Genomic DNA, 249,000 nt, shown 5'->3' with positions numbered 1-249,000 from the left:
GAACCTGGACTGAGTGTCTTCTCAGCTGCCAGTCTTCCCATGTCTGGTTGTTGGTATGGTTCTCCCTAAGGAAACACCCATTAATATCTTCTAGGACAAAGATTATTAACACCCCCCCTTTTTTGTTTCATAATCCCCTTTTGCATCTGATGAAACTGATGGACCCCTCTATAAAATAATTTTTTTTTATTCACAAAGCAAAATACAATGTGAGGCTGGTATAGCAGGAGCTGGAGAGCTCTGAGCTTCAATAGGGCTAAAACCAATCAGGTCCCCAAATTAAGCCCAGTACCAATATGGTGAGTATCTGGTATCAAGCATGGCTGTTTTATGGAAGAACTCACACAGCAGAGTCAAAAGTTTCTGAATCAGTCAACAGTGATGTTGGCTAGTGAGTGGTTGATAGATGAGATAGGAAGACTCAGTATAAAAAACAGGAAATACCAAACAAAAATCTAAAATATATAAGATTTTAAATGACATTAGATACCAAAATATGTTTTTAAAGAATTTCAAACTAAGATATCCAGGCTATAGTTTTCTCTAAGAAACACAGGCAGTGTTTGGGATCTTCACAAACCTAAGTTCTTGAAACTTCAGATTTATTTATCCGCAAACCTAGGGTACTGAGAGGTCTATGGGGGGAACTTAATAGGGTTGGTAAATCTGGAGCAGGCTGTAGAGAATGAGTATTAACAAGGTTGTGGGAAAAGGTTTGCAGGAGTACCACATGCTGTTATCACATCAGGGAAGGTAAGGAAGTAAGAAGGTGGTAATTGTTGCCAGTGGGTCTAGAGATGGAATCAGCCTCTTCCCCACTTTGAGCTGGCCTGTAGGCTATACAAAAGCAGGAAAGTATGGACTCGGTTGTTTGCGAATTGAGGCTCTTGACAGGAAAGTTTTGGCAGAGCACTGTAGCTGTAGAGAAGCAATATATACCTGATTATGTTTCCCTCTATGGTGTGTATACAGAAGTCTCGTGCCTCAACCTGGGCTTTAAGCTGTGTGCAGTCTTAAACCTATTTTAGAATAAATCAAAAGGCTGGGCAATCATGATCGTCCCAAGGTCAATGGGAGCTGCATCCTTGACAACATCCTTTATCTCTAGATGCAGTGCGATATAGTAGAAAAAGCATAAAATTGGGAGTCAGGAGAATTGAGTTCAATCCTGATTGACATGTCAACCTGTATGATCTTGTGTAAACCATTTTCCTTTAAATTTCCTTATCTGTATAATGAGGGAACACAACTAAATGATCTTTAAAATATTTTTTAACTCTAAAGTCCTATGTGACCCTATGCTGGATGTTCTACTTTTCTTTCCTAGGCCAAAAGGTTGGGATCCTGATACAAGGATCAGCAACATCAGTATCTATTTGCCCAGACCAATTGGGGTTTTTTTGTTGGTGGAAATAAACCCTGCATGCAGCCATACTAATCTAATCAGTTCTATTCTGTCTTACAGTGTCTGGGTGTCCCTCCCAGCTTTTCTGATCGTGATGTAGAGAGACCATTGAATGTCCTCCCTCATTGAGGACTTTGAATGTCCTTTCAGTTTAGGACCTCATCTCTTACTTTATTGAGAAAATAGAGGCCAGCTACCATCAGGTCCCTCTTCTACTCTACACCTCAAACTCTCTCTTCTTTATTCCTTTTCCTCTCCCTCTTTTGCTCCAGTTTTTGATGAAACTTTTCCTTGCCAAGTTCTTCTATTTGACTGCATGTTGTCATGCTTGCTCTGCTTCTCCAGAAGCATATCTCTTCCATCATCATCATCCCTCTCATCTTTCTTAGTTCCTTTCCCAAGGTTGATCTGAATGTTCAGGATTTCCTCCATTTTTAAAAACCCTTTAAGTTATGATCCTTTATCTCTCTTCCCACTCATTACCATAAATCTGGAAAAAGCCATTTATGCTTCTTACTTCTATTTCTTCATCTCTTACTATTTCACAAACTCTTGCAATCCTCCTTGCACTTCCACACTTAATTGGATCTGTTTTCTTCAAAGTCACCTACAGTCAATTCACTGGTACATTTAGTGACTCTTTTTTGGTCCTTGCTGACCTTGACAGAAGGCTTTTTATGACAATAGAAAATAGTCTTTTTTAAAAATAATTTTTATTGATATATTTTGCTTTTTATATCACCAGTGTTTTTTCCTGCCCTCCCATAGGGTCATTCCATGTAACATACATCTTCTTTGAAAAAAAACCAGTAAGATTAATCAATACATTGAAAAGCCCTGAAATTATATGTAGTGCATTATACCTGTGGATCTTCTTCTTCTTCAAAGGAGTGGTCTGGAAATCTTATATCCCTACTGTGTTACCATGTTTGTTCTTCTAGATTCACTTTTGATTGTTTTGAAGTTGTTCTTTCTGTTTACATTGTTATAATCATTATGCATATTTTCTTGTCTCTACTTACTTCACTCTGCATCAATTCATATAAGTTTATATTTCTATGTATACATCATATTATTTGTTTCTTACCACAAAATAATATTCCAGTGCATTTGTATACCACAATGTATTTAGGTAGCTAGTTTGGCAAAGTGTATAGAGTTCTCAGTGTGGAGTCTGGAAGTCCTAAATTCAAATCTGGCCTCAAATAATTACTAGCTATATTATCCTGAGCAAATTACCTAACTATTTATCTCAGTTTCCTCATCTGCAAAATAAACTAGAGAAGGAAATGGCAAACTAATATCTTTGCCAAGGAAACCCCAAATGGTGTCACAGAATTGAACACAATTGAAAAATAACTGAACTGAACTGAAATCATAATTTATTTAGTCATTCTCTAATCAACGCACATCACATTGTATTTTACTATAAAAGTGCTTTCACTATAAAAAAGTTTTACTATAAAAAGTGCTACTATAGAGATTTTAATGTATATAGATTTTTTAAAAAAATAAGTGACATTCTTTGAGTTTAAGTCTAACAGCAAAATCTCCAGGTCTGACAATATAGATATTTTAGTCATTTTTTGAGGTGTAATTACAAATTTCTTTCTAAAATGGGGTTGTACTGATTTACAACTCTACCAACAATGTATTAGTAAACCTATTTTTTCCACAATCACACTAACATTTACTATTATCATCTTTTATCTTTATCAATTTATTGGATGTGAGATGAAATGTCAGGGTTGTTTCAATTTTCATTTCTTTTAGTACTGAGAATAGGTTTTTTTAAAGGAAACTTTTAACTGGCCCCCATCTCCTATATACCCTCTTCCTGGTTTCAATAACTCTTCTTTCTTGGCTTCTCAGTGTCCTGAATCTGACCAGGGCCTCTTTGTCTTATCACCTCTCATGGGTTCAATTATCAGCTCTATTTAGAGGACTCCCATATCTATATATTGAAGATTGATCTCTCCCCTCAATGCTGTGTATTGAACATCTACAATTAGTTGTCCAACAGGGAACTCAAACTCAACATTTCCAAAAGAGAACTGAGTTTATTTTCATTCAAACCCATCCTTTAAAAAAAACATCCTTAATATCTTTTTCTTTCAAAATTACTACCATCCTGATTGTCACTGAAATTCACCATCTGGAAAATCATCCATGACTCCATCCTCTCCTTCACTATCCCTCATCCACTTCCATATCCAGTCAATTGTGGATAGAGTGTTGGATCTGAAGTCAGGAAAACTTAAGTTCAAATTTTGATACTAGCTTTGCAACTATGATCAAATCTTTTAACCTCTTTGTGCCTCAGTTTTTCATCTCTAAAATGGGAATTATAATACCTATAGTACTTACATCATAGGGTTCTTGTGAAACTCATGCTATAATATACATAAAAAGCTTTTCAAACTTTTAAGTATTATATAAATATCAATTGTTAACTGATTCTTTCTCAGCCTCTCTTGAATTTGCTCCCTTTTCTTCACTCACTTCTACCTCTGTCAGTCCTTTACTACCTCTTATTGCCATAACCTCCTAATTGTTCTGCCTGCTGCCAAATGTCTCTCTTTTTCAATTTATCCTCCACCTTGCTGCCAAACTGATTCTAACAAAGATCTGACCAGATCATTTCTCTATCAGACAAAAAGACTCCCTACCATGCTTACAACAAAACACACAATCCTGAGCATGGCATTGAAAGCTTTCCACAATATTGCTCTCACTTACCTCTCTGGTCTTATTTCATATTATTGCCTTTAACATACTCCCTGTCAGTCAAATTGTCTTTCTTGCTCTTCATTGTACATAATATTCCATCTCTTGGTTCAGTGCTTTTGCTCCCAATAACTAGAATGCATTTTTCTTCATCTCTGGCTTTTGAATCCCTAGCTTCCTTGAAAACATAGCTCATGTGTCAATTATATGGGGCTTTGCTTGATCCTTCCAATGGTTAGTCTTTCTTTCCTCAAGAACCATTGATCTTTCCAATGGTTTATGAGTATTTATGTCAAATTGTAAACTGTAAACCCCTTGAGGGCCTTTTTTGTTTTTGTCTATTTCTCAACAAATAGCACAGTTCCCTGCCTCAAATAAAATAATATATGTCAAATTTTAAAGCACTAAGTAGATGTCAGTTTTTATCATTATGATAAGACATTCAATGGATAGTTCTAGAACTGAACTGAATTTGGAGCCAGAAAAGCAGGATATGAGTTCCACCTCTTTCACTTACTAAACCTATGAGGTTGGGCAAGTCACTTAACTTTAAAGGTGCTCTTTTTTTCTCACCCATTAAATGAAGTTGGATTAGATGCCTTTTCTAAATCTGAATCCTTTGGACATTGTTTTGTAAATATCGAAATTCTACGTAATTGTGAAGTGGAGATCCTTATTGTTATTGTTTTCAGTTCACCTTTTCAAATTTCATCATTCCTTCTTTTTATTAGTCCCACTCTAAGAGCAGGGAGGGGTGTAGTCAGCTTGGAAAAGCTGGAGAATTCTAGCTTTTAAAAGGACAGACAGTGTCCACCAGGGGGTGCAGTGGACCTACTTTTTTCTTTTCTTTTTTTCCCCCACTATCCCCTTTTTCCTTTTTCTCCCAAGAATGTTTTTATTTTTCTCGGTTACATGGAAAAACAATTGTTTAACGTGCATTTTTTTTCTTTTAAAAAAGTTTTTGAATTCTAAATTTCCTTTCTCCCTCCCTCCTCTCCTCTCTCTTTAAGGCATTCACTTTGATTGCACATGTATAATCTATATCAGATTGCTTGCCATCTCAGGGAGGAAAGAAAAAAAGGGAAGGAGGGATAGAATTTGGGACTTAAAACAAAAAAAAATTGTTTTTACAAGTAATTGGAGAAAAGTAAAATATTAATTTTAAAAAGGCATGTACTTTGATATAGATTATACATGGACAGTCATCTAAAACATTTCTATATTAGCCATATTGCAAAAGAGAATACAGACCATAAATAAATAAAAATAAAAACCCAAGAGAAATAAAGAAAAAAATTTTAAAGTATACTTCAATCTTCATTCAGATTCTTTCTCTGGAGTTAGATAGCATTTTTCATCATAAGTTCTTTGGAATTGTCTTGTATATTGCATTGCTGAGAATAAGGCTGTTAGGCATTGAAGTGTCTGGAATAACTGGGCTAGGAATCAGGAAGACTCATCTTCCAAAGTTCAAATCTGGTCTCAGACACTTACTGGCTATGTAACTAGGCAAGTCACTTAATCTTGTTTGTCTTCATTTTTCATCTATAAAATGAGTTGGAGAAGAAAATGGCAAACCATTTCAGGGATTCCTTGCCAAGGGTCAAATGTGACTGAAACAACTCAACAACAACAGATTGTTAAGAATAGCTAAGTTATTCACAGTTTTACATTATCGTACACAATTATATTATCATTGTACAATATTGCCTTTACTGTGGAACAATGATTTCATAGCTCTGTTCAATTTACATTAGTTCACAGAAATCTTTCCAGATTTTTTTGAAACTATTCTCCTCATCAGTTCTTATAGTGACAAGAGTATTCCATCATAATCATATTCCACATCTTGTATTGTCATCCCACCATTGATTGGCATCCTCTCAATTTCCAATTCTTTGCTACTATAAAAAGATGCTATAAATATTTTTGTACAAATATGACCTTTTCCCTTTTCTTTGGTCTCCTTGAGATATAGAAGGGTAGTGGTATTGCTAGGTCAAAGAGTATTCATATTTCTATAGCCCTTTGGACATAATTCTGAATCATTCTCTAAAATGATAAGATCAAAACCAAGCTTCCCACTTTTTCTACATTCCCTCCAACATTTGGCATTTTTCTTTTCTGTCATATTAGCCAATGTGATAGTATTTCAAAGTTGTTCTAATTTGCATTTCTCTAATCAATAGTAGCTTAAAGCCCTATATTTAAATTGTGTTTAAAACCCTATATGGGACCTCATAACTGAATGTGCGGGTCATGAAATTATGGTTTATTATCAGTAAATGTTTGATTTGCATACCTATATACAAAAGTATATATGTGGTGAAAAGGGATTGAAAGTGGAAAAAGTTTAAGAAGCCCTAATTTAGAGTACGGTTGATCTATCTCAATCAAGGAACAGATCTTTGAAAGTTTCATGACTTGATAAATGTGGAAATATGTATAAAATAATTGCACATGTTTAACATATATTGGATTAATTGTTGTCTAGGGGAGGGAGCAAGGGAAGGGAGGGGAAAAATTTGGAACACAAAGTTTTGCAAGGGTCATTGTTGAAAACTATCTTTGCATGTATTTTGAAAATTAAAAAAAAACTATTATTTAAAAAAAAAGAAAGAAGTAATTTTAAAAAAATTTCATAACTGCTCATACCTTGGGGGTTATTTGTACTTACCCTACAGACTCTATTTTAGTAGTAGTCACAGCTAAAGGCTTTATTTACTTACTTACAGTGGAACCTTCCTCTAAAATTGCCTTGAAAATTACATTATTGTTCATAAATCAGGAGAGATTAGATTGAAAACTCAGAAACCCAGCTCAATAGCTTCCTAAACTCAGCACTACAAACTGCTCTTGGAACCAAGGTTCTTGTATTTGGAGCACTTCTGTCTGGCTCTTTTCTCATTCTGTTGACATTGTCCTAATTCCCTTCCCTCTGATTCTGTTTCATGGTCCTGAATTTGAGTGTCATCCCAGATGTACATTTATTTGTTTATTTTTAATTATAGTGACTTTTCACCTGTGGGAAAGCACTAGTACCATAAGTACCTGCTTTCTAGTATGTAGGAAGGAGACGAGAGGAAAGGGAAGTTGCAGTTAGAGACATCATTCTGGGGCATGCATTTACGAGACTCATCTCCATCCTGAATGAGAAATGGAGCTATTTCTCCAGAACTTCTTCCCTAGTAATATTTTCTTTAGGAATGTCTAATTCTATAACCAGAACTTTGTAGTACAGTCTTTGAACCCATTTGGAGTTTTCTTGGCAAAGATATCGAAATGGTTTGCATTTCCTTCTCCAGTTCATTGAGGAAACTGAGACAAACAGGATTAACTAACTTAGCCAGGGTCACACAGCTAGTAAGTTGTCTGAGGCTGGATTTCAATTCATGAAAATAAATTTTCCTGATTTCAAGCTCAGATCTATCCTCTGCCCTGCTTAGCTGCCCCCAAAAATTTTAGGTCCAGTGAAACTGGATTATTTCAACACCAATCAACGTTTATTGAGCATAAGTTATATATATGGAACACAGGTACTGGGAGGGACATAGTAAGGAGAAAAAAGAAGATAAGAGTTTCCTGTACTGCAATCTAGTAAAGGAGACAGAACACACAGATAATTTTGCTTTTAGAACAGTGTATGACACTTAGTAAGCCTTTAATAAAAGTTTGTTAAATTGCTCCGAATGATTCAGGAGCAGGCTAAGTCTCCATTATCACAGCCTATTGTAGTCCTTCACCAAAGTGGCAGAGGAGTCTATGATCTGCCCTTTTCAGCTGGCTCTCCAGGAACTCTCATTTGGAAAGCCTGAAAACCTTTCCCTGGAAATGACCTAGGAGGTTACTTAATCCAACTCTCCACTCAAAGGAGGAATCGTCCTACATCATCCCCAGTCATTGCTCATTAAACCTACTTTTGAAGTCTAGTTTCAGTAATTGCTAGTGCAGTGTTGAGAGCTGGTTAAACTGAGGTGAGTAGAAAGGAGAGTTGAGAATGAAAGTCTTTAAGCCATAGGATCCCATACAATTTAGAGTTCATATATGATTGCAATATAGTTGGCCTGCTCCTACCATGAAAGGCTTTCACATAAAGGGAAAACATTAGCTTTTTTCTTCCTTATGTTTACCATCATAAAAATTACAAATAAGTAATTTTCTCTATGGAATTAGATTTAACTTAAGGTCAACTCTATAGGAAAGGGATTCTGAAGGCTGTTAATGTCACAATATATTTTTTTGGGAGGAAGAGTGAAAGAGAATGGAAGCTACTCCTATATTCTTAATTCTTTGGTATTCTTACCTCTATTGTAAGCTCAATTTCTACATTTGGAGATGGAGGAAGGATAACTTTGTGGATGAGTTTTTGGAGGCTTACAGTTAACTTTAACACTGTCAGGTTTCCTTTAATTGAATTCATAGGTTAAACACTAATCTTAAAATACTCTGTGGGATCACTCCTAAAACATGGTTCATGAACTTTCACTAGTGTTTTCAACTTTAATAGTCAATCAGAGGACACAATAAGATCAAAGTAAGATCATCCTAAGAATTGTACTTACAAAAAAAATCCCCTTTCTCTCAACCTTCTATATCTAACCACAGGGTCAATGGGCAGAGTGGATATACGTATAGCATGGGCACATGGACGCACATGTGACCAAGGCCGTTGTACTTTTTGTGGATTTCTCATGTTGCTCTTCCTGGGTACAATATTTTTCTGGTTAGATCATTTGATTATTAGTTTCTCTGTGTCTTTTTCCCTTTGCAATTTGATTCCCAATGTCTGGGGCCAACTCAGGGGGCATTCAGGTAGCATACTAGAGTCAGGTCTGCAGTCAGGAAGATCTGACCTCAGCCACTTACTAGCTGTATGACCCTAGGTAAGTCACTAAACCTCTTTGCTTTAGTTTCTTCATTTGTAAAATGAGCTAGAGAAGGAAATGGCAAACCACTCCAGTAGCTTTCCAAGAGAACCCCCAATAGGATCACAAAGAGATGGTCACAACTGAACAACAAAGGATTGGCTCTCTTCTTGACTTACAGAATTCATACCTTCTTAGAAACTTCCTGTTTCAGCTACAAAGCCTGCTCAATGCTGGGTAGTGTCATTATAAGATATTATGACTGATGGAGGAAGGAAGAGAAAGAACACCCTTCTCACCATCCCGCCCTAAGAAGATCCCGCCCTCTCAAGAAGAGTTTTTGTTCATAGTTCACAAAGCTATGTTTTGCTTTTTGTAAGAATACCAGAGGCTTGGTTCATTCATCCTTCAGCCAGACAATGAGGAGACTCTCTAACTCTGACAAGCTTTACTAAAATATTTTTCATACTCTCAGGAATAACAAATGTAGACATCTCTTTTTCCTTCCCTTCAAAACATAATATCTTGCTGTCTAGTATTCTATTTTTATATTTTGGAATTTCATTGATTTGAGTTTGGGGGAACAAATTACTTGGTTAATAACCCTCCCAACACCTGACCTCCACTATACTCAGATCTTGAAGTTGGAGATGAAATTAGACTATAGCTAATTGCAGTTTTTCTCAGTGTGTAAGGATGATGAAAAGGATTGAAGGTAGAATCTTCTTCTCCATTGTGTAGTTCAGAGATCATTGTCTCTACAACTCACAATAACTTTCTCTTGTCCCCAGGCTGATAATATTACCCTGTTCCTTTGCCCAACTACAGTCTATTAGCTATATCTTTTCTCAGTTATGTCTAGATTTTCCCTCTAAATCCACTGGGGATGAGGAGGACAGTGCCCTTTCACCGACATTCCTGAAACTTAAATTGAATTGTTCTCCCCTTTCCTCCCTCTTTCTCACTAGATTGTCCTCTACCTCTTATACCTCATACACATTGTTTTTGCCCCAGGCAAAAAAAAAAATTCCTAGTTACCATTTTGCTTGAAATGAAGGTCACAGTGTTTCCCAGGGAGAACCAGAGGGAGCACATTGGTTTTGGAGTCTTGATTGCAAGGTAATCAAAAGAAAGTACACTTTCTCTGCTTTACCTCTTCTAATTGCTAAATGAAGAGAATGAATCCCTTCTTGCCTCTCAAAGATATCGAGAAGAACAAATGTGATGATTAAGGAACTCCATTGAGGAATGGCTGTATGTTGGGACAAATGGGAGTTATCAAGCTGGAACAAGGCCTTGGGCTAAATAGCACAGGAAGGAGAAGCTATTGGCTATGCATACTCACATGTGAAGGGGGGGTATTGGGGTGAGGGAGAGCAGGAAGGCACAAACCAAGCTCAGGTAACCAATTCTTTTGGCCTCCTAGGTAGGCAGCTGCTACATGCTTTGTTTGCTGCACACCAGGTGGCTAGATACAAGTTCCTCTGTGTATTTCCAGGAGGAAGGGAGAGATAAATCAGTTACAGAACTGTTAATCCTTCCAAACAGCTGGAAGATGGAGCTCAGGGCTCATTCTCTGGAAGAGGAAGGAAATTCTCTCTGAAAGAAAGCTGAAAAGAAGGAGGTATAGCATCTGGGCTTTGTGGAAATAAAGGTGCTCAGTGGACTTTCAAGTAGCCATGTCTGTCGCAGCTAATGAATTGAGGGAGGCAGAACTGGGGACAGAGTCATTGCATGATTTCATCATCAGATGCTAGGATTTAAACTGAAAGATACCTTAAAGGGTTTTTAATCTAATTCCCTCACTTTACATATGAGAAAGCTGAGACCCAGAAATGGTTAAAGTGATATGCGTATGGCCACAAAGACTGAAAGAGCTGGCATTAAGGATGGTACAATCTCCACCAAATAAATGGGTGAAGTCCCAAGTTGCCAGCGTCTTATTGGGCAGAGATCTAGGATTGGCTCTTCCCTCCTCAATCCAGATGAAAACGTGCAAACTAGCCCTGTTGGTCCCCGTACAAAAAATATCTTTTGGGGATGTGCAGACAAACGCCTGCTGTCTTGATAAATGAGTCACTTCCTCTTTTCTGTTTTTCCCTTTCTGTAGGTCAGGACTGAGAATTATGGGGCTGAGCAAAAGACATTTGAAGATAGTTTTTCTCAGCAAGGTTCATATCCCTAATATTTCCAACAATCTTCATCCCCCTCCTTTCTTTCCCTCAGCTGTAATTGGTATTTTTTTTTTGCCTCTTCATGTGACGTAATTTGCTCCATTTTACTTCCCATTCTCTTTTTCCAGTACAATTCCTTTTCCACCCCTAGTTTCTTTTTTTATATCATCACAATAAAGTCGAATTATACCCACGCTCTCCATGTATGCCATATCCCTAATATTTTTCAGCTAAAGTTAAAGCATGGTGCTCTTTCAGGAGAATGTCTTGTGTTAGGCAAGTGGTTCTCAAATGGTAATTTATTTCGTCTGAGACAAAACCTTTGAATCTTAGGGCTGGAGTTATCGAAGGATCCATATTACAGAGGAAAAAAAGATTTTTCAGGACCCCACAGTTAACAACCAAACAGTCCAGATCCAGGAAGGGCGGCGTTTGTACCATACGAACAAGGGGTTTGGATGCATAAATCTCAGGGCTGCCATCTACTCCCCTGGTGACCTTGCTTAAGCCACAAGTTCTCTGACGGGAGCTTCCTCATCAATAAATATGGAGGAGGTAGGGCTAGGTGACCTCTAAATTCCCTTCCAACGCCTAATACTATGAATAAAAAGCCAGTGTTCCAGTTCCAGCTGAAGGCCCCGGCACACGAAATCGTGGCCTTTCCTTTAAATGCCGGGGCATGTGAACGTAACGTGCCCACCCTGGAAAATCAGTCAGAGCAGCGGTGCATCCTCTTCATCATCCCTCTCTCCCTCACATGTGCTTGGAGATTATCTTTCCCTTTAAATCGCATCTCCTCCGGATGCCCTCTCCTCTCCCAAACCGCGCATCCCAGCCAACCTTATTCTCTTTCCTCCCGCTGCCCCGCCCCTTAGCACCCCAAATTGAGCCACTCCCAGAGAGAAAGAGCCAAGTTCCGCGGGAGCGGCCCAAGAAGAACTACAATTCTCGTGGGGCTTTGCGGACCAGTCGGCTCTTTGCGCGCGCAGAGCACGTCGGGGACTGAGGTCCCGCCGTCCCTTCTTTGGCGCGTGGAGCCCAGGGCAAGCGTACTACAAGTCCCGTGACGCCGCGCGAGCGAGGAGCGGGGGTGGGGCTGGGAGCCGGGGTGAGGGTGGAGTGGGGTGGGAGGAGAGTGAGGGAGGCGGAGGCGGAGGAGGAGGAGGACCGGGAGTGGGATGGGGGAGGGGAGGAGGAGAGGGGGGCGGGGCCGAGCGGGAGCCGGAGTCTGAGGCGGCAGTGGTGGTGGTGGCGGCGGCGGCAGCGGTAGCGGCAGCGGCAGCAGCGAGAGTAGCGGGGACGGCGATGTCTGTGCAGGTCGTGTCAGCAGCTGCTGCCACCAAGGTGCCTGAGGTGGAGCTGAAGGACCTAAGTCCCCCGGATCCCGAACCGCAGCTCGGGATGAGCGCGGCGGCCGTGGCCGCCATGACCCCTCCGGCGGGCGCTGGGGACCCTGAAGCTCCGGCCCCGGCTCCGGCCCCAACCTCGGCCCCGGCTCCGGTTCTGGCTCCGGCTCCGGCTCTGGCCCCGGCCGCGGAGCGCCCTCCGGCCCCCGGCCCCGCCGCTCTCAGCCCTGCCGCCGCCCCGCCCGCCGGGAAGGTGCCGCAGGCGTCGGCCATGAAGCGGAGCGACCCGCATCACCAGCACCAGCGGCATCGCGACGGCGGCGAGGCCCTAGTCAGCCCCGACGGCACGGTCACCGAGGCGCCACGCACCGTCAAGAAGGTACTGGGGTCCGGGCCACCGGCGCGGGGGGCGGGGGTCGGTGGCGAGGGCATCCTGAGCCCCGGGGGAGCCCTGCTGGGGCACATCCCCAGATCCTCCGAGTGCGAGGAGCCTTGGCTCCCAGTGACAGGACCATGTGTTCTTGTAAGTGTCTGGGGAGGAGCGCTCTCCATTCTTCTTCCTCCTCCTCGAGGGGGCCCCGGCCCTGGGGAGCTCCCCTCTGCTCGTGGTGGAGGCTCTGCTCCCCCTCACCGCTGGTGAGCGCACACACACGCACTCTCCCTCTCTTCCTCTCCCCTTCCTCCTCTTTCTCTCCCCTTCTCCCCGCCCCCTCTCTTTCTCTCTCGCTCCTTCTCCCAGCCACCTCTCTTCTCTCTCTTTTCCCACTCACCTCCTTTTCTGTCTTCTTTCTCCTTTTCTCTCTCCTCCTCTCTCTTCTCTCCCTCTTTCTCTCCTCTCCCTCTCTCTCTCTCCTTCTCTTCCTCTGTTCTTCTCATTCCTCCTTTATCCTCTCTTTCTCCCTCCTCTTCTCTCTTCTTTCCCTTCTCTTTCTCCTTATTCCTGCCCCCTCTCTTTCTCTCTGTCCCCTGGGCACCTTTCTTTTCTTTTTCCTTTCTTTCTCCCTCTGTCTTTCCCTTTCTCTCTCTCTCTCTCTCTGTCTGTCTCTCTTTGTATCTCTCTCTCTCCTCTCTCTCTCTTCCCCTCTATGTCTCCCCCCTCTCTCCCTCCCTCCCTCTTTTCCCTTTCTCCTTTTTCTCTTTCTCCCTCTCTCCCCCCTTTCTCTGTCTCTCCCTTCTCCCTTTCCCCTTTTTCTCTTTCTCCCTCCCCCCTTTCTCTGTCTCTCCCTTCTCCCTTTCCCCTTTTTCTCTTTCTCCCTCTCTCCCCCCTTTCTCTGTCTCTCCCTTCTCCCTCTCTCTTTCTTCCTCCTCCCCATCCCCACTTGTGTATTTGAGTATTTTTCTTCCTACCTATTGGGGAATGAAAACCTTGAGAATGAGATAATTATTTACTCTAAATCAGGGGTTCTTAATCTTTTGGTATCATGAACTCCTTTGGCAAATCTGGTGAAGCCTATGTACCCTTCTCAGATTAATATTAAAATGCATAAGATAAACACATAGACTTATCAGGGAAATTGTATTGAAATAAAGAAGTCATTTCTTCTTCATCCAAATTCATAGATTTCCTGAAATTCATGAAGACTCTCCAAGGGCTCACTGGATTCCAGATTAAGAACTCTTGCCTTAGAGATTTCTTTAAATCTCTATACATTCAGGAGGGATGTATAGACTTTTGTTGCTTGGAAGAAAAGAAATCATTTTAACAGACAGCTTTTTTGCTTTATAAACACCAACTACTGGGATTACTCTTGTTATCTTTGCATTTCTAGTAGTTGTTGGTCTCTTTTTTTTATGAGAACTTCTCATTTCTTCCTTTTTGCTCACCATTTTTAGTGAGCAAGTCTAATTGATACTAAGTGCACTAAGACACTATAGTATCTTTACCTCTTCTCTTGTCCAGAAGAGAGAAAGAGATTTATTTTATTCTTGCCTTATCCAGTAAGGATCTCCTACCCATTTGCTAGACAATAAATTCTGTGATGAAAATTAGTCTTTTCTTGAGTCCCTCTTCTCATGACCTGAATGTGCAGTAGGGAAAAATGTCTACTAAGCCTGAAAGGGGTTAGTTGTGGGTTTTGCTGCCCGAAGTCAATTTCTTTATTAAATGCCCTTAATAAATATTGTTTTCCTATTCTCTTTTCCCATCTTTTATGCTAAAGTGCCAGTCATTATATTAAGAAGGAAATTTCACTTTTGCTCTATAGATAGAACTGCTACATTTCCCTCTCTTCCTCACCATGGTCACTGAATATTTCATCTTTGGCAATGTGTAGAAGAACATGATTCACTTTTTTCTTCTTTGATGGGTGATGCATTTAAATGCTATTTATCTTGTAAAAATCACATGGTGTTTTTGTTTTAAATAGACCTTGAAAGAATAATTACTTAAAACAAAGATATGCAACTTCTTCAATGTGATCTCTTGATTAATAGATGAAATTAGTGACTCATTAGGATCTTTTTTCCTTGGATCTAATTCTTTTCACTTGAGAGAGTTTTCTTTTCATTCCCTCTATCAATAGCCTTTCATTTAAAATGAATTCTTTGAAGCTTTTGGGCTTCTCTTTTTAAAAATTAATTTTTATTGAAAACCTTATTTTACAAACATTGTTATCATTTCATAATGCTGTTTTCTTCCCTTGTGATAAAATACAATGAAGCAAAACTAATCATGTCTGATAGTATTATGTATGCCTCATTCTGCACCTGTAGTGTACTGCCTCCCAGAAGTAATCTTCCGAAGTTATTAGTTATTATATTGATAAGAGTTCTAAAATTTTTCATTGTTGTTTTCCTTTAAATTGTTTTGGTTCAGTTTATATATTCTGTATCATTTTTAAGAAGCCTTTCCAGGTTATTTTAAATTAATGCTTGATAAACTGCAGTTTGTTGAACTCTTCTTTAGTTGCTTGCCACCTACTTTATTAGCTATTCTTTGCTACTCCAAAAACAGCATTTCTATAAAAAATTTTTACACTTATGGGACTTTTTCTCTGGATTTCTTAAAGCATTATTTCCTGATGAACACTCATTACATTAGAATGGAATGAGGCCTGATACCTTCATGCTCTTGGCACTTGAATAGGATATTTGAATTATATTCTACACAAGTTGATGTGTATCTGTGAACAAATTTCCTCCTCTTGTGATACCTTCTATTTACCTGTGAAATGGGAATGTAAAAAATCAATTACCATGAACTCTTGGGAGGAAAATTATGAGATAAATTGAAAATAAGGATGGTACAATTAAAATGTAAATTTGAGTTTTCATAATTTCTCATTTGTGTGGCAAGTATTTAGCATATTTTTACCCGCAGAACTGGCTTGAAACCACTAGATACTTTTAAAAAGCTTAAAAACTTGGTAGGTCCTATGTTTAAAAAGAGAACAATTTCAGTCTGAGAAAACTAGACTCCATTTTAAAAAATTCTAGAGTTTCTGACCATTCTACTTTGTCACTGAACATCAAATTGCCTTTGTCCCCACTCTTCACATTATTCATATATAGGTACTGAGATCAGAATGTATTCTATAGCTTTATATATTTATTTTTTGCTGAGGTGATTGGGGTTAAGTGACTTCTTGCCCAGGGTCACATAGCTAGAAAGTTTTAAGTGTCCGAAGCCAGTTTTGAATTCAGGTCCTCCTGACTTCAGGGCTGGTGCTCTATCCACCATGCCACCTAGCCCCGTATTCTATAGCTTTTTAGAGAATACTGATTGATTTTTTTTAACTAGATGAAAGGCCATTTTTTTTGGACTCATTTCTTACCTAGTCTTAACCACTGAATAGGTGTTACTTCAGACAAACTGAGACCTGGGAAAGAACTTTAAAAGACTAAAGTCTCCCTCTGCATCTGGGGCCATCTCGTCATCTTGACTTATATCTTGCCTCTAGACCCCAGATGGCTCTGGAGGGCAAAGTGAGGCTGGTAACTTTGCACAGCACTGCCTCACTTAAATCCAATTCACTTGCAAGTCATGATATGACTTTCCATTGTCATGGTCCTCTTTGAGAACAAGAACAAACAACTACCACAAAGAAGGAAGAACCCCTATCCTTGCAAAAAATTTTTTGCACTTGCTGATAGCATTAAAATTTTAAAGCTGGGAAGTTAAACATTTCAAACTTGCTTATAGGGGGGAACAGTCTATCATGATGAAGCATATTTTATATCTTTGTATATAATCTTGTCTTTTTCCTGGTTGATAAATTGTTTAAATAAAAATAAACACATAAAATTCCCCAGGGTTATGCATTAAATTCACTAGAGAGGGAGTGGTCTCGTTTTGATTTACTGAATTTCTTGATAATTCTCTTGTGGTCTGTTTAAATGATCATTATGACCTTCACTGCTAGTTGAACTTATTACAGTGTAGGGAGGATTAGAGACATGGAAATATCTACCTTTGATTATGTAGCTGGTGACTTATTCATTTCATTTTCTTTTACAACTGTCACAGGCTTATTTATTTTACATCATTTTTCCATTGATGGTTTTCCCCAAATCTATTCATATATCTGCTGGCTTTGTATTTAGTTTCTTTACAATATGAGGGGGCAAAAAGTCTCACCTTTTCAGGTAGAAGCCTGAATTTCTCTCTCTCTCTCTCTCTCTCTCTCTCTCTCTCTGTGTATGTGTGTGTGTGTGTTGTATCTGCTTCTGTTTCATCAATTTATGGTACACTGGAAACAGAATTTGTTATTATATAATAGTTTTTCTCCCTAGTATATATTATTATTCTAGAGATCTTCTACAAAACCAAGAATTTTTGGATGGAGAAATGATTTGCTTTCATATGAAAAGAGCAGCAGCATTGAAAGGATAGTCTTTCAGTGTGGGAGAATGAAAAATGTAAGTGTTTGGAGAACAAGGAAAATTTACTTCATGAGAGAAGTTCCAATTTATTAGGACTAAAATTCTTACACTAAGCCCATGAATCTTACCTGGTTTGTGTTTATGTAAATTTTAGTGATGAATACATCTGACCATATGGTTTACTTTGTTACTTGATAGGTGAATCAGGTGTTTGTCATACTGAAGGTGAAGCTGTTTCCACTAGTGTTTAGCCTTGTCTTAAATGGTTGCCTGGGGAGAATGAACTGGGTCATGTTGTGGCAGGTTTGCCTTCTTTGAGCTCTTGATTTGATTGTCAATGACTAAAACTTGAAGGACTTAGATTTAGGCATAAGAATTTGAGAACTTGAAAAGATTTTCTAGTAAGAGAAGTATTGCTTAACATTTTTAAAATCTTTTTTTTTAATAATAGCTTTTTATTTTCATAATATATGCAAGATAATTTTCAGCATTCATCTTGCAAAACCTTGTGTTCCAAATATTTCTCTCTTCCTTCTCCCCACTCCCTTTCCCTAGATAGCAAATAATCCAATATATGTTTAACATGTGTATTGCTTAGAATTGAGTGAGGCAAATGACAGTTTGATTTATTCCTCCTTCCTCTTAATTTCCAGAGACTGCACTGACTTTTGATCTACTTCCAAAAAATCCTTGAGTCTTAAGTAAATCCCCAAAGATTTCTGGTGTAGGACCCAAATTGGATCAAATTCTGATGTCTGTTTGAATTAAGCCATATTAGAATTGGACAAGGGAGAACTGGACAAAGACTTTAAGAGTTCCTTACTTATTTCATTATCTTATAGATGAAGCAGTTGAAATCGAGAAAGCTTAAATGACTTGATCAAGGAAATGAAACTAAATAATGCCAGTTTTGTTTATTATAGAATCATCTAAAACTAGCCTACTTCTAGGTAGTGAATGGAAGCCTTTTGGAACAGAGATGACCCTAGTTTAATATGGATAATTGCCTGCCTTGTTTCTCTTTCTTTCCCACCTAAGTTCATTGGGGCATGTTTTCAGATCTGCTTTCTTGAGTATAAATATTTGTTTCTAGGTTTTGGCATAAAATAAAGGGTAACTTACTTGAATCAGTTCTTTTCCTTGTTATTTCATAGGTGGAGAGTTTCAGGAAGATGACAATAGTCAGCTAACATTTTATTAAGTGCCTGTGCTTTGTCCTGACTTAAAAAAAAAAAAAAAAAAGGAAAAAAAAATTAGTCCCTGCTCTTAAGGAGCTCACAGTCTAATGGGGAAAACGATATGTGTACAACTATATACAAGCAAGATATATACAGGATAAATTGGAGATAGTTTCTCCCCCCCCCCCTTATTTTTTTTTCTAAGTTACATGTAAGAAATTTTTAAGCATTCAAAAAAAATTTTGAATTCCAAATTCTCTTTCACCTTCCCTCTTCTCCTTCCTTGAAAAAGCAAGCAGTTTAAGAGATTATACATGTGTAGTCATGTAAAACATTTCTACTGGCCATGTTGTAAAAGAAAACACAGACCCAAAAAAAAGCCAAGAAAAATTTTAAAAGTTTAGAAAGTATGGTTTCAATTTGCCTTGAGACTCCATCAATTCTTTTTCTGGAGGTAGATAGCATTTTTCCTCATAAATCCTTCAGAATTGTCTTAGATTATTGTATTCCTGAGAATAATCATGTCATTCATGATTGATCATTGTGCAGTATTGCTGTTACTTTGTATAATGTTCTCCTGGCACTATTCACTTTACATCAGTTCATATAAGCCTTTCCAGATTTTTCTGAAAGCATCCTGCTTGTCATTTCATATATCACAAAAATAATAGTCCATCATGATCATATGCCACAGCTTGTCCAGCAATTCTCTAATTGATGGGCAGTCCTCAGTTTCTGTTTGGGGAGAGTCTTAAAGAGAAAGCTGTAGATTGAAGTAGCCTGGAAAAGGTTTCTTGAAAAAGGTGGGACTTTGGCTGAGATTTGAAGGAAGACAGGAAACCTAGCAGGAGGGGGAGAGTGTTTGAGGCATGGAAGGCAACCAATGAAAATATTTTTAATTTGGAGATAAAGGGTCTTTTGTGAGAGAATGTTGCGGAAAGCATTAGTGCATCGTTAGAGTTCCTAAAGGGGAGTGGGGTGGGGAGAGAAATAAAGTGTAGGAAGACTAGAAAGGGAGGATTTTTGAAATCCCCAAAGATTTTATATTTGATCTTTGAGGTAATAATGACTTCAATTTTTTGATAAGGATGGTAATAATGGTCAGATCTACATCTTAAGGTCAGTTTGACAGCTGATTGAAAGATGCATTGTAGGCAAGGAGAATATCAGATAACTACAATAGTTGAGACTTTAAGGTTATGAAGGTTTGGTACCAGGCTGGGTGCAGTGTCAGGGAGTATAGGAACAATTTTAATAAGGTAGAAACAACATGACTTGACCCCCTGAATGATTATAGGGAGAGAGACAGAGCAAGAAGGAGAAATATAACATCAGGTTGTAGTTGTGAATCTGGGTGATTGTTGTATTCTCCTGCAGGAATAAAGAAGTTAGGAAATAGGAGATAAAGCTAATGAATTTCAGCTTTGGGATTGTTGCGTTTTAAGATGCCTGTGGATCATTCAGTTTGGTATGTCTAAAAGGCCTGGACAAGTAGATCTGAGGATAATCTCCATTGATCATTGAAATGGTGAAACCTGATAAAATCAACCAAGTAGATATTATAGAACAAAGGTTGAAAATTGTTATCTATTGGTCAAAATTCAAATCTCCTTTTTGGGTCAATCAACTCTGTTTTACCATCAGTCCTCTGGAATCACAGTGGTTCATTGCAGTGGTTCGAATTCTTAAGACTTTGAAAGTTTTTGTTTTTCCACATAGTGTTGTTATGTTATATTATTATTATATTTAAGAAAAGCAACTATGAAAAACTTAGAACTCTCATTATAATGACCAAATGTGACTGGATTAGTGTTGTTTGCCATGAAATCAGGAAGACCTAAGTATCAATCCTGCTTCTGACATATATCAGCTATATGGCTCTGGGCAAGTCTGTAAAATGGGGATAAAAATAACCTTCCTTCTCAGGATTATTGTGAAGATAAAAGAGTTACTATTTCTGAAGTGCTTGGCCAACCTTAAAGCCTATGTTTGTTAGTATTTTTATTGTCGTTACCAGTATCCACATCCTGATAGAGGTTTTGGTAAAAGGCTCAGAGAGCAGAATGAAATATACTTTTTTGGACATGCTTAATATAGAAGTTTTGTTTTTCATTCTTTCTGAATTGGGAATGAGTGGTAGAAAGGAGGAAAGATAGATTTCTACTTTTTGAAAAAAAAATAATTTGAAGGTTTTTTTACATCACAGAAACCAGGAGGAAGAATAGAAACACAGACATAAAGTTAGAGGGCTAAGCTTTATGAATTTTCAAAATTACATATTAAAATTGATTGTATTTATTACATATCTAAAAGGAAAAGCAAACTGTACATAACTGATTTGCAATTTCATGTATAATCCTCTTTCTTTTCCACTGATCAACTAATCTATTTCTTAGCCAATACCAAATGGTTTTGGTGACTGCTGCTTTATAATATGATTTTAGATCAGGTACAGCTAGGCCACCTTCATTTGATTTTTCTTTTCATTAATACCCTTGAGATTCTCGACTTTTTATTGTTCCATATGAATTTTGTTGTTATTTTTTCTAGATCATTAAAATATTTTCTTGGAAGTCTGATTGGTATAGCACTAAATAAATAGATTAGTTTAGGGAGTATTGTCATCTTTATTATATTCGCTCGGCCTATCCAAGAGCACTTAATATTTTTCCAATTATTTAAGTCTGACTTTATTTGTGTGGAAAGTTTTTTGTAATTTTGCTCACATAATTCCTGACTTTCCTTTGGTAGATAGATTCCCAAATATTTTATGCTATCAACAGTTATTTTGAATGGAATTTCTCTTTGTATCTCTTGCTGTTGGATTTGTATAATCCTCTTTCTAGAAGTTCTGGTTTGTATATGGAAATCTTTGTTTTATTTGGTGTTTATGTTGAGAATTAAAAAAAAAAAATTTTATGAGCAACATTGACATTAAGAAATGTTTAATTCTTGTGTTATTTCTGTTTTCTCTGCAAAGGGGAGTGACTTTTCTACTCAAAATTTAAAAAGGAAAAAGACTAACAGGGATTGATATCCAAAATGAGTAAAAGAGGGCCTAGCCCTGATGAAAACAAATCACTTGGTCTAGATGAAGTACATTCAAGGATCTTGAAACTTGGAACTATCAAATGTTACTAACTTAACTTTCCTTGATATTTGAAAGATGATAAAAAGTGGTTGAGGTTCCACAGGACTGAAAGATAATTGTCCCATTTAAAAAAAAAAAAAAAAAAAGGAAAAGAACAGTCTGTAAACTATAGGTCAGTAAGCTTAACTTGGGTCCCTGGAAAAATCCTACAATGAATTAAAGAGATTGTTGGTGAACATCTAGAGAGGAAAGTGGTGATTACAAAGAGCATGAACAGATTATGTCAGACTAATTCAGTAATTCTTTTTACAGGATTAAAGAACTAGTAGATGAGAGGAATATTGTAAATATAGCTCCTCTAGATTTTAGTTTTTTGTTTTAATAAAGAATCTTATACCTATTCCACTGGAGAAGATGGAGTTGTATGGATTAGACAGTTTATACAATCCAGATTATTCTGAAAAGTAAAACTGACAGATTCCAAGAACAATTGTTGAAGATTCAGTGTACAAATGGCAGGAAATCTTCAGTGGATTATAGAGGATCTATATGTGATCCTGTTCTGTTCATATTTTTAATCGATGACTTAGGTAAAAACATAGATCATAAAAGGTATGCTCATCAAATTTGTAGATGACACAAACGAGGAAGGAAAATCCAACAGAGTGAATGACAGATCTGGAAGGATCTTTGAAGGCTAGAATGTTGACTGAATCTAATAAAATTCAATTCTGTAGAATAAATGTAAAGTTTTGCATGTGATTCTAAAAAGCCAGTTTTATAAGTATAAAATTGGGGGAATCATAAACAGACATTATTCCAACAAAAAAATTTTCAGGATTTTTGTGGATTGTAAATTCAGTATGAGCAGCATGATAGGATACTTGGACTGTTTTAAGGGAGGCATAACTTCATGAAATAGGGAGGTGAGACATCATATAAAGTTCAGTTCTGGGCATCATGGTTTAAGAAATACATTGATACACAGGAGAGCAATATGAGAGATCTCCAGTTATGTAAGATAATGTAGGGCCTTGAGTCATAATATGAGGATATATTGAAGGAACTGGGTATTTAGTCTGGTTAAAAGAGACTTGGGATATAACCGCTGTGTTCAGATATTTGAAAATCTTTCATGTGAAGCAAGGATTGGATTTATATTGTTTGACTCCAGAAGGCAAGAAGCTATGGGTAGAAGTTATAAAGAGAAAAAGTTAGCCTTGATGTCTGGAAAAATTTAGTAACAATTCAAATTGTATAAAAGTAGAATTGTCTGCCTCAAAAGGTTTGGGGTTTTCTTTCCTTGGAGGCAATCAAGTAGAAGTTGCATAATTACTTACTGGATATATTTTAGGGGATATTCTCTTGTGTATGGATTAGACTAAGTGGCTATTGAGATGCCTTCCAATTTTTAAATTCTTTGATTTTGTGATTCTAAGTGCATCATAATTATACAACTAATAAATATAAAGAAAGCTGACAAGAAATTTGTGGGTCAGTATATAAGTTCCAGTAAACTAAATATCTTAGTTGATAAAGGGGTATGTACTGAGGACAAAGCTAAGACCATTCTAGATAGTTAAATGCAATTCTGAATGGCAAGTATCTTTGTGTGTCTTTGTGTATCTTAGCTTCTTATCAACTTTTCTAGGATAATTTCAGGGACCATGATGTCCCTGTGTTTATTCCTTCTTAGAAGCAAAAATGCAATTAAGAAATTAGAGACCTCTTTTATTCAGTCATGAGATATATACAATGTCCCTTTCCTTTTTAGGACAAATATTTGGAGGCGTTTTACTTTTTTTAAAACAAAGTTTCTATTGAACTAATACCAACCTTTCTGTGATTCTCATCAATCTCCACAGACATGCAGACAGTTGATAAAACTTTATTAGTTTTGTGGCTAATTATCACACCAGATTTTTGTAGTAACACAAACATTAGCTAAAGCCTACAATGCCTACTGGTAAATGGAGGAAAATCTTTGCAAAAAGTTTCTCATAAAAAGATTTCATTTCTTTATATACTTCAACAACAACACTATATGATGATCAATTCTGATGGATGTGGCCCTCTTCAACAATGAGATGAAGCAAATCAGTTCCAATAGAGCAGTAATGAATTGAACCAGCTACACCCAGCAAAAGAACTCTGGGAGATGACTATGAACCACTACATACAATTCCCAATCCCTCTATTTTTGTCCGCCTGCATTTTTGATTTCCTTCACAAGCTAATTGTACACTATTTCAAAGTCCGATTCTTTTTGTACAGCTGTGTGGACATGTATACATATATTATATTTAACTTATACTTTAACATATTTAACATGTATTGGTCAACCAGCCATCTGGGGGAGGGGGTGGGGAGGAGGGGAAAAGTTGGAACAAAAGGTTTTGCAACTGTCAATGGTGAAAAATTACCCATGCACATATCTTGTAAATAAAAAGCTATTTTTAAAAATTTCATTTCTAAGATATGTAGGGAACTTGATTCAAATTTAGAATAAGATCTCATCAGCTCCCATGAATTTAATTATCATCTCTATGCTGATGATTCTCAAAAGTTATCCCTTCTACTCCAAACTCTTTATTGATCTACATATAGTCTCTTATTTCTGATTGCCTTTCAGACATCTCAAATTGGATGTCCAAAAGATATCTTAAACTCAATAGACTCAAAACAGAACTCAATATTTTTCCCTTAAACCCTCTCTCAGCCACTTCCCTATTACTGTAGAGAACAACACCGGTTTCCTAGTCTCCTAGGCTTATACCTAGGAGTCATTTTAAGAGTCCTCATTAACTCTCACTCCCCATTTCTATTCTGTTGCCAAGGTTTGTCAATTTTACCCTTGTACCAACTTTCAAATATACCCCCTTCTCTGATACTGCCACCTCTCTGGTTTAGGCCCTCATCATCTTCAGCCTGGCTTATTATAATAGGTTCCTAGTAGGTTTGCCTGCCTCAGGTCTCTCCCCTTTCTAATGCATCCTCTATTCATCCACTAAAATGATTTTCTTGCATTTCAGGTTTGATCATGTTAACCCCCATCTCCCACTCAATAAACTCCTATGACTCCTGTTGTTCCAGAATGAAATACAAAATGCTCCATTTGGCATTCAAAGTGCTTCATAACCTAGTTCCCACCTATCTTTCCAGTTTTTTACATATTACTCCCTGACATATAATCTTCAATCCAGTGACATGGGCCTTCTTGCTGGTTCCATGAATATGACACTATATCTTTTTTACACAGCATGTTTTACCACCTGTCTCCTATGCCTGGCATGATCTCCCTCCATATCTCTCTCTACTAAACTTTCTAACTTCCTTTAAATTCCAATCAAGATTTCATTTCTTAACCTCCTAATTTTAGTGCCTTCTTGTAGATAATTATTTCCTATTTATCCTATATATAACTTGCTTTGTATATATTTGTTTGCATTTTTCTCCCATTAGATTGAGGGGTAGGTACAGTCTTTTGCCTCTTTTTGTATCCCCAGTATTTAACTTATCATTTCCCAGTTAATAAGTGATCAAAGGATATGAAGATAGTCCTTAAGAGAAGAATTCTAGGCTATCAGTAGCCATGTGAAATAAACACTCTAAATCACAAATAATTAGAAAATTGTAAATTAAATTAGACCCAAGTTTCTATCTCACCCTCATTAGATTTGCAAAAAATAATGACAAATACTGGAAGGGCTGTGGGAAAAATGGTATAGTAATGTGGAACTTATTAATAACTTTCCACTCACTACATCTTTTTCCCTGAGATATTTTTACATTACCCTGGGTAATAAAATAAAAAGATATACAAATCAAACATTTATTGACAATATATCATAATTTCGGGTCCCCAAATTCAGTCACAAGACCCTCTCCTTTCATGGGTTCTTGATCTATAGTTTAAGAAGCTAGGTAGTAATGTACTTTTGCTGGAGCTGTGAACTGGTCTAACCATTCTTGAAGTGAGTTTGGAACTATGTTCCAAATTTACTAACTTGTGCTTTTAAGAAATGAGTTAACTGGCAGTTTCAGAGAAAACTAGCAACTTATATGAACTGATGCAGAATGAGATGGGCAGAATCTGAAGAATCATTTATATCGTAACAACAGTATTGTCAAAATAGCCAACCTTGAAAGGCCTGGGCATTCTGTTGAACACAATGACCAACCATAGTGCCAGAAGAGTCATAATGAACTATGCCTCCTGAGAGAGAAGTAGTAGACTTGAGGTGCAGATTCTGATATAATTTCCTAGACATGGTCAGTGCTTTACTTGACTGTATTTATGAAAATAAAATAAAATTTATTTTTAAAAAGCCTAAATCATCTAAAAATAGGGAAATAATGTTCCAAATGTTTGTAATATAGCAGATACTTGCTTTGTTCTGCTTTGTTGTAATAATAAAAGTGGTGGAGAGAGCCTTAATAAAAGGGCTGAATATATAAAAAAACAACAAATTTGGTAACATTTAACTTACAGTGATCAATTATGAGGAAAAAATTCAATTAAAGAAGACTAGACAGCAATTTCTAGGATAATAGTTTTGAATTTGGTGTCAGTAAAATTTTATATATATATATATATATATATATATACATATGTAACTCTGTTTCATCATAATTGGTTTCTTTTGTAATCTTGTGTTATGTCACTTGATATATTTAAAAGCACTATCCTGAGGAGTCCAGAGATCTCACAGATTACCACAGAGATCCTAACATGATGGAATGGAGTTTTTTATAAGGGTTTGAAGGAAGAAAACTTGACTGAAGTTCATTTTTATTCATTCTCTCTTCCCCTTAATATCGCAAAATAATTTAGACTGAATGTTGTCAGTTAAACAGCTGTAGTGGACAACTATGGAAAAATGAGAACCCAGATTCCATTAATGGAAGTCACATGATAGATTGTCTCTGTGTACTACTATATAAGAAATGATAGCTTGAGCAACTTAGTTATTCTGCCTTTGTTTATAAGGTAAAAAACAACAGGCAAAGCTGGGAATAATCCGAAAGCATCAGAGTAAGTGGGATAGAGAATCAGAATCAGGAATACTCTAAGTGGCTAAATGACTTTGGGACTTTCATTTCTCTATTCAAAATTAAGATGAAACCTGAAGGAATTATAATGATAAATGGTAAGTCACTGGATTATATCCATTAAATCCTTTGAAAGTTACAAAGATAACTAACCAAAAAATTAATATTTAATATGTAATGAAACTACAGTGAACAAACTCTCCTAATAAAATTAAATTAGAAGAGAAAACAGTCACCCCAAAATGCCTAGGTATCCTGTAAGTTTCACTCAGATGTGCAGTGGTAAAACTTGAAAGATATTGAAGTTTTACTCCAATCCATAAGATAGGAACAAACTACTACTCTGATGTAGGAAGCTAGTAGTACCTATGAATAATTGCTAACATACCCCTATTAATTCTTTGACTGGGGAAAGTTAGGATATTTGGGTATTTGAAATACAACTTTATTATGACCTATACCAAATAAGGAATAGGAATGACAATAATAAACAATTTTCACCACTGAATACTATGTTTAGACTGTAGCACTCATATTTGAAACTAGGGAAATGTAATTGTGGTCCAACAAAGTTAAATAAGCAAGTCCATATATGTTTTTAAAAACTGCAACGTTTATGCTACAATCCATTCATCTCTTCAAGACCCCAAATACTAAGTACCTGATTTGCTCTGCCATATAATAAATTGGCAAACAGGCTCTGCTACTGACATTATTAGGATAATTACCTACAGAAATAGACATCTGATTTTGGGCTCTAGCTTTCATCTCTTACCTTCTTCATCAGGAAATGCAGTTGTATGAGCAGTCTTTAAGAACTTTTGATAATTGTGCTGCCAGTATTGGATCCATGATGTTCAGTAAAGGTACAAGAGCAGGCACAGAAACTAACTTCAAATTAGATCTCTGATAAGTTTTCTAGTTAGTCAAGGGCTTTTCAAAGTTGTAGTACTTTTCATGAAATGTCAGTACTAGAAATTCTTCCAGTGGATTTCTCTAGGGATATTTTTACATACTTGTATTAACTTTTTAAGATAGATGAATTCTTGTAAATTCCTTTGTGTTAACATCAGATATAATGGCACATTGAATTTATATATAATAATAATCTCTCAGATCACCAAATTTCTGTTGGCCAGTTGTATCTTATGTTGAATTTAATAAAACCTTCATTAGAATGGTATGGAAGAGGATAGATCTTGATATCCCAAAACAATTATCCATGTCTCAAATTCACCAGTCAAGAGAGGTTTTACAAATATGATTTTTCTAGTACTTCCTGTATTAACTACTAATTTAAATTGAATTTGGAGTTATCTTATGATGATGATTCTTTTAGAAGCTTCTCTGTCTTTACCTGAATTTTTACTGTTTTTTTTTTTAACTGAGTTTTTTGATCATTATTTGGCCTGGAGGGATTTTTAGTTGTTTGTTAACATAGATATATAGGAGCTACACTGTTTGTCTCCATTCAGGCGTCCATTTTGACCAGAAATACCAGTAATTTTTTAATTGCCAAATCTATTGGCATCTTCTCAATCCTTGTCCTTTCTGCAATATTTGACACAATTGTCCACTTTTTCCTGCACATTCCTTTCTGAGTTTTCCTTGAGTCAGCTCTCAGTTTTCTACCTATCTGATTCTTTCCTCTTTAGTCTCTCAGATCTCCATCTATATCAAACTCAATGACTGTAAGTGTTACTTGAAGATCTGTTCTGATGGACCATTTTCTCTTGACACTCTTTCACTTGGGGCTCTTATTACTTTGGTCCCGTTGTCATCTCTGCAGGTGATTCCTTTGTTTATCCAGCCTTTTTCTTCTCTTTGCTTCAGTTCTGTATCATTAACTACCTGCTGAACATTTTGAACTTCAGGTCCCATCAGCTTCTCAAACTCAGTATGTCTAGAACAACAGAATTCCATGGTTTTTTTTCCCAAACCCTCCAATCTCCTGAACTTCCAATCATCCACTGATCTTGACTCCCTTCTTTCACTTATCCCACATAGACACTCAATTGCCGAATCAAGTTTATTATTCCTTTATAAAATCTCTCTTTTTATGTTCTCTTTTCTCTACTAAGAGCCACAACCTTGGATTCCCATTACTTATGTGCACTATTACAATAGATTAATCTTCTTGTAGATTTTCTTCTCTCAGTTGTCAGAGTGATTTTCTTAAATCTTAGTTCTGTCCATAATCACCTCAGTCTCCCTCAATAAAGTCCAGTGATTCCCTATAACCTTCAGGACCAAATTTAGAGTCCTTTGACAATTAAAGGTTTTCACAATTTGGCCCCTACCTAGCTTTTCAAGTTTCTTATATTCTCTTCTCTCTCATCCACTTAGTGATCCAGCCATACTGGCCTACTTGTTTTTTCCTTCCTTCTTATTTCCTCCCTACTTTTCTTCCTTCTTTCTTCCTTTTGCTCCTTTAAAAATTTTTTCCCATTTTATTTCCAATTTATAAAAATGAGCCCCTGTCCCCCACACCTCCCCATTTAACTTGACTTTTCTAGTGAACTCTTCTTTTCTGTGTGCAGGAAAGAGCCTAAGCCCTTAGGGGAAGTTGATTGAGTTGTAAGATGACTGCATTTGATCTTTCCAAATTAAGATGGTCCTTTTTGGGTTTTCCAGAGTATGATTCAGGTTATGAAACCCATAGCATGGGAACTCTGGAGGCAAGGAGAAACTTCCCACAACCATTCAGACTATCCCTCTTCTCAAATATAGCTCGATGCTGATCCTAAAGACCAGTGGAGAAGGAGTTGATGTTCTTTGCTAGAGGACTCCTCTTTCAAAGAATAATACTAACTACTTTCCCTAGAGCTTGTGGACAATTACTTGCTCTTATTCCTTGGGAAAGTGTGTGTGGGGGAAAACTATCCCAGATGGGGTTATTAAAAGATGTAAAAACCATTGAAAGAAGCCCAGATCTTGATCTGAAAAAGACCTTTTCATGAGCCCCTTATGCCCTCTTTTATTCCCTGGGAGAAACAGCAGCCAGTTCTGTCCAATAACTACATTAATTTCCCAGCTATTCAGGCACCAGCTTTCTTTTCCACTCAGAATTATTACTAGCTTCTTTGTTATAGGTGTGATCACATCCAGAGTATAAGATCCAAAAGAATAATTTTCCAGTTAATTATAGTGTTGACTTAACTCTAGCTTTTTTTCCCTTACTCTTCTCCCTTCTAAATCCCAGAGGTTGATTTTTTAATGCCTTCAGGACTTTTTGCTCATGATGGCTCAAGTGGAGACTTAGAACTATCAGAGTAATAGAGATCTTGGTGTGTATGGGGGAAGTTGGAAACATAGATCTGAAGGTAAAACCTTTGGTCATGGTCAGGTATTTTGCCTCTGCTCCAGAGCTTCCAGGATGCTGAATAGAGAAAAGATGCGCCATTAGAGAGCAATAGCTTCCTGAATTGACATCAAAAGACAAGTATAGAGTGAAAATTGGGCTCAGATTCACTCCATAAATTACTGGCAAAAATGGAAAGAGAGGACAGGTACTAAATCTAAGTCTTATATTCTCACTGTGGGATGAGCAAACTCATCTAATGTTTGCTCAGAGATCTAATGGAAGAAAGGAAATACTTGTCACTAAGGATGGGCAGTTTTTATTTTGACATCAGTGATGCCCCAATATTCTTCTTCATTTGGATGGGCTCTTCTGCAAAGGAAGATAGGGTACCAAAGCCATTGGTACCTCCCCATTCCTAAATTACCTAGTTTGTGTTTTTTTTTAAATCACTGAAATTTTCCATTATAAAAAATAAAAGAACAACAAACTAAAAATGAACAAACAAAAAACAAAACTGCAACAAGGAACAAAGAAGGAAGTCACAAGGAGGTACAAGAAACCCAGTAGAGTGCTGGCAGAGGAATCAGGTAGGCAGGTTAGGGACTCTCAGGGCTGGCAGTGTTTCTTGTAGGATGGGGGCCAACAACAGACTTGGAGACACTCTCATTGGCTTTTCCCTCAAACTTCATAACTAGCTTGAGCATAGCAGAACATTTCCTAAGCAACGTGTTTACAAAGTCCCAGTGGGGATGGTATCAATGATCTCACCTGTCACCTAGGAGATAATCTTATTCATCTCCACGTAGGTTTTGGAAACCCTTGACTTCTCCATCATCTTTTTCAGGAATGTCATGTCATTTTCTCCTTTGCCATTAGATCAGATAATATTAATTGCAAGAGTGTCTGCCTGGTTAAGCTATGATCTTTCACTCCAGGAGTCAGAAAAATGCTTGCCCAATTTTGTGTTGATTATATGTGTAATTTCTTCAAATTTATGTTTAATCTCTTTAGAGAGTATAGCCAGCAGATAATACACTGAAACTAATGTCAGTCCCCCAGAAAAAAATATAGTGGGCATTAGAAGCTTCTTGGATAAAGGCCCTCAATTCGCTTTCCTCCAAGTCTCTCCTCTCCCAATTGAGAAGGCAAGTGATTGCATTATATATGTGAAGTCATGCAAAACAATTTTAAAAAATATTTTTATTTATTTTAGTAAATATTTCATAATTACATTTGAAATAATGTTTAAAAATATTAATTTTTTGTGTTCCAAATTTTCTTCTTTTTTTCACTACTCCCTGAGAAAGCAAGCAATATCAGTTCCACGTGCGAAATCATGCAATGCATTTACATATTAGTCATGTTGTAAACATGACATGGTGTAAACACACACACACACAGACATACATACATACATACACACCCTTCCTCCAAGAAAAATAAAGTAAATTTAAAAATGCTTCCATCTGTATTTAAAGTTCACCAGCTCTCTCTCTGGTGGATATATAGCATTTTTCATCATGAGTCCTTTGGAATTGTTGTAGATCATTCTATTGATTAGAGTAGCTAAGTTTTTGGTAGTCTATTATTATTATAGCATTGCTGTTATTCTATACAACATTCTCCTGATTCTGCTCACTTGAGTTTCTATCAATTCATACAAGTTTTTACAGGTTTTTCTGAAACCATCCCCCATATGATTTTTTAGAGCCCAATTACTATTCCGTCACAAGCCTATATCACAACTTTTCAGACATTCCCAAACTGATAGGGATTCCCTGATTTTCCAATTCTTTGCCATCACTGAAAGGGCTGCTATAAATATTTTTATACATATGGGTCCATTTCCTTTTCTTTTGGTCTCTGGACAACAGACATGGTTGTGGTATTTCATAGTGGGTCAAAAAATAATGTGGTTTTATAGTGCTCTGGAGAATAGTTTGAATTGTACTCTAGAATGGTTGGACCAGTTCACAATTCTTCTATCAAACAATTAATTTATGTACCTATTTTTCTATATCCCCATTCAGGCTTTTGTCATTTTTAACATACTAGTTTGGACATTGGCAAAGTAACTAAATCACCTAGTAAAAATTTTGATTATGGTTAACTTTGGATTTGTCCGTGGCAATTCTTAAAACTATTGACAATTCACAAAAACAACTTGACTTTTGCATGTGATCTGGTAACTTGAATAACTATTTCCCTATGACTTTTAAGTCATCATTTGTAATCCATTGTTGGCAGCATGCTTAAATTGTTATACTTGTTAGTATGGATTAGCATTGATTATCTTCTCTAGAGACATCTCTAGACCCTGTAGCAATTGTATTTCAGTCTTATCATAATAAAATTCTGCTGTTATGATAGCAAGTATCTTCATTATAGCTCCATTGTTATTGCATTTAGCAGCTTAAAAGTGAATTACTTGAGGAGGAGCTTTATATCATATTTTTCTTAATCTTTTAAAAATTTAATGTTTTCATTAAGCAAAAATCTGTTTTTCTCCTTTCCATCTTAATTCCTCATTGGAAAAAATAAAGAAAAACAAAACCCTTGTAATAAATATGCCTAACTCCATATACCAAGATAAGATCAAAATGGGTCCATGACCTAGTCATAAAGAACAAGATTATAAATAAATTAGAGGAACATAGGATAGTTAATCTCTCAGACTTGTGGAGGACAAAGAAATTTGTGACCAAAGATGAACTAGAGACCATTACTGATCACAAAATAGAAAATTTTGATTATATTAAATTAAAAAGCCTTTGTACAAACAAAACTAATGCAAACAAGATTAGAAGGGAAGCAACAAACTGGGAAAACATCTTCACAGTTAATGGTTCTGATAAAGGCCTCATTTCCAAAATATATAGAGAACTGACTCTAATTTATAAGAAATCAAGCCATTCTCCAATTGATAAATGGTCAAAGGATATGAACAGACAATTTTCAGATGATGAAATTGAAACTATTACCACTCATATGAAAGAGTGTTCCAAATCATTATTGATCAGAGAAATGCAAATTAAGACAACTCTGAGATACCACTACACACCTGTCAGATTGACTAAGATGACAGGAAAAAATAATGATGAATGTTGGAGGGGATGCGGGAAAACTGGGATACTGATGCATTGTTGGTGGAGTTGTGAATGAATCCAACCATTCTGGAGGGCAATCTGGAATTATGCCCAAAAAGTTATCAAACTGTGCATACCCTTTGATCCAGCAGTGTTACTACTGGGCTTATACGCCAAAGAGATACTAAAGAAGGGAAAGGGACCTGTATGTGCCAAAATGTTTGTGGCAGCCCTGTTTGTAGTGGCTAGAAATTGGAAATTGAATGGATGCCCATCAATTGGAGAATGGCTGGGTAAATTGTGGTATATGAATGTTATGGAATATTATTGTTCTGTAAGAAATGACCAGCAGGATGAATACAGAGAAGCTTGGAGAGACTTACATGAACTGATGCTAAGTGAAATGAGCAGAACCAGGAGATCATTATACACTTCGACAACGATATTGTATGAGGATGTATTCTGATGGAAGTGGATTTCTTTGACAAAGAGACCTAACTGAGTTTCAATTGATAAATGATGGACAGAAGCAGCTACACCCCAAAGAAAGAACACTGGGAAACGAATGTGAACTATTTACATTTTTGTTTTTCTTCCTGGGTTATTTTTACCTTCTGAATCCAATTCTCCCTGTGCAACAAGAGAACTATTCGGTTCTGCAAACATATATTGTATCTAGGATATACTGCAACATATCTAACATATATAGGACTGCTTGCCATCTAGGGTAGGGGGTGGAGGGAGGGAGGGGAAAAATCGGAACAGAAACGAGTGCAAGGGATAATGATGTAAAAAAATTACCCTGGCATGGATTCTGTCAATATAAAGTTATTATTAAATAAAATAAAAAAAAATAAATATGCCTAATTAAACAAAACAAATTCCCAGTCAGCAACATAGAAGACATCTTTTTTCTACTTGGATGTAATGTGATACTTTGTTTTTTAAATTTTCAATAATATTTTATTTTTCCAAATATATGTAAAGATAGTTTACACCATTCATTTTTGTAAGACTTTGTGTTGCAAATTTTTCTCCTTTCCTCCCTTAACAAAGCTCCTCCCTCCCCAAGACAGCAGGCAATATGATGTAGGTTAAATATGTTCAATTCTTTTGAACATATTTCCATATCTGGAATGTTGTATAAGAAAAATCAGACCAAAAGGGAAAACATTGCAAGAAAAAAACCCCCAACAAATAAAAGGTGAGAATACTATGCTTTGATCCACATTCAGTCTCGATAGTTCTCTCTCTGGCTTTGGATGTTCATTTTCTACCCTGGGTCTATTGGAATTGCCTTGAATCACATTATTAAGAAAAGCCAAGTCCATCACGATTGATTATCACATAATCTTTTTGATACTTTGTACAATGTTTTCCTTAATCTACTCACTTTACTAAGTGTTAGCTCATGTAAATCTTTCCAGGTTCTTCTGAAATCATCAGCCTGCTCATCATTTTTTATAGAACAATAATATTCTGTTACATTTATATACCATAATTTATTCAGCCATTCCCCAACTGATGGACATCCACTTAGTTTCCAGTTTCTTGCCACTACAAAAAGAGCTGCCACAAACATTTTTGCACAAATGGATCCTTTTTCCTCTTTTATGATCTCTTGGGATACAGAACCAGTAGTGAGACTTATGGATCAAAGCATATATGGGCATAATACCAAGATCATTTTACAATTCTACCAACAATGAATTAGTGTCCCAGTTTTCCCACATCCCTCTAATATTTATCATTATCTTTTCCTGTCATTTTAGCCAATCTGAGAGGTGTGAGGTGGTGTCTCAGAGATGGAAAACATTTTTATAAATAGACTTTATAATATCTTTAATAACAAAGTTTTCATCAAGGGAATTAAAGTCAAATTCATCATTGCTAAAACTGCTCATGGTTTGTTGATGTTCTTCTAAATTGCAACAAACTTAATAAGTGTGGGAAGAGTGGGTAGACCATGTGCTAAAGACAGATGGAATTTAAAGGTAATGACTTCTTCCCCTGACTTCTACTTCTGTTAGCTTCTTTCTGCCCAGGTGAAAAAGCTATGCCAAAATGTCACCTGAGGGTGGAACAGGAGCTGATGGCAGAGAATCTACTGGCTGAAAGGATCTGTCCCTGAGGCTTCTTGTTAATATATATATATACATATATATGTATATATATATATATATTTCAATTATTTTACTAATAGTTTATTATTTTCTTAATACTTTGGATTTTTCACAATTGCAGGATGATTCTGAACAGTTAGGTCTGATTTAACTCTTGACAATCATATGGCTCTTTAATTGCTTTCCTTGGTATTAGGCATTGTTGAATGTTCAAAGGATCTAGAGAAGATGAGATGTAGAGAGTAAGACTGTGAAGCATTTTAGCAGTTTTTTTTTTTCCTTCTCTGGAATATAGCATTAGATCCAGGCTTATCCTTTCTTTTATTAACCTACAAAGGAAAGTAAGTTTTAGGAATAGATACTTGAAATTTTTAAAGAGGTAAAATGTTTATTATATTAATAGACCTTTAAAAACTTTTTATTAATATCTCTTGGTACATCATCTATGTAGATTTCTTAGTGTATTCTATTCTCATTACCTCCCAGAAGGTTGAACACTTGACTTTAAATTAGCTTTCTGTGGTTGACTGGTATCGTAGCATGGAAGAGAAGCTATTCCCTTGGAATAATGATACCATTGCTTGGTACCGATTTATATGTATTAACTATATATGTTCTTTGGTCTTCAGAAAGTCAGTAGAACAGTTTCTTTTTTTAAAAAACACTTATTGTTTTTCTGAGTTTCCATTTTGTACTAAAGAAATAGCAAATATATGGTCTGAGTTAATAGTACAATAACACAGATGGACTTTGGGAATGTGTTCTTTTCCCAAATAATTTTTTTTCCTTGTGCTGCCACTTGGTTTATGCCACTACTATGATTTCATTTCAGCAGGAAGGAGGCTTAAATTTTACACATGAGATATGGTCTGTTCTCTGAATAAGGCAAGCGATGCTATAAAAAGATACTGTGCTTTTCATATTTACTTTTAAAATATCTCTTAAGAGTAATCTAGTATTAGTTGATTTTTTTATGATCTTTAACTTTTTTCATACCTCTTTCCTAATGGCTTCAAATTGCCTTTATCTTTGTATGAGAATTTTGTTTATTTTCTTTCTTAAATTGTCAGCTAGGTAGAGTGCTGGACCTGAACCCAGTTTGAATCCAACTTCAAATACTTAATAGCTGTGTGAGTGGGTAAGTCACATAATCTCTGTCTCCCTCTATTTTTTTGTCTATACAGTAGAGAAAGATAATAGCAATTACCTCCCAGGATTGTGTTGATCAGATGAAACAGTATTTGAAAAGTGATACGCAAACTTTAAAGCATATATATAAATGATAGCCATTATTATAATTATCTTTCCAACTTCTTTATAGGTATTGCTTATCTTATTTACCCTGCTAATTTGTACTATTTTGATATCTTAAAGATATATCAGCCATTTTTGGTGAACAATACTGTTCTTTCCCTATTGAAACCAAATGAACTGATTAGCTTGTTCTTAGTCATGCCTACTGTCTTATATATCCATTTTCACAACTCTTTTATTCAAGTCACTCTTGTTTAAAGGATCTGTCTTGCTGTTAAAGTATATCTTGGTAGTTGGAACATCCTCTGCAACAGTTGTTTTGATGATTTTCTGCAGCAGTTACCAGAGTTCCAAGATGTTTAGGGTATTAGAATAGAATGTTTTTCTTTTTTTCCTTTACTAAAAATCTAAGTAGTTGTAAATAACTCTGTCTCTTCAAATTTTATTTTTCTTTGATGGCATTCCTTTATTGTTTCTTTTTCTGATTTTCTCTTGATAGTGATTATGCATTTATCTTATGAGTTCTGACCTAGTCAGGAATCTTGGCTGTCCCCTCCCCTTTTCCCCAAAGACAAAATTGCTTCCAAAAGTACATGACAAATCCAAGAAAAAAAGACTAGTAAAAAATGAACCTGTGATAAAATGTTTTCCAGTTGTGGTTCTTCCTTGTGGCAGAAAGCTGAATGAATGAAAACAAATTTTTTTATTAAGTGCTTACTATGCAGCACTTAAGTGCTCTGTTATTGCATTTTCTCCATTTGTTCTTATGATAGCTGTCTGCAAACGTCCCACAAAGTCAGCAAAGGGTTCATTTGGCCCTTGTGATATTTTTGTGAAGGCCCCCCCCTTGTCGTCTTTATTGTGAAGAGAAGCCCACGCTTTGATAGCATTATCAGCAATTTGCTGATATGCTGCTACAGAATAACTAATTTGTGCTGCTACATCTGCATAAGGACCTGTACCTGTTAGTAGGTCACAGGTGATTGCAATATGAACTCCACTTTGAATATTTTGTTGGGCTTGTATCCTACAGAGCTCACTATATTCAGAAAGCCACAAGTAGTTCTGTCCAGGTTCTAGGCATATTTTTGCTATAGATTTGCTATAGATAGTGCAAATACAAAAAATGGGACAATTCATGTTGGATTCAAGTAATCAAGTTGGAATCAATGTAAGTGTTTTTTTCACCTTGTTAATTTCATGCCATGTATTTATAGATTAGGGCTACCAAAATCATTGAGTCTGCTGACTTATGTTTGTATGAGTTATACTCATGTTTAAAGAAACATATATAAATGTGTATAGATTTAAATTAGGAGAGGTACATTATATAAGTGTATGTAATGGAGTGAATTGGAATGAAGAAGAGGAAAAGGACTGATTTTCCTCATTATAGGCATTACAAACATTGACATCTATGGGAGAAATAAAAATGTTAGAGAAAGTTTTTCTTCTGCTTAAAGGGATTTGCATCTAGCACTTGCTGCCATAGTTGCCTATTTTCCTCTTGTACTCAAAGTGTTGCTTCCTAATATATTTTGTAGAATGGGATATCTGGATGTTACAAGTAGGACTTTTGATAATGAAGTGACAGCAATTCATTCATTTTAATTCAACAAACTTTTTTTAAGCCCTTAGTACATGCAAGACACTAAGGTAGATGCTGATGATAAACAAAAATGAACTAGTTTTCCTCAAATAGTTTACATTCTCTGGGGGGTTGCAGTGTGTGCACAAGTAAATACTTGTACAGAAGGGAGTGTTAATAATAGGGAAGGATCAGGAAAGGATTCAGTAGGAGGTAGTACCTGAGCTCTTTTTTAATAGGAAACTAAAAAACATCATAGAAGTAAGAGAAAGAATGTTGTCTATGAATTGATCTCTGAATTCAAATTCAGTTTTCCTGGTGCCCCAGTGAGGAAAACCGCTAAAATAGAATAAAGAAAGAAATCTTTCATGCTTTTGAATTTCTTATGAAACAAAACTTCCCCAAAAAAGCCATTCAGAAATCTTATGTTTAGCCATTCCAGAAGTGAAAACTTTTTTTTCTCTAGGAAATGGTTACTATCTATGCAGCCTGGTTAAATAATTTTTTCACTGAAAATTTCTGTGTTGTCAGTTACCTAGCTCCTTTTTTTAATTAACTTTAAAATCCAGTTACTGTATAAATATGTATACATATATTGGATTTAAAATATATTTTAACATATTTAACATGTACTGGACTACCTGCCATCTAAGGGAGGGGAGTTGGGAGAAGGGGGGGATGAAATTTGGAACAGAAGATTTTTCCAAGAGTCAGTGTTGAAAAATTACCCATGCATATGTTTTGTAAATAAAAAGCCATAATAAAATTTAAAATTTTTTTAAAGATCCAGTCACTTTTGATTCAATTGAATTTACATATATACACATGTATTTTCTCACTAAATCCAAATATTTCAGGAGATTGTAAGTTCCTTAAAGGCAAGTACTGTTTTACATCCCTGTATTTGTATCCCCAATGCCTAGCATGATACCTGGCATGTAGTAAGTGTCTAATAAATTCTTATTAATTGATTGAAATTTTTCCTTTTCCTTTTTATATAGTTATAGGTAAATAAATTTTAGAGATTTCCTAGCATAGTGAAATTTCTTTTTTTAAATTATCTTTTAAAAAACTTTATAAGTTTTTAATTTCAAAATACATACAAAGATAGTTTTCAACCACTCTTACAAAACCTTGTGCTCCAAGTTTTTATCCCTTTCTTCTCCCCCACTTTCCTAGACAGCAAGTAATCCAATATAGGTTCAATATGTTCAGTTCTTCCAAACATATTTCCACATCTATCATGTTGCACAAGAAAAAAATCAGATTAGAAAGAAAAAAAGAGAGAAAGAAAAGCAAGCAAATAACAAAAAAAGGTGAAAATACTATGTTGTGATCCACATTCAGTCCCCATACTCCTCTTTCTAGATGCAGGTAGCTCTCCATCACAAGTATATTAGAATTGGCTTGAATCACCTCATTGTAGTAGAGAGCCAAATCTACTACAGTTGATCAGGTGAAACTTATTAAAATTGAATTTCTTCTCTTTGTTGGTGATTAGTTTAGGATAATCTTGTTGCTGATGCTTGTTAACCTATTGTTAAACTAATGTAATTTCTTTTACTGTCTGCTAAGTTTTGCCCTGTCCCTTTTTTTTTGGTCACTTCAGTTGCCTTTTGTGCAAAGCATCATATTAGGCACTGGCCAAAAAAAAAAAACAAAAAAAAACAAAAACAAAAAAAAACATTCCTGACCTCCAGGAATTTATATTCTGCTAGTTCTAATCTGTTAGATCTTGGTCTAAATTTTCTAACCATACAATTCTGGAGAAACAGCACTGACTGCATAGTATAATATAGTTTATTGCTAACTGACACATTTCTTCCAGCTAGATTGAAAAGAATTCCATAGCTTTGGAGGGAATTCTAAATTGTTTTCAGTGGTTTTTAATTCCTTTTAGGAATATTATTATTATTATTATTATTATTGTTTTGGCGGCTATTGGGATTTAGTGATTTGACCAGGATAACACAGATAGTAAGTATTTGAAGCTGATTTTGAACTCAGGTCCCTCTGACTCCAGGGCTGGTACTTTGTCTATTGTACTATCTAGCAGCCCCTCCTTTAAAAATACTTAAGTTAATTTTTGCATCTAAAGAAAGGTTTTGCTAAAATGACTTGGGCAGTAATAGTTTTTTTAAAAGCTCAGTAAAAAACATAGGGGTGGCTTGAGATGCCTTTTGCTCCTTTTCAAGGAAACGAGTGGCTTTTTTGTCCTGTGCTGACCACCTCTTCCCAGTAGAGCAGGAAAGATTCATTTTTCCAAAGTATTTTTTTTGCCTCTTGGTGGGTGGGAAATCTGAGGAGTCTCTGTTCTAGTTCTGGCAAGTCTTAGTTTAAAAAAAAAAAAAAAAAAAAAAAAAAAGGAAAAGTATACAAAAGGAAATATCCCAGGGTCTTAGTCCCAGAGCCAACTCTTCATCCTAAGGGAAATGTTCTTCCAGACCCTTGATGAGTGTATTTATCTAAAATGCCCTTCAGAGAACTGTGATCTGGAATTTTAGAACTCCACTAATCTTCCTTCCTATTAAAAAATAGGAATATGAAACTGTCAGCACTTTAGGCCATGATTTTTATTTTTGGGAAAGTTGAGTATGTTTTATATTATGTAAGGGTGATATGAAAAACTTCTTACAAGTGTCCTGAGGGTGAAGAGCTTATTTTATCTAAATTTTGTCTCTCCTCCAGGGCCTTAGACAAGACCCTACATTTAATAAAAAGCCTTTTATTAAACATTAGTTGAATGAATGCTTATAGTTAGACAACAATAACAGCCAGAACCTTTGTTAGTTCTTCCTATATGAGGGAATGCAGAATATGCATGTTGGGAAGCAAAAATGCTATAGTTAGCTATGTCCACTAAAACTGAGTATTGTGCATATTCAGTTTACTATTTAAACACCAGAATTTAAAGTATTGGTAAAGCTGAAAGATTAAGTCATAGATGGGGAGTCACTTTCATTTTTGGTGTCTTATGAAAGTCCTTCATCATTTTATTAGCAGATTTCTAGTCAGTGGAATGGGGAAATTTGGGACATTGTTTCTAGAAAAATAAACAATTTTGGCCTTCCATACAGAAGTCCTTCCACTTTATCTTTCAGGTCATTGATTTAGAAATTGCTTTTGAATATATTAATGAAAGATAAGAAGGGAATAAAACCCAATGACCCTGTAAAGATTGGAACTGAAATGAATGGGTATGGGAGGAGTTAAATTATTTGTTAAAGTAGTTGTTGTTGTAGCATCAATAATAATAATAACAAATTATTTGCCATTATTTATGCCCATATTGTTTTTTTTTTAAATTTTATTTTATTTAATAATAACTTTGTATTGACAGAATCCATGCCAGGATAATTTTTACACGACATTATCCCTTGCAATCACTTATGTTTCGTTTTTTCCCCTCCCTCCTTCCTTCCCCCCCCCCCCAGGATGGCAAGCAGTCCTATATATGTTAAATATGTTGCAGTATATCCTAGATACAATACATATTTGCAGAACCGAACAGTTCTCTTGTTGCACAGGGAGAATTGGATTCAGAAGGTAAAAATAACTCGGGAAGAAAATCAAAAATGCAAATAGTTCACATTCATTTCCCAGTATTCCTTCTTTGGGTGTAGCTGTTTCTGTCCATCATTTCTCCAATAAAACTCAGTTAAGTCTCTTTGTCAGAGAAATCCACTTCCATCAGAATACATCCTCATACAATGTCGTTGTCGAAGTGTATAATGATCTCCTGGTTCTGCTCATCTCACTTAGCATCAGTCCATGTAGGTCTCTCCAAGCCTCTCTGTATTCATCCTGCTGGTCATTCCTTACAGAGCAATAATATTCCATAACATTCATATACCACAATTTACCCAGCCATTCTCCAATTGATGGGCATCCATTCATTTTCCAGTTTCTAGCCACTACAAACAGGGCTGCTACAAACATTTTTATGCCCATATTGTTAAAGAGGGGTACTATTTTCAGAGTGTTTTTCAGAATTTTTTTTCTGGATCTATAATTTTATAGATATAGGAGAGAACTCTTGGAAACTTCATCTACTAATACAGATTGCCAACTGTTCTGTAATTAATTGTTTTAGAGAGTTGCCTGGGGAATTCAAGAGATTAAATGATTTGTCCTGCTTTAATACAGTAACTGTGAATGTTGAGATTTGAAAACAGATCTTCCTGATTTGGAGGCTAATACTCTTAACTGTGCTTCAAATTGTTTAGTTATTTATTTTATGAGTCACAATATTTAGTAATATTGGTGTAAAATTTCTCAGAAATAATCTCAGAAGTTACATTTACTTATAAATAATCATATTTTTCTTTAATTACCAAAAACTAGTAATAGATTTTAGTTATTAAAATGTTTTGTTATTCCTAATTTCCTTTATTTTTTTTTCTGGTTATACATGTACATTAATTAATTTTAAAATACATATTTCTTTATGAATCACATTGAGAGAGAAAAGTCACAACAAAAGGGAAAAACCACTAGAGAAAAAAAAAACAGAAGAAAAAGAAGGGAAAAAAGTGAACATAGCATGTGATGAGTTACATTCATTCTCCATAGTATTCTCTCTCTGGATGCAGATAGCATTTTGTATCCAAAATTTATTGGGATTGTCTTGGATCACTGACCTGCTGAAAAGAACCAAGTCTTTGCACAATCTTGCTGTTACTATGTACATTGTATTCCTGGTTCTACTTGTTTCGCTTAGCATCAGTTCGCGTAAATCTTTCCAGGCCTTTCTAAAATCAGCTTGTTCATCATTTTATATATACATGATATATATTCCATTATTCTCATATACCATAATTTTTCATTTATTCCCCAGGTGATGGGCATTTACTCACTTTTCAGTTCTTTTACACCACAAAAAAGAGTCTAGGAGCAGTTTTTTTTTTTAATAGATTTTTACAAGTAACTGTATAGCATTGTTGTCAATTACTTTGGTTGTAGGAGATTCTTAAAATTTAGAGCTAAAAATTTTATAACACCTTCTGAATGGGAAAACTAAAGAATATACATATTTCTAAGCATTACATGCTACCATTACAAAACCTGATCTTGTATTAGGGCATAGAGAAATTGAAAATAAATGTAAAAAGGCACAAATACTAAATACATTCTTTTGCAAAAAAAAAAAAAAAAAAGTAATTCAGGGAGTACAACCTGAAAGACACTCGCCTATTGAAAGCTAAATTATTAGTGAGTCAAGAACAAATCATAGAAACAATAATAATTATGTGAAAAAACACTCTTGGGACTGGGAAGAGTTAAGATGGAATATTAGATATTTTTGTTGGTTCCCACCAACTTGCAAAAAAAATTTCCCCAAAAGAACTAATTTTATCAAAATTGAAGCAATTGCTATTCTTTTGATAGGATAGGAATGCAAAAAAATTAACTTGATAATAGACTTATGAACCAATTATGAAGAATACTGATTCTTAATTCATCATTTTGCCTCCACACTCCAAAGGGGTGTATGAGCTGCCCCACCCAATTTTGCTCTTGGACTTCCCAGAGATTTCCCTTCTAATAATAGTCTTTTTCTGGTACATGCTACCCTGTCCTAACATCAGTGTCTTGTAATGAAGAATGGATTTCAACTGAGAAGGGGTAGAAAAGTTGTCAGTGTTCCAAAAAGAATTGCTAACTATTAACAGCCATATGAAACACTGCTCCAAGACCCTAATAATAAGATAAATGCAAATTAAAGCAACCCTAAAATTTTACCTCATACTAAATGAATGGTCATATATGAAAAAAGACAAAAATGATCAGCATTGGAAGTGTTGTAGAAAAATAGGTTTAGTAATATATTTTGGGTAGAGCTATGAATTAGTACAGTTATTCTGGAAAGCAATTAGGATTATGCAAATTAAGTGGCTAAAATATCACTACCCTTTGACCCAGAGATTTCATTGGTAAGCATATACTCCAGAGTATTCATTGATTAAAAAGAAAGTCTCTATATACACTAAAAGAATTATAGCATCACTTTCTGTGGAACAAAGAAATAGCAAAATAAATGCCATCAATTGGGGAATGGCTAAGCAAATTGTGTTATATGGATATATTGGAATATTACTGTTGCCATTGGGAATAGTGAATATAATGAACAAAGAGAAGTATGGAAAGACTTAGGGATTAAAAGTGGAATAAACAGAGCCAAGAAAACAACATACAAAAATTACTACAGCAATGTAAAGAGGAAGGACAACAGCCATTAAAAAAAAAATTGCAAAAAAAAAAAAAAAAAAAAAGAAGAAGGTTGCAAAGTTACAAAGAACAAGCATAGCTCCAAAGAAAAATTTATGTGAAGATTCCCTCCCATCTCTGCAGAAGTAAGATGGGTGGAGGTAGGGTTACTTAGGTATGGTACACAATATATTTTCAGAATTTTAAAATATATTTGACCAGTTTTGCTGATTTCTTCTTAAATTTCTTTGTCCTTTTTAAAATATCTTACAAGGGACATTTTTCTTGGAGGTGGCAAAGGGTGAAATTGAAATAACATGAAACCAAAAAATAGCAATAAAAATCTATTTATAAAATGACATTCCTGTAGAGTAGTACTTGGATTCTGCTTCTGTTGGTGATACCCTTGAAGTAAAAACCAGTAAGAAAAAGATCTTCAAAAACTCTTGAAGACACATAGACATTTTCTTTAGCATGCCACTTATTCTGAAGAGTTAAAATTTTGCATTACCAAAAGGACAATGGAGAGGCACATGGTTAATATGGATATGTTGTAGCATATTACCAAAGAATTACATAGGAGAAAAGAGAATTAAAGATTTGAGAGAAATGTATGACTAGAAAAAAAGGTGGGTTAAGGATGGACAGAACATGTCAATCATGGTCATTCATGTAAAACTGAGAGATCTAAAGCAGGAGGTTATCCTATTAGTTTAAAATGTTATTGGGAAATATTTAACAAAATAAATGAAAATATAGTAAAACATAGATAACTTTACATTTTAAAACCAAGTCAACTTATGATCCTAAAAAATCTTTATGTATTGATTAATGGGCTCCTTATTTTGTTTGACATCACTGATCTAAAGAAATATCCTCAGTGTATTGAATAGAACTTTTGTGGAGAATTTGTTGAAAAACATAGACAAAAGTCACAGAATAAAAAAGCATAGATAGGATGCTATCTGCACCATAAGATGAAGAAAGAACTTTTATCAAAGAGCACAAATCTCTGATATGAAAATATCAGAGTATTTGTAAGGTGAGAAATCCATTGTCTCACCTTTGTAGAAATTTTTTTCTTTGGGATCAGGCTTGGTCATTATGGCATAACAGCATTGATATTTTATGGTTTTGTTTTTCTACCATTAAAATTCTTTTAGTCGTACATAATCTTACTGGTTCTGCTTATTTCATTTTGCATTAATTCATGCAAGCCTTTTCATGTTTCTCTATATTTTTTCATGTTTTCCATTTCTTAGGGTGTAATAATGTGTCATTCCTTTCTTCTACCATAATTTGTTTAATTATTCCCTGGTAGGTGAACATCTGCTTTGTTCCCAGTTTTTTGCTCTTACCAGAAGTGCTTCTGTAAGTATTTTTGATAATTATGGAAACTTTTTTCCATGATAAAAAGAAACATTTAAAATTTTATTGAAAATATTGAGAAAATGATGCCAATTTCCTTGGCATCTATATTTAACAATGGGGCCTCTGGGTCAAAAAATAGGAACTTTTAGCCATTCTTCCCTCTCATAGTTCTAGTTGCTTGCTAGGATGGTTGAACCAGCTCACCGCTTAACCATCATGTGCTGGTATGCCCCCAGAACCTCTAACACTATGACTATAAGCCATCCATCTTTTATCATTTTTTACCAATTTACTAGATAGGAGGTGAAACCTTAGGTTTGCTTTACTTGCATTTGTTTAATTATTAGTCATGTGGAAAGATGTTTCATATAGTTGTGAATAGTTTGCAATTCTTCTTTTTTACATGTGGGTCCCTTTCCTTTTTTTTTTTTTTTTTTTTTCTTTCTTTTTTTGCTGAGGCAATTGGGTGACTTGCCTAAGGTCACACAGCTAGGAAGTGTCTGAGGTCAGATTTGAACTCAGGTCCTCCTGACTTTAGGGATGGTGCTCTAACCACTGCACCACCTAGCTTCCTCTCAATTCTTCTTTTGAGAACTAGTTGTAGAACCCCCTTTTCTAAGTCCTAAGCTCACCTCTTTACTTTGGACAAACACATGTTGACATCATGTTTCGAGACTCCCTTGATTCTCAACAATTATGATAGCTTTTAAAAAAATTTTTATTATAGCTTTTTATTTACAAGATGTATGCACAGGTAATTTTTCAGCATTGACAATTGCAAAAACTTTTGTTCCAATTTTTTCCCTTCCCCCTCCCCCCATGGCAGGTAGACCAATACATGTTGAATATGTTAAAGTATATCTTGAATACAATATATATATACATATATCCATACAATTATTTTGCTGCACACTTATGATAGCTTTTGATAACATTGAACAATACTGTAGAAACATTTAGTTCCTAGCTGTGACATGGGTATCCAGCAGATTCCATATTAATTTTGGCTCCCACTATTTCATATAATTAGATATTTTTCATTTTCCTACTTTAGCAGTCTTATTAACACATGGCAAAAGCAGGACAGCAAATCATTGTGAATTAGGATTGCATGCTAGCAACCTCTGGGATTGGTTAAAAAGTTTTCTAAACTACAGGGAGGTGAATCAGGGCCTGAATAGGAGATCTGTATAGTTATACTTGGCCATTTAATAGTGTGTGAAAAATTGAAATTGCTATTTTTTCAAAATCAATGGCATACTTAGATGTGATTTTGTATGTGTATTCCATCTGTATTTCCATTTCATCTCTGTGTACTGTAAGTCCTTATTACATTATTATACTTAGAAGTAAAGACTTCTCCCTTCTGTTTTATACTCTCTTCTGAAAAATGGTTTATGGGAAATAGTTTCAGTGTTCTGGTTAAGAGGAAGAAATCTAAATTCTATTTTGCATTATCTGTTATTCTAAGTATACTATCAGATTTCTAAGTAAATGTTAAACATAAACATAAAATAACTTTATTTTTTAAGTCCAAGAAGAAGTTTATACAGAGTTTGGTAAAAGGCAAATTAACTAAGCTGGTTTTTTCATTCCCTCAGATATTCCCTCATGGCGTTGTCCATCAGTATTTAAATCATCAATAGACCCACTGTCCCAACCGCCATCCTTTTGTTCAGGATAGTTGCTTATATAATTTATACAGGAGACTGTTCCTTTTGGTGATACAACTGTGCCTCTAAAATAAAATCAAAAAGAAAAAATGCAGGACTGTCTTCACACTAAGAGCTTTGAGCTCTTAGGGATTTAAAATAGAACAAAGTAGATAGGTAGAATTTTAGATTTGGAAAGTCCCTGAAAGATCATCTTAATAGAGAGTTCCTTCCTCTTAGAGAAGAAGCTAAAGGGGTTATAACATGCCTGTTCAAGGTAAATTCTCTTTGTTGAACCACTTTCTTGTGCCCAAAATTATTCTCGGGGCCTGAAGTAGTTTTCTTAGCATTTTGGAAATAGAATAAGCCCTATATAAACCAAAATATTTATAGTGGCACTTTATTTGGTAGCAGAGTTCTGGCAATAAAGAAGATGTGTATCACTTGAGGAATGACAAAATTGTGGTAATGAATGTAATAGATTATTACTGTGTTGCAAGAGATGACAAATATGAATACAGAGAAGCCTGAAAAGACTTTCACGAACAGATCAAAAATCAAGTAAGTAGAACTGAGAAAGTAATAAACAAAATGACTGTAACAATGTAAATGCAAAAAGCAACTACAAAACAATTGAAATTAAACATTGCAGGATTAGAAACAAGGTTGGCCCCAAGAAGAGATATGAGAATAGCCTTACCTTATTCTTTTTCTGAGGTTAAAGGTCCGTTGGTGTGGAAGAATAAATATATTTTCAGACCTTTTCATTCTATATGATCAGTTTGTTAACTTTTCTTTTCCTCTTTTTATCTCTCTGAAAATATTATATATGATGGTTGTTTTGGAGGGAAGGGAAGGAAGGATACTGGGAGACATTTTGTCACTGTAAAAGATGGAAAATATTTCAATAAAATTTTATTTTAAAAAGAAATAGAGTAGGAAAATATCTTGCACATCTTTTGGAATGTTGTCCCAAAAGCTTTTTTTTTTTAATTTGGAGAGCACAAAGATGAATATATATGAATTTTCTACCCAAAATATTCCAATATATTCCCCTAAAATCTCTCCATAGACTCCACAGACTAGGAGTTCATGAACTTCAGGTTAATAATTCCTGCCTTAGTTAACATTATTGTAACTTAGTTAACATATAGTAACATTATTGAAGACAGTGACTTATATTTATATTGGCATATTCCTGGGACTAAGGAAGGCATGTTACTAAATTGATCCATTTTTGACTGAGTTCAGCATATTATCCTATATACCATGCTGCCTTTCCACAAGCCTTGAGTACACTACATCACTTCTGACTTGCTTTGTAAGAAGATTAATGATAAAAAACCAAATAACATATTTGAAAGTGCTTTGGAAAGTAACTTATTACTAAAATGATAAGTTAAAATTTATCAGTGTAATTATAGAATCATGGCTTATTTACAGTTTTCCTTTTAACCAGGGAGCAGTTGCTTTTGGCAGCAAACTAGGGAACTCAAATTATACAGTTAAATAGTCATTAAAAAAGTTTTATTGATGCCTATTGTTTTTTATACCCTTTCTAAATCTTATGCACATAGACATAGTCATTGACCTCCCTTTGTAATAGTCATATCCACTAGTTCATGCAACATTACAGTTCTGCCCTTCTACTAAGATGAAGGAAATATGTTTAATTATATTTTCTCTGGGTTCACGATTAATCATTGCAATTAATATGAATTTGGCATACTTTTATTTTCCTTTACATGACTATGGTATGTATGTGTTTATACATACATATATTTTATAATACAACATGTGTTTATACATATTCATATGTATACACAATTTTTGTCTTGATATTTTATTCTGTATCAGTTCATACAAATCTTTCCATTTTTCTCTGGATTCATTTTTAAAAATTTCACAATAGTAATTCTATTACCTAAAGGTACCCTATTAATTAAAGCTACAGGATTTTTTTTTTAGCTCAGTTGATGCTACTACAAAAAATGCCACTATTATTTTTTGTTCTATGTTAGACCCTTCTGTCTTTGACTTCTTCAAAGAAAGATTTTATTCCCAGTAATGCATTTTTTAGAAGAAAAAAAATTGAAAAAAAAAACTGGAGCTGTGATTTTTTTTCCTTGATCTGTTTTTCTTAAAGGGACCTGAAGTAGTTTGAGGAAGATTGGTTTTTCCCTTTTTTCTTGTAGTTAGAACTATGCTATCAGACCTGCTTTATGACCTTAAAGCTTTATTTGGTTTAATTTTTTTAATATAAATTCGTTATGTCTGAGATGAGGTGAAGGATATGTATTACAATATGATTTTTAAATGTTCATGTCAGTTGTCACAAGCTCTAAGTTGAGAACAGAATAATCTCAGCCAATTATAGCAGAAGCAGCAATGTGCTGCAGAACTTCTTTGGGGCCTTAGAGAACAGCTTAGACTGATCATAGCCTAGCAGATGGGAAAGATGCTTTTATCAACTGTTTGAATTACTCCCATGTGCACTGAGGGTTTTGAGATCCCTGCTGCACATGGTCTGGAAACAAAACCTGGAATTACTTTCCAGATTTTAGGTGGCCTCTTTTGTTAGCATTTGTAGATCTTACTGCTTGTACTTATAGACTTCAGTCATTGCTGTGTCAGTAGGTTCCCCTTGTTTCCTTTCCTTCCCTCCTAACTCTTGACTTTACTTATTTAATGAAATTCTTTCATTCTACAAATTTTTTTAGTTATCAAGTTTTTATTTCTACCATTCTATTCTATTATTTCCATTGCATATTGGAATTTAAATATTTCCAGTGTCTATCAGAATTCTCTTCAATTCTGAATTTTTTTCTTTTATTTTTTGATTAAAATTATTTATTTTCAAAACATATACATAGATACTTTTTAACATTCACCTTTGCAAAATCTTGTATTCCAATTTTTTTCCTTCCCTTCCCTCCAAATATAGACGGCAAGTAATTCAATATGTTAAATATGTACAATTCTTCTATATATATTTCCACAATTATGGTGCATAAGAAGAATCAGATCAAAAAGGAAAAAAATGAGAAAGAAAACAAAATGCAAGCAAACAACAATAAAAAAGGTAAAAATGCCATGTGATCACATTCAGTTTTCACAGGCCTCTCTCTCTGGTTGTAGATGGCTCTCTTCATCATAAGATCATTGGAACTAGTCTGAATCATCTCATTGTTGAAAAGAGAATTGATCACTGTTTCTGTGTACAGTGTTCTTTTGATTCTACTCACTTCACTCAGCATCAGTTCATATAACTCTTCAGGTCTTTCAGAAATCCTCCTGCTGATCATTTCTTATAAAACAATAATATTCCATAACATTCATATACCACAACTTATTCAGCCATTCTCCAACTGATGGGCATCCACTCAGTTTCCATTTCCTTGGTACTACAAAAAGGGCTGCCATAAAAATTTTTGCACATGTGGGTCCCTTTCCTTCCTTTAAGATCTCTTTGGGATATAAGCACAGTAGAAACACTGCTGAGTCAAAAGGTATGCACACTGTTTGATAGCCCTTTCAGCATAGTTCCAAATTGCTCTCCAGAATGATTGGATCAGTTCATTACTCCACCAACAATAAATTAGTGTCCCAGTTTTCCCACATCCCCTCCAACATTCTTCATTATCTTTTGCTGTCATCTTAGCCAATCTGAGAGGTGTATAGTGAGTACCTCAGAGTTGTCTTCATTTGCATTTCCCTGATCAACAATGATTTAGAGCATTTTTTCATGTAACTATAAATGATTTTAATTTCTTCATCTGAAAATTGTCTATTCCTTGGACTATTTATCAATTGGAGAATGGCTTGCATTCTTACAAATTTGAGTCAATTCTCTCTATGTTTTAGAAATGAGGCCCTTAGATGTAAAAATTTTTTTCCCAATTTATTGCTTCCTTTCTAATCTCATCTGCATTAGTTTTGTTTATACAAAACTTTTTAACTTAATATAATCACAATTTGTCTCTTTTGTATTCCATAATGTACTCTAGTTCTTTGGCCACAAATTTCTTCCTTCTCCACAGATCTGAGAGTAGACTATCTTTTCTTCGAATTTGCTTATCACTCTTTGTGTCTAAATCATGAACCTATTTCAACCTTATTATAGTATAGGGTGTTACATTTGGGTTGATGCCTAGTTTTTGCCATATTAATTTCCAGTTTTTCCAACAATTTTTGTCACATAGTGAATTCTTATCCAGAAGCTGGCATTCTAAAAATTTTAAACAGTAATCTACTATATGGAAGCCATCTGATTGTGTCCTTTAATTTTTTGCTTTTCTGTTATACATATTGCCATAATTAAGATTCACTCATTAAAACTCTCCATCTGTTAATGACAGGAATACTGGCTTTGGAGTTAGTTTAAATTTGGCCTCTTACTGCCATTTGCTGCTTGTTTGATCTTGGACAAGTTATTTTGGACTTTACAAATGTCTAAGAACACAAGCCATTCCCCAACTGATAAATGGTCAAAGGATATGGAAAGATAATTTTCAGAGAAAGAAATTAAAATCATTTCTAGTCATATTAAAAAATGCTCTAAATCATTATTGATTAGAGAAATTCAAATTAAGACATCTCTGAGGTACCACTACACACTTTGCAGATTGGCTTAAAATGACAGGAAAAAGTAATGATGAATGTTGGAGGGAATGTGGGAAAACCAGGACATTAACACATTGTTGGTGAAGTTGTGAACTGATTCAGCCATTCTGGAGAGCAACTTGGAACTATGCTCAAAGGGCTATCAAATTGTGCATACCCTTTGATTCAGCAGTGTCTTTACTGGATCTATATCCCAAAGAGATCTAAAAGGAGGGGAAGGGACCCACATGTGCAAAAATGGTTGTAACAGCTCTTTTTGTAGTGGCAAGAAACTGGAAACTGAGTGAATGCCCATCAGTTGGAGAATGGCAGAATAAATTATGGTATATGACTGTTATGGAATATTATTGTTCTATAAGAAATAATCAGCAGGATGATTTCAGAGAGGCCTAAAGAGACTTACATGAACTGATGCTAAGTGAAGTGAGTTGAATTTAGAGAACATTGTATAAGGCAACAAAAAGATTATACAATGATCAGTTTTGATGCATGGGTTCTTTTCAACAACGAGCTTCATATCAATTCCAATGGTCTTGTGATGGAGAGAGACATCTGTACCCAGAGAGAGAGGACTGTGGTAACTAAGTACATAGTATTCTCACTCTTTTTGTTGTTGTTTGCTTGTTTTTTTTTTCTTTTTCATTTTTTCCCTTTTTGACCTGATTTTTCTTGTGCAGCATAATAAATGTAGAAATATAGAAGAATTGCACATATATGACATATTTTAGATTACTTGCTCTCTTAGGGGAGGAGGTTCGGAGAAGGCAGGGAAAGAAATTTGGAACACAGGATTTTGCAAGAGTGAATGTTGAAAACTACTTTTTTAAAAATGACTTTAGATAATCCCTAAAGTAACTTGCAGCTCTCATATTCTTATACTCTTATATTACTACATTTACATATTATTGCTTTATGGCTTGCCAATAGTCTTATTTAATTGCTACAAAAACACTATGAAGGAGGGAGTTCAAGCACTACTAACTTCACTTGATTATTCTTGCTTCCTTTAATTCTATGCATATTTCTTTAAAAATCTTTAGGAAGGCTTTGCTTGTGAATGATCCTGCATGCATCCTAAAACTAATTTTAACATTAAAAAAAATGCTCTAGAGATCAACTCTGTGGAATTGTGACAGTTGATTAATTTTTATAACTAGTATAAGACATTTGCTGGTGAGAGAGAGTGAACTCAAATTATTACCTGCTCCAGTGTCTTTCACATTTATTTTGTAGAAAACAGATGCAATAGGGAAAGAGGGCTCAGAAGATTGAAAGAGAAAATTTTGGCCCTTAGGAGGAGAGAATACTACTTTGCAGAAACAAAAAATAATGAGAGAAGGAAAAGTAGTGAGTTTTTCCCTTCTGTTTCATGTTTTTATACTTGTTTTATTGTATATGATTAAATATGTCCTTGTCTCCCCCCCCTTTTTTTTTCTTTTTATTAATTAAACAATGCATGGATAATTTTTCAACACTGACCCTTGTATAACCATGTGTTCCTGTTTTTCCCCTTTCCCCCACCACCTCCCCTAGGTAGCAAGTAATCCAATCAGTATATGTTAAACATGGTAAAAACATATGTTAAATCCAATATATGTATACATATTTATATGATTATCTTGCTGCACAAGAAAAATTAGCTCAAAAATGAAAAAATGAGAAAGAAATAAAATGCAAGCAAACAACAACCAAAAGAGTGAAAATGCTATGTTGTGATCCATACTCAGTTCCCACAATCCTCTCTCTGGGTACAGATGGCTCTCTCCATCACAAGATGATTGGAACTGGCCTGAATCATTTCATTGTTGAAAAGAGCCATGTCCATCAAGATTAATGATCGTATAATCTCACGGTTGCCGTTTAATATGTCCCTGTTTTGTTGAATTATAGAACCTAGAAATGAAAATGACTTTATTGATCATCTTGGCCAGCTCCCTCATTTTGATGAGAAACATGAAGCTCAGACAAACTGAGTAACATAAGATCTCATGGTCTGGCAAGATTACTACTTGAAATTTATAGTTAGTTCTTCTGAACTAGTGCATTTTCTATTAGGGGGAAGGAGAGAGGAGAGAATGGAGGATCAGCCTTCTTTAATCTGCTCCATTTAGTGTACAGACAGGGAGTAAATGGATAACAATCTGCTTTTCATATATAAATCAGGCAGACAACTGGCCATATCCCACCAATCTAGGATCATAGATTTAGAACTAAAATATATCTATCTTAAAAGTAATTGAATCGGAGGGGTGGAGTCAAGATGGTGGAAAAGACACATGCGACTTTCTAAACTCCTCTCATGCCCTCATGACCAACATTAAATTCAGCCTCAAAAATAGCGCTTGACTGGTAAAACCCATGAAGATTAGAAGCACAACAACTCATCAGCCGAAGATTGCCAGGAAAGTTTTGTCCTGAGGGTCCAGGAACAGACCAGTGCAGGCAGGGAGAGACTAGCATCTGGGAGCAGACCAGGGGTGGGGGTGATATCTGTGGCTAGAGACGACTCTCTCATAGGCTAACTGCTCTGCCTTAATTATAAAGCAGTAAACCGGCAGAGAAATTAAAGCCAAAGAAAGAGGGTACTCTCTAAAAAACGCCAGAACCTAACAAGATCTGGCTATAACCACCCAAAACTGGAAGTGACTCAGGCAGACCTGTAACATAGCCCTACAGTCACATCCTGCAGTTTGGGGCTTTTGCCTGCTGCACGGCAGGGGGGCACAGCCCAGGGCAGCCTCTAATCTGCACAGTGTGGGGCTCAGCCTGGGGTAATAGAATTTCCCCAGCACGACTGTGCTTTCTGGGGCAGAGACACTTCTGGTCCCTGCAGGGCTATTCACTGCTCCGTAGCTAATACCCACAGCCCCAGAGAGGGCTTTGACTTGGGGTAGTGATGCTTTCTCTGCTCAGCATCTAGCCCCAGGGCAGTCATTAACCTTCACAGCAGGGTTCTTTGCAAGGCACTTTTCCAGCTCAGTCCTGCAGGCCTGAGTTACATCCCGGTGGGGAACTCTTTCCCAGAGCACTCCAGTACCTCTCTGCTTTTTGTAGCCGGCTGGCAGGACAGCTACCCATCCATACACCTATCACTGCTCTGCAGAGAAAGCTGGTAACCTCCTGACCCTGAAGGCAGACCCTACAGCCTTTAACAAAATGAGTTAAAAAATCAAAAGGACAATTGATAGCTTCTATACAGAAAGAGAGCTTTTCAACCCCGAGGAGACTAATAGCAGACAGTCTCCAGACAATTGTTAGTCCCCAACACAAAAGGCTCTCCTTGAAGAGACTATTAAAACCCTTAAAAGAGAACTAGAGGAAAAATGGGGAAAGGAAAGAGAAGCTATGCAAGAGAGCAACAACTTCCTGAAATGTGAACTGGAAAAGGTAAAAAAACTCCCAAGAAGTGCAGGGAAACAGAATTTGTGAATTGGAAAAGGTTAAGAATTCCCAAGAAAGTAGGATTTGTGAATTGGAAAAAGAAAATAACTCACTAAAAAAATAAAAAAATTAGTGAAATGGAAAAAATTCCATAGCGTAAAACAACTCATTTAAAAACTCAATTGGACATATAGAAAAAGAAGTAAAAAAAAAGCTAATGAAGAAAATAACTCACTAAAATCAGAACTGAACAAATAGAAATGACTGATTCATTGAGACATCAAGAATCAGTCAAGCAAAACCAAAAAAAATGAGAGATTAGGAAAAAAATGTCAAATATTTACTTGGAAAAACAACTGACCTGGAAAATAGATTTAGCAGAGAGAAGCTGAGGATCATTGGACTACCTGAAAATTATGATTGAAAAAAAGAGCCTAGATATTATTTTACAGGAAATCATCAAAGAGAACTTCCCAGAAGTAATAGAACCAGAAGGTAAAATATGCATTGAAAGAATTCATCGAACATCTTCTGAAAAAGACCCTAAAATAAAAACTCCAAGGAATATTGTGGCCAAATTTCAAAACTATCAGATTAAAGAAAAAATATTACAAGCAGCCAGGAAAAGTAATTGAATCTAGGAGCAGCTGAGTCAGTGGATAAATCACAGGCCCTGGAGTCAAGAGGACCTGAGTTCAAATTCAACTTCAGACACTCTGGATAGTCACTTAGCTCCAATTGCCTTCAAAAAATTTAAAGTAAAATAAAATAAAAATTTAATCTAATCCCTCTCCTTTTACAAGTGAAGAAACTGAAACTCAGAAGCATTAAAATACTTGCCTTGGGTCACTTAGCCTCTAAGCATCTGACGTAATATTTAAACTCGAAGTCTAATACTTTGTCCATCTCTCTCTTGTGAGTACTTCCCTCTACTGACTCGAATTATAATCCCTTCATAAATTCGGTAAATGTTCAAAAAAATTCATAAATTGGTAGCCAACATAGTAATGAATCACTCCAAATTTAGCTAACTAGATCCTTAGACAGTAGTCATAAACTTCATTACAGGATGCAAAATTACAATCCTTCCAGCTTAGCAGGTACTGCCAGAAATTTTGCTCTGCTAGCATAGTTTTTGGTATTGCTGAGACACCTATATACCTTGATGAGGGGTCAGAATAGAACTTTATTGGAGAGTGTTGGTTAATATTTTCCCTTGTGGCAGATATGTAACAGTTTGCTGCACCCCTGACTCCTTTGGCTTCCATATTAATGCATCTTAAACTGATATGCATTTTGGAACCTTTGTGTATTGCTCAGAATGGGGCAGCTTGGTATTGAAGGCTCTAGAACACTGAGCTGGGATCAGGAAGACTCATCTTCCTGAATTCAGATTTAACCTCAGATATTTAGTAGTTGTGTGATCATGGGTGAGTCACTTAACCTGTTTGCTTCAGGTTTCTCATTTATAAAACAATCCAGAGAAGGAAATGGCAAATCCCTCCAGTATTTTTGCCAAGAAAACCCTAAATAAGATCACAGAGATTTCAGAACAATGGAAAAGATTGAACAACAGCAATCTACTCAATTAGCTTAATTTCTATTAGAGAGATTCCCAATATTAAAGGTACTATTGTAAATGAATCGCTAGTACAACCTATTTCTTTTCAAGAAGGGTCCTGTTTCCATCCTCAATTCTTAGCTATATTCATTATGCCTTCTAACTTCTCACATAGACTTTACTTAACTCTGATTTTATTTATTCATAGAATTCCATTTTGCTACTGGTGGGATATTTGGGCTTCTTTATAAGTATGTAACTATTACTATCATTACTGAGTAAAAAGAAAATAAGGCTAATTATTAGCATTCAAAACACTCCAGATTCCCAATTAAAAGTTTTAAAGCCCATTCAGATATCATACTATTAGAGTATAAGCTCCTTGAAAAGAGGGATTGCTTCATTTTTTTTCGTACCCACAATGCTTATGCAGTATTTATAGTTTAAAAGTAATGTACTTTTATTTACTTACTTTATAAATATTTATATTTATTTACTTTATAAATACTTACTGAGTACGAGGAACAGGCTGTTGCACTATTAATTCATAATCCTCATCCCCAGATACATTATTCATTGTATAATTTTTGTGATCTGTGTAATAACTACCCCTTTTTCTCCTCTCCACTATGATCATCTCTACCTTCTACCCTTTAGTCAAAAAAATGCAAAAGGGAGTGAGGAAGTCCAGGATATCCAAGAAAGTTGAGCACTGATTTGTCTTGGAATTAATTTTTCATGAAAGGTAGATATCAACAAAGATTTTCAACATCAACTATACTTTTTTTTCCTTTTTGATCCAAACTTGAGATTTCATTACTTTAGGAAACTTTCTAGTGAGGAAAAGGAAGAGAACCCTGAAATCATATTTTATGTAAAGTTTATTGTGAAAACCAATTTGATTTACTTCCTTTTAGAATGAGTAGGGAATGTAATTGGGTATTAGAATGGTTTGGTCTTTTTTTTCATTTTGGGGGTCTTTTTTCTCTCTGGAAAAACTTGGGCATGGGCTAGTCTATTTCTTTTGTTGGAATAACAGTTCTTCTATAACTTTGAGGCTTAGAAAGTTGCTTGTAACTCTGAGAAATTAAATGACTTTCCTTTTTGACTTAGTCTGTCCCATAGGCAATGCATATATCTGAGAGGTGACTTGAATGAAATCTTCCTGATTCCACTTCTCTGTCTATTGTATCATATTTTTCTTACTTGAACAAGTACTATATAATGATACTTCGAAGAATATTATCATAAAGGGAAAAGAAGCTCATAGACATACTGTTATGGAAAGAAGTGGATTGTAGAAATATAAATGAATCTGTTAGTGTATAACAATAAATTTATGTGGCAATTCTTGTGCATTCCTTATTAGTAATTATAATTATTGAAGTTCTTCTTGATTGGCAAAGCAAATTGATTTTGTTATGAAATTTGATCTCTTCCCTAGACCAGGGTTGCCTAGTTGCAGTTATCATTTTCCTGATTAAAGAGATGGGGACTCCTAGGATTCCAAGATAGTGAATTGAATTGAAACTTGAATGAAGAAGGCCTTCTATTTCTGCTGGTTACCTACTGGAGAGTTTTCTGAGCAGATAAAAAAGCTGAAGTGTAGCATCGTGTAGCAGACTTAGCAACAAAATTCTCAATTCAGTAACTAGGGAGATCCCTACATTTATAGTATCTTTACAATATGTTACCTTTGATTTCAGTTAAACAATATTATCTTTGCATGTTGCTTACAACTTTGACCTGGGAGACTATTATATGCAAAATTCTATACACTCCTTAGTACTGTTAACTTAAAGCGCATATATCCTGATGTCTCAGTGACAATATGCCAGCAACTATGTACAAGAAGATATATGCAGGATAAACTGGAAATAATCAGCAGAGATAAGTCATTAGAATTAAAAGGAACAAGAAAAGCTTCCTGTGGTAGGTAGATATTAGCTACAATTTTAAGGAAGTTAAGGAATCCAGGAGGAGAGATGCAGACTGATAATATTTGAAGTATGGGGGACTGGCAGTGAAAATGTCATCTAATTAGCTATTCCCTTGTAATCTGATATTTGTGATTTATAACTTTTTAAAAATTATTACTTTTGTTTGAATGAGTTTGCAATTTTTTAGTTCAACTAATCATTTATAGTTTTAATCTTTTTATTTCTTGTTGAATGAAAGGTTTTAGCCATTGTTTAAGGAATTTGAAGCATCTGGCAACTGAATGGGGAGAAAGAAATTGAGGTAAGAAGATGACTGTGAAATCATACTTTATGGAAAGTCCATCCTGAAAGCAAACTCGATTTATCTTTTTTAGGATGATTAGGGGATGTAATAGGGCATTAGAAGGAATGGCTTGATCTTTTTCTCACAAGTGAACTTTGTCTTTCTGTCTTTCTTCCCTTTCCTTCTTTTATCCCTTCCCTGCCTCAAGAGCTTGAGCTGGAGGCTAGGATAATTTCTGTTGTTGAAAACCCTTTCCTAGAGAACTTTTCCTAGCAGAAGATTAATTATCAAGCCTGTCCCAGGATATGGAGCCTATTGGATCAAACAGAATTTTATTTATCAGATTCCCTTAGCCCTTCTCCTTCTTTGGATCTTCCACATGCTACAGAAAAACTCTTTGAAAACTGTTTTGGATCATATTTGATGTTAGTTTAATTAATAATTGATGACATAAAAATGTAATATTGCTTCCCTGTCTTACAAATATGTCCCTGTGTCTGCCTTTTTGTTCCACCTCCTATATTCCATATTCGATGAAGTTTCTTATAAATAAGTCACTGAAAACTCTGGCTTTTCTGAATAGATATTTCTGTAGCTTTATCGCCTGACTTGATACTGTGGGAGGAAACAAGTGTGGTACTAGAGGGAGAATGGTACAGGGATAAGGAGACCTATGTTCTCTCCTTGGCTTGAATTCTAACTAGTTTTGTGACCTTGAGTTGGCTCTTTAGGCATATATCCTCATTTGTAAAGTGAAAGAAAGAGGTCAAGTGATCACTGAATTCTTGTCTAATATTCTGTCACCCAGTATCTAGGGTGCTGCTAAGATTCTACTATAAAATATGAACTTGAAAACTTTCTAAAGTGGACATACCAGAAGGAATAAATGTTTATTAGTTGACTATGTATATATATTAAGTATACCTATATATAGAATGTTCAATTTGGTCCTTATATATAGCTATTTGGTAAAAAACTAGCTTTACATTTGTATATGTGTTTTTCAAAAGGATAAAATGAAGAAAAATTGAAACTGATTATTCTGTTAGAGTGAGCTGATGAAATGAAAAATCATAAAGTGGCTGGTAAAGAGTTTATGTTAATTTTAGTTTAAAATTATGGTGATAATATGCTAATATATCAAGTAGCCTATGATAATATCCTTTTTAGAGATGAAGGAACGATTGTTTTAAGATGGGAACTAGTTATTGCAAAAAATGCTCAGGAAATTGAGTTTGGAATAGAGGTAAGAAATCATAATCCCCAGATACTCATATGATAGATATCCTGTGTAAACAAAATGTTTTTGGCATTTGCCAAAAAATTGGTACTCAAAAGCTTGAGAGAAGACTTATTAAGATACAAGGTGCTAAATAGATAATTTAGTATAAAACTATGCAAAAGGTTTTAAGTCATTTGGAAACATATAGAAGAGAATCTTCTGAAGGAAATTCTTAAGAAGTAGCCAGAGAAACTGGAGGAAGTAAAATAATTCTTTTAAAACTTAGATTGGAAAGAATCTCAAGGTAGAAAGTATTTTAGTGTTGCTCATAAAGGGGGAAGTGAAGAGAATAAGAACAGAAAATAAACATTTAAATATGGCTAAGAGAAATTCAGAAAAGACCACTAATAACAATTTTAATAAAATTGATTAGAAAAAAGTGAGAATTATATCAAGGGATGAAAGTAGACAATCTGATTATGGGAATATAAGAAAATTTGTGAAATCATTAACTTAGGTTAAAGCAGAAGAGGGATAGAATTGAATGAAAATTTTAAACTATGGGATTTTGGGGGAAGGGTTTGAAAGAGAAAGGAAATACTAGTAACGAAAATATTTTTAACAGTTTTCTGTGAAGATAAGGTCATCATTTGACCTATATCCATTTAAACTGATTGAAGATCTAGAGATAAAAAAAATAAAGAGATAAGGATAAAATCTTATCCTGATTTCAGAAAAGCTAAAGAACAGTATAAGTGATTTGCCATCGATCCGAAATCTTAGTGGATAGAAGAGGCCTAAGAAGCCAAGAGAGAACTGAGAGTAATAGCAAACTTGAGTTAAGCTTGAAATGTGATATGGCAGTCAAAGAAAGGCCAGTGCTATTCTGGGCAGCCAACAAAGGAGGATTGTACCACAGCATAGGGAGGAGGGAAACATTGAGACTCCACTGGGACTACTACATTTCGCATAAGAGCAGCAGGATATAAACACTGGAGTGAGCTCTGATAGAAGCTGAAGTGAATAAGGGAATAGATGGATGGATTTATAGGGAAAGGTTAAAGATGCTAAGTATGCAGAAGTTGGCTGAATTATGGTCACCACATGAGGGGAATACACTCCCAAATATCCGAAGGGCAGAAGAACTAGGGAGGGAAGAATTCTTTAGCCTGGAAAAAGGAGCTTTGTAAAAGGGTGAAATTAAGGGCAGGAAAATTTATGTTTATCTGAAAGGAATGTCCTGATCTAGCTTGTTAAGTTATGGAATCTTCTTTATCTTTTGTGGAATTTGTCTTGCTGTATATAGCATTGGGAAGTTGGACAAATCGTAAAGAATAAGAAGTGATTAGCATAGGATTTGAAGTCAGAACAATCATCATTTGAATTTTTGCAGGGTCCCAGATACCCATCTCACCTTGTTCAAGATACATCTTCCCCTTTGCTCAATTCCTTTATCTGTAAATTTAAGGGATTAGACTAAGTAACAGTCCCTTGGTGCTGAATCCCATGTCCCTCTAATTCCAGGTAAGATTTGTAAAAGGAAAAAAAACACCCTATGTATGAAGGAACTTCATAAGTGAATTGTGGTAATTTTCTTTGTGGAGGATTTGATATTTATTGAAGACCAGTGATGGATACCACACACAATGACAATATAACAAAGATCCTGACTTTCAGTCTAAGGTCAAAGTTTAAGTTTTTGAGTAAAAACCACCTTCTACTTTGGGTTTCAGTAGAAAAAAAAGAAGGGATATTTGATCTGGAGAAAAATAAATCAAAGGGACATTGAAGAATTTATAATTGTCAAGAACAGAAATTGAATTTAGGTAGGAAATTTAGAAAGGAAAATACTTTGAGCTGAAAGAGAGGGAAGTTAAAAGAAAGAAAAGATTTTATCAAGATGTTCCAAGGGAGTTGACCATGATGTTTTATAAAGACAGAGTATTTGCTTCTAGAAAGAATAGAGAATAGGGACAATTTTTTGTTGACACATAGAATGTACAATGTTTTTCTTACTTTTTGCCAAGTAATAGTTGTTAATGCCAAAAGGACAAACCAAGCTCTCTCCTAGAAGAGAAGGGATTTAAATAAGATCTCAGCTCTTCAGTTTATTAGAAAGAATGATGCATTCCTTTTAAAAATGGGCAGATGAGAATTCTGAGTAGTGATATGAAATTATAGGGTGGAAGAATTTGAAACATAAAAGAAAGAAAATAAGAACAAACCATTGTACACCGAACTAACGAGGGAGAGAGAGAGAAGAGGAGAGGGGGAGAAGACTGACTTTTCTTGTGGAATATTGAGTTTGTTTGTCTTCCATGGAATGACAGTGAAAATCCACACAAATACTTTTGTTTGAGAGATCATCCTACCCAACCCATTAAGAGTCAGAGGAAAAAGAGCTTAGTAGTACATCCCTGCTGTGAGGGATATTGAGGCAGTTATTCCTGTATCTAATAAGAACAATAAGATAGTTTGTTATGGATTAGTTGATTTAATAACTAGAATGTTTAGTCTAGAAAGGGGAAAACTTAGTGGAGGACATAATAGCTATGATGAAATATTTGAAGGATTTTGTGTGGAAGAGGGGTTCAATAAATTTTATTTGTTCCCATAATACAGAAATAGAAACGGTGGATGGCAATTGCAAGGTAGTAGATCTTGGCTTGGCATAAGGAAAAATTTCCTAATGATGAAAGAAGCCAGCCTTGGAGTCAGGCAGATCTAGGTTCAAATACTACTGTAGAATGCCTTAAGATTGTCCACAAGTTTTCTGATCAACAAATATTGATAAAATACATGTGTGACTTTTTAAATGACCAATGTACACAACAAAAAGAAGCGCTTCTTTATACAGCAGAGTATTTATAGCAGTACTCTTTGACATAGAGAAACCTGAGAAACCAAGTATATGTTCTCTGATTGGAAAAATGGGTAAGTAATCTGTGGTATTACATATATGTAATGTAATATTATTATGCTATGAGAAATGATTAGCGTAATGACTAACGAGTTGCATAGAAGACTTAAATGAACTGATGCAAAATGAAAAAGTCAGAAAAACAGTATACACAGCAACTAAACAATGATAATGGAAAAAATATTTATTAAGCATTTGCCATGTGCCAGACATTGCACTAAGCATTGAGAATATAAATCCAAGCAAAAAGAAAGAGAATCCCTGCCTTTGTGTGGCTTACTCTAATAGGAGATGTGTAGGGAGAAGAAAACATCTACAAGAGAGCAGAAAAGTTGAAGGTGAAAGTAGGTACTTCTAGCAGGGTCAGGTGATGGGTAAAGAGTCTTGAATTAAGTTGAGAGGGGACTGACTTGGGCACTCTTGCAAATGGATGGTCCAGAGAAGAAGTTATGAATCTTAAGGATCTGAAAAGCTAAGAAGGTAGCACAATCATAAAATAATAAAAGATAAATGTTGGAAGAGAGGAGGAAAAGGCATATAGAAGAAATATAGATGGTGTAAAAACAAAATTTCAATAAAAGTTGATTAAAATACTATTATAAATAATGACAAGTAACCAACAAAAGGATCATCTTGTACAAAAATAACAGTGCATCAGATATTTAAGATTTACTTATACCTAATAATAAAAATAAAGCAAAACTTAATTGTCCATAGGGAATAAGTTTTTGCATGGAATTGTAATGCCAGTAATTTAAAATTGTATTCATCTTTTGAATGAATAAGGAATTAATTATTAAGCTCTTACTGTTTCTGGTACTGTGCTATGTGCTAAGGAAACAAATACAAAAGCAAAAACATCCTCTAAGGAAAGAGCATTCAAGGAAAGATGAGTGGGGAGCAAAGTGAAGTATGACTGGAGCTGGCCTAATTAATATTTTAGGCCTAGGGAGACACTGATCAGAACCCATGTTCTCCTGATTGCCCATCTACTGTATTTTATATTACATTTTATATATGCTGCTTCTCTGAATGAAATAAAATTCAACAAACACTTAAGAAAATGATTCAAGGTGGCTCACATTCTTCATAAGTTCTGAAACAACTAAAGGCATTGAACACCATTTTAAAAATTAAATTAACCTAATGTTGCATATATGGGTGACCCTCAGTGAAAAGATAAATCTTGTGCTAACTGAAAAGGCAAATTTTAAAAAATAATATTTTATTTTTCCAAGTATATGCAAAGATAGTTTTCAACATTCACCTTCATAAAACCTTGTTTTCCAGATATTTCTCCCTTTCCTCTCCTTTCCCTCCTCCCCCAGACAGCAAGCAATCGGATATAGGTTAAACATATGCAGTTCTTCTAAACATATTTCCATATTCATCATTCTGCACTCGTTTGCACGTGTGGGGGCACACACACACATACATACACACACACAGACATTTCAAAACCAGATCAAAAGGGAGGAGAAAACAAGAAAGAAAAAACAAACAACAACCACTTTAAAAAAAGTGAAAATTCCATGCTTTGAATTTGAATATTTAAGCAGGAAAATTTTTTACCTTTGACTTTTTACTGATGTTACTGCCCTTTTTTTTTTTTTTTTTTTTTTTTTTTTTTTTTTTGAAGTGGATTGCAACAAACTAGTATGCTGGTAGTACTGTAAATTGATCTGTATGGAAAATAAGTATTTTTCCAATCATGTGAGAAACTAACAATATAAACTCACAATTACATAGTACTTTAATGTTTACAAAATGCCTTTATCTCATTTGAGAAAAGTAACTAAAAGGTTCATACCCTTTGACCTAGTGACTTTGATACTGGTCATACCCTAAAGAAGTCAAAGATGGAAAAGCAAGCTTGCCTCAGTTTTTAACTAATATGAGGTATAGAATAGGTATATCTTTATATCTGTATATATAAATATATCCATAGCAATACTTTTTGTGGTAATAAAGAACTAGAAACAAAGTAGATAATCATTGACTGAAAATGGCTGAATGAATTGTAGTATATGAATGTCATGAATATTATTGTGTAATCAGAAAGAAAACAGAAATAAATTCAGAGAAACATGGGAAAACTTGTATGAACTAATGCAAATGGAATAAGCAAAACCAAGATAAGAATTCGTATTACATAGTACTGACTATAGCAGGGTGAAAGAAAAGAACCCTAAAAAGAAGCTAAACTCCGCATAATTAAGACCAATTTTAGTGCAAGAAAACAGATAATCAAACCCATGCCTCTATTGGCAGCAAAGAGATTGGAAGTAATGTCTGGAAGATATTGTCATTGTCCTGTTTGTTTTTATTTTACTAGTTTTTTTGTTGTTGTTGTTTAAAGGAAGGACTATTTTTTGTGATGGAAGGAAGCTATATTCAGAATGACTCTGATATACAAATAGAAGTCATCTGTAATAATTTTTTTTAAAAGAAAATAATCCCAAGGATGCCATCTATATCCAGAGAGAGAACTATGGAGATTCAATGTGGATCAAATCATAGTATTTTCACCCTTTTTTTTTGGTTCTTGTTGTTTGCTTGCTTGTGTTTTTTCTTTCGTTCTCATTTTTTTTTTCTGTTGTGATCTGTACAATATGATGAATGTGGAAATATGTTTAGAGGAATTGTACATGTTTAATTTATATCGGATGACTTGATGTTTTGGGGAGGAAGGGGGAAATGAAGAAAAATCTGGAACAAAAGGCTTTGTGAAGACGAATTTTGAAAACTATCTTTGCATGTATTTGGAAAAATAAAATACTATTAATAAAATAAAAAGAAAAGAATCCTCTTTCATCAAATTGGTAAGTGAGAGGTTTGAGGTAAAATTTGAGTAAAATAGGAGGAAATTTTTTTCCCTGCCAGTGATTTCCCCCAAATTTTATATTTCTAATGTGCAGAATACAGTCAATTGATAACAAAACAAGTTATATATAATATTTTAATATTTTTATTTATTAAGTGTTTAACTAAGTGAGATGCTTCAGTATTTCTAAAATATATGTATATTTATGTTTTCCCAACTATGTTTCCACTCTTGATACTTATCTTGTGTGTTAATTTCAGTGGAAATTTAAGCCTTTTGAATTTTTCCTGGCTTTTATAATATTTTCTTAGGATTGTAGACTAAATTGTCGGCCTATGTTTTTATGGAAAACTCTTTTTCATAGAATTGATTTAGTCCTGACTCATTACATAAAAATGGAATTTTATTACTAATTTTCAATTTCTGTGGCCTTCTCTGTACTCCTTCCAGAATCTGCTATACTATAGTATAGTCAGGTCAACAAGCTATGTACCAGGCACTGTGTTAATTGCTGCTGATACAAAGAGATAAAAATGGTCTATGCCCTCAAGGAGCTTATTATTTATTTGAGGAAAGGAGACATTAAACAGTAAGATTTATACAGGATGTATTGGAAATAAGCACAGATGGAAGGTGCTGATATTAAAGGGAGAAAGAGGAAAGCTTTTGGTGGAAGACAAGATTCTCTTCCTGAGAAGAGACTTGACAGGGAAGTCAGAAGATAGAGACAAAGAGGGAGATAATTCCAGGCATGAAGTGAAAATATAAAAATAAGGCATTTCAGTATTGTCATTTCTCTCCTGGTTGTGCTATTGACTTAAAGGATTTTGCCACCTTGATTTAATTTTCTCTTCATCCTGGTTCTTCTCTCGGTACCCAGGGCCTACTTTGATTGGAATATCCCCATGCCATGCTGACTCCCTTTTCCTATTTATGCTATCATTCTTAAGCCTCCATTTTGGAGGCAGATTTGAGGAAAGGAGATTGTAGAAAGTAAGTAAGCAGCCATGTAAAGAAGAAAGGCGGAGTGGAAGGAGCAATGTCCCATCCAAAGCTGAGTACCACTATGTTCTTATTGCACATCTTTGCTGTGTTAGGGCAAAGTATAGCTCTTATTGTTAATTGTTCAGCTTCCTGTAACTGTCTCATTTCATGCTAACACAAAACTTTATTTTTTTTAATGTGCTGATCAACTTTATTTTCACCTTTTGAAAATTGTTTTCTTGTGTTTTATTTATTTTTTATTTTTTAAATAGCTTTTTTATTTTCAAAATATATGTAGATAGTTTTTTACATTCACTGCTGTCCTCCCAACTCTCCCTCTCCCTCCTCCTGCACATACATATGCCATGTCATATCTTAGGGTTTGCTTGATCAGAATTGTAAATTAAGTCACATGGAATTCTCATTCTCAGACCATGTGACTTCCTCACTCAAACCAACTACAGTGGTTACATATTATTTCTCTTGTAAATTATAAACTCCAGTTAGCTTTTTTTTTTTTTTTTAAACCTTACACAACTTGGCCTCAATCTGTTTTTCTAGCCTTATGGAGCATCACTCAGCTACTGATCTTAGTTGTGCTCCTTACACACAATACTTAATAGCCTATCTCTGTGCCTCCGAACTAGTTGCCCTTTATGCCTGAAATTCACTCCCACTTTACTTCTGCCTCATAGGGTGCCTTTTTTCCTTTAAGATACATTGTCAAAACCCATTTTTTCATGTATCTCTTCTGAATCTTTTCAGTTGCTAGTGCAATACCTCCCAAACTACTTTATATATGATTGCATTTATTCATTTAAGATTTTTGCTGTAGATATGTTTATATATTACTTCCCCCATTAGCATGCAAGCTCATAAAAAGAGACATAGATAGGGGCAGCTAGGTGATGCCATGGATAGAGCACCAGCCCTGAAGTTAGGAGGATCTGAGTTCAAATGTGGTCTCAGATATTTAATGCTTCCTAGCTGTGTGACCCTGGGCAAGTTACTTAATCCCATTTGCCTCAATAAAGAGAGAGAGAGAGAGAGAGAGACAGAGAGACAGAGACAGACAGACACAGACATGTTATATATATTCTTATATATTGTATTTTTGATGCCTAGCACAGTACCTGGCACATAGTAAGTGCTTAATTCATATTTTTAAATTAGAAATGTCTTTGGAATGTCCTTATCATTCTGGATTTTTAAAATGATAATTCATTTCAAGAAACTGTCTCAAAGAACAGTTTTTCTGTGATCATTAACCCATTTAGCATCAGTTCATGTAAGTCTTTCTAGGCTTTTTGGAATCAGTCTGCTCATCATTTCTTTTAAATAATAGATTTTTTCTTTTTCTTTTCTTATGGTTTACATAGTTTTTATTGTTTTCTTTATTTTTCTGGTTATACATTTTTCATTAATTTTTAACAAATACACATTTTTTTATGAGTCATGTTGGGAGAGTTGTATAATCAAAACAAAAGGGAAAAACCACAAGGAAAAAAAATGAGAAAAAGGAAAAAAAATGAATATAGCATGTATTGATTTATATTTAGACTCCATAGTTTTCTCTCTGGGTATGGATGGCATTTTCCATCCAAAGTTTATTGGGATTGCCTTGTATCACTGACCCACTACTGCCTTATAGTTTATTTAGCACTTATTCATATCTTTTTTCTGTCTTCCTGATATCCTCTAACTCATAGTTTCACTCACTGCTTCTGAAACAAAACAAGATACTCATGACCTTCGTATTGAGGAATTGCTTTTTCTAGATCATGTGAACATCTGATCTCTGGTATAAACATTTTTAAAATGACTAGTTGCACAGATTTTAAGACAAACCTTTCTGTGTTATTTTCTTCTCTTTTTTCCAAACACAGTTCTTTACTCAAATTGCTACTGGTAACAAACCAACATTTTATTGGTGACCCACACTTAACTATGTAAGACTTAATGAACCACGCCAAATGTCAGATACTTTTCATTTCTGGAGGTAATACTCTCCTACTTCTTCAGAATAAGTTGTGAAGTAGTGGCCACAATCTCATTTGTATTTTCTTAAAAATTAGCATTAGAAGGATCTGTACCATGTTGGAAAGGAGTGCAACATGATACTTGATTTATGCCCATACTACAAGAAAAAGGAGATGAACCAAGAGAGTAACAAATAAGAAAAAAAAGAAGAAGAAGAAAGGTGCCTTATTCTGGCAGCAAAAATACTAACAAAGAATGAAAGAAGAAATAAAGCAGAGAAGGACACAAAATTGCAAATACTTTTCAAGTCAGATTTGAGAAGAACTTGAACCTTAGTTTCTTTATCTGTAAAATGAGGATAAGAGTACTTGTATTTGCTTATGTTATGGGGAAAAGACTTTGCAAATTGTATAATGCTCTATAAATGTGAAATATTGCATCTTGGTGCCTATCTTTTATTGGCAAGAGATTTCAAGTAGTTAGAAAACAAGTTGATACTAGTTTGTTTTTTACTTAACCTGTTTCTGAGGCAGCTGGCAACTAGCTTCAAGTTGGATTCTAATAGGTATCTTTGCTACTTAAGCCGTTACTTAATTGAGAGTAAAAGATGATAATCCTTGTGGCATAGAGTGCCACAAAGGAGAGACACCTCTCTCTCTCTCTTTCTCTCTCTCTCTCTCTCTCAAAAAAAAGGCTGAGAAGTTAAGATTAATATAGAATTGAATTAGTCTCTGCAAAGTGGCAAATACTTATTTTATATCATTCAGACAGTTCACTTGATATTATTGTTTGGTGGTTTTTCAGTAATATCCAACTCTTGGTAATCTCTTCGGAGTTTTCTTGGCAGAAATACTGGAGAATGGCTGAATAAATTTTGGTATATGAATGTTGTAGAATATTGCTGTTCTGTAAGAAACTATCAGCAGGATGATTTCAGAGAGGCCTGAAGAGACATGAACTCATGCTAAGTGAAATAAGCAGAACCAGGAGATCATTATACACAAAAAAACTATACAGTGATCAATTCTGGTGGACATGGCTCTCTTCAACAATGAGATGATTCAAACCAGTGTCACTTGTTCAGTGATGAAGAAAGCCACACACACCCAGAGAGAAGGACTGTGGGAACTTAGTGTGGATCACAACATAGCATTCTCACAATCTCTGTTGTTGTTTGCTTGCATTTTGTTTTCTTAGGTTTTTTTCTCTTCCTTCTTGATCTGATTTTTCTTGTGCAGCAAGATAACTGTATAAATATGTATACATATTTTTGAATTTAACATTTTTTAACATCTCTAACATGTATTGGACTACTTGCCAGCTAGGGAAGGTTGTAGGGGGAAGGAGGGGAAAATTTGGAACAAAAAGTTTTGCAAGAGTCAGTGTTGAAAAATTACCCATGTATGTTTTGTAAATAAAAAGCTTAATAAAAACATTTTTTAAAAAAAAGAATCACAACATTTTGAGGCCATCAGTAAATTCTAATTTAACTATTGGTCCTGATCCAGTGACCAAGTGGACATATTTCTGGAGGAGTTGAATCATATCAATCTTGACATTAGTGACATTAATACTTGATGACTTAAATGTAAAAGTTTGAAAAGGTGAAAGTAGAGAGAAATATGGGAAAGAATAGTTTAGGAAGAAACAATAAAATGACAAAAGATTTGTAGATTGCACAGAAGTCTCATGTCTTTATATTATTAAGACTTTGAGAAAAGAGGAGAGTACCCAGTAGTATTACAAAAAATAAAATAGATTATATTTCAATAGACAGGAAAATACTTGTTGGTGTAGGAATTATCCCTGAGTCAACTGTCTATGTATAATCAGACCATCAGAGCCAAATTCAGAATTACCAATTAAAAAAAAAACCAAGAAGAAAGAATTGAGAAAAGGATAGATTTTACAATTAAATTACAATTACAATTAACCCTCATCGATTTATAAACAAGTAATTGCCAGTCAAAAATGGTAGATGGACAAAAGAAAAGACATGAGCACTGGCAATAATACTTTTATCCAAAAACTTAAGTAATTCAAATTAAGCCTTCACAATAGTCAGCAATGGAACACATCTTTACTATTAACAGTTAATTGAAAGATATAGAGAATATAAAATTTTACTCTATTTATTGTTGGATTCATGAAAATGCATTTGAGTTAGTAGATCCTTTACAGTAAGGTGGTTTCCATCCATATGTCAAAAACATTTAAGATTCCTTGAAAGATTTAATAAGAAAAATAAAATTGTGCAACAATCCTCTGATCACAAACACATCTGTACTCACTAGTGGTATTTAATCAGTGCGATAGAGATCAGGTACCCAATCCAAGTTGATAAGTGATTCCTTGCAGATAAGGAGATGCTTCATATGTGCCTGTTTGAGGATGATATTATGCATCTAGCCTTAGAACATTGCACAGTATATTGGAAGAGGTATATAATTGCTCAGAAGATTTTGACTTGAGCATCCATGCACGAAAGATCAGGTAGATGAAGAATGTCTATTGCTTAGATTATAATATTCATTTGGATGGATAATCTATAGAATCTAGTCATCAATATGTATATATGGAATAAACAGAAGGATAACTACTTAGTTAAGAATTCAGTAGGAAGGAGCAGCTAGTTGTTGTAGTGGATGGAGCACCAGCCTTGAAGTCAGGAGGACCTAAGTTTAACACTTCCTAGCTGTGTGACCCTGGGCAAGTCACTTAACCCCAATAGCCTGAGGGGGAGGGGAAGAATTCAGTAGAAGGAAGAGAGTGGACTGGATTGTCTTCAGGAAATTGCATAGCTTTCTTAATGACCTCAGGTTTACCATTAAAGCAAAGGTACAATTTACCAACATCATAGCAGCATTGCAGACAGCAGTTGCAGGTAGAATACAACAGTGTCTGGGAAAACAAAATTAGTATCACATAAAGAACAATGGAGAGGACCTGTGGTGAGTGAAGGGTGCCACAGTATAGGAGGAACTTAGAAAAATAGAAATAAAAGATGATATCAAGAAATTGCATGATAGGAAAATAATTTGGACGGGTCACGTGATAAGGGTAACATGACAAGTGAACATTTAGATTATTAATCTTTTGTGATGTCGGTAGAAAGGTAGAACAATTTCTACATGTTGGATTTACATCCTTTGGAAAACTTAGGGGAAAGATGTGAACAAGAGTTATAAAATAGGTTTTAATCTGCATCTTTGGTGGGAACTTCCCAAATAATAAGGCCACAGTAAGTTGATAGTTTCAAAAGCAGTGTTACATATATTCTCATATGATTTTTGCAAGAGCGCATATGAAATGATTGAGTTATAAGTATTTTGAACTACTGTCCATATTTTTGAACTTTTTTTTTGTACAGCAAGGAAGAACCATTTGGTGAAATAGACTTAATAGAAATCTTGGGAGACCCCAACTCTGTAGCATCTAAAAGTTCATGATAGATAGGAAAAGGAACATCTAACATAGCTTTACTAGAACAGATTTCAGAATTGAGAGATGTTAGGTAATATTCCTATAACCTGAGGTTCTAAGGAGGTGATCATCATCATCTCCATCAATAACATACTGATCTGCATTGGTAGAGGGGATCCTATATCTGTGAAATAAACAGATCTAAACAAGAATAATGGCAAACACAGTTGACATTTCTAAAGTGATACAATGGATAAAGTGCTGGACCTGGACTCAAGAGGACCTGGGTTCAAATCCAGCTTCAGACACTTAGCTGTATAGCCTTGAGAAGGTTACTTAGCCTTGTTTTTCTCAGTTTCCTCATCTGTAAAATGAATTCGAGAAGGAAATGGCAAACTACTCTGGTTTTCTCTATCAAGAATACCCCAAATAGGGCCAGAAAGAATCAGACATGACTGAAATGACAGAAAAACAACAATATGGTGCTTAGGATGGCAAAGTACTTTACATAGATCCTCTTACTTGATCCTCAGCAACTCTGTGATGCAAATGATACAGCTGCTATTATGCCTGTTTTATAGATGAGGGAGCTGGGCTAACAGAGTTTTTAAATTAACCAGAATCCCTTAGGTAGTACACATATGAGGCAAAATGCAAACATAGGTCTTCCCGACCAGAACTCTATCCAACATACAGCTTAAGAAAGAAGGAACAAAATTCCTGTTACACAGTTGCAAATGATTCCTATGAAGAAAAATGAAAAAGATGGTTAAAGATGTTGGATATAATTCACTGACCAGCTTATATTTAAAAGGACATGTACAAGAATAAAAGAGAGTACAGGTTTCTGAGAGCAGATATTCGAGAATGTTAAGGTTTAAGGTATGGCCTTATAAGAATATTTTGCTGAACTTTAAAAAAAAATTTTAAACTTTATTACAAGAGAAAGTATTCTTCTGTAGATATGGGAAAAAGGAAGAGATATATTTGGATTTGAATATAATATAAAACAAAAGGAGCCTAAAAATTTAAACAATAGTGTCAGGATATACTACTAATTATACTTTTAGGACATTTTGCTTATCTGTTTTTAGAGATATACTTTGCAAAGGGAGAAAACATTATTTTGGGTGTGTTTGAAAAAATTGTCAAAAATGTATCAATAGGAAGTACTACAAGTTGAGACTTGAAGACTTTGGTGTTATTTAATGTATACAAGTTATGTAATATAAGAGAGAGAATAGATAATATGGATGTATAGGTTCTAGAAGACCCACATTATAATTTACATGTTGTGGGCCTAGAAACTGAGAAGAGAATTCTGAGGAGCACCCAAAATCTCTCACATTTACATATTAGTTTAATGAGTTTTAGCTCTCACTTTGGAAAACAAGGTAGTGTTCAGCCTTGAGGAGGGGGTAAGCTATATAGGCCCATAGGCAGAGGCCATAGGACTAGAATAGAAGCTTGGATATATTGATTACAGTGCCTTAAAATTTTATTAAAGAAAGGCAGCAACAAAAGAAACAAGATCCCTGTGGGCATTTTAAACTTTTGTCTTTATAGAAGTGGAGGAAGCATGAAGGCTCTGCCTCACTCCAAGGCTAGTGATTCACTGTTGTAGTTACATCAGTTTGATGCATGTACAGTTTCAACATGCAGGTACAGACTCATTTGTGGCAGCTGTTTGTAAGTTGCCAACCCTTGAAGATTTGTTTCTCCTCCTCCTCCTCATGTAAGTAAAAGATGTTTAAACAGTTTTTCAGCTACTTAACCCTTTTCTAAATATATGCCAGCATGTCTTTCTGAAAATGAGGCACATAGAAGTAGATGTATCATTCTAGATGTCTTCTTGCTAGGCAGAGAGCAAAAGGCCTATATCCTTTGATTTTTATGGGCATGGGTTTCAATCTTCTCTTGGGAATTTTAATTCTTTGCTTCATACTTTCAAGGTAATTTTCTAAGGATTGAGGGAAGAGTTATAACTTTAAAGCTATGATCCCATGACTTTTTTTTAATGAGGAAAATTATATTTGCTTTAAAATTAAGGATGGGGTTGAGAGTGAAAATGGTTAATGGCTAAGGGAGTATAATTTAATTTCAATTTCTTACTTGCTAGATGTTTCAATGGCATAGCTAATTGATTACATTATTAATCTTCTATTTCCTCATTGTCATTATCATTAAACATTTCTTTAAAAATAAACTGCAGGGGAATTATCAGTTATCTGGTATGAGCCAAAAAAAGAGTAACAGATCAATTAAAAAAAGAAGAATGCTAGAAATCCAACATATATGCATAAAAAATGTTTTATAAATCTATAAAAACTGGGGAAGGGATTTATTATTTCACAAACAAGTTTAAGAAATTTGTTTAGCAATTTAGTGGGAAATGTATTTAAATTCACATTTTAATTTATATAACTTAGTGACTTTTAAGTGGATGATATATACAAAAAATATTTTTAAAATGGAAGACAATAGATTAATATATTGGCCTTAATTGAAGAGAAGTGACTTGGTTTAGGTGCATGTACTTGATTACATAAAACTTACGAACTTTGCAGAACAAAAAAAATTATAGAAAGTATAAAATAAAGAAAAAATTGGGAAAATAAATTTAGTTTTAGTCTCATTGCATTTTGAGATGATAGCAAAACACCAAAGTGAACAAACCTTTGGAGACACCTTAGAACCATAAATGAAGAGTTGAGAATGATGGTTGAAAACTTGAGCAAAAGAAAACAAAAGCAGAGGGCCTTGAAGAACACCCACATTCAAAGGTGCAGAAGCCAATAAAGGAGCTAGTATAGCAGCAGACACAAAATAATAAAAAAAACAGAACAGAAAAAACATGTAAATTAAAGATAAGGGAGAGTTTCAAGAAGATAATAGTCAAATGCAGAGAAGTCAAGGATAATGAAGACCGGTATTCAGCCATTGGATTTAACAATTAGAAAGTTACTTGAAAATAGCAGGTCCATGTTGGAATGGTTAGAGCAATAGCATATAGTGAGGAATTAAGAAGAATGATTGACAAGCCATTCTCCAATTGATAAATGGTCAAAGGATATGAACAGACAATTTTCAGATGATGAAATTGAAACTATTACCACTCACATGAAAGAGTGTTCCAAATCGCTATTGATCAGAGAAATGCAAATTAAGACAACTCTGAGATATCACTACACACCTGTCAGATTGGCTAAGATGACAGGAAAAAATAATGATGAATGTTGGAGGGGATGCGGGAAAACGGGGACATTGATGCATTGTTGGTGGAGTTGTGAACGAATCCAACCATTCTGGAGAGCAATCTGGAATTATGCCCAAAAAGTTATCAAACTGTGCATACCCTTTGATCCAGCAGTGTTTCTATTGGGCTTATACCCCAAAGAGATACTAAAAAAGGGAAAGGGACCTGTATGTGCCAAAATGTTTGTAGCAGCCCTGTTTGTAGTGGCTAGAAACTGGAAAATGAATGGATGCCCATCAATTGGAGAATGGCTGGGTAAATTGTGGTATATGAATGTTATGGAATATTATTGTTCTGTAAGGAATGACCAGCAGGATGAATACAGAAAGGCTTGGAGAGACCTACATGGACTGATGCTAAGTGAGATGAGCAGAACCAGGAGATCATTATACACTTTGACAACGATATTGTATGAGGATGTATTCTGATGGAAGTGGATTTCTATGACAAAGAGACCTGAGTTTCAATGGATAAATGATGGACAGAAACAGCTACACCCGAAGAAGGAACACTGGGAAACGAATGTGAACTATTTGCATTTTTGATTTTCTTCCCAAGTTATTTTTACCTTCTGAATCCAATTCTCCCTGTACAACAGGAGAACTATTCGGTTCTGCAAATATGTATTGTATCTAGGATATACTGCAACATATTTAACATATATAGGACTGCTTGCCATCTTGGGGAGTGGGGTGAAGGGAGGGAGGGGAAAAAAACGAAACATAAGCGAGTGCAAGGGATAATGTTGTAAAAAATTACCCTGGCATGGATTCTGTCAATACAAAGTTATTATTAAATAAAATTAAATTAAAATTAAAAAAAAATAAGAATGATTGATAATAAATGAAGATAACCTATAAGTTTATCCTTCTGAGTAAACAAATGAGGAAAATAGAAGAGATTTCAGTTTAGATGATAGGATCAAAGACAGGACTTATTTTATTTTAAGCTGTTTTTATAAGGTGAAAGAAATCTAAGCATCATTTGCAATCAGCAAAGAGAGGGCCTTTGGAGGGAAAGATTGATGATATAAAAAAAGAGGGAACAGTTGATAAAGCAAGATTTTGAAGGAGATGGAGAGTTAAATCAAGAACACAGATTAAATCAAGAACAAGGTTTTGCCTTAAAAGGAAGAGGTTCATCTCTTCTTCTAAAAGGAGAGGAGGTTGTTTGAAGGGTGAGATGTTTTGAGGTAGAAAAGCAATAAGTTGAGAGGATGTAAAGAAGATTATAGAGTAAGAGTTCTCACTTGTGGTGAGAATATCCTAAAAGAGAGGTTTGTGGTTACAAGCAGTAAACATGAAGACTGAGCTGATATGAATTTGGGATTACTTGTTCGTTTTTAATAAGAGGCTTTTCTTTTCAAAATATATGTAAAGAGGTGATTCAGGCCAGTTCCAGTGGTCTTGTGATGGAGAGAGCCATCTACACCCAGAGAGCGTCTTGTGGGAACTGAGATCACAACATAGCATTTACATCTCTTTTGTTATTGTTTGCTTGGTTTTTGTTTTCTTTCTCATTTTTTTCCCCTTTTTGATCTGATTTTTCTTGTGCAGCATGATAATTGTAGAAATATGTACAGAAGAATTGCACATGTTTAACATGTATTGGATTATTTGCCATCTAGGGGAGGAATGGAGAGAAGGGAAAGAAAAACATTTGAAGCACCAGGTTTTATAAGGGTGAAACCTTATGTTTTCAACGTCAAAAATAAAACAAAATAAATTACATACAAAGATAGTTTTCAGCATTCACCCTTGCAAAACCTTGTGCTCCAACTGATGAACATCCATTCAGTTTTTAGTTCCTTGCCACTACAAAAAAGGGCTGCCACAAACATTTTTGCAATGTGAATCTCTTTCCCTCCTTTAAGCTCTCTTTGGGATATAAGTCCACTAGAAGCACTGTTAAGTCAAAGGGTATGTACAGTTTGATAACCTTTCAAGCATGGTTTCAGATTGCTCTCCAGAATGGTTGGATCGGTGCACAACTCCACCAATAATGTATTAGTGTCCCAGGTTTTCCACATCCCCTCCCAGCATTTATCATCTTTTCCTGTCAACTTAGCCAATTTGAGAAGTGTATAGTGGTACCTCAAAGTTGCATTAATTTGCATTTCTCTAATCAATAGTAATTTAGAGTATTTTGTCATGATTAGAAATAATTTTAATTTCTTTGTCTGAAAATTGTCTGTTCATGGGATATACTTCTTTAACATGATATAGTTGGAAAATGTTGCTTTAAAGAATCAGGAATTTTGTTGCTGAATCCCACTATGCCCTGAAGATTAATTATGCAAAAAAATTATTTTTCTGCATAGGGTTGAAATATTAGTACTTGTGTGGGATATTTTGGGAGGGATCTTTTTTTTTTTTTTTTTTTTTTTTTTTTTTTCTCCTTTTGTCTGAGACAGCAGGGATAGATTGATGTGTTGTTTACCCTGTGACATATAACAAATGTTAGTTAATAATAAGCAACTATTGAAACAGATTGTTCTGAACAGAATGTTTTTTCACTTGGTGCCTGTTGCTGAGATTCTCAAAACCATTTCTCCTTCCTCTGAAGAATATTTAGGTAAGCATGTAAAATTCTAAGTTATTTTCAAATTTTAACATTCTTTTTCATTTATCTCTTGTATCAGTCAAATTTCTAAATACCTTCTCTTTGGGTTTTATCATTACAATTTAGTCTGCACATTCAAAATATACGTTTATTTTCCCAAACTTATTTTCTTCCTGTTTTCTGCATAGCATGACTGATAACCTTAAGTGTGAAATAAATTACAAAATATTGTTTTGTGACTTCAGAGCTATTTTCATTGGGAAAAGTAGAGAAAAGATGAAATGTCATCTTAGAGCAAAGAAAACAGAATATATCATTTATATGTATATATAAACATATATACACATATAAATATGTAATTCTTATAATTAAAGATTATTTTTTTCATTTATTGTATTTGTATCCCCAGTGCCTAACACTTAGTAAGTACTTACTAAGTGCTTGTTGACAGATGGATTGTTTATAGATAATGTCATTCACAAAAATTATAATAAGGTAGATGAAAACAAAATTGTACATTGTATCCTATGGGTATTTTGGTCATTTTTGCTTAGCTATTTTTCTTTATTATATGAGAGATTTCAATGATAGAGATATTGACAAATGATTGGGATGTTTTAAAAAGACACTAACTAAAGAAAATAAATTCTCATCCTAATCAAACTTTTATTTATTTTCACCACTGAATTTAAAAGGCTTTCAGAATTACTAAGCTGTTTCTGTTCCTTTTACTTGCAGAACATTGGGATAGTACTATTTTTTGTCACTAGAGGGCAAGAGAGTTTTCCATCTGATAATTTATCTTTTTAGAAGAAGCACTTTCACTTCACTTTTCCATTTCCTGGATAAATTCAATTCAGTCCCACAAACATATATTATGTGCTGTTGTGTTTAAGACATTGGGGATACAAATATGAATAATGACTTTTCCTTTCTCCTGAAGGTTACTATATGTTGGGTTCAATTAAACAATTTTTACCTCTTTCTTATTAATTTTGAACTTGAAGTATGGTCCTCTTGAAAAGAGTCAGAGGATGAGGGATAAATTAATTACAACAGATTAGTATGCTCTCCCTATCCTCAGTGACCCAGACTAAGCAAAAAATAGCATTTTCATATCATACATCATTACAATGCCATGAGCCTTTTCAAAGTACTTATATGTATCATTTTACTTAAGGAAAAAGATAAGAACATAGAACATATAAAAATGAAGTGCTTTAGTCAGATTAGATATTAATATCAAAATAAATTTTTATAAAATAAGCCCTATATATATAAAATTTGTTGAAACATAAGGGTATTATCAGGAATATGTATCATAATTTACAGTTGTGTAGTATTTGAGACAACAATGGAGGGTTATACTCCTACCTCCAATTTATTTTCTTACCAATATTATTACTGGAGTCATATCTTAACTCTTGGATAATAGTTGCCATTCAGAAAACTGTTGCAAGCAGTAACCACTATGACAAATTTGGGGATTTAGGGTAGACTATTTATAAAATGGTATTTGACAAAATTATAAAAAAGAAAATAATATCATTGAATTGATAGAAGGCTTTCTTAAAAAAAAAAAAAACTAGCAATTAGAGATTGTTAGTGTAATATAGTCCTGCTTTTGATAGCTGTAGCTTCTATAATTATAGAATATTTTCTTCATTTAAAATTAAGAATTTAGGAAAGTAGGAAATAGGAACACACTGGTTTATTTCCTATCCCATGAGAAGTTTCTTGGTTGCTAGAGAACTCACTTTCTTTTTTTTTTTTTAATTTATTTATATTTATTTATTTATTTATTTATTTATTTTGGGGACTCACTTTCAAATAAAGAAGACCCAAATTCAAAGTCTCACCTTTGATCTATACTGATTGTGTGGCCTAAGCAAGTCATTTAAACCCTTTGTGCCCCAGACAGCTCTTCTAAGACTACTACAGAGTAGGTAAGAATTTTCAGGAAGTGGCCTAGGTAAAAAATCACAGGTCCAGCGTACGGAAATAATAATATAAGAACAAAATACTTTTTTTTCCTAGTGTAAACTAGATCATTCTACTTTCTTCTTTTAGTCTTAATCTCTTTTCCTGATGTGTTCTTAGGAACTTTCCCTTTTATTCTTGGGGCTGTTTTTACACTCTTTTCTCTATTGTTTTAGTTCAATTCAAAGAACCTGTACTAAAATATCTTTTATGTGCAGGGCATTGGTTAGATGCTGGGAATATCAGGGAGTTTATATATATATATATATATATTTTTTTTTTTAAATTATTAATTTATTTCTTTTTAATACACATTTCTTTATAAATCATGTTGAGAGAGAAAAATCAGAACAAAAGAGAAAAACCATGGGAGAGATTAAAAAAAAAAATCAGAAAAAAGAGGTCAACACAGCATGTGTTGATTTACATTTCAGTCTCCTTAGCTCTTAGCTCTTTTTCTGAATGGCATTTTCTGTCTAAAATCTATTGGATTGCTTTAGATCATTGAACAACTGAGAAGAACCAAGTCTTTCACAGTTGATCATCCCACATTCTTGCTGTTATTGTGTAAAATATATTCCTGGTTCTGCTAGTTTCGCTCAGTGTTAGTTTATGTCAGTCTTTCCAGGTTTTTCTACTGTTCATCATTTTTTATAGAACAATAATATTCCATTACCTTCATATACCACAACTTGTTTAGCCATTCCCAATTGATGAGCATCTATTCTTTTTTTCCAATTCTTGGCTACCACAAAAGGAGCTGCTATAAACATTTTTGCACATGTGGATCCTTTAGGGAGTTTGGCTTCTAAAGAGAGAATATTATACATATACAAAACAGGATGGTAAAAAGAAAATTGAAGAGGAAATGGGCATCCACAGTTGACTTTTCGTTTTTGTCTATGTATCTCTGTTGTCTGGGACAACAATAAATACTTAATAAATGCCAGTTGAATTGGGGGGGTGGGGTGGTAAGAGAAAGCTTTTTGGAAGAGATAGCACCTGAAACATGAAGGAAAGCCGAGATTTCTAAAAGTTAGAGAAGAACCTTAAAGAGTATTCTAGGAAGAAGAACAAAGGGGCCTTGTAAGAAAGCACAAGGCAGGACATCAAGCGTCTACTTTAATAAACAGCAAGTAGTCCAGTTTGCCTGGAACAATGAAGTTTATTAAAGAATCTAAAATAAAGTTGGAATGATAGGGATCCAGATTGGATAGAGCTTTAAATTCCAGGTGGTGATGTAGGATATTGGCCCAAGAAATATATAATAAGGGCAAGAGAGCCTCCTAATCCTTGTAATTGAGTCTGAGGGCTCCTTTCAGTTCAGTTCAAAATACATTAAGTACCTGCCACGTGTAGGGACTATGCTAAGTCCATCAGTTCTGTTCTATGCTTCTTATTCCACATTATATATGGATTAGAGAGTCCTATATAGATTAGGAAATCCATGAAATAGATAGGAGATGGATGTTTCCTCATGGTGGGGGGATTATCAGCAATGTTTCCAAGGAACCACTCTTTCATCTAGAAGGGAATGCAGACATGAGTAATGCTTTACTGGCCCTTTTTTCTCCCTGCATGTTTATACTTGCTTTTCTCAGGATATTTGTCTCAAAATCTTCAGACTTGTATTTCTAGAATGTTGAAATCTAGTAAATTTGTTCCCATGAGAAAATATAAATGCCAAAGAATTAGAACTGAACTTTAACTACCTCCCCAAGCTTTTCTGATTAGAACAAAATCTCCTGATTAAAGCCAAGCTCATTAATTTCATTATTCCAAAGCGGTTGACAACCAAGGGACATGGTCTTTAATCATTTATTAAGCAAGGCAAATTCACTGAGGTGAATGCTCAGGCAAACATTTAGTCCTCAACTCCCCTGTTTCAAACTTGTTTGCTTGTTAATGGCAGTATTATTTCAGTTATGAAAGAGACATTGAGGCACAAAGAAAAATATTATTTAGCCAAGTCACCAGGTGGTCTGGTTCACAATCTGCTATTTCAATGGTTGTAGAGATTCCAAATTTCTAATTCCAGCCTCTTGGGAATTTTTTTTGGTACATTCCCTTGTTCTCTCTCCCACTCCCTCCCCTACTTTATGATATCGTTCTCTATGAAGGCTCTCATTTATCATTTAATCCATTTTATTCCCCTACTTGATTTTTCCACCTGGCTCCTGGCAGCTCTCTACTTTGCCAAACCTTTTCATTTCTTCTCAAATTTCCTTTGATTTTCATCCGAAAGTCTTCCTAATACTTAATTGAGAAAATTGAGGCCATTTTCCTTGAGATCCCTATTTTCCTCTCCTCATGTCACTTCACTAAAGTGTTTTTGTCACTTTATCCACCTTCATCTCTGTTTCACATGAAGAAGTGAAAAAGAAAAGTCCTTTTCCTTGCCAAGGCTGACTGTTCTAAAGCACAAGTGAGCCCACATTCCATCCTATATTTTCCTGTATTTTGCTCCATTTATCATCCCTATTCTCTTATTTTCAAATTCTCCTTGACTACTGACAGATTCCCTACTGCCTACAAACAGGGATGTTCACACCTCTTCTACCTCCTGAAATTCTTACTTACCCACTAGCTATGGTCTCCTCTCTCTTTTCTTTTTCTGGCTAAACTTGTAGAGAAAGTTGTCTACAAATGAAGACTCCACTTCCTTTCCTGTCCTTCCTTTCTTAATTTCTGCATTCTGGCTTACAACCTTACCATTCAAAGTGAAACTGCCCTGTCTAAAGTTACTAATAATCACTTGCCTGCCAAATCTAATGTCATTTTCTCAATCTTCATCATACTCAACCACTTTGAGCCTTTGACACTGTTGATCTCTATGATATTTGCTTCTCCTTAGGTTTTTTTAACCATTGTTTTTTGATTTTCTTCTCTGTTTTACTGCTCCTCAATTTTTGCTGTCTCTTCACTTAGATTATGTAGGATGCTATCCCAGGGCTCTTTTCTCTCTACTATTTTGCTTGCTGATGTCATCAGCTCCTTTGGTTTCAGCTATCATCTCTATGCAGATGTCTCTGATTTATGTCTAGCCCTAAGCCTCTCTCCTAACTTCTCGTGTTTTATTTTCATCTTCCTTTTGGTCATTTCAAACTGAATGTCTCACATACATCTTAAATTCAGAATGTTCAAAACTTAATTTATTTTCTTTCCTTAGAAATGCTCCGTTCTTTCTGACTTACATTACTATTCAAGATACAATCTTTCTTTAAATCATCTGAATATCAAGTTTATAGGATAACATCCTTATCTCTAACTCTTTCTCATAACCCCATCTCAATCAATCAATAAATATTCATTAGGCACCTACTATGTACCATTCACTGTGCCAAGCACATAGTCATCCTATCCTATCCTATCTCTCATGTTTGCCCCTTTTTTCCACTGACACTGCAAGTATTTTGCACTACCTAAATAGTTGGATGGTTGGTCTCACTGCATAATGTCTGTCACTATTCTAATTCATCTGCAAATGAATTGATCTTTCTAAAACTGGGGCCTGACTGTATTGTGCCCCAATGCCCCACTCTTCAGTTAACTCTAGTGGTTCCCTATTACCTTCAGCATCAAATTAAAGTCCTCCATTTGACTTTTAAAATTCTTTATAACCTTTCCCTTTCCTATTTTCTAATCTTCTTACTCTTTATACTATCCCAATCTATTCTCCAAATCCAGTGATGCTGGCTTCCTTTCTTTTTTCTTAAACTAGATAATGTTTCCCTACTTCAGATAGGGAGATTTTTACTTGCTGAAACTCATGCCTTAAAAAGTCTCTCTCTTATCTCCATCTCTTAGCTTTCCTGATTTCTTTCAGATCTCAACTAATTTTCCATCTTCTATAAGAAGCTTACTCTAGTCCCTCCTTAATGCTAGTTTGTTCTTTCTGTTGGCCATCTTCAATTTATCCTGTATGTGTCATGTTTGTACAGTTATTTAGGATGGTTAGGTGATGCAATGGAATTCTGTGCCTTAAAGTCTGTTCAAATCAGGCCTCAGACACCAACTGTGTGACCATGGGCAAGTCACTGAATTCTGTCACAGTTTCCTCATCTATAAAAATGAGCTGGAGAAAGAAATGGCAAACCACTTCTTTGCCAAGAAAACCCCAAATGGGGTCAAAAAGAGTTGGATACAACTGAACAAATATAATTTTTTGGCATGTTATCTTTCTCAGTAGACTGCTAAGCACCATAAGAGCCCTTAACTAAACTCTTCATCAAGCTCTCTTACTTGCCAGTGTTTTTTAGTGTTTTTTCTGTCCATACTTGGTTAGAGGTGAGCTGTCTGAAATTTAACATAACACACTAACAGTTGAGCTTTTAGCTGCTCCCATGTTATTTTCCAGCATATCATAGTGAATCTCTGCATCTAGACATAATTAAGCATGTATATTTTTCACCCTCAGCATAGTGGTTTAATCTGGGTGGTGCAGTGGATAGAGCATTGAGCCTGGAGTCAGGAAGACCTGAGTCCTAATGTGACCTCAGATATTTTATTAGCTGTGTGATCCTAGGCAGATCACTTAATTTATATTTGCCTCAGTTTCCTCATTTGTAAAATGGGAATAAAAATAGTACCTATCTTCAAGAGTTATTGTGAGGATTAAATAAGATAATAATTTTAAAGTACTTAACACAATGCCAGGCAAATGTGTTATAATTATAAGCTGCTCCTGCTGCTATACTATTATTACTACTACTATTATTTATCTCTCACTCTTTGTACTTCTAGTAAAACAAGTGTAAGTTATTGTGCTGGCTTACTTGTAGTCAATAAATTAACTCATTTGTATTTTTATTTGACCTATTATGATTTCTCTTGATGCAGTTGAATTAATTGACATTGAATCAGTCCAGTTATTGACATCCTTAGTCTGCCTTCATATATATACGGCCTACCTCATTATCTTTCTCATAATGAGTAATAATTTTGCCTCAAAACTAGGTATTGCTAAGGGTGTATTAGGGTCACCTATAGATTTTTTAAATAACTGGTCCTGGTATTTTGCACACAAATTCCAGATATCATTGACAGAGGAAAAAATCAAATTGATTTTGCTCTTGGTATTACTTGGGTTCAGGAAACAAAATATATGACTTATTCTTTTTGTCACTTTACATCTCCTCCCCACTTTTGAATTTTTCAGTTTTCTCCTACAATTGAGAAATTTTTACATTTTAGTTTGTTGGAATTTAGTACTGTAAGTCCTGGTTAATCTTGCTAGCATGGAAAATTTAAGTAAAATGAAGTATTTCCATTTTGTTATTTTAAACATATCCGTCTGTTCCACTGTGCAGTTCCTTAGGATATAGCTTCTTTTCTTATCACATTTTGTTATTGGAATGTGCAACTGATAAGTCTAAAAGGGCAAAATTTTTTTTGAAGACTCTAGCTAGCCTTCCTATTAGGTTCCTAAGACAACTTTTATGGGCTCTCCTTTTTGCCTCATGCCATGAGAATGTAGTCATGGTCCTAAAACCATGATTTTTTTCTTTAAGAGCCACTTTATTCAGATCCCTAACTTTAGTTCCTAATGTTTACCTTGGGGCCTACAGTCATATTTAGAAGGATTTTTAAAAGTTTTCCTTGGGACTAATTTAAATAGCTCCTTAGCTGTTTGCTTTAGAAGGCTTGCTCTCATAGCAATGCAAATTTAATCATCTTTTCTTACTTTAATACTTCATGAATTTCATCTTTGTGATTTTTACCTCTTGCAATGCAGATCAAAATATAGTCACAATATAGTAAATGGTTTAATGAGCTACTCTCATGAAAAATAATTGATTATCTTTTGGCCTCTGATGATGAGTCCTGATGATGATAAGCTTCTGAGGACTTAAGGGTATTTAACTTGTCTGGGACTCATGTTCAAAGCTTTTATTTCTTAGTAAGCCTTGTAACATAGCTTGTGAACTACCGATATTGTCTTTGAAAACCTTTGAAAACCTAGGATCATTTCCATGATGAGATGTGACATTGGGGAAATAGTCCCTCATTACATTTAGCAGATGGAAGAAGAAGGCTCTGATGTACAGACTCATTGGTATCTTCTTGAGCATACAACATATAGAGTATGTACTGGACACTCTTCTTATATCCATCTCCTTCCTGGAGACTTAAAACAATGTAATTTTTAGATGCATAAAGGACCTAAATTCAGTCCCCTTATTTTTAGATGAAGAAACCAGTATTTGAAGATATGACATGAATTGCCCAAGGTTATCTAATGAATTAGAAACAGAGGTAGGACCTAGAACCTGGGTCTCCTGAATCTAATTTCCATACGTTCTCCACATTTGCCGTGTCCCCAAAAATGATTTTTTTCCTTCATTTTCCTTGTTTTTTTTTTTAGAAGATGAATGGCATATTGCTTTTGGACTCATGGTTTATTATTGTGTTGATCAGATTTCTAAAGTCTTTCAAGGAGGTGGAGCCAACATGGCGGAGTAAAGGCAAGAACTTGCCCAACCTCTCCCCCAATTGTTCCAAATCTCTTTAAATAATGACTCTCAACAAATTTTAGAGCATCAAAACACCCAGAAAGATGGAATAGAATGTTTTCTAGCCAAAGGCAATTTTAGAAGCTCAGCAAAAAAGGTGGGAGTCTAGAGTGCAGATCCAGACCTAGCACCAGCCTAACCCAACCTCTGAATCCGTGGCAGTCCTGGAGGCTTCCAGATCTCTCAGCCCAGAGACACCAAAGAAGAGCTGGAAGGTCAGCAGGAAAGGTCTGTGGAACCAGAGTGAAAGCCCAGCACACAATCCCAGGGCAGGTTGCACCAAGGCAGCTCTAGTTCTGGACCCAGAACTGACCTGAACCTAGTGTCAGCTAGGTGGGATTTCTGAATCAGCTGCAGTGTTGGAGGCTTCTGGACCTCTCAGCCTGGGAGGACTTGGAAAGGTCAGCAGCGAGGCTCTGTGGCAATAAGGTGGGAGTCTACTATGTAGTTGCAGCACAGGTTGCACTAATACAGCCCCGGGCTCAATGTCAGCAGCCCAGTGTCAGCAAAACAGGTCAGCACACTAGATCTCACAACTCCAGTGGCGCAGGGACACTCCTAACAGCTCTAGGGCAGAAAAGAGGATTTGTAGTCAGGTCCTAGAAGGATGCCTGAAAGCAGCTACAGAAAACCCCTGGAATTTGGGACAATGTACTCTGCACCCTGAAAGCAGAGCCCAACTTTAAGAGTTGAATAATAGGCTAGGAAAGTGAGCAGGCTACATAGAAAGCTATTATGGTGATAAGGAGGGTCAAAACACACACTCAGAAGAGGATAACAAAATCAAAGGTCCTACATCCAAAGTCTCCAAGAAAAATAAGAAATGGGTTCAGGCCATGAAAGAGGTCAGTACCTCAAAAGGGATTTTGAAAAAAAGATAGAGGAAAAATTAGGAAAAGAATTGAGAAATGGTACAGAAGGAAATACGAAAAACTAATGAGAGAATTGCCTTAAAAAGCAAAATTGGTTAGGTGGGAAAGGAGGTACAAAAACTCATTGAGGAAAATAATTCCTTTAAAAATATAATTAAGCAAATAGAAGCTAATGACTTTATGAGAAATAAAGATACAATAAAGCAAACTCCCCCCCCCCCCAAAAAAAAAGTCAAATATTTCATTGGAAAAACAACTGACCTGGAAAATAGATCCAGGAGAGATAATTTAAAAATTGTTGGTCTACTTGAAAGTCATGATCAAAAAAAGAGCCTGGACATTATCTTTCAAGAAATTATCAAGGAAAACTGTCCTGATATTCTAGAACTAGGACAGAAAATAGAAATTGAAAAAGATCCCAAAATGAAAATTTCCAGGAATATTATAGCCAAATTCTGGAACTTTGAGGTCAAGGAAAAAATATTGCAAGCATTCAGAAAAGAAACAATTCAAGTATAATGGAGACATAATAAGATAACACAAGATTTAGCAGCTTCTACATTAAAGGATTAGAAGGCTTAGAATATGATATTCTGGAGAGCAGTGGAGCTAAGATTGCAACCAAGAATTACCTGCCCAGCAAAATTGAGTATAATTCTTCAGGGGAAAAGGTGAAATAGAGGATTTTCAAGCATTTGTGATGAAAAGCCCAGAGCTGAATAGAAAATTTGATTTTCAAATACAGGACACTGGAAAAGATAATTAGGAGTGTGATATCATAAGGGACTTAATGCTTTTTCTGTTTACATTCCTATACGGAGGATGATGCTTGTAACTCATTAGAACTCTCTCATTATTATGGCAATTATAAAGAGTATATATAGATAGAGGGCACAGATGTGAATTAAATATGAAGGGATAATATTTTTTAAATGATGAAATTAAGAAGTAACAGAGGAATGTATTGGAAGAAAGGGAAAGGGACAAAGAAGTGGAATTGTGCAAATTACTTGTCATTAAAAAAGAGGCAAGAAAAAGCTTTTTTACAGTGGAGGGAAAGAGGGGGAGGAAACAGGGAGTGAATGAACCTTACTCTCGTCAGAATTGGCTCAAAATAAAAATGACATATACTCAGTACTAGTATAGAAATCTATCTTACCCTGCAGGAAAATAGGGGGGAATGAGATATGGGAAGGAGGGGAGGGTAATAGAAGAGAGGTCATATTGGAGGAGGGAGTGGTCAGTACCAAAACCCTTTTGAGGAGGGACAGGATGAAAGAAGAGAAAGAATAAATGGAGGAATGGGAGAGGGGGTGCAATATGCAATTAGCAATAGTAATTGTAAAAAAAATTTTGAAGCAACTTTTTCTGATGAGGCCTTGTTTTTCAAATATAGAGGTAACTGAGTCAAATTTATAAAAAATAAAGAGCCATGCCCCAATTGATAAATGATGAAAAGACATGATCTGTGCCCAAAGGGCTATAAATTCATGAATATCCTTTGACCTAACAACATCACTACTAGATATGAATACCAAAAGAGATAGGTTGGGGGAGAAAGGGAAACGACCTATATGTACAAAAAATATTCATAGCAGCTCTTTTCTTGGAACAAAAAAAAATGGAAATTGAAATCAATTGGGAAATGGTGCAATAAACCATGGTATATGTTTGTGATGGAATTTTATTATTCTATAGGAAATGATGAGCAAGGTGCTCTCAGAAAACAAACAAACAAAAAAAAAAACCCTCCATGGAAAGTCCTTCGTGAACTCAAGCAAAGTAAATTGTACTGTATACAAGGTAATAGTAAAGTTCTGGAATGACCAGCTGTAAATAATTTTGCAGTTCTCAGTATAATTATCCACTACTCTGAAGGACTTGTGAAAAATCCTATCCATACCTAAAGAAAGAACTGATTGTGTCTGAATATAGATTAAAGCATTCTCTTTCTCCTTCTTTTTAACTTAATTTTTCTTGGGAATTTTATTTTAATTAGGATAGGGGATCAATGTTTTCTTTCACAACTTGACTTTTATGAAAGTGTTTTGCATATCTTCACATGTGGTTGTTTTCCTAGTTCTGCTTACTTTGTTCACAAAGATCTTTCTAGCATTCCCTGATGTTATATGTTTCATCATTTCTTATAACTATTAGTGGGTTTCTAAACATTTGTTTGTTTGTTTTTGGCTGGGCTATTTGGGTTAACACTTTCCTAAGGTCACACAACTAGTAAATGTCAGGTGTTTGAGGCCAAATTTGGACCTAAGTCCTCCTGACTCCAGGGCCAGTGCTCTATTCACTGTGCCATCTAGCAGCCCCTATAGCATTTTTAATGTTAAAGAATATGGATATTAATTAGGGGGTGATTGAAAAATTGTGGTATAGAATATTGTTATGCTGTAAGAAATGACAAATGTGTAATTCATAGAGACTTGGAGATTTATATGAATTGATTCTGAGTCAAGGAAGCAGGACCAGGGGAATATTTGCATAGTAACCATGATAATGTAAGAGAAAACAATACTGAAAGATTTCAAAACTCTGATAAAGTGATCACATATGACTAAAGACAGTTTCAGACAAGCATGCCTTTCGCAAAGAGATGATGGACTATAGTTGCAGAATAGGGTATACATTTTCAACATGATCAGTAAAGTTTGTTTTATATTTGTTTGTTACTAGGTACAATCCTCTTGGAAACTCATGAGGCATGGGTTCCTAAAGGGCAATGAATCCTCGTAAAGTGACAGTGATGTGAAAAGAGCTTTTTTAACGCATTTCAAAAGGAATAACTAATAGTTTAGTATACTAGAACTGGCTTCTCACTAGTTTACTCCCAAGGCATTAGTTGTCATTGACCTTGACACAATCTGAAGATTGTTTTCCACACAGAAAATACTGTGGATTCCTGCCTCCTCTAAACTCATCTCCATCCCCATCTCATTACAGATTAACCTAGAATTTCGTTTCCAGATTCTTTTGGTGGAACCATAGCCCCATCTAGTGTCTATTCTGTTCTTTTCATTTGACTTCTGAAGTTGCTCCTTCCATCTAACTCTAAGAACATTCTGTTTGCTTCAGAGGTTTTTTGTTTGTTGGTTTTTCCCTCTTGGAAACGTCCAGAATGGCTCACATTAAAATGTCATTGTAGAGGTGAATAGTCGGTATGTTCTTTGACCCTGGGAACCTTTTAAATGTTCTTTGCGGGGAGGAGGTAGTTGGGATTAAGTGACTTGCTCAGGTTACACAGTAAGTGTCTGAGGCTGGATTTGAATTCAGGTCCTCTTGACTGGAAGGCCAGTGCCCTATCCACTGTACCATCTAGCTGTCCCTTATGTTTTTAAACAGTTGATGAAATTAAAACCTATATAATTTCTTGCCAATTGTGAACTCTTCAAGTGTTGCTTATGGTTATCTATTTTATAATTCATTAACAAATACATTCTTTTTTGAATCTACCTGTTTTTGTTCTAAATTGTTTTCTTTAAATTATTGGCTAGATATTTAGTCAGGGAAAACCAAGTGTGATTGACATCTTGTAGTGAAGAATATAGTTGGAATTAGAAAAAGTTTGAAGACAGCTCCTTCTGTTTTCTCTGTGGGTGGTATTAAAAAGACTTGTCTCTTGGAAGCAAGTCTCGACTCCTGTTAATACTTCACTGTCAACATTGCTTCAGGAAAATGAGCTCAGCTCTATTCGACCTCCCACATCACTGACATAGCTAGTAAAGAATTTCACTTTATCACCTTTACACTTTTACCTAGGAGAGGAGGGTACTCTGAAGCCTGAGTTGTGGAATTTTATAGGCAATATTTGCAGTAATAATAATGGCAAGAAACTTTGGTAGGGGAAGCATTGTCAAAGCAAATGTGTCCTGGAAACATTAAGAGCAAATGAATACAACTAACATTTTGAACAAACTTCTTCTCCATACTTTTTAAAGCACGTTATAGGCATTAAGTCATTCATTAGCACAACTTCCTGTAAATTATTAACTGCCAAAGAATGATTACATGGAGTAATAACATTAAGGAAAAGTCTACTTAGAGCCATTTAAAAAAATACAATTTTATTTTATTTTAAGCTTGGAATTTTCTCCTTTTCTCTCCCACCCTCTCCCTATAATGAATAAGCAAGAAAAATAAAACTCATCATAAACATATCAAGGAAAATCAATTCTTGAATTAGTCATGTGAGAAAGAAAAATAGCCCTCAGTCCATACTTTAAGTTTATCACCTTTATCTGGAGGTAGGTAGCATGTTTCATTATGAGTCCTATGAAATCATGAGTAGTTGTGTTGATCAATTACTATGTCTTCCAGAATTGTTTTGTCTTTTGCTATATTTTGTTATAAGTTGTTCTGATTCTGCTCATTTCATTTTTTATTAATTTATATGTCTTCCCAAGTTTTTTTTTTTTTGAAACTATCCCCTTCGTCAACTATTCAGCTCAATAGTTCTCCATCACATTCATATACTGTAACTTGTTCAGCCATTCCCCAATTGATGGATACCCCCTGAGTTTCCAGTTTTTTGCCACCACAAAAAAATCTGTTTATATATATATATTTATTTCTCTTTTTTTGTTATATATATTTTTGAACATATAGTTCTTCTTTTCCTTTGATCTCTTTGGAGAATAAACTTAGTAGTAGTATTGAGTCAAAGGGCTTATATACAGTTTAATAGTTTTTAAGGCATAGTTCCAAATTGATTTCCAGAAGGACTAGACCAGTTCACAGTTAACATCTATAATGCACTGTGCCTGTTTTCCTATGGCTCCTTTGGCATTTGTCATTTACCTTTTTCAATCAACTTTGCCATCCAAATGGGTATGAGCTTGGACCTCAGATTTATTTTAATAGAATTTATTTAATTATTAGTGATTTAAAGCATTTTTTCTTATGACTTGATTTTTTTATGACTGATTTCTTTCTCTGGAAACTGATTATTAATATCCTTTGACCATTTATCAATTGGAAAATGGCTCTTGTTTTCACAAATATGAATCTGTTTTTTATATATCTTAGAAATGATAACTATCAGAAAAACTTGATGCAAAGATTTTTTCCTAGTTTTTAAATCCTTTTAAAACAAGCAATTATTGTGATAACTATTGCTTGTTATTAGAAATCTTATTAAAGCTATAGAATGGACTGTGGAGAAACCCACGTTCTAGGCCTAACTCTTCTCTTGATTTCCTTGATGATGCTTTAAAGTAATTTGTTTTCTGAGAAATAAGAAATAAGAAAATCTCTTATTTACTTTACATGACAGCAGAGTCCCTTGGAAGAAAGATGCAAATCATAATAATTATTAATAATAAAAATAGTCAAGATAAATCCTGTTCAAGAAAACTGCACCGAATGTGATTGAATGAATACTTATATACTTGTTGAAGCACATTGCTCTCTGTTATTTTACATGTCTGGACTGATGCTAACATTCCCATTTATTTCTTTCCCTTCTTAATTTCTGCAGTCAGAACCCTGATCCCCACTTTAACCATCTCAAATCTACCATGTAGTCAGTCTTCATTCATTCAACAAGATTGCTTTATTTTAAATTCTTCCTCTAGTCATTTCCTTCTCCAGAATGATCTGTGTACAATAGCAAAAATCTGCTTTAAATCATATTTTGCTCACTTCATTTTTCAGACTTATTATTTATTTTCTTGTTTAAAATCCTGTGGCTCATTGTTATGTTTCTGTTAGCAAATCTAACCTAGTTATGGGCTCTTAAAACCCCCTGTTTAGTTGTACACTCACTACCTTTGCTGGCTTGTTCTCTCAATTCACATCTGCCTTTTAGAATCCTAGACTCCCTTTAAAGCTCATCACAGGTATCACTTCAGTCAGCAAGCATTTATTAATTGTAATTGTACCCTATTAGGTACAAGATATTGTGCAGAAAAGTTACAGTCAAGGAGCTGTAAAGTATGACATTTTGTACATATGTTTTACAAATAGTTATAAAATAGATAGAACAAAATAATTTTTGTAGGTGAGAGCAGATCAGCTGAGGATTATTGTAGTGAGAAGAGGCCTCTATAAAAGAAGGCATTTAAGGTGAGTCTTAAAAGATAGTAGAGATTCTATGAGCCAGATAGGAAGAAAGAGATCATTCTAAGCATGGAGATGAGCTATCAATACATGAAAAATGATACATATCCTTAGTAACTAGAAGAATATAAATTAAAGTGACATAAGCTTTCATGGAATACCTGAATAAGTAAAGATTATAAGAAATGATAGTTGGACAAATTTCAAGAAAATATAGGTATAAACACACTGTTGATGGAGCTGTGAATTAGTCTAGCCACCTTGGAAAATAATTTGAATCTATGACAAAAAGTCAACTAAATTGCATACTTTTAGATTCAGTGATAAACTATTGCTAGGCCTATATATATCTCAAAGAGGTCAAAGAAAAAAGAAAAAGGACATGAACATATGAAAGGAATATGAACATATTTATAATAACTTTTTGTAATGTCCCCCCAAAAAACGGCCAAAACCCCTAGAAACTCAGAGAGCGAACATTTTTGGGGAAAGGCTTGGAAGACTGAAACAATTGCTTGGAGACTTGAACATCTCTTATCAAAACAAACTGATTTCTACTCCCTTTTAATTTTTCTCTTCTACCCTTACTAGTGCAAAGATTTCTCCTTAGAAGAAATTGAATTGAATGGAATCTCATTCAATGGATTGATGGAAGAGGCTTCTTTTCATTGTCTATCTTATCCATTTTGGAGATCAGTGGATTTATTCCTTTGATCTTTCTGTTTGTTCCAACAGAGTGTGTGTGTGTGTGTGTGTGTGTGTGTGTGTGTGTGCGTGTGCGCATGCGCATGCACTCACACATGTATGTATGCAGGTATTCCTGTCCATTTCAAACTTCCATTACTATATTCTGGTTTTATGTAGGGGTGTGCTGGAGTTAGCTCATATCTACTTACTGATTGCAAAAATTAGCAAACTTTATAAATCAGATCTTGATTTATTGTTTTGTTGGTTGTCTAGACTCAAAATAGTGATGAACAAAATGTTGGCGATGCTGATTAAACTTAAAAGTATGTGGTGCCCTGGTGTTATGATTCTTGACAATTTTCATTAGGACTGTTTTATATCAATTATGATAAACTAATTTTTGTTTCTGTGTTCTAAGCTTTTGCATCCTTTTCAGTCTTTTTAAGCAACTATTCTTTTTCTTCCTTACTAGAATAACTTTGCTCATATCTTCATAATTGAAAGTATATAGTTAGATTTATGTACATTAATAATTATTGGAATAGAATTTGAAGTGATATAAATAATTGTATATTCATTGGGGGGGTTGTGTGAATTTGCCTGATTCATCATTCTAAAATGTAAAAAATGGAAACATTTATTCTAATTCTTATTAAGTGTTCCAGGACATGTTTAAACATTTTTGCAACCTTGCATTTTGATGCATCGATATATGATGCAAATGTGCAAAACACTGCTAGATACTGTAAAAGGCACAAAGAGGTGTGATAATATTAATAATAACTTATAGTTCATTTCCTTTTGAGGAAAGTTTTGCAGTTTTGTTACTCCTGTTTTATAGATAAGGAAACTAATTCTGAGAAGTTAAATTACTTGCACAGTTGTATAGAACTGAAAAAATATATGAACATATTTAATCCTTATAACATGCTGTAAGGTAGATCTTATTTATGCCCTTTTTACAGATAAGGAAACTTGAGATTGCTACTTGTTTAGTAAAATAAGGATCACTCAGCTAAGATGTCTCATTATAGAAAGAACAACTGAATTTCATTTGTATTGGTCCACCATTTTGTTTTAACATTTGGATTGTAATCCTGTCCTAAAAAGTACTGGCAATTGTTAATATTAAAAAGCCAATTGCAAAACTGTTCATTTCAGCCTTAGAACAGGATGTTTTGCATTAGTACTTTTTATTTTTTCCCATACTGGCATAAAACCAAAAATAGTATCTGATAGAATTTGAAATTTTATCAAATTACACATTAATTTAATACCAACAGCTTTATTAGAAGCTGTAAAATCTGCTTTGCTCCAAGGCCGATAATTTACTTAAAGAAGGAAATGGTTTGATACAATTTTTTTCAGATAGATTATTGTTAGGTGTTAATAAATAACTTAATATTTTCTTTATGCTTACAAAGTAATAGCCTGCTGGTAATATTCTCTTTAAAATGTAATATTCTCTGTTGGAGTTTTCTTGGGGTCTCTGGAGGCAGCCTTAGTTTCAGTTCCGTAATCACCACATGAGTACATCCAGGGGTTAAAGTCCAAATCCTTTATTGTCTCTTTCCAAGTCTTGTCTCCTTCACTTGGGGCTCAGCTAGTTTTTCTGGAGGCCTTCTGGATCTTGGTTTCAGTGGAGAAGTGAAAGAGGACAAGCCTGCCACCATTTCTCTGGTCTTCCCTAGTTCTCCTTCTGGCTGAGTTTGCCAGAGCTTATATCCTCTGTCATCATAGATGTGAATCTTGTGGAACTATAGTAACATGTATTGAACTAGAGGACTGTTAAGCACCATGCTAAATTAGATAACTATTGTTTCTATCAATTCCAGTGACTTAGCACCTTGTTTCAAATTCTGGCCTATAACAGCCTGCTTCTTGAATCCTTTTAGATTTGGAAAGTGGAATAGATATCACTTCATTTCCTTTAAGAAATAAAAAACTAAACCAAACCAGATAATAGATAATTCTATCAGCCATCTGAGATCTTATCAGCCTCTTATAAATTTTCAGAGAAAAATTAGTTCGTTGGACAAGGCCTTCTAAACTAATTACAATTTTCCTTAAAGCATTCATTTTCAATAAATCAACCCTAACTTTTTGAATTTTAGCTATAATTTCAATGTCTTTGTCTTTGTTTATGAGGTTAGTTACATTTCCCTTTCTTTCTGGCATATGATGTAAAGTATATTCTTGAATCTATGAGTTCAGTTTACTCCCCACAAGTTTGGTGTGGTTTAGTAATGTAGTCCTATGGCACAGAAGTCTCATGCCCATTCTTTGAAATAATGGTTTTTCTAAAACATTAAGATGCATACCAATCCAAAGCCAAGGGCTAAAATAAAATCTTTTGTTTATAAATAAAGGGTTGACTTTGAGGGAAATTTTTGTATCAAATATCTCAAGAGTCTGATGTCAGTTATCTAATAGCATATATATAAGATAGAAATTACTCTCTAATAGAAAAGTGGTCAAAGGATATGAATAAATGGTTCTCAAAAAAGGATTGCAAAGTAATAACAACCATATAAAAGAATGTTCAAAATTGCCTATAATAAGAGAAATGTATATCAAAACAACCCTATGATTTTACTTCATACTCAGCAAATTAGCAAGAATGACAAAAAATGGAAATAGTGTTGTCTGGGATATAAAAAGACATGCACCCTAATTCATTTGTTGGTGATGTGAATTGAGCAAGTGGTGCTGAAAATTTGGAATTAGAAAAAATAGTGACTTGATTGTTCAAATCATACCCTTTGAGGCAGAGATTCCATTGCTAGGAATATATGTCAAGAAAGTCATTGACAAAAAGAAAGGTGCCATTTATGCCAAAATATTCATAATAGAACTTTTTGTAGCATACAAAATGTTGGAAACTAAATAAATAAAATAGTTCTATTGTGATAAATGAATGGATTGAAACTGAGATACACACAGCAAGATAAAAAAATCATAATTTTAGAAGCATAAATTACCTTAGAGACTATAAAGTTCATCTTACAGATGAAGAAACTGAGGTTTAAAGAAGTTGTGGTTTTTGTAGTCACAAAAGTATTTGAAGTAGGATTTGAACTCTTCTTGACTCCAAGCTCAGCATGCTGTCCACTGAGCCATCTACTAAATAAAGATGTGAACTAATACAAAGTAAGACAAGCAGAACCAGGAATAAAGAATGACTATAGACAACCTAAGTAGAAATTACAACAAAATAATGGAGCTAAATGCTGTGAAATTGTAATGCAAAGCTCGACTTCAAAAAGAAGATACTAGAAAACACCTCTCTTTGTATCTTTACCAAAGAGGGAAAGTGGGGTTATGGGTGTGAAATTCTGTATATGTCAGGCTTTTTCTTTTCTTTTCTTTTCTTTTCTTTTCTTTTCTTTTCTTTTCTTTTCTTTTTTTTTTAAATAAAGGGGCAGCTAGATGGTGAAATGGATAGAACATTGGCCTGGATTCCAGAGGATCTGAGTTCAAATATGGCCTCAGACACTTACATTAGTTAAGTGATCTGGGGCATGTCACTTAATCCTGATTTCCTCCCTTTCCCCCCAAAAAAGAAGAGAGACAAGAAGAAAATTGTGGATTGACAATACATATGTAAACATGTAGCTACATATACATGCCTACTTATATTTGTATTCACACACATATTTCTTAGGTCTCCTGAGACATGCAATTTGGTCATTCTACGGTGCTCAAAACTCATAAATAAAAGCAGAACTCTTAAATAATAGTCACATCATAACACACTACAAGTTATAGTCAGTAAAAGAGATCTGAACAAAAAATGTAAATTTAATATTAGATACCATATTACAAATGAAGATCAAATTGTAAAACCAGCAAAAAATTAAAGAGAGTAGTGCTGAGAAATAATTCCAATATTTATGAAATGTGTCTAAAGCAACACTTAGAGAAAAATATTTATCTTTGAATACTTGTATTAACAAAAGAGAACTAATAAATTCATCATAGAATTTTTTAAATTTGAAAACTAATAAAATAATATCAAAGTAAATAATAGTTTCAAAATTCAAAGACAATCTAAACAGAATTTTAAAAATCTAAAAACTTAACAAACAAAATTGATTTAGATTGATCCAAAAGAGAAAATAAAAACAAATTAACAAAATCTAAAATAAAAGAGGGTGACTGACCTAAAAAGTGAAGAGGCGATAGACAATTATTTAAAACTGTTATATTGACTTTTATGCAATAAAACTAAAAAACCCAAGTAAAATGAGTATCTATAAAAATATGAACTATCTAAACAAAATAAATGTGATAACTTAAGTAACTTGGTCTCTGAAAAAATGAATGAGCCCAAATTTAACTCCTGATGGGAATAATCAAGTCTAGGTAGATTTACAAGTGAATTCTATATAATACTAAAAATTAACAATCCTTGTGCTATAGAAATTGCTTTTAGAAATAGCAAAAGAGACATTCTACCAGATTCTTTAGAGGAAACAAACTGAAATGAGGTAGAGACAAAACAAGAGCGATGGAAGGAGAATTTACTGAAAGGACTAATAGCTTTGCAAACATATTAAATAAAAAATTAAGAAATAGGGGCAGCTAGGTGGCACAGTAGATAGAACATTAGCCCTGAAGTTGGGAGGACCTGAGTTCAAATCTGGCCTCAGACACTTAATACTTCCTAGCTGTGTGACCCTGGACAAGTCACTTAACCCCAGTTGCTTTGGAGGGAAAAAACTAAGAAATACATCCAAAAATTATTACACCTTTATTGAATTTATACTGGGAATGCAAAATTGGCTCAGTATTAGATTGTATTATTCGGGCGGGGTTGGGAGGCACAGTTTAAATGATTATATCTGTTTAAAGAATATCAATTTGGTAACTCTGTGGAATGGGGAGTGGAAAGAAGAATCTAGAAACTGTGAAACCAGTTAGGAGGCTATTTCAGTAGTCTTCATGATAGGCTTTTTAAATGCCCGAACAAGAAAAAAAGGAACAGACATGAGTGATGATGTGTGTATGTAGGATTGATAACTGACTTAAGAGTATTGAAGGAGAAGGGAAAACATAGATGATTATGAGTTTGCAAATGCAATTGACTGCATAGATGGTGCTGTCAGTAGAAGGAAATTTGGAGGATTGCTTTAAGGAATTTAAAATTAATTCCCTTTTAGACATGCTATATTTGAGATATCTCTAGGACTTCCAGATGGAGGCACTTGTGTGGGTATAAGAACAATAACGAGAAAACAATACAGGGCATTATCAATTTGAAGGGAAAAAAACTTTATAAAATAGAGTGCTTATCATATATTTTAATGTGACCTTAACCTAACATACCAAACTGAGCTTATATGAGTCAATGTTGATCTGGTGATTTTAAAAAATTACATCTGGCTTCTTTACCTCATCAAATATTTTCCCTAAGTATAGCTTAGTTATTAACATTTCTTAGCAGTTTGTTTTATTTTGTTTCTAGTGTATTTCTTAGTTCTGCCGACTTTACTTTTCATCAGATGCAAACAAAGCATCTTTTAAGATGGTTGCCAATTTGGTGTGAATTTATTTTGATTTGCATTTCTCTTATTAGTGTTTTTGATCATTCCTTCATATATATGGTTGTTAAGAATCTGTTGTTCTTTTATAAATTATTTACTTATATCTTTGTGACCACTTCTCAAGGCTTTTGGTGTTTAGTATATTTTTTTTGTTTATATATCTAGGACAGGAGACCCTTGTTGAAGCTATTTAACACAAAGTTTTTTTCCGTTTGATTACAAGTATGATTTATGTTATACTTGTATTAATCTTGTTTATTGAAAAGCTTTTTCATTTTATGAAATAGAAATCATTTATTTTATCTTTTGTGATACCCTCTAACCAGTGTATTCCAGATTTGGCATGCTAGCTATTGTATCACTTAGCTACCTCAAATGGCTGTGTTAGTAACCATCTTTTTGCTGTTCATTTCTATTGTGCTTGTTACGTGCTAGGAAATATTCTAAATGGCTTTACAAATATCTCATTTTCATAACCTTTATGGGATAGGTGCTGCTATTATCCCAGTTTTACAGTTGAGGAAACTGAGGCAAACAGAAGTTAAGTGATTTGTTCAGGATCACATGGCTAAGAAGTATGAGGCAGGATTTGAACCAGGTTTTTCCTACTCTGGGTGTAGCACTCCATCTCTGTGCCACCAGTTGCCTCATATGAGATTTTAGGATCCTCTCTGATGATTTGGCGCCTTTCATTCTGCATTAGGGTTTTATTGAGTTTTCTTCTCCTTAAAATCTTTGATGTTTCTGTCTTTTTCCTTCTGTTAATAACTTCTTGATGATGTTTATACTCCTGGGCTGGACTACAAAGTTGCCTTAGTCTTCTCCTATCTCTGGTATTTAGCTTTCATTAGCTTTGGTCTCTGCTTTTAGTAGTAGATGGTGAGAGATGGGAGAACAGAACTGGCCTCATCTGGGTTTCAGTCTCACTTCCTTCTGGTTAGCTGTAGCATTCCCTATTCCAGTTCTTCTCCTGTTTTTCCTTAACTTACTGGGTTATATCAGCATCTGCTGCTTTTTGCAAGGTTGGGGATAGAGAAACTGTTCCAGATAGTCCCAGAAGCCTTGTGTGTACACCCGAGAGGCTGCTGTGTATCAAAGACTGGATTCTTTCACCTTCTCACAGGGCTGAGCAAAATTTATTCCTCTTATTGTGGATGTGGGGAGGGTAGCCCTGGAGTGTGGTAATTTGCTGGCACATTCTTTATTTATTGCCTATAGTAGATCCCAAAATAGGCCTCTAGATAAAAACCCACAGGTCATTCCTTGTTGGGCATATTAAAGTTGATGGAGGAAGGGTGCAGAATAACCACTTCGATAATTTTCATTCTTGACTTTAAAGATTTACATTCTTGGAATTAATGAGAATTTTGCCATATGAAGTTCTCTCATTTTTTGTCCTATGGATTCTGCTGTAATTACTGTACATATGGTATATAATTCCTTGAGGAGAAAGGAAAGAAAATGGAGATTGGGGAAATTTTGTGGTTTTCCATCCTGTTGGTCCCTTGCCTGTTAGTCCTAGAGAATATATTCTTTTGAGGAAATCTAAGAAGGGGGTAGAATGAGAGTATGATGGTAATTATTTATGTGGAAATCAAAGGAATCAATATTGTCATTGACCTGTATTACAAACTACTTGACTTGAAAAAGGAAATTGATTAGTTCAGGAAACAGATCATAAATCTAACACAGAGGCATAAGTGTATAATAGTGATAGGGAATTTAAAGTGTTTGGATATTTTGTCATAATAATAATGGTGATGATAATATAATTAATATAGTGCTTTATCTACACATAAAGTGATTTTTCCAGGATCATATAGCTAGTGGGAACTTAGGTCTTCCTGATTCTTCGTAGAACAGCATCTACTATGCCATCTTATCTACTTATATTTGTCTATGTTTTCTTTACCTCTACCTAAAGCAGAACAATTTATAGTTTCTTGGCCAGTCTTAATGATAATTTTATCTTTCAAAAGCTGAAAAAAGCAATGAAGAGAACTTCTCTCCCAGACTCAATTCTTTCCATCGTAGAATTTGTGACAGATGAAGAACACCAAAAATAATCTGATAAGCACCTTAAATTGGGGGAGAATAAATTTCTTTTTTTTTTAAGCTTTTTATTTTCAAAACATATGCAAGGGTAATTTTTCACCACTGCTTGCAAAACTTTGTGTTCAGTTTCCCCCTTCCCTCTCCTAGATGGCAAGTAATCTATGTTAAACATGGTAAAAAAAATTCATAAATTCAGTGTAGACATACATATTTATACAATTATATTGCTGCACAAGAAGAATCAGATCAGAAAGGGGAAAATGAGAAAGAAAATAAAATTCAAGCAAACAACAACAAAAGAAGTGAAAATGCTATGTTATGATCCACACTCAGTTCCCACAGTCCTCTCTCTGGATGTAGATGGCTCTCTTTATCACAAGATCTTTGGAACTGGCCTAAATCATGGGAGAGCAAATTTCAAAGGCTTCTCATATGTATGTCTCCATCCTTGGACTGTATTTCTATCTTACCTCTGCATCTTATGACCAGCTTCAAGACTCTAGTTTAGGTATTACTTTTTACAGAAAGCCTATTTTTTTTTCATTGTTATCTTTTGTTTTTTACATCATCAGAATTTTTTCATATATTCTCTCCTCCATCCTAAGAATTGTCCCATATAAAAATTAATATTTTAATAAGAAAGGGGGAAAATAAAAAAAAGTATGAAGATATGTACATTGTACAACACCCTTGGACCTACCATTTCTGCAAATGAGTAATACAGGGATACCTTTTCAGGTCTTCTTTGAGGTCATGCATCTCTGTAATTTTTTTAGTGGATCTTAGAAAGACGTTTCTAATCTTCAAAGTTGTTGGTGTTCTCTTTCCTCAAATTATTTTTCTCTTATTTTCTGTGTAAATTATGCATCTCACCAATAAAATTTAAATTCTTTGAGAGTAGGGACTATTTTGCTATAGCTCTTGTAATTACTGCATGGTATTTTAGTATGGTATTTTGCTCAGGGTAGGTACTTATTAATAAATAAATGCTTGTTGAATGAATTTATACTAATTAAATCACTTGACTTCTTTTCTCTACCTTTGCTAAAAAAAAAAAAAAGAAAAGAAAAGAAAACAAAACAAAAACCCATTTTTAAAAGTGCCCAACTTTCCTTATTATCTTGTGGTGTTTTTTGTTTGTTTGTTTGTTTGTTTGTTTTGCAAGGCAGTTGCAGTTAAGTGATTTGTCCAAGGTCACATACTAGGAGTTAAATGGCTGAGTCTAAATTTGAATTCAGGTCCTACTGACTCCAGGGCTGGCTTTTTATCCACTGTGCCATCAAGCTGCTCCTTTCCTCCCCCTTTACTCATTATCTCATTCTGATTTTTGGCATTCCTGAAATATTCTTACAAAATTGCACTACGCTTCCATATTCATCTTTTCTTACCTGCACTTGTTTCCACTGCCTGTACATGGTTTCTGTCTTGTTTTCTTCATCAGAATTGTGTATTTAGAGTTTGCTAACTTTCTCTGTGTAATTTTAGTGTGGGGAATTGATCATCTTATAATCTTGCTGTTGCTGTGTATAATGATCTGGTTCTGCTCACTTCACTCAAGATCAGTTCCTGTAAGTCTCTCCAGGCCTCTCTGAAATCATCCTGTTGGTCATTTCTTATAGAACAATAATATTCCATAACATTCATATACCATAACTTCTTCAGCCATTCTCCAACTGATAGTCATCAGTTTCCATAAGAATTATTTTTAAACCAAGATGAAAGTACTAATGGAAACAATTGGGGATGCAGAGGGAGGGAATGAGTCCTATGGAAAAATGTTTGGAGAGAGATGAATTTTTTAACTTCCTGTAGTTCAGAATTGAGACAGACAATCAGTAATTGGAACAAGCCTGTACTGGGGTGATCATACTGTTAATGAAAAGGACAAGATTTCATTGGAGAGATGTTAAGGAACAAATTTGGCAACTTTGATAGTTTGGGCAGGATAAGAATCATCAATTCATTCATTCAACAAATATTTGATGAGATACCTGCTATGTGTACATGCATGTCTTGCTATGGTTAGGGGTTGCTGGAGCTCCTACATTAAGGCCAGTTCTAAAGGCACCTAAAGATGTTTATATAATATTGTAGAAGACTCTTAACTCCTAAGTCATTCAATACTTCTCTATTACAAATTCTAAAAGAGCTAAAAATTATTTTATAATATCTTCGCATGTATTTTGAAAAATAAAAAGCTAGTTTTAAAGGTTGTCTTGCAAAACCTTGTGTTCCATGTTTTTCTCCCTTCCTCTAGACAGCAAGTAATCCAATACAGATTAAACATATGCAGTTCTTCTAAACATATTTCCATATTTGTCATGCTGCACAAGAAAAATCAGATCAGTAATAATATTAATAACTAATAACCAAACCTCTTACCCTCCTCAGTCTTATCCTGTCCTCTCTGTCTCAGGAACTTTGTTTAATTCAGCCAGTCTCTGCTTAAGGATCAACTTTCTACCTCTCCCCAAACAGTTTCCTTAGTTTATTTTCCCAGATCTAAGTAAAGAACATAGGTACTTAATAAATGTTGAATTTGTTTAGGAGCAAATAATACATACAGAAATCTGTGAGAAAAGTAGAAGTAACATGCATTGTGATATGGGGCAGGGAAAAGGAATTACAAATTGTAAAGAATTAGATTAGAATTACACAGGTATTTAAAAAAAACCCTCCAGATGGGCTTTGAAGGATTTCCACAGGTGGGAAGAGTGTGTATACTTCAGTATTACAGCTGGGATAACAAGCTGGGCCTATGCAAAGAGTTGGAGACCGGAACCTCATAGTTCTTTTGCTTTCTTAACTGCAGTGGAAATGTCTTACTCATTAGTATATATTGTATAGAGAATATAATGCATTATATGAACTTTTCTCCAGGTGTCTACTAAATTCCCTAAAATATATGTCAAATGAAAACTTGTATTGGAGAGTTAGGGAAATGACTAGTAGAGAGGAGATAGAGCCTCTGGAAATCATAGGATATGCCCTGCTATTTGGAAGTGCTATTTCTCTCTGAAACTTAGAAACATTGCTCCCAAACCCCAAACAAACCAGTGTTGAGTAACCCAATCACTTGAGAAAGCCTGTCAGTAGTCCCCACAGACCTGTGCTGCTGCCTATATTACCCTCCATCAAGTTTGAGCACTCTCTGTGGTCGAGGAGCCGGCCCCTTGCATGTGCATAGAGAAAGGAGCCAGCAGGGGGAGGTGTGGGATTAAAAGTCCCTCCAGCCTTTCTGAAGCCGGCTACCTTCTGCGTTTGACCCAAGCGGCTCTGGCTCCATCTCTAGCTCCCTTCCCTCTAAAGTTCATCTGAGAGATGCCCAAGTCTGGGGCACAGCCCTGGGGGGTGGGGGGCAGGTGAGTCTTACCTCCTGCAGGACATTTTGGATTGTGGTGTTAGCTGGAACACGCTTCCTCCTTTCCAGGAGGCTGCCTCTGCCACACCAGCCAGCTGAGCAGCTCTTGAGCAGTGAGTGTCTTGTTGACCTTGATCCTTATTGATCTTGGTATCAGCTCTCCCAGTGACGTGTCCCAAGGGGCGGGGGGAGAAGTGACACCCAGGGGAAAAAGGGAGCAGGCGCCTGACAACTTGCATTGTTCAGCGGCAGAAAGTAAGCTCCGGGGGAGGTGGGGCAGAGTGTTTGGGTTGCACTGGGCAAGCTCCTTGGGGCAAGAACAGTCTCTGGGTTTGGAATCTTTCATCTGGCCCTGGATTTAAATCTAAAGCCGAAACCTTTGGTCACTGGAGCAGCCTGTGTATTACTTGTCTAAGGAGCTTCGTTTGCATTAGAAGCCTCTGTGGGAAGGATAGGGGTGCAGTCAGAAGGGCTGTTTTGAACCTCTTGAATAACAAGGTGTTTGGCAGTTCTTGGCAGGGATTAAGCACCTACCCTAGCCATCCCTGGCATATCCAGGACCTATTTCCATTCCTCATCAGGATCCATTTAGCTGCTCAAGCCTACAGCATGGAGAAGTGGAACGGTAATACAGGCACTACTTCTGCTTTTGCTGTGCCTGATTGGATGGTGAGTCTTTTGGCTGCTTTGCTTTTCCTTCTGAAAGAAAGATGGGGGCGTTATTCTTGACAGGTGGAAATGATCACTTAGCCCCAGCAGGATGTGGAATGTTTGAGGGAACCTAAGATGGAGTCCGTTGATTGTTCTGTTTATTTCTTATGTATTGAATTAAACTTCTTTACCAACCAAGGAGAACCTTAAGAATTATATCAACAAGTCTGTATCAGCTGGTGGTGTTTGTATTGTTTTGGGGGGTGGGTTAGGAGCTTTTCTGTAGCTGTTTTTGAGTTACAGTTCTGTTACTTGCTCTGCACTGCAATTCTAGGACTGAGATTCAATTTATTCTTACTGAGTGAAAGAAGGAACAAATGAGAGAAAAATCAAAACTCCCCTTCCCCCATAAAGTATCTAAAATAATTTTAAAGTTTCTGAAAATCATTTCTGCAGAGAAAAACTCATAATTTTTCACCGATGGGTCATTGTTCTCTGTATCCTTAACAATAATTATTTCTCAAAGCCAACTTGTATCCTAGGCACTGAAATGGACCTGGAATTAACAACATATTGGATAAGTGTGCTTTCCTTTGAAGAAGTAGGAGTTTAACTCACATGTACAAATTAATCATAAGCTAGTATTGCTGAACGTAGAAGAAATGGGTTTTAATATTCTTTTTGTTGTTTTAAAATTTAATTAATTTATATTTATACAATTTTGTTTGGACAGCTCCAAAACACCCAAGTGACCCCCTCACACAGTGCATTTCTTGAAAATAGTTAAACAAAACCATCAAATAGAATGTGATTTATAATTCATTTGTTTTAAAAATTGTGAAAGCATTAGTCAGCCAATCAAGAATTTTTTGAGCCATCATGTTTTTTACCAACAAAAATGCTTGCTATCAATATAATGAAAAAATATTCATTATGTACTGTTTTTACTGTATTATGCTTAGATTTTAAAATCTAAACACTGGAGAGTGTATTTAGGTAAATAACCTCTTATACACACACACACACACACACACACACACACACACACACACACACACATACACACACACATATCCCACACTTTTTCTTTTCCTTTAATGAGCCTCTTTCCAACATTTCAATATATTCATCCAACCATTCTCAGTAATTAGCTTCAGTTTTTATTAACATATTGCCATAGAGAAGAAAGAGGGGACAAGTTTCAAATTTTAGTTGTTTCTTCTTAATTTGAGCTTAGGTTAGTATATTTTAAGGTAAAAATTAAACTACTAATTTAGGAATGTTGATTTTAGTGTCAATCTTCTAACTTGAAAGCTAGAAGAAGTCCCTCTCTTCTTTAGGAGAGTCTACTTTGAGGAATTAACCTTTGGGTGTCTTTCAAGGGACCTTTGGGAGAGATTTCACTGTAGATCAGCAGTTTTCAAAAATGGATCAATAAAAGTTTTCCAGTAACTATTATTGCTCTAGGAATAAGGTCCTACTTTCTCACCCAGTAAGAACATTCACTAAAAAATGTAAGTTCTTACTGGACTTTAACCCCATTTACTAGTCTCCCAATTCTGCTATGAGGAAGCTACATCTTGGAATAGTTATTATGACCATTGTTTATTGGCCTTTCATGAAGTTGAGTGGCATTTAAAGTACTCACTGTATTCATTATTTCATAATAAATGTTTTTAATGTCCTTTATTAAAGAATAAAATTCATCTTGATTCAGGAAATGTTTTAAACCTGTACACTGATTTAGCTAATTACATTGCCTTCACTAAAGAAAATCTGGTTCTAGGAAGGAGTTCAGTGTCATATTTTTATTAGTTATCATGAACTTTTTTAATAGGAAGGTTTTTGAGATAATAGCTAGTTGCCATTCTAGTGAAGCCTTATGGATTTTCTGCTGTGGACATTTAGAAAAACCAACTCTCTGCAGTAAAGAACAAAATAACTGAAGTGGTATTTCATAAAGAGAATAAAGAGAAAAATGTAACTAAAGTGGTATTTCAAAAAGAGAATAAGGAGAAAAATGTACTTCATGCAGAACTTCATAATAATATGGAATTTTTTCTTAGCTTAATTTTTTTTTCATAAAACTTTGGACATAAAATGGGGAATACTCTTCTCCAATTCATATCTTTGCATGAATTTTAACCATCAGAGTCAGTAATTTTACAGATCTTCAAAGTTCTCCCTGTTGGTTGATAATGTTTGATATGATATGATAAGTATGATAAGAAAGAAGAGAGTTCAAATCTTCTCTCAAACATTTATGTGATCCTAGGTGATACAACTTCTCTCAGCCTTAGTTTCCTTATCATTAATAACAACATCTACCTTTCAGGATTGTTGAAAGGAACAAATGAGTTAAAAGACATAAAGTATTTTGCAAATTGTAAGGTACTCTATAAATTCCAGCTATCATAAATACCATTATATGTAATATTTAGGTTTACTTCAATTTAGTTTTTTTCCCACAGCATTCTCTTCTTCATCTCCCCATTGTCATCCCTTCAGAAAAATTCAGTTTTACATTCTGAACTTTGTTATTAGATAGTAAAGAGGAAGGGATTTCAGATTCAGCTTTTATTATGCACTTTTTTTGTGCTAACTGATATACTAGAGATTAGCCTCTGGCTCAACTAATCAAGAGTTCTACATAGGATATTAAATTATGATTTAGTCAGGTCTACCAACCCATTCTTAAAGTTCTTTGATCTACTACCACTATTTTCCACCAAATCAGCCATCATGCCATGCTCTGCCTATCGATATTGTATTGCATAAGTATTTCTAGACTAAAGTAGCAAAGTCTTAAAAGTAGTTTCTAGAAGTAGACATCCCAGGGAGCTCCCACATTGGGTAGGATTTTGAACAAGGGAAAGTTCTGACATATTTGGTTCTTTGTTCCAAATAACATGTTAGTGTGGTAAAGTTTATCCTGAAATTATTTCTCTTTGGATAGAAAGCTGCATCTTAGAACATAGAAACATAGATTTTGGAATTATGAAAGTTCTTTCTTTGAGGAATAAAGTTTTAACAGGCTCCCAGTAGCATCATAACTCTCCCATCCATTTTGCTACGGGTTAGAACACACAGAAGCAAAGAAGTACCCTTAGCAAACAGGGACTCAGTCTATATACAACAGCAGCAATACTCACGGTCTCTTTTGCTCAGAAGTAGGCCAGGAGGAGTTGTAGGAAGGCTGAGTCACACAGTTTGGCCAGGCAGACCCGCTGGTCTTATACTAACTTTTCATCAGTCACTCAGAACTTCTGGTGGAGACCCTACACCTTAATATATTCTCATGGGATTTTCTTGGCCTTTCTAGGAAGTACTACTGGTGAAAGCTTGGAGAACATCAGATTAGGAATTTCCATTGATGTGTTTATAGTCCCCAAAGAAGCCCTAGTTCTTCTCAGTAGGTGAAATGCCTCCTCATATTCACATGGGGGATCAGCACCAATCTTTCTTGTTTCTACATTTAAATATTTCCTCCTCCCACCCCTGTTCTCATCAGTGCCTGGTACTTTTCCATAGGAAACTGGTTGACACTCTACAATTTGAGCTAACTGGAGATTCCATTTTTCTCTTAGGATAGAAATAAACCTATTCATAGGTGAAAAGTTTGTGCAGATAAATAGCTTTGTAGCAGATTGGGAAGGCAGAATATCTGATTGAAAAGTTGAATGATATTTTCTACTGGAAGCAAGTAAATCTTTAAGCAATTATCAGAAGCAGAACGCAACTTTATACATCCTAGAACAATGTTAGTATTATTGTTACACTTACAGAAAAATTTCTTTGTACCTGTAAAACTGCTTTACTACTTCTACTACACTATGAATTATCTATAGGGAGATAGCAATTAAATTCATGGGAACTGACAGATTTACCAAAAGAAAGCACATAGAGGGAGAAGATAATAGGGTCTGAGATCTACTTGAAAACACTCACAATTAGGAGATATATTGTGTATGTTGAGCAAGAAGAGGACTCAAAAAACATAAGACAGAACCACCGAGAGAGTAGTCGTTTGTCTTATTAAATAAGACAAACGTAGAAAAGACTTTTTAGGTTGGTTATTTTGTTCTGCTGGTTCAAGTGATTCTATGTTATAAGATGCAGCTACCAAACTCTACCTGTTTACTACAATCAGAAGAAATTATTCTTTAGGAACAAATGAAAGTCTTATTGCTACTGTTCTGGGATAAAAATTCTGCTAGGAAAAGCCCGGCTTCAAGCAGACCATGACACTCATTTGTTCCTTGTGCTCTGCTATCTGTATTTACAGTCATGTAAATATTTGAAAAACAGAAAAGAAAGATTAAGTCACAGAATAACGTGAGTTTGGAAAGGCAGTGTAGTATAATAGAACTGAAAGTTTTCAAGAGAGTTAGGTTGCTAGAAACTTGGATCTACTATGTCCTAACTTCAAGGGAATTAGTTCAACTGCCATTACAGGAAAAAAAATTGACATTTGAGGACTGCTATTTGTCTGTTTTAGAACCATTTTCCCTTAAATATTTTTAAAAAGGAATTTGTATTTATTATATATTTCCCTTGCTTGTCCAACTCATATCTCCAGAAACTATACAAAGAATTGCAATATTTCTGAAAATTCAAAAAATCTCAGTATTTCATTTAATCAAAATTTGTATTTGGTTCATTTTTTTCCTCTTTGGCTTTTAACTCCCAACAGTATCAGAATTTTTCTAGTGATTATCATCAATGGTTTTTGAATCTTCAGATTTTTATAGATGAGAGAACATGGGGAAGGAGGGTCTGGATCTATGATGTCATTGGCATAGGGAATTCATGGCGAGAAAATTCCTTCTGCCAAGACAAGGGTAATGGTTCTCTTAGCTACCTGAAACACTGAATTAAGTTACATAAATGACTTAGCCAGTTATTTGTCAGAGGCAGGGCTTGAACCCAGGTCTCCCTGACTGATACCAGCAATTTATCCACCATAGAATTCTGCAGTTATCTCCTTAGATAAGAAAGGCAATATTTCAAACATTTTTCAGGGTCCAACTCAAGCTTGATCTCTTCTTTGAAACCTTTTCTTGATCATTGAAATCTACAATGACTTTTACCTCTTCTGAACTCATGACTTTTATAATCTTTTTAAATTTTATAATTGTGTCACTCAATTCATATAGTTTATTGTATCATCTCTTGTATCATTATGAAAGCATTGCATTTCTTTATATTATCTATTAGTGTGGTAGACTTGTATACATAAAGATACTCAATATCAATATCAGAGTGAAAAACCTAGAAAAAATGTTTTATGTCTCAGGGTCAAATATACTGCTGCATTATTAGAAACATATACTACCTTTAATAGAAGAGTAAAAAGCAAGTTTTAAAGATGGCAAAAGTTATAATCAGCATAAGTCTACATAAATATGTATGCATCTGAATATATCTACAGAAGCTGATCTTCCGAAATCCCCATGTCACTCCTTCTTGTTCAGCATAATGTGACTGGAGAGTGAAAACCTCTTTCCATCAAAAACTTCTTTACATCTGTTTTTCCAATCAAAAAGTTCAAACTGAGTAGCAGGATATTTTCAATGACTTAAACTAAAATATAGCAGATGGAGTTGAAGCATTTTAGATTGAAAGGAAATAGTAAAGGCAAAAAAAACCCCATGATGAATCAAGGAAATTTATTTTTAGTTTTGTATAAAAATAATTTGAAATAAAAAGAAAAGTCCTTTTGCCTTTCTTGAAGGAAAATATTTGATAAATCTGATTGGTTGTGGGAGTATTATTGAGGCAACCCCTTTAGCACCTGTATTTATTTTTCCCATTGAGTTATTGTCTTTGAAGTTGTTGTCATCATTTTGTCCTTGTATTATAATAAGGAAATTATTTTGTAAGCATCAGTGGTATTGCTAATATTGATCTGGAATGTGTAAGGTGAAGCTGACTTCTGCTTTTGATATTATTTAAATAAAGATTTCTAAAGTTTCCCCCTCCAGTTTCTTATTGTATTGTTTTTTTTGTGCCATCTATGGTGACTCGTAGACTGCTTTGCCCACATAGTAGTTACTCGATATTTTAAATGGTGTGTTCTGGGGACATCTTAAACTCATGATGTTCAAAACTAAATTCATTATCTTTCTTTTCAAAATCCTTCACTCGTTCAGACTTTTCTGTCAACAGCACCACATCCTGCCCCCATGTGTAAGTTGGCATTGTCCTGGTTTCTTCATTCTATTTGTCCTTGTATCAGTTATTTTATTGCTGCACTCGCACAGCTACACCTTAGTTCAGGCCTTCCTCACCCAGCTCAGTGATGTCAAACTCAAATAGATAAGGGACCACTAACCTGTGCCTAAAGATCCCTGCAGACCATGATTGACTTCATTTTAAAGTGTAATGTTATCTATGTTTTGTTGTATTTTTAGTTATCATGTAAAATACTTCCCAACTACATATTTAACACTGAAAAGACAGTACATTTTACACCTGTCCTAAATGTTAAACCTTAACTGAACTCCTAGCCTCTCCCCATTCCAGTTCATTTTACACGTTGCTTTCTAAGAGATTTTCTTTAAGCACAGATCTGACCATGTCCCTTCCCTCCTCAGGATATTCCAGTGGCCACCTGTTGTCTCTAGAATAAAATGTAAACTCCTCTTTAACTTTTAAAGCTCTGTACATCCTAGTTTCTAGCTTCATTACACATTTCTTTCCTTTCTGTGCTCTATGATCCAGCTAAAGTGGCTTTCTCTCAGTTCCTCACACACACACTCAATCTCTTGGCTCAAAGCCTGGAATATTCCCTCTTCACCTCCATTTCATATAGAATTCCTCTCTTTTTTTAAGATGGATTTAAGCACCATTTTCTGTACATGCTTTCCTGATTCTCTTGGCTATTCATACCCTCTATCCCAAACTATCTTTTATTTAACATTTTATTTAATGTAGTTATTAACATATTTATGCTGTTTATCTTTGTACTTGTATCTCACATTAGAATGGAAACCCCTTGAAAGCAGGGATTGTCTTTTCTTTGTACTTGTATTCTTAACACCTTGCGCAATGCCTGACACAGAGGAGGCCCTTATTAGATGTTGATTTGTTGATATGATTCTAAAATCCCAGAAATGAGCAGTTGCCATAATCATAACTATATTCTCCAACATTACTACTCCAACATCAAGCTAGAATCAGTAGGTAAAAATCAGCTGTTTCTTGTGCCATTCCTAGGTACCAATCAAAAAAATAGTCCTACATATAGAAGCCCACAAATTAGAATGGAGCCTAGTGCATGTTAACTTGGGCTAGCTTTCTTGATTATAGTCATTTATGCCACAAACCTGAGAAAAATCCAAAGAAATCAGTTTATTTCCAAGCTGATTTGCCTGTAAACCTAATCAAAAATTAAGTTTACTTAGAAATTCTCTCTCTTAGCTGTGTTTAAATGAACTTGCTTCTTTTAGGAAAAATTTCTAGTCAAATTGCTGCTCCTCTCTAATGTTGCAAATCTAAGATTAATTTTCGCTATGTTCACCATGTCCCTTTCTAATCTTTTTCCTTTCCCACCAGCAATCTTAGTGACTTCAGATCTGGTTCTAGCTGATTTTTTTTTTTTATGGTGGGAGTAGGGATGTTGTGTGTGTTACCTTTGCTTCCCTCACCTCCCCCCCCCCAAGTATTTCTAATAATTGCTCTGACAGAACCCCAAGATTTAATCACATAATTTTATTAGGGTTTCATCTACCAGTATTGGTAGTTTGATTAACATCGTTATTTGTCATTTGGCAGGGTTTTTGGCCTCTGACAATTTTGGGGAGGTAAGGGAGCCATCAACTTTCCATCCAGAAACAATAAATTTTGAAATGTGGGAAATGAGAGCAGGATAACCCAAATTAGAAGTGAAGCTTCCTGAACAAAGAAGGGAAGCTTTCCTGTGGTCTCAGTTTAAAAGGAAAGATAACATAGCTTAATTATGATGCAGCAGACTTGAAGAAGCACTTTAATAACCTGGATGTACAAGTCTGCCCTGACTAAGGACAGAAGGAAATGCAGGCTAGGCAGAGACTTCCAAATTACTTGGCATTATTTTAAAACTTTTTCTTAGTAATATAATAAATCTCTTCATTGTTAAAGTGGCTTGGTAGTTAATTTTTTTCTAATGAGGCCAGGTTAACTGAAATCATCTGACATTGGGGGAGAAAAGGGAGGAGGTAGTTAAAAAGGAACCTAATTAGTAAGTTAATTATAGCAAGCAAAAAGTGCACTGGTTATATAAATAAGCTATTGTTATGTGCTTGCAAGTTGGGCCATGTTGTTAAGGTTTAGAGGTCAGAAGATCTTTGTAATTAGGTGAAGGAAAAAAAAGCAAAATAACCACCACTACTCTAAGAGCTAGGAATGGTTAGTGATCAGCTAGCAGAAATCTCATTAAATATTGGGGTTCTCCTGCCAGAGTGATTGTTGCTGCTGCTGCTGCAGACAGACCAGAAAAGACCAACAATCCCACTAAAAAAACCAGCTGGAACCAGAGCTGCCAAGTTTGCTGATGGGGAAGGTATAAAAAGACTGGACACCAGGGTCCCTGGACTGGAAAGGTGGTGAGAGGGTTATAGGTGGTAGCACAGCACTATGTTGGGCAGCAAGAAGAAGTACATTGTCAGTGGAGACTCTGGGATTAAAGCCCAGGTGAGGCTGGATTTGTTGCTGCTGCTCCGTAGTATGAAGTTAGTGGCTTGATATTTCTTCTCTGCACCCCTCTTCCCCCTTCTTCTTGTGTCTAACTGAAGCCTTCTCTCTCTGGCATAGAAATCAATATCTCTCCACTCTCTTCTTTTGTCTCACTGCCTGTTGGAAGGAGAGGATTCTCTGTGGAGATAAAGGAGATAGAGTGAATAGTTTTTTATTTTATATATCCTTGAATTTAACATTAATCCTAAGAAGGTAGGCAACTTTAGGAGCTAAGAATGATGGAGATCATCAGTGTATCATAGAAGGGTGGGGAATGGATTGCTGTATCAAAAAGTAGGCATTTGAGTTAAATATGTATCAGCTTTATGTTCCTGGAGGTGGAAAAGGACCTTAGAGAACAATAACTCCTTTCTACATGACTTCAGTTTTGCATTATCAGTCTGTTTCCATGATTCCATGGTCTCAAATAGAATCAGTTTGCTAACCTGTAGACAAGATTATAAACCCCCTTTCCTTTCTTGCCTTTCTGTTCATAAGGGTTTTTAAAGATGTACCTAAACTTGGGACTTGTTTTTACAAGTAGGGAAATATTACAAGTGGAGAGGGTTTATACAAGAAGAGACTATAACCCATAAAAACTAGTTTTAAAAAGTGGTAGTTAAGTTTCTAAACAGTGCAGTATTGCTGGTATAATTTGAGTATATAGATTAGAGAGAATGCTACAAATTCTAGGATGAATTAGCTACTCCAGATTATGGAACAGACTAAATATCTAATTAAGCAATATCTGTTGCTTCTTAAAAAAAAAAAAAAAGGAAAGGAAACATTCTAGTTAGTTGTTTAATGTGGAATTGTATTGATGGAGAGATGATTTGCTGCCTTTTCTGTATCTTGGGGGTCTAGGAATAATATGTGACTTTCTTCATAAAGAGAGTTTGGAAAGTTTGGAGTTCTTTTATATCCAGAACATCACCCATGTTTGGCTGGTATTCCACTCATGTTTTTGCCCCTCTTAACTTTAGGTTTGGTTTACCATTCTTGTAATTTGTATAAAATTTACTAAATCAAGGACAACAAAGAAATAATAGCCTAGGCTCACAATCACTCTCTTTGAAACAAATGTTTGTTGAATTAGAATTCATTTTGCACTTTTTAGGGGATGCATTTGTAATTTCATTGGTATAAAGAACTCCCAGAGAGAAACCTCTCTCTACCAGTAGAAATGATGTCTTCTACAACTTAAAACATAAAAGTTTTCTGAAGTACTAAGAGGTTAAATGACTTGAACATAGTTCTTCAGGACTCTGAATCTATGTATCCATTAAACCATGCTGCTTTAATTATGTGTCCCTCAAATTCTGAAGCAGGGAGGTCAAATACCCCTGGCTGAGCTCTTCCTCCTCCATCCCCAACCAAATTGAAAATGTCATTGAGAAATAATTTAACAAAATACATAAAAATGCAATAAAACACAGATAATATCATACTTTAAAACTAAAGCAATATATATCTCTCAAAGATCCTCATATATGGATTAGTGCCTCCATTTTTATTTGAGTTTGATACTTTTACCCTAGAACAAGGAAATGTAAAAGACAAGTGGAGAGGGAGAACACCAAAATAAATTTTTAAAAAGTAATTTCTGACTTTATAGACCACTAACTTTACATTATTGGGCCAACTGCTACACCACCATGCCCACCCAGCCTTTTCATGTACATAATTAAAATTTCAGTATCTTTCTTCCCCCTTCCCCCATTAACACTTTGGGAAGATATTGAAAAAAATAATATGGTGACATGAAAATACCAAGTTTCTTTAAATGAAAATACTAGATTAATTCAAATGGTTGTATTGATATTGAGTCATTTTCTACACTCCAATGTCTAGAGAGCCCCTACAACTATATCAGAATGGTAATAGTGGAATCTCTAAGCAGCTGTGAAAGAACTCAGTCTGAGGAGAAGAAAAAGATGAATTCTTAAGCCAAAAAGGACAAGGTGTTCTTTATACAGTACAGTCCTGATTAATGGATCCTGCACTCGTTCATCTTTTGTAAGAAGTAAAAGATGGCAAAGCCAGAAAAGCTACTTCTAAGGCATATGTTAGAGTCAGCATGGACATACAGCCCTTCTATATAAAGTATGGTATATCACACTATTCAGAATTATGGCCTTGAAGTCTTACAAGACTCTGAATAATTAAAAACTAAATTACTTCTTACTAAGGCAGGAAAGTGAATTAAAATTTTTTAGAAAGTTTAAAAATTAATATAGAAAGTGTTTTCTGAGCAATAACTTAATTAGAATACCATATTCTTCAAGCATTTCTTTTAGTTAAATTTTTATTTGGTTTTGGAGGGTTATGGTCAATATATATGATGTTGACTTTAGATTTTACAATGAAGACATTCTAGATTTTTATAGAAACATTATTTTATGATAAGAGACCTGTCCTCTAGCCTCACCAAAGAGTCTTAACATTTCAAAGTTTAGGTAGAATATCCAAATTATCTTTACCTGAAAGAAGAGAGTCTTTCATGTAAGGTTGGGGATTGCTGTGGTTGACTTCTGGCCTTTCTTATATGACATATCTTTTGGTAGATGTAACTGGGACTGTTTTTTCCTCTTAGCAGATCCAGTTTGCTGACCAAAAGCAAGAATTCAACAAACGTCCCACCAAGATTGGACGCCGTTCTCTCTCCCGGTCCATCTCTCAGTCATCTACTGATAGCTACAGTTCAGGTAGGTGATATAAAGCTGCTCAGATTATTTTTATTCCAACCTGTAAGGGCTTGTAAGCTCCTCATTGAGAGAGTAACCTCCATTTCTTCTTAGTAGAAATTCAAACCAATATTTCAAGTGGGATTATTGACTTTAACTTTGGGGCTTTGTAGGGAAAACTTTTTTTTTTTTTACTTCTTTCTAATTCATAAAATCATTTTTGTCATACAGAATCAGGACAGATTTGTAAAAGAAAGATAATTTTTGGACCTACTCAGAAAGGCAATAATACTCTTAACAAAACTGTACATTTTAAGAATTGAATTTTTCCATCCTTAGAATGCTCTCCTTTTTATTTGTGCAGAAATGAGAGCAAAGTCCTGGGTACTTGCAAATATCCAGGGAAACTTGCTTTGCTCCAAGAAGCAATGAAGACATTCTGGCTAGCTCAAACAAGTTTTGTAAGATTTTTGTCTCCAATGCCCTCTCTCCTGGACTGTTTTATTCCCCTGCCTATAATGTCCTTCTCTGCTTTGCATTAACACTAACTCAGGTGTATGAGTTTGATGAGCCTTGGAAATCTGAACAAAAACTATTAGTCCTTGTAAATCTTTATTGGAAAACATTGATTAGGTGTTCCTAAATGGATTTTAAAAAAGAAAAAAAGACTAAATTTTCTAAAAAGGTTTAAAAAAATGCAAGTAATTAATGAAAAGGAATTCAAATATTTGTTCTTTGATTCACTTAGTATAATAAATATAACAAAAAACCATTATCGTAACCTTATCATTTAGGATATTCTACTAGTGATTTTTAATCGTATCTAGAGATACAAGTATATCCCAGTATAGCTCTTGTTTTCAGTTTAGTAAAAACATTAACAACTGAAGAAGATTTAGAGAAGGGATATTGAAATGATAAAAGGAGTGAAAAGACTTTTTAGATAGGCAGAATCTTTTTTAGAGAATTCTTCAGTCCAGAAAGAAAATGGTGATCAAGAAGATGATCCATATTTATAGAATTAAGAAAGAAATTGATAAAATAAGCATATTTATTCAAATCCTGGAATTTTAGAATTAAAAGGGAAGCAATATGGTCTAAGCCTTGAGAGAAGAAATAATTTTTTAAAATTCTGCTTCATATTACAGTGAATAAACTTGATAGTACTTGATACTTTAAAGAGGTCATGTAGGCTAATATAAACAGATTTAAGAAGGGTTAAATAATTAGCTAAGGAAACTGGAGGTGTGTACTCTTAACTTTTTGAGGCTGACATCACAAAAAGCAACTTTGTCATTTGTTGGCACTGACAGTACTCCAGTGGATGAATTGTAGTCTAGCCTATCATAGCAAGTCTTTATTATGTTATTTTATTCTGTATTGACTTCATTATAATCACCTTTTTATAATAACTTCATATTTTTATTAAAAATCTCAGTTTTGGCTAATAATTTTACTTTTTGGTCTCCACTCAACTAGGGGAAAAAGGGGGGTTTTGGATTGGAGTTGGGTGTTTTTTTGGGGGGAGAGAGTGTTTTTGAGGGGTTTTTGGTTGTTATGTAGAGCTGAAACTTAATTCTTTGGCTGTACTTTTTAAGCTGATTAAGCTGTGTTCTTTAAACTTTCCCCTTCATAGCTTTGTCTAGTCCTTGAAGCTATGAACAATAGGGCACATGACATAACTCCCATGAATTTTATCTGAAGAATCCCAAATATTGTAGCTAAATTTTTCTGCTAAAACAACAAGAATAGATAAATGTAAGAAGGAAATTCATAAGTGAATAATTTAACACTAGAGACAAAAAATAATGAAAATTAATTATACAAGTGTTTAACATTTAAATGTAAATTCTAGTTTTGATGAAAGTTTGTGCCAGATTTAGAGTATGCTTTTATAGAACAATATTCTCTCCTGTTTTCCTAATGTTCAGGGAAGAAAAGTAGCCTTTCCTCTAGTATCTTAACAGAGTGGCTTGATACTACAATGAACTCATAGTTGCTTATGAAGTTCCATTGGTGAATTTGAATTGGCGTCCATACATAAATAAAAGTCTCTTGGATAGGCTGAACAAACAAATATTCTTGTTAAGCATGTTCTGTTTAGGAACACAAAATCAGAGTGTCTTGAATTAGAAAGGATCTCAATCTAATATAAAAGTCCCATCTTACAGCATCCTTCTGTTGAACTCTTCCTTACTGGAAACCTTGCTGCTTCATGAGACTATCACACTTTTGTCAACATTTCTCTTAAAAGATTGCTCCCAGAATTGAATATTACTACTTTGATTCTGGCCAATGTAGAGTACATTGGTACCTCTCTCTCCCTTGTTCTGAGCACTAGTAATACAGACTGAAATTGCATTTGCATCTGGAACATCTGAATGACACTGTTAGCTCATTTGACCTACTGGTCAGTTAACATCTCCAGGTCTTCTTTTTTTTTTTTTTTCCGCCCATTCTTTTATCAAGATCGTTCAGACAAATCTTGGTCAGAAAAAAATAGTGAAAGAAAGGAACTCTGGAACTATGAGTGCTAATCTTTTCTCTATATTTAATGTTTTGTGTGATTTCTCATCTTTAGTAGAGCTAATTTTCTATCATAAAGACACTGGAAAATAAAATGAAGTAATGGAAAGTGGATGGTGAGGGAGAATATTTCTGCTGAAAAGCCAAATTGAATTGGCTTGCTGCTTTATCCTCACATTTATGTGGAAGGATTCCTAGATTTTACTTATTGTATATATGAAAGTACTTTGAAACAGTTTCTCTGTCTATAAATCATCCAGGAAAAAGGCATAAAAATAACCACACATATGAAAAAAAAGAAGGGAAAAAAAACCTTTGTATCAGGATACTTCTTGCAGGAAAGACACATGCCTAAACTGTAGTCACAGCCCCTTCCAAGACAAGGCCTGTAGTCTGAGCTACATTCTGTTGTCATTGCCAGATGACACTATAATCATTTCAAGGAGTAGTTGAATAGGTTCTTGAAAGCATTTTGTATTTTGAATGCTTTTCTCCAAACCAAAAAAAAAAACCTCACCAAAAAACAACTGTTGAATTTGAAAGAGAACAGACATTTAAAAGTCTGATCATTCTTGTTGATATATTTTGAATAAAGCCTTTACAATGGGTTAATTAATTGCCACAGTTAATAACAGAGAGGATGTAGGAGAACTGTGCCCTTTAGTTCCTGACTAGCTGTTACAAAATCCCAAGAAGAACCTGATGAATAAATTCTGTATTGAGTACTTTTCACATTGTTCCTAAAGGATTAAAATCATTCAATAAATCCTCATATTGTTACCTAGCACACAGGTCATTTTAAACTCTTTTTGTAAAGTAAGAGAAGACACAAGAATTCTGTGACTCACAGAGTTCTATAATTCAGTAGGATTGAATCTCCTAGAATTTTTAATTAAAAACTATTCTCTTTCTCCTAGTTGTATTACAGGTATCTATAGTTCATTCATGGATATAAGTCTAGGTCATGGGCTGAGAAGGAGCAGCTAGCTGCTTGATCAGTCCATAGCCAGAAAAGTACAAATATCAGCCTGCCAACTTAGAAATCCATTCTAAAATAGAAACAGATCAGTATCTCTCATGTTTGCTTTGTCGAACAAGAAATAAGACAATTGTCAAATAAGGATGTGGCTCCTGGTAATATTGTTGCATTATTAAAAATGGACCAATCTTTTTTGTCATTTTGTCATTTGCTTGACTTTTTGTTGGTGGAAAGAGATAGGAAGGAACTGCTTTAGCCATTTTAGAGGTAGCCTGAGGATAGGTCACTTTACCAATCAGGGACCAATCTTGATCAAAACTTTAGATCCATGTATTGATTTAGATCATTGTCCCTCTCACCTGTTGCTTATTTCATTTTTAAAAATATGTTCATTGCCTCCACAGTATACTAGCAGTTAAAAAACACTTCTTAAAAAACCCAACTCATACTAAGTTCCTTCTATAAAAGACACATCCTGAATGGTCTATTCTTCCAGCCTCTTTTGTAAGGCTCTAGAACTGTAGCCATAAAAGAAAGATCCTCCACACACACTTTATTAGGCTGCAAGGGTGGGTAGCTCTGGATCATGTCACTTTCTAGGCCTTATTAAAGTTCCAAAGTTTTGCTATTTCTGAGGCTAACTAGAGGTAGAAGGCAAGCAAAGAAAACTAGAAGGAACAAGTTGTTGGTTAGCATAACATATCCAGTTACTTTTTCATTCCATAAGACTTTATGGAACCTTAGAGCTCAGCAGGACCTTAGAGATCATCTTATTCAAATCCTTCATTTTACAGATAAATTCACTGAAATCTAAATAGCTTAAAAGTCTTAGCCAGAGTCACATAGCTAATTAATAATGTTGACAGTACTAGAATCCATGTCTTCTGACATCCAGTATTCTGTCCACTATACCATGATGCCTCTAAAAGGTTCTTCAACTTGAAGTCTGTGAACTTAAAAGTAAAATTGATGATTGTATTTCAGTATAATTGGTTTCTCTTATTATCCCTATGTATTTCATTTTATGTTTTTAAAAACATTATTCTCAGGAGGGGTCCTTAGGGTTCAGCAGACTGCCAAAGGTATCCGTGACACAAAACTAAGAGCCTCTCCTCTAAAATCTTTTAATTGTTAAGGACTTCAGGTTTTATATAGTATTGAACAATATCTTGAACAAGAAATGAGTAAGAATTTGTATTATAAGACTGAAAATTCCAAATTTGTAATCAGGAAGACTTGGTTTAATTTTGACCTCTGATACTTACTGTCACATAATGTTTTTGATTCTCAGTTTGCTTAATTGTTTAAAAAAAAGAGAGAGGAAAGAAAGAGTAAGATATTTGAAGGTACTTTCCAGTTTTAAAGGGGTAACCCTAAGAAGTGATTTGGGAGTCCAGAATGTCTGTGTACATGGTGATTGCATTGGAGAATGCTATCTTGTGCTTCTGGTTCTGGGTTGCTGGGAAGGAAAGGCTATTAGCCATCTCCTCCAGGTGAGCTTTGATCTGAAGGACAGATGACTGCCCTCAAGCAGTTCTTGCTAAATTCTGTTGCCAAAGGTACTTTGAGCTCTCACTCACTCAAGAAAAGTGAAAGGAGGGGGGAGGGTTTTCAACTTTTTGTTCAGATTTGCTTCTTTCAAGAAGAAAAGTTTACTTTGGGACTTGCTAATCCTCTCACCACCCTTGGTGTCCGGGATCATTCTCATTGCCTTGTGTTGGGACTTTGTTCTAGGGCAGCATTCCAGCTCTGGAAAGGCTGCTTGGCCCCCTGTTGCCCAGATCTTTTGGACTGCCTTTACTTGATTCAGTTGGGCAGGGTCAGACATGCCTTCTTTAGCCCAACTGGAGATGAATCCTCTGAACAGAAATTCCAACATTGCTTTAATACTCTGGATATAATCGGATTAGAGCCCCATAGTCCCAAAGAATCCCCCGCATTTACAGCTTTCCCTTCCCACACATCCTGCCACATAATTCTTTGGAAGGCAGATGGGGCCGGCATAAACACTGGAGGCCTGGTTAGAAAGAAGCCATCTCCAAGACATAGGCATTGAGCAAGGAACACATGATTAGCAAGAACAGAGAACCTTAAGAAAACTAGGGAACCACTGGAGAAAGTAATATGGTAGCTGCTTAGTCAGTAATAAAGTTCCTAAGAGATTTTTATCTTTCTTTTCCTTCCAGTATCTATTACTACAAAAAAGAGGGGAGGGAACAGACTTAATCAAGAAGACTTGGGTTCAAGTCCTCCTCCTCCCCCCTGCCCCCGCAAGTCATTTTACTTATAAATGGTCCCTGGCCACTTTGTTAAACTCTCATCAGAGTTGGTGCTCTGGGTTGGTGGAGCTTCCAGACTTAATCCTCTCTATCCCTTCCCTCACTATTATCTATTATTGTATTATTACTCTAATACACACTGTTACTATATGCTTAGTTGGTCAGATCCAAAGAGAAGAAATCTACTTCAGTGAATAAATTTAGAGTATCTTTATCCACCCTAAACCGAGGTCAGTACCCAGAATCTTTCACTGTTGGTGCCTATCAACAAGCATGTGAATCTTGCTAAGTTGAATGATGCTGAATACCTAATTATATTTAATATGCAGGATTGATGCCACCTGAGCCCTTTTTGCATGACACTGAATGTTTTATCCAGGAATCATTTCTTTTCCAGTTTATGTGGGATTGGACTTTGCTTGCAACCAGATTTGCTAAGTAGTAGGAAATGTGACCCATTCTAGATACCCAAGTATTGTTGGCTGTGATAATGCTTTTGAATATTTTGAATATTCCTCTGAATATTCTTAATATTGTATTAATATTAATAATAGTTCCTTGAATAAGAGCCACTTTCCCTTCAGAATTAAGTGTTTAATAAAGTAAATGGCATAATGCATCTATCTTTCTGGTTGACAACCATTTGGCCAGTGTTGCCATAAGGAATTGCCTTTCTAGCTCCCTGAATTTCTCTGGTTTCCCCCTTTATGTATCTGATAAACATCCAAATGGCCAGGAAGCTGGATGATTACAATGTAGTTGGGAATCATTGATTTGTGGTACCAGCTGATGCCATGTATATGGGATAAACTGAGTAAGACACGCTCATGGAAATATAGCCTTAAACCTTACTTAATTGTAACTTGAGACTACAATAAGTAGAACTATAACTAAAAAAAACAGTTGCTGGTGTTCCTCCTCTCCTATTCCCCACCCTGTCTTAATTAGTATTTAAGGTAATTTGTTCTTTTATTTCTGGGATAGATTTCAGATTAGGCTGTTAGCCCATCCCCCAAACTATGGGAGAAAAGGTCAGACTGGGTGGTGGGGACCTTCTGGCTATTTCATATCCACCTTTTTGCAGTTTTTACTTAGCACTCTTTTTTTTTTTTTTGTCAAATGGGAGATGCCCTTTCTCCAGAAATCATAATAAACTCCTTTTTTTGCTTTTTTTTTTTTCTTACTCTGAGAGTCTCTGATTGTTTTTGTGGTTGATACTGTCCTACACAGATAGACCTTTGAAGTCTATCTAAGAGGGAAAGAATTTTTTTCCTGAAGTTTTCTTATTTTCTTTCTCCAGCGGCTTCATATACAGATAGCTCTGATGATGAGACTTCCCCACGGGACAAACAGCAGAAGAACTCCAAAGGTAGCAGTGACTTCTGTGTCAAGAACATCAAACAGGCAGAGTTTGGCCGGCGAGAGATTGAGATAGCAGAGCAAGGTAAAGAAGGCAAATGCTTTCTAAACTCAATGCCTTGTCTACCTTTGACCTTCATCCAAACTATTACCTCAGTTATGTCTTAAGAGAACTAGTGGAGGTCAGAATGAAGCTTAATACTAGTAGTGAAAGAGATCTGTATTCAGAGAGTGTTTCTGGAAGAAGGTGAACATTTGTACTCAAGAGGAATTTCTGTTCCTACTCCACTCCCACTCCTCCTACCCCCAGGAAGAAAAGAGGGGGAAACTGGAAGGAATTAGGACTCTAGAATATTTGTAAGCTTCATCTGAGGGACCCCACCCCCAGTTAAATAATACTTGATGCTTGTCATTCCCCTTCTCAAGAAACTTCAATGGTTCCTTATTGTCTCCAGGATTTATTACAAGCTCAGTTCTAACATTAAAAGCTCTTTCCAGTATTGTTCCAGCCTCTCCTTTCAGACTGATTATGTATTACCTGCCCTCCTGAGCTTTGTGCATAAGTTTGCTGCTCAGGACATTTCTCTTTGAGGCCTCTGTGACTTTTCAGGTGCTCTCCCTCATGCCTGGAATGTCCTTTTTCCTCATTTCTGCTTCTTGGAAACTGTTAGCTCCATTTAAAGCTCAGCTTAAATCATTTCTTTCAAAAAGACTTTGCTCATTCTCCTTCCTCCAAAATCACTTAGGATTTATTTTAATTTGTTCATGAACTTGTCATATCCACTTAGAAAGAGGTAACCTTATCAGGACTAGTTCACTGTTTTTTTAGTCACACACTGCTGAACACCACATCTGGGACATAATCAATGCTTCATAAATGTTTGTTGATTGATTAAATCTTACCAAAGGCTCAAGTTTTTATATATTTTTTTCTTCTTCCTTTCAAAAGCCTTATTCTCTTATTGTGGTATGTCTTGATCCCTTCCAGAGATGCCAGCATTGATGGCTTTGAGGAAGAGAGCTCAGGGAGAAAAACCTTTGGCTGGAGCCAAGATTGTGGGCTGCACTCACATCACTGCTCAGACCGCGGTGAGTCTCTTTTCCTTTCATAAATATGAGGTGATCTGCTGAAGGATGGAATGGAATCTTTTATGTGGGGTTAGGAGAATAAATAGGTCATGTGTGGAGCTATATCTCCATACATTTCCAATATCACCAGAATGTTGTCTAGACAAAGAGTTCTTAATCTTTCTCATGTCAGGACCTTTTTGGTAGTCTAATGAAGTCTGTGGAAGCCTGAAAAATGGCTTTCTCAGAATAATGTATTTAAATATATAAATGAAATACTTAAGATTAAAAAGGAAACCAGTTACAGTGGAATACAGTTATGAAACTATTTTTAATTTCTTTTTAGCTTTTAATTTTCAAAATACATGCATAGTTTTCTTTTTTTTATCATAGCTTTTTATATATAAAACATATGCATGGGTAATTTTTCAACACTGACCCTTGCAAAAACTTGTTTCAACTTTTCCCCTCCTTCCCTTCATCCCCTCCCCTAGATGACAAGTAGTCCCATACATGTTAAATGTGTTAAAGTATATGTTAAATACGATATAGGTATACATATTTATACAGTTACCTTGTTGTACAAGAAAGATCAGATTTAGGAAGAAGGTAAAAATAACCTGAGAAGAAAAAACAAAAATGCAAGCCAACAATAACAGAAAGAGTGGAAATGCTATGTTGTGGTCCATACTCATTTCCCAGTGTTCTTTCTCTGAGTGTAGCTGGTTCTGTTCATTACTGATCAATTAGAAGTGATTTGTATCCTCTCATTGTTGAAGAAAGCCACTTCCATCAGAATTGATCATCATGTAATATTGTTGTTGAAGTGTATAATGATCTCCTGGTTCTGCTCATTTCACTCAGCATTACTTCATGTATGTCTCTCCAAGCCTCTCTGTATTCATCCTGCTGGCCATTTCTTATGGAATAATAATATTCCATAGCATTCATATACCACAATTTATTCATCCATTGACCAAGTGAAGGGCATCCCTTCAATTTCTAGTTTCTAGCCACTACAACAAGGGCTGCCATAAACATTTTTGCACATACATTCCCTTCTTTAAGATCTCTTTGGGATATAAGCCCAGTAGTAACAATCTTTATGAAAATACCAACAAATGAATTTGGATAGAATTCCAGGGACTGTATCTAGGATTCCCCGATCTATGTGGGAATAAAAAAAGTATCCCTCTCCTTCCTGTCAGCCTCTCTCCTTCCTGCTTTCTTCTCCTTTCTCTCTCACTTTAAGCCCTCATTCTTGATACCCCTTGATTATAGCCATTCAGATAAATTGTAATTCTATTAATTTTTCCAAATTGGTTCATACTGTTTTTGTGGATATATCTCATACTCTCACACACAAAGCTGAGGGTCTTCTAGCAGCAAGAGCTAATGGAGGAATTTAGAATGCTTCATAATGAACACTTTTATTTCTGATAAACAAGCTAGCAACCTCTCTGCTTGGCTGTTTGCTTTTGGAGCCATCCTCAATGACACTCTATTTCTTTGTCCTCTTAATGTAGGTACTCATGGAGACACTGAGTGCTTTAGGGGCTCAGTGTCGGTGGGCTGCCTGCAACATCTACTCTACCCTCAATGAAGTGGCTGCTGCCCTTGCAGAAAGTGGTAGGAAAATGCCTGTTCATTATATGTATAATGTGCTTTATACAAAGTGGGACCTGGGGAAAGAGGCTGAGGGAGAGAATGGCTATCTATCTGTTTAATATAAGTGTTTCATGTGAGTCTGCCAAAACCTTACTAGCTATAGGATTCTTCTCTCCAGGTAGCATGAGTACCAGATATGGATTTTTTTTCCCGAATCTTCTGTTTTTGCTTCTCTCCTATCATTTATAATGAAGTTGACATGTTACTTACACAGTCATCTAATGTGTAACCGTTATTGAAGATTGGTTTATTCTGTATTATTAGTTACTGTAATACTGGATCAGATATTTTGACATGTTATTATTTGGACACTTATGATTTTGTCTTTAAATATATGTTTTCTCTTTAAAGGAAAATATTATGGATTCCTTCCCCAGAAAGAGAGGTAGACTGGAAAGTCAACCACCAAAATAGTACATTCCTATTTTCCTATAAATAATTTACCCTCATTTAAAACTAAGTATTTCTGCCTCACCAATTAAGAGATCAACCTGGAAAATGAATATTTTATCATAACTTCCAAATCTCTACCCCTGGAAGGCTAGGAAAATGAAGTAAATCTAGGCACTTAGATATATTTCTGATCTTTGCCCTCAATTGCTGATACCCTGGGGTTTCAGTGCCTGGGAGCATGATAGAGGTGAACTTTGGAAACCCTTCCAAAACCTGACCCTTTCTTTTGCCCTCACTAATAATTGTAGCACTTTATTCCTTCCATCACTTAGAGGCTTTTGGCAGAGTGCAAAGAGTCCTGAACTTGGGAATTGGAGCATCATTCTGATCCCAGCTTTCTGCTCATCTGGCCTGTTTGCCAGATCAGTGCTCTAGGCCTTGGCCTCTTCCTCTATAAAATGAGGGGCTTGACTTATTATCTCTAAAGCCTCTTCTAGTTTAAAGTTCTCTTGTATTAGTATAGCCCAAATGTATTTACAACACCAGATAAGGATTCTGTTGATTGTATAAAATTGAATCAGATGGAAATACCTACATTTAAGTAATTTACAGTCTAGTGTGTGAGATAATTTAATATCCAAATAACTAATATGATAAATGTTGTGATGTGTGGTAAAGATCCTTTAAAAAAAAAAAAGTATAATTAAGTTACCAATGAAGTCCAGAGAAGTTAGTACTTTAGCTTTGTGATTGGGAAGGAATTATGGGTGACCCTTTGAGCTGGGCCTTTACTGGAGAATGAATGTTTTAAGTATAGAGATGGATGGGGAGCAGTCTGGACAAAGGGAAAGGGAAACCCAGGCCTGTTTGTGGGGTAGTCAGTGCTTCGTGGAGGGAGGAGGAGGGACTTGTCCCTGATTTCTTTGCTGCCCCATTTAGCATTAGAAGAAAACCTGGTTCTATGCTTTGGATTCCCTTGCTCTCTAGGCATATGAAAGCAGAAAGTACCTCGAGAGACAAGAAGTCCCCAAGCGGAACCAAAGGAAGTGGCCAGAGAATAGAGACTAGGACCAGAGGTTCCATCTGTGAGCAGGGGGTGGCCAGGGCTATTAGGACCTTCTGCCTTTACTTCCTCCCAAGCCTTGTGGTATTTCTTTGTCCTTTTCCCACAGGATTCCCTGTCTTTGCGTGGAAAGGAGAATCAGAAGATGACTTCTGGTGGTGCATTGACCGCTGTGTGAATGTAGAGGGGTGGCAGCCCAACATGGTGGGTCAGATCCCAGGATCGGCGGGGGTGGGCTGGCCAGCAGCTGCGTGGGGCTCAAAGCATGGCCTTAGGCAGGAACCAGACACAGCGCGAAGCCTCTGCGAGGAAGGCCTTGCTCTGGGTTTTTTCAGATAGGCCAGTCGTTTGTGGTTTCCTTTCCTTAAGAGCTTTTTAGAAAAGCTGGGGGACAATTAGATGGTATTATAAATGGAGAGCTGGATCTGGAGTCCAAATCCAGTTGTGTAACCCTGGGCTAAGTTACTTAACCTCTATTTGCCTCAGTTTCTGCTTCTGTAAAATGGGATCTTATTAGCACCAGTCGCCTGGGCTTATTGAGAGAATCAGAAGAGAAGGAAATTGGAAAGTGCATAGCACAGTGTTTGGTACATAGTCAGCACTATTTCAGCATTAGCTATCATTACTATTATTGTCAGTGACAGTGTACCTAAATTTTTTTCAGGAATTTTAGGGAATTTTCTATGGTTGGACTCTTCTAATGTAGAGTTTTATAAAAACCTCAAGTGCCTTGATTAATATTGATGAAAGGATTTTTCAAATAAAAGATGACAAGAGAAATTGATTATTTGTTTGAGGGTATTTATATTAATCAATGGCATTAAAAGTCTTCCCAAATTTCAGACATTCCATATTACAAAGGTGGATAGTGAAACAGGTTCCCCAAAAGACCTGATCATTGTAAGCCCTCTCTCTATAGATCCTAGAGAAACTTCTGTGTAAAACATTCAAGATGTTTTCATTTCACTCTTCAACATTCACCAATACCACCACCACTATAAAAGTAACCTGACTGTTCTACTTAAAGAAGATTAGAGACTTAGAGATGAATGGCACATTTGGATGCTGACTAAGAGAGACAAAGGTGTATAAAGACAGTCATTGGTTATTTTTTACAGCACTCCTGCATACCACTGAGAGGAAAGATTAATGAATTAATTCAGAAACCCCTAAATTTCTGAACCTAATCATTGTTTGCAACCAAAAGGGAAGGGAAGATAAGAATTTACACAGCACCATTTTACAAATATTATCTCATTTGATCCCCACAACAGCTCTGGGAGGTAGGTGCTATTATTATTATTACCATTTTAACTGACTGTATATTAATAGGGAATTTAGCAGTGGTGGGAAAGAATATGAAAAATAAAAGTAAAGGGATTTTTCCAGAGGAAGAAAGACATAATTCTAACCATCAATCAAGGGGAAGCACAAGTTTATACCAGAATGTTTATTAACTGTATAAAATTCCTATGGTTAATTGAAAAAGAATAAGATAATGTCAGGGAAAGCTTTACTCCAAAAAAGTGTGGTCTTACATCTGATGCTTTGAGCTCTATCAAGGTCTAGTGTTTTTGTTGTTGTTGTTGTTTGGTTTCTACCATTCTGGAGATTACTAAAGAGTGATTAAAAATATTTTTATAACCAAAATAATATTCAGTTCTCATTGGTTATATTCATTAATAATTAAGGAAGGCAGCTACCTTCTGTGAACCCAAGGAAATATGAAAATTGGAGGGAAAAGGTAGGAATCTGTAATCCAGTGTTGCCAGTTGTTTCATTATTCTCAACAGTAATAGGAAAGTTTTGTTAGAATTTTGTCAAATTCAGAATAACAAAACTTTAACATTAAAAAAAAAAAACTAAGTAAACTACATCTATATAATTCTCCTCATCTACCGGTATATTAAGTTTGTCAGGAAAAAAAAAGAATTAAGATTTGCCTCGTTTTACCTATTCTTATGCTCACCAACCATCTCTTTAGCAATACATTTTATAGTTTTCTCAGAAATTGAAATCAAACTCAGCTAGCCTATCTTTTTTTCAGAAATTCAGAATATTTACTCTTGTATTCTCTATATACTTTCAATTATCACTGACATTGATACAATCACATTGCTCACTTCTAATGCCCAAGTAATGTAAACTTTTTAAATTCAGCTAAGTGCTTTCATTGTAGATCCTGACGTATCTTGCATGTCAACTCCTAATTAGTCATTTTGACCTAACCTTTTTGAGTGCAAGAAATTTATCATTTGGACTTTTGACTTGGTCTTGATGTATGGAGAATGCCATATGGGAAGGTCATTTTGCTGTGAGAAATATAACTCTAACCCATTATACCATTTAGAAATTTATTCTAGTGTAATAATTAGAGATCTTTTTTGCAAATTTTTAGCATTGACTGCAAGTCCTATTAGGATGATTTTTGTAATAAACCTGAAGAATTGAAAAGTCAGTAAATAAATCAGGTTCTAGAATGAGACCCAGAGGAGCAAGTGTAACTATAAGCCTATCAGCAAATTGAATAGTATAATTATTACAGTTCTTATTTTTGCAGATCCTGGATGATGGAGGAGACCTAACCCATTGGATTTATAAGAAGTATCCCAACATGTTTAAGAAAATCAAGGGTATAGTAGAAGAGAGTGTTACAGGAGTTCACAGGTAAGAAGCATCATGGAAACATTTGCTTTATCTAGACTAGATTCATCATTTTTTTAACCAACATAGTGTACTATAATGGAAAGAATATTGTAGGTTAGAATACCATAGTTCAAGTCCTAAGGCTCTCATATATGAGTTTGTAACTTCAGGCAAATTTTTGAATTTCAGCAAGCTAGTTTCTTCATTGAAAAAGTAAGAGTACTTACCTTACAAGATTATTGTGAAGAAAGTACTTTGTAAGTCATAAAGTATGACATAAATATAAGTTCTCCCTCCCATGCTGGAAATTGTAGCATAATTTGATTGTAATAAGTTTTTATTTTTATTTTACCCTTAGAATCACATTGGTCAAGCTAATTTTTCCTTTTAAACTGTCCCCTCTTCCTAATGTTCCTGTTATTCTTAAGAGCACTGTTATCTCCCAGTCATCCAGGTTATAAGCTGTGTCATCCTCAACTCCTCACTTGCACTCTCTCCCCTTGTATCCAAATGGATTGTTAGATTTTACCATTCCTACCTTCACAGCATTTCTCTTTCTCTCTGCTTATATAGTCACTCCCCAGGTATGGATCCTCATCCTCTCAAGTCCACCAAAATGGTTTTTATAAAGTGCAGGTCTAACCATGTCACCCTTTACTCAGTAAATGCCAGTAGTGGTTCCTCATGATCATCAAGATCAAATGAAAAGTGCTCTCTTCTGCATCAGAAGCCTTTACCACCATGGTCTCTTGGTCCTTTCTCTTCTATTCTGCTCCCTTCCATATACACTGTAATCAGCCTTTTGGCCTTTTAGCTGATCCTTACACACATCATTTTCTCTTGAACCCAATACCTTTTCACTAACTGTTCCTGAAACCTGGAATGCTGTTCCTCCTCACATTCCACTATCTACTTTCCTGATTTCCTTCAAGACTGCTCAAACCCTAGCTGTTGCAAGAGCCATTTCCAGGTCCTTTTCCTATTTTATACTCTTCCCTCTGAGAAAATTTTCTATTTAAGCTTCTTGTATCTAATAGTATAATTATATATTGCATATTGTCTTCTTAAGGGCAGGGATTGTGTTTTTGCCTTTCTTTTTGTCCTCACTACTTAGCACTGTGCCTGGCACATTGTAAGCATTGAATAAATGCTCACTGACTAATTGACTATTCAGACTCCTGTTTTTAGATTTGATGATATAAGTCAGAAAGAGAGAAAATCATTCTCACTGTTCCCACTTGATAGAACATTTTCTTCTTTGAGCTTCTTTTCACAATTATTGGTTGACTTTGTATTATTTCTAAAAAATACCATTACAGTGTATTTCAGTCATTTGGTGCTGAAGTTTAAGGAATGCAAACATTATTGGCCAAATTTTACAGATAATATTCCAAGAAGTAAAGTAACTTGCCTGTAGGTGTCTAGCTAAGGTTTGAGGCCAGAATAAAACCCCCCTCAATAAGTTAGGAGTCAGAGTTCCTGTTTCCTATTCCTCAGAAGACCACTAACTCTTGGAGTGACATTGGGGTCTCTTCTGCTCATTGTATTTCAATTGTAAAGTGCAGAATCTGAAACAAAAGCTGTAAAGCAATAACTTTAAAATGGCACCACAGCTTATCAAAAGAATCCCACTTTTTAAAGCCTGTAAAAGTCAAAGTCATTCCATGCTAGTAAAAAGGACAGTATGATCCTAGGGATGATATATTGTTTTGGCATTGGAAATCTTTATTCTTTTTGATTCATTTTGTTATCTTGAATAAGTTTCTTGTTCCCTTTGGTCTTCTGGTTATGAATTTCTCATTCATTAGACATTTGTTATAAAACTGTGTCAGATACTTGAGGCACATATACAAATAAATAAGACATCTTCCCTGTCCATGAGGAGTGGTGATGGAGTATTACAAGGAGAGAGCAATAAAATGTAGCAAAAAGGCCCAAAGTGGGACTCCCTCAGAATTGAGCCCAATGCAGTGTTTGTCTCAGTAGCTCACGTTCTTCTCTCTCCCTCTCCCTCATAGGCTCTACCAGTTATCCAAGGCTGGGAAGCTGTGTGTGCCAGCCATGAATGTCAATGATTCAGTCACCAAACAGAAGTTTGACAATCTCTACTGCTGTCGGGAGTCCATTCTTGATGGGTATGTCACAAACATCTCTAGGGAATGCTTCAGTTGGCCAGTAGTGGCTCTGAGCTCCTTTTCTGGACAAATGCTGTGGGTGGAGGTCGGATTAGGCTCTGGGATTATAAGTATTTTGTGCCTAGCATTTAATAACTAAGATTTGTGATTACAAAAGTTATGTGTTATTTAGAAAAATGTCTAGTTCATTCATTGCTCAGTGGTTGGCGTTCCCATCTTCTGTGAAGTCAGTGACTGAAACCAGTCTGAGGAAGCAATCTTTTTGCTAGAAATCTGTAATAGCAAGTGCTTCTAGCTCTTAAACTAGCTCTTCATGATCATATAACAGTTGTCTGTGGCTGACAACTTACACTGGATGCATCATAATTTTCAGTGGCAATTATAAAGTATTATGGCTTTCTAGCCTTAGTTATATCTATAGCAGCAGCAGCCAAGATGTTGGGATCAAAGAAGAATCAAATTGCCATCTACAAACTCTTTTTTAAAGAGGAAGAAATAGTCACTAGCCAAGAACGATGTCCATATGACAAAGCCCCCCTGAGTTAGCAGAGGAGAATGTGTCCAACTTCCATGTTGTGAAGACCATGTAGGCCTGGATGTTTCCTGGCTCTGAGATTTTTATCAGTCTGCATAGAGACACTTGTATTAATACCTTATCAGTAAGGAAGTGCAGTATCTTTAGAATGTTTTCACCTGACCCTTGAGATTGTGCCTGCTGTGCTTTGAAGAAATTATTTTGGCTTGCCTTGGTGAGCAACCTGCCTGATTTACATGGGATAAAGGTGACAGGGACATATACAGATGAAATGATACTCTCCCTGATGTTGGGTCAACAACAGAATTCAATTTAGAGCTTTTTTGGTTATGGATATAGTCAACATCTCTAACTAAAACTATAGATTTCTTCATATTGAGTAAAATTTGGGGGAAATAAAGTATTAGAATGACAAAGGCTGACCATCCAGAAGAACTTGTATAGACACTGTTATGACTCCTTTTTTCCTTTTTTTCTTATACCTTCTTCCTGACTCTCTCACCTAAATTTAGGAAAGAAGCTTAGTAATGCCCTCTATGAAGCTTTTAAATTGTTACTTAGTAGTGTTTGAGTTAGAAAATTGTTTTGCCAGATGGTTTCCAACATATTGTGTTGAGACGTCACACAGGTGATGGAAAAAGGAAGAATGGACAAATGGACTGCATACCCAATAAACAAGCCATTTACCAAGGTTTCTTTACCTTCCAGACTCTTAGCAGTGAGTTCTGAAATTTAGTTACATAGAACTTAAGGGTGACATGTTGCTTCAAAATGTTTCTGGCAGTGTGATTATTGAATACCAGTGCTATTATTAGTCGTCATCACTTCCTGTTTGCTTGTATTGATCATATTAATTGAGAGATTGCTGAGTGCAAGGCTAAGGCTTATAGATTGCTCAATGATCATAGCTGTACTTTAGATGCTTAGTAGGTAATTTATCTGTCACATGCTTAGTAGAGAACATTTTGCTGCCAAAAAGGGAAGTTTTTCTAAAGAAAATTCGTACAGATAATGGAAAGATAAGGCAAAGGAGTTGTGTGCTCCAGAGTACAGCCCAAGTGAGAAGGAAGAACTTTAAGATCTAGAGCTACACCTTGGCTGTAGACTCCATGAAAGGAAGCCTATGTGACTAACTTTGTATCCAAAGCATTCCAGAAATGATCCCCTTTAACATGGTCAAAGGATACCAGTGCCCAGTGACAGTTGAGGTTTTGGAACATTTGAGTTTCATTAGGGAGTATGTGTGAGGATTTGCCTTCCATAGCTGCAAAGAGGCCTGAAGTGGTTTTTCGGTTAAAAAGTAAACCATGAATTGGGTACTTATAGAGGGCCCAAGGATAAGCTAAGCTAGGGAAAAGTTCAGGAAGAAGCACTCACCCAGCAAGTGTCACCTTTCAGGGAAGCTCTTCCTGACTGTTGTCTTTGCTGTCTTTTCCTCTGACCTTGAGACATTGACTCCATAAGATCACGAGGCCTGAACTGAATAGGCAAAGTCTATTGGGAGCTGGGTGCCAGTCACACTCCCAAGATTTCAGTGGTATTATTTCTTCTACTCCACCTTTTAGTGTTTTTTGGGGGTTCTGCAGTGGGATCACCAACATCTGAATGAGAAAGCTTTGACATTTCTTGTAGTTTAAAAGATTCAGAGAGATAAGCTCATCAGTATGATTTTTAAATTTTATTTGCTGATTAATACTGAGAACCACCATGTTCTTTTACATGAATACTGTCACAGACCAACTAATTTCTCTTTATTAGGATACCAGTTCTTATCCTATACACTTAATTAACGTCCACAATATACAGGGTATTTATGTTGAATATTCTAAGATAAAGGCATGACTTCTCCCCTTTCCCATTATCAAATGAGATTATATGTATATACGGTGCTTAGCATAGTAGGTGCTATATAAAAGCTTATTTGTTTCCCTCTCTCATTAAGAAAGCAAGAAAAACAAAGCACTGTCAAATGTGCATTGATAAGCAAAACAAATTTCTGCATTGGCCATGTTTAAAAAATAAGTCTCTATTTATACCCTGAATTCATTGACTTTCTGTCAGGAAGAAGATAGAGTATGGTATCATTAGTCTTTTGAAATTGGATTTGATCATTGAATTGATCAGAATTCTCAAATCTCTCAAAGTTTGTCTTTACATTGTTATTAATTGTACAAATGATTCTCCTGGTTCTTCACTCTGCATCAGTTTATGTAAGTTTTCCCTGGTTTCTCTGATGTAATCCTCTTCATCATTTGAAACCTCAGATAAGTTTTTAAGGGGATACCTCTCTCTGAGACTTTAAATAATTTTTTTTTTCTGAAGGTGTTCAAAACTTGATTTCCTTTCTGAATTTTACAAAGAAGAACTACAGTGCAAATTGAAATGATGCCGTCTGGCATAAAGGGACAAATAAGGTAGGCAGCAAGTTGTTCTAATACCTAATTGGTATTTTTTCCCTCCCCCAGGCTTAAAAGGACAACAGACATGATGTTTGGTGGGAAGCAAGTGGTAGTCTGTGGCTATGGAGAGGTAACGTTTAGTCTTTCACAGAACTGGTGATTAAATGTTTTCATCTAAATACTTGTCTTGATCGCACACATTAGAGAAGGTCTAGATGTGGGTCAGAGAATTTCTCCATTCTTTAACTCTAGAATGTTATTTTGAAGGCCCATTTAATTAGAACAGTTTGTCATTTTTTTCTCTTTTCAATTTACCATCTTCTCTCATCTTGATTTTCTGACTTGTTCTTGTCCCACTGTTTGTGATGTTCTTTTAGCTTGTGTTTTGAATGCAGTTCGTGAGTGTGGGTGTTTTTGTATATATGAATGTGTGAGGCAAGAGGCTGCAGAGGTGTTTCTGAGGCAGCATTCATTTCTTTGTTTTCTTTTTCCTCCCCTAAGCAGGGATCTTTTCAGTGACATTCCTAGGGGTGGTCGTAGAGGGCTTCCAGAATCTTGCCAAGATTTTGAGAAATAACCTCTGTGAGTGATTTTCTTTTCACTTCTCTTTAGGTGGGGAAAGGGTGCTGTGCCGCCCTGAAGGCCATGGGTTCCATAGTGTATGTGACTGAGATTGACCCCATCTGTGCTCTGCAGGCCTGGTAAGCATTGAAAAGGAGCTGTATGTTCTTCTTGACACCTCTCATCTTTTCTCCCTTCCCCTTAAATCCCATGGCTTTGATCTAATTAGGATCAAGAAAGAAATTTTCTTTAGTAGCCATGTTTCTTAGTTCCTGACAGCTTCTGACAAAAGCTAGCAACCTTTAAGGTGACATATGCTGCTTCTCCACCAAGTTTCTCTAAGAATGTGCCTGCTTTCCACCATAAATGAATTCAATGGTATGAGAATGTGGCCCAGATTTATGGATGAATTGTATTTATTATTTTACATTTGTTTTAATTCATGAGTTTTGTGATGTTATTTTTTCTTTTCCCTTATTGCTAAATAAATGGTTATATTTAAGAGCGAAAGTTTAAAAAAAAAAATGACGTGGCATTTCCCGGGCTAATCTGTTCAACCATATGATGATTATAGCATTGAAAGTCTAAACTAAAATTTAGAATTCCTGTAGAAATAGAACAGAGAAGAGATTACTCAGACCTAGGACATAAAAAGCCATTTTCCTTCTCATGTTCAGTCCTAGCTTTTTGAGCAAATTGATTGCTTTCTTTTCCCGTTATGTGTATTTGTGTTTAAAATAATTTTATTTAATTTTTACAAAGATCCAGATTTTCTCCCTCCCAACTTTTTAGCCTCTTTCCAATTGAGGCAAAACAAAAACAAACAAAACAACCCATGCTACAAACATGTGTGTGTAATCAAGCAAAGCAAATTCTTGCATTGTCTATATCCCCCCAACCCCCGCAAAAAAAGCCTCAGTCTGCACTCAGTCCATCAGTTCTTTAACAAAGTATAGGTAGCATATTTTATCATGAAACCTCTGAAATTGTGGTTGGTCATTATATTGGTCAGAGTTTCAAAGTCTTTAAAATTTGTCTTTACAGTGTTCTTATCTAAGTGGAGGCATCTAGGGCAGATGAATAGTCAGTAAACCCTTTTGATTACTATAAGTCAAGGCTCAGCCATATGACAGGACTTACTATTTATATTACTATAATATGAATTATAGCACCACAGCACACTGAAATACAATGAAGATCAGTATCTCACTACCACCCTAATTCTTGAAATTCTTGAAACTGACTCTTAGTTCCTTGCTATTTGAAGACCTTTTTTTTTTTTTAAATGCTATGTATACTGAGAAGATATTATTCTCAGTATTAGGAATAATCCAAGTAATATCAAGAAGACCCAGTAGGGAGACTTGGTATTAACTTTTAAGTTGCTGTGCAACTCTTTTCTCTTTCCATTCCTGTCCCCTTGGATTAAGTATTTGGGTTTTATTCTCTACAGCATGGATGGATTTCGACTTGTGAAACTGAATGAGGTCATCCGGCAGGTGGACATTGTCATCACTTGTACAGGTAGGATTGTGACAATAGAAATGGATGAGGTAAAGTAGTATGTCAGGAATCAAAAACAGTGAAACTTAATAAAAATATTCTAGGCAAACTAAAAAATAAATATCAGAGGTAAGAGTTTCCCAGAATCAGTATCTTATTAATTTTCCAGCCTCCCTGGAGGGTATAATCCAAAGTGTGGCTCTGGTAAAAACTGACCCCGTGTACTTCAGTTTAGACAATCTCAGAAAGAGAAGTACATTCAGGTGCTTTTTTAGAGTTCATGAAAGTATTTCTTTGAGTGATAACCCCAATAAAGGAGGAGGATCTCTTTGGGTATACAGAATTTAAACCTGCACCTCTTGTTTTGCATACCCACTTCATTCATCTCCAACCATCGCCATAGAGTTCCTTCTCAATTAGTCCTGGTGATAGAGACAAACAGTATATTAAAGCACTTACTCTAAAGTAGGAAAAATTGTGTTCAAATCCCAACAGTTTACAACATCTATGAATTTAAGGCAAGGCATTGGATGTCCCTGTATCTCATGTTCCCCAGCTTTAAAGCGAGAGACCCTTTGAGGTCCTTTCCAATTCTACATCAACGACCCTTTCTTCAAGGCAACATTAAAGTAAAGTTGTTCATAGTGGGGAGAGAAAGGAGCTAATCCAATTGGCTCCCAAACCCCTCAAAAAAAATGAATTTTAAGTTTTGGAAGGAAGACAGGAAGAGCAGTCCTCATTTTCTTTGATTTAATCCTGTAACATCTTCCTTGTATTAAAACTACATGACATAGAAATAGTGACAGTTTCATGCATAACTCAGTAGATCTTTGAAATTCCAACTTGGAGGGAACACCTCAAATAGTTTAAAAAATAGCTGTGTCTTTGTAGCCTCAGGGAAAGCTAGAAGAGGAGAAGAGATAAGGAGAAGTTGTGTCTGCTTTATGCATCTTACTCATTGTCTAAATTTCTTTTTAAGGTAATAAGAATGTGGTGACAAGAGAGCACTTAGATCGCATGAAGAACAGCTGCATCGTTTGTAACATGGGACATTCCAATACTGAGATTGATGTGGTAAGAGACATACAAGTTCCCATCAGCTTCTTTTCTGCTCCCAGGAGCTGCTACAGAGGATACTGAAAACTTGAGAGAAGGGAGAGACAAAGGTCATTGTGCATCCTTACTGGGGATCACCTGACTGGCTCTCCCACAGTGAGTTTTTTTTTTTTTCCCAAGCTTGTGCTTTTTGATATGACAAAGTTTCTTCCCAACTTAAATATTCACATGGGAGCCTTTTCCCATCACATGCTTGAGACTTATGTTTCCACTCCTATAGATGTAAATCTTGGAAAGTACTTGATTATTTTAGCTCTTTGACCTTTTCAGTCTCCCTCTAGACATTTTCTCTTTACTATGTTAACTAGGTCTCTGGTTATTTATAATTATGATAGAGATATTTTCTGCATTGTATTATCATCAGACTTGGAAAATGCATCATCCTCATCCTTTTTCTTTGCTATTTATCCTAATTATGTTTACTCAGACATAGCACCAGATCTCACTGTATTATTCATAATAGTGAATTAGAAGATATTATATACTTATTTCCAAACTTATTAGAATCAGTGAATGTATAACTTTCACTCTAGCTTTAAATTCTCATTTCATATTCCTTCCACAGTTGTATTTCTCTGTGGGTAGCTGGCTCAAGACAAACTCTCATCACCATTGGGTACTCTGATTGTGCATCAGTATTACTTAGCAAGGAATTATTGATGTATTGAGACTCCTCCTTAACTATCTTTTTTATTCAGGCTGCTTTCTGTAACTCTCTTAGCTGGAAAAACATTTTTCTAAGCCCTACTTCTGTCTCTGGGGTGCCTAAGTGGTACAGTTCCACTGTGCTCTCCCATAATGTTCCAATTATTAATTTAGTTGGTTTGATTTTCTTGGTAGTTCCTTATGTGTGCCACATAATTTCTATGCTGAAAGATCAGATCATTAAATTTCAAAATCTCCTCTTCCCCCCCTACCACCAGTCCCATGAAACATAGAACTATATATACCAAATCAGCCCTTAATTCCTTCTTAAATCATTCTAATTGGCTCTTCCTCAGATGAGAAGATCCCAAAAGGAAGGAGTGGTATTGCCCTGAATCCTGTTAGGAAATTAGGTGAGGAAAAAGGAATTCTATGAAACCCTAACTATGTGACCACGTCTCAGCCTCAGTTTTCTATATTATAAAGTACCAATAAGTCTACCCATATTATCTACTTTATGAGATTTTTTAAAAAATCAAATTAGATAATGGACATACTATTCATACTATTTATATAACACTTATTATCACAGCTTAAGACTACCTTTGAAATATCCCGAGAGTTTCTAACTAAATCATAGGTTTCTTTCAGGATTCTTTCCAATACATCCTTTTGATACAACTTTGCTGAAAGTTTTCTTTGTGCTTAGCTTATTAAGGTTTCCACCAAACTGGGGGGGGAAACAAAGAACATCTAACCAGATATAGTTTTCTTCCCCAAAACCAAACTAGAATTTAAACAGCTTTTTAGAATAAAAAATAGGAGATACCGTATATACTCGAGTATAAGCCGCCCCGAATATAAGCTGAGACCCCCTAATTTTAACCCAAAAATCTGGGAAAACTTATTATATCAGTAGGTTTAGGTAGCGCACCGGTGCCTGCAGAGAAGGAGAGTGCTGGTATACGTATGTAGAGTGGTTGCCAGCATTAGTATACAGTCCAGTTACCGACTGTGATACTAAAGGAACAGCTGCATCACTGTAGCAATGGCCGGCCCTGTAGTATCACAGTCGGCACTCGGGCTGTATACTACACGGCAGGGGAGCATTCAAAGGGATATTTACACATGTTTTATCTAGTGACTTGAGTATAAGCCAAGGAGGGGATTTTCTGCCCAATTTTTGGGCAGAAAAACTTGGCTTATACTCGAGTATATACGGTAAGTACCTGCTGGTTTTGAAGATGCTTTGAGGCTATCAGCCTCACCAACAATAAATAAGTAGAAACATACAAGCTTCCATATTTTGTGTCTTCCCAATAATTGACTTACAAAGGAAATTCCTTAAGTTTTGAACATATTTTTAGGGACATGACTTGATATTTTTGTCAGATATATGTTTTATACAAATTCACAGAACTTTGTACCATTTAGGTATTATGGTTTAGCAGTTCCGATAGAACAGTAATGAATTGAACCAGCTACACCCAGCAAAAGAACTCTGGGAGATGATTATGAACTACTACATAGACTTCCCAATCCCTCTATTTTTGTTCGCCTGCATTTTTAATTTCCTTCACAAGCTAATTGTACACTATTTCTTTTTTTTTTTTTTTTAATAACTTTTTATTGACAGAACCCATGCCAGGGTAATTTTTTACAACATTATCCCTTGCACATACTTCTGTTCCAATTTTTCCCTCCCTCCCTCCACCCCCTCCCCCAGATGGCAAGCAGTCCTATATATGTTAAATATGTCATAGTATATCCTAGGTACAGAAGGTAGAAATAACCCAGGAAGAAAAACAAAAATGCAAACAGTTTACATTCATTTCCCAGTGTTCTTTCTTTGGGTGTAGCTGCTTCTGTCCATCCTTGATCAATTGAAACTGAGTCAGATCTCTTTGTCAAAGAAATCCACTTCCATCAGAATACATCCTCAAACAGTATCATTGTTGAAGTATATAATGATCTCCTGGTTCTGCTCATTTCACTTAGCATCAGTTCATGTAGGTCTCTCCAAGCCTCTCTGTATTCATCCTGCTGGTCATTTCTTACAGAACAATAATATTCCATAACATTCATATACCACAATTTACCCAACCATTTGCCAATTGATGGGTATCCATTCATTTTCCAGTTTCTAGCCACTACAAACAGGGCTGCCACAAACATTTTGGCACATACAGGTCCCTTTCCCTTCTTTAGTATCTCTTTGGGGTGTAAGCTCAGTAGTAACACTGCTGGATCAAAGGGTATGCACAGTTTGATAATTTTTTGGGCATAATTCCAGATTGCTCTCCAGAATGGTTGGATTCGTTCACAACTCCACCAACAATGCATCAGTGTCCCAGTTTTCCCACTCCAACATTCATCATTATTTTTTCCTGTCATCTTAGCTAATCTGACAGGTGTGTAGTGGTATCTCAGAGTTGTCTTAATTTGCATTTCTCTGATCAATAGTGATTTGGAACACTCTTTCATATGAGTGGAAATAGTTTCAATTTCATCATCTGAAAATTGTCTGTTCATATCCTTTAACCATTTATCAATTGGAGAATGGCTTGATTTCTTATAAATTAGAGTCAATTCTCTCTATATTTTGGAAATGAGACCTTTATCAGAACCTTTAACTGTGAAGATGTTTTCCCAGTTTGTTGCTTCCCTTCTAACCTTGTTTGCATTAGTTTTGTTTGTACAAAGGCTTTTTAATTTGGTGTAATCAAAATTTTCTATTTTGTGATCAATAATGGTCTCTAGTTCATCTTTGGTCACAAATTTCTTGCTCCTCTACAAATCTGAGAGATGAACTATCCTATATTCCTCTCATTTATTTATAATCTCATTCTTTATGCCTAAATCATGGACCCATTTTGATCTTATCTTGGTATACAGTGTTAAGTGTGGGTCCATGCCTAATTTCTGCCATACTAATTTCCAGTTATCCCAGCAGTTTTTGTCAAATAATGAATTCTTATCCCAAAAGTTAGGATCTTTGGGTTTGTCAAACACTAGATTGCTATAATTGACTATTTTATCTTGTGAATCTTACCTATTCCATTGTTCAACTAATCTATTTCTTAGCCAATACCAAATGGTTTTGGTGACTGCTGCTTTATAATATAGTTTTAGATCAGATACAGCTAGGCTACCTTCATTTGATTTTTTTTTTCATTAATTCCCTTGAGATTCTCGATCTTTTGTTCTTCCATATGAATTTTGTTGTTATTTTTTCTAGATCATTAAAATATTTTCTTGGAAGTCTGATTGATATAGAAGTAAATAAATAGATTAGTTTAGGGAGTATTGTCATCTTTATTATATTTGCTCGGCCTATCCAACCAAGAGCACTTAATATTTTTCCAATTATTTAAGTCTGACTTTATTTGTGTGGAAAGTTTTTTGTAATTTTGCTCATATAATTTCTGACTTTCCTTTGGTAGATAGATTCCCAAATATTTTATGCTATTGACAGTTATTTTGAATGGAATTTCTCTTTGTATCTCTTGCTGTTGGATTTTGTTGGTGATATATAAAAATGCTGAAGATAATGGGGATTTATTTTGTATCCTGCAACTTTGCTAAAGTTAGGAATTATTTCTAATAGCTTTTTAGTAGAATTTCTGGGGTTCTCTAAGTATACCATCATATCATCTGCAAATTGTACACTATTTCAAAGTCCAATTCTTTTGTACAGCAAAATAACTGTATGGACATGCATACATATATTGTATTTAACTTATACTTTAACATATTTAACATGTATCCTGCCATCTGGGGGAGGGGGTGGGGAGAAGGAGAGGAAAAGTTGGAACAAAAAGTTTTCCAACTGTCAATGCTGAAAAATTACCCATGCATATATCTTGTAAATAAAAAGCTATAATTAAAAAAAAGGAATTATGATTTAGGCAGAGGTACCATCTACCTCTTTCTAAAAGAAAGAGAAAAATATTTAGAAAGGTGGATTGATTCCACTCCAAGAAGTTTTGGTTCTCTGAGCCCTCAAGGCCAAAGAATAGGGAGCACATTTTTTTGGCTTTCATAATAGCTCTTTCACCTATGGAGAGCAAATGATACTTGTGTGATCTGTTATTGGAATCAAGAATGTAAGTTTTGAAAACTTGCAAATTTCTATAATCTCAGAAATCTGTGACAGCCTAACAATTATAATACCATAATGTTTTAGATTTATTTTGTGTGCCATGCCATTGGTTTTGAAAGTCTTTATATGCTCAAGGAGATGATTCAATTCAGAAAAAACAATGCTCACCATTCAAAACTATAAAGCTTTTATAGTTTATTCTACAGTACTAATTTATTTTTACTATACCATTAATAGCAGTACCTTTATGTAGCTGGAAAAGGTTATCTTCACGGAACATGGTGGTAGTTCCTTTCCTGGTAGGTAGTTCCACTTAAGAAAATTAAATTATTCATCACAAGATTAACAAAGAAAATGCCATTATAAAGGAATTATACATTTTCAAGGGATATTCTCGGTAAATTGTGATAGCCTATTGAAACATACTTCTTTTCATGTAGGAATATATCAGCCAAATGGAAGGGAATAATCATGTCAGTGGGTTTAAATGTTCTTTCATCTGTTTGTTTGACTTTTTTTGGAAATCTACTCTATATTTTAATATTTGTCTACTGTAAATAATTGCTATTCTTTTGTGAGAACTTGGGGCACTGGTAACTCTTGAGGTTCTCTGGATCTACTGGTTGAGCAGCCTTGTAGGAGATAATTAAACTATGCAGGAATCATTCTAGTTCTTCTATAAAATACAGAACCGGACAAAATAAAAATCTGGTGAGGCGCTTTCAGCCCCTAAAGTTGCAACATCAGAACATAAAACCAAATGAAATGCTAGAGTTTTTAAGCTATGCCAGAATTCTCAATAGGGCACTAATCAGCAAGCATTCAAAAAAGGACAGCTTATAGCTGAGCATGGTGATCTTGGAGGTTATGGCATAGACTACTTGTTTCTAACTTTCTATTGCTTTTGTTTGGGTCAAAATTGTGCTTCTACCATTGTAGGGCAGCAGCTGCCCTACAGTTTCGAGCAGTAAGGAGTTGCCTGAAGTTTTGAGAAGTTGTGTGGCTTATCCAGGATCACAAACAGTACATGCCAGGAGTAGAGCATGTGGCTCTCTATGCACTATGCTATACTATCTTTATTTCCCTTTTGTAATCCATTTATTTGAATTATTTTCAAATCATTTTACATTGTTGTTTTATACAACTCATCAGGGTAATCAGTTTCAAGTTTGTTACCTGAGCGCTCATAGGTTATCCTAAATATATTTTTACTTAAAATAGCATAACTTCCAAAAGAGCCAAAATACTGGCTTTTTTTTTTTTTTTAGATGGGCCTTTTATATTCTAACTGCAGGAACTGTGGGGAGTTTGGGACAGAAATCTCTTCCCTTTCCCTTGGTAGTTTTCATTTTTGTCTTATAGGAGGAAGATGGAAGTGCTTTTTCTAAGGGCAGCCTCACATCTACATTTTGGAACATGAAATATGTGTGTATGTGTATGTGAGCAAACATACATATACACACATATAGAAATATATATGTATATTATATAAAAGTCTAGGGGGACCTGTCATTCCTTCAACATTAGCTCCTAGGATAATGGGACATGGTTATAGAGGCATGAGCCACAGCATACTGTGTGGAGGATTCTTTGCTTTCTTTAACTAATGTCACCCCTGCTTAGTCACTTTTTTCTTGAACTTATGTATTCAGGCTGCACTATACTAATTTGCCTTTGTTTGCATATTGCAAACAAAGTAAAGTAGTTTTAAGGAGCTTTTTTCATATATGTATGCATTCTATATCTTCAACTAAATTGTAAGCTCCCTTGAGGCAGAAATGATATCTCTGGTTACTTTTGTGTATTCCATAGCACTTTAAACTGTGCTAGGAAGAAGTGGGGGCTCAGTATTGATTGGGGGTGTGATAATCTGAGTGAACTCTCACTGGGCCTAAATTTAATCTCCTGAAATAGAATAGTCCCAAGCAGTCTGGGAGAGGTCCTCCTTACGTGGTATGGTAGTTGTGTCCTTCAACTTCCCTATCTTGCACCTCCCCATTTCTGATGGTGCTAATGGTGTGTTTTCTTCATGTGTTTCAGGCAAGTCTTCGAACCCCAGAACTGACCTGGGAGCGGGTGAGATCTCAAGTTGATCATGTAATCTGGCCAGATGGAAAGAGAATAGTGTTATTGGCAGAGGTAAGCAAGCCTGGAAGATTAGGGACAGAATAGTCCTATCAGAGCTGGCACTCCACCAAAAGTTTCAAATAATTGAAAGGAAGGAGTGGTTTCCCTAGGACCACCACTTTCTTTTCAACCTTTCCATAATGCCAGTTTTTTAAGTCAAGAGATTTAATTACTTTTTCCCCATTACTTGAATTTCTAATTGTGAAAAGTCTTTTCATTTAGCAATTAAGAACCTATTTTGGTTTCCTACTTTTCACCAATTATCCTGTCTCCTCATGTCACTCTGGAGGTTGAGTCAGACAATTTCTATTGCTGTAGAAAGAATTAACGGATAGAACCAAAGCTACTTTGTGAGATTTTTTCAGAGTGATAGTGTCATTTGTGGGAAGGTTTAAATCGTTTTAGTGAACATGAAGGGGAGATATTCCTGGATGTAACCAAGGCTACACTAGGCAGGTTCTGAAAACCACCAGCTTGATCTTTTATTTCACCCCTGCCTCCTTAGCATTATTCAACATAGGGATGCTGAAAGTTTAGTTAAATATTTATTGGTTGATAGATTGATAATTTCCTAAAAATTATCTTGGACTTTGTCCAACTCATTCTCATCTCTGCCCCTTGTGTTCCCAGGCTGGTACTCTTCCTGTTATCCTCTTGATACCCTTTCTCCCTAGCATTAGATTCCTGGTTGCTTTACTGAGTCCTGTTTGTTCAGGAAACCCTAGGCAAGAAATAGAGAAATAACCAAGAGTGTTATGGTGGTTCACTGCATTTTCATTTTCCAGAGTTCCGTGGGCTTTTTGTTATTGTGGTCCTTTTAAAAATAAGTTGAAAAACACTGAAATCCATAGACTCAGGAATTTGGAAATAAGGAGTTTTGAGGGCCCTTCTCTTTCTCTTGGCTTATCCTCATCTGATACTACCTTCATAACTGAAATAAGGTGGTTGTGAAAGAGGCTTTGCCTACCTTCTTTCGTCACAAAATGAGCGGAGTACAGAATATTTAAATCTGTACCTTGGATTTTGCTTTGACGTCAGTTCCCTGCCTGGTGACTTATTTCTAGTTAGTGGAAGACCCACCTAGCAATTTTGAAGACAAAAAGCAAACATCACAATTGTTCCTGACTGTTAATGCTCAGACTTGAGGAGAGAGGTTTTGAGGCTTCCCAGAAAATAAAGTGGGATGGGGGAAGGGATGTCTTGCACATTCATTCCCTACAAGCTCCCATTCTAATAGTCAGGCTCCCTTAGATTCACCTGGACAATGGAAGATGGCAGGAAGACAGCTTTCTAAGAATAAAGTTTTCTAGAGTCTCTGGATTCCCAAGAGGCAGTTGGTCCAGGATGACTAGAATCCTAATCCTTTTACCTTCATTTCACTGACCAAATTTCTTTTAGTAGCACTCCTAAACAACAGTTAATCAAAAAGCGGGGTTTCTTCTGACATATATCCCTGCAGGTGCTAACTGTTGTGGCAGATTACAAACAAGTCTACTCTTCCTCTCAGCTCAGGTAGTTACAGAATATTTGTCTGTGGCTAAAAGATAGCAGTTTGCTCCTTCCTTTACTCTTTAAAGGTATAGTTTCAGGTAACACTCATGTGCATCTCCATTGCTCCCTAGGGCCGCCTGCTGAACCTGAGCTGCTCTACAGTGCCTACATTTGTGCTCTCCATCACTGCCACTACTCAGGTGAGATCAGCAGAGGGAAGAATGCTCTTCTTGCTGGATTATAGGTATTGGGATCTAGGGCCTGTCAGGGAGTCATGTTCTCTCTGCTTTATTTCCAGGCTCTGGCTTTGATAGAGCTTTACAATGCCCCAGAAGGACGCTATAAACAGGATGTCTACCTGCTACCCAAGAAAATGGGTAAGGATGAGCCCTGTCCACCTGTTGTGGTTTGTGGGAGGTAATTCCATGATATGGTCCAGTGGCAAGATATAGATCAGGATGACTAGAGATAGCCACATGGTTTATAGTGGCTGATATATAGTAAGTGCTTAATAAGTGTTAGATGCCATAAATAAATACAAAAAATTTAGAGGGTTGGCAATCATAGATGATGGTAAGAAAATCAGGAAAGCTTCATGTTGAAGGTAGAATATTTCATGAATATTTGTGTCAGCTAAGTTCAAATTAAGATTTAATCTTTATACATTCCTCTCCCTTCCAGCTTCAAGGGCTTTCTTTCCTTCTAATTAACCATAGTAAATTTATATTCCAGTTCTGGAATGCTTTACCTCTTTATCAGGGCCTCAACATGAAATCCCACTTTATGCAGAAAGCCTTTGGTATCTCCATTCCAATTATTCCTTCCCCTTTCTAAATGTACTTTCCATGTCTTTGGCACATGGCCTTCTATGTATCTTAGTTACTTACACAGTGACTCCCCAATTAAGACAGATTAGGTAATCAGGAAGAGGAGAATTCAAATCTAGCCTTAGATAACTCAATAACTTTGTAACTCTGAGAAAATCATTCAATCTCTGTCTCAGTTTATTCTTTATAAAAAAGAGATAATGGTACCTAACTCCCAGGGCTGTTGTGAGGATAAAATGTGGCAATATTTATAAAGTGTTTTTCAAAACTTAAAATGTTGCATAATTGCTATTATTTTTTGTTAATAATTACTTATTGATTGATATGTATCATATTTTATCTAAGAACAGGACACCACTAATGTTCAAGAACAGGGATTCTTAGCCTTAGGTCTGCAAACTAAATATAAACATAAAGATATAGATACATACAAGAATAGATAGATAGAAACAGACAGACAGACAAATAGATAATTACTGTATGGGCAGTAGGACTTCCTGAAGGTATCAAAAGTTAAGGATACATCAGTCACACAGTTACTGCTGGAGACTAATACCCTTGATTTTTTTTGAGCCCATTCTCTTCCCTTGGAGAAACTCAATTGGTCAGTTTTTTTCTAACATGATGACCCCTAACACATGTAGACACTAGGACCCAGAACACAGCAAAACTCCTGTGGCATTCACCCATCCTTCATCACTTCTTGCTTCCTTACTGCATTGTCCAACCACTGCCTCCACACTCCTATTCATTCCCTCTCCTGCCAAGTTATCACCTGCAATCACTCCTTTATTTTTTCCTGTTCCCAGACTCAGTTGCTTCTCCAAACTAACATCTTAGGCTCCTAACAATATCTTACAATAACCATAATGGCTTTTTCATGCTTCTCTTTCCTTCCCCCTTTCCCGTGGCTCCCCAAACTGAATCCTGATGAGAAAAGTATTTTCCACATAAAACTGCATCCTTCAGAATATCAGAGACTTATTTCTGATATCATCCAAGGATTTTTGACCTTTTTGCATATCAGTGAAACTTTTGACAGTCTAATAAAACCTATCAATTCCATCTCAGAATGTTCTTTTTTCATGCAAAATAAAATGTATTGATTGTTGTTCTTCATGGTCAAGAAAGGATCAAAGTGATATCACTATATTGGGGTTGATACATACAATATGTCTGATTATGATTGATCAGACCAATATGAACTCAGAAGGCTCCATCAAAGGTGTGGCACAAATAGTCCCAATTAACATTGGAATGGAAATAACTCTGAATTTGGGCATCACACCTTTCTTCTGAACTCTTGCACTTCTGTTTTATCTTAATTGGGGAGAAGAGGGCCTACCATGCTGGGCAGTCCTATGCCAGAATTACCTGTGTCTCCCATATCTTACAAATGATTCCAAAGTTCTTGGGAGTAACAGGTGTGTGAATGCTTGCTTTGTGTGAGTTCTCTGTAAAGTAGTCATTTAGGCAAATGTACATTTGGCATTCAAACAACCCAGCCAGCCCCTAAGCTGTGCTTTCTGCAATAAAGCCTAAATGATCAGCCATTCAACTTGAGGAGGACCTCAGGGTCTTGCCAGTTATCTTTGGAATCTATTCTAGTTTCTAATCTAAAACAAAATATATAGAATTGCAAAAGAAGCCAACAATATAATAAAATAATCACATATGTGCATATTATATATACATACATGTGCAAGTGTATATGTGTTTGTTTTATATAGAGAGAAGTAGATGTGCATATCTAATTTGTATTTATATATGCATGCATGTGTGTGTGTGTGTGTATGTGTGTGTGTATACACATATATGTAGAAGAGTTAGTGAGTAGAACCTGGAGTCTGGAAAACCAAGGTTCAAATCCAACCTTAGACACTTAATGTGTGACCCTGGCCATGTCACTTAATCTCATTCTGCCTCAGTTTCCTTAACTAAAAAATGATGGTTTTGAATTTTGGTTTTTCAAGTCTCTTCCAGCTCTGGCATGCTTCATGACCTATATCATTCTACATACTCTTTCTTCTGGATTGTTTCCTTCAAATTTGAATTGGAAAGAGTTCAGGAAGAGTTCAGATAACCATGTAATTCAGGAATATTCCTCGCTCTTTCCTAGCATCAACACTGAGTTGGGGGATTGAGGACTTACCACATTGTTGTTTGTTTAGACGTGTCCCAACTTTCTATGAGCCCGTGACACACTAGGCTCTTCTCTCTTCCATTTCTCAGAGTCTGTCCTCATTTACGACATAATCCACAGAAAGAGCCTCTTTCCTTCCAGGGAATGCAGAGTAAACTGCACATAGCAGATCTGTGCTCACTCCCCTACTTACTCTGAATGTTCTTAACTCTAAATTCGCCCTCCCTGAGCTCTCCCCATCAGAGTGCTCTCTGGGAGCAAAAGCTGCCATCTAATCCCGACTCTCTCTCACTGTACTAAATCTCACCCTCTCAAACCAACCCTCTCGCCTTTGGCTGTTGCTCTTCCCCTATCATTTCATCCGAGACAAACTTATCTAACCAGAAAGAGGCCAGGCCGGAGCTGGGAGTCCCGGCCCTTAAGGCTGGCTCTGTGACGTAGCATAGCTTCTGGATAGTGGCAGAAGAGATGGGAAGGCTGTTTTCCATTGCCACGGCCTTTGAGAGGAAAAGGAGGTGCCAAGTGACGCTCAGAGGGTCACCTCTGCTTTGCTCTCTTCACCCTGAGCTACTGGCAGTCCCCAAACCATTTCTGACTCAGCACTCCACCCTCCCACCCCACCCCCAACTTTCCTTGATTTGACAAAAGGGGAAACAGGCCCACAGTGCCACCAAATAACCCATAACTGCATTGAGCCCAGGGCAGGACTGACATTGGGTCTCAGGCTCTTCAAGCTTCTTGCCTCTGTCCCTGTGTTAGTTCCTCAACCTCTAGCACTTCTGTAGATGTCAGCACCTCCTTGTTGCTGGCTCCATCAGTTTGGGGAACAAAGGTGAGCCTGAAAGCATCTGAAGAATAATCAAAGAAACTGAAAAAGGGTCGGGGTAAGGAGGAATATTAGAACAGTTCTAGAAGCTATAGTATTCATACCCTAGAATTGGGTTGGAAAGTGCAGAAGCCCAAACTTACACTTTGGTTCTGGGGCTTATTCCAGATGAGTATGTGGCAAGTCTTCACCTGCCCACCTTTGATGCACACCTGACAGAGCTGACAGATGAGCAGGCCAAGTACCTGGGCCTCAACAAGAACGGACCCTTCAAACCTAACTACTACAGGTGACTTGGGCTTCAGGGGCACAGGGAGACCTTTGGGAAACCCCTGGGTAAGCAAGAAGGAGGCAGAACTTAACTCCTCTACTAGAAAAAAGTCCTGATGGGGGCACCTGTGACACGTACGGTCAGGGTTGTCCCTGGCAGGGAGAATCTGCCCCTAGCATTAAGTCTTGTCCCTTTCCCTCCATTTTTCTGTGTAGAGGAGACTGGGTTATTTCCTTTTCTGGAACAAGGATCCTGGTATCCCCTTCCCAAAATGAAATCTGGGCCCTTTGGGAGAAGCCTTTTACATCATTTCTGACAGAGTCATTTCTGTCAGAGTCTCTATTTCCCCATCTCTTCAGGTTGGTGGTTGCTACCACTGCCTGGCAGCCTCACCTTCTCTGGTTTCTTTTTCCCTCTAGATATTAAGTTCCTGTAATTGAAGCCAGACGACATTTTAAGGAACAGGACCCCAATTCTTTTCTCCTCTACTGTACAGGACAAAACCCAGCAAGCTGCTTCCCTGGTCAGAGCCGCCCGCCATGCTCATCCCATAGACCATGTGTTAGAGTATTTATTTATTAAAAACTAGAATCCTGTGCCCTCAGCCTCAGCCCATGGTGTGGTTACTGCCCTGAGGCTGTGAGAGCCATGGAGGATGGACTGGGAGGAAGGAAGAAAGGGAGTGGGGAGCCCCCCTCCACCCACCCCTTGCATCTTCTGCATCATTCTCCTTTAGTTTTGAGTTTTTGTCATGGCCGTGTCTGTTGTCCAAGGTACATTCAGGGATTCCTGAGTCTTTGTCCCCAAGGATTTTTTTTTTGAGGGGGGGTGGGAGGGGGAGGGAGAGGGGGAGGGGAGTTTTGTGACAGATCTTCAGTAACTCTTCAGTACCCTCTCATCCTTCCCTAAGGGAGGACTCTGGAAAGCCTCTCAGTCAGCATGGCCATAGGGCCTCAGCCTTGGCCAGCACTATCACTGCCTTCTCTGACAAAGCTATTGAGGGGGAAGGGTGACAGTTTCAGTGAACCCCACAAAAATTCAGCTACACCTGCCTCTACTGGGGGTCCCTTTTCTTATCCAAGAGTCCTGTTTATATGTTTATGGCCATTTGGACATTGATTCTCAGGAGACTGTGCCTCCATGACTTTCTCGGCAGCTCTGGTATTGCTTGGATTTTTTTTTTTAAGCCAGTTTTCCAACTCAACCAAAGCTCTGCTCAGGAAGTGGGAACCAAATCCAGAGGATCTGTCACTTTGTTCTCATGCCATATGACTGGATAATGTCTCAGGAATCCCCTCTAGGCAAAATTGGAATAATCTTGGAGGAGAATTTCTAAGACTCGGTTTCTCCCCACCTTCCTGTGGCTGCCCAGAATTGCCTCTGAGATTGAGCAAAGAAAGAATATGTGAATATTTCTCAGGCAGCTCAAGTATGTTTAGAGTTCAATAATGGAACAGGTTCCCCAGCCTGCAATTTAGCAAATTTGGAACACCTTCTAAATTGGCTAAGAATTCCTGTCTTCTGAGGGATTTCCAGTTTGATTAAGTGGCTGAGCCATTTTATAGTATCACTGGACTTATATGTCCAGAGGATCACAAGCTAGTTTGATTAGTCCTACTTCATCAAATATTTATCCCTGTGGTCGTTACCAGCAATGGAGCCACGATCCAGTTTCTCCACTGTCTGGCTTGTGTTCTTTCTTCTCTGCTGAAATCTCTCTGCCCAGCCTCTTCCTTCTCTTTTCCCACCCCCAGTCCTCACTTCTGTCTAAGAATCCTGTGGTGTCCATCATCTCAGGGTGATTTCTGAGGCAATGCTAATATCACGTAGAATTTGTTAAGATCAGAGTCCTGAGCTCTAGCTCATTCCCCACTGTGTATTCAGCTTTGTTTTTTCCCTTGGAAGTGCCTGGTGCTGGTACAGGACTGGACTGAGCCAATTCTTGCATGGGTCTGATTGGTCTGAAAGAACCCAAAGAGATTGAGTGGATTCCAGGGATTGATGTCAGTGTTAGGTTGGATCTAGGGCAGACCCAGCTATCTCTGACCACTTGGGAACTTCAGACCTCCCTGAAAGCTACCATAAACCATTTGGTTTTAGAATATCATCTGGATTACTTCTAGTCTTTCAGGATAGCTTTGACCTAGGCCAGGTCTTCCAGGGCTACACTTAAATTCTTTTGCCCTACTCCACCCCTTCAGGCCTTACCTAATCTTCATCTTTTACCCTCAGGGCCAGCCTGGAAGTGACCTTACCTTTGGGGATATGGAGAGGAGAGGCTTAGACAGGTGACTGTTTGCCTCAGCAAACTATATTTGCTAGATTCTAATCTACAAACCCAATCCTCTAGAGAACTATGGGCAATTGTTGAATCCCATTTAAGCTCTTGTACTTGAGGGTATCCTTTCTGAACTCTATTAAGCTTCCTTCTAAGGAAGATCATTGATGTCTAGATTCTTCAGCAGACAGTTCCTTCTGACCTGCTCCACTCTACCCTTCTCTCCTATGCAGTGTCATGTTTCATGGGCACTTATTGGTCCCCCAATCTCCCAAATAGCAGAGTCTATCAGTCAGGTACCTTGGACTCTGACTTTCCCTTGAGTCAGAGGCCCCAGCCTACTGTTCTAAAGGGCCTGGTTCTGTACAGAGCCCAGTACCTGGAAGTTACAGATTATGGACTACTCAGTTTGTTAAAGAACTCCTTGTCTTATATAAATTAAGATGAAGAAGGTGGTGCCCTAGATTCCCAGGGTAAGTGGCCAGTGCTGTCACCCAGAGTAATCTGAGTTCCAGATAACCTATCTTCACTTCTCCTGGAGTCTGTGCCCATTATCCCCAGACTGGAACCAGGAATTAGATATCCTTAGTTTGACACCTAGGCGTACCCTTCCTTGTCCATCTTGAGTTTGGGACCTATCAGATTAATGCTTCAGGTACACAGCCAATTATCTGGGAACAGAGGAAAGAGCTACTTGTTCTGTGTCTGGCTCCAGCCTGTCGGAGGTGCTGTTCTCATCATTGAATTTATTGATTCTTAGTCCTTATTTTAACTTCTATGTAGATATTTATATATTTTTTTTAAATAAGAAAAATAAAACTGAATGTCCTCCCTCCCTCTCCCACTTCTGAGCACAGCTCCCCATAGCCATGCACTCCTATAAAGCTTTTTCTGCTGCTGGCTTCTCTCTCAACAGATCCAGAATTGCTGCTATGCTCCTATGGTTGTCTCAGCATTAAACTCTGTCGTGATTTTTAAAAAGAAATCAAAATGCATTGTTGCATAATGCTTTTTAATTAAGAAATTAGGAACAGAAAATAGGCAACACCAGCAAATTATACATGGACAAGTCATTCAGTTCTGAACTCAATATATATATACATATATATATATACGTATATAGACATATATATCACATAAAATAATCATCTAATTCTTATTGTCATTCTACTAAAAGGAAATAAAATCTTTGAGGATCTACCATTCCAAAAGACTGTTGGAAATCTTCATGTCTGAGTGATTGTATTAGATCAGCAATAACTATTCTGTAATCTCAAAACACAAATAAAATGTTCACAAATTGATCCAGTCCTCTGAGTGTATTTATTGCTGTTGCCAAGTAGGAATGTGACCCAGATGAAAGATGTCTCTCTTTGGTCAAAAAATGAGGGAGAAACCCTGAATCTGAGCAAAAAACTTGAAAGGCTGAAACATCTACCAACCTGTTGAGCCAGGTTATTTCTTTTGGAGTTACAGATGTTATGGTCAGGACATTCCCCTTCCTACAGAAGAGAGCCAGTAGCGTTGGGGCATAAAATCTGAAGGGAAATCACATATCCACACCCAAAAATTCCATCTTCTTTCTCAAACTTTCTTAGAATCTTTGGTCTGAATCTGTTTATTGCTTTTATTACATGCTATTTAGCATACAAGTCATATCAAGGTAAGAACTGTGATTTTTTTCATTTTTGTTTTCATAGGACTTTTCACAGTGCCATTTGAATTGAAGTGAAGCCTTTGGGTAGGCAGAATCAGGGAGAGGAGTGGGAGAAATCTCGAGAATTTTTTTTAGTTAAACCAGTACCAGATAATACACTAAACTGCCTGTTATTTGTTTGTGGTCAAGGTAAAAATATGCTCGGCCGTCATTAGCCCATCACTTGCTCCATGCCATGCCCACAATATGGTTATCTTCATCCCTAAATTCTTTCTGCATTCATAATTCCCTGCTATCCTTATTTCCTTCCACCTTGCCTGGAGGCTTCTTATGGAATAGACTTAGCTATTCCTACTAATTCTGGGCTGCACTCAAGGATGTGACACAAATTCTGGTTTTTGACAATGTTGATCACTTTTTTCCTGAATACCCTTTTTGAAATGTGTGGCATTCAAAATGATTTGAAGTTAATTTGAAAGATATTCTCTAGTGGAATTCCCAAGAAATCTGAGCTTGATGCTATGCATTTTATTGGGTAAAGGAATAAATAATATATTCATTAGAAAAATGACAAAACTATTAGGGATAGCTAACACATCTGATAGCAGTATTCAAAAAGACTATAGCATCACAGATTTGTAGCTGGACAGTACAAGACAGCAAAATATTAATTTGGCACATAGTAGGTGCTTAGTAAGTATTGAGTATTCCCTTCTGAGTACCCTAATCTAGGAATGGCATCAGTAATCTGGAGGAAGGCAACAGGATTGCTTAAAGACTTCTGGTGCTTTGAAAATCAATTAAGGAAACTAGGGATATTTAATATAGGAAAAGAAGGCTTAGGGCAACATGATTATTGCCCTCAGTGGAAATAATTTAGGTAAACATTGGTTGGTTATTAATCAGAAGTATTGTGAGCTGAATTCTTATTCACATATGATTTATACTCAGTGGCCACTGGACCCTACTACCTCTGTGATCCCCTAAATTGAAACTCTTCCAGGCTAACTGTTTCTCCACCTAAGAAGCAGAATCTATCCCTCGTAACTTTGAAAGTCCTGTAGGCAACAGTGGGGAGGCAGGATCTCTGATTTCCAGCACCTCTCACTCTAGCACCTTCTGTGCTTTTATTCCTAAGCAGCTTTTCTAAAGTCTTAGACTTAGAATGCCGATTCAACCACCTCAGAGCCAGTTATCTCAACTAGTTAGAACAGAAGTCCCAATCAGGCTGAAGAAAGCCACATCCAACTCTGAGGCTGTACACCCAGCAGTCTTGAAAAGATCTGTGTAACTCAGAAAGCCCCTCCTTATATCAGTAGGCTAGTACTAAAGGTCATTGGAGCACTGATAACAAAGGTTGGGTGGCTGTGCTCCAGGACCTTGTCTAGTAGGAATATCCGTCTAAACTGTGATCATCAGAGTTGATGGGTCTGATGCTGGATGGAGAATGTGACCAATCCTCAAACAGACACACGGCGCCACAATGGTCAAGGATGCCTCTTGGTATCACAACCTCCTTTGTTGGCAAACTAAAAAATGTTGAATCTGAGCCAACGCCCTATAACTAGAGTTTGTGGTCTCTGTTCTGCCTGCCAGGAGATTAGTGCTTCCTAAATTAGCCCTCCATTCTCCCAGTCCCAAGTTCTGCTCCTAGGCAGCTTTCTTTCCTTCCTCTTCCTAGGCATGAGAAGTACCTTGTATCTTCAGTCTGTAATAAGTAAGAACAGATAGACATATGTTTGAGGACCAAGCCCCTGGTTTTGATCTCTTACCTATTTTATGGAAAAAACTGAAATGAGATAGTTTCTAAAAGACTTTATGAAGCAGTTTTTATAGTAATTCCCCTCTCCCCTACCCTCCACAGACCTAGGTATTCTGATCTGGACATGTCCTAATTCTGTTTCCTGAACTATAAAATGAAGAGGGTTGGGCTAATTACTGCAATTGTCCAACTTTAGCAAATGAAGACTGCCAGGCCTGGGATCAGGAGGGCTCATCATCTTGCATTCAGTTCTGGCCTGTAACTTGGGTGAGTGGGTTAACCTATTTGCCTCAGTTTTCTCATTTGCAAAATGCACCAGAGAAAGAAATGGCAAATCATGCCAGTATTATGGCCAAGAAAACCGCAAATAGGGTGACAGAGATTCAGGCACAACTGCAACAACCAAAAACAGAGACAAGTGAATGAAGAAACTAAGGTTGTAATATGGTTTGTGAAATCCAGAATGGGAAGGAACTGCAGAGATCATCTAGTCTAATTTCATTGTATAAATAAAGTGATATGTTTCCCAAATGAGACTGTGACTTGTACAAGGTTAGCAAAGGTGGGAATAGACCTAGGTCTCCTAAATCCAAACTTAGGACTCTTTCTCTAAAGGAAGGATACAAAGTGAGATGCAAAATGATTTGTCTAACTGCACACAATGATTTAGTGGAAGAACTGGGACAGGAACCCTAGTTTTCCAGTTCCCAAGTCCAGTGCTTTTTCCATCAGGAAGACTAGGTTTCCTTTCTATTTAAGAGGTAGCACATTTGGGGTGAGCAGAAAAAGAGGTCATAAAATTCACCTCCTCACTCTTCTATCTTTTTGTCCCACTATTGATTGATTCAGCAGGTAAAGAAAAAACATGGAGCTCTGGGAGTTGTCGATCCTCACTCACATTCTCACCCCGGGAAAACAGAAGAAATTGGTGGGGGGGAAGGGAGGAAGAAGGCAGAATAATTAGTTCTTTAATAAGAGACACTCGTGGGTTGTGCTGTGGCAGGTTTTTCACATTGAGTGGGGCTAGGCGTGGGTTGTGTCCTGTCCCTCAACACCCTCCCTTTTCTCCTTCACAATGAATTGTAAAACAAAGTTTGGCTCTTTTGGAATCTGACTTATTTAACAAAAAAAAAAAAAAAAAGGAAAGAGAAAATCAAAGTTTTGGCCTTAAGCCTGGTGCTTCCTTAGAAATCATGGCCTACTCTGTGAAAGGTGTGTGGAGAGAAAAAGGGAGAAAGGGAAGAAGAACAGAAGGAGGGGAACGGGAATAGGTTTTTTTCCCCAGATTTGGTAATTCTTGTCTGTTCTTTGATAGCCCTCCTGCCTCCATATCTGTTTTGGAGGAAAAAAGAAGGGAGGGAGGGAAAAATCATTATTGTTTTATGGCATGGCCCATAGAAAAACACTGGATTGAATCCTAGGCTTTTACTTTCGCATCCCATCCAATTACCACCCTGGCCACATTGCCCTCCTTTCCTCTTTCTGTCTCTCCCTGTGTGCGTGTATATATATGCATGTATGTGTATCCTCTTCTATATAACCCCCACCCCACTTTCCACACCTTTAGACCCAATAATGAATCTATATTATCCTATAGGTCAAATCTCTAGACCAAAACTTCCTCCTTGGTCCACCATCCCCCTCTATTTTAATGTTCCCTATTAGAATATAAACTCCTTTAAAGCAGGGATTATTTCTCCTTTGACATTTATATTACTATATATATGTGCATATTTTATATATATATACAGTGCTAAATATTGATAACTTTTTTTCATTCTTTTATTATTTACCACACTATCCATGGGGAAGGATTGGCAGAGAAAAGTTCTGGAGGTGGAGGAGGAGTTAAAAGTTTAAAAAAAATAGAAATGAAACTAAGATAAGTATCAAAGCAAAATGGCATGACCATCCCTCCTTCAAAAGTCACCATGCACCCTCTCTGATCTATGTGATTTATGAATTAGAAAATCTCAGAGTTGGATGATACCGTTAAATATCTCATAGCTCAACCCTCTTCTACAAGAATTCCTTTATAATTTCTGTTTAAATTTGTTCCATAGAGCTAAATCTTATAATTGGCCCATTTCTGAGAGCATGTGTCCTGGCCTTGTGCCAAAGAACTTTTTCAAACAGAGGTTCCCTGTTGGGCCTTTAGTCCCACTGATGGAGTTTGAGGGAAAAGGACAAAAAGCATTGGTCACTGAATAAGATGAGCTACTCAGAGGAATTCCAAGAGAAAATTTAAATAACTATCAAGGCAAGATTGAATAGCTTTTAGTGCTGGATAGGTTTAATAGATTGATCACCTATTGAAAGTAGCCCCAAAGGAGCTTTGGGAAGACAGGCTTTCGAATTCACTGTTGATAGAGCTGTTAATTGGCCCAAAAGTTCTAAAAGACTATTAGGATTGTACAAGAAAAGTTATCAAATTGATTATACTTGTATTTATGCTCCAAAGGTGTTAATAAAGACTAATACTCAAATATTTAAAAGTTCATAACTATATTTTATGAATATAGTATTCATAGTATATGAATAGTTAAAATCTGAAGAAAAATTGCATTTCCAGTAATGTAGCCTGGGAACAAGTATAAACTGTACAAAATGCAATATTATTGTTCTAGAAGGAATAGTGAATCTAGAGATGCCAAAGAAACTTTTTGTATGAAGTGATGCAAAATTAAGAATATCTTTGTACTCCAGAAGGTGGTGAAGACAACACAAAAAGCCAACAAAAACTCAGCTCAAAGATCCTTTTTTTTTTCCCAACACTGACCCTGTGGATAGTAAAACATTGAAATTAAAAGATGTATCCTGTTAACAATCAGTAAACTGCAAAGGTGAATTTAGTAATTAGTCTAATCACTTAGGAGGTTCTGTTTAATGATTTTAGGGAAATGTACTGGGGAGAAAGTTGTTTGAATGTTTGTTGGATATATTCTTTTGTATCAAAACAAATTGTATCTCTAACAGAGGTAATCAAGGGAGCCCTGCCCTGATCCACTCTGTCCTGAGGACTTTCCATAGAGCTAAACCTTATAATTGGCCCATTTCTGAGAGCATGTGTCCTGGCCTTGTGCCAAAGAACTTTTTCAAACAGAGGTTCCCTGTTGGGCCTTTGGTCCCACTGATGGTGTTTGAGGGAAAAGGACAAAAAGCATTGGTCATTGAATAAAATGAGCTACTCAGTAGAATTCCAAGAGAAAATTTCTGCTATTGCTTCCTCTTCCTGTCAAACATCAAAACTTTTAAAATTTCTCCATTACTTCCACTAACTTAAGAATGGGATTTTTTTTTCTCTTAAAAAAAAATGGCAGTAAGTGCATATTTTTATCTAGCTGAGGCTCTGGTTACCTCTTCTGCTTTGGGTTTCTTTCCTAAATCACAGGTGATTGAATAGCAATATTGAGGAGGTTATTTCTAGCCTTGTCAAGAATCTCATGAGTTTCAGAGGCTGAGATCTCCTGGATCCACATGCTAGTAGTTCAGCAGGTGATCTCAGCATCAGCATCTTAGAGGAGAAAAATGATGGAAGTCAGGAGGATGAACAAAAACCATTCTGCAGCCCACCTGGGATCGGTTAGTGAAGATCCAAGGTGAAAATATCCATTCAGCAGATCTACAAAATGTTTGATATTTTAAGTCGTCCTCCTGGAAGAACATAATAGGAGAGATAGATCATTGTATCTTGATTTAAATATTTGTCAATATGCACTTATGACTCTTCTGTCTTTCAAGCATATAGATAGAAATAAATGCTGTCCTATAGTGGATCTACTTTTTTAAAAGCTTTTTATTTTTCAAAACATATGCATGCCCAATCTTTAATATTAGCCCTTGCTAAACCTTGTATTCCAATTTTCTCTCCTTTCCCCCATCCCCTCTTGACAAGTAGCCCAATATGTGTTAAACATGATAGAAACACATATTAAATCCAATATATGCATACATGTTTATATAATTATTGTGCTGCACAAGAAAAATTGGATCAAACCAGTAAAAAAAAAAAAAAAGCAGAATTAAATGTAAGCAAGAAACAATGAAAAGAGTAGAAATGCTATGTTGTGGTCCACACTCAGTTCCCATGTTCCTCTCTGGGTGTAGACGGCTCTCTTCATCACTGAACAATTGGAACTGGTTTGCATCATTTCTTTGTTGAAGAGAGCCACGAGTGGATCTACTTTGTATTGAAAATTGGAAAGGACCTCAGTGGCCATTTAGTGTAATCCATAAATGAAGGAATCTCTTCTATAATGTACCTGAAAAGTCGTCATTCAGCCCCTTCTGGAAGACTTCCAAAGAGGGGAAACCCACCACCATTGGGGATGAGCTATTCTACCTCTAGACAGCGGTCATTGATAGGATTTCCATGACATTCGCCTCTGCAAATTTTGCTCATTGCTCCTGGTCGGACACTTGGGGGCCGAACAAAACTTGACTAATCCTTCCTTTATTTGAACAAAACTATCCTGACTTCTTTTCTTCAGGCTCAACAGGCTCAGTTCCTTCTAGAGTTCAAGTACATGGAAAATAAAGGTGAACTGGAAACTAATTAGCTGCGGGGCCTTGGGTTTCCCATCTCGAAACCCGATTTATTCATCTGTAAAGAGTCTGGACTAGATGTTCTCTGATCCTTTGCTGGAAATTGTAGGAGAGGGAGAGACACCTGGGGGCAAGCCCTGGAAGATGCTTTCTTGAAAGGATCAGTTACAGCTCGGGGGGGGGGGGGGGGGGGGGGGGGAGGGAAATGACAGCTTAAAACCCCTCCCTTTCAGAATTTAGAAAAACTGAGTCTCAAATCCGGGAATGGCTGGCCGGGGGAGCCGAGGCCTAGAGATCGGCGGGTACTCTGGGGAGCAGAAGTACCCTAGCCCGGGGCTGAACAACTCAAAAACTGAATGAGCCTCAACCTCCGCCCCGCACACCCCCCCGACCAATCCCACCTCGGGGTGGAGCTGCCGTTAAGTTGCCTTGGCCAATAGAGATGGGGGGCGGGGTCTGGGGGGGTTCCCGGGGTGTGAGTGTCGCGGGGACGGTTCCCCTGGGCGTGCTGCTGCCCTGGAAGCTCCTGGCAGAGCGGGCTGAACTGTCGCGGGGAGCTGCATGGAGGACCCCAACGGCGTCGGGCCCGGGGCTGGCAGCCCAACTGGGAACGGTAACAGCAACGGAGGAGGAGGAGGCAGCAAGGGAAAGCAGGCGTCGCCTAAGGGCCGGGAAATGTTCAAGAACCAGCGGAGAGAGTCTGAGGTGGGCAGTGTCTTGTGCAGGGGCAGGGAAGAGACCGGAGGTGCTGCGGCGAGGGGAGGGCGGAAAGGGAGCGAGCTCCCCAGAGGTACCGCGCCCGAGCCGGCCGAGGGGCCCTCGGCCCCCGCCCCGGGCCCGTCTCTTCCCCCCGTAGGTAATAGAACCCAAAAGATCTCAAGCTGGATGGCACCTTGGAAGTCCTAGTCCAAACCTCTCATTTTACAGGCTGGGAAACCGAGGCCCAAGGAGTTTCAGTGACTTGAGCATAATCACACAGGAGTAAGAAGTAGAACCAGTGGATTTGGAACCCAAGTCCGTTATACTTGGGGGGCTCCCTCTTCATTTTTGCCGGGGGACCCAGCCAGTACTCCCTCAGCCCCTGGGCGACTTCATGTAGACTGGATAAATGCATGTGTTCCCGTACGCCTCCTTTCTAAGCTGGGACCCTTTGTAGGACCGCAGAGAAACCTTAGAAAGGGATAGACGGGGTGCCTGTGCCTTGCCTGCTCCTTCTCCATATTGGCTGGTAGTTAGTTTTATCCTCAGGGCCTCCGAGTAGGGTAGAGAGAAGAAGCCAAAGACCTGGGTTTAAGCCCCTACTTCTTCTTGTGACCTTGGGCAAATCCTCATTCTGTTTCCTCAACTGTAAAATGGAGGAGGGTTGGGCTAGATGCTCTGGTCCCTACCAGCTCTAAAATTGTAATTCTAAAGACTTTTATACAGAAAAAACATTCAGTTGGTGTTTATTGAACGAGGGAACTAACAACTGGCTATCACCTGAAAGCCTTTACAAGGGTTACTACTACAGTCTGGCTTGCCCTTTGAGAGTATCTGGCAGGAGTATTTGCTGACCAGGTTTTTTCATCTTTTCCCCAAACAGAATTCTCAGTGAAATGGTGAGCAGGTTGGGTGAAAGGAACTGGATGGATCAGGAAAGTTGAATTTATGGTTTCTTGAGCCTTTGTCCAAGAAAAAGATCAAGTCCGAGCTGGGGAGCTTCCCTTCCCACAGGGGTTAATGGATCTGAACTGGTCCTGAATGGGTATAATCCCTTCCCATTAAAAATGGCCCATTAGGCATATAGAGTAAATCTTTTTTTCTGGATAGACCTAAGGGCTCCCCGTGAGCAAATGGTAAACCTTGTTGGGGTATGCAATGCCCCTCTTCTTTGTGGCTGTGGGTGGCAGGAAGATAGGAACTAAAGGGAGGGAAAACCACTTGCCCATGATCATACTGATAGCATGCTCCTAGGAGAGCTGCTGGTTAGAGCCAAGGAATCTGGGACTCCCTAGGCTCCTTTCTGTCTATCAGAATATATGCTTTTTGAAGAGACAGTGACCCCGAGCCCCTTCAGCCTTTTAGCTTTGCTTTGACTAACCAGTATGGTTTCTGCAGGATCCCTTCCTCCTACCTGCAGAGAGCAGCAGCTTAGCCCCTGTCTGCCTGGGGCTGCATCTTAATTTTTTTCATTTCTATTCTCCCTGTTCTGTAACTCATTGCTAACTGGATCATCTCAGTGTTCATTTCCTGCCAACAGGCTGTCCTAAAAATTAGCTCTTCCCCACCTTCTCTGAGAGCCAGAGAAGCTGCCGCGCTCTCTCTCAGTGTGTCCCCCATCATTAGTGTGTCTGGTGTCAGATATGATGACTGTTCACCTTCAGATCTCTCCTTGCCTTTTCTGGTGTAATGGGAGAGAATAGTCCTTAGGGGAGAGAGGCTTCTCTGAGTCCTAGAGCCCCTTCCCAGGTGAAGGCAGAAGCGAAGGCTAATCTCATATCTGAGCTACTTAAAAAGGTAGCCCTTTAGACCTCGGAGTACATTTGGGACAAGATTTGACTACCTCTTCATTAAGCCTGCCCACAAGCATCCTGAGATACTCCCATTCATCAGCAGCTCTGCTTGGACTCCACAGAACACGATGTTCCTATAAAGTCTACCCCCTAGTGTCCCCCACCCTCCACCCTAAAACAGTTTGTCTTTCTTCACCCGATTATAAATTCTTTGAAGACAGATTGTCTTTTTCTTACTTATATTTTCTGTGACTAGCACATAGTAGGTCCTTAGTAAATATTTATTGAATGTAACTGAGTCACAAATCACTGCATTCAAAAGTAGATGATTCTCATATCCATATCCACAATGATGGGATGAAACATTGCTTGTGCAGGGACATTATTTGACTGTTTCTCTTCCCCCCTGCCTCCCCCCCCCCCCGGCCTAATGGTACAATGGTACAATTATAGGAATATGGAGCTTGAAGGACCTTTGATCTGCTAACATGGGATGGGCACATATGGATATTGACATCTTCATCTCTGGGAGGGGCATTCACATGGAGAAGAGAATGTCTGTTGGAATATGGGACTTAATCACTCTACTAAAATATTCTCTCCTTATGATCGGCTTCACTACAAGCTCCCTTTACTCATACATTCAATAGAACCACAGTATTACAGCCAGAAGAAATCATTCAGTTCAACCCCCTCATTTTACAGATCAGATCAGTGAAGCCTGGAGAGAATGACTTGCCTAAGATCTCACACTGAGTTTTTGGCAGAATTTAGGCTCTCTGGGCCCCCAACATGGCTTCTTCAGATTCTCATTCTTTCTCTCTCTCTGTCTCTCTCTCTGTCTCTCTCTCTCTCTCTCCTTCTCTCTCTCTCCCTCTCTCTCTCCCTCCCTCCCTCCCTCTCCTCCTCTCCCTCTCCTCCTCTCCCTCTTTCCCCCTCTCCCCCTCCCCTCCCCGTTCCTCTTTCAGTGCTTTAGTTTCCTCATCTCTGAATTCCCTATATCAATAAAAATGTAGATTCTGTGATTTTTGTAAATTCCTATTTTCCTTCAGATCAACTTTTTCTCTTCTAGTTTTGTTTGTAAGTTGAAATGAATATTAGGATATATGCTATGATTTATATATTAGGATATATGCCATGATTTTCACATCAGCTCCTTTTTCTACTTCTCTTTTTCCATGTCCTCAGTTTCCCTTTTTGTATCCAGTCTTTAAGACTAACCACTGACTTTTTCTCTTGAACTTTGATGTTCCTTGGAAAGGGTAAGTAAATGTCTGAACAGACCTCCTCCCAGGTGGGAGGACCAGGTATGATCTTCTTTTGCAACTCTGGCTTTGGTCTGCTAAATCAAGGGAAATTGGGGGTGGGAGAAGGCAATGAAGAAGGAGCCCAAGCAGCCTTTGAAGAAAGTTTCTCCATTTATATAACCAAGGCATCTTCATTTCAGGGCTCGGTGGACTGTCCCAACCTGGAGTTTGAATATGGGGATGCTGATGAACATGGGGCTGAGTTATCAGGTACAAGGGAAGGATGGGGATGGGAGGGAAGGAGGAGGTTGGAGGTTCTATGGTTCAGCCTCTCCCACTAATGACCCGTGATCTCAGATTTTCTGTCCAGTCTTCTCTGCAACTCAGTAAATTTGTGATGTTTGTTCCTCTCCTTTTCTCTCAATTTGTTTGCTTGTTCTTTTCTTTGCTCCTATTGGTTTGTTCTTCCCTTAATTATTTATTGATGACCTAATTTCATATATTCAGCAAATATTTTTCTTTATACATATTTTTGTATTTATAATTTTTTTTATTTTTAAATAACTCTTTTTTTCCCTTCCTTCTACTTTCCCCTTCCAACTGAAAAAAAAGAAAAAAGCACGTAACAAATATACATACTCAAGCAAAACAAAATTTCCTCATTGACAATGTTCTGTAATATTCTCTCTAAAATGTAATGTTCTCTGTTGAGGGTTTTTTGGGGGTCTCTGGAGGCAGCCTTTGTGTCAGTTCAATGTAATCACCCCAAATGCAGCCAGGGATTAAAGTCCAAATCCTTTATTGTCTCTTTCCAAGTCTTGTCTCCTTTCCTGGGGCCTGGTTAGCTTTCTTAGAGGCCTCTCTCCAGGGTTCCGTGGGCTTGAGCTCCTGCCTCCTTCTCTGCCCTTTGAATCTCCAAATGTCTCTGAATCCAAAGGTTTGTGTTTCAGCCTCCAGCCACCCCAAAAGTGGACGATGGAATAAATCTGTCTCAGCCTCCGAGAGCTTCTAGTGTGCCTGTCTTTTCTGGCCCTGACAGCTTCTTCTTATATGCCCCACACTAAGTATGCACCAATCATTATATCACTAGGAAACCATTATTTGTTGTAGGATTAAATCAATGTTAAATTAGATTTAACCATTGTCTCAATTCCACTTCGTACCTTGTTTCAAGTTCTGGCCCATAACATCTTGTAGGATTAAATCAATAATACTGAACCATGTTAATTAGATAACTATTTTCTCCATCAATTCCACTGACTTAGCACCTTGTAAGAATTCTTTGTTTAAAGTTCAGAGTTCTGGCCTGTAACAATGTCCAAATATATATATGCCAAGTTCTGCATCTTGATTCTGTCATTCTTTAGATATGGGTAACATGCCTCATCCTTGGCCTTGAACATAGCATGTGTTAATTTACATTCAGTCTCCCTAGATCTTTTTCTGGTTGCAGATGGTATTTTCTATCCAAAGTCTATTGGGATTGCTTTGAATCACTGAACCACTGAGAAGAACCAAGTCTTTCATAGTTGATCATCACACATTGTTGCTGTAATTATGTACAATGTGTTTCTGATTCTGCTTGTTTTGCTCAGCATCGGTTCATGTAAATCTTTCCAGGCCTTTCTAAAAATCAGCTTGTTCATCATTTTTCATAGAACAATAATATTCCATTACCTTGGTGTACCACAACTTGTTCAGAGTTAATTTTTTCAAAGTTATTTTTTTATAGGATTATTGTCACTGAATAATTGTTTTCCTGCTTCTGCTCATTTCATACAAGTCTTTCCAGGTTTCTCTCAACCTGTCCCTTTTTTCATTTTATGCCATAATTTGCACTGCCTGTTTTCCCAAAACTCCTCCAACATTTGTCATGTTCTTTTTTTTTTTGTTATCTTTGCTAATCTGATAGATATAGAATGGAAACTCAAAGTTGCTTTAATTTGAATTTCTCTCATACTTAATGTAGTGGGGCATGTTTTCACATGGTTGTTGAGAGCTTGGATTTCATCATTTGAAAATTGCTTGTTTCTTCTTCTTTCCCCCTCCTTTTTTCTCCCTGTCCTTTTTCTCTTCTTTCTCTTCCTTTCTTCCTTTGTTCCTCCATCTCCTTTGTTCTTTTCCTTCTTTCCCTCTCCTTTCTTTTCTTTCTATTATTTTTTCTTCCTCTCTTCTTCCTTTCCATTGCCTTTCTTTCCTCTCTCCCTCCTTTTTTCTTCTCATTCTTTCTTCTTCCTTTCTTTTCTTTTTTCCTTCTTTTCTCCTCTCCTTTCTTTACTTTCTTCCTCCTTTCCTTCCTTCTCCCTCTCCTTCCTTTCCCTCTTTTTGTCCTCTTCTTCTATTTCCTCTCTTGTCTCCCCTCCTCTTTCATTATTAGAAATATCTGGGGCAGTAAACCATATATATAGATATAATTTTTCATGTTTTATTTGTTCCCCTAAAATCTTTTACCCCAAATCTTGTGCTGTGATATTTAAAGAATATAAACCCTACAATGTGAACCTGCAGGATCCAGCCAAAACAGCCTGGATTGTCAAAGACAGTGGCCTCTGCATGTATACTACCCTCCCCTCCCCCCGCCACACCCCCATCCTGGGATATTCCTAAAACTGTAGCTGAGCAAATCCCACTCATCTGTCAGAGCTGGGCTGGTGCTTTTCAGTTGTTTGTTTTTTAGCTCAGACTGAGTGTGCTCCCTTCAGTATTTAAAGACCTCAATGTTCAGTGAGGTACGAATGCCAGTTATTAATAAGTAGCTCCCTTCGTGCCTGGGAAAAAGATGAGGTGAAAATTAAATTTTCTGTCACATGGAAGTGATACTTTAAGGCACGTTTCTCTCAGAAGACACATCTTTTGAGAAGTTCTTAGGAATAAGTGCAGAGGAAAATGTCTTGATGAATGACAGGGAAAGAGAGAACAAAGTAGCTCTATCCTGCCTCTTTCCCCCACCCCCATACACACCCTGAGGGACCTCGTTCTCATTTTTGCTTTATTTCCTAGATTCTGCACTCTTGTATCTTGTCATTGTGACAAAGTAGGTGTTGCCTCTGTCTGACAGCTAGGTAAATTGAGACTCAGAGAAAGAGTCATGAAGACTGAATTCAGACTCAGGCCCTGCCACTGATTAGATCTTTCATTCCTTCCTTCCTTTCTCTTTCTCTCCCTTCCTTTCTTTCTCTTTCTTTTCCTTCTTTCCTTCCTTTGTTTTTTAGACAATCGGGGTCAAGTGACTTGTCCAGGATCATGTAGCTAGTAGAAACCTGAATTTTCTAATCTATAAAAAAAGGGCATTGGATAGGGATTATCTCTAATTCTTCTAATTCTAAATAGTCTTGAAAGACAGGATTTGTGGGTGAGGGAAGGAGGGAAAGAAAACATGAGTATTTTTCACATTCTAGGACTTTCAAACCTATAGTTGCTTCCTGTTGGATTCATTTGATTGCTGCAGTAGAACACTGGCTAAATTTCATGAATTCAGCTGGGAACCTAGCTGATGAAAAGTGGCTTCAGGTCAAGAAACCTGGATTTACCAGTCTCAAGTACTCTCCATTCTTGGTATCTCTAAGTCCCTTGCCGACCCCAGGACACATCTCTTTCTGGATTTCATTCAGTGTTGATCATAGAAAATTAACTTTGTTGTTGTTCAGTTCAGTCTGACTATAAGTCTTTTATCTATAGGTTTTTTTGGTAGAGATCAGTGGAATGTTTTGCCATTTTCTTCTCCAGCTTATTTACAGATCAGGAACTGAGGCAAATGAGTTAAGTGATTTGTCCAGGGTCATACAACTAGTAGGTGTCAGAAGCCAGATTTGAACTCAGATTTTCCTGGCTCCAAGCTCTATCCACCTAGCTGTCTCGGAGAATTGTAATGTAATAATTCTTATTATTTATATGCAAATAACTTACTTATATAAGAAATTTGTTTAGAAATAATTACATAGTGACTTAAGGATTACAAAGTGTATTTGTATATTTGATCCTCACAAGAGCCCTGTGAAGTAAATGCTATTATTATTCCTATCTTATAGATAACCTACTGGAGCCTGTTCCTTAAGTAACTTGCCCAGAGTTATACAACTAATAAGTTTCTGTGATGAGATTTGAATTTACAAAGGGAATTGCTACCCAGTTGGTGAGGTAGTCCACTGTGCCTTAGAGGAGGGGCAGGTTGGAGAATGGAGAATTGTCTACCTTTAACCAGACACATTGATCAAGGGAGTGTCAATGATGCGATTTGTTGTATGTTCAAGGTACATGCTGCCTTTTTTCTTTCTCTCTAGTCACATTTATTTCCCTGCCCCAGATATGATAGGAAGGAGTCCTTGAGTTCCCTCCTCAGAGAGAAACATTAGTGGTCTCTACCTGGAATAACTTCACTGTCTCTCTTCTCTTTCCCCCACTTGTGTTTGTGTGACTCGGCATCAGCCCCTTTCAATATCTATTTTGTTCTCTTTAATCTCTTGTTATTTTATTTGGTGTTTTTCTTGAGGCAATTGGAGGTAAGTGACTTGCCCAGGGTTACACAGCCAGGAAGTGTGAAGTGTCTGAGGTCAGATTTGAACTCAGGTCCTCCTGACTTTAGGACTGGTGCTCTCGTTAATTTTTAAAAATCATTTTGCAATTCTTTCCTTGGTGTTCAATACTTCATTCCTTTCTGCAGAGGGGGGTGTTTCTCAGAGAGTGCAAACAACACTTAGCTCTGCATTTTAAAAAGTGATATGGGCTTTAGAATCTGTAGAGATGGAATTGATTTCAGTCAAAATGAACAAGCCATGAGAAACTTAAGCCCCAAGAGAGGGGAATAATGGAAAGACCATGTGATATAAACTAAAGGTCACTGAATCAGGAGCCGGGAGACCTAGGTTTTTAGTTCTAATCTTAGTCCTGCTACTAGCAAGCTGAATGATGTTGGGTAAATTCATTTACTTCTCTGGGTTCATTGTTTCCTCATCTGTAGCTGTCCACTGAGCTCAGTGGACTCTAAGGAACTTCCCAGCTCTAATACTGAATCCTTGCTGTTCTGTTTCTTTTTTCTGTAACCCAAATTGGGTTGCCCTATCTATTGCAGTAGCCAGCTGGCTGGAGGAGTGCAGATTTGACTGTCTAATCGCCTGGGGACCTGGGTGGTTATTTTTAACTTTCTCCTCAGAAGGGGAGGAAGCTGGATCTGGGCAGGGCTGGGCACAGGAATGTGTTGGAAACCCCAGCTCTTCCACTACCAAAGTGCCGGTGACTCTCTGTCCCCTATGTTCCCCCCCACAGAACTGTACAGCTACACTGAAAACCCAGAATTCACTATCAACCGGCATTGCTTTGAAGAGGATTTCAGGACTCAAGGTGCCCCAACGTCCCCGTGATGAGAGACCCTTTCCTCCTAGGAGCCAGGGAGCAAGAGTTCTCTGACTGACCCATATGGCACTGACCTCCATTTCTCCTGTGGAACCTGGGTATAATCTAACAGGTGGCCACAGAGGAGGACAATCGTGTCTTCCTGTTCCTGAATCTCAGGAACTCCCCATTGGTTGAACTGGAGGGAATGCTTGCATTGGGTGCCTGGGCAATATTATATATTCAAACTGAAACCTTGCTGCTCCAGAAGAGATGATGAAATAGGCCCCAGCTAAAGGACACCTGAGTTAGAGACTCTCCTACCTGCATGTTCTTAGCCGCCTCCTCCTTTCCCCCCTTCTAGGTCTGTCTCCTGCTGCCAGAAAAATGACTTCTTGGAAATTCTTTTAAGTCCCTTCTGACACTCCTGTGTCATTGGCCACCTTGGACCCTTGATTCCCACTTCCTCTTCATTTCTCACTAGAAGGAGGGAGGTTTGAGAGTTACAAGCAGCCTGGGAGGGAAGGTGGAGAGATGCTCAGACATCGTTAGGCTAGGAGGGAGTAGGCCAGTTTGGGCTCACAGAGGGCACGGGGCCTCCTTTCTCCCCAGTACAAGGCAGGGGCTGGCTGGAACTGGAGGAGGCCTCACAGAAAGCCTATATAATGCGTCTCCTGAACCGGTTGGAAGTGGTTAACAGGGAACAACGGCTGAAAGTGGCTCGGGCTATCCTCTACCTGGCCCAGGGTAAGTGTTTCACATATGTGCTCTGAAGGGTTATTTTTTTAAAATTTTTTTTATTAAAGTTTTTTACTCTTCATAACATAGGCATAGATAATTCTGCAACATTAGCCCTTGCAAAAGCTTGTGTACCAGTTTCCCCCTTCTTCTATCCCCTCTTCCCCACCTAGATGGCAAGTAATCCAATATATGTTAAACATGGCAGAAATATATATTGTTAAATCCATTTTATGCAAACATATTTATACAATTATCTTGCTACGCAAGAAAAATCAAAGCAGAAAAGAAAATGATGAAAATAAAATGAAAGCAAAAAAACAACAAAAGTGAAAATGCTATGCTGTGAACCACACTCAGTTCCCACAGGCCTCTCTCTGGGTGCAGATCACTCTCTTTATCACAAGATAAAGATATTACAAGATATCATTGGAACTGGTCTGGATCATCTCATTGTTGGCAAGAGCCGCATCCATCAGAATAGATCATATAATATTGTTGCTGTGAACAATGTTTTCCCAGTTCTGCTCACTTCATTAGCATCAGTTCATGTAATTCTCTCCAGGTCTCTTTGAAATCATCCTGCTAGTCATTTCTTACAGAACAATAATATTCCATAACATTCATATACCACAATTTATTCAGCCATTCTCCAATTGATGGGCATCCACTCAGTTTCCAGTTTCTGGCCACTACAAACAGAGCTGCCACAAACATTCTTGTATATACAGGTCCCTTCCCCTCCTTTAAGATCTCTTTGGGATATAAGCCCAAAGTAGTAACACTGCTGAGTCAAAAGGTGTGCATATTCTGAATTGCTCTCCAGAATGGTTAGATCTGTTCACAGTTCCACCAACAATAACGTTGTAGGATTATTTTCAAAGAGGTTGATTCTCTGCATTGACAAGAACTCCCATTCATCCACTGGCAGCTGTAGCTATTTACTGGGGATAGTCTAATGCTTTCTGGGGGATTTGGAGTAATAATGGCACTTGGGTCTAACTCTACTGGATCCTGTGCTTTAAAATCTGCCTCTATCTTTCCAGGCAACTCTGGGTTCTTCCATTGTAATGCCGGAGAAACTGAGGCAGGAGAGAGATTAGAGAGTTTTAATATTTTATTAATGGGAGAGTAAGATTGACTGGACAAGACTCATTTGGAATTATCCAGTGCTGAATGGGAGAATCTCAAATCTTTAAGTACCTTTTTGGAGACAAAGAAGAGGAAAGGAGGGAAAGTTTCTATCAGGAAGGGGAGGCCATAAACCCTAAAAAAATCCAGAGACAGGATGTCTGAATACAAAGAAGTAAAGATATCGTGGGGTATCTTGGAATATTTTAAAGGGATACTGTAAATCCTTGAGGACACAAAAGAGTCAGGAAATCTACTCTCTTGTTTATCTTGCTAATTTATAACTTGAGAGTGAATAATCCTTAGCTTTATTGGGTCAGAGGGGGATTTACAACTAAAGGGATTGAGATAAAACAGTTAAGGAAACTGGGACAAGGGAAACTCGTACAGGGAAACTGAGTCAGGACAGTTAAAGAGAACTGTGGCATAACACCATTTACCTGATGGGGAAAGTGATTCTGACTTGCACTCCAGCCAGTCAAAAATCAAACCCTCCCTATGTACAACTGCCCTCGTCAAGCCCCTGGGAGGCAGGGAGGAGAGAAAATATGGGCAGGATAAAGAATGGACTAATAGGAGAAACATATACCACAGGTGCCTAAAAGGCGACAAAGGGAAAGGCGAGGAGAGTTCAAGTTAATACAGTTTGAGCAAAATGTTGAGGGGAATCTGAGTCCTTGCACTGGGGTGGGGTTCATCCTGGAAGAGATGACTTTTTGAGCCAAGCCTTGGTAACCCTAGAATTATATGGACCTTTGTGGAGACTTTATAAGAGAATGTGAGCAAGAGTTACACAGGATGAGAAGGCATGGATAGGGTGGAATCTGCACCACCATGAGAGTGCTCACTTCTATGAGGTCATGAAATCCAAGAGGGGAAATGAGTTTTTCTGGCAGGAAATGCAAGCTAATGAACAAAGAGCTGAAGAGACAAGGGCTTAGTGGAAGGCCGACTGTTGATGAGGGTGGGCTTGACCCAGGAAGCATGGCCTGCTCCCTTTTTCCTTCTCTCCCACCAGTAAGATTTGGGGAAATCTGGCACTTCTCAGGATAGGTAGAGCAAGCAGCCAGGGGAGGGATGGCCTCTACCTGATTTTTCATCCTACTTTTCCCTCTCTCAGGCACCTTTGGTGAATGTGACACAGAAGCTGACATCCTGCACTGGTCCCGATATAACAGCTTTCTCCTCTATCAAATGGGAACTTTCACTGCTTTCCTGGAGCTACTGCATATGGAGACTGAGTGAGAGACCTGTGGGATGGCCATTCTTGGGACCAGGCTCCCCTGCTTTGGGCACAGCAGGGAACAGGGTGCTACCTAAAGCACCCCCGGTGCTTTTCTACCTGGCCCCTCAAAACATATATCAGCTGATTCTCTTCTACCCTTTGCTCATGAGTTCTTAACTCAATATAGAAACTATTTGAAAAATAGTCAAAAAAATCAGTCAATCCTTTTGACTAGTTTGACAAAATTCTCTCGACACAGCTATGGTGCTGATACCTAAACCAGGTAGAGTGAAAACAGAGAAAGAATAATGAATATTGATGCAAAAATCTTAAATAAAATATTAGCAAAGAGATTATAGAAGTCATCCCCAGGATAATATACTATGACCAAGTAGGATTATATTAGGAACACAGGCAGATTCAATATTAGGAAAACTATTAGCATTATTTACTATATCAATAACCAAACTAAAATTAGTTCTTAACACTTACAAGAAGATAGAGTGTGAATTTGGGTAGGGAAAAAAATGACATCTTTATTTTCACATTTTAAAAAATATTTCATAGATATTTGTGAATATATCCATGTTCATACACAAATTTTTTTTTAATATTTAAAGTCATTATTCTAAGGAGTCACCAGACTCCAAAGGGGGTCTAGGCCCAGTGCTGTGCTAGGTACCATGGGAGACATAAGCTGGGTAGATCCATAATCTATGTTCTTTTTTGTCGATGAGAAAATGTGTGGCAAGCATCCTGAAACCTTAAAGTTCTAGAAAAAGATGAATTATTATTGTGATTATTATTTCATCTTTCCTGCGGGTTTTCTTTGACTTAGCCTGCTCATGCTGTGTGGGGTGGGGAGGGGAGGGACAGTGAATAGGAGTCTGGGGAGTTCTCATTCTGCCTCCTTCCTCCCCATGGCAGCAACAGCCAGGCCTGCAGCAGTGCCCTTCGGAAACCAGCCATTTCCCTCGCAGACAGCACAGAGCTCAGGTGACGGGGATTTGTGGGTGTCTGGTGCCCAGGGCCCTCTGACGTCCACCCCAGAGGGTGGGCCAGCATGGGAGCTGGATAGGAGAGGCCTGAAGCAGGAGCCGGGACTCTGGGGCTCTGGTCTCGTTGCTCGCCTCGTCCGCTCTGGGCTGTCGGGGAGCTAGAGGGAGAAGTAGCCTGCTAGGGCCTGTGATAACTCTTGTGGACGAGCTCGGTGGGGGGCTTACCGCTTCCCTGAGGTTTGGCTCATTTAGCCCCCGGCCTTCCTCCAGGCCACAGGGGTATCGTCCTCTGCCCACTCTTAGCTGGGGGTTCAGATCCCCAGCCCTGAGCCACAGAGAGCATTCTCCCGAAGCCACGCCTTCCTTTGGGTTCTCCTTCCCCCAATGACAACGGCCTCCGACCTGCCTCTTCTCCCCCCCGCAGGGTGCTGCTCAGTGTCATGTACCTGATGGTGGAGAACATTCGCCTGGAGCGGGAGACAGACCCCAGTGGATGGCGGGCAGCCCGGGAGACCTTCCGAACAGAGCTGAGTGAGGAGTGTGACTTTGGGGAGCGCCAAGGGGGTTTGGGCCTTGGCTTGTGGAGGGAGAAGCAGATGGCCGTGCTGTCTAGGCCACAAACCTTGCCATGGCACAGACCTGGCTGCCACAAAGTGCCCGAATTTGGTATTCAGCCGTGGCTCTGTTGTCACCTGGGCCTCGGTTTCCCCAATTGCAAAATGAGATGAGTTGGACTAGGTGACCTCAGAAGTCCTTTCCAACACTAAATCTATCTTCCTAGGACCTATTTGCTGTTTGATATTGAGCAAATTGCTTAATTTTTCTGTGCCTTGGTTTCCTCAGCTGTAAAGGCCCCAATCCTTCCATATTTGATAGGATAGGAATGGGGATGGTTTATGAAATGTGAAATCTTTCCATAGTCAGTGGGGGCACGTGAATTTTTGTTCAGGTTTTTTAGGGTGGAAATAGTGAAGAGAGGTAAGTTTTTCAATTGTTTTTATTGCTAACAACTTATCTGTGTTCTGTTTTTGGTGAACTGCACTCTGACTCTTAGACACTTGCACATTAAACAACTACATCCATGTATTTCAATAGTAAACTTCCTTTGTGTAGGAGGATGTGTGTGTGTATGAGAGAGAGAGACAGAGACAGAGGGGGGAGGGAGAGATGGGGAGAAGAGAGGGACAGACACACAGACAGACAGTGGGGAGAGGGAGATGGGGAGGAGAGAGGGACAGACACAGAGAGACAGACAGACAGACAGTGGGGAGAGGGAGATGGGGAGGAGAGAGGGACAGACACACAGACAGATAGTGGGGAGAGGGAGATGGGGAAGAGAGAGGGACAGACACACAGAGAGACAGACAGACAGATAGTGAGGAGAGGGAGATGGGGAGGAGAGAGGGACAGACACACAGACAGACAGTGGGGAGAGGGAGATGGGGAGGAGAGAGGGACAGACACACAGAGAAACAGACAGACAGATAGTGAGGAGAGGAGATGGGGAGGAGAGAGGACAGACACACAGAGAGACAGTGGGGAGAGGGAGATGGGGAGGAGAGAGGGACAGACACACAGACAGACAGTGGGGAGAGGGAGATGGGGAGGAGAGAGGGACAGACACACAGAGAGACAGACAGACAGATAGTGTGGAGAGGGAGATGGGGAGGAGAGAGGGACAGACACACAGAGAGACAGACAGACAAATAGTGAGGAGAGGGAGATGGGGAGGAGAGAGGGACAGACACACAGACAGACAGTGGGGAGAGGGAGATGGGGAGGAGAGAGGGACAGACACACAGAGAGACAGACAGATAGTGAGGAGAGAGGGACAGACACACAGAGAGACAGACAGACAGATAGTGGGGAGAGGGAGATGGGGAGGAGAGAGGGACAGACACACAGACAGACAGTGGGGAGAGGGAGATGGGGAGGAGAGAGGGACAGACAGACTGGGGGAGAGGGCCAGACAGAGAGAGAGGAGAGAAATGAGGCAGGAGATGAGGGTCACTCCTGTGACTCTCAATACCCTTTTCTCCCCAGGCTTCGCGGTGCACAGTGAGGAGCCGTTTGTTCTCCTGCTCTTCTCCATGATCACCAAATTCTGCAGTGGCCTCGCCCCTCACTTCCCCATGAAGAAGGTCCTGCTTCTGCTGTGGAAGGTGGTCCTGGTGAGTCCGCAGCCCGCTCCTGCCTCTTCAGACTGGCAGGGCAGGCAGTTCTGGTATCTCCCTGACCCCCCTTATTTTCCTTCCTAAGCTAAGATCTGGGGGGACCTTGGGTCCAAGCAGAGAGCTCACAGGGCAAGCAGAGGCATCGGGTCTCTCCTAATTGAGAGCAGTTTAGAGAGTTCAGTCCCAGCTTCTGAGATGAAGTAAGGGAAGAGGAGCGCAGTTCCCCGCGGGCCGGAGCCGTTCGTGGGCCGTTCCCTCGGAGACTCGGCACTGTCTCACCTCAGAGCTGAGAGGCCGCTGCGGTCGGGGCACCTTTTCCACGTGTAGCCCGGAGAGGGGACAGAGGGAAGGTTCGGCAGTGATGCGACGGGCCGGACTTTTTTTGGGACCCGGGGGAGCGGGCGCTAAGAACTGAGCGGGCCGGGGATCCGGTCCCGGCCTGGCTGCGGACTCGTGTGGTCTCGAGCTCGGGAGAGAGCGCTGTCTTGGAGTCGGGGGAGGTCGGGCTTCCGATCCCACCTGTAACAGCCGGTACCTGGGCCCCTCTCCAGGCTCACTTTCCTTATCAGCTAGGTTCCCATCTTCCAGTGGAGGAAACTGAGGGCCCGAGGTCAGGCCGAGCAGAGGCCGGACGGCAAGCTGAGGCCTTCCCGCCTTCAGGGTCCCACCGGGACCGCCTCCCCACGGTGTCGGAGGCCCTGGGGGGAGGGGCCTCTTCCCGCCCTCCTTATCAGCGCAGAGTGTGATGCGCTCAGACATACAAGGCGCGCCTGTTACTTCCCACTGTCCGATCCAGGGGAGCCCATGATCTCCGGGAGCCTCAGTGTCCCCATCTGTCCAATGGGGTGGCCGCAGCTTTCTGTGCACAGCAGCGCCCACTCCCAGAGACTGCCTGGTATCCCTGAGGCGGAGATGTTCTGTCCTTGGGGCTGCTGCCGGGATGCCGGGGGGCGCATCGGGCAGGCTTCAGAGCGCTGTAACGGTCGGTCACTAGCACTGTTATCGGTGACTGGGCCTGAGCCTCCCCATCCCGGCTTAGGGAGCACCTGCCTCCCGGCCTGGGCCTTTGCCAACAGCCCGGGCTTCTCCTGGCAGGGAGGAGACCCCCCCCATATTGTTCCCCCCCAGTCCCCGCCCCCGGGGCTTCTGGCCCTCGCGCCTTGCTCTCAGGGAAGCCCCGGGCCGCCATTTTGGGGTCTGGCTGTGGGACCCTGGGCCCGTGGCTGAATCCTGGGTCCTCCTTTCCTCGTGTGTGAAATGAGCAGAAAGAAAACCCCAAATGGGCCAGAAGTCAGATGGCCTGAAATGACTGAAGAACCAGTCATTTGTGAAACGTCATTGTGAAATGACTGTTAGGATGAAATTAGTTAATGTATGTAAAGTGCGGTAGGAAAAAATGACATTTCTGTGGTGTCTTTAGTTTTAGGAAGCAATTTTCTCACATCAGCTTGAAAGAAAGACAGTGCAAGTATTATCATCCCCATTTTACAAATAAGGAGACTGAGACACAGGGAATTTAAGGGACTTGTCCAAAGTGTCATGGCCATGTAAATCATAGAGCTTATTACCAAGTTTGTTGGCCATATTGATGTTCACTATTGACCTTTTAACAAAATATTTATAGATAAATGTAATGCTAAGGCTGTTACTTATTAGCCTCTTAAACCCCCACGTTCCTTAGAGCCCAGGTTAATACTCTAGCCATATTCCCCTTTCTCTTCTTCCCAGCCCCGTTGCGCCAGACAGTGAAGGCTGTCTCATGTCCCATGGTCCTTTCCCCCCTCTCTCTCCCCTTCAGTTTACGCTGGGTGGTTTTGAGATCCTGCAGAACTTGAAGATACAGAAGAGGGCAGAGTTTGGCCTGCCCCCACTGGCAGAGGACAGCATCCAGGTGGTCCGCAGCATGAGGGCCGCCTCACCCCCCTCCTACACGCTGGACCTGGGGGAGTCGCAGATGGCTCCACAGACCTCCAAGCAACGAGGCCGCCGGGGGCGCAAGGTGAGCCAGGGACCCCAGGACGCCACTGGGCATCTCAGTCTGAGCAGAGAACAGGGAGAGGATCGCGCGCTCACCCTTGTCCCCCCGGCCTCTCCCACGGGAGTCCCAGGGATCGGGGCAAGAGTTCTCCGCGTCCCACTGGGGCAGGCCGTGCTCTGGGCTGCCGCTCACTATAGTTCTTCAGCCCATGTCCCATGCGGATTCTAGCAGAATACAAGCTCCTGGGCTCTTGCTGTCCAACCCTCAGGAGTCCTGAGCTGCCATGGGCCCCAGAGCAAACCAGGAAAGAAAGTGTTTAAGGGCTCCCACCCCAGACCCTGGAGCTCCTGGAGTGGTGCCCCCTACTCTTACCTCTGCCATGTGCATTGATCTCCCCAGGGGTCCCCCTGGCCCCTGAGATCAGGTACATTTGGCCAGGAATGGAAAGAGTTCCAACATTTACCAATAAAATAATAGAAGGCACAAAAAAGGTACATGTATCTTACGGGAGGAGTGGACGCCCCCAGATACTGTGTCCCTTTTGGGGACTGTCTGTCCCTGTTCCTGGCAGTACTGCCCTTGGTGATTGAAGGTGGGGCTCATTTGTTCCCCAAGTCCTGGGCAAGGGTTCTAGGGTGGGTCATCTGCTCTTTCACGCCTTGTTATTCTTGTAACTGCGGCATAGACTGCTGGCCCAGGATTAAAGGTACATGAGACGTGGGGCAGACCATGGATCTGTTGACCCATGTGTAACTCAAAGCCTTCACACCTACTGGCTGGAATGGACACTAACCTGAGTCCTCACATGGGAAGGAATATGTTATTCCACATGCCTTGCCTCCTTCCCTGAAGGGGAAAAAAGGAAAAGCAAGGCAGGGCTTTGGGACCTTCCATTGTCATGGGGTGGGTAGAAAGGGCTTGTGTCTGGGCTATGTGCTGCCCTTCTGTTAGTGTGACCCGTTGGGAATTTCTCATACTGGGTCAGAACCAATGGGATAGAGAGTGGAAAACGGCATCCTTGGAAAAGAAGAGCTGGTGTGGACCCAGTCCCTTTCCTTGTGCCCCCAGCCTGCTCCTTACAGCAAGGCTGTGGGATAAGGGCTGCTTTTCCTGACCCCACTCACCTCTGCCTCTATCCAGCAGCTCCTCACAAAGCAGGACAGCCTGGACATCTACAATGAACGGGATCTCTTCAAGAATGAGGAGCCTCCCCCGGAGGAGGAGGAAGAGGCAGGGGAAGGGGAGAGCACCCTGGATGGAGAGCTTGACCTGCTGGAGCGGGGACCCATGGTCCCACCTCTGCCTTCCCAGACTCCTACCACAGAACGTGTGACTTTCCCCAAAGGCTTACCGTGGGCCCCCAAGGTCAGGTATGTTTGGACAGGAAGGGGAAGGGAAGGGAATAAATAAGCATTTATGTGCTGTCTGTGTACCAGGCACTCTGCTAAACATCTTACAAATATTATCTTATTTGATCCTCACGACAACCCCACGAGGTAGGTGGTACTATTATTCCCATTTCATAATTGAGGAAACTGGGGCAGACACAGATTAAGTGACTTGCCCAGGACCACATAGCTAGAAAGTATCTGAGGCTAGATTTGAATTCAGGTGTTGCCAACTCTTGGCCAGAAATGGGGAAAGGTTTCCACTCCAAAAGAACAGAAAGCATATACAAGATGGCTCTTCAATGGAAGGAATGCTCTAAGACAAGGTGGGCTAGACCGGGAGATAGGAATCCTGGATTCTAAGGGTTCTGGAGCTCTTCCCTACATTTCAAGGCCTGAGGATCTGGGCCCTTAAAAGTCTCTCGTGATTTGCTTTTCTATAGTGCTTTGCACATAGTAGGCACTTAATAAATGCTTGTTGGTTGAATTTGTGAAGGTCTATCCTGAATTCCAAAGGTCAGGTAGGCTTGGTCAGAAATGGAACAACAAAGCAAGCTCAAGGGGGAGCCAGAAATTCTGGGTTTCAGCTAGCCCCTTTTTCTCTTCTTCACCCCCCAACTCCCATTCTTCCCTGCCCCTCCCCATCTCAGGACCTAGCTATGTAGGCCCTTAAAGATTTTCTTTTGCATTCTGTTTGGTTTTTTTTTAATGTTCCTGGCATATGTAAGTTAATTAACAAATGCATGACTGGCTGGCTGATTTTTTTTCTGTCCATCTCTCTCTGCCCTTTCCTTGCTGCCCCCTCAGACAGAAGGACATCGAGCACTTCTTGGAGATCAGCAGGAACAAATTTATCGGCTTCACCCTGGGGCAGTAAGTAGCTTTGTGATCTGGAGGTGGGAGGGAAGGGCAAGAATGGGCTGCATGCTGTGAGATCTTGACATAAGGAGCAGAAGAAATTAGAATTGTTTTCTGACAGCTATGGACTCATAGGATGTCAGAATTGGAAGAGACCTGTCTGATTCTTCCCATTTTACAAGGAGAGAAACTGAGGCCCAGGGAAGTTTGGTTATGCTAGTCAGTGGCCAAGCTAGGCCTTAAATACAAGTTTCACAACTTTGTGCCCTTGTACTGTGCTGGTAAAAAGCTGGACTTGGAGACCTCCTTTCTGCTCCCTACCTTCTCTTTCTCCTTCCTCTTCAGAGCATATAAATATCACTTAAGGAGTTTCTTTCATAGTAATATCTCAAGGATAACTTCTATCTACTTGATTGAAACCTGGAAGCTCTGCCACTGATTGGTTATGACCCACAGCCTCCTCTCTGGAAGAGCTTTCTTGTTCCCATTTTGAAGTTGCATCATACTATGATCATAATAATTTAGTCTAGATTTTTTTTCATTAGTATTTTATTTTTCTAAATACATGTAAAGATAGTTTTCAACATTCATTTTTACAAAACTCTGTTCTAAATTTTTCTCCCTCCCTCCATTACTTGTTCCCCTCTCCCAAAGTAGTAAGCAATCTGATAAAGATTAAATATATGCAGTCCTTTTAAATATATTTCCATATTTGTCATGTGGTGTAAGAAAAATCAGACCAAAAGAAAAAAGATGGAAAATACTATTCTTTGATCCACATAGATCTCTCTCTGGATGCAGATGGCATTTCCATCCCAAACCTATTAAAATTGCCTTGAAGCACTGCATTCTTGAGAAGAGTCACATCCATCACAGTTGTTCATCATATATAGATAACATCTTTTTTTTTATTTTAAATTTTATTTAATAATTACTTTATATTGACAGAATCCATGCCAGGGTAATTTTTTTTACAACATTATCCCTTGCACTCATTTCTGTTCCAATTTTTCCCCTTCCTCCCTCCACCCCCTCCCCTAGATGGCAAGCAGTCCTATATATGTTGGATATGTTGCAGTATATCCTAGATACAATATATGATAACATCTTTTTTAAAAAAGATTTTTGTTGATATTCTTTTGTTGGTACATCACCTAGATTGTCCCTTCCCCTCCTAGAGAGCCATCTTTAATAAAAAAAAAATTTAAAAAAAAAAGGAAAAGGGAAATAAAAATTAAGCAAAAAAGAATTTCCAATATATGGAAAGAATCTATATGGTGTTATATGCAGCATTATAATATATATCCAACATTATATGCAACATTTCATTTCTATAGATCTCTAGATCTATAAGAATGAGGAAAGGACTATGGATATCACTTCTTAAGCCTTGTGAAGCACTTTGTTCATGACAATCCTAGGAGAGTGTAAATGTCATTATCCTCATTTTACAGAGGAGGAAACTAATGCAATGCAAGAAATATTTAATTAAAAGCGTACTATCTGCCCAGAAAAAATCAGTCAGCCAGTCATGCATTTGTTAATTAACTTACTATATACCAGGAACATTAAAAAAAAATCTGAGTGTGATAAAAATGAAATTATTCTTCTTCTCAGGGAACTTGCATTCTTTTAGAAGCTTAAGATACTTAGCTGGACAGCCATGTGGTACAATAGATAGAAGCCAGGAAGGAGTGAGGAAGATCTGCCTTCAAATCCAATCCCAGATGTTTGCTTACTGGCTATGAGGTCTTGGAAAAATAGATAATCTCAGTTTGCCCGAATTGCCTTATCTGTAAAATGAGACCAACAACAACTCCCCACCTTGCAGGTTTGTTGTGAGGATCAAATGAGATAACATTTATAAAGAGCTCAGCACAGTGCCCAGCAGATAGTAAATATTATTATTATTACTAGCCCAAGGTTACACAACTACTAAGTGTCAGAGCTGGGACTTGAACCTCATTCTTCCAAACCCAGTGTTTCCATCCACTGTACCTCCCCTTATGATCCCTGTGCTGCCAGATTCCACCCGGTAAACAGATTGAATTTTCTGTCTTGTACCACAGTAATTCCAAAACTGAGTTCCCCCATTGGGGTCCTTCTTCTGAGGCTTTTAGTTAAAGAAAACAATGGACCTGAGTCATAGGGACCTTTTTCATATGGAAATAATGTTGTAGAGTTGACCTTTCTAGCCAGATCCTCGAGTGTTTTCTTCCTGCCTTGTCACCATTGACCCATCCTCTCAATATCCTTTGTTTCCTTTGGCTACTGCAGGGTCTTTGGCAGCTATGGAGGTGTCTGAGATGATGAGGGAAGGAAGGGAGGGCCTGTGACTCAGAAAGCTGGATTTTTCTTGTGATTCTGGGGGAGACCTTTAATCTGGGTGTCTTGGGCATTTTTGCCTCTTGTAGGGACACAGACACGTTGGTGGGATTGCCGAGACCCATCCATGAAAGTGTGAAGACCTTGAAGCAGGTAACCAAGATTAGTGTACCGTGGCGGAGAAGCTGACTTGTCCATCAGGGATGTCCCAGAATTCTCCAAACATCTCACTGATCACTGCCCAAGAAGAGATCAGGGCTCTCTCTGGAATCTATTAACATTGTCCTTTTGAGAGAAATCCAAATGATGAAAACTTTCCTTTAGCCCCCTCTTCCTCCCTTCCCCTCTTCTTCATTTCTTCTCCTTTCATTCCCTCCTTCCTATCTTTATTTCTTTAAATCAATTCATTTCAGCAGACAGTGGTTGCCAGATGATTACTAAATGAGCAGCCTTGAACAAATTACTTACAAGGTCTCAGTGTCCTCATCTGTAGGATGGATTGGATTTGATTACCTTTGACCATTCCTTTTCAATTCTTAAGTCTATGATAGTATCATCCATGTAAGACCACGCTGCAGTTAGCCATTGCTTGGGAGCCCTGGGCCAGTCCTGGTTGTGTATTAAGAGTGTTCAAAGCTTCTTAGCCCTGTGGTTCTAGGACAGGTGGACACCACACTTCTCCTGTGTTTTGCTGAGCAGTGTCTGCTTGTGTTCTGGGATGTACCCCAGAGAGTGGGTATAACTTTGCTCTTCACCATCGTGGCAAACTATTTTTGCCTCTCTCCCATATGATACTTTTCTCTCTGTCTCCCCAGCACAAATACATCTCCATCTCTGACATCCAGATCAAGAATGAGGAAGAGCTGGAAAAGTGTCCCATGTCGCTGGTGAGACAAGAGGCCTGGTGGTTGTGGGGAAGACAGAAGGAAGACACAGATGGGGTTTTGGAATTCTGTACAGACTCAGTGCTGTCAAGAAGGAACAACCAGAATGCGGGGGAAGAGAATGCACCCTGATTTGTCCTCATTCTTCAAGAGCCCTGTTTGCCAAGGCCCTGGTGGCACTTTGATTGCACTCAGTATAGAGATAGACACTCGCTTGAGACCCAAGAGCTGTGCCCACAGGACCTAGGAGTTCTGTCTTGGGGAAGGGACAGGTGAAGGGTTGACCACATTATGGCCTCTCACTCCTATCTTCTCTCTGTTTCCCATCCCTCATCCTATAAAAGTAAAAGCTTCGTGTATGGCAGCAAATATTTGTCACCAAGAGCAAAAATGGGGTAGTTGCATATTTTTGGCTAAGGAGGGGAAGGGGAAGACACTTTTCTGCACCAAGTCTTTCCTGTTTTTCTCCTCCTATTTAAAGGTCACTGGGCTGCCTTATAGATTTCTTCCCCCTCTATTTCTTCTTTCACACAATTCCAGTCTCCTCCTTCATTTCTCTCTTTTCCATCCCCCTCCTTCATTTTTCTCTTTCCCTTCAGTCAGGTCTTCCTCTTCCTGTTCCCCTGCGCCCCCTCCCTTCAGCTTTGACTATATAAAAGAGCTCTGGGGGATCTGTCCTCCTCACTGTGTGTCATGGTCTTGCCTGAGGCTCTGTGCTGAGCTCAGCTATATCCAGCCACAGCACATCCTCTCTGTGTCTAATGAAGCTTTGGCAAGGGCCTTGGCAGACTGACTCCTGGGTCCCTGGCTGTATTTCTCCCGGGCTTCAGCATAGCGATGCTGCATTGTGCTCCCCACCTGGAAAATAGTGAAAGAATTCTGGGCCATCAGCCAGGGGGATGGGAGGAAAGGAGCCAAGCAACATTAGTGCCATGAAGAATCCTCGAAATTTTTCTTGATTTTATACATTTGAAAGATGAGCCACATAGAACTTCTGAGCTTTTTGGTCACATGGCTCATTACAGGCAGCTGTGATCCCAATACACGTTTCTTATCTGACTCTCAAGTTAGTGCTCTTTTAGCACTAAATCACAATTGACTCTTGAATTATCTGGGAAGAAGCCCCAGGCAAATAGAAAGTGAGTGGTCTAGAATTTTTAATAGTATTTGATTTTTTCCAATTACATGGAAAAGTAGTTTTCAATATTCACTTTTTTTTTCCTGAAGCAATTGGGATTGTGACTTGCCCAGAGTCACACAGTTAGGAAGTGTTAAGTGTCTGAACTCAGATTGGAACTCAGGTCCTCCTGACTTCAGGGCTGATGCTCTATCCACTGTGCCACCTAGCTGCCCCTCAACACTCACTTTTATAAGATCCTGAGTTCCAAATTGTTCTCTCTTTTCCCTCCCCCCTCCCCAAGGCAGCAAGTAATCTGATATAGATTATACATGTACAGTCATTTTAAACATTTCCACATTATTCATGTTATGAAAGAAGAATCAGAACAAAAGGGAAGAATCAAGAGAAAGGAAAAAAAGTGAAAAGATTCTTTGATCTATAATCAGATTCTATAGTTCTTTCTCTAGATGTGGATATATGCTGAATAATCTTTCTGATTCCTATCATAGGGAGAAGAGGAAGTACAGGAGACCCCATGTGAAATCCTTTACCAGGCCATGCTGTATAACCTCCCACAGTACATGGTACGTTAATCCCTTCTCCCCCAAGGCCCTGGCTTTTCTCCCCTGTTCTGTGAAGGAGCCATAGGAATCATTCATTTAGGATCTCCAGAGCAACACCACTGAGCTCAGAAGGCTTCTCTGAATGGTTGAGTCAATTCACAGTTATATGGTCCACTCCCGTGATCTGGATTTGTTACTCTAGTGCTTTGTTAAGGGGGGAAACAATAAATCCCTTAGGTCCCTCTGGGAGGAGAAGAGCTATGGGTACTCTTCTCCTGGCTGAGGCAGCCCAGTCCCTTTCTAATGTTTCAGACTCAGAGAATCCCAAACTGTCCAAACTGGTGGGGACCTCACCTCAGACTTCTTCATTTTACAGATGAGGGAACTGAGGCCCAAGTAGGTTTTATCCAAGGTCTCACAGGTGGCTGGGGACACAGTTGACATAACTCAGACCCTGTGCTTTTGACTGAGAACCTTTCCAAATTTTTCCAAGGGAGTGTTGCCTGCTCTAAGTAAGCTAGGGGTCTTTCTGAACCCTCCAAAGACTCATTGGGACACACTCATCCTTGGATACACTCGAACAGCAGAGTGAAGCAGCTGTTCAGAATCCAGAGGAAGAAATAGAATAGATGGAAACGGAACTTTGGGGATATTTTCTTCACCCATCTGATTCCTGTGGTATTTTTCCTGTCTCCTTCAAATCTCCCTTATTGCCAAGAACATCCTTAAAACTCAAGGATGTAAATCTTGGAAGCAATTAGGTGACTCCGTGATTATAGCCCTGGATCTTGGGAGACAGGAAGACCTGAGTTTAAATCCTACTTGAGACAGATTGTATGATCTTCAGCAAGTAACTGAGTCTGCCTCAGTTTCCTCACCTATAAAATTAGAATAATAGCACCTACTCATTATTGTTTGTCCTCTCTTCTAGAAAAGGATTATGATGTCAGGAAGGAGATGCCATGACATGCAAATGAATTGGATTTAAGTGAGGGAGGGCTGTGCAAGGTTACCAGCCTCGCTTTCCCCTCCAGCACCATCTGAGTCTAATGGCAAGATATAGATCAGGACAGGTTGTTTAGAAGATCAAATGAAATAATATAGATAAAGTACTTTGCAAACCTTAAAGTGTTATGTAAATGTTAGTTATTATTCTTATTATTCCAATTCCAATTTTAGTTTTTACTTTTACACAAGCATATTTTATTGTAGCTCTCCCCTTTCCAAAGACATTAGTTCTTCAGTACATATAAGATAAAACACCATAAAGTGCTTCGCACACTACCTGGCACACCATAGGCACTTAATAAATGCTTATTCCTTTCTCTCTTTTCCTCTGAAGACAAAAGAGGAATGAAAATAGTACAATGAAAATTCTATAGTGCTTTGTACCTTGCCAAGTATTCTCAATTTACTCCACTATTCCAGAAACTGACATTCAGAGAAATCAAGTAATTTGCCTACAGTCACACAGCTACTCAGTGTTGGGACAAAGACTTTTTGTACTGACATCTCCTGACTCCTAGTTCTGTGTTCTCTCCCTTGTTCTTAGGGAACCCCCTCCAAATGCAAAATGCTATTAAGAAACTGAAAACTCCCATGTCTCTGCTTGAGTGAGATGGAGAGACAGGGAGCTGCCTTGGATCTCTTCCAGCTCTGTATCTCTGGGGGTGGGGAATGGGGAACTTTGTCTTCTTCATTCACAGATTGCTCTGCTGAAGATTCTCTTGGCTGCTGCCCCAACTTCCAAGGCCAAGACAGATTCAATCAACATCCTGGCTGACGTGTTGCCTGAGGAGATGCCGTGAGTGTTCCCCTTGGGCTCAGCGTTTGAGTACAAGCTGCTTGGTTTTGGATTTTTTTCCCATCACAGCAAACATATATTGCACCTACTATGTGCAAGATAAGAAGCAGTAGTAGTGTAGTGAATAGAAGACTCCAATGGAGTCAGAGAGAACTGAGTTCATTTAAAACTGCCTCTGACACACGCTGGCCATCTGATCCTGGGCAGGTCATTTTTACCTACCTGGGCCCAGGCAATTCATTAAGACTTATAACTTATGAATCAGTTGCTAATCTGCTTCAGTGGAGGAAAGCTTCATTACAAGGAGTTCCTCACACAAATGAATTCACTGGGGAAGGAAAGAAAGGAGGGAGGGAAAATCATACAAAATTCAATAAGCTATGGGTCCTCCCCTTAAGAAACTAGTTGAAGAAATGAGAGGTACCCAGTGCCACATATTTCAGAGGTATAATCAAAGATTCCTACTATTACTTATTTGAGGAGCAGCAAGGTGACATGATAGATAGAGCACCAGACCTGGAGTCAAGAAGCATCTGGGTTCAAATCTGGCCTCAGACATACTAGCTGTGTGACCCCAGGCAAGTCACTGGGCAAATCACTCAACCCTGTCTGCCTCAGTTTCTTCATCATTCAAATGAGCTTCAGAAAGAAAAAGACAAATCAATCCAGTATCTTTGCCAAGAAAACCCCAAATGGAACCATGAAGACTCTGACATGAGAGAAATGACTGAACAACATTACATATCTGATAAGTCATCCATTCTTTGCTTAAAGACCTTAAGTGAATGGGAAGCTACTCTCCTCAGGCAGCATATTCTAATTTTAGGCAGCTTTAATTGGCAGGAAGTTTCCCCTCAAATCAAGCATAAATTTGTCTCCTTAAAATTTCCATTATTTGCCCCTGCTTTTGCCAAGTGGAATGAGTATAATTCCTTTTCCACGTGATAAACGGTTAGTCACAAAGCTTCTTAAACTGTGGGTCGTAACCCCATATAAGGTCATGTAACTGAATCTGGGAGTTACAGAATTATGATTTATTATCAGTAAATATTTGATGTGTTATTTCTATTTTACATGTCTATATTTATATAGGTCATGTAAGTTTCTTGGGCTAAAAGGGGTCACAAGTAGAAAAAAATGGAAGAAGCTTGTCAGATACTTGAATATAGTCACCATGGTTCTCCTGAGTCTTTTTTTGTCTAGGCTACGTAGCGCTCATTCCTGTAGTTAATCTTTATGTGACATGAATGCAAAGCCCTTCATTCTCCTGGTTTCCCTCCTTTGGACATTATAGCTTATCAGTGTCCTACCCAAAATATTAAGCCATGACAGAATGTGGTCCACATATGGTCTGATGAGGGCAGAGTACAGAGAGACAATCACTTCCTTTTCTGAACTTTGTGCCTCTCTTAATATGTCTAAGATTGGCTTGCCAGACAGCTACTAGTTGGCTCAGTGGATAGAATCCCAGGCCTGGAGGAAGCAGGACTCAACTTCATGAGTTCAAATCCTTCCTCAAACACTAGCTGTGTGATCCTGGGCTGTCACGTAGCCCTGTTTACCTTGCTAAAGAAGGAAATGGCAAGCCACTCCAATATCTTTGCCAAGCAAACCCCAAAGAAGAGTTAGACACAATTGAAAAATGACTAAATAAGATCGGCTTAGCTTTCTTGGCTGATTTGGGCTGTTGATACAAATACCTATTAATATAACAATAAATTCTCACGCTGTTGATACAAATAGCCTTTAAATATAATAATACCCTCTTGCAGTTCTGATACAAATAAGCTATAAAAATAACAATAACCTCTCAAACTTATAATTTAGAATATGATTACAACAATAAACAAATTATGTTTTACTTCATGGCAATAACTACTAGGGATACAAAGATGAAATACTGAAACAATCTTTGTCCTCGAGGAGCTTATATTCTATCAGGAGAAACCTTGTGTACATAAATAAGTAGATACAGTGTAAATCTATTCAACAAGAAGATCAAGAAAGACTTCATAGAGAAGATAGTTCTTGAGCTGAATTTTGAAACACTAATGAAATAACAACAGTTAGCCTTTAGAGAATGATTTCCTTATAATAATCCTGTCTTGTTTTTAACATTTGACAAATAGGGAAACTGAGACTTAAGAGAAATTGTGACTCACAGTCAAACTTCTAGGAAATGAAAGGACTTCTGATCTTTTGAATCCCCTTATATCATACTCTTCGGATTATACTACAGTGCTATAAAAAAAGAGGTTATGATAATCTAAAGAAGGAGAGCCTATTTCTGGCTGGGGACATCAGGGAAAGTTTCATGGAGAAGTGATTTCTAAACTGAGTCTTGAAAATGGATAGGATTTCAATGGCAGTGATTGAAAGATAGAGAATTCCAATTTGAGCAAAAGCACAAAGAAAATCAAGTACAAATATCTTAGATGTACCTAGTTATTTACATATTTTTCTCTTATTCAAATGTAGGTTCTTAAGGGCAAGGACTATGTTTTTGCTTTCTTTGTAGTGGTAGCTACTGTATCTGGCACATGTAAATATTTGTTGACTGAGGAATGGGTATGGATTACTTGAAAGGGGAGTGACTTGAGACAGGTCTCAAAAGATATATTGTAGGATCAATTCCAGTTTTCTTTGTCTCTTCGTTCTCCCTCATTTCTCCATAAAATCATTTACTAAATCATATCCTTTCACCTTCTCTATCTCTTTCTCTTTGTATGTCTGTTTCTCTCTATGTCTTTATCTGCCATTCTGAGTCTCTGTCTCTCAGTGTCTAGCTGTCTCTGTTTCTTGTTTCCTGTTTCTAGTCTGTTTTTCTCTCTTGTGTCTATCTCTCTATTTCTCTTTGTGTTTCTCTTTGTCTCAGTCTCTGTCTCCCTTTCTTTTCTCTTTCTGTGTCTTGTCTCTCAATGATCTCTCTCCTTTTTTATTTCCATTGTCACCCTCCTACTAGAAATCCTCCTTATCAACTGGACTATTACCAAAACCATTTTCCATCCTCCACTCTTTTCCCTCTCCAATCCTTGCTTGATTCAACTGCTGGAATAATTTTCTTTATGCATGGCTCTTTCTAGTATTTTCTTCCTCTGCTCAAATAGCTTCAGAGGTTCCCTCTGGCTGGAATTCAAAGCTCCCTAGAATCTAGTGCTACCCAACCTTTGCGGTTTTATCATACATTACTCCCAAACATTCTACATTCCATCTAAACTTGACTTTTTTCTGCATTTCTTGGCTTTTTGCCTTTGTTCTTGATCTTAGTGCTTATAATTCCCTCCCCCTTCCTGTTAAATTTCTATCTTTCCTTTAGAATTCTAGTCAAATTTCAGTTTTTTTCAGAAGGCATCACCAACTACCAGTCCCCTTCCATGATGATGAATTTGTCTCTCTAAGATCACCTTACACTTTGTTTTTAACTCTCAAATACATTTTTAAAAAATATCACAGTAATTTCCCAAGCTGTGCCCTCCACCATTGATCTCTTATAAGAAAGAAAAACACTCAGGCAAGATTAGCAAAATAACCATGTAGATGCAATTTTTCACACCAGGACTGAGAGGATGAAAGTCTGTTTTATCATCAGTCGACAAAGAGGTATATATTAAGCTGCTTTTAGGTACCAGGGACCATGCTAGTACTGGGGATTAAGAGAAAACAGCAAAAACTAGTTCCAGCCCACCAGGAGGTTTGTTCTATGGGATCAGTATTGATAATACCTTCTAGTCCATTTAAGTGTTATCATGTAGCAAAGTTATCTTTATTTGTAACCTGTCCTCTTGCTAGGCTCTAAAATTCATTAGTGCAGGAATTGTCTTGCCTAAATCTTCACTTACACCAGGAATTCTTCACCTTAGATACATAAATTTTCTTTAAAATTTTTTGATAATTGTATTTCAGTATGATCATTTTCCTCTATAATATTATGTATTTTATTTAATGCTTTTAAAAATGATATTCTTAAAAATGGTCCATAGGTTTAACCAGACTGCTAAAAGGATCCACGACACAGAAAAGGTTAAGAACCCTTTAATTAAAATAGAATGAGTGAATGAATGGAAAGAGCCCTACTCCCTGATTCTATCTGATCTTGAAAAAAAAATCCTTTTTTTTCTTGTACACATAAATCATTGACAGACCTACATATTTCAAGATAGAAGAACAGAAAAGAGGATTGAATAAGAAACTGTAAATTTCTGCTTTGTGAAGGTTTTTTTTTTAATATGTGTACACACATGTGATAGGTGTCACAAAAATTTTAGTGCACTTTTTGGGACACCATGTAACTAAAGTTTAACAAATAGGTAACAAAATTATTATATTTGCATCTTTCTGAACTATTTTTTTCTGCACTTAAAATGTTCTATGAATATCCTATTTTTCTTTTATGTCTATTATTTCTACTAACCCTTTTTCTCTCCCTCACTCCCAAATAGAAGTCTCCTCTTGTAACAAATATGCATAGTCCAACAAAACAACTCAACACATTGGCCATATCTGAGAACACATAGCATGTGCACTCGCTCTCTCTCTCTCTTCCTCCCCCTCTCCCCGTCTCCTTCTTCCCTCCCTCTCTCTCTCTCCCCCTTGTCTTTTCTCTCTCTTTCTCTCCCTCCCCTTTATTCCTCCCCTCTCCCTCTCTCTCTCTCTCTCTTCCTCCCCTCTCCCTCTCTCTCTCATTTTCTCTCCTTCCCTCCCTCTTTCTTTCTCTTGTTCTCTCATTCTTCCCTCCCTCCCCCACCCCTATTCTCTTTCTCTCAGGTCTTTCAGCTAATCTGGTCTTGTGATGCCTTCCCAATACATGACACAACTCTGCTCAGCTGGCTTCTGCTTCAAACCCTTAGTGGTTAGCCTGGCTTCCCAGGTTGCTGTTTCCCTCCCAGGTGCTGGCTTCCTTTTGGGCAGCATTGAAGTGCATGCTACATATTCTGACAAACCTTTTTCTCTAGGGATAGAGGACTGAGCAGCTCTGTCTGCATCTGTTGTACCTGCCATCATCTCTCCCATCTTCTGTAGAAGGACTCTGTGTCCGGATCCTAGAACAGCAGAGCGTCATCACACAGACACCTTCCTCTCAAGCTCTTCACTATTTCCAGGATTAACAGCCTGGCATGGCACAGGAGGAAATGTAAAGGGGCATTAGATTAGTGCCACTAAATTGTTGCACTGCCCTCTGAGACTTATCTAGCCCTTTGCTCTCAGACACTGCAGAATGAACTGCAGCTGTCAGCTGGTTTCGCTGACCTCATCTAAATATCCTTTAATGGAGGTGGGGCAGGTCATAAATTTAGAGTGGAAATGGACTTTAATATGTGAAAAAACTAAGAACCAGAGACTTAGTAACTGGAGCTGAAGGGACTTCAAAGGCAATCATCGTTACAGAAAAGGAAACTGAGACCCAGGAGTGTTAAATGAATTGCCCAAAGTCCAATGTAGTATGAGGCAAAACTGAAATTAGAACCCAGGCTTTCTGAGCCATAATGCCACACTGTAGTATCATGTCACTGGCATCCATGCCTCGCACACAGCTCCTGTTTTCCTCTGTTCTCAAACCCATTATTACCTCTACCCAAAGGAGAAGGATCAGCACAAAGATCTGGGTTACCTTACATCCCCAAAAAGGTACCTGAGGTCCTGAGGGGAATCCCACAGTGCCCAGCTCATCCTAAGGAGAAAAAAGGACATCATACCTCACTTGTCACAACAGCAGGGACATTGGACCTTGTTTCACATATGTTTGCACATTGAGAGGAGGCTGGACATTCACTTAGGCTCCTTCCTTGGGCCCACTGGGTATGGAGCATCCCACAATTTCCCTAAATAGTCAGGGATAGAAGGGACAGGAAAATGTGTTTTTTTTTTTTTCATTAAAACCTTTTTGGTTTGGGAGTTAGGAGATCTGGGTTAAATCCTGACTCCAATACTTAGTAGCTACAGGTAGATGGGCAATTCTAACTACCTTACCTCTGGATCAAAGCTTCCCATCTGTAAAGTAAGGATAATTCTTGCCTACCTAACTCAGCCCTAAAGGGTAATTGTAAAGAAAGGACTTGCATATCTAAAGGCATGATAGTAATGTGAATTATTTTATTATTCCATTACAGGGAGGTGGTTTTTCCTGATAGCAACTACTTCCTCCATTCAGATTCCTGAGAATTTAATGACTCACTAGCTGGGTCCCACTGCTGCATGGGGGAACGGTCATTTTAATAGTCATTCATCATACCAGTTAGTCATACCAATAGTCTATAGTACTCTACAGTTTAAAAAGCACTTTCCTCAAATCCCCCCATGACTTAATACACATTACAAGTATTATTGTCCCCATTTTACAAATGAAGAAACTGAGGCTTAAAGCAGCATCTGATGTGCTCAGGGCTTTATATCTAATAATTGGCTGAATCAGAACTAAAACTACCCAGACTTCTGACTCCAAGTACACTCTCTGGGTGCTTCTTCTTCACCTTCTTCCCTTTTCTTCTCTTCCATTCCAGCATTACTGTGCTTCAGAGCATGAAGCTGGGCATCGATGTGAACAGACACAAAGAGATCATCGTTAAGAGCATCTCTGCTGTGCTGCTCCTGCTGCTGAAGCACTTTAAACTCAACCACATCTACCAGGTGAGCCACGGAGAGTCCCCAGTCCCACCCTGGGAGATGCCTGTAGCAATATATATAGAGAAATTGAGGCACAAAGTTTCAAGCATGCTCACTTTATCAGTATGGCTAGAAAATACCAACAAATCGGATCCAAGGCTCCTCAGTAGTCAAGGATACATCTAACAGAGCAGTTCTTCTATAGCATTTATACAGTGACTATAGAGTCATTTTACTTCTGATTGGTTGGTGCTGCTTAGATCACTTCTTCATTAGATGGGTCAGTATCTCATAACATAAAGTTTCATGGTAGGCAAATATCTATATTAATTCATCTCCTACTCTAGTCAGCATTTGAATTTTTATGACTAGACTTTAGCCTATGGAAATAGGGAAGTTGAATTCTCATAAATTTTAATAGGGCCTATACAAACAAGTCTGAATTTGATTCATAAACATTCTTTCTGATTAGTTATAATCTTAATTATTAATCATGGAATATCAATTTTTATATTCCATAATAGATTACTGAAATTATAGTCTTTGGGAGTTCAAACTCATAATGAGAGGGCCAACTGATATGTAGTCATTGATCATAATAAATTGACTAAGTTTTAAAGTAGGTTATCAATTTTCAATTCATAAGCTTCCTCCCTTCAGAGAGGCAATGACACAAACTTTCGTAGAGACACTCAGCCAAACTGAGTTGCTTTCCTTTTTTTTTTTCCTTTCTTCATCCAGGTTATCTGTCCCTTAATCAGTCAATTAACAAATCAGAGAACAGAGAAAGTGCTTACTGTGTGCCAGATACCATGCTAAGGGTTACAAATCAAACCAACAAGCAATCCATGTCTTTGGAAGCTTACATTTTAGGGAAGAAAACTACACATACACAAATCTGTTCATACAAGATAAATACAGACTTAAGAAAGATGGCCTTAAAAGAGAAGGCAATAGCAGTTGGGAACTTAGAGAGAGGCCTCCTGGAGGATGGAGTGCTTGAGATAAGGCTTAAAAGAAACTGGGGGTTCTATGAGGTTAAGAGGAAGAGCATTGTAATCATGGAGGGGGAGAATAACAAGTCACGTGAGAGGAGAAGCACATAGGACAATATGGCTAGATTGTGATATTTGTGGAGGGCAGTGCCAGAAGCCTGGGAAGGAAGCTAAGGGTTAAGTTATAAAGGAGCTACAAATTCTAGGAAAATTGTATTTGATTCTAGAGGTAATAGGGAATCATTGAAGTTTCTTGAGTTGGAGACATCAGTGTGTGGAATGTAATCATCCCTGTACTTTAGGAATAACATTTTGGTGACTTAAGTAGAAGGAGAGATTCAAGTGGGGAAAGTCCTCAGGCAGGAAGACCATTTAAATAAACTATTGCCATCAACCAGGCAAGAGATGATAAGACCTGAACTGGGGTGGTGGCCATAGGAGTGAAAAGAAGGGAACTAGAAATGATTTCTCTCAGTGTGAATAGAGAGCGAACAAGCCTTCCTGGACCTGCATCCCATTTTCCTTTGGAAATTAGAATAAATCTTGTGGCTGATAGAGGGATATGGGAAATGGTAGTTTTGGACAGAGTCGGGTGTGGGTGTGTATGTGTTGGATTCGACTTTTTCAACCCTAGACTATGTAGTATGCTATTCCCCACAGGGAATCCTGACACCTTGATATACCCCAGATACCTGGGTTATCTGAGTCTTCTTCAGGTTTTGACCAGAAGAGTAGTAATATGATCGATTGTGCCAGCTGACATTTATGTTGAAGTTTCAAGGTATACAAGGCAATTTACAATCCTCACAGGGAAGTCTTTCTATTAGCTTTATCTTATAGCAGAGACCCTGAGGCCCAAAGAGAACATTACTGGTTTGCCAAGATCATGTGCTGAAGTGAGTGTCTGAGGCAAGATTTGAATGTAGCTCTTTCTGGCTTCGAATCCAGTGCCAGGTCAGGCTGTTTCTCATGGTACAGGGAGGAGATAGCTGTGACTCTGAGGGCACTTGGTGTGTTTGTGTATAAGAACAGTCAAGTGTAAAGAAACCCCAAAATGGGGTCATGAAAAGTTGGACATGGGGGCAGCTAGATGACGAAGTGGTGAGAGCATTGGACTTGAAGTCAGGAGGGCCTGAGTTCTAATCTGGCTTCAGACACTTAATACTTACTAGCTGTATGAATCTGGGTAGGTAACAACTCCAATTGCCAGAAAGGATGAAGGGAGAGAGGAGGCAAGGAGAGAGGAAGGAAGGAAGGAAGGAAAGAAGGGAAGGAGGGAGAGAAGGAGGGAACGAGAGAGGGAGGAAAGAAGGAAGGAAGGAAGAAGAGAAGGAGGGAGAAAGGAAGAGAGAGAAGGGAGGAGGGAGGAAGGCCAAATATAAAGGAACCCTAAAATGGGGTCATAAAAAGTCAAACATGACTGAGGCAACACAGTGTCCTCGAATCATACACATCACATTTGAATCCTGGGGAAGGAGGAAAGGATTTATTAAATACCTTCTGCATTCCAGATACAGAACTGAGCACTTTTTATGGATCTCATTTGATCCTCACAACTACCCGGCAAGGCAGTTTTTAATTTCCATTTTACAATTGAAGAAAGTGAGCAGGGGTCAAGTGACTCGCCCAGTGTCACACAGTTAGAAGGCATCTGAAGTTATGTTTGAAGTCAAATTTTCCTGACTCTGACTATTCTTTTCCCCATTGTTCCACCAGCAGCTTCTTCCAACAAACTCCCCTGAGCCTTAGCGTTCTCATTTATGAAATAGGGGTAATAATATTTGTAAGACCTCCCTCCTGGGGTAGCTAAGAGCAAAGCACACTCAAAGCAGCCAGTCGGTCAACAAGCTCTTTGGTAAAGTATCCTGTCTGTACCAGGCTCTGTTCTAAGCCTGAGGATACAAAGAAAGGCAAACAGAACCTCTGCTCTTAAGGAGTTCAAAGTCCAGTGGAGTAGAGGATATGATGCATAAACAAGCTCAGGATACAGATGGGGCAAATAGAAGCTAATCCCCTAGGCTTATGAGGGAGCAGGAAAGCTACTTTATTTTCCAGATGGGGAATCCTAGTTGAGATATGAAGGAAACCAGGGAAGCATGAAGTGGAGATGAGACAGGAGAGCATTTGTGGCTTCGGGAACAGTCAGGGAAAGCACTGAGCTGGTGTGTCTGTGTATGGAACAGCAAAGAGCTGGTGGTTCTGGGTTGGAGTGTATGTGGAAAGGTATAAAGTGTAAGAAAACTGGAAAGGGAGGAGGGAGGAACCAGGTTTTGAAGAGCTTTATAAGCCCAACGGGATTTTCTGTTTGATCTTGGAAGTAATAGGGAGTCACTGATGTTTATTGAATTGGAGGGGAGCTGGATGTGACATGACAAGTAACCTTAATGTAGTTAGGTCTGTGTGAGCTGCAATCACTGTGTGTACAGGAGTGTGTATGAATTGGTAACTGTATAGGCAAGGGCTCCTTTAGGGCATCTTTGTATCTTGACAAATTGGGGGCGGAAGACAGTTTCTTCTTCCTGGGCACAGTGAGCCACCAGAGATAAACCAGTGATAAAAGTCTCATAGAAGAGAATGGTGGGAACCAACACATCTATATCCATCATCTCTCCTCCTAAATACCTCAACAAAGCAGAAACCAAAAGTCCTAAGCTGCTGTGCTCACTACTCTCTCTTTGCTAGTGACTCTAGAGAGAGGAGGAATTGTTGGAAACAGGAAGCTTTATAATCCATTCCTTCCCCTTAAGCTGAAGCTTCCCGCTGTCCAGGGCCAGGGAAGTGACCGTCCTGCTATACTCTGCCCTCATTGGTCCCATCTAGATGATTGGTTCTGGGTACCACATTTTAGAAAAGATATTACCAATTGGAGAGAATCCAGAGGATGGTGAAGGGATAGGAGAACATTTCTAACAAGGATGAAGGGAAGGAATTGGCTTATTTAGCCTGCAGAAGAGAAGACTTGGGAAGGGAGAAGGGGAGAACTTGGAAAGTGCCTTCAAATATATTAAAGGACTATCATGTGAAAGATGAATTTGGGGCAGATAAATGTCACAATGGATAGAGCACTGGCCCTAGAGACAGGAGTTCAAATTTGACCTTAGACAGTTATTAGCTGTGTGACCCTGTGCAAGTCACTTATACTCCAAAATAAGCACAAGAAAAAAGAATTAGACTTTTTCTTCTTTAGAACAGAGGGCAAAGCTAGGACGAGTGAGTGAAAACTTCAAAGAAGCCGATTTTGGCTTGTTCTTGTAAAGATTTTCTAAAAATTAGAGATATCCAAAAGTGGTATGGACTGTCTAAGGAGGACGTGAGTTTCCCTTCCCTGGAAGTCTTCAGGAAGAGACTAGATGACTATGTCTTAGGTATACTTAAGTTAGATTTTGTTTTCAGGAGACAACTAGATGGTACAGTAGTTATAGCACTAATTCTGGAGTCAGGAGGATCCAAGTTCAAGTCTAACCTCAGTTGGGTGCCTCTGGGCACGCCCAGCTGCCTCACAAAAACAAAACAAAAGAGATTTTATTTTCAGGTATCAGTATGGCCCTTGAGGTGCCTCCCCACTCTTAAGAATCTATGACTGAGCTCACTCCAGCTCTATCCCTGGCATAAGGCCAGGGTAAGGGAGCTTACCAATGAAGATACCTTTTTTTTCCCTTTTTTTCTTCAGGGAAAGCTTGGAACTTTTAACTTTTAGCACAACTGGGATTAAGTAACTTAAATGTTATATTTTGGAGGATGAGTGACTCAATATAGTGTTTGCTAGTTTGGGGATCAGAAGGGAAAGAATTGCATTCTAATCTTCTATCAGTAATTAGCTGTGCAATTATAGATGCCTTGGACCTCAACTTGCTCCTTGAGCAAGGAATTTGGACCTGATGATGTTGAAGGTCCCTTTCAGCTTTAACATTGCCCAAAGAATGAGTGTTCCCTTCCCCCATCCTTCTAAGAAGCATTATAACATCCTTTCCTATCTGTCTTTTACATCCCCAGTATTTATTAGAACGGTGCCTGGTGCATACTAGATGCTTTGTAAATATTTATTAATGACATCTGGATCTCTATGACTCTCTGCCATGACTACCGCTGCCCTCAAACCCATCCTCTGCTTGGGCACTGAGTCTGTGCCATCTCAGAAAAATGAAATGAATCTCTAATATCCTGACCATTCCTGGCTCCCTCCCGAAATCATGAGCACGTACAGTTCACTGTGTTTGAAGTTGGACTTTTGGTAACTGAGAAGCAGTCCCTGCCTAGTGCCCCCTTTCATTCTCTCTTAAGTTGCTTGCAGTTGTTGGGGCTTGAGTGCACCTGCCCTGTCTAAATCTGGAATGGTAGGGCCAGTGTGGGCCAGACGCTTAGAGCTAGGAAGGATAGCTCTTCCTGAGGGAATTCCTCAGCTCCTTTTGGATGAATAAAAAACATGTCACTTTGTGATTACCTGGATTTTTAAATCGTTTTTTACAAGTATCTCATCAGTTCTGTCTGCCGTCACATTTACCTTTTTTGTTATGAAGTCCTCTTAACTACCCAATTGTTGTGTAGCGAGGGTTGAAGAGCTATAGCCCCATGTCACAGATTGGAAAACTGATGCCTAGAGAGAGAATAATTCCAGGATAGGACAGAAGATCGAGTCATCCCAGATATGGCAACCATGTTCTGTGGTAGAACGAGACTCAAAGAAAGTTAGAAGCCCTAGGTATGAGTATTATCACTTATGAACTGTGCAACCCTGGACAAATCAATAATATCATTGGGTTGTGAGGAAAGCACCTTGTGAATTGTAGAGTGCTATGGAAATGGGAAGTGGAAACTTGGTGCCATGGATGTGACTTCTTGTGATACAGGAGCCAGCTGCCAGTGGCTGCTGGAGGTCTAACCTGTCTCTTCATGTGAGAGTATGATGAGGATACAAGGAGACTGGGAGGCCATTGTGTTGTCTGACCTCTCTCCTCTTCCCTCAGCCTCCAATTTATCTCATTCTCAGTCCATAAGTAACACCTGTGTCAGTAAAGGCTGCTCCGAAGCTCCTTCAAGTGTCACAATCCAAGCTGCGGAGGCTCTCAGAGAACTGACCTGCCCCTTCACCTGGTCCTTAACATTGACTGAAAAATAGGAAGGATTCAGGTTCCCTCATTAATCTTATGTGTGTTTTCTCTCCATCACCATCATCCTGCCTGTTCAGGAGCCATGTTTACACACAACTCCCTTTTGTTCTTTTGATTTAGTTTGAATATGTATCTCAGCACCTGGTGTTTGCCAATTGTATTCCCTTGATCCTGAAATTCTTCAATCAAAATATTTTATCCTACATCACAGCCAAAAACAGGTAACTGAATGAATGAAAAAACCATTTAAGTTATTATTATTCTTAATAATTTAAGATGTTTAATTTATGAAATTAAAAATTATAATTAAAATCACAATTATGGATTATGTTTTAAATTTATAATGTTATGCTTAATAAATATTCATTGAATTTAATAATTAACATTGGTTATGTTCAAAGCACTGTACTAAGTGCTATAGATAGAAAAAAAAAAACAGTTTTCTCTAAGAAGTCCCCCTTCTAATGGGGGAGGGAAGCAACATACATAGGGGGTGATGCTTCTTTAGTGCCAAGAGGCTTGTTACTTGCTCTCTGGTCTGGGGATTCTGTATAATGGACAGGAGGGAACGTAAAATTAGGATGAAGTAAGTTTGTATTTTGGAAATTGAATGGAATTGTCTCTGCCTCTCATTTCCTAGAGCCCTGCCTTCACTCCAGATTCCCAATCCCGGGTGGGCCCTACTGGCTCTGCTAATTAGCTGTCATCTTTGAAAATTAACTGACAGGAATTTAGGTGTTAACCCTTCCCAGACACATTTGTGTTTTAATGAACCACTTTGAAAGACAATATGCCCCCAAACTTAAAGAAATGAAACTCTACTGGTGAATGTGCTTATCTTATTAGGCACTTGGGAAGGATTTTATTTTATCTTGAGGTTGGGTGGTCTTCTTGTAAGACTCTGACCCTAGGAGAGGGTTGAGTAGAAGAACATAGAACTAGAAGTCCAATTAAGAAGGCCAGTACCTCAATAAATAGGGATGGAAGAAACTGAGTGGGTGGGTGGGTAGTGGAGATATTGGGATGGGAAGTAGGATTCTTGATGTCTTACCTTTAGTTCTAGGTCTGAATGAGTACATCGTGCTAGGGAAGCCAGAAGTTTTTGTAAAAGTATAACGCTGTTTATCTGCTCTTTCATGATTTAAAAGAAAACAATGGGATGTAATTGTAAAACCTTCATTTGAATCCAGCTAGGTCATATTCTCTTTTTGTTTGTTTGTTTTGAGAGGCAGTTAGGGTTAAGTGATTTGGCCAGGCTCACACAGCTAGCCAGTGTCAGAGGAGGTTTGAACTCAGATCCTCCCGACTCCAACACCAGTGCTCTATCCACTGCTATCCAGCTGCACCATGACTTCCTTATTCTAAGCCTTGGTTTCCCTCATGGAGGAAGTGAGAGAGCTGGATGAAATTACAGCCAAGATGGAAATCTTAGAGCCTTTGAGTCATTCCAGTGCCACACTAGGGGGACCTCAGGAGCAGGGGAGGCCTAGAAAGCCTTTTCTGATCAACCTTTTTTTTTTTTTTCTTTCTTCCTCTGGCCAGAGCAGTCCCTTAAGGTTAAAAGGCAAGAGTAGGTGCTCTTCAAATGATGTGATCCAAGAAAGTTATGTAATGGCAGTGCCTGCTTGCTTTTCACTTATGAATCATGGGACTTGTGTGAATGAACATCTATGAGTTTTGAGGAGGTGTTTTAGATCAAAAGGAATGGTTAGCGTTAGGCACTAATTACAAGAAAAGTACATGATTGCTAAGGGAGTCTGGAGGAGGAGGAGGCCCTATATATCTATCCCTTTTCTTCGAAGTGTCTAAAATTTCACTATTATCACAAAAGGCCTTTTATTTTTGAAAAGTTCTCTAGAAAGAAGTTTTTTCTTTTTCTTTTTGCATTTGGGAAAGAATACTGACCTAAATTAAGATCTGAGCCTGGGTCTGAGCTCAACTAATTATTCGTTCTGTGACTTCAGGCAGCCATAAAATCATAGAATCCTAGTGCAAGAAAGGATCTTACTTAGGGTCATAACACACTATGTATCAGCATCAAGAGCAGAAGAGATTCCTAGAGAATATCTTATTCTCAGATTAAGAAACTAAGAGCCAAAATCACAAAATATATTACTGTCACACTCAGGTCTCCTGACTCTGGGTGCTGTATATTTTCCACTTCAAGAATGAAGGGTGAAAGCAACTAGACCAGTGATTCTCAAACCTTTTTGGCCTCAGGACCCCATTATGTTATTTTTTTAATAGCATTTTATTTACAAGATATATGCATGGGTAATTTTTCAGCATTGACCCTTGCAAAACCTTCTGTTCCAACTTTTCCCCTCCTTCCCTCCACTCCCTCCCCTAGATGGCAAGTAATCCCATACATGTTAAATATGTTAAAGTATATGTTAAATACAACACATATATACATATCCATATAGTTTTTTGCTGTATGAGAAAAATCAGACTTAGACATAAGGTAAAAATAACCTGAGAAGGAAATAAAAAATGCAAGCAGACAAAAACAAGGAGTGGAAATGCTATGTAGTGGTTCACACTCATTTCCTAGAGTTCTTTCATTGCATATAGCTAGTTCTATTCATTATTGAACAAATGGAACTGATTTTGTTCATCTCATTGTTGAAGAGGGCCACGTCCATCAGAATGGATCATCATTTAATATTGTTGTTAAAATGTATAATGATCTCCTGGTCCTGCTCATTTCACTCAGCATCAGTTCATGTAAGTCTCTCCAGGCCTTTCTGAAATTATCCTGCTGATTATTTCTTACAGAACAATAATATACCACATGGTTTTACCATATGGTTAGCGTTAGGCACTAATTACAAGAAAAGTACATTCATATACCACAATTTACCCAACCATTCTCCAATTGATGGGCATCCATACAGTTTCCAGCTTCTAGCCACTACAAACAGGGCTGCCACAAACATTTTGGCACATACAGGTCACTTTCCCTTCTTTAGTATCTCTTTGAGGTAGGAGCCCATTTGAAACACTGCTGGATCAAAGGGTATGCACAGTTTGATAACTTTTGGAGCATAGTTCCAAATTGTTCTCCAGAATGGTTGGATCTGTTCACAAATCCAACAACAATATATCAGTGTTCCAGTTTTCCCACATCCCCTCCAACATTTAGCATTATCTTTTCCTGTCATCCTAGCCAATCTGAGAGGTGTGTAGTGGTATCTCAGAGTTGTCTTAATTTGTTAATTTGCATTTTTCTGATTAATAATGATTTGGAGCATCTTTTCATAACCCCATTATAGTCTTAAAAATTAAGAATACCTCAATTAGTTTTTGTTTTATGGGTTATGCTGTATTAAGTATTAAAACATCTGAGTATTATTACGAAAATAATTTTGAATTCTCAGACTCCAAAAATTGTTAGGGACCACATTTTTAAGAACCCCTGCTTAGACATAGGATCATTATTTTCTCCCTCTCTGATTTCACTATAAGATGAAAATAATAAGAGACTCTTATCTACTGTACAGGGGTGTTGGGAGGATAAAATGAGAAAATGGATGGGACAGTGTAGGCAGTAAAATATCTTATGTAAAGTTGTAGAATTAAAACAGAAATTAATTCAAATACCCCCTAAGAGGTATTCCTCTTAAGGAGGAATAATCAAATTCCCCTAAGAGAATTAATATATTAAACCTTTATCATTTTGGGAGATGAGAAAAGGGAAGGACAGCTATATAGATAATTTTCTAAATGGATAAACTCAATGAGATTGAGGCCCTTTGGAATGGGGCATTGGAAGGGTCACTCTGGGGAGTGGGAAAGTAGAAATTTGGGATCCTGAATGGAAAGGGCAGTTTGGAGCAGGGAGCTGTAGGCCCTGAAGGTCTGAATGAGGAGAGATGTGGAGAAGGGCTTAGTAGGTTAGGTCCTAGTTCATTTTTAGGATTTAAACCTTTTTTTTGGCCAAGAGACATTAACCCTACCTCACATCCCTCACTGATAAGTGGCACCAGTAAAGTGCTTTGAACTGTGGGAGGCACTCAGATATCTAAGTGAATTGAATTGCTCCTTAGATAAGGGTTTTTGTTTTTTCAAGGAAGAGGAGAAGCTCAGACTCGAGGATTCCCTTGTTCTAGCCTCTGCCCATTTCCAAATTGACCCAATTAGATTAGTGTTTTTAAATCTCCTTTGGGAAGTTTTTGAATCGTTTAATATTTCTATGATGTTGGCCCATTTTAGGCCAGAAGGGTTGTATTTTTAAAGTGATAATCAGATGAAATAAGACTTGGCTTGTTTCTAATCCCTTTTCCCTGTCCTCCCTCTTCCCTCCCCCTTCTCTTTCCCCCCTTCTTCCTTTCTCTCTCTTCTTCCCCTTCCTCCTTTTCCTCTCTCCCTCTCTCCTCCTTCCCCTCCTCTCCTCCTCCTTTCCCTCTCTTTCTCCCTGTTCATTTCCCCCTCTCCGTTTTTCCTTCCCCTCTTTGTCTCTCTGTTTCTGTCTCTCCTTTCATTTTCCCCCTCACCCCCCTTTTGATGATGTGATTTTGTAGTTACTCCTCAGGAAGGGGAAATAGTTATTTGGGTTTGTATTGTGACTTTCTTTTTCTTTCTTTCTTTCTTCTTAACATGTCAGGAATTTTTTTCAATTTTAAAAATGAATATTTATTAAACATCTATTAGTGCAAGGTCCTAGGGATGCCAAAAAAAATTTTTTTAAGTGGTCCTATCATCACACAGCTGCATTCCTTCTTTTTTTTTTTTTTTAGTAGTTTTTTATTGTTCCAAATACAGACATTCACCTTTGCAAAACTTTTTGTTCCAAATTTTTCTCCCTCCTTCCTCCCTCTCCTAAGCAGCAAGGAATCCAACATAGGTTAGACATATACAATTCTTCTAAACATATTACCATATTATTGGTCATGATGTACAAGAAAGATCAGATCAAAAAGTAAAAGGAAAAAAAAACATGAGAAAAATAAAACAAACCAAAAAAGTGAAAATAATATGCTCCGATTCACAGTCTTTCTAGTTCTCTTTCTGGGTAGACATGGCTCTCTCTATCACAAGTCTGTTGGAATTGCCTTGAATCACCTCATTGTTGAAAAGAGCCTAGTCCGTCATTGTTGATCATCACATGATCTTGTTGCTGGCGTACAATGTTCTCTTGGTTCTACTCAATTCATGCAATAAAAAATTTTGAAAATGTTTTTCAAATTTTCAAGTTCCAATATTCTCACTTCTTTCTTTCCTTCCCCCATTTGAGTAAGCTGAGTAAGCCAGCAATTTGAAATAGATTACATTGACATTCATGCAAAACATTTCCATATTAACTATATTTCAAAAGAAAATACAGGAAAAAAAAAACCCTCAAGAATAATTAAGAAAGTTTTAAAGGTATGCTTCAATTTGCATTCTGACTCCATCAGTTCTTTCTCTAAAGATAGATACTATTTTTCATCATCCTTGTCTTGCATTGTATGACTGAGGATATCATTCACAGTTGATCATCATATAATATTGCTATTACCATGTATGATTTTTTCCTTACTGCTCCCTTTATTTTGTACCACTTCCCCCAAGTTTTTCTGAAAGCATTCTGTTATTTATTATGCTGTGATATTTTAAGAAATCTAAAATCTCTAAGGTGAGATATCTGCCCTCCTCAATCTGAAAACATTTTATCTGCAATGGATTTTTTGAAAGTTAGAAAGTCCTTTACTAGCAGAGAATTCTTAAAAGCCTTATAGGTATCAGGAGGAAAGTAATTTTTGGCATCCCCAAATTTCCATAACTTCTTGTGGGCTTACATGTTAAGGATAACTCCCTTGGGACCTCAATTTCTGCCTGAACACAACCTTTAGAGCCCCCATTGGTCTGTACCAAGCCTTTCTTGCAAGACCATATCCAAGGAATCAGACCTATATATTTTTAAATTTTATTTTATTTTTATTTTTTAAAAATTTTCAATAGTATTTTATTATTCCAAAGACATATAAAGACAGTTTTCAACATTCATTTTTGTAAGACTTTGTGTTCCAATTTTTCCCCCCTTTCCCTTACCTCCCTCTTTCCCAAGATGGCAAGTAATCTGATATAGGTTAAATATGTTCAGTTCTTTTAAACATTTTCATATTTGTCATGTTGTGCAAGAAGAATCAGACCAAAAGGGAAGAAAACATAAAAAAAAAAAAACAAACACACCCTCCCAACACACAGAGAAAAGGGAGAAAATATTATATTTCAGTTCATGTTCAGTTTCTATAGTTCTCTCTCTCGATTGGCATTTTCCATCCTAAGTTTATGGAAGTTGTCTTGGATCACTATTATTGAGAAAAGTTAATTGTCATATTGATCATCACATAGTCTTATTGCTACTGTGTACAATGTTCTCTTCATTCTGCTCACTTCACTCAGCATCAGTTCATGTCAATCTTTTCAGGCTTTTCTGAAATCAGCTAAGATAGACTAATTTTGAATAAGGCATTTGAGATTACTTTTGAGGATAGATCCAATTTTCTGATCATATTACTTCTCCCTACAATTTCTCTTCTGTAAGAAACAATACTCTCTTTGATCCCAAATAGGGAAACATGATTTTTGAGCTTGGAACTTTTCTAATAATGCCAAGTCTGCATTTGAACTAAGGAAGAGATATTTTCCAAATATTGGAAAGTATCATATGCCTTAGAGGGTAAATTTTGATATGACTAATGAGTGGAGGATATAGAAAGGCTAATTTCTTCTTGCTGTGGAGAAAACTGCCTAACAAGTGTATATCGAAAAGTGGATGGATTTCCTTGGGAAGCTTTTAGACAAAGGTCTGATGATCACTTAAAGTAGGACATTGTAGAAAAGGCTTTTGTTCTGGTACAGGTTGTAATAAGTGCTTCTGATGTCCTTTCCACCTTTGAACTATTTCCTACAAGGTCAATCCATTTATTTGTGATTGGCTCTTGTTGTTGGGAAGTTCCTTTTTGATATGGTATCCAAATCTATCTCCCAGTATCCTTAGTTCTAATTCTACTTTTTAAGACCACATAAAGATAATCTCTCTTCCACATCACAAATGTCTTAGAGGATTTAAAAGATTTGTCATGTCCTTCTTAAGTCTTTGATTCTCCAGGACAAATATCCCTAGATCATTCCACAGATCCTTTTTTGGCATGGTTTTGAGTTCCCTTACTACCCTAGTCACTCTCCTCTGGATATGTCCCCATTTGTTCCTCCCAAAATGTGGGAGGATGTGAAATAAGCTGCAGTATTATATGTGAGATACCGAAAACCCCAGGACTCTCATTTCCCATGTTCTAGATGTTCTGGTGCCTCAAATTACATTTATTCTTTTGGTTCATTTGATTTTAGGCTACATCAGCATAAACACGTTTGCAGTCTGTTTGAGGATGGTGGGATGGCCACTCCTCATGTTGTTTTATACTAGGTTGTCATTGTAGGTATCTGGAAAGTTGTGCCTTTGGAGAAAGCCTACAGACTTGAGAAATGACCAGCAGGAGGGGATGGCAAAAGACTGTGGCTGCTAGAGCCATCAGAATTACACATTTCACATCTATGATGTCATTTTATCTATACAAGGTAGATCACAGGAGAAGCAGCATGCCCTAGTGGCTAGAAAGCTTGTCTTGAAATTAGGAAGACCGACAAGTCCCATCTCTGACGCTAACTTTGTGACCCTGAAGAGGTCACTTAGCCACTCAGGATTCTCTAGACTCTGAATTTCAGTTGCTGTTCCACATTAATACAGAGTATTTCCTACACCAGTTAACCAAGACAAGAAACAACAAGCAGCTTTATAGAGCTGTGAAGGACCTTTGAAACTAGACCTTCATTTTTACAAGTGAGGGCACTACAGCCCAGAAAGAATGGAGGAGACCTTCTTAAGGTGGCAGAGGTCCTCTGATTTTGAATTCAGTCCTCTTGCCCTTGAGTCATTTGATGCCATTGTACACATGAAGAAGCGGAAGCATGGGGAAGTTTAAGCCGAACCTCAGAGCTCTGAAGATGCAAACAGTTGAAATCTGTGTCCCTCGTTTTCAGCCCTTAGCTATTTCAGTTTCTGACTCATGCATGCTCTACTGTGTTTTCTGCTGGCCTCCATCAACTCCATCTTCCACCTGTCTCAGGGACGTATCCTATTACTCTACTTGAACTGCCAGATTGGTCCTGGGTATAAGAAGCAAATCCCTCCTTTATCCCCTTGTCCCTACTCAAAGCTTCTGCTTCAGAAAGAGTGCAGAGAGAGAATCTTGGCTACCTCAGAAGGCTCACACTCACAAGCTGCTGGCTTTGGAAAGAGATGCTGTAAGAGGCTCAGGAGAACATTTGTCCTCCCTCAGCCTTCCACCCTGGGAGGTGCTATCTAGCTGCAGCCTCCCATCCCAGTCTTTCTGCACATTATTCTCTTTCACAAAATTTATGTTCCAGACACACTACTTACTGTTCCCCAAACTTGGCATCTTCGCCCACCTCTGTGTCTTTGTACGTGCTGTCTTCCTCTTAGAATCAAACTAGGCTTATTTATCGTCTCCTATGGGAAGCCTTTCCTGACCCTCTTGATTAGTTAGTGTTCTCTTCTTCTACAACTTATCCAGTGCATATGGATCTGTTTAGAAGTTGTGTTTTCCCAATAGAATGTAGCCTCCTTAAGATCAAGAACTATTTTTCATTCTCTCTATATCCTCAGTGCCTTGCACATAGAAGGTCCTCAATAATACTCAGCTTTGGGAAATATCTCTATGGATCAGTCTACACAACTTAAAGAAAAAATAAACAAGCAATCTATCATACTTCAGTAGTTTCTAGCCCTTTTCATCCATCCAGGAGAGACTGGCCCTGGACTTTGTCCTTTTGGGTCTCACAGGATGGGGCAAATGGCCATGGCTTGTTGCTGGAAATGCAGAAGGCAGTGGGATTCTGGTGGGAGAAGTATCTTTGTGATCTTTGACTCATCTACTAGTATGCTTCCTTAATGCTGGTCCTCCTCATCTCTTCTCTTTCTAGCATCTCAGTCCTGGATTATCCCTCCTGTACCATCCACGATTTGCCAGACCTTACTGCTGAAAGCCTGGTAAGGAAAAGGGATTTTTTAAAGCTTTTAACAGATGGAGAAACAGTTGGAAGAAGGTAGTATTTGTTCTTTATTCCTTCTGTGTCCAAGTGATTGCTCAGGTATGCTGGAAGAAGCTTGGAGAAAGGAATAGGACACAATATTTATGCAGTGCTATAAGATTTGCAAAATACTCAACATATTTAATTTCCTTTGTTCCCCACAACAATTCTGTAATATAGGTATAATTATGTTGTTGTTGAGTAACTTTGTCCAACTCTTCATGACCCCATTTGGGATTTTCTTAGCAAAGATATGGGAGTGGTTTGCCATTTCCTTCCCCAGCTCATTTTACAGATGGAGAACTGAGGCCAACAGGATTAAGTGATTTCCTAGGGTTAATAATTAGTAATTGTCTGTGGGTGGATTTGAACTCATGAAGAGGAGTCTTCCTGCTTGCAAGTCCAGTGTTCCATCCACTATACCAACTTGCTGTCCCTAGGTATAATTATTATCTACTCCTATTTTACATAGTTGCAAAATGAAAAGATTTAACCAGCAAGTTTCTGAAGTTTTCTGACTACAAGTCTAATGCCATACTCTCTCAGAGAAGAGCAACATAAATAACTGATGAGGCAAAGAAACTGATTTTGGTGAATGAGAGGAGAAGCATTAGAAAGTTGAATATATCATTTGACAGGAAGAGATATAAGAGAGAGGCAAAGATCAGTAAATACTGTACAAATAATATATAGAAAGCTATTATGGTATAATGGAGAAAGCCTTATCAAGAGGTCAGGATCACAATGCCTCTTGTATTATAGTCCTAGCGCTACCATTTGCTAGCTCTTTGTCTTTGGCCAAAACATTTACTCTCTCTATCCCAGTTTTTCCATCTATAAAAAGGGAGATTATGATACCTTTGGTACATTCCACTTCCTCCTTTCCAGGATCTATGGAAATGAATACATATGGAGGGCTATATGTATGTATATGTATAAATGAATATGAAGGTTCTATATAAATATGTCAGTTATAAGAGCACAGTATTTGTCATCATCATTATTATTATACTTTTTGATTACTTCCAAAAGGTCTGTAGCTTCATCATTGGTGGGTATTTCTTCTTTTAAAAAAATTTTTATCTAAAGTTCCATTTCTTATTTCCTTTCCCTCCCCACCCCGCTTAGATAGTAAATAATCAGATACAGGTTATACATATGCAGTTACATAAAACATTTCCATATTAATCATTTTGTATAAGAAGACCCAAATAAAAAGGAAAAAAAAAGTGAAAAATAGGAGGCCTCAGTCTGTATTCAGTTAATATCAGTTGTTTCCCTGTAGGCAGATTATATGCTATTTTTGTTAGTCTTTTGGGATTATCTTGGACTATATTACTGAGAATAATTAAGTCATTTACAATTTTTCAACAATATTGCTATTACTATGTGTGACATTCTCCTGGTTCTGTTCAATTCACCATGCAACAGGTAAGTTAAGTCTTTCCATGGTTTTCTGAAATCATTCTGTTTGTCATTTCTTATAGCACAATAATATTCCATTTCAATCACATACTACAGCTTGTTTAGTCCTTTCCCAATTGACAGGCATCCCCTTGCGTTCTATTTCTTGGACAACACAAAAAAGAGCTTCAATAAATGTTTTTATATAAATAGATCCTTTCCCCTTTTTTGGATGTTTTTGGGATGTAGATCTAACAGTGATATTGTTGGACCAAAGGGTATATACAATTTTATAGCCCTTTGGGAGTAGTTCCAAAGTGCTCTCCAAAATGGTTGGATCAGTTCATAACTCCACCAACAGTACATTAGAGTCCCAATTGTCCCAATTTTCCCATATTCTCTCCAACATCTAACATTTTCCATTTTTGTCATATTAGCCACTCTGATAGGGGTGAAGTGATATCTCAGGGTTGTTTTAATGTACATTTCTCAATAGAGATTTAGAGCATTTTTCACATGACTATATCTAGCTTTAATTTCTTTGTCTGAAAACTGCCTATTCATATTCTTTGCCCACTTATCAATTGAGGAATAACTTATATTTTTATAAATTTGACTCAGTTCTCTACATATTTAAGAAATGAGGCCTTTATCAGAGATACTTGTTACAAAATTTTCAGCTTTTCTTATAATTTTGGTTGCATTGTTTTGTTTGTGCAAAACTTTAATTTTATATAATCACGATTATCTATTTTACATTTTTTAGTTTTCTCTATATCCTTTTTGGTCTTAAATTATTTCCTTATCTATAAATCTGACAGATAAAAGTATTCCATGCTTTGTTAACTTGATTATGGTATCACCCTTTATGTATAAATCATGTACCCATTTTAATCTTATATATATGGTATGAGATATTCATCTATACTTAGTTTTTGTCATACTGTTTTCCAGTTTTCCTAGCAGTTTTTCTCAGATAATGAATTTTTGTTTCAAAAACTTTGGGTTTATCATATACTAGATTATTTTGGTCATTTAATATACTCTAACCTATATCTTAATCGATTCCATGGATTCACCACTATTTCTTAGCCAGTATCAGATTGTTTTGATAATTACTACTTTATAATACAATTTGAGATCCACTATGGCCAGTACTGGTGGATATTTCTGTCAATCAAGACCATTGCCCCTTATGCCTTAGGAAATGGTATTATAAGCCAAAAAGTTTGTCACTTCAGTGACAAATCTCTACACTTAATCTGGCAGAATGAATAAATACCAAAGAGAGGGGAGGATGAATCATGGAGCTGAATTTGTGCCAGCATTTTGACTAAACAGCAAGATAACTTTTCCTGGCCAATACTGTTAAACTGCTATTATGTGGTCTTCCTGGAGGATATGCATAAGCCTTTTTCCTTCTAATGTTTTGTGTAAATGATGTGTGCTCTACAGAAAACATTGTGCCCTAATCCCTCCTGAGGAAAATTAGTCAAATCTATTGAAAAAATGACCTGGGAAGGTTTCATTCATACAAATGAACCTGGATTCCCAGTATAGGTAATCCATGACGTTAATTCAGTCCAATCCAACAAACATTTATTTATTATATACCTACTATGCACTTAGGTATTAGGATACAGAGACATAACAAAGCAGCCCAACCCTCAAGGCGTCTCTATTCTACCTGGGTTGCATGGGAACTGAAATTAAACAGGTAATTCAATTCAATAAATATATATTAAGCACCTATTATGTGCCTACATGTTCTGTGCTAGGTGTGGGTGGAGGAAACATAATATAGCACAGGAGAGCTCTTGGTACTAGAGATACAAAGACAAACATGAATCAAAAGCATTGATTTTTAAACACGTTAAATATCATAAAATTAGAATTTTGCCAGACTCAAACTCCTGGATCCATTATTTGTAGAAACTGTTTCTTTCCTTCCCATTCTCTTTCCTTGTTTGAAAAAGTGAAATACTATTTTTCCTTCTCCAGACTGTGTTACCCTCTCCCTCATTTTTGAGCTTTTATAGATCACTGACAAATGTTCACCAATTACACTGACCATCCCTTAAGATGTAAGCCTCTAGGCCTGGACCCTTGAATTCCAGAACAGCAGTAGCTTTCTTATTGTCTTCTTACTTATCTTGGGGATTCTCTCTCTATTGGCTTTTTTTATTCAGTCCTTTCTGGTTCAAGGATCATTTTGATAAGCAGGGAAAATAGGAGCAAAATAAAAATTAAATAGCTGTCTTCTATCCATCAGGTATCCTGTTGTCCTATTTGAAACAGCGATTTTCATTTTTCTCTAATTCTTCTCTGTTCCCTCATAGAGTTAAAAAGAGTACAATTTGTTGGTGTTAAATCATGTCCAATTCTTTGTGACTCCATTTAGTTTGTTGGGGGTTTTTTTGTGCCAAAGATACTGGAGTGGTTTGACATTTTCTTCTCTAACTGATTTTTACACATGAGGAAACTGAGGTAAACAGGATTAAATGACTTGCCCAGGATCATCCAGCTGGTTAATGTTTGAGGAAGATGCATCTTCCTAACGCCAGGCCCAGTGTTCTGCCTACTGTACCATTTAATTGCCTTTAAAAAAAATTTTTTTTAAACAATCTTTTTGTTTTTTTCTGATTTCCCCTCACTTTATAAGAGAGGCAAAAATTACTTTTATGAAATCACAAAACTTCAGGAAAAAAAAAAAAAGCCAAACTGAATTTGTACTTAGATGTACTAGTAGTCTCCTGCTCCTATATTTTGCAACATTATCTTTTTTATAGAAAGGGTCCCTTACGTCCTCCCCAGTGTGTATGTGTTCTTTTGTGCAGAGACATAGATTCTTCAATAAATCTGTGATCTTGTTGACTTCTCACTGAAAACCATCCATACTTTCTTGGGTGTGTGTGTGTGTGTTTTTTTTTTTTTTACTGAGGCAATTGGGGTTAAGTGACTTGCCCAGGGTTTCACCGCCAGGAAGTGTTAAGTGTCTGAGCTCCATGAAAGTAAGACTTTCATTTTTGTCTTTGTAACCTAATATCTGACAGTATCCTAATGGATCCTCAATGAATCCTTGTCGGTTGGTTAGTTGGTTCTTGTCCCAACTAGTTCTCATTATGTTTTCCTGCTGGTCTGTACCACTCTTAATTGGTAATGTGTTACAGCCTGCTCCTGTCTGCCACTGGCCAAAAGAAAGCTTCAATTAGTTCAGAGAGGAACCTTCTCTTAATGTAAATAAATACAGAACAAAGAAATAATATTTTACAACTACCTTGGAACATGGGCCAGATTCTGTCATTTCCTTCCTTCTGTAATAGCCCATAGCATCTCACTTCTGAAGTAGGGAGAACTTGTATTCCTGGAGTCCAAATGAATTTTATTGTTAAAACAATGTTACATGTGGTTGAGTTGCCATTATTAAGACAATGTTTCATCTACATTAGTTTAAATAAGCCTGCGGGGGCCAGTATGGGAATCTAACCACAATTCCTAAGGAAATATGTATCCTGAGTATCAACTGACCGACTTCTTGTTTGTTCTTTGTTTTATTTGTGCCTAATTTGGATTTGAGTGAGGTAAAGCTGTACAAAGTTGTCATCCTCATTCTGTTTTACTGAGTCATGAAAATCCAATGGCAGGACAAAAGTCAAGATGACTGCTGATGGGGTAGCTAGATGGCACAGTGGATAGAGCACCAGCCCTGGAATCAAGAGGACCTGGATTTAAATCTGGCTTCAGGCACTAGCTGTGTGACTCTGGGCAAGTCATTTAATTCTCCAATTGCCTTCTCGGGGAGAGAGGGGGCTTGAAGGGCTAAAGATGAGCCAGAATACAGTAGATAAATTTCTAAGTGATTCATAACACCTGTTTCAGCTGCCTTCATGGCCATTGGAGCAAGTTGTTTACATCCTCCCATTCCAGTAGGGAAAGTGTTCACTCATCTGGAATAGACAGCCTTCCAACTCAGTGACAGGTTTGAGACTGGTCTGTTACCTAGTTTAGCCCATCTACTAAGGTGGTTTACTGGGTGTATCTGCTGCTCATGCAACAGCTTCTTGGAGCCACAAGTGAGAGTTGGGTAAGTTCAGTGGACACCAGAAGTAAATGAGCAGCCTTGAAAACGGCTCAGTAATCCTCCACACCAGATGTGCGGTCCTCCCAAACACCTCATCCACCAGATTAGTTTTTAGAATGTAGACCAATTGGTAAATTGGAGACAGAATATAGTTCTTTCAGATCTCAATTGATGTAACTTCCTGAGAGGAAAATTTGGAGTAAACTTAACATGGGAGATTGTTTTATTTTCTAAGGCTTTGAGGGTAGCTAAACCAGCAAACATATCTATGGCTTGGTGCTAGAATTTGATTTTGAGCCACAAGTAAGATTTCCAGGCTTCCTATGAAACAACAGTGTCATCTGGTGGTCAGGATTGGTGACTACAGCTTTTTACTTCCCATTCTGATTCACCAAGAACTGGACAGTAATAAAAGTCACAAAGTTGAAAGTCGTTTATTTACTGGTGGCTTTGCATGATAGCAAATTATTGAATTATTTGTGATACTTAGATTCTGAACATAATGGATTTTTGTTGTTGCTCTCCTGAGACTGAGAACATAAAAAAGATGATCTAAAATAGCAATAGCAGCTAGTCTTAGATTGAAGGATGGAAGGAAACAAGTATTTATTAAGCATTTTTTTAAGCCTTTATAACTCTAGTTTTCCTACTCTATTACTGTACCAGGGTCACTAAATGGCTTGTGGATTTAGCTGTCATGTAGGTTTGAATCAGGGCAACTAGGTGGCGCAGTAGCTAGAATGCCAAGCCTAGAGTCAGAAAGACCTGCGTTCAAATTCTATCTCAGACATGTATTAGCTGTGTGATCCTGGGAATGTCACTTAACCCTGTTTGCCTGAGTTCTTCCTCTATAAAAGAGCTGGAGAAGGAAATGGCAAACTGCTCTAGTATCTTTGCCAAGAAAACCCCAAATGGGGTCACAGAAAGTGAGACATAGCTGAAAATGACTAAACAGCAACAACAAAGTTTTGAATCAACTTAGAATTTTTTAGAAAACTAGTTTCACTGCAAGTCAATTTGCTCTAGAGCTCAACTTGAAATATAAAAATGAGTCATTGACAGCTCCCATTTTAATCATAACTTTGTTTTCCTTTTTTTCTGATAAACTCAATAAGACCCTATTCTTCCCCTGAATGATAGTTCAAAGAAGATAGAGGGAGTAATGGAAGGAAGGGGGAATTTTCCTGCAGAAAAACATAAAGTCATAAAGTGTTCAAGCTGGAAGGAGTCTTAGAGATCATGTATTACAGTCACTAACTAGCTACATAACTCTGGTCAAGTGAGTTAACTTTTGAGAGCCTAAATTTCTTAATTTTAAATTAAAGCTTGGATGTGATAATCTCTTCCAGATGTAAGAACCCTTCCAGATGTAACAACCTATGGATCTAAGATAAGGTATATCAACATTTGCCTAACAAACAATACAGAAAGTGCCATGAAAAGCTATCAATGGAAGATTTCACTAAACTATCTGCTTGGAAGATTCAAAATTGATTAAATTTAACATGTACATTTAGTTCTCTCAAAGAGTCAGCTCCCAGCTGATCAGACCTGTAGCTAGAAGAATCCCATCTTTAGAACAGGGAACTTCTTTCTAGGGTAACTCTTGTGTCCTACTCTCTTGACAAGAAGATCCTAGCTATATTCTGGTGACATCTTACTTAGTTTGTTGCCTCCACTTCTGAGAATGTTAGTACTTGATATTTTCCAAACCATAGAAACCAACTCCTCTTATAAGCACATAGGTGCACAAGACTCAAAACAGGAACAAGATTGTTCACAAGTTAGTGGAAATAGATTGAACTCACATCCAAACTCATGGAAAGTTTCCCTTTATATATAGGACCCCCTCCAGTTATGCTTCACTGGCCATCTTATTACTAGTGGCCTTCTTTTCCCTGCTTTTTTGTTCTGAAACTAAAATCAAATGAATTCTAAATTTATTTCTGGAAAGGTTGTATTAATCTATTCCTTGTAACTCCTCTTGCCAACTTTCCAGTTACCTAGGTTAAATGACTTACACAAGATCACCCAAGCAATAAGTGTCAGAAACAAGATTTAAATCTTAATTCTCGATATCCAGAACAATTTTCCACTATATCCAGGTGCTTCCCTATTTTCCTCATACTAATATTGACTCCATCTGCTACACCAAATTGCCTCTCAAGTCTAGAGATCCAAAAATAGAAAAACAAAATGCTCCCTGCCCCAAAGAACTTACATTCTCTTGGAGATGATAACTTATCTCCAGAATGCTTTTGTTATAATGTATATATGAACTTAGGAACAACCCTAAGAAGTTCCTATACAGCCTTCTCCCCTTAACTGTTACATCTGTTTATTCATTTATTTGTTTTAAAAACAAGTGTACAGATAGATCATTGTGATCATTGTGTATGGGGAACATACAAAGTTTAGATAAAATGCATTTTCTATATTCATGGAATTTACAGTTCCAATAGGGAAGAAGATATGAAAACACAGATGATGTTCATATTCAATATTATAAGAGAAAAATGATAGAATAATGCAGAAGCAATTTCTAGCTATCTTCCAAGGAAGAAAGTTACTGGTAAGAGAAGGGTAGGTGGTACAGTGGATAGAGAACCAGCCCTGAAGTCAGGAGGACCTGAGTTAAATCTGGCCTCAGATATTTAAAACTTCCTAGCTGTATGACTCTGGGCAAGGCACTTAACCCCAATTGTCTCAGAAAAAAAAAATTACTGGAAATAGTGGAGGTAAAAGAGTGGCAGAAGTAGCATTTGAGTTGGGATTTTAAAAGATGTCTAGGAATTCATTAGATAAAAAATAGATAGTAGGGCAAGCTTAGGTAATAGCACATGCAAAGGCATAGAGGGAAGAAAGCCAGATTGTCTCTTGGGGGAAAGAAAAGTCTATTTTTGCTGTAGAGTACAGCATTAATGTAATTTGTACAGATTAAGGTGATATGAAATAAAACTCAAATGATAGGATGGTACTTGATGATGGAGGGTCTTGAATACCAAGCAAAACTTTGTTTGGTAAGCAATATGGAATTGGAAAAGATCTGTGAGTATGATCCACTGTATGCATGAGAACACAAGAGCAGAAATGGGAAGATCTCTCAGCAGATGATTAATGTTCAAGTGGTTGGTAAGAGAATATAGTATTTTTGAATCCAGATGAAGAGACTATATCTGGTCAGTTCCATGTTGCAGAGACTGAGGATGTTAGGGACTAAGAAAGACTACTGAATTTGATCATTACAAGACCACTAATGACTAGAGAACAGTTTCAGTACAACAAGGATATGGACTAAAGTCAGATTTCAGGTATTTAAAGCCATGGATTCAATCAATCAATCAATATTAAGTGTCTGCTTTGTGCCAGACACTGGGTTAAGTGCTAGACATACAAAAAAAGACAAGAGATAGTCCATGCTCTCAAATAGTTTCCAAGCTAATACTGGAGACAACATGCAGACAAATTACGTAAAGGGGGCCATACAAATGATGAATAAAAAGTAACAGAGGGAAGAGATCAGAATTAAGAGGGGTTAGTAGAAGGTAGGATTTTATTAGGACATAAGGAAGCCAGGAGGTCAGTAGTCAGAGCAGAAGGAGAATGTCCCAGGCACAGGGAACAGCCAGAGAAAATGTCCCGAGCTGAGAATGTCTTCTTCATGGAATAACTAGGAGGCCAATCACTAGATCAAAGAGTATGTATGAGGGAATAAAACGTTAGGAAACTGGAAAGATAGAAGAGGGCTAAGTTATGACGGGCTTTGAGTGCCAAACAGATCATTGTGTATTTGGTCCTGGGCACAATAATAGGGAGCCACTAGAATCTATCAAGAGGGTGACATGATTGGATCTGAGCCTTAGGAAAATCTCATTAGTGGATGATGGATAGAGGATGGAGCAGGGAGATTTTTGGCAATCTGGACCCTTCGAATGGTGATTTTACATAATTAAAGGAAATGCTAGATTTCAGTTGGAGATTAGTGAAAATAAGAGTGTAAATTTTTTTCCCATCCAAGTTTATGGATCCCTTTGAGCACCTCTGATTTAAAGAAATAGTAGGTAGTGAAGAGTTAGATAACTCTTTCAAGAAGTGAAGGGGAAAGGTGAAATAGTTAGTAGATGGACTAGAAAGCAGAAAGTTGGGGGAGATTGTAGTTGGAAAGAGAAAATGGGGGGGGGGAAGCTTAAAATCTTTTGAATTTAGTTCTTCTAAAGCTGGGCAGCTAGGTGGCACAGTGGATAGAATACCAAGCATGGAGTCAAGAATATTTCTGACTTCAAATGCAGCTTCAGACACTTTACTAGCTGTGTGACTCTTGAGAAAATCACAATCCTGCTTGCCTCAGTTTCTACATCTATAAAATGAGCTAGAAGAAGAAATGGCAAATCACTTCTGTATCTTTGTTAAGGAAATCCTCAAAAGGGTCACAAAGAGTTGAACGTGACTGAAACTACTGAACAATAGACTTAAGGCTAGTAATCAATACATATAGCTTTTTTCATCTAAATAATAAGTTAGATCTTAATGCCAACACAGACTTACTTATTTTGGCTAAGGAGTTAGCTATGTGTTCCATCATAAGGTTTAGTTCTAAAATTCCGTGTACATGTAGTACCAATCATTCTTATTCTCTCTGGCCAAAACAAATGGCCGTCTTCTTCCTTTAATCAATATGTCAAACATATTAAGCACATAAAGCAAAATAAAAACAACCCCAAAAACTTCTTTCAAGGAGCTCAAATTATATTAAAGGAAACAATAAATTATAAATACAAGGTATATGCCAAGCTTGTACAGGGTAATTTGGGAGCAAGCGGTAGGGGGATCAGCAGCTAATGAGCTTCTGGGGTCAGGAAAAGCCTGGTGTTAGAGAGGACACTTGAAGTGAGCTTTGAAGGAAGTTAGCTAAGAGATGGAGATGAGGAATGATTGCATTCCAGCCTGGGGAACAGCCTGTGGAAGTGGGAAAAGAACTTTGTGTATGGGGATTAGGCTAAAACCAGAAGAGCTTTAAATGTCAAATAGGAATTTGCATTTAAGTCTAGAGTCTCTAAAGAACTTTTGTAACTGGGAAGGGAGGAGATTTTGGCTTTTGGAATATTGTTTCAGTAAATGTTGGAGAATGGATTAGAAAGGGGAAAGACCAGAGGCAGAAAAACCAATGAGAAAGTTATTTTATTTGTCCAAGCAAGAAGCAACTGGGCCAGAATTAGGACGGTGGTCATGTGAACAGAATGGGGGCAGGTAGGAGCAACAGTGATGCAATAGAGTGCTGGACCTGCAGATGAGAAAACCAGAGTTTGAATTTGATCTCAGAAGCTTCTTAGCTGTGACATCCTGGCCAGGTCACTTAATATCTGCTTCAGTTCCCTCATCTGTAAAATGGGTTTCTTGTGAGGTCAAATGAGATCATAATTATGAAGTATTTAGCATGGTGCTTGGCACATAGTAAGTATTATACAAATATTAGCTGTTGGTGTGAAAAAAAAAACTGACAGTACTTAGCTACTGACTGGAGAAGGGGGAGGGGAGAAGAGGGGGAGGGGAGAATCAGTTCAGGTCCAGAATGGCTTAAGGGGGACAATACTTTAGAGGTAGAAGTATAAAAGTCTTCTAAATTTATAAAGAAATAAGAGCTGGAAGGAATAAGATAAGGGGGTGGTATAGAAAAATGTGTGAATGGGAATGGGGTAACGAGAGAGGGAAAAAGTGGAGCAGGGGTAGGGGTAGCTTAAGTAACAGCAACACTAGGAAGCAGGTAGAAGTAAAACAGAGTCAGAGATAGGAAGTAAGTGATACATACACTCAAACATAATAATGATCAGGAATAGAACTGATACGTATACTCAAACATAATGATCAGGAATAGAACTGATTAGAAATTGCTCTCAGACAAAGTTAAAGTTAAAATAGATTTAATCAAAGAGGAAAAAATAGAGAAACTACATTATATATCAATCATGTAAATCAGTTTTGTTTTAGATTATTTAAAATAACTAGATAGTATAAGGTTGGAATATTGCTGTCACATAGGTGATGAGGTGGTAAATTTAGAAAAGTATAGAAAGAGTTGAATTTAATGAACTGTGAAGTTTTCTACCTTTAGAGAAATAGGAAAAGAAGCATAGTGTGACCTTTACATAGATGTAAATGAGTGTTTGTTTATATATATATGTATGATTAAAGATATGTATGTATGTGTATATGTGTATATAAATATATGTACACAATTATAGCCTTCTTAGGGAAGATAGGGGGATGAAAGGGAAAAAAAAGATTAAAGTAAAAAAATACATAGCAGAGAACAAAAGAAAACCTATAAGGAAGCAAAGATGGACAGCTCTGATCACAATATATGGCATTTATTATATAGGTTTTCTTGAAATGGAAATTTAATGAATCATATTTTGAATCCTTTCATATATTCTGTATATGACAATGTTTTCTTTTTCTATTCAAGTTTTAAATAATTTTTAAAGAATAGTTCATTCCCAGTTGGGAGCCTAAATGGTTAGAATAATGGTTGCCCCCTCATATAAAGAAGAGAAGTAGGGTTTTGGGGGAAATCTGATGAATTCTGTTTTGGACTCATTGAGTTTGAAATGTCTGTAGGCTTACATGAGCACAATATGGTTGTCTTGCAGAATTAGGGATAGTAAGTGGAAGGAGGTTTGTAGCAGATTTCCTCATATCTTAGAGATAGCCCTGGAAAATCAGGAAGCGACAATTAATGCATTTCATCTCTAGAAGATAACATATTTAAAATAAATTATTCTTTTTTTTAAAGTAAGAAATTTCTAAAATTCTCTAGTCATCTAGATGATGTCAATTTCAAATAGGAACATATCTCTACCAGCTAGCTGCCTACTGACTTAGAAAACCATAAATGATCATTATCTTTATTCTATTTAAAAATTTTATTTTGTTAAACATTTCTCCATTAGATTTTAGTTGGGAGTTTTACCAGGCTTTGAGCCCTTAGGCCACAATTTTGACACTTCTAATTTAAACAACCTCTAAACCATTTGGAAAATTCTAAATTTTTGATTTTTTAGAAAAAATTTTCTCCGGAAAGAAATATGTATCTTTTTCTGCATGGCTCTGGAAAAATGAAGGGGCATGTTATACTGGGCTGAGCCCTGCTCCCAGGGCTCTGGTTTGGTCAATAATTGTCAGGTTGACATTTCAGAGCTGATATTTCTATAGGTCATGTGATACACATGGAATATGTTCTTGCAGAGACTCACTCACCTATATATATATTATTCATTGGTATTCTGACCCTTCTACTAAAAGGGATACAGACAAAAGAAGAGATAAGGTGATTTGCATTAAAGAGGAAGGGGGGGGAAACCCCAATTTGATATTTTTAGCCAGTTTGAAAAATTTCACAAAGAATTAAGGGGCCATGGGAGAGAACATTAGTCTTTGGCCTGCATGAGAGAAATGCCTCCTGGGATCTTTGATGAAAGGCCTGCTATGGCAGTTGCAAAAGAGGCAAAACACATTTGAGTCTAAGCCCTCCAGAAAATGCTATTACAGGTTTATATTATTTTTAAGTCCTAGGCAGTTTACTGTGAAGCAAAATGAAGAGGGTTAGTCTATAATAAGGCTCTAGAGAAAATATTTTGGGAAGGAAGCATAGAGTAGTCTATGCCTGATAAGGCCATCTTCAAGAGGAGAAAATTTGGGACTTCTTTTCCGGGGTCCCCTGGGGCCAACCTTTAGGCAAAGCCAGCCTTCCTTCTCTCAAACATTCATTGTTAGACTAGCTGGAGAGGGATAGAATAAATTATAGATTACAGAACATTAGAGCTGCAATGGGACCTTACAGGTCATGTCATCTGACCCCTTCATTTTACAAAAGAACTTGAGGTTAGCTAGTGTGTGGCAGAACTGAGACCAGACTCCAGGTCCTAATTTCAGGTCTATGGCAGTTCATCCAGGATGGGAAAATTGCTGGGTTTAGAATCAAAAGCCCTGGTGAGAGTCCCAATTCTTCCACCTTGTGATCACTGGCAAATTATTTAATTTCTCTCCACCTTATTTTTCTCCTCTAAGAATAATACTTGTCCTACCAGCTTCATGGGATTGTGAGGAAAGGGCTTTGGAAACCCCGAAGAGACATAGAAATATGAATTTTATTGTTCATTATTAACAATAGATTGATTAATAATGAGTATTATTATTTTCTTTGCATTCTGACCATCTACTATATTGCTTCCACATAGTAGATGTTTAATACATATTTGTCAAACTAAATTTATTATTATTGTAGATGTTGGATAATTAGGGAGATATAAGAGTTTTTTCCTCTTTTTTAAAACTTTAGTGATAACTTGTGTTTTTTATTCCAGTCATTTCCAGACCTTATCCCCTCATCCTCCCTTATAACAATACCACCACTCAAAAAGAGATCAATAACAAAAGCATACTGTGACCCCCATAAAGAGAGTAGAGAGAATTCCAAATCCATAATCCCTAGCTTTCTCCGAGAGTAAGAAAGTTCCATCATCTTTTCTCTGAGATCAAAATTGGCCGTTACAATTAATCTTGAGCTCAGTTGCCTTTTTATATGGTTTTTATTTCCATTGTTATAATCATTGCGAATTTTTTTCTCTGACTTACACTTTTATGAATCTCCCCATGTTTCTCTGAATTCATCATACTTACTATTTTTTAACTCAATAAAATTCCACTATAATACTCTAATCCATAATTGATTAGTTTATTCCCTAATTGTTATTTATTATATAAATTGCCTAGTTTAGTTTGTTTCCAGTGGGTTGGTTTGTTTGTTTTAGGAGGAGAAGAGTTTTCTTTAAAGCATCTAGTATGTGCCAGACATAGTGCTAAGTATTTTTTTATCTGATTTGATCCTCAACAATAACCCTGTGAGGTAGGTGCTTTTATCATCATTCCCATCTTACAATTGAGGAAATTGAGGCAGAAAGTTAAGTGACTTGCCCAGGAACACATAGCTAGTGTCTGAGGCTGGATTGGAACTCGGGTATTTCTAATTTTAGACTCAGTGCTCTATCCATGTGCTATCTCCCTGCCTTTTTGCTACCATAAAAAGTATTACTGTGGATTTTCTGGCGCATATGAAACCTTTGAATTGGCTTGAACTTAAGATGCTCAGTAGTGAGATCTCTGGGTCAAAGGCATGGATGTTCTAGTAACTGTCCTGGGAGGGCTCTCCTAATAGTTTTGATTGAGATCATGAAATGTGTTGAGGGATAACCCCTTTGAGGACTTGGACTCACCTTAAAAAAACAACTAGTAAAATGCCTCCTCCACTGATTACAAAAAGTTACACAATTATAATTTAATAACAGCAGAATAACTGAAATAGTACTTTGAGGTTTAGAAAGTACCTACATGATTGATGATCTCCTTTGATCTTTTACCTAATTTATACAATTATCAAACAAATTAACATATGCAAAGGGTCTTGCAAACCTTAAATCACAATATAAGTGTCTACATTATTACTATTATTACAACTTGACTTGTTTGGGCAGATAATGTCAGACTGGTCTTTGCCATGAAATACAAGTTTCCATGGATAGGAATCAAACCCTGCTTTCAGAGACACAAAGATTGGTCCCCCTGGGTCAGTTTAAAAGCAGATACTGCCAGCTTATCACAGGACAGGGAAACCTGCTCTAAGCTCCAATGTGCTACTCTTTATGCCTTACACCTGAGGAAATCCTAATGCTCACAAGGATCTTAGCTATTCATGACTCACTAGATACCAGGGTATACTGGTACATATTTCCCAGTTTTTACTTTCTATTTCCTTTCTTAAGAACTTTAGAGTATCAGAGTAGATAAAGAGTTGGGCTTGCAGTCAAAAGACTTCAGTTCAAATCTTTTCTCTGATATATACTTCCTATATTGCCTTAGTCAAATAATGTCTCTCAGCTTCAGTTCCTTTATCTGTAATGAGCGGGTGTTAAATTTGATGGTCTCTGAAATATGTTCCAATTTGGTATCTATTGAGTCTATGATTACTAAGTTAACATGGCAGGTCTGCCAATGCTTTATGATGTGAGTTTTTGGAATAAGTGCTGGATTTGGAGGTCAGAGGACTTGATTCAAATATTGACTGTACTATTCATTACCTCCATGACTTTGGGCCAGTCATTTCATCTTTGAGTCTCATCTATAAAGTGAGAGGGTTGGACCTGTTGATCTCTAAGGTACCTTCAAGCTTTAAATCCCATAATCTATGATGTTGGCCCATCCCATAAAAGCCATTAATCGGAACGAGATAATGGATGGGAAAGTACTTTATGACCTGAAAAATCCTACATAAATATAAGAGATCATTCTGGTAATGATGATTAATATACCTCTGCACTTCTAAAATCACATAAGCCATATTTCATTCTGTCACTATAAAATGTTACCTGTGTCTAATCCGAAATCCACCAGTTATTATTGGTTGGATGCTCACAGACAGACCTAAAGCCTAGAAGGGAAAGGAGCCATCTGGTGAGAATGGACCATCTGCCATTTTTTCCTCCTCTCTCTCCTGCTTGGGAACGGGGCAGTCTACCAGAGTGTGGGTAGATGAGATGAGGTGCTGAAGGGCTCAAGTTTCCTGAATATTAAATCAGTCTTAACACAGAGGACTCTAGCAGAGGGTAGATGAGAATAAGTTTTAGAAAGAGACTTTTTTTTTTTTGCAAAGTTGCAAGCATTGCATAAATAAGTAGTATTATATAGGAATGTAATTTCTTTTCTGATGCCCAAGCAAAAAGTCACAAGAGGAAACTTAAATATCAGCTGAGAAATTTCTTTTGTCTCCATTGTCCTTCTGACTCATGTCCCTGTAGACATGGAATGTCTGGTGGCCAATAGTTGAATGTTTTATCCATGGTACTGGATGTAAATTTGTAACAAATGTTACAAATCTAAATTTGTTTGAAAGTAGTATGCTTTGATCTACATTCAGTCTCCATAGTTCTCTCTCTGAATGGGGATGGCATTTTCCAAGCCAAGTCTATTGGAATTGCCTTGAATCACCTCATTATTGAGAATAGCCAAATCCTTCATAGTTGATCATGGCACAGCGTTACTACGTACAGTGTTGTCTTGGTTCTGCCCACTTCATTTAGCATCATTTCATGTCAGTCTTTCCAGATTTTTCTGAAATCAGCTTGTTTATTATTTCTTATAGAAGGATAATATTCCATTATATTCGTATATTATCCCCCAGTTGTTGAGCATATACTTAATTTCCAGTTCCTTGCCACTATAAAAAGAGCTGCTACAAACATTTTTGCACATTGGTGCCTTTTCCCTGTTTTATGATTTCTTTGGGTTACAGATCCAATAGACACACTGCTGGATCAAAGGGTATACACTGTTTTGTAGTCTTTTGGGGCATAGTTCCAAATTGTTCTCCAGAATGGATGGATCATTTCACAAATGCACCAACAATGCATGAGTGTCCCAGTTTTCCCACATCCCCTCCAACATTTGTCTTTATCTTTTCCTGTCATCTTAGCCAATTTGAGAGATATGAAGTAGCATGTCAGAGTTCAGAGTTGTTTTAATTTGCATTTCTCTAATCAATAGTGATTTAGAGCCTTTTTTCATATAACTATAGATAGCTTTAATTTCATCATCTGAAAGTTGTTCATATCCTTTGACTATTTATCAATTGGGAAATGACTTGTATTCTTATGAATTTGAATCAATAAAAGGAACTACTTTTACCATTGCTACTTACAGAATAAGCTAGGTATTTCAGAGAATAAAGTACTAAAATTGGAGTTACGAAGTCTCATCTTCCTGAGTTCAAATCTAACCTGAATGCCTACTAGCTGTGTTACTGGGTAAATCACTTAATCTTGTTTGTCTCAGTTTCCTCATCTGTAAAATGATCTAGGGAAGGAAGTGGCCAACCACTCCAGCATTTTTGCCAAGAAAACCTCAAATGGGGCTATGAATTAATTTGACATGACTGAAAGCAAATGAACAACAACAAATTTCAGTGCCTATTATAGAGCTGAAAAAGAGTTCTGGGACTGCTGCAGTGATGATACATCCATATGTACTTAAATTTTTTCTTTTCTTATAGGAAGCTGGAGACAACAATCAATTCTGCTGGAGGAACCTATTTTCTTGTATCAATTTACTCAGGCTGCTTAACAAACTGACCAAGTGGAAGCATTCCAGGACCATGGTGAGCTGAGCTGGGGTCAAGAGCTGATATAGCAGAGTGTGCCCCACTGAAAAGTTGTATTCTAATAATGATGATAATGATAGCAATGATAAGGAGCAGAAGAATGAGATGATAACAATAAAAAATGAGAACAAGATAATAATAGCAGGATAGTGTACTTGTCCTCAAACTCGGTCTATGAAGCTCATTAAAACCCACTGGATTTGGACTCAGAAGGTCTGGGTTTGCATCCTTCTTTGTTGCTTCCTGCCTGGGTGACCTGGTACAGCTTTTGTTCCTACTGTCAGTCTCAGGATCCTCCATGGCAAAATGAGTGGTATTAGATTACCTTAAATATCTCTTCCAGCTCTAAATCTAGGATCCCATTAACTTTCTTCTGTCCAGGTAGATGTTCAGAGAGCCAGGCAGTGCTGACTTTTTCTCGGAAAGGCTCTTGGCCTCTTGGGAGGCAAATTTACTCTTCCAATTTTAAATGACACCTGGATATTCTTAATGGGAGAACCCAGGAAAACATACTCTTGGGAGATATTCCTGTGCTATGAACAAACAAAAAACTGGAAAGATGGCTTTATCATTGAATGTCTTCTGATGGGTCCATTATCCTCAGCTATATCATTATGACAATATTAACTGTAGTCTGGGCTGCTGAAAATTTCATGAGCAAAAATTCTGGTAGGCTGATGGGTTCAAAAAAATTCATTGTATCACAACCTCCACAGAACATCGAATTTAGCACAATGGTGTCCTGTCTAGGATTGCTGCCCAAGGTAATTTAGATGCAAATGTGCCAGAAATGGTCCCTCCTTATCAACCCCTGGGATACAATCTAATATTGAAAACCGAACCAGTAGGACTAACTATCAGAAGAATATTAATTAGTTTTCTATTAATTTGATGAATATTTATTAAGAATCTGCTCTATGTAAGGAAGCATGCTAAGATTTAGATCTCCTGAGATCACAAAATCATTTTGAGCTGAAAGAAATCTTGTAGCTCATGTAGTCTATCTCCTTCATTTTCTAGGTGAGAAAACAGGCTCAGAGAAATTATGTGATTGGCCTGAGATCACGCAGGTCTCAATTAAAAAACAAAGCTACAGTTATAAAGCTTTACTATAAATTAAGAGGGCCTGTGTTATTACATATTTGTGTCAATTGTATTTAACACTACTGTCACCACCATATTACAGATGAGAAATCAATTGTCACTGATTTACACATGATTACATAGTTATTACAGTAAATAATACTGGTAGTTGTTACTATGATAGCTGGAAAGTATATAATGCCTTCAGATTTGCAAAGGTTTTTGCACAGCTTATCTACTTTGACAGAATGCAAGTTCCTTACAGAGACTTTTATTTTTGTTCTTGTAATCCTGGTATCTAACACATAGTAGGTGCTTAATAAATTCTTATTGGTTGATTGATTTGAGTTTTATCTGCAAAGTAAGTGCCACAGATATTATCAAACTTCCTTTCCTGACACCCCCATTTTACAGATGAGAAAACTGAAGTTAAGAGTAATCAACTGATTAGACTTCCTGAGTATCAGAGGTGGGTAGGATTTGCATCTGGGTCTTATTTCGAAGTCATCTGAACGTTTAGAAACTTTGACCTCATGAATGACACAGACACTTTAAAGAAAGATTGGTGAGGCTAGAATTCCATTCTATTCCTTAGGATATGATCCTTTAGTGCCTGCTGGGATGACCTCCCAGGAGGTTCAGAGAGAACAGGCTCTTTTCTCCTAACCGTGGACAGCTGCCTGTTTCCCCAAACCCCTGGCCATTTATGGTGGCGCCCGCTCTTGGTGAGCGCCTCAGAGATGCCTTCTTCTGTTCAAGTCTGGTGAAACGGGAGCTGGCGGCAGGGGCAGAGGGAGCATTACCTTGATATGTGACGTTGGACCAGCTGCTTCTTGAGACCTCAGTTTCCCCCTAGATGATCACTTGGGGCCTTGTAAGAGTTTGTCTATGATGTAATTGGAGTGAGAAAATGCCGGTTATGTTTGTGTGGGGCGAGAAAAGTCCCTCCCTTAAGACCCAAACTTGAAGGTGTTTAGTAGAGATTTTGGAGCCTGCTGGATAACGGGGCCCAAACCAGGATGAGAGGCTAACGCCGGGCGGAGCCGGGGGCGGGCGCGCACCAGTCTAGAGCTCCAAGGTGTTTACAAGACAAACGCACAGTGGGAGGCTCGGAAGGGCAAAGCTTTTCCCTCGGCCGCTGGCACTGCTAACTGGCACCCTGCCCGTGGTATATTAGAAACGGAATTACAGAATGTAATGTCATTACACTTCGCCAGGGCCGCAACAGGCCAGGAGAAGCAGACTGACCCTGTGACGGGCGCGCCCGTGGCTCTGACCGGCGCTGGGAGGGCTTTCCCTGGGTCGCGAGGAGACCTCCGGGGTGGCCTGCCTCTGCGGGGGAGGGGAGGAGTGAGGGACGGCCGCGGGCGCGCCCCCACGCTTTTCCTCCTCCCGCTGCCTTTCTCTGAGCAGATGCTGGTGGTGTTCAAGTCCGCCCCAATCCTCAAGCGGGCCCTCAAGGTCAAGCAAGCCATGCTACAGCTGTACGTGCTGAAGCTGCTGAAGATCCAGACCAAGTACTTGGGGCGCCAGTGGAGGAAAAGCAACATGAAGACCATGTCGGCCATCTACCAGAAAGTGAGACACCGTATGAACGACGACTGGGCCTACGGCAACGGTAAGCGGGCGGCCGCTGAAAGGTCCGGGCCGCGTCCCCTGCAGCGCCCCCCAGAGGCCGGATGCTTGGGGAGAGGGGGCGGGACCGGAAGCTGGAAGGCCTTGGCCTGCGCTGAGCCGTCCGGGTGCCGTTGGGTCAGCCACGGGGCCACTCGAGGCCTTTCTTCTGGTGCCGTGAAAGCCCCGAGGAGTGAGAAGCGCTGCGCACATAACTCCGAGGCGGTCCTATTCCGGGGCGGGCTTGGGGGATCAGGCCGAGCAAGGGTCACTCAGAGACCCCGGGCCAAAGGAAAGGCTTCCAGAGCAGTCGGGTGGGATCCAAAGTGGCCTGGGGCCTGTCGGGGCCTAAATGAGGGCGCGGGCAGTTCTTCTTAATCGCCTACACCCTGGGAATCTCTGTGAAAGCCAAGCGAGCTCTGCCTTAAACAAGGGAGAAAGCAGGGAAGGACGATTGAATTCTTCGGAGGAGGACTCGGGGAACCACGGAATGTGAGAAGGGAGCCCCAGAAACGAGCCGACCTCGGTGCTGTAGATAGGAGGGCAACGATATTGCTCCAGCAGTTTCAGTTTTGCAGAGCAGTTATGAGCTAGGTTGTCTCATTCGATCCTTCTAACGACTGTTAGGTAGCTGCTTTTTTATCCCCATTTTGCAGATGAAGAGGTGAAATGCCTTGTCCCCAAAGTCACACAGCCACTAAGTGTGTGAGAGAGGACTTGAACTCGGAACTTCCCGATCCCCAAGCCCAGGGTCTCCCAGCAGCAGGCAAAGTCGCCGGCTCAGATTCTCCAAGTGACAGAAGGGAGCCGGGCCGGGTCTTCTTGGAAAAGCTGCAAGCGCAGCATTTGCCCGCTGTGTGGCCGTTCATGAATGGAGGCTGTTGTGATCATTCAGGATTCTGCTTTATACTAAGATATGTAGCTGAGCTGAGGATGAGGAGGCATCATCCAGGTGCTCCGAGTTCCTTTAAAAGAGGACTCAATCTGTAGTTTCCAGAACACATCTGTTCCACAAAGTAAGTCTGACCCGCGTAGCCTGAAATAAAGGGTCCATCCGCTAGTACTTGGATTATACGGAGGTGGGTTTTTTTCCCCAATGCGCTGGTGTTTTCTACACAAATATAGGTTTGTCCTATGTTAATGTAGCTCCAACAAAGGCTTATTAATAGGGTAGCTCATGCTTGTTACCATTTATAACATGCTCAACTTTGGATGAGTTCAGAAAAAAAAAGATACACATACATATCGCTGCTCTGCTGCTCTGGTATCATCAGACCACTTCTATCCTGGAAAATAACTAGTGATTTAAATTCTTGTGAGATTTTTAGCTAGGTGAATAATTTGTTCAATAATTGGCAAATCCATCAGATGCCTTTGACATTTATTTTGACACTTTGTTGTAACCCTGTCTCCTCATCCTCAATTCATAATAATGCATAATGTTATATATATAACATAAGGCAAAATAATAATCCCAATAGCCTTCATAAAAGGCCAGTAGAACTTGCAGATACTTTGCTTGCAGCTTTTCCAAGAAATAGATACATTAGAGTGGAGGGATTATTATTTCTATTTTACTGATGAAGAAACTGAGACTCGGTGGTGTAGAGTGACTCGCCCAATATCACACAGCAAACAAGTGTCAGAACTGGGGCTCAAACTTCAAGTCTGGTGTTCTTCCTAGTCCACTTCCCCTGCCTTTCAATGGACACAAATTAAAAGTGAAAAAATAGCATAGCTTGAGCATTTCTGAAGTGAATCCTTGGTAAAATAAAATAAAGTTTTCTAATCTCTAGCCCTGAAATAAAAGGCTAAATGGCATGGAGGGGACCCAAAAAATGAAGAGTTTTTATTGAAGAGGTTGTCCCATAAGTCTTTATGCTGTTGTAAACTTTAAGAGCTTTGTCTACTCCCAATCCACCTAGCAATAAAGGGAGTAACTGCACCTTTCAATGCCTTTCTTCATCTGTAAAAAGGGGATTGTTGTGAGGAAAAATGCTTTGTGAACTTTAAAGCATTCTCTAAGTACAGGTGAAGCAAAGATTTGTCCTTGGATTGGAATTGTGGGATTTTGTGGTAGTAAGAGACCACTCCCCATTAAGTACATCTTGAAGAGATTGCAGAGAAATGGGTTGGGGGTTGGTTTCTTAGCAGTAAATCCTCTCAAATGCAAGTCACTGTGTCCTATGGTCCCTTCCACCTCCCAGAAGCTGAAATTTCCCACTTCTACTTCCAAAGAAGTTTGTGGGTAGCCCCAAAATACCAATAACTGACTATACCCCTACATTAGCTACCAGTGACTCTGCTGTGATCCCTTAGACCAAACTCCCTTCTTTAGCTACCGTTTCCAGCTGTGTTGACTTTCTGGATCCGGCTCTCACAGGTAGTCCTGAATTCCTCAGAGACTAACCAGGGAAATTGGAACGTGAGCCCCCTGAGGGAAGGTATCGGGTCTCTTTGTATTTGTGTCCCCAGCATGGGACCTGAAACCCAGCCCTCTTTTTATTCACTCCTCCTTGATAGCCAGATCAGAAAGGTGTAACCCGTGATCTATATGCTGGTTATCATCATCCCTTCTCCCTCTCCCCAATGCAGACATTGATGCCAGGCCTTGGGATTTCCAGGCGGAAGAATGCACTTTAAGGGCCAACATCGAAGCCTTCAACAGCCGGCGCTACGACAGGCCCCAGGACTCGGAGTTTGCACCGGTGGATAACTGCTTGCAGAGTGTCCTGGGACAGAAGCTGGAACTCCCTGAGGATTTCTATTATTCCTATGAGCTCTGGTTGGAGAGGGAGGTGTTTTCACAGCCCATCTGTTGGGAGGAGCTCCTCCAGAGTCACTGACTGGATTCTCATCTGTCTCCCACACAGTGTTGAATGCCATGGGGAAAACACCTACACACACACACACATACACACACACACACACACACACACACACACACACACAAGATCATGCCCACTCTGCTCTTCCACCTTTTAGAAGCTCTCCTAATTTTAATTCCAATCTGAAGCTCCAGGTCCAGAATGGAGAGAGCTCAATTTGAGGTGATTAATGAAAAGGAGAAGAGCTATTTCAGCCCTAATTTCTTCTTTCCCTGCCTATCCTCTGGGAAAAGTGTCTAAATCCAGGACAGATCTGGGGGGATCGGGGCAAGGGGTGGGAGTAAGGGTCTCAGGACCAAAACATGCTCCCCTGGAGCTGATTTCCAAGATCCAGAACGACCTTGAATGCTAATGAGTCTTATAGTGGGGGTGGAAGGTCCCAGACCAGAGGCACTCTGGATAAGATCCTGGGTTCCCCCCCCCTTTCCCCTTTGCCTTTGCTGGCTAGGAGAGCATTCCCTGGGCTCTCTGGGGCTTTCTGACTCATGACATTCACTTCAGTGTAAGACTTGCAGCCCTCTTCCTCCTAAACTGGGTAACTAGTGTTGCAGAATGAAGATGTGTTTTGTGGTTCAGTCCTGGATTTCTTAAGACATGGCCCGAGGATTTTCCCACATGCCAGTTTTGAAACTGGGCTTATTTATTAATCTCTGTCAAAAATATCTCGGGCATCTGTACCCAGTCAATCCACATAGGCCCCTTGGGAAGATAACATTGTCACTTGGGGAGTCAGTCAAGCCTGAGGATGGAGGAAAGAGGCTCCAACCCTGCATGTCTCCCGACCCCTGCCACTGCATACACACATACATGCATGCTTCTGAAAGTCATTTACAATAAGTGGAGCTACATAAGAGCCCACTTACTACTGCAACATTTCAATAGACTCCATAGGACAGATCTATCCTTCCATGTAAGGCCATTCCTAGATTGGCGAAGATGAGAGTCTTATTCTCCTAGGCTTGCATGTGGGAGTACAGTATATTGTATATAATGATTATTTTCTTTGTTCCCTAAAGAGTCTGTACTGGATTTCCAAATGATTGCCCTGCCTCCTCTGTTGGAGTCCGACACCATTTTAAGAAGAGACTACTAGTGGGGAACACCCAGGTTTCCTCAAAATGTTTTCCAATTCCCTAACTTCCCCCAGCTTCTGACTGCCCGAGTCTTGCAGAAAATTACTCTTTTTTTCCCCACTTCATTTTTCAAAAGACAAGTTAACCACAGGAGAGCATAGTTATTATATGAAAATTGTATCATTCGTGCTGAGGATCGATTTATTTTTTAATTGAATGGAACAGCAAAAACAGCCTGGCTTACCACTTTTTTTCACCTTCCAACTTGATTAATCTTCCTACCCCTGCATTTTCAGTGTCCTGGGGAGATTTAGCAATGTCGCTTCCACTTAAAACTATTAATGCCTCTTCAGAAATCTAAGGGCTGGTATGCTAAGCTGCCTTGTTTTCTCCATGCTATAATAAAACCACCAGATTTCTGACAGAAAGAAGGCTGAATGGCCTCTCTCCTGGCACAGTAAGGACCAATTGTCTCCCCTGCCCAACAATGATACCCTATGGCCTTATCTCTTTCAAATTATACCTCCCAAAAGGTTCTTTTTTCTTCACCAGTGAAGCTTAAGGCACCTGCAGAAACTGGCTGTATTTATTTACTCCTTCCCTTGTGAGGAATGGAGATTTTGTTTCACTCATGGCGTTATTAATGTTACAGCATGTCGTTATTGATGCTCAACTCAAATAAAAATTTATTAAGCACCTCCCGAAGCAGTGTGCTGAATTATGAAAGTGTCAAAAATGCAGGCTGCGTTGGCCAGGGACGCTCCCCAATGCTGAGATAACATGTTCATATATGGTTATCTAACTCAATATGCAGGTCACAGTGATACTTATGGATGGTTTAGTGGGGCTCTCTCCCCATTTCTATTTAAGTCTCATACCTCAGTGGATATTGAATACCGATTAGAGTCAGGAAAGCTCAAAGCTGAAGTTTGGTCTCTGACACCTAATGGCTGTGTAACTCCAGACCAGTTACTTAACATTTCACCCCTCAGTGCATTGCTCCCAACTTTAACCAAAGTGCTTACTTAACCTGTGGTCCTTAAACTTAAAAATATATATATTTAATAGCAGTTTTGTCATTCTTGGTTTTCTCTGCAATCCTACAGATTTTATTTTAGGCATTTGAAAACATTATTCAGAGAAAGTACTTACGGGCTTTCCTAAAGGGGTCTTGTGATACACAAAATGCTCAAAAACAAAAAGTTGCAGAAAAATCCTCCAAATTGGAGATCTCCAATGCTAGCAAAATCAAAAGTCCAGACCCGATTAAAAAAAAGGAAGCCAGGGAACTATGGTGGGTATCAGAGAAGATTCAAAGATAATAACATAGGTCCTTTCCTCCTGAAAGACACATCCGGTAGAGAGATATCAGGTGCATATACCAATAACTTTATACAGGATGATATGTAATGTGCACAAAAAGGAAATGGTCAACAAAAAGCTCTATGACATCAGAGGCAAGAATGATCCCAGAAAAGAAATAGAGCAAAGCCATAATAACAGAGCCTTAGGTTTTACACTTTAGGCAATCAGGAGTTCAGTTTTGAGATAATATGAGCATCTGAGCCATGAAATTTCAAAAAGTCTTTTAAGGTTTTAGTTGAGTATGATATCTGCCCAGTGAGGTGATATCCATTTGCTTGGCATAATGTCTGTGAATTCTATTAGTCTATAATTGAACTGGTAGTGATTTGAATGAAATGGCAATTTTCCAGGAAATAGCAAGCATAAATATATTTATTTCATAGGCCTCTAAAGAATTCACATTCTTGAGAGCATGTGAATAGGCCCTAGGGCAGAAGGTTTTTTTTTTTTTATTGTTTAATATTTAATGACAGACTAATTTAACATTCTTTACAACTTTGAGATTAAGATTTATTATCTATGCAGATGGAGAAACCAAGGCACAGAACAGAATTTTTTTGGCTGAATCCCAAAATTCTGCCCCTGACTTATTGGAAAGAGAAAAGTAAAGGAATAAGTATTTATATAGCATCTGTTATGTGCCTAGCATTGTACTAAGCACTTTATAAACATCTCATTTGAGACAACCTTGGGAGATACTGTTTCCCCTTTTTATAGCTCAGTAAACTCAGGCAAACAGGTTAAGTGACTTGTGTAGGGTCCAAGGCTACATTTGAACTCAGATCTGACTTTTGTCTCTTGGCCCCATGTTCTACATTTTAGACACCTGTCATTCATCTCCACAGGTGAATCTGGAAGTCTTAAAATCTAGTTCCTAAAAAACAGACCTTCCTGGACAAAGGTCTGCCTCATTGAAAGTGACAAAGAGCCAGGGTTCTGGATTTGGTATCGGCAACATAAGACATCAACTCCTTCAGAATACTTGCTGTGGGACTTTGGAGAAGTCATTAACCTCTGTCTACCTATTTTCTCTTCATTAAAAAGGAGATAATAGCACTACCTGCTGGAGTAGTTGTGAGGATCAAATAAGAAAATAGATGTAAAGTTTTTGCAGACTTTAAAGTCCTATATAAATACTTGCTATTATTATGCTAACTATTATTCTCCCAATTAGAAATCATTTGTGTAGCAGGGAGCAGTACTCACAAGCCTTTGGCAATTATTAGTGAGAGAAGCATTGGAACATCACTTGAGTGACCTGGATTGCTCAACCCTGAAGGTGTGATTCGTGCTTGAGTTGAATACTGTTGATTTAATATTTGTCATCTGGGGAACACTTTAATACAAATCAAGTTGGGTTAATGATTTGGCTGTGAAACCCTCCACATGAAAGCTTTTTTTTTTTTAAAGCTTTTTATTTTCAAAACATGTATAATTTTCAATATTTACTCTTGCAAAACCCTGTGTTCCAAATTTTTCCCCTTCTTTCCCCCTCCCCCAGACAACAAGTAATCCAATATATGTTAAACATTGCAATTCTTCTATACATATTTCCACAAATAAAATGCTGCACAAGAAAAATCAGATCAAAAAGGAAAAAAAAAATGAGAAAACAAAATACAAGCAAACAACAGAAAGAGTGAAAATACTATGTTGTGATCCATATTCAGTTCCTGCAGTTCTCTCTCTGGGTGCAGATGGCTCTCTTCATCACAAGATCATTGAAACTGGCCTGAATCACCTCATTTCTGAAGAGAGCCACTTCCATCAGAATTGATCATCACATAATCTTGTTGCCGTATACAATGATCTCCTGATTCTGCTCATTTCACTCAACATCAGCCCATGTAAGTATCTCCAAACCTCTCTATATTCATCCTGCTGGTCATTTCTTACAGAACATTAATATTCCATAACTGAATGGCTTATTTTGGATGTAAGTCAGTAGGACATAACTGAAGAAACTACTTTCAGACGTAGGTTAAGTATGACATCCACTTCAGGTAAGCAAAAATGGAATTCTGGAAACTTCTGCAAATATACAAAAGGCATAACCAATATTGATGTCATCCTTTGTCTACAAATATGATGCTGTGGACAAATATACTGAGTGGTTTCTCCCCTTTCCCCTCCCCAAGGGATGGGTTTTGTGCTAATTCATCCATATTCATTCATCCTTGGGGTCCGTCATACACATAAGACAGCTTGCTTTGCTGAGGATGCAGCCCCTGTCATGGAATAGGGGGAAGCTAACTGGCCTGGCCAAATAGTGACTCCATGATCTTAACCTTCTGGGTCCTAACCAGCTGGCTAACCAACTCTGTAGGCGCTGCTTGGCATTAGTTGTCAGGGTTATAAAAGCTCTTGCCACAAATTCATTCTGGGATACTAGAAACTATGATATTAAAGGGTTGGCTGGTGGTTCAGAACAAGAAAGAATTCATTTGCCAAGCACTTCAGCACAGGTATGACAGTCTGAGACAAAGCTGAGATGACTGACCATGCACTAATTCAGATAAAAGCAGGATCTTCAAGGAACTAGATTATAGCAATACATTTAATCTGAAGTATTGAAGAGTGAGAAGAGGTATTAAGCTTGAATTCCAGAAGGAAGTATGAAGGGTATGAGTCAGAAACCATGACAAGGAGACTCAAAATTAGGATAGACAACCAAGTGAGAAACCCAGGAAGGATATAAAAAGGGAGAAACCAGCATCTAAGCTGAAACCTGAGGAGGAAATCACAGTAGGATTCAGGATGTGGACTCTTCAGTTATAGCTGTCCTATTTTTAAAGGGGTACTCTCTAGCTGAGCAACAGTTTCCTTACTTCAAGCTGTTTTGTGATCATAATCTGAAGTTGGAAGGGGATTTAGCAATAATCTCATCTGACAAGTCAAGAATAGTCTGATGTTTTTATTTCTAATACAGTAAATATTAATAGAATTCACATAAACAGAAATCTCTTTGGGGAGAATCCTTGGTAATTTTCCATAGCTTGAAGGCCATAAATCCCCCATTGGTGCAAGATGGTAGTACAGATCGCCAAGAAGAGGAATTTTGCTGCTGATGGCATCTTTAAATCTGAGCCGAGTTTCTCACCAGGAAAGTGGCTAAGGATGGATATCCAACTAGGACAGAAATCATCCTCTGGGCCACCAGGACACTCCTTGGGCATCCAAATTTGTGAACTTGACACCTGTAGTTCAGAAGTTTGGTTTCCCTGAGGGCAATGTACATCCCTGAGAAGGACCACCAGGTACAACTAACTGCTCAGGCCATGTCCCTGTGTTACAAGCTCCTGGGAGGTCTTGCTGTATGTAGGGCTGCTGTGGAGAGTGGGGCAAAGGGATGTGAGATGGTGATGTCTGGTAAGCTCAGAGGCTGGAGGGCCAAGTCCATGAAGTTTGTGGATGATCTGATGATCCAAAGTGGAGATCCCCTTAACCACTACATTGATATAGCTGTGCACTACCGTCCTACAGGATGTGTTGGGAAAAAGTCAAAATCATGTTGCTCTGGGACCCAAACAGCAAGATTGGCCCTAAAAATCCCCTGCCTGACCTTGTGAGCATTGTAAAGCCCAAGGATGAAATTCTTCCTGCCACCCCATTTAGAGCAGGAGAGATGGAAGATGGAGCAATCAGTGTACCCCAGCCAGGGCCCACCATGCAACTGGACTCTATGACACTTGGAATGGTGTACCCATTCTTCTGTAAAGATCTTTAGAAAATCTTTTTTAGAACAAACAAGCCCAAGAAGAGTTTGAAGACCAAAAAGTTTGTGAAGTATTTATCTATTCCCTTCATTTTATACATGTAGAAACTGAGATCCAGAAAGGGAAGACTTTTTAATATTTTTTTGAGTCTTGGACTCCCTTTGTCAGTCTGGTATTGGATCTCAGAATAATGTTTTTTGCTTTTAAAAAAAATTTTGTAAATTTTTATTTTCAAAATATATGAAAAGATAATATTTAACAATCATCTTTGCAAAACCTTATGTTCCAAATTTTTCTCCCACTCCCTTCCCTAGAGAGCAAATAATCTAATGTTAGAACAGAATATTCTACTAGAATAATATTTTTAAAAACATAAAAAGGATTTCAAAGAAAATGTAGTTGTCAATTATTTATTAAGCAAAGCCCAAGTACAAGGATCCCACTAGATTTCCCCCTTATTTTAGTACTACTCTTGCCCACCATCATCTCTACAATCTGTTGCACCTGGTATCAGTAGATCCTGGACAACTGTAAGATCTGCCCCATCTTTAAAATTGTCAGATTCCATCTGATCCTTCCCTGCCACAGAATGTCCTTCCTATTAAATAGGACAGTCAAGAATTATTGTAGGATTTTGCCATAAACAAAGATATTCATGAATTACCCAGCTGACTCTGTGGCAGCTAGTTCTGTTCCTAGAGATGATTAATAATAATGAATCTTTTAAAATGGTGCTTTTCACATCATCTGTATCAAAAAACCCATTTCGGATTAAATATGTCTAGAGCATGCCATTAATTATCCATATGTAAAATAATCATTGTCGGCCTGTGAGCCTCCTCCTGGCTCATTTTATTTCAACCAATGAGATAAGAGCATGCTTGTCAGTTAAGAGCAGGGATGGTGACAGAAAGGGGGAAAGCTGATTTACAGCTTTCATAACCCTATCACTCACCACCAAGCTATTCACAGGGCAGCAGCAAGGTAAAGAGTAGATGTTTCATAAGGGAAAAAGGATGGAACAAAAATAGTTAAAATAGGGTATTGCTAGGCAGCATCAGTAAGGTGATAATAGCTGTTCTGAGTTTAGGTTAGTTGGCTTAAATGAAATATATTCCACGATAAATTAAAAAAAAAACTGTGCTCTGATTGAGGAGATATTGTCCATGAAGACAGAAGGTAATTCCAAAGAACCAATAATGAAGCACCCTTTTTGACAGAGGGTATTAGACTTAAGATGATACATATATTTTTGGACATGGTCAATGTGGGAATTTGTTGTGCTTAACTATACATATTTATTAAGAGAGTTTTTTTCCAATAGGATAGAGGTAAAAAGAAAAAAAATATTAATTGAAAAAAATTAATTGAAAAATAGGATAAATGCTACTGTGCTGCTCTATAGATATACAGATATCTGGAAAGAGAGAGACAGATAGAGAAAATACTTCAGATTACAAATGCTACTGACCTTGATCTTGATTCCTGGTGACTTTTAGAATAGATTATTAAAGGGATAATTTGTGAGCATTTACAAATAGAGGAGGCAATCATTTTAAGAGAACAAGTGTGGGTTATGTTCTGAAACTGTAATAGTCACAGATGGTCCATGTCTTAGGTCACCTTGTGCCTTCTTTTTTGGATAATACATTTTCTAAATAGCCTAAATGGTTAGAAAATACCTGATTTGGGTAAATGGTATGAGAGTTATAGAGTTAACAGTTTTTCATTATTGCTCTTCTAGTCTAATAATTTTGTAAGGAAGGGAGAAATTGGGAGGTCTATATTAACTCTTATGTACAGTTCTCTCCACCCCCCCCACCCCCATGAGCAACAGAACTGGCCAGCTCTACATGTACTCTAACAAGGTTTTAATTTATCCCCCCAAAATTTAGGCTTATGTGCTTTACTCCATCATTTTGGACTGTGGAGATCTTTTTGGATTCCAGTTCTACCATCCAGAATATTAGCTATTCTTTTCATGAGGAATCAACCATAAATTTGAATAGCATGCTATTTATGATTCCATCTGAATCACTGATGCTCTTAATGAAGCCATAATGACTCTAGCAATCATCACTCCCCTTTCCAAGGGTTCACAAACCATCACTTTAATTATAGGTTATAGAATTTTTCCAGGAATCAGAGCCAAGTTCTCTGGTCTATAGTTGAAAGTCTTCACTTTTTCATATAAGAAAAAAAAATTGTGTATATACAGTCAAAGGAATGCTAATGTATGGTTGAAAGAGACCTCAATGTCTATAGTTCAACCTGTGCCCAAAAGGAATCTCTACTTAACCCTCCAGACTAGGATCCTCCTTGAGGACCTCCAGATAGGAAAAATCCACAACCTCCTCCCAAAGCAGCCCATTGGACAGATCCAATTGAGCCTAACTTGCCTTCTTGCAGCTTTCACTCATAACTCTGGCCTCTTGTGTCAAATGGACGCCTCTTTTTTAAATTTTATTTTTAAAATAATAGCTTTTTATTTTCAAAATACATGCAAAGACAGTTTTCAACATTCACCCTTGCAAAGCCTTGTGTTCCAAAATTTTTCCCATCCTTCCTTCCCATTCCCTCCCCTAAATAGTAAGCAATTTAATACATGTTGAACATGTGCAATTCTTCTATACATCTCCACATGTATCATGTTGCCCACAAAAAAGTCAGATCAAAAAGGAAAAAGACAAAAGGCAAGCAAACAACAAAAAAGGTGAAAATACTATGCTGTGATCCACATTCAGTCCCCATAGTCTCTGGATGCAAGTAGCTCTCTCCATCACAAGTTTATTGGAATTGGCCTGAATCACCTCATTGTTGAAAAGAGCCATGTCCATAAGAATTGATCTTGATACCTCTTTCCCATGACAAACCTCCACCACTTTGAATATTCTCATCACCCTGGTTGCCCTGTTCTGAACCTTATCCAGTTTGTCAGTTTTCTTCTCAAACTATCATACTTAAACATGAATACCCCAAAAATGGCCTTACCAGGACAGAAATAATACAACTACTAATAGCTAGCATTGATATAACCCTTTTAAGATTTGCAAAGTGCTATACATTTTTCATTTTATTCTCATAACCTTGTGACAGGTGCTATCATTATTCCCATTTTATAGATGAAAAAAACTGAAGCTAAGATGTCCAATGCAGGACTTGTACTGAGGTGGTACAGATAGAGCGCTGGACCTGAAGTCAGGAGGAGTGGATTCAAATCTGACCTCAGACACTTTAGCTGTGTGACCCTAGGCAAGTCACTTAATCCTGTTTGCCTCAGTTTCCTCATCTGTAAAATGAGCTAGAGAAGGAAATGAAAAACCACTCCAGTATCTTTTGCCAATAAACTCCCAAGTGGGGTCATAGAGAGTCAGACATGACTGAACAACAAAAACTCCAAGTTCTATTATCTAGCTGTCTTTGTCACATTAGATTATTATCACTTTATTCCTGGAAAATTAGATAAAATATTAAGCACTTACTATGTATTAGGGCAGCTATGTGACACAGTGAATAGAGTATAGTAAGTTCAAATCTGATTTCAGTATTGCTAACTGTGGGATCCTCAGCAAGTCATTTAATTCTTCTTGCCTCAGTTTCCACATCTGTAAAATGAGTTGGACAAGAAAATAGCAAACCTCTTCAATTATCTTTGCCAAGAAAATCCCAAATAGGGTAATAAAGAGTCAGAAATGCCTGAAATGACTAAACAATTTGTGTTAAGAGATTACAACAACCAAAAAGAAAGAGAGTCCCTGCCTCCAAAGAGCATACTTTCTAATGGGAGGAGAGACAATGTATGAAAGGGAGCTTAAAGGGACAGGTAATGTGGAAAAGTGGCCTGAAGAGTCAGGAGCTGAGCCATGACATGGAAGCTTTCCTTTTTTTAAGAAGCATATTTTTAAAACTTTTTTTTTTCATCTTGGTCTGTGTTTTCTTTTACAACATGACTAATATGGAAAAATTTTTTAAATCCTAATATTTGTAAATATAGCAAATAGTGGTATTTGTGGGTAAAGAGTATAGGTAGTTTAATAATTTGGGGAGCATAATTCTAGAGTGCTCTCCAAAATGGATTCGTTTACAATACAACGACCATGTCCTGATTTTTCCATATCCTCTCCAATATTTGTCACTTTCCCCTTCCATCATTTTTATGCCTTTGACCATATTAGTGTTTTTTTTAAAACTGCTACATCATATTCTCAATTTATCTTGTGCTTACAAAAACCCTGCTTACTTACTAGGTATATGTCAATTACCTTCTTTGCTTCTAGCTTCATCTGTAAAGTGAAGAATTAAAATAGATGGTGTCCAAGGTCCCTTACATCAATCAGTTTTAGGATTTAGTGTTACTAGACATACATGCACAGATTATCTCTACTCAGGCTAACTCTTCTAAAAATTGATCTAGGAGTACATGAGTATTTTCTGGCAAGTCGTGACTTGGGGTCCAAGGTGAAAACAATCCCTTATTTGTGCTACATACAGCAATTGGTAATTGGTAATTTTGGATCAAAGTCAGTTTCAAAATTTTTCTTGAAAGTTATGATAATCTGGTTTACCTCTCTTTTAAAAAAAATTCTAATCAGTTAAAAGGTTTTTCTATTTTTTTTTTTTTTTGGTTTAAAAAAAAGTCCAACTTCTAGTTTTGCTAATTCAGTGGGGTTTTATTAAATTTACAATTTTTAAAAAAGTTAATTTTTAAAAATTTCTTTGACAATCCCCTCCCCACCCCTTTCACAATGTCCAGTGGATAAACGAGTATCTCTCATAAGATAGGAGCCAGGGAGATAGCTAGGAAATCAACTGTTAAATTTGCATAATTATATAAATGTGAGCATTTATACACCAGAAATCAGTGGTCAGTTGGTTGTCTAGGCTTTAAAAAGTGATGGAGAAATTGTTAATAATAAAGATTAAATTTTAGAGTGTGTTCTGCCTTTCAGAGGGAGGATTGTTAAACATTTATCATACATCTCTTGAGAGGAAGCCACACAGTAAGCAGCTGGTCCCTGTCAAAGACCAGCTATGCCCATCCTAAAAGAAGTAAGACCTTAGCAGTAGAGGCTTATTAGCAGGACAAGAACTCCAAGAAGTCCTCTAATTGTTAGGTAAAAGAGTCTAAGAGATTCATGGTGCTGTCAGTAGGCAAGACAGCTGAGTCTGCCTCCAGAGTCACCTTTCCCTTTGGCTAAAAATGCTCCTCAATGTACAAGCAGCCAATTCTACAAAGCCCTGGTCCAACTATTGCTACAGAACAACAGTCTCTGCCAAAACACTGTTGCTGGGCTCCCACTCTCCCCACCAAACCACTTGGAGGTTTACCAGTGGCTTAGCCATTGACTTTTTAAAAAAATTTATTAAAGTTTTTTACTTTCAAAACATATGCATGGATAATTTTCAATATTCATTCTTGCAAAACCTTGTGTTCCAAATTTTTTCCTTCTCTTCCCTCCACTCCTTGAATGGCAAGTAATGCAATATATGTTAAACATGTGCAATTCTTCTTTACGTATTTATACAATTATCATGCTATGAAAGAAAAATCAGGTCAAAAAGGAAAAAAATTAGAAAATAGAAGCAAATGACAACAAAAAGAGTGAAAATGCTATGTTGTGAACCACATTCAATTCCCACAGGCCTCTCTCTGGATACAGATGGTTCTCTCCATCACTGACCTGAATCATCTCATTATTGAAGAGAGTCACGTCCATCAGAATTGATCATCATATAATCTTGTTGTTACCATGTACAATGATCTCCTGGGTCTGCTCATTTCACTCATGTTCATGTTCATGTAAGTCTATCCAGGTCTCTCTGAAATCATCCTGCTGATTGTTTCTTACAGAACAATAATATTCCATAGCATTCATATATCATAACTTATTTAGCTGTTCTCCAACTGATGGGCATTCAGTTTCCAGTTTCTTTTGGCCATTGTCTTAACTGAGAAAAAATCTTTGGGTTGGGAGAAGAGAAAGTATTTTTAAATTCTTACCTAGGAAGCTTGCTAGTTATTAGGGATAATCATTAAGGATCCTGAGAAGAACTCCCCTATGGGAAAGGTACTTGGTCCAAGAAGGCATGGCAAACTGAAGTTCATGAGGATACTAAATCCAAAGGGAAAGCATTATTGTGGGCAACTAGAGTCAGTAAATAGAAAGCATTAAGGGAGCAAATTTCAGCCTGATACAAGAGCATATCTTGAAGCTATTCAAAAGTGGAATGTGCTTATCTTGGACCTGGATAATTACTTTTGCTTCTTATATATATTCCTACCTAGCCCCTAAAAGAATGAATGTTCTTCTCTGCTCAAAGGGCAATCAAACTGTGCATATCCTTTGATCCGGCAATACCACGACTAGGTCTGTATCCCAAAGAGATCATTAAAAAAGGGGAAAGGGCCTATTTGGACAAAAATATTTATAGGATCCCTTTTTGTGGGGCAAAGAATTAGAAATTGAAGGATTGCCTATCAATTGGGGAAAAGCTGAACAAGTAATAAATGAATGTAATGGAATACTATTGTGCTATACTTACATGACTTACATGAACTAGTGCTGAGTGAAGTGAGCAGAGCCAGCAAAACATTCTACACAGTCACAACTGTGCAGTGATCAACTATGATAGACTTAATTCTTCTTAGCCATACAATGATACAAGACAATTCCAAAACACTCATGATGGAAAATGTTATCCACATTCCAGAGAGAGAACTGTGGAGTCTGAAAGCATATTAAAGCATAATATTTTGACTTTTGGAGGATTTTATGACTTTTCCCTCTAGTTCTTTATCTTTTTTCACAATATGACTAATGTGGAAATATGTTTAACATGATTACACATGTATAACTTATATCAGATTGCTTGCTGTCTTGGAGAAAGGGTTGGAAAGAGAGGGAAGGAGAAAATTTAGAACTCAAAATCTCATAAAAATGAATGCTAAAACTATATTTATATGTAATTGGAAAATGGCATTTATCTCAAAACCCCCAAATAATGTTTGGTCTTTGAGGATAGAAAATGTATCAAACTTGTTTGCCTTTTTTTCCCCCTGAGACAATTGGGTTAAGTGACTTGCCCAGGGTCACACATCTAGGAAGTGTTAAGTGTCTGAGGTCAGACTAGAACCCAGGTCCTCCTGACTGCAGGGCTGGTGCTCCACCCACCCAGCTGCCCCCTTTTTTGCCTTTCTTTGTGTCTCCATCACTTAGCACAGGGCCTAGCACCTAGAACATGCTTTATAAATGCTTCATTTTATTGACTATGTCACCGATGATTTTTACTTTTATCTCTAGTGTGTACCTAGTGGCACGCACATAGTACAGAGATTCTTTTGGTGATAGTAAGAGTCACAGACATTGTAGAGGAGAACTGTGAGTTGGACATGTCAGGGTAAATGATCTCTTAAGTCTCTTTCATCTCTAAATGTACAAATCTGTGAAGAAAATGATCTCTTAAATAGTGCAAGTGAAAAAAAATGGAGAAAGCAAAGATATAGCTAGGCTGGCAGATGAGACATTACGAAGATACATTTTCAAAGCTATTTGTATAGACATGTCCTAATAGTGAGCTCTTATTAGCACGTGGGCTATGCTAACTACTTCTGCATTCTTTCACATAATAACAGGGCTGGCCAGTGAACCTAGTCCCTAGGAGCCTAGGAAGGGGACTTCTATCAGTTTGTTAGCTAATGCAACTCTCCATGTGGAAGAGTCCAAGAAGATTGCTCCTGGGGAGTTGTGATAATGTGTAATGGAACTACAATGGAGAGACTGGAGTTTGCATCAACTTTCTGTTAGCTGATCCTGGTCTGCTAGCCACATGGCCAAAAACTGAAGCTGTCAGACCAGAGCTGGAGGTCCCTAGCAAAAGATCTCTCTGTGTAGCTGCTATTAGCTTGACTTCTTCACGGATGGCATCTGGTGAGAAATAATCTTGCAAAGGAAGAGGCTTTAGGCTTTTTCCCTATCTGGACTCTGGGAGAGAAGTCTCACTCAGAATCCTTGGTCTTTTAAAACAAAATATGCAAAAGGGTCAATTCTATACGATGCTATCCATGTACGTACTCCCTCTAGCACAAGTGCTCCCTCTGGCACAAGTGCTCCCTCTGGCACTGCTACAAGTCTGCCTGTTTCTAAGCAATTATCATTTCTGTCCTGTAAATCCACCAGAGGGAGTACAGACAGTCTGATTCAGAGTGGAATCAGAGATTAGGTTCTTCAGATTTTTATTTTCATTTTTGCAGTAAGAAGTAAAATTCAAGTCCTTCCAAGAAGTAACAGGTGCACAAGAAAATACCCTGCCCATCTGTTTGTCACCATCTGATCTTTTAAAAAGCACAGAAAACCCACTTTCAGTGTATCATTACCATGAATTCAGTTTCTGAGGAAAGCTAACTGGACAGTGTCTCTCCATTATCTTGTGGAAATGCCTATTGTTGATGAAAATACTATAAACTTAGCTGAGTCTAACCATTTTCTTGAAAACAAGAGGAATAGCAAATAGCAACTCTTTGGAAAATAGAAATGGGTAAATATCATTGTATTTGCTAGCAAAACTGCTAAAAATGACTGTATAATCTATATCAAATTGCTTGACTTCTCAAGGAGGGTAAGGGGAAAGGAGGGAGAGAATTTAGAACTCAAATTTTTTTTAATGTTAAAAATGTTGGTTTACGTGTAATTAAAATAAAAATTAAATGGAAGAAAAATTGCTAAAAAATCTACCTTGATTATTAAAAAAAATTTTATTGCTTTTTTTGTTTTATTATCTTTTTGTTTTCGCCTATATTTCCCAAAATATCCCCTCCTCCTCCATTTTCCAGAGAGGCCTCTCTTATGAAAATAAAAAAAGAAGGGGGCAGCTAAGTGGTGCAGTAGATAGAGTACCAACTCTGAAGTCAGGAGGACCTGGGTTCAAATCTGCCCTCAGACACTTAATACTTCCTAGCCCTGTGACTCTGGGCAAGTCACTTAACCCCAATTGCTTCAGGGGAGAAAGAAAAAAGGGGGAGAAAGAAAAAAGGGGGAGAAAAAATGTTTAGCAAAACTAAGTAGCATAAGGAAAAATTCTGACATTATATGCAATGTTTTCTAATATTCATAATCCCCCAATATTTTTGTAAAGAAGGGCTGCAGGTGCCTTTTTACCTCTCTTCTGTGGAGCTAAGATTGGTCATATTTTCCAGCATTCAGTTTGACTGATTCAGATGATTATTGTTCTTTCTATTTACAATATCATGATCATTGTTTATATTGCTTTCCTGGTCTTGCTTACT

The 249,000-nt window shown here is 37.6% G+C and overlaps 2 protein-coding genes and 1 pseudogene across 7 annotated transcripts; all 3 read left to right on the top strand.

Annotated features, from left to right (window-relative positions):
• The first annotated feature begins 12,129 nt into the window (after nucleotides 1-12,129).
• On the top strand, nucleotides 12,130-152,598 carry AHCYL2 (adenosylhomocysteinase like 2). Of its 5 annotated transcripts, none has more exons than XM_051962965.1 (17): nucleotides 12,337-12,896; nucleotides 117,242-117,353; nucleotides 124,417-124,560; nucleotides 125,464-125,564; nucleotides 127,070-127,172; nucleotides 128,777-128,871; nucleotides 131,228-131,334; nucleotides 133,332-133,448; nucleotides 136,449-136,512; nucleotides 136,995-137,083; nucleotides 138,397-138,467; nucleotides 139,426-139,520; nucleotides 146,350-146,448; nucleotides 148,059-148,127; nucleotides 148,226-148,304; nucleotides 151,892-152,012; nucleotides 152,414-152,598. In XM_051962965.1, the coding sequence occupies exons 1-17, from the start codon at nucleotides 12,477-12,479 to the stop codon at nucleotides 152,418-152,420; spliced, it is 1,893 nt and encodes a 630-aa protein (XP_051818925.1). In that variant the 5' UTR covers nucleotides 12,337-12,476; the 3' UTR covers nucleotides 152,421-152,598. The 5 variants fall into 5 exon arrangements, with proteins under 5 accessions (XP_051818927.1, XP_051818928.1, XP_051818925.1 ...); XM_051962966.1 differs by having other exon boundaries at nucleotides 12,339-12,896; nucleotides 117,245-117,353; XM_051962969.1 differs by lacking the exon at nucleotides 12,337-12,896 and adding an exon at nucleotides 105,877-105,951 and having other exon boundaries at nucleotides 117,245-117,353.
• Nucleotides 152,599-162,711: 10,113 nt separating this feature from the next.
• STRIP2 (striatin interacting protein 2) lies at nucleotides 162,712-235,334 on the top strand. Of its 2 annotated transcripts, none has more exons than XM_051962962.1 (21): nucleotides 162,712-162,941; nucleotides 166,176-166,245; nucleotides 171,238-171,312; nucleotides 171,916-172,050; nucleotides 174,293-174,413; nucleotides 175,325-175,393; nucleotides 175,820-175,926; nucleotides 177,439-177,566; nucleotides 179,368-179,568; nucleotides 180,691-180,917; nucleotides 181,743-181,808; nucleotides 184,208-184,271; nucleotides 184,934-185,005; nucleotides 186,632-186,706; nucleotides 188,392-188,489; nucleotides 194,987-195,113; nucleotides 201,313-201,413; nucleotides 210,181-210,247; nucleotides 227,871-227,975; nucleotides 230,475-230,679; nucleotides 233,271-235,334. In XM_051962962.1, the coding sequence occupies exons 1-21, from the start codon at nucleotides 162,798-162,800 to the stop codon at nucleotides 233,519-233,521; spliced, it is 2,508 nt and encodes an 835-aa protein (XP_051818922.1). In that variant the 5' UTR covers nucleotides 162,712-162,797; the 3' UTR covers nucleotides 233,522-235,334. The 2 variants fall into 2 exon arrangements, with proteins under 2 accessions (XP_051818922.1, XP_051818921.1); XM_051962961.1 differs by having other exon boundaries at nucleotides 180,688-180,917.
• A 3,694-nt stretch (nucleotides 235,335-239,028) lies between these two features.
• LOC127538617 (40S ribosomal protein S3-like) lies at nucleotides 239,029-239,728 on the top strand (annotated as a pseudogene).
• Nucleotides 239,729-249,000: the final 9,272 nt, after the last annotated feature.

The sequence above is a fragment of the Antechinus flavipes genome, chromosome 5, assembly GCF_016432865.1.
Source record: "Antechinus flavipes isolate AdamAnt ecotype Samford, QLD, Australia chromosome 5, AdamAnt_v2, whole genome shotgun sequence".
NCBI lineage: Eukaryota > Metazoa > Chordata > Mammalia > Dasyuromorphia > Dasyuridae > Antechinus > Antechinus flavipes.
The sequence above is the reverse complement of the archived record's forward strand: the minus strand, read 5'-3'. Positions and strand labels throughout refer to the sequence as shown.

Excerpts from the sequence above, each read along its gene's own strand:
- AHCYL2 (XM_051962965.1), top strand. The coding sequence starts at position 12,477 with ATGTCTGTGCAGGTCGTGTCAGCAGCTGCTGCCACCAAGGTGCCTGAG. Across the intron at positions 127,173-128,776 it reads TGCTGCCCTTGCAGAAAGTG|GATTCCCTGTCTTTGCGTGG; the intron begins GTAGGAAAATGC and ends CTTTTCCCACAG. Across the intron at positions 148,305-151,891 it reads CCTGCTACCCAAGAAAATGG|ATGAGTATGTGGCAAGTCTT; the intron begins GTAAGGATGAGC and ends GGCTTATTCCAG.
- STRIP2 (XM_051962961.1), top strand. The coding sequence starts at position 162,798 with ATGGAGGACCCCAACGGCGTCGGGCCCGGGGCTGGCAGCCCAACTGGG. Across the intron at positions 171,313-171,915 it reads AGAGGATTTCAGGACTCAAG|TACAAGGCAGGGGCTGGCTG; the intron begins GTGCCCCAACGT and ends CTTTCTCCCCAG. Across the intron at positions 180,918-181,742 it reads CCGTGGGCCCCCAAGGTCAG|ACAGAAGGACATCGAGCACT; the intron begins GTATGTTTGGAC and ends CTGCCCCCTCAG.